Genomic DNA, 231,744 nt, shown 5'->3' with positions numbered 1-231,744 from the left:
GTTGGTGCACCTTTTCAGTAGTATTGGAGAGTGAAGACATTACTAAAGTATGGAACCTGAAGGAGTTGAGTAAAGCTGATGTCGTTCAGCGATATTGGAGAGGATCAACCATTATTGAATCTTCGTTCAAGAAAGAGTGATCTGCATGAGGTAACCTCTGCTAAAGCAGAAAAGGTTGTGCAGTGTCTATTCTACAGAGGAAAAGGTCAGTTCATTTAAACTATTTTATTTCTGTCATCGTGAATCCTGCAAACAAGGCAGATTCTGGCTGGAATCAGCGGTAATGTGACGTCTTCGAGGAATTCTTCACTTCAGGAAAGTCTCTTCTAATTGACTACATAAATCTCTTGGACTTTCAAATTTACTATTCTAAGAACGGTGTCCGAATTTACCACTTTAAGAACTGTTTTTGCATCTACCCTTTTAAGAGCCGTTCCAGAGTTGCCGTATAGCAGTTAACTTCCAGTTAAGTTAGTCGTTTAAATACATTTTGCTATTTTTGAGCAAAGTTTAATAAATGTTTGTTGGTTTTTATAAAACCTGACTCAATTGATATTCATTGTTGCCGATCATGTGACACTTCCCGCTGCCTTCCTCTTTTCTTAAAGAGTGGAGTGACATTTGCAATTTTCCAGTCCTCTGGCACCATGCCAGAGTTTAATGCTTCTTGAAAGATCACTACTAATGCCTCCACAATCTCTACCGATACCTCTTTCAGAGCCCTAGGGTGCAGTTCATCTGGTCTGGGTGACTTATGTAACTTTAGGTCTTTCAGCTTTTTGAGCACCTTCTCTCTTGTAATAGTAACTGCACCCATTTCTCGTCCTTCACACACTACAACATCTGGCACACTGCTAGTGTCTTCCACAGTGCTGATTGATGCAAAATACTCATTTAGTTAATCTGCCATCTCCTTGTCCCCCGTTATTATTTCTCCTACCTTATTTTCCAGTGGTCCTATATTCACTCTTATCTCTCTTTTATTTCTTATATACTTGTAAAAGGTTTTTCTATCCACCTTGATATTATTTGCTAGTTTGCTTTCATATTTCATCTTTTCCCTTCTAATGATTCTCTTCATTGCTTTCTGTAGGTTTTTAAAAGCTTCTCAATCCTCTATCTTCCCATTAATTTTAGCTTTGTTGTATGCCCTCTATTTTGCTTTTACATTAGCTTTGACTTCCCTTGTCAGCCACGGTTGTATTATTTTGCCATTTGAGTATTTCTTAGTTTTTAGAATACATCTATCCTGCACCTTCCTCATTTTTCCCAGAAACTCAAGTCATTGCTGCTCTGCTGTCATCCCTGCCAGCATCTCCTTCCAATTTATTTTGTCCAACTCCTCTCTCATACCACAGTAATTTATTTTACTCCACTGAAATATAGCTATGTCAAACGTTACTTTCTCGCAATCAAATTTCAAGTTGAACTCATTCATATTGTGCTCATTGTCTCCTCAATGTTCTTTTACCTTAAGCTCCCTAATACCCTTCAGTTCATTACATAGTGGTCCCAATGACTAACTGCCCTAGAAAACCATCTCAACAAATTCACTCTCTAGAGATCCATAACCAACCTGATTTTCCCAATCAACCTGTATGTTAAAATCTCCCCTGATGTTGCCATTTTGAAGTGCCTTTGCTACTTCCTGTTGTAATCTGTTGTCCCCATCCCAGCTACTGTTGAGAGGCCTGTATACAACTGCCATCGGGAGTCTTTAATCCTTGCAGTTTCTTAACTCAACCCACAAAGATTCAACATCTTCCGATCCAATGAAGAAGGCCCCAAAGTTCTCCACTTCATTCTTGAGAAAAAACCAACCAATCCCCTCCAGCACCACCCTCCTCCATCTGAAGGAACTGGTCTCCACCCTCAATAAATTTCCCTTCAGCTCCTCCCACTTTTTCCAAACTTGAGAGACAGCCATGGGTGCCAGTTTTGCCTGCCTCTTTGTTGGCTATGTAGAAGCCCATGTTTGAAGCCTTCCCCAGTAATACTCCCCACCTCTTCCTCCGCTAAATTGATGACTGCATTGCTGCTGCTTCATGCACCCTTGCTGTGCTCATCAATTTTATAAATTTTGCCTTTAAGTTCACCCTGCCCTTAAATTTACTTGGTCCATTTGTACCAACTCCCTCCCTTTGGGCGACAGTTTCTGGTGGTTCATAAAGCAAGAAATATGACTAAGTATTTTATCAGTTTTGCTTTATCTGTGGTATATTGTGGTAAACTATCATTGCAAACGATGAAGGGGCAAGCAAAAGCAAGGCTGACTGAAGGGTTGAGAAGTGCAGACGTGATGTAAAGTTGGAGCAAGGTTAGAAACAAAGAAATCTACAGCACAATATAGGCCCTTCAGCCCACAAAGCTGTGCCAAAAATGTATGTACTTTATAAATTACTTCTGTTTACCCATAGCCCTCTATTTTTATAAGCTCTCTTTTATAAAGTCTCTTAAAAGACCCTCTTGTATCCACCTCAACCACCGTTGCTGGCAGCCCATTCCACTCACTCACCACTCTCTGCGTAAAAAACTTACTACTGACATCTCCTCTGTACCTACTTCCAAGCACCTTAAAACTATGCCCTCTCGTATTAGCCAATTCAGCCCTGCGGAAAAGCCTCTGATTATCCACACAATCAATGCCTCTCATTATCTCATACACCTCTATCAGGTCACCTCTCATCCTCCGTCGCTCCAAAGAGAAAAGGCCGAATTCACTCAACCTATTCTCATAAGGCACTCTCCCCAATGCAGGCAACATCCTTGCAAATCTCCTCTGCACCCTTTCTATGGTTTCCACATCCTTCCTGTAGTGAGGTGACCAGAACTGAGCACAGTACTCCAAGTGGGGTCTGACCAGCGTCCTATATAGCTGTAACATTTTCTTTCAGTTCTTAACTCAATCCCACGGTTGATGAAGGCCAATGCACTGTATGCCTTCTTAACCACACAGTCAACATGGGCAACAGCTTTGAGTGTCCTATGGACTTGGACCCCAAGATCCCTCTGATCCTCCACACAGCCAAGAGTCTTACCATTAATACTATATTCAGCCATCATATTTGACCTACCAAAATGAACCACTTCACACTTATCTGGGTTGAACTCCATCTGCCAATTTTCAGCCCAGTTATGCATCCTATCGATGTCCCACTGTAACCTCTGACAGCCCTCCAGACTATCCACAACACCTCCAACCTTTGTGTCATCAGCAAATTTACTAACCTATCCTTCCACTTCCTCATCCAGGTCATTTATAAAAATTACAAAGAGAAGGGGTCCCAGAACAGATCCCTGAGGCACACCACTGGTCACCAACCTCCATGCAGAATATGACTCACCTACAACTACGCTTTGCCTTCTACGGGCAAGCCAGTTCTGGATCCACAAAGCAACGTCCCCTTGGATCCCGTGCCTCCTTACTTTCTCAATATGCCTTGCATGGGGTACCTTAGCAAATGCCTTGCTGAAATCCATATACACTACATCCACTGCTCTATCATCATCAATGCATTTAGTCACATCCTCAAAAATTTCAATAGGCTCATAAGGCACGAACTGCATTTGACAAAGCCATGCTGACTATTACTAATCATATTATGCATCTCCAAATGTTCATAAATCCTGCCTCTGATGATCTTCTCCATCAACTTACCAACCACTAAAGTAAGACTCACTGGTCTATAGTTTCCTGGGATATCTCTATTCTCTTTCTTGAATAAGGGAACAACATCTGCAACCCTCCAATCCTCCAGAACCTCTCCCGTCCCAAAGATCTTCGCCAGAGGCTCAGCAATCTACTCCCTTGCCTCCCACAGTAGCCTGCAGTATCCAACTTGATGCTTTCTGAAAGCTCCAGCATATCCTCTTTCTTAATGCCTATATGCTCAAGCTTTTCAGTCCGCTGTAAGTCATCCCTACAATCGCCAAGATCCTTTTCCGTAGTGAATACTGAAGCAAAGTATTCATTAAGTACCTCTGCTATTTCCTTCAGTTCCATACACACTTTTCCACTGTCACACTTGATTGGTCCAATTCTCTCACGTCTTTTCCTCTTGCTCTTCACATACTTGTAGAATGCCTTGGGGTTTTCCTTAATCCTACTCATCAAGGCCTTCTCATGTCCCCTTCTGGCTCTCCTAATTTCATTCTTAAGCTCTTTCCTGCTCACCTTATAATTTTCAAGATCTCTATCATTACCTAGTTTTTTCTAGTTTTTTGAACCTTTCATTAGCTTTTCTTTTCCTTTTGACTAGATTTTCAACAGCCTTTGCACACCATGGTTCCTGTAGCCTACCATCCTTTCCCTGTCTCATTGGAATGTACCTATGCAGAATGCCACGCAAATATCCCCTGAACATTTGCCACATTTCTGCCATACATTTCCCTGAGAACATCTGTTTGCAATTTATGCCTCCAAGTTCCTGCCTGATAGCTTCATATTTCCGCTTACTTCAATTAAACGTTTCCCTAACTTGTCTGTTCCTATCCCTCTCCAATGCTATAGTAAAGGAGATAGAATTGTGATCACTATCTCCAAAATGCTCTCCCACTGAGAGACCTGACACCTGACCAGGTTCATCTCCCAATACCAGATCAAGTACAGCCTCTCCTCTTGTAGGCTTATCTGCATACTGTGTTGGAAACCTTCCTGAACACACCTAATAAACTCCACCCCATCTAAATCCCTTGCTCCTCGATATCCCTGTTACTGTTGGGTGGTCTATAAAATACACTCAGTAGAGTTATTGACCCCTTCCTGTTCCTAACTTCCACCCATAGCGACTCAGTAGACAATCCCTCCATGATTTCCTCCTTTTCTGTTGCCGTGACACTATCTCTGATCAACAGTGTCACGTCCCCACTTCTTTTGCCTCCCTCCCAGTCCTTTCTGAAACATCTAAAACCTGGCACTTGAGATAAACATTCCTGCCCCTGAGCCATCCAAGTCTCTGTAATGACCACAACATCCAAGTACTGATCCACACTCTGAGCTCATCCACTTTGTTCATGAGGTTAAGGCATGTTTAAGGAGAAGTGAGGTTTAGGCATGTTTGAGATGGAGATAGAGTCGGAGATGGTGTTGGAGCAAGCAGTTGGAAGGGGAGTCGGTATGGAGGAGTTTCGGAGATTACCCACCTGAACCGGGAGCAAGGTTGGATCGATCTAAGAGCTGAGCTGATTTGGAAAGGTCGACAATGACCATGGGCTGAGTGGCAGGCTACAGGTCCAGGGCATATTGCTGCGGGGGCACCAGTGTTCAATGCAGGAGACGACCTGGTGTTTGGACAATTTACTGAAGAGGCAGGGTGTCAGGATGGGAGGCAAGGGTTGGGCCGATTCTCCTCACTCTTCTGAGACGTCTACCTCTCTCTCCACGGCACTGAGGCTGTGAGAATGCTCCACTTGCTACATGATTCATGACTGCGAGCTTCACGGCTAGCTGTCCCACTGGATGAGGCACTAAGGCTGAGACTACGGGCCAACTCCAGCTGCTCCAAGCTGTCTATGACTCAATTTGATTCTGAATGCTGTTATTTGCTTTTACTGTCTGCATGATCTGTTTTTTTTTCTCTCTTTACGCACTGGGTGTTGGTTTTCTATTCACTAGATTCTTTCAGGCTTCTTGCTTTGTGGCAGCCTGTAAGCAGACAGAATTCAAGGTTGTAAAATTTATACATCCTTTGATAATAAATGTACTTTGAATCTTTGGAGACAAACTATCAACGGACTGATTCCCATGGTTATCTCGACTATACCTCTTCCCACCCTATTCTGCAAAAATGCTATTTTCTTTTATCAGTTTCTGCACCTCCACCTTGTCTTCTCCCTAGAACACAGCTTTCCTTTCCAGGACATCAGAGATGTCCTCCTTCTTCAAAGAATGTGGTTTCCCTCCCTCCACCATTGATGCTTCCCTCACCCACATCTCTTCCATTTCCCAACCATCTGTGCTCAGCCCTCTTCCTGCCACCGTAACAATGGTATTTCCTCTTGCCCTTATCTACCACCCCATGAGCCTCTGCATCCAACACATCATCCTCCTCAGCTACTGCCATCTCCAAAGGGATCCTACCACCAAACATATCTTTATCCACCCGCCCCTTTTTGTTTTCTGCAGGGATCGTTCCCTCTGTGATTCCCTTGTCCATTCATCTTTCAACACTGATCTCCTTCCTGGCATTTATCCCTGCAAGTGGCCTGTGTACCACACCTACCCATTCACCTCCTCCCTCACCTCCATTCAGGGCCCCAAACGGACCTTCCAGATGAGGCAACACCTCACCTTCAAATTTGATGGGGTCACCAGTTGTGTCCAGTGCTCCCGATGCAGCCTCCGCTATATTGGTGAGACCCCTTGTAGATTGGATGAACGCTTTGTCAAACACCTTCACAACATCTGCCACAAGCAGGAATTCCCGATGCCCAAACGTTTTAATTCCAATTCTCATTCCCATTCTGAAGTGTCAGTCCGTGACTTCCTCTTGTGCCAAGATGAGGGCACCCGCAGGGTGGAGGAGCAACGCCTTATATTAGACCATAAGACCATAAAATATAGGAGAAGAATTATGCCATTTGGCCCATTGTGGCTGATGCAATTTTCCTCTCAGCCCCAATCTCCTGTCTTCTCCCCTAATCGCTTCATGTCCTGTCAAATCCAAGAATCTATCAAATATACAGCAAGACTGGGTCTCCACAGCTGACTGTGGCAAAGAATTCCACAGATCCACCACTCCCTGGTTAAAGAAATTCCTCCTCATCTCTGTTCTAAAAGGACACCCTCTGTTCTGAGGCTAGATCCTCCAGTCTTAGACTCTCCTCACAACATCCACTCTATTGAGACCTTTCACCATTCAATAGGATTCAAGGAGGTCATCCCTCATTAGAACATAGAACACAAAAATCTACAGCACATTACAGGCCCTTCGGCCCACTGTGTCGTGCCAACCATGAACCTACTCTAGAAACTGCCTACAATTTCCCTACTGCGTAGCCCTCTATTTTTCTAAGCTCCATGTACTATCTAAGAGTCTCCTAAAAATCCCTATTGTATCCGCCTCTATCACCTTCGCTGGCAGTGTATTCCACGCACCCACCACTCTTTGTGTGAAAATGTTACCTCTGACACCCCCCCTTGCACCTTAAAACTATGTCCCCTCATGTTAGCCATTTCAGCCCTGGGGAAAAAAGCTATCCACACGATCAATGCCTCTCATCATCTTATACACCTCTATCAGGTCACCTCCCATCCTCTGTCACTCCAAGGAGAAAAGGCCAAGTTCACTCAACCTATTCTCATAAGGCATGCTTCCCAATCCAGGCAAAATTCTTGTAAATCTCCTCGGCACTCTCTCTATAGTATCCACATCCTTCCTGTAGTGAGGTAACCAGAACTGAACACAATACTCCAAGTGGGGTCTGACCAAGGTTTTATATAGCTGTAACATTACCTCACGGTTCTTGAGCTCAATCGTATGGCTGATGAAGGCCAACACACCACACTGTCAATCTGTGCAGCAGCTTTGAGTGTCCTATGGACCCCAAGATCTCCACACTGCCAAGAGTCTTACCATCAATATTGTATTCTGTATTCAAATTTGACATACCAAAATGAACCACTTCACACTTACCTGGGTTGAACTCCATCTGCCACTTCTCAGACCAGTTCTGCATCCTATCAATATCCCACTGTAACCTCTGACAGCCCTCCAGACTATCCACAACACTCCCAACTTTTGTATCATCAACAAACTTACTAACCCATCCTTCTACTTTCTCATCCAGGTCATTTATAAAAATCACAAAGAGGAGGGGTCCCAGAACAGATCCACTGGTCACCGACCTCCATGCAGAACACAAACCATCTACAACCACCCTTTGCCTTCTGTGGACAAGCCAATTCTGAGTCCACAAAGCAAGGTCTCCTTGGATCCCATGCCTCATTACTTTCTGAATGAGCCTCACATGGGAAACCTTATCAAATGCCTTGCTGAAATCCATATTCACTACATCCACTGCTCTACCTTCATCAATATGTTTTGTTACATCCTGAAAGAATTCATTCAGATTCATAAGGCACGATCTCTCTTGACAAAGCCATGCTGACTATCCCTAATCAGATTATTTCTCTCCAAATGCTCATAAATCCTGCCTCTCAGGATCTTCTCCAACACCTTGCCTACCACTAAAGTAAGACTCACAGGGCTATAATTTCCTGGGTTACCTCTACTCCCTTTCTTGAACAAGGGAACAACATTTGCAACCTTCCAATCCTCTGTTACTTCTCCCATCTCTACTGATGATGCAAAGATCATCGTCAGAGGCTCAGCAAACTCCTCCCTCACTTCCCACAGTAACCTGGGGTACATCTCATCCAGTCCCAGTGACTTAACTAACTTAATACCTTTCCAAAGCTCCAGCACATCCTTTTTCTTGATGTCTGTACACTCAAGCATTTCAGTCTGCTTTATGTTGGTTTTGACTCCTCTTGTTAGCTATGGTTGTGTCATCTTTCTTTAGAACACTTCCTCTTTGGGATGTATATAATCCATGCCTTTGCACGTGGCTTTCCCCCAGGTAATCCAGTTTCCTCCTGCATCCCAACAGGTGCCTGCAGGTTGATTGGCTGCTGTCAATGATCAGTTAGTATAGACAAGTGGCAGAATGATCAAAGGGGAATGGATGGACTTGTGAGAAGTTCCAGCGTACAGGGACGTAGAAAGAGTGAAAATCGGTCTGATGAGAACAGGCACAGACATGATGGGCTGAATGGCCTCTCCTGTATAGCTGCACACTGTGGTAGTGAATGATCCCGTCTCATTACGATACAACAGGCTGCTCCGTGTTTCCTGAATTCTGCAGAGCGTAAGATATTGCCGGGCACAATTAGAAGTTTAAAACTTAGAACATAAGACCACAGGACCATAACATATAGGAGCAGAAGTAGGCCATTCGGCCCATCAAGTATGCTCTGCCATTCAATCATGGGCTGATCCAATTCTTCCAGTCATCCTCACTCCGCTGCTTTCTCCCCATACCCTTTAATGCCCTGGCTAATCAAGAACCTATCTATCTCTGCCTTAAATACACCCAATGACTTGGCCTCCACAGCCGCTCACGGCAACAAATTCCACAGATTTACCACCCTCTGACTAAAGTAATTTCTCCGCATCTCAGTTCTAAATGGACGTCCTTCAAACTTGAAGTTGTGCCCTCTTGTCCTAGAATCTCCTACCATGGGAAATAAATAACTTTGCCATATCTAATCTGTTTAGGTCTTTAAACATTTGGGAAGTTTCTATGAGATCCCCCATTCATTCTCCTGAACTCCAGGGAATACAGCCCAAGAGTTGCCAGATGTTCCTCACATGGTAACCCTATCATTCCTGGAATCATTCTCGTGAATCTTCTCTGAACCCTCTCCAATGTTAATACATCCTTTCTAAAATAAGGAGCCCAAAACTGCACACAATACTCCAAGTGTGGTCTCACGAGTGCCTTAAAGAGCCTCAACATCACATCCCTACTCTTATATTCTACACCTCTAGAAATGAATGCCAACATTGCATTCACCTTCTTCATCACTGACTCAACCTGGAGGTTAACCTTTAGGGCATCTTGCACAAGGGCTCCCATGAATTCAAATTCATCTCTGCATTTTGAATTCTCTTCCCATCGAAATAATAGTCTGCCTGTTTATTTCTTCCTCCAAAGTGCATAACCATTCATTTTTCAACACTATATTTCATTTGCCACTTCTTTGTCCATTCCCCTAAACTATCTAAGTCTCTCTGCAGGCTCTTTATTTCCTCAACACTAACCCCTATTCCACCTATTGTTGTATCATCAGCAAATTTAGCCACAAATCCATTAATACCGTAGTCCAAATCATTGACATACATCGTAAAAACCAGCGGTCCCAACACCGACCCCTGTGGAACTCCACTGGTAACCGGCAGCCAGCCAGAATAGGATCCCTTTACTCCCACTCTGTGTTTTCTGCTGACCAGCCAATGGTCCACCCATGCTAGTAACTTCCCTGTAATTCTATCTGATCTTGCTAAGCAGCCTCATGTGTGGCACCTTGTCAAAGGTCTTCTGAAAATTCATGTACACCACATCCACTGCATCTCCTTTGTCTTCATCACCAATCCTTTAGCAGAAACAGTTATAGAGTGATAAGACCATAGACCACAAGACCATAAGGTACTGAAGCAGGATTAAGCCATCTGGGCCACTGCATCTGCTCCACTATTTCATCATGGCTGATCCAATTTTATTCTCAGCCCCAATCTTCTGCCTTCTCACCATATCCCTTCATGCCCTAACCTATCAAGAAACTATCAGTCTCTGCCTTATGACTTGGCTTCCACAGCTGTCTGCGGCAAAGAATTCACAGATTCACCACCCTGGCTAAGAAATTCCTCCTGATATCCATTCTAAAAGGATGCCCCTCAATTCTGAGGCTGTGCTGGCATAGGAAAGATCCTCTCCACATCCACTCTATCAAGGCCTTTCACCATTCAGTAGGTTTCAATGAGGTTCCCCCTCATTCTTTTTGATTGTGTTTTGGAAACTGTTGGAGCCTATGGCGTGCAGTTCAGAATTCAGTCATAGGCATGATCTAACGCTCTGCTGTCCGGAGAGCTGGCCAGTCAATGGATTCTGAAGAGGAGCGAGAACATGAGCTGACTTGGGGAAAAGACCAGAGACTGTGCACTGTCATGAACGGCTCCATTTCGAAGCATCGAGGAAGATCGAAGCATCAAAGTGGATGCAGAGAGGTCAGTGAGTACCTTCAGCAGAGGCCACGGGGCGACAACAGTCCGTAGATGGGTCAGCGGCGTTCCGACCCGCCATTGCAGTCACTCTTCACAGAAGGACTGAGTTCGTGCAGACAAACGCCAAAGGGGGGGATGTTTTCGATATTCTGAGTTTGCTGTGATTATTGGACTGTACTTTATACTGGTCTCCTTCAGCTTTTCGGTGTTTTCTTACTTGTGGCCAATCTGCAGGTGTGCAAAATGCTAGTGTTTGTGCGAGGGAGGGGTTGGGGATTTGGGGTCTGATTTTCTTGTAGCTGTTTTTCTGGGTGAGAGTTCTGTAAGTTTTTGTGTGAGAGAGGGGTTTGGGGGTCTTAATGCTATTGTCAATGTTCTCTGCAGGTGAGGAGGTTAGGGATTTGCTGTTGTCGCTGTTTGTTTTTCTGCAGGGAGGATGTTGGGGGTTTGATGTGATGGTCGCTTTTTTTCTGAGGAGCAGTGGATCGGGAATTTGACGTTACTGCCCCTGTTTTTTTTCCCTCTCTGAGGGTAGGGAAATTTTCAGGGTTTGTGATTTTTGTTTCTTTTCTTTTTTTGTGCTGGGGGTAGGGAGTTGATGTTTCCTCTTTCAATAACGTCCATGGTATTTCTGTATTTCATGGCTTTCTGGAGAAGATGAATCTCAGCGATGCGTACTTTGACAATATGAACTTTTGATTGTCCATGAGAAGGTCGGAGAATGAGGCTGAGGGGGATTATACTTGTTTTAGAATCAGAATCAGGTTTATTATCACCAGCATGAGGCATGAAATGTATTAACTTAGCAGCAGCTGTTCAATGTAATACATAATCCATCAATGAGAAAAAATAATAATAATAATAAACAAGTAAATAAACAATTACATATATTGAATAGATTTTTTAAAAGTGTGAAAAAAAATACTGTATATTAAAAAAAAGTGAGGTAGTGTCCATTTAGGAATTGGATGACAGAGGAGAAGAAGCTGTTCCTGAATCGCTGAGTGTGTGCCTTCAGGCTTCTGTATCTCCTACCTGATGGTGACAGTGAGAAAAGGGCATGCCCTGGGTGCTGGAGGTCCTTAATAATGGACGCTGCCTTTCTGAGACACCGCTCCCTGAAGATGTCCTGGGTACTTTGTAGGCTAATACCCAAGATGGAGCTGACTAGATTTACAACCTTCTGCAGCTTCTTTTGGTCCTGTGCAGTAGCCCCTCCATACCAGACAGTGATGCAGCCTGTCAGAGTGCTCTCCACAGTACAACTATAGAAGTTGACTGTATTTGTTGACATGCCATATCTCTTCAAAACTCCTGATAAAGTATAACAGCTGTCTTGCCTTCTTTATAACTACATTGATATGTTGGGACCAGGTTAGATCCTCAGAGATCTTGACACTCAGGAACTTGAAGCTGCTCACTCTCTCCACTTCTGATCCCTCTATGAGGATTGGTATGTGTTCCTTCATCTTACCCTTCCTGAAGTCCACAATCAGCTCTTTCATCTTACTGACGTTGAGTGCCAGGTTGTTGCTGCGGCACCACTCCACTAGTTGGCATATCTCACTCCTGTACACCCTCTCGTCACCACCTGAGATTCTACCAACAATGGTTGTATCGTCAGCAGATTTATAGATGGTATTTGAGCTATGCCTAGCCACACAGTGATGTGTATATAGAGAGTAGAAGCAAGTGGGAACTTTTTTGAAGCAAGTGGGAACTTCTGCCCATAGCAGTGAGAGGTTGAAAATGTCCTTGAATATTCCCACTAGTTGGCTGGAACAGGTTTTCAGAGCCTTACCAGGTTCTCCATCAGGACCTTCTGCCTGGCGATGGTTCACTCTCTTTAAAGACAGTCTAACATCGGCCTCTGAGACAGAGATCACAGGGTCATCAGGTGCAGCAGGGATCTTCACAGCTGTAATTGTGTTCTCCCTTTCAAAGTGGGCATAGAAGGTGTTGAGTTCATCTGGTAGTGAAGCATCACTGCCATTCAAACTATTGGGTTTCGCTTTGCAGGAATCAATGTAGTGCAGACCCTGCCAGAGTTGCCATGCATCTGATATCGCCTCTAAGCAATGCTTTTGACAAGATTCTGCATGGGAGGTTGGTCAAGACATTTCAGTCCCTTGACATTCAAGATGAGGTAGTAAATTGGATTAGATATTGGCTTTGTGGGAGAAGCCAGAGAGTTCTGGTAGACAGTTACCTGTCTCACCTGAAGCCTGTGCTAGTATCTTTTCTGTAACATTAAGTTCATCCACAATTTCTTCTTTTCCCCCCATTACTACCTCTCCAGTGTCATTTTTCAGCAGTCCAATATCCACTCTCATCTCTCTTTATATATCTGAAAAACCTTTTGTGTCCTCAGTTATACTGGCTAACTTACTTTTATATTTTGTCTTTTCCCTCTTTATGGCTTTTTAGCTGCCTTCTGTTGGTCTTTAAAAGCTTTTCAATCCTCTAACTTCCCACTAATTTTTCTCTTTTGCGTTTATGCTTTCTTTGATTTTGCTTGTCGGCCACAGTTGCCCATTCTTCCTTTGGAATATTTCTTCGTCTTTGCAATGTATCTTTCCTGCACCATCCAAATTTCCCTCCAAAGCACCAGCCATTGTTGTCTGCCGTCATCCCTGCTAGTGTCCCCTTCCAATCAACTTTCACTAGTTCCTTTCTCATATCTCTGTGATTCCCTTTACTCCACTGTAATACAGATACTGATACTTCTGATTTTAGCTTCTCCTTTGGATGGGTACATGGATGGGAGGGTTGTGGTCCGGGTGCAGGTCGATAGAGCTCGGCAGATTAATAGTTTACCATGGATAAGAGGGGCTGCAAGGCCTGTTTCTGTGTTGTAGTGTTCTATGACTCATCTGTTTGCTGAGTATGCCACAAGAAAATGAATCTTATATGCTGACATCTCTGTACTCTGATAATAAAATTTACTTTGAACTTTGAACTTTTTGAACATTCCTCAGACCAGCACTGTGTGATTTTCTGTACCTGATCATTGCGTTTCAGCTTGTTTGTATACAGGGAGAAGGGGCAGAGTCTGTGGTCTGCTTTACAAAGGCTGGGTGGAGGGTGGCTTTGTAGGTCCCCTTGAGGATTGTGCAACAAAGATTGAGGGCGTTTGAGCCCCTGGTGGGACAGGAGACAAGCTAGCGATACTTTAGTGATTCACTCTTAAAGCAGGTCAAGTTGAAATCGCCAGCAATGATGAAGAGGGCCTCAGGGTATTACGGCAGACCATGTGTTCTCCTTAGATTGAATCTGGTACCAGGACCCCCACCAGCTGGGCCATGTCCTCCTCTCTATGGTGCCATCAGGCAGGAGGTACTGGGGCCTGATGACACACACCTCAACAACAGCTTCTTCCCCATTGCTGACCTGAAGAACTCTAACACTAACACATCCTGCTGAAGGGTCTCAGCCAGAAACTTTGCCTGTACTCTTTTCCATAGATGCTGATGGGACCGGAACTCCAGAGTCAGCAGAGATTGGATGAAACATCAGCTCCTCGTGATTGGTGAGAGGGTTGGTAGGGGAATGGAAGCATCGGTACAGCCTTGGGTAAGGATCTTCAGGCGTGACCTCTGTGTGAAGATGTGTTTTGGCTGATTTTCCTCTGAGGCCACACCCTGGTGCTTTTCCCCTCCATCCCCAGCTCCCGTGCTGGGGGATCTGTGCGCACACTCCAGAACACAACTTGTTGATGCCCAAAAACGATGCAGAAGGAGGAACAAACAGACGAACAAACAGTATCTACAAAACCCAACGGGAGAACTGGGTGGGTGGAGAACACCACACCATCTGAAGAATGAGGAGGAGCTTACAGGGGAACAGCAAGCAAAGGACCTGCTTACAAAGGAGCTGATCTTCATCCCGGGCTTTCTTCACATACCGCCATTGACTAACCAAGTAGCCCAGAGGTTGAGGAGGGAGGTGGAGTCAATCTAGGAAGAGGCTTGAAGTGTCCTAGACAGATGAGATCAAAGGGAGCATTCCCCGTGAACACCACACAGCTGGGATTCCGGAATCTGATGGGCACTCCATCTAAAAACAACCAGAGCATCAGTCAGGAGCTGGAAGATCAAGGTCCATGTCCTGACCATTCAGGTCCTGTTGGAGTCTGGCTATGGGATTCCAGAATAACCCTCACTTTGTCGTGGGAGCTGGAATCTGGTCCCTCACGGGGTCTGCCCACTTCACCCTGCAGTCCAGTTGGACAGTGTCCATCAGAGTGTTGACTATTTTGGAATGAAGAGGAAAGATTCTAGCATGGATAAAGCACTGGCTGATTGACAGGAGGCAAAGAGTGGGAATAAAGGCAGCCTTTTCTGACTGGCTGCCGGTGACTAGTGGTGTTCCACAGGGTCTGTGATGGCATCAATTCTGTTTACGTTATATGCCAATGATTTAAATAATAGAATTGATGGCTTTGTTGCAAAGTTTGCAGATGATATGAAGACAGGTGGAGGGGCAGGTAGCTTTGAAGAAGTAGAGAGGCTACAGAAGGACTTAGACAGATTAGGAGAATGGGCAAAGAAATGGCTGATGGAAAACGATGTCGGGAAGAATATGGTCATGCTCTTTGTAGAAGAAATGAAAGGGCTGATATTTTCTAAATGGAGAGAAAATACAAAAAACTGAGATGCAAAGGGTCAGGTGCAGGTTTACAAGTAAATGATAGATTTAACATGAATGTAAGGAAGGACAAGCCAATGACTGGGTACGAATGCAGACAGAGCAAAGAATTAAATTGTACCACAGAGGCAAAATTCAAAAGGGTGAAGAATGCAGGACTGAAGGTGCTGTTTTTAAATGTGCGTAGCATTCAGAATAAGGTGGACAAACTTGTGGCACAATTAGAGATTGGTCGGTATGATGTTGTGGGCATCACTGAGTCATGGCTGAAAGAAGGCCAGAGTTGGGAGCTTATCATCAAAGGATATACATAGAAACATAGAAAATAGGTGCAGGAGTAGGCCATTCAGCCCTTCGAGCCTGCACCGCCATTTATTATGATCATGGCTGATCATCCAACTCAGAACCCTGCCCCAGCCTTCCCTCCATACCCCCTGATCCCCGTAGCCACAAGGGCCATATCTAACTCCCTCTTAAATATAGCCAATGAACTGGCCTCAACTGCTTCCTGTGGCAGAGAATTCCACAGATTCAGCACTCTCTGTGTGAATAATATCCTATTAACATAATGCCTAACATGGTCATACGTTACTTATTCCTCAGTTCCATCTATAACGCCTCAGTGACGAGTTCTCCTGCCTGAGTACTGACCAGTAATGACACCCTCTCCTCCTTTAATCCAGCTTTCTACGTGACCGCTTCGAGTTGGCTCAGCAGCCAGCCTGGATCAGGTTAATCGTCATGGATTTACACTCCGACGTGAAATCTGCTGGTTTGAAGCAGTAGTACAGTTCAGCACATAAAATCACAACGAGTTACAATAAGAAATAGGCCATAAGACATAGGGAGCAGAATTAGGCCATTTGGCCCATCGAGTTTGCTCTGACATTCCATCATGGTTGACTTATTATTCCTCTCAACTCCATTTAATTTAATGAACAAATATAAAATACATGATTTAAAATGAATGGGAGTAATGTAAATAAATGATACTTGGAATTGGATTTTGTGTTAAAAGATTATGAAATCTTTTGTTTTGATGTGATGATTGACACCAAATATGTTGAATAAGTAAGAGAGGTAGGCATAATAAGCTGTAGCTTCAGCCTACACCTTTTCGGTCTGTTTTAAAGAGTATCTGTTTTTTTCGTTGTAATTTTGTCTTATGAAATCATCGTTGAAAATGATGCTTTTTGTTATATTTGTACTGACCAAAATAAATTTCATTCGTTCATTCATTCTTTCTCCCTGTAAGTTGCTAATGAAGAACCTATCAACCTCTGCTTTAAGTATACCCAATGACTTGGCATTCACAGCCGTCTAGGGCAATAAACTCCAGATTCCAGATGTGGGGGAAATCCTCCCCGCATCCACTCTATCTAGGCCTTTCAATAATTCAATAGGTTTCATGAGATCCACACCCCCCCCCCCCAATTATAGACATAGAAACATAGAAAATAGGTGCAGGAGTAGACCATTCGGCCCTTCGAGCCTGCACCGCCATTTATTATGATCATGGCTGATCATCCAACTCAGAACCCTGCACCAGCCTTCCCTCCATACCCCCGATCCCCGTAGCCACAAGGGCCATATCTAACTCCCTCTTAAATATAGCCAATGAACTGGCCTCAACTGTTTCCTGTGGCGGAGAATTCCACAGATTCACCACTCTCTGTGTGAAGAAGTTTTTCCTAATCTCGGTCCTAAAAGGCTTCCCCTTTATCCTCAAACTGTGACCCCTCGTTCTGGACTTCCCCAACATCGGGAACAATCTTCCTGCATCTAGCCTGTCCAATCCCTTTAGGATTTTATACGTTTCAATCAGATCCTCCCTCAATCTTCTAAATTCTAACGAGTACAAGCCCAGTTCATCCAGTCTTTCTTCATATGAAAGTCCTGCCATCCCAGGAATCAATCTGGTGAACCTTCTTTGTACTCCCTCTATGGCAAGGATGTCTTTCCTCAGATTAGGGGACCAAAACTGCACACAATACTCCAGGTGTGGTTTCACCAAGGCCTTGTACAACTGCAGTAGTACCTCCCTGCTCCTGTACTCAAATCCTCTCACAATAAATGCCAGCATACCATTCGCCTTTTTCACCGCCTGCTGTACCTGCATGCCCACTTTCAATGACTGGTGTATAATGACACCCAGGTCTCATTGCACCTCCCCTTTTCCTAATCGGCCACCATTCAGATAATAATCTCTTTTCCTATTTTTGCCACCAAAGTGGATAACTTCACATTTATCCACATTAAATTGCATCTGCCATGAATTTGCCCACTCACCCAACCTATCCAAGTCACTCTGCATCCTCTTAACATCCTCCTCACAGCTAACACTGCCACCCAGCTTCGTGTCATCCGCAAACTTGGAGATGCTGCATTTAATTCCCTCATCCAAGTCATTAATATATATTGTAAACAACTGGGGTCCCAGCACTGAGCCTTGCGGTACCCCACTAGTCACTGCCTGCCATTCTGAAAAGGTCCCGTTTATTCCCACTCTTTGCTTCCTGTCTGCTAACCAATTCTCTATCCACATCAATACCTTACCCCCAATACCGTGTGCTTTAAGTTTGCACACTATTCTCCTGTGTGGGACCTTGTCAAAAGCCTTTTGAAAATCCAAATATACCACATCCACTGGTTCTCCCCTATCCACTCTACTAGTTACATCCTCAAAAAATTCTATGAGATTCGTCAGACATGATTTTCCTTTCACAAATCCATGCTGACTTTGTCCGATCATTTCACCGCTTTCCAAATGTGCTGTTATCACATCTTTGATAACTGACTCCAGCAGCTTCCCCACCACCGACGTTAGGCTAACCGGTCTATAATTCCCCGGTTTCTCTCTCCCTCCTTTTTTAAAAAGTGGGGTTACATTAGCCACCCTCCAATCCTCAGGAACTAGTCCAGAATCTAACGAGTTTTGAAAAATTATCACTAATGCACCCACTATTTCTTGGGCTACTTCCTTAGGCACTCTGGGATGCAGACCATCTGGCCCTGGGGATTTATCTGCCTTTAATCCCTTCAATTTACCTAACACCACTTCCCTACTAACATGTATTTCGCTCAGTTCCTCCATCTCACTGGACCCTCTGTCCCCTACTATTTCTGGAAGATTATTTATGTCCTCCTTAGTGAAGACAGAACCAAAGTAATTATTCAATTGGTCTGCCATGTCCTTGCTCCCCATAATCAATTCACCTGTTTCTGTCTGCAGGGGACCTACATTTGTCTTTACAAGTTTTGATACTTGGTATCAAAAGGACAGGCAGGAAGGCACAGGCAGTGGTGTGACTCTGTTGGTAAGGGATGGAATTACATCTTTAGACAGAGGTAACAAAGGGTCAGAGAATGTTGAATCTTTGTGAGTGGAGTTAAGAAACTGCAAAGGGGAAACAAAACATTATGAGAATCATTTATAGGGCCAGCTGATGGCGTAGTGGCTTTAGTGCTGGACTTCGGAGTGAAGGCTCTTGAGTTCGAATCCAGCCAGCTCCCTGGCACGCTTTCCATCCATGCTGGGTTGAGCGTCGAGCTAGCAACTCGGCCTCGTAAGAATAAGAAAGCCTGCTTAAAAAAAAAGTCATCATGACGGCGTCCCGATGACTCCACTCGGAATTAAGGGCTTTCTTCTTCTTCATGTATAGGCCTCCAAATAGTAGCCAAGATGTGGGGTTGAAATTGTAAAGGGAGCTGGAAAAGGCATTTAATAAGGGTAATGACACAATTATATTGGAAGACTTAAATATGCAAGAGGATTGGGAAAATCAGGTCAGTGTCAGATCGCAAGAATGGGAATTTGTTGAATGCCTATGAGATGGGTTTTTAGAGCAGCTTGTGCTTGAGCCTACTCGGAGAAAGGCCGTCTTTAGATTGGGTGTTGTGTAATAACCCAGGTCTTATCAGGGAGCTTAACATATTGAAACCCTTAGGAGGCAGTGATCATGATATGATTGAATTCATACTGCAGTTTAAGAGGGAGAAGCATAACTCACATGTATCAGTATCGCAATGGAATAAAGGGAATTACAGAGGCATGAGAGAGGAGCTTGCCCAGGTGGATTGGAGGAGGGTACTGGCAGGGATGATGGCAGAGCAGAAAGGGCTGAAGTTTCTGGGAATAGTTCACAAGGTGCAGGATAGATATTTTCCACAGAAGTTGTTCTCAAATGCAGGGGTAGGCAACTGCACCGACAATGGAAGTTAAGGACTGCATAAAAGCCAAGGAAAGGAAAGGGCATATAAGATAGCAAAAGTGAGTGGGATGTTGCATGATTGGGAAGCTTTTAAAATCCAGTAAAAGGCAATTAAAAGGCAGTAAGAAAGGAAAAGATTAAATATGAGGGCAAACAGCCAATAATATAAAGTAGAGTACTAAAAGTTTTTCAGCTATGTAACGAGTAAAAGGGAGGTGAGAGTTGATATTGGACCATTGGAAAATGATGCTGGTAAGGTAGTAATGGGGGACAAAGAAATGGTACTTTGCATCAGTCTTCACTGTGGAAGACACTAGCAGTGTGCCAGATGTCCGTGAGTGTCAGGGAGCAGGAGTGAGTGCCATTGCTATTACAAAGGCACTGAACGGTCTTAAGGTGGATAAATCACCTGGGATGAATGGACTACATCTCAGAGTCCTGAGAGAGGTTGCTGAAGAGATAACAAATGAATTGGTCATGATCTTCAAGAATCACTTAATTCTGGCATGGTCCTGGAGGAATGGAAAATTGGAAGTGTCACTCCACCCTTTAAGAAGGGAGGAAGGCAAAAGAAAGGAAATTGTAGGCCAGTTAGCTTAACCTCAGGGGCTGGGATCATGCTGGAGTCAATTATTAAGGATGAGGTTCAAGGTACTTGGAGACTAATTATAAAGTAAGTCAAAGTCAGCATTGTTTCTGCAGAGGGAAATCTTGCCTGAAAAATCTGTTAAAGGTCTTTGAGGAAGTAACACACAGGGTGGACAAGGGAGAGGCAGTAGATATCATTTACTTGGATTTCCAGAAGGCATTTGATAAGGTGCCACACATGAGGCTGCTTAACAAGATAAACTCCAATTGTGTTACAGGAAGATACTGGCATGGATAAAGGAATGGCTGACAGGCAGGAGGCAGCTAGTGAGAATTAAAGGTACCTTTTATTATTGGCTGCCGGTGAAAGTGGTGTTCCTCAGGGGTCAGTATTGGGATTGCTACTTTTCACATTGTTTGTCAATGATTTGGATAATGAAATTGATGGCTTTGTGGAAAAGTTTGTGGACGATACGAAGATAGGTGTAGCGCTGAGGAAGCAATGCGATTGCAGCAGGACTTAGACAAATTGGAAGAATGGGCAAAAAAGTGTCAGATGGAGTACAGTGTTGGGAAATGTATGGCAATGCATTTTGGTAAAAAGAACAATATTATCTAAATGGAGAGACTGTTCAAACATTAGAGGTGCAGAGGGACTTGGGAGTCCTCATGCAAGACTCCCAGAAGTTTAAAAACCTCCTAATTCATAGGTTGAATCTGTGGTAAAGAAGGCAAATGCAATGTTGGCATTTATTTCAAGGGAAATGGAATATAAAAGTAAGGAGATAACATTGACGGTTTATAAGACACTGGTCAGGCTGCACTTGGAGTATTGTCAACAGTTTTGGGCCCCCTATCTCAGAAAGGATGTGTTGTCATTGGAGAGAGCCCAGAGGATGTTCACGAGGATGATTTTGTGAATGAAGGGGTTAACATATGAGGAGCGTTTGGCAGCTTTGGGCTGGTACTCGCTGGAATTTAGAAGAATGCCGGGGGCCAGCGGGGTGGGGGGATCTCATTGAGACCTACCAAGTATTGAAAGGATTGGATAGGGTAGATGTGAGAGGATGTTTCTTATGGTGGATGTATCTAGAACTAGAGGGCATAGCCTCAAAATTGAGGGACAACCCTTTAGAACAGGTGCAAGGAGGGATATTTCTAGCCAGAGAGTAGTGAATCTGTGGAATGCTCTGCCACAGACTGCAGAGGAGGCCAGGGTCCATGGGTATATTTAAGGTAAAAGTTGATAGTTTCCTGATCGGTCAAGGCAGCCAAGGTTATTGCAAGTAGACAGGTGTATTAGATTGAGTGGGATCCAGGATCAGCCATGATGAGATGGTGGCACAAACTCGATGGGCTGAATGGCCTAATTCTGCTCCTAGTCTTATGGTCTTATATTTCCCGATCTGCATTTGGACATTGGCACCATTTTCAGACAGGCCCAAAGGGTGCATCTGACATCACTGAAGGGCTTTGTTGACATCACCCTGGGAGCCGCTCCTTAGCAACAGTCCAGGATCAACAGCGATAGTGGGCCTCAAGCAGTAATTTCCCATATTTACTCAGAGTGGACCCCCAAATCCCAACAACTAATCTATCATCCTTCCCAATGACATTCACTTCAATCATTGCCCCCTGAAGGAATGGAAGGAATTGGAACATTGTCTCACTGTTACTGGAATTCTCTCTCTTTGGGATTCTCTCCATCTTGTGCAGATTTCTTCCTTCCCCTTCCGACATCTCCCCCTCTTATCCGCATCTGTTTCTCTTCTCATCAGAGCCTTGATGTGGAAGATTTAGATCAGGAAAGTCGGTCAAGTCTGGGATCAAGCACCAGGTTCCTGAATCTCAGGAAGAGGCCTTTTGTCCCGTTGTGGTGCTGACACAATGAATGCTCCGCAGATCGTCCTTGTTCTTCTCTGTCCTCTTTCCCTCCATCTCCAGTTCATCCGCTCAGAGGTTTCAGCCCCTCAGAAGAATGTACTCACTTTCACAACCATTTCACAACAGTATTTGAGGCCACCATAAAACCCACTGAGGGAGGAATTCTGAGATGAGACCTTTCAGCCCATTGTGGTGCTGCTAGGTTGTAAGTTTGAATACACCAGGTCCTGACTCGATTAGTGTTACTCTGTTTGGAATGCCAGAGAGCAAGAAGATCCAAGGACCAGATCTGTCACTTGGGGTCCAGGCAAATTTCAACATTACTGATCAGCAAACCGCCCTGAAGCCATGTCGAGGGTGGTGGTTCCGCCTCTGGTCTCCAGGTCACAAGATCACAAGACAAAGGAGCAGAAGTAGGCCATTCGGCCCGTCGAGTCTGCTCCGCCACTCCACCATGAGCCAAACTATTCTCCCATCTAGATCCAGTTTCCGGCTTTTTCCCCATATCCCTTGATACCCTGACTAATTAGATACCTGTCAATCTCCTCCTTAAACACTCTCAATGATCGGGCCTCCACAGCCATATGTGGCAACGAATTCCACAAATCCACGACCCTCTGGCTAAAAAATTTCTCCTCATCTCTGTTTTAAATGGGTACCCTCTAATTCCTGCACTCGCCCACCAAGGGAAACAGCCTTTCCACATCTACTCTGTCCAACTCTTTCAACATTCGAAATGTTTCTATGAGATCCCCTCTCATTCTTCTATACTCCAATGAATACAGTCCAAGAGCCGACAAATGCTTATCATATGTTAGCCCCTGCATTCCAGGAATCATCCTCGTAAATCTTCTCTGAACATTCTCCAACATCAGAACATCCCTTCTAAGATAGGGGGCCCAAAACTGCGGACAGTATTCCAAATGAAGTCTCATCAGTGCCCCATAGAGCCTCATCAACACCTTCTTACTCTTATACACTATTCCTCTTGAAATGAATGCCAACGTAGCATTCGCTTTCCTTACTGCCGATCCAACCTGGTGGTTAACCTTTAGGGTATCCTGCACGAGGACCCCCAAGTCCCTTTGCACTTCCAATTTTTGAATTTTCTCCCCATCTAAATAATAATCTGCCCAATTATTTCTTCTTCCAAAATGTACAACCATACATTTCTCAACATTGTATCTCATCTGACATTTCTTTGGCCACTCTCCTAAACTGACCAAGTCTCTCTGCAACCTTTCCGTTTCTTCAACACTTCCTGCTCCTCCACCTATCTTTGTGTTAACCGCAAACTTAACCACAAAACCATTTAATCCATAATCTAAATCATCAATATACATTGTAAAAAGAAGCGGCCCCAACACCGACCCCTGCAGAATACCACTAGTAACCGGCAACCAGTCAGAATAGGATCCCTTTATTCCCACCCTTTGCTTTCTGCCTATCAGCCAATGCTCAACCCATTCCAATATCTTTCCTGTAATTCCATGGGCTCTCATCTTATTAAGCAGCCTCTTATGCGGCACCTTATCGAAGGCCTTTTGAAAATCCAAATACACTACATTCCACAGCCTCTCCCTTATCAATCTTATTTGAGATTACCTCAAAAATTCCAATAGGTTGGTGAGGCAGGATCTTCCCTTCATGAAATCATGCTGGCTTGGGCCTATCTTGTCATGCACCTCGAGGTATTTCATAACCTCGTCCTTGAGGATTGACTCCAATAACTTCCCAACTACCGATATCAGACTAATAGGTCTGTAATTTTCTTTTTGCTGCCTCCCTCCTTTCTTAAACAGCGGAACTACATTTGCAACCTTCCAGTCCTCCAGAACCATGCCAGAGTCTATTGATTCCTGGAAGATCATTTCCAATGCCTCCACAATCTCCAAAGCCACCTCCTTCAGAACCCGTGGGTGCACCTTATCCGGTCCTGGAGACTTATCTATTCTTAGTCCATTTAGCTTCCCAAGCACTTTCTCTCTAGTAATCTTGACTACCTAATTCTATTCCCTGTGTCCTCTGGCTATCAGGTATGTTGCTAATGTCTTCCACTGTGAAGACTGATGCAAAATACTTGTTTAGTTCCCCTGCCATTACCCATTATAATTTCTCCAGCATCATTTTCAATCGGTCCCGTATCTACCCTTGTCACTCTTCTACTCTTCATATATTTAAAAAAAAACTCTTAGTGTCCTTTTTTATGTTAATCATCAACTTCCTTTCATAATTCATCTTTTCTTTCCTAATGACTTTCTTAGTTCCCTTCTGTAAGTTTTTAAAAGTCATCCAGTCCTTTGTTTTCACTTCCTTGTACACCGTCTCTTTTGCTTTTATTTTGCCTTAACCTCTCTCGTGAGCCACATTTGTGTCATTTTTCCATTCATGATTTTCTTTTTTCTTGGAATATATTTTTTCGTGCACTTTCCTTATTTCCTGTAGGAATTTCATTCAATTCTGCTCTGCCGTCCCTCCATCTAGCTTACTTTTCCAATCAACTTGGGTCAGTTCCTCTCTCATACCACTGTAATTTCCTTTGTTCCACTGAAATATCAATACACCTGATACCAGCTTCTCCTTTTCAAATTTGAAACTGAACTCAATCATATTATGATCACTACTTCCAAGGGGTTCCATTACCTCCAGCTCCCTAATCACCTCAGGTTCATTACACAGCACCCAATCCAAAACAGCTGATCCCCTGGTGGGCTTAAGAACAAACTGCTCCAAAAAGCCATCCCGTAGGCATTCTGCAAACTCCCTCTCCTGAGATCCAGTACCTTCCTGACTTTCCCAATCCACTTTCATATTAAAATCCCCCATAATTATCTTGACATTTTCCTTCTGACACGCCATTTCTATTTCCAGCTGTAACTTGTAGTCCACATCCCGGCTGCTGTTTGGAGGCCTGTATATAACTGCTCTTAGTGTCTTTTTACCCTTGCCATTTCTTAACTCGACCCATAAGGATTCTACCTCTTCTGATCCTATGTCACTTCTTTCTAGTGATTTGATATCATTGCTTACCATCAGGGCCACGCCACCCCCTTTACCGACCTTCCTATCTTTCCTTTCCACTGTGTATCCTTGAACATTCAGCTCCCAATCACATCCATCATTTAGCCATGACTCGAGTTTAAATCCAGTTGTGATGCTGAATCTCATTGTGACTGTCCCACTGGTGTCAGAGTGGCCTTGTGATGTCAGGGTTTGCCTCTCCTCGAGTGGTCACACCACAGCCTCTCCATATTTAGGAAATTGGCTGGGTTACAATGACACGTTGAGGGTGAAAGGAATAACTGGCTTCCATGTCACCCTGGGTCTGTGACTTCGGGAGTGGTAGAGGGTAGGATCGCTCACTATCCCTGCTCCTTGTCCAAGTTAACGCAGATTCAGGGCTGAAATGCTTTTAGGGAACAAGGAAACAGCTGAGACATTGTGCAAAATATTCAGAATTATACTTCCTACTTGCATTTAACTTCAAAGAGTGGGAAATAAAATAGAGTATTGAAGGGAGAAACATAAATGAATCACGAAAATAACATTTGCAAGGTTTTCTTGTAAACACTGTCCCACAGGGAACACAGTGATGTAACTGACAACAGTCTGTGAACACGGTCCCACTCCCCACTGTCTCACTGGAAACACAGTGATATAAGAGGTGAAGGCATTCAAACCCTGCCACAACTGTCAAGCGTCCTTCATTGATTCAAGTTTAGTCTGGAATTGCCACTTTGCCCGTGAAACGGCTTTCCAGAGATCATAACTGGACTTGAACACCTCTGTCCTGACCCTCAGCAGTTTGCAGATCTCTTGGTTCATTCCGGGCTTCTGTTTGGGGATTTTGTGAGGAAACGCTTGTCTCAACTATTTTAATAAGTCCGTGACAACCGTGGTGTATTCATTCAGATCTACAAATGAGTCTTTGAACACGGCCTAGTCCACCGACTCAGAGAATCCCATAACCACTCCTCTGCCTCCCACGACTAACTCTCTGTTGTCCTAATCTCTGGAGCCTTGCTCTTTAGATGCTGCCTGTATGAAGTAGAGGACAGTCAAGTGATCAGATTGCTCAAAAATCTGGTTTGGACATAGAACGATAGGGATTCCTTTTCTTAGTGTAGCACTGGTCTAGTGCACTGGGACCTCTGTGCTACAGGTTACTATATGCTGGTGGTAACTAGGCAGTGTTTTCTTCAAACAAGCCTGCTGAAGTTCCCAACTATGATTTCAAATGCATCGGGATGGACGTATTTCAAAGCTCATCTAATATTCTCAATATTTATTGCTTACTTATATATCACTATTCTCCTGTGTGAGCAAAGGTCATCGAGCTGCAGCTCCAGTTCATTAACATGGTCCCTAAGGAGCTGCAGCTCGATGATGACCTCTGTGCAAATGTAGTTATGAGAGAGACCAGAGGCCTTCCAGAATTTTCACACTTCACACAAAGACCATGCCACTGCCCCAGGACCCAGTCTCATTGCACTAGCTACGTACATCACGGGTAAAGCCCTCCCCACCATTGAGCACTTCTACAAGGAACAGTGTCACAGGAAAGCAGCATCCATCATCAGGGACCCCACCACCCAGGCCATGCTCTCTTCTCACTGCTGCCATCAGGAAGGAGGTACAGGAACCTCAGGACTCACACCACCCGGTTCAGGAACAGTTATTACCCCCCAGCCATCAGGCTCTTGAACCAGAGGGGATAACTTCACCCAGCCCAACATTGAACTGTTTCCACAACCTATGGACTCACTTTCAAGGACTCTTTATCTCATGTTCTTGATATTTATTACTTATTTATCAGGCTTGTATGTACTTCGATAATAAATTTTGAACTTTTGAACTTTAAACTTTGATAAAGACAGTGCCAGGAAAAGGAACAAGGTGTTGCTTAACACCAGACAGACAGCAGAGAGAAGACCAGTCAATGTATGACACTTCATCTCCCAGTTTTAAGGCATTTTGTTCAGGTATGGACTCTTAATTCCTTTAGAGTTCCAACTCTCCGAGCATCTGCATCTTCATTATTGTATAGAACATAGAAGAGTACAGCACAGAAACAGACCCTTCGGCCCACAATGTTGTACTGAACCAATTACATTAGTCATCAAATGGGCAACCTAACCAATCTCCTCACACAATGTCCATATCCTCCCATTTTCCTCACATTCATGTGTCTATCTAAGTGTCTCAAAAGTCTCTAATGTATCTGCCTCGACCACCACCCCAGGCAGCACATTCCAGGAAACCACCACTCTGCGTGTGAAAAACTTGTCCCTCATATCTCCTTTGAAATTACTCCCCTCCCATGCCCACTGGTATTAGATATTTCAACACCGGGAAACGGATACTGTCTGTCTACTCTGTCTATGCCTCTCACAATCATAAAACTCTTTCAGATCTCTGGTATTAGACATTTGCTTGTATATCTTGGCTTTAATAATTAACTATTTTTTTAAAATGCTTGTGTCGTACCCAAACCTTTCCTACGTGATCTTCAGGAGGAAAGGCCTGGTAGTGACATTCTATACTAAGTCGCCACTTTGTTAGGTATTCCTGTACACCTGCTCGTTAATACAAATATCTAACCCACCAATCATGTTACAAATATCTAACCCACCAACCCACCCACCCGTCAATGCATTAAAGCTGCAGACAAGGTCAAGAGGTTCCAAACCTGGAAACATCTATTGAGTGGCTGTTCTGTGGGGGAAAATGTCTTGTTAATGAGAGAGGCCAGAGGAGAATGGAAGATTGGTTCAAGTTGATAGGAAGGCGACAGTAACTCAGATAACCATTTGTTACAATAGTGGTGAGCAGAAGAGCATCTCTGAATGCACAGCTTTAAGAAGATGGGCTTCAGCAACAGACAACCATGAACATACACTCAGTGGCCACTTTATTAGCTACAGGAGGAAATTAATAAAGTGCCCACTGAGTATAAATCTGTAATTTAGTAACCTGTAATCATTAACGATACCCTGTAATTATTAACAGTACCCTGTAATTATTAACAGTACCCTGTAATCATTAACAATACACTGTAATTATTAATGGTACTCTGTAATTACTAACGGTACCCTGTAATCATTAACGGTACACTGTAATCATTAATGGTAACCTGTAATCATTAATAGTACTCTAATTATTAGCAGTACCCTGCAATCATTAACTGTAATCATTAACGGTACCCAGTAATTATTAACAGTACACTGCAATCATTAACAGTACCCTGTAATCATTAACAGTACTCTGTAATTATTAACAGTATTCTGTATCAGTACCCTGTAATCATTAACGGTACTCTGTAATCATTAACAGTATCCTGAAATTATTAACAGACTTTATAATTATTAACAGTACCCTGTAATCATTAATGGTACACTGTAATCATTAACAGTACTCTGTAATCATTAACAATACTCTGTAATTATTAATGGTGCCCTGTAATTATTAACGGTATCCTGTAATTATTAATGGTAACCTGTAATCATTATCGGTACCCTGTAATCATTAATGGTATCCTGTAATTATTAATGGTAACCTGTAATCATTAATGATACCTTGTAATCATTAACAGTACTCTAATTATTAACAGTACCCTGCAATCATTAACTGTAATTATTAACAGTATTCTGTAACCATTAACAGTACCCTGTAATCATTAACGGTGCTCTGTAATTATTAACAGTATCCTGAAATTATCAACAGACTTTATAATTATTAACAGTACACTGTAATCATCAACAGTACCCTGCAATCATTAATGGTACTCTGTAACCATTAACAGTACTCTGTAATTATTGACTGTACCCTGTAATCACTAACAGTATCCTGAAATTATTAACAGACTTTATAATTTTTAACAGTACCCTGTAATCATTAATGGTACAGTAATCATTAACAGTACTCTAGTTATTAACAGTACCCTGCAATCATTAACAGTACTCTGTAATCATTAACAGTACTCTAATTATTAACAGTACCCTGCAATCATTAACAGTACTCTGTAATCATTAACAGTACTCTAATTATTAACAGTACCCTGCAATCATTAACAGTACTCTGTAATCATTAACAGTACTCTAATTATTAACAGTACCCTGCAATCATTAACAGTACTCTGTAATCATTAACAGTACTCTAATTATTAACAGTACCCTGCAATCATTAACAGTACTCTGTAATCATTAACAGTACTCTAATTATTAACAGTACCCTGCAATCATTAAGTTCTCTGTAATCATTAACGATACCCAGTAATTATTATCAGTACCCTGTAATCATTAACAGTACTTTGTAATCATTAACGATACCCAGTAATTATTATCAGTACCCTGTAATCATTAACAGTACTTTGTAATTATTAACAGTACCCTGTAATTATTAACAGTACCCTGTAATCATTAACAGTACCCTGTAATTTCTGGGGCAGTAAAGGTATTATATTTGACTTTAGGTACTGGGAGAAATGCAGATTTTTAGAAGAAACCTGCAGAGTGTCAGTAAAGGTGACCTATCCAGAGAGGAACAGTGACAATGTAGTTTCACAAGAAATCTTGTCCAGCTAAACACACATCTGCTGTATCTGCGAACAGCTGGACAAAAGATGTGAAGACAAGTGTGAGCAAGAACACCTCTCTTTGAATCTATCTATTGAATGAATCATTAATAACATCTGTATGATCATTCAACAATGGTAGCCAACATTGAGACATACGAGGACTGCTGGGAGCATCATCAGGGTCTCTCTTCCACCCATTAGAGATATTTATCGGGAGCGTAGCATATACAGGGCTCTCAGCATTGTCAATGATCCCTCTCATTTGTCCAACTAGACTCTTCAGAGTGAACAGAGGGTGGGATATGAACGGATCATCAGAAGCTCTCTTCACCCATCAGAGATATTTATCAGGGTCACTGCATACACAGGATCTTCAGAGTTGTTAATGATCCCTCCCATCCATCCAACAATCTCCTTGACCCCCTACCATCAGGAAGGACATACCGCAGCATTAAGGCAGGGACTGTTAGGTTAGGAAACAGCTTCCTCCCCCAGGCCATAAGACTACTGAACTCTTTGTGAACACCCAGGTCTCAGCATGTATGAAGCTCAGTAGTGTTATACAGTTTACTTTTTAAATTGTGTCGTAAATGTGCCTTATTATTTCTTCATTTTATTTGTGGTAACATTACTTTATGTGTTGAGAACCTTGGCCCAGAGGAACGATGTGTTGTTTGGCGGCGTACATGTGTACGGTTGAATGATAATAAGTTGAACTTGAAATCCTCCAGCATTTGATAGTTAACATTGGGGTCAGAAACTTAAGTTCCTCTTGTGATTCTTCACCACAAAGAATGGTGCATCTTAAAACCCTGGCACTCTACTAAATCACACCTGGAAATACACCTAGTGCTCATTAAACCAAGAACTCAAATGAATATCATCAACACAAGAGATTCTGCCAATGCCGGAAATCCAGAGCAACACACACAAAATGCTGGAGGAATCCAGTAGGACAGGCAGCATCTGTGGAAATGAATAAATATTCACGTTTCGGGCTGAGACCCTTTATCGGGACTGGAAAGGAAGGGGAAAGAATTCAAATATGACTAAGAACCTATTCTTGCTGACTTAACACTTCGCTACAGGTTTTGTATATTGTTAGAGGATGCTATACCAATGAGGAATTCTTCCCCCTTGCTTATCCTCTTTTTGTTCTACTTATTGAATTTAATAACGTGGGCACGTGGCCAAGTGGTTAAGGCATTGGACTAGCGACCTGAAGGTCGTGAGTTCGAGCCCCAGCCGAGGCAACGTGTTGTGTCCTTGAGCAAGGCACCTAATCACACATTGCTCTGCGACGACACTGGTGCCAAGCTGTATGGGTCCTAATGCCCTTCCCTTGGACAACATCGGTGTCGTGGAGAGGGGAGACTTGTAGCATGGGCAACTGCCAGTCTTCCATACAAACTTGCCCAGGCCTGTGGCCTGGAGAGCGAAGACTTTCCAGGCACAGATCCATGATCTCGCAAGACTAACAGATGCCTAAGATTGAATTTAATTTATATATAATATCTCTTATTGTAATTTATAATTTGTTTGTTATTACGTATTGCAATGCACTGCTGCTGCAAGGTAAGAAATTTCACAACAAGTATCAGTGATATTAAACCTGATTCTAATTCCAGTCCTGATGAAGAGTCTCAGCCCGAAACAGCGACAGTTTATTCATTTCCATAGATGCTGCCTGACCTGCTGAGTTCCTCCAGCATTTTGAGTGTTGTTAGTGGTATGGAAGCATTTGAGACAGTGAGTCACTCAAGGGTAGCAAGTAGATTGATGGGATCAACGATATTTACCAAATACACTTACATCTACTAGAAATTTGCTGTGGTGTGTTGCCACAAAAACAACAACATTCAACAATTAAAAAGAACAAAGTAATTATATAAAACATAAAGTTAGGCATACGGATATGGAACAAAATGTACATAAATTATTCATTCATTAGGTGCCAAGATGTATGAGGTGGGTGAAAGATAGTTTACAGGGTGGGTCACGTCCACAATAATTTTTCCAGCCCACTTCTTTGTCCTGGGCACATACGAGTCCTGCAGTGATAGGAGACTGCAGACTAAAGGAGACCTTTTACTGCTGACCTGACAGATCATTAGATTTTGTACATTCTGAGAGGACGCTGCACCAAACCCGACAGTAATGACTGATGTGAGGATGCTCTATATGATGACAGTGTAGAGTTACACCAGAATCTTTTGGGGAAGATGGAATTTTACCAACTGTCCTGTAAGACCATAGACCATTTCATGTATAATGTATAGTGTAACAATTATTTTGTTCTCCTTTACACTTGTGTACTGGAAATGACATCAAACACTCTTGAAGCTTGCAAGATTGTTTGATGTCACTTCCAGTACACAAGTGTAAAGTGCTTTATGTTGACTACTGTAGGAGAAATAAATTTCCAGAACCGTTATCTAAAGATCAGAGGAGAAAAGGTTGAGTGGAAGAGTCTGTGGGGAGAAAAGCAGAGTTGATAGAGCCAACAAAACCTAAAATGGTCACTTGTGAGCAGGTAGAGGTTTCTTGTTAGTATCATGGGATTCCTTGGCTAATGATCGAGCATACATCAGATAACTTTTACTATCTCTCTTTTTTTTTACCTTTATTTGCTGAACTTTCATAATGAAGAAAGAAAATGGTTGTAATTATGTAGATGAATATTATTCACAAACATCCAGTGTATTAAAGGTATAAAGTTTGTCACAAACATCCAGTGTATTAAGGGTATACAGGTATAAAGTCAGTCAAAAATTCATGACTCATGGAAGCAGACAGACAGCTTCAACCAAAATTTTTTTAAAATGGTTAAGAAAGCGGCAAGACAGAGTAAATAAATTTCTTTACTCAGTGAGTGGTGAAACTGTGGAATTTTTTTGCCACGGATGGCTGTGGAGGCCAAGTTATTAAGTATATTAAAAGTGGATGTTGATAGGTTCTTTATATATATATATATATATATATATATATATATATACACGTTTGTGTGTATCTGTGTGTGTGTGTGTGTGCGTGTGTGTGTAAGGGGTTTCTTCTTTTATGTTACTGCTGAGGCTAATCAATATGGTTTCTTTGTTACGTTAACTGCTGAGAAAGTGCTTCTCTCTCACGGATTGTTTGGGTTATATTATTGATAAGAGAGCGAACGAACCAATTGGGATGGATGTTATTCTTTCTTGTGTGTCTGTAAGCTATTGTTTTTGCAAATGTTGAGGAAGAAGGCACGATGGGGACAGAGAGAGGAGACGTGATGCTGTAAACTGGCCCACAGGACGGACCCTGAGTGAGAGTCCGAGGCCCAGGGCCTTCAGCGAGGAGAGGAGACGAGGACAGACTCGTGTGGAGTGTCTGGTTGACCACTGAGGTTGGTCCCAGGTGGTGGGTCGAGGTGGTCGGAGGGGATCAAATGGGTGGAAAGAAGACTCCGTTAATTGAGCTCCAACTGTTGTGCACGAAGCAGTTGAACTTCGATAAGCTTAGCGCCTTTTACTTTCCTTTTATATTTTATCTCTATTAATTACGAAGTTCCAGTAATATTTATAAAGTGTAATCATTTAATCACATATGGTGTATTGTCTGTTATTTGGCGGGGTGGGGTCACACAGCATCCACACAAACTCGATTACCCAGTTTGGTGGGGCCGAAGGCTGTTCCCCCTAGACGAAAGTGAGCTGATCGAGCCTGAGGCTTACCAGGGGGCTGCATTTGCTCCGCCCACATCTTGTACGCCTCCGCCCCTTTAGGAGTGGGCATTATCCCAAAAGCCAGGTGGAGCCTGTCCGTATTGTTAGGAGAGAGAGGAAAGAGTGGTCTGATTCGGAGGTAGGGTCTGCGAATAAATGTTCCAGCTATGTAATTATGATTTACAACTACTATATAGATATCCACAGCATAACACAATTTTAAATTGTCCCATTCAGGCCTAAAAGGATGTGTGCAAGGCATTTGATAAGGTACCCCATGCAAGGCTTATTGAGAAATTAAGGAGGTATGGGATCCAAGGGGACATTGCTTTGTGGATCCAGAACTGGCTTGCCCACAGGAGGCAAAGAGTGGTTGTAGACGGGTCATATTCTGCATGGAGGTCGGTGACCAGCGGTGTGCCTCAGGGACCTGTTCTGGGACCCCTTCTCTTCGTGATTTTTATAAATGACCTGGATGAGGAAATGGAGGGATGGGTTAGTAGATTTGCTGATGACACAAAGGTTGGGGGTGTTGTGGATAGTGTGGAGGGTTGTTAGAGGTTACAGTGGGACATTGATAGGATGCAAAACTGGGCTGAGAAGTGGCAGATGGAATTCAACCCAGGTAAGTGTCAGGTGGTTCATTTTGGTAGGTCAAATATGATGGCTGAATTTAGTATTAATGGTAAGACTCTTGGCAGTGTGGAGGATCAGAGAGATCTTGGGGTCCGAGTCCATAGGACACTCAAAGCAGCTGCGTAGGTTGACTCTGTGGTTAAAAAGGCATTTGGTGCATTGGCCTTCCTCAATCATGGGATAAATTTTAGGAGCCAAAAGATAATGTTGCAGCTATATAGGACCCTGGTCAGATCCCACTTAGAGTACTGTGCTCAGTTCTGGTCACCTCACTACAGGAAGGATGTGGAAACCATAGAAAGGGTACAGAGGAGATTCACAAGGATGTTGCCTGGATTGGGGAACATGCCTTATGAGAATAGGTTGAGTGAACTCTGCCTTTTCTCCTTGGAGCGACGGAGGATGAGAGGTGACCTAATAGAGGTGTATAAGATGATGAGAGGCATTGATTGTGTGGATAGTCAGAGGCTTTTTCCCAGGGCTGAAATGGCTAGCATGAGAGGGCACAGGTTTAAGGTGCTGGGGAGTAGGTACAGAGGAGGTGTCAGGGGTAAGTTTTTTATGCAGGGAGTGGTGAGTGCATGGAATGGGCTGCCGATGACGGTAGTGGAGGCAGATATGATAGGATCTTTTAAAAGACTCTTGGATAGGTACATGGAGCTTAGAAAAATAGAGGGCTATGGTTAACCCCAGGTAATTTCTAAAATAAGTACATGTTTGGCACAGCATTGTGGGCCAAAGGGCCTGTATTGTGCTGTAGATTTTCTATGTTTCTAAAAATGTAATCAGTAAGGACGATTTCTTACTGTTGTGGGTAACATCTATCTTGATGAGGGTGGTCTCTCTGCTTGGCAGGTGAGACTTGTGGGTGTGAACCAATCTCAGGTCCTGGGCTCCTCCATGATGATTGCAGGAGCTGACTCTGGACCCGCAGGAACTGGTTCGGGCATCTCTAGGCACCTTTCTTCTGGAGCTGTGGCATCCTGATAAGTACATGGCAAGTTTCACTGGGTGATGTGGATCATAATGTGTGAGTACAGTGTCTGATATCACCATTTCCTTTGCCTTTTGAGTAGCCACCTCACACTGCTTTGTCCACTGCCATTTGTTCTCGATCTGTAGGAATGAGTTCAAGGGATGGAGCACAGTCGCCAGGTTTGGCAGGAACCTGTTATAGTAATTGACAAATCCTAAAAAGGGCCACAACTGTGACACGTCCTTTGGTCTTGGAGCATCCACCACTGCTTGAATTTTCTCAGCATACTTATGTAATTCTTATGTGTCAATGGTGTGACCACAATAAGTGATGCTTGGTTTAAAGAGCCCATTTTCTAATCTTTTCAACACTGTCTTGAGACTTTGGAGATGTTCCTTGTCATCTTCATTGGTAATAATGATGTCATCCAGGTAACACTGAGTGCCTGGAGAGCCTTTCAGCACCTGGTCCATATCTTTCCGCCAGAGTGCAGGTCCTCCTCCAAAAATAAGCCTACTACATCAATTAATCCCTTTGTGAGTGTTCGTGGTGAGAAGCACTTTGGACTCTTCTTCTATCTCCAGCTGCAAGTAGGCCTCTACTTTGCTGAAGTGTTTTCCTCAGGAGTAGTTTGCAAAGATATCCTCTATCCTGGGCAGAGGGTATTGATCTACTGTCAGTATTGGGTTAATGGCAACCTTAAAACCACTACAGATCATGACGGACCCATTCTTGTTGGCTACTGGGACCACTGGAGTTGCTCGTGGGCTCCTCTCAACCTTGGAAAGAGTTCCTTCATGTGATCTCACTCACTGGCTACTTTATCACAGACGGTATAAGGAACAAGATGCTGTAAGGCTTTGTAAAACTCGGGTGTGGCATTTTCATTTAACATTATTTTACCGCTGGTATGATTCCAGTGCCATCCTTAAACACTGGCATCATTCAGTAACTTTCTTACTTCAATTTCAGTTGATTCTATTGCAGGGTATGTGGCATGCAAATGGTGGAAGGATCTGCAGTCAAATTGTAGTTGCCTCAGTAACTCATGGCCCCACAATGCTGGCTCTCCTGTTATTATCGTATACAAGCCCAATGTGGCTTGTTGCTTGTTGTATGTCACCGTTATAAATGTCATTTTCACAGGAGTTATCTTTTCTCCGGTATAAGTTCTGAATTGGATATCTACAGGCTTCAGTTCAGTATCTTTGAAATGCCGTTCATACTCATGTTGTGCAATGACTGAAATAGCTGAGCCAGCATCCAATTCCATTTTAATTAATTTCTCGTTCACTTCTGGTGTGAGTCATATTGCCTGTCTATTGGTAGTTTTCACATTGTAAATCTCAAGGCTACACTGTCCTGAGTCACTCTCATCATACTTAGATATTTCATCAACAGCTTGCAGATCAGTGTCCTTTTTGAAACTACAGTTTGACATTTTATCTTTTTTTCTCTTTTCTGTGCAGTCTATTGATTTTTGTCTGCCCGGCATGTTCTTTGTATTTGTCCTACTTTGTTCCATTTTCTGCAAATTTCACCTTTAAATCTGTATTGATCTGGTAGGTGTGAGCCCCTGCCACACCAGTGATACAATTTGTTTGGCGAGGCTGCTTTCTGTTCAGATGTTGCAATTTTGTTCACACTTGCTTTCATTCCTGACTGCAACTCAATTGCATCTCTGTCTGGTGTTTCCATTGATATGGCTAGTGGTTCAACTGTTCTTTTAAATGTAAGTTGTGCTTCTGTTAGGAGCCATTTTAGAATGTTTTCTTGTAAGAGTCCACAAACTAAATGATCTCTTATTGCATCATTAAGCCTATTACCGAACTGGCATTGTTCAGACAATCTCTTCAATTCAGTCAAGTACGCTGAAATGGACTCCCCTTCCTTTTAAGTAATAAATATTAAGAACATGAGATGAAGAGTCCTTGAAAGTGAGTCCATAGGTTGTGGGAACAGCTCAGTGTTGGGGTGAGGGAAGTTGAGTGAAGTTATCCCCTCTGATTCAAAAACCTGATGACTGAGGGGTAATAACTGTTCCTGAACCTGGTGGTGTGAGTCCAAAGGCTCCTGTACCTCCTTCCTGACGGCAGGAGTGAGAAGAGAGCATGGTCTGGACAGTGGGGCTCCTTGGTGATGGATGCTGCTTTCCTGTAACAGTGCTCCTTGTAGATGTGTTCAGCGTTGGGGGGAAGGGGGGGCTTTACCCGTGATGGATTGAGCTGTGCCCACTACTTTTAGTCCATTTATAAACCTACATCTACTGACTTGTCTTCTTTTTTAATCTCCTTTTGTAATTGTTTGCTGCTCTGTGTCCCCTTTTTGCCTTTTCCTGGTTGACTGATAGTTTATGGTATCTTTAAGAGAAATCAGAGACATAAAGAATAAAGATTAACTTTATTTGTCACATGTACATCAAAGCATATAGTGTAATGTGTTATTACTGTCATTGTTTCCAATGTGCTGGGGGCAGCCCGCAAGTGTTGCTATGTTTCCGGTGTCAGCAGAGCACACAAACAACTTACTGACTCTAGCCAGTACATCTTTAGAAAGTGGGAGAACGTACTAATACCTTACTGACAGCAGCGGGAATTCAACCCCTGATCAGTGTAAAGCAATTGTGCTCACCACGATACTACCGTATCACATCCATACTGCCCCAAGGGTAGAGAGTCAGTCCGCAAATCTGCTAAGTGTAAAACAGCAGTTACACTATTTTTGGCGGAAAAAAAGAACAAGAGTGCTCAAGAGTAAACAGGTTCACAGCTATCGATTCGTCACCACCTCAGTGCTTCTTTCACTTTTCTCTCTGTTGTGAGTCCCACACCTCCCAGTCTCCACCCAACTAACAAGAGTCACCTGCCACTCATCTCTTATCTCATCACCTGCAGCCTATTTAAACCCAATTCTCATCAAACCAGATGGACTCAAAAAGGTGCTCTGAGCTTTCAGTTACCTGTTGTGTTTGGTATCTGTTCTCTCCTCTTTTTTTTAGCCTCTTGTGGCTTGTTATTTTGCAGCCTATTATTAAAGTTATTGCTCACTGCATAATTGTCTGCACTACGCTGCTTTTGGATCAAGCCTCGCCTACATTTCCTGACATTTGCGGTATCCTGCATCCTTATAATGAGACAAGCATGTGGAACAATATCTCATTCTCCACTTGGACAGGTTGAGCCTCAAGCACTCAATTTCAAACTCTAAACTTTAGGTAACAAACTTTTCTTTGTCGTGCTTTTGGTTGAGTTTTGTCTTATACAGTCAAGCCTGCAGGTATATACCACAGATTTACTCATAGCTACAGAACACAGCTAAAGAAATTTAATGTGGTGTCACCTAACATATTTAACTCATCTGGCCTCACCCTATTCCATTCCCTTTGTTTCATTCAACTCATAGAAGATAGAACATTACAGCACAGTACAGGCCCTTTAACCGACTCTAAGATCAACCTAACCCTTCCCTCCTATATAACCCTCCACTTCTCTATCATCCATGTCTCATAAATGTCCCTAATGTATCTGCTTCTACCACCACCTCTGGCAGGGTGTTCCATGCACCCACCACTCTGTGTGAAAACCTACCTCTGACATCCCCCCCCCCCAAACTTTCCTTCAATGACTTTAAAGTTATGACCCTTTGTTTTATCCATTTCCATGGGGAAATGTCTCTGGCTGTCCACTCGATCTATGCTTCTTATCATCTCAAGCAACTCTATCAAGTCAAAAAGAGTTGATAAAATCACAAAAAGTAGAGGTCCCAGAACAGATGCCTGTGGAACACTACTGGTCACAGATCTCTAGGCAGAATATGCTCCATCTACAGCTAGCCTCGGCTTTCTGTGGGCAAATGAATTTTGAATCCACACAGCCAAGTTTCCCTGCATCCTATTCCTCCTGACTTTCTGAATAACCTCACCTTGCTCATGGAGTGTTTGTCCCACTCCCATCAGGGATGAGGCTATGTAGTATCCACTCCAGGACCACCAGACTCAAAAACAGTTACTTTCCCCAAGCAGTGAGGCTGATCAACACCTCCACCCACTAACCCATCCCTCCACACCCCCAACCACCACTACTTTATCATTTCCTGGATCTATGTGTATGCTATCTTATATATTTATATTTACTATGTTTTTTTAATTATTACTATGTTCTTTATCTTATTGTATTTTTGTGCTACATTGGATCCTGAGTAACAATTATTTTGTCCTCCTTTACACTTCGGTACTGGAAGTGACATTAAATAATCTTGGAAAATCTTACAAAGACACCTTCCTCACTTTCTCTGCCTCCTAAAGCTAACTTGTTTTCATCTTTAAAAACGCAAACAACAAGAATTCTGCAGATGCTGGAAATTCAAGCAACACACATAAAAGTTGCTGGTGAACACAGCAGGCCAGGCAGCATCTCTAGGAAGAGGTGCAGTCGATGTTTCAGGCCGAGACTGACGAAGGGTCTCGGCCTGAAACGTCGACTGCACCTCTTCCTAGAGATGCTGCCTGGCCTGCTGCATTCACCAGCAACTTTTATGTGTGTTGCTTGTTTTCATCTTTTCTCACTTCCCAAAAGTAACCTGAATCTGAAATGTTAACTGTCTATGAATGTTGTTTGACCAGTGAAATGATTGCAGCAACTTTTATTTTAATTTCAAATATCCAGCACCAACACTGTACTGTTGATGTTTAGTTAAGTTGAGTCACTTTTTATTGTCATTTCGACCATAATTCTGGTACAGTGCACAGTAAAAACGAAACTTCAGTGCAATGTCTAAACAAGACTGAGTGGCTAGAGCCCATTGTTGTTTTAAAGGTCCTCCCTGATCCTAACTGGACGATGCCATAATGTGGCACCTTATAAAAATTAAATAGAAGCACATTAGAAATGAGGGCACCATAGTACCGTAGAGGTTAGCACGATGCTATTACAACTCAGGGTGTTGGATTTTGGAGCTCAATTCCAATGTCAACTGTAAGGGGTTTGTATGTCCTCCCTGTGGAATGCGTGGGTTTCTTCCGGGTGCTCTGGTTTCCTCCCACAGGCCAAAACTGTACCGGTTAATAGGCTAATTGGTCATTGTGAATTGCCCTATGATTAGGCTAGTGATAAATCAGAGATGGTGCAGCTCGAAGGGCTGAAATGGCCTGTTCTGGTCTGTATCTCTCAATAAAATAAAATCAGTCACTTTGAAAGTGAACAGGCAGAGAACAGGAGGTGGTTCACTGGCAAAAGTGATAATAACAAGTCAAATAGCATGCTTCCTCCTGAGTTAGTTGTTCCTCTCCACACCTGGCAGCAACTTTCCTGTTTCCTTAGCATTTTTGTCTGTGTTTTTTTTTTTACAGAGGCCAAGCTAGCTCAACGCTCAAACCAGCACGGATGGAAAGCGTGCAAGGAACCAGCCAGATTTGAACCCAGGACCATTTGGCTTGAAGGCCAGTGCTGACGCCTCCACACTGCCAACTGGCTATGCTTCCTCTTGCGAGAGGAATTTAAGGGACGGCAGCAGAGGGGCAGATGGTCCCACAGTCAGCTCCATTGTGACTAATCTGAGATTAGCCTTATCTGTCACTTGTACATCAAAACATACAGTGAGTCCGAGACCGTCTGTGCTGCGGGGAGGGGGGGGGGCTGCCCACAAGTGTTGCCATGCTTCCAGTGCCAACATGGCATGCCCACAACTCACTAACCCCTAATCGAGATCTCCATCTGGAGCTTTGAAAAATAGAGGGCTATGCGGTGGGGAAATTCTAGGTAGGTTACACGGTCAGCACAACATTGTGGGCCGAAGGGCCTGTAATGTGGCTGTTCATTTCTGTTCTACGTTCCACGTTCCAACCTGTTCCCCATCACTCTTTAACCTGCAGATTCTTGTGATTCTGACCTTAAATCTGTTCAGTGACTTCACAGTGGCATAGCAGCTAACATAAAGCTAATGCAATGCCAGAGACCCGGGTTCAATTCCCACTGCTCTCTGTCAGGAGTTTGTACACTTTCCCATGACCGTGTGGCTTTCCTCCGGTTGCTCTGGTTTCCTCCCACATACCGGTGTGTAGACGTACAGGTTAGCAGATGGATGTCGGCTCATTGGGCTGGTTGGAACTTTACTGAGCTGTATCTCCAATTAGTAAATAAATTGAACCTGAGAGCGAAGTTTCATAACCTTCTGCTGAGATTGCTTGGCGCCTCTTTCCTAGATAGATGGCTCCTTTCACTCGGACTATGTCCTCCAGTTCTGGACACTCCAGTGAGGAGGGGCGCCTCAACATCTATTTTCTTCAGCTCCTGCAGAATCTTGTTTCCACAAACTGAACTCATAGAGTCTTTGAGTCACACAGAATGGAAACAGGCTCTTTGGCCCATCGGAATATTCCCCAGGCTGCTCCACAAGGCGAGGGAAGAGATTGCTGAGCCTCTGGCTAGGATCTTTATGTCCTCGTTGTCCACGGGAATGGTACCGGAGGATTGAAGGGAGGCGAATGTTGTCCCCTTGTTCAAAAAAGGTAGTAGGGGTAGTCCGGGTAATTATAGACCAGCGAGCCTTACGTCTGTGGTGGGAAAGCTGTTGGAAAAGATTCTTAGAGATAGGATCTATGGGCATTTAGAGAATCATGGTCTGATCAGGGACAGTCAGCATGGCTTTGTGAAGGGCAGATTGTGTCTAACAAGCCTGATAAAGTTCTTTGAGGAGGTGACCAGGCATATAGATGAGGGTAGTGCAGTGCATGTGATCTACATGGATTTTAGTAAGGCACTTGACAAGGTTCCACATGGTAGGCTTATTCAGAAAGTCAGAAGGCATGGGATCCAGGGATGTTTGGCCAGGTGGATTCAGAACTGGCTTGCCTGCATAAAGCAGAGGGAATACATTAGGATTGGAGGGTTGTGACTAGTGGTGTCCAACAAGGATCGGTTCTGGGACCTCTATTTTTCGTGATTTTTATTAACGACCTGGATGTGGGGGTAGAAGGGTGGGTTGCCAAGTTTGCAGACGACACAAAGGTTGGTGGTGTTGTAGATAGTGTAGAGGATTGTCGAAGAGTGCAGAGAGACATTGATAGGATGCAGAAGTAGGCTGAGAAGTGGCAGATGGAGTTCAACCCGGAGAAGTGTGAGGTGGTACACTTTGGAAGGACAAACTCCAAGGCAAATTAAATGGCAGGATTACTGGTAGTGTGGAGGAGCAGAGGGATCTGGGGGAACATGTCCACAGATCCCTGAAAATTGCCTCACAGGTGGATAGGATAGTTAAGAAAGCTTATGGGGTGTTAGCTTTCATAAGTCGAGGGGTAGAGTTTTAACAGTCATGATGTAATGATGCAGCTCTATAAAACTCTGGTTAGGCCACACTTGGAGTACTGTATCCAGTTCTGGTCGCCTCACTATAGGAAGGATATGGAAGCATTGGAAAGGGTACAGAGGAGATTTACCAGGATGCTGCCTGGTTTAGAAAGTATGCATTATGATCAGAGATTAAGGGAGCCAGGGCTTTACTCTTTGGAGAGAAGGAGTATGAGAGGAGACATGATAGAGGTGTACAAGATAATAAGAGGTATAGATAGAATGGATAGCCAGCACCTCTTCCCCAGGGCACCACTGCTCAATACAAGAGGACATGGCTTCAAGGTAAGGGGTGGGATGTTCAAGGGGGATATTAGAGGAAGGTTTTTTACTCAGAGAGTGGTTGGTGCGTGGAATGCACTGCCTGAGTCAGTAGTGGAGGCAGATACACTAGTGAAGTTTAAGAGACTACTAGACAGGTGTATGGAGGAATCTAAGGTGGGAGGTTATATGGGAGGCAGGGTTTGAGGGTCGGCATAACATTGTGGGCCGAAGGGCCTGTACTGTACTATTCTATGTCGTCCATGCTTTTTTCCAGCGAGCTAGTCCCATCTGCCCGTGTTTCCCCGTAACCCTCGAAACCTCTCCTATCCATGTATTTATTTTTCTCGGTGGCTTATAAACATTGTTAATGTCCTGCCACAACCAGGGCTTAGAGTCATAGAAAAATCCAGCACAGCAAGCACGGATCTGGGCTCCGACTCCCCGGTGTTTTGGGCTCTCGGTCCCTACTCTCCAGCGCCCTGAGCTCCGACTCCCCGCCGTTCTGCGGTCTGGGCTCTGGGCTCCGGCTCTCCGGCGATCGGGGCCCGGGGCCCGCCCCAGCTCCGGCTCTCGGCCACGTTTTGAATTTGGCGTTGCTGGGCCGCCGGTGCTTCGTGGCGGCTGCGCGCTGCCGTCGGTCGGTCGGGCGGCGATGGCGCTGACTCTGTACTCGCTGGTTCAGGCCGCTCTGCTGTGTGTGAACGCCGTGGCTGTGCTGCATGAGGAGCGATTCCTCAGCAAGGGTGAGGGAGCGAAGCAAGGGAAATGGAGTGGGGAGGTGAGGGGGAAAGGGAAGGAAGGAGAACCGAGCAGCGGGTGTGAGAAGGGCGAGGGGTTGGGATGATGGAGAGGGTGGAGAGGGATGTGGCGATAGGGATGGGAGAGTGGGTGAGGATGAGGGGCGATGAGGATGGGGTACGGGTGTGGGGATGAGGATGGGGTACGGGTGTGGGGATGAGGATGGGGTACGGGTGTGGGGATGAGGATGGGGTACGGGTGTGGGCGATGAGGATGGGGTACGGGTGTGGGGATGAGGATGGGGTACGGGTGTGGGGATGAGGATGGGGTACGGGTGTGGGGATGAGGATGGGGTACGGGTGTGGGCGATGAGGATGGGGTACGGGTGTGGGGATGAGGATGGGGTACGGGTGTGGGGATGTGGGAAGGGATGAGGTGTGGAGATGAGGGAAAGGATGAGGTGTGGAGATGAGGGAAAGGATGAGGTGTGGAGATGTGGGAAAGGATGAGGTGTGGAGATGTGGGAAGGGATGAGGTGTTAACTTCTCGTGGGGTACCTTGTCAAAACCCTTCTGAAAGTCCAAGTAAATGATATCAACCGCCCTATTGTTATCATAAATTTTAATTGCCTCTTCTTAGAACTCCAGCATATTAGTAAAACATAATTTCCCCTTTCTGAACCTCTGCTGGCTTTCTGCTATCATGCCTGTTCTTATCAGCTGCTTTTCTATCTCATCCTGAATATTGTTTTCATTATCTTACCTACTATACACGTTATGTTTACTGGTGTATAGCTACTACAGTCAGTGTGGTCACCCTTCTTATATACAGGGACATCAGCCCATTTCCAGTCCTTAGGGATTTCACCAGTCTTCACTGACTTTTGAAAGGTGTTTGTACATATATTTGCACATATCATCACGGTCCTCTCTAATTACCTTTGGATACATGTTGTCTGGCCCAGGAGATTTTTTAACTTTCAGCTGAAGCAGGACCTCACTTTCTAAGATCTCCAAGTCACTTAAAACAACCTTTTTTTTCCTACACTTTCTGGCATATTGCTAACATCTCCACGGGTGAATACTTTGGCAAAATATGAGTTAAGAGTACCTGCTATGTCCTCCTCTGTGTAATTTATTACCCCACTATTATTCCTTATACACTTAACTTCCTTCTTGACTTTTCTTTTACTTCTGAAGTATTGAAAAGATCTCTTGGGGTCAACCTTAGCATTATCAGCAATATCCTTTTCAACCTGCCTTTTGGCAATCCGAATTTCCCTCTTGACTATAGATCTCATATTTTCATATGCCTATGGTTAATATATTATTATTTTTTCTGTGTTCATTTTATAACTGTCTTTCCTTAAATAAATGTGAATGTAAATCTTCATTCAACCATGCAGTTGATACATTGTTTTTATTGCTTCTCCCGACTTTGGGTAAGAACATTACCTGCACTGTGTGTATTACCCCTTTAAGTCGACCCCATTGTTCCTCAACAGTCTCAACGTCAGCATATGCACCATCTGCTCATACAGCCATCCACCATCTGCTCATACAACCATCCACCATCTGCTCATACAACCATCCACCATCTGCTCATACAACCATCCACCATCTGCTCATACAACCATCCACCATCTGCTCATGCAACCATCCACCATCTGCTCATACAGCCATCCACCATCTGCTCATACAACCATCCACCATCTGCTCATACAGCCATCCACCATCTGCTCCTATGGCTTCATGCGACCCTGACCGGGGCTGACAAGGTGCTACCCCTTGCCCAAGGGTGACTTGCAGGCTAGTGGGGGGAAAGAGTGCCCTAAATTTATGTCCTTTGGTAAAGACGTACCTCCACCCCATCACCCAATATAGAGGAATATATGTAGGGTAAATGCAAGCAGGCTTTTTCCACTGAGGTTGTGTTGGGTGAGACTACAGCTAGAGGTCATGGTTTAAGAGTGAAAAGTGAAATGTTTAGGGGGAACTTATTCACTCCGAGGGTGATGGGAGTGTGAAACAAACTGCCAGTGCAAGTGGTAGATGTGGGTTAGATTGCAACATTTAGGAGGAGTGTTGGATAGGTACGTGGTTGGAAGTGTTATGGAGGGTTATGATCCAGGTGCAGCTCAATGTCTCTAGATAGATTAATAGTTCAGCATGGACTAGATGGGCTGAAGGGCCTGTTTCTGTGCTGTAGTGTTCTATCATTCTAAGAGATACCTCCTTAGCATTTCTGTATTAAGTCAGAGCCTGCAGAAATGTATAAAAAGTTAAACAAATGTAATAAAGACCCGACGCAGATTAGGAGACCACTTCACCAAACACATACATTCCGTCTGCCAAAACAAGTGGGATCTCCCAGTGGCCACCCATTTTAATTTCACTTCCCGTTCTCATTCCGATATGTCAGTCCATGGCCTCCTCCACTATCGGGATAAGGCCACACTTCAGTTGGAGAAACAACACCTTATATTTCGTTTGGGTAGCCTCCAACCTGATGGCATGAACATTGATTTTTCAAACTTCCAGTAGTGTGTCCCAACACTCCCCCTTCACCATTTCCCATCCCCTTGTCCGTCTCTCATGTTGTCTCCTTACCTGCCCTTCGCCTCCCTCTGGTGCTTCCCCCCCCCCCCCCTTTCTTCCATGGCCTTGTATTTCTTTCACTAATCAACTTCCCAGCTCTTTGCTTCATCCCCCCCCCCTCAGGTTTCATCTATTGCCTAGCATTTTTCTCTCCCCTCCCCGCCACCTTTCAAATCTACTCCTCATCTTTTATTTTCCAATCCTGCCAAAGGGTTTCAGCCCAAAATGTCGACTGTACTTTTTTCCATAGATGCTGCCTGACCTGCTGAGTTCCTCCAGCATTTTGTGTGTGCTGCTCAGATTTCCAGCATCTGCAGATTTTCACTTGTTTGTAATAAAGACTGACTGAAGTAAAAAGAAAACTCCATGTCATGATCATTGAGATGAGTCCCCATCCTTAATTATGTTTGTGTGATAAGCTACTGAGCAAGTGATCTGCATATTTAAGTACGTGCTGACAACTAAACTTCAGTTGACAATGTCTTTGCAGTTGGCTGGGGAGTCGAACAGAGTGTGGGTGGTTTTGGAGAAGAACCAGGAATTAAGTCACAGCTGGTAAATCTGATCCGATCTGTACGCATGGTGATGAGACGTAAGTTATACAGCACTCTGTTCACTTTTTATTCCACTAAGAATATTGAAATATATTTTGCGCTTATACTAATCACAGGATGTAGTTTGTTATCTTGTACAAATCAATTTAAAAACAATAGGGACCTTGGAGAATCGTGTTTTTTCCAATCAGCAATACTCTTTGCATTGCCTTTTTTCTCTGGTTCTTCCCCACCCTTCTGAAAACACACATTCTCACCAAGAACTCGACTGTATTTTGCAACCGACATATTTTTTGTATTTTAACCCAGAGCAGCTGAATCCAATCTTATGTTTCTTCTTGATGCGTAGGGTACTGTACAAAAGTCTTAGGCACCCTAGATTTTTTAAATGGTTTCAGATGGTGTGGACTCCTCAGAGCCCTGATCTCAACATCCTCAAGGCTGTCTGGGATCACCTGGAGAGACAGAAGCAAGCGAGACAGCCAAAGTCTGCAGAAATACTGTGGCAAGTTCTCCAAGATGTTTGTAACAACCAAACAGCCGATTTTCTTATAAAACTGCACAACAGTGTACTTTCAATGTAGTCACACCAAATACTAATTTGATTTAGTATTTTTACTGTTTACTACTCTTCATAGTAAAATTTTTGATAAATAGAAACTTCTCATTTCATTATTTTTGAAAGCAGCTTTGTTTTACAAAATTATTTTACATGTGCCTAAGACTTCTAACAGAATGTATGTCTAACAGAACTCATAAAAATGGAACAGGAGTTCATTCTGTGACTGCTCCCTTTTTGATAAACCAAGGGTTTCAAGTCCATTTCAGTGGTACCTCCATCTTCTGAAGTCAGCTAATTCATTACCAACTGTAAAACCTTTCTTGATGCATTTTCATATTCTGCTCTTATCAACCTATATCACAGCATCATGATAGTGTATGGCTTAGTGCGACACTATGACAGCTCAGTACATTGGAGTTTAGTTTGTAAACTTAAATTTGCCGGACCAAATAACGACAGCACAAAAAGATCGTTACTTATCTTTTCACCAGTTTATTTCTTCGAGCTCAGCTGGCGAGGGAAGTTGGTCCCGAAATCAGGGGGAGAAGCATTCTCATCCCTCTGGCGGTTCAAACAAGTTCACTGCTCGACTTCCAGAATTGTTACAATTTATAAGGCCACCGATACAAAAGAACAATCAGTTCGATAGACATTCCAGCTACTCAAATAGAGCAAAACTCAATAACTTAGATAAGAGACTCCACCAAATTTAAGCTTTAATTAAGAAAGGAATGTCCTGTCTTATCTCCATCGGCAACCACCTTTTGTCGAAACCAAAAGGTGTGAAAAATCGGGAGACATCTTTTGTGGATCTGTGTGAGCTTTAACCCTCATCTCGCTCCAAAGAAGCAGCTGTGAGACATCATCTTAAACATGCTGTAGCCTTTCACAAACCAGAATACACAGACATAGTCAGTACTCAACCTTAACCTATTATTTACAAGAATCTGAGAATCCCCCAATTCCCTTAAAACTTTATCAAATTCTGGTGTCCTCTGTAGGGAGTCTCGGCACGTCCTCCCCATGGAATGTGTGGGTTTCCTCCACAGTACAAAGACGTACTGGGTAGGTTAATTGGTCATTGAAAATTGTTCCGTGATTAGGTTACTTTAAATTGGGGTTGCTGGAAGGTGTGGCTGAAAGAGGTGGAAGAGACTATTCTGATGTATCTCTAAATTTAGAAGTAAATCATCCCATGATTGAATTAATGATCATCATAAGACATAGGAGCAGAATTCAGCCCTTCAGCCAATCTGCTCCGCCATTCCATCATGGCTGATTTATTTTCCCTCTCAACGCCATTCCCATTTCCCTGCCTTCTGTACAAAGCATTTGATTGTTCTACTAATATAACCTCTTTTAAATATATATATCCAATGACTTGGCCTCCACAGCCATCTGGGGAATGCATTCCACGGATTCACTAACCTCTGGCTAATGAAATTTCTCCTCATCTCTGTTCTAAAGGCACATCCTAGTTTAAGACTCTGCACTCTGTTCTTGGACCATTATTGGAAACATCCACTCCACGTCTACTCAATCTAGACCTTTCAATATCCAATGGGCTTCAACGAGATCCCCCCCCCCCCAATTCTTCTAAACCCCAACAAACTCAATCGCATAGCCATCAAAAACTCCTCGTGTTAACCCTTTCATTTCCAGTGTCATTCTTGTGAACCTCCTCTGGACCCTCTCCAATGCCAGCAGCTGTGTACATACATCTATTGATGCTTCTGGACACAACTTAATCATCGGGTGTTTCGGGTCTTTCAACATCATACAGCCTCCTCCAGGTGACCCAGCCAGGGCTGATCAGACCCCAGCTTGTGTCCAAATGGCTAGCTACTTATGACTCCATGGCTCCCCTCTTTTGAGCCACAGCCATCTTGAGGCCCTCTCTGCCGCATTGGTGGTACTGCGGATGGTTCTCCTCTTCCTCTCTCCCTCGATGCCCAAAATGCTGAAGGCTCTAACTAAAGAACGGGCTACGAATCCCCTACAACCAACCTCCACTGGGAGACACCTTGCTCTCCATCCAGCCTGCTGACAGTTGCTGACCAGTCCTGCGTACTTGGAGAGCTTCCTTTCAAAGGCCTCCTCCAAGCTATCTTCCCATGGGACTGTTAGCTCCAGCAGCACCACTTGCTTAGTCGACTCAGACACTAGGACAGTGTCTGGTCGCAGGGTGGTGGCTGCGATATGGTTGGGGAACTTCACATCCTTCCTTAGATAAAGGGTTTAAAACTGCTCACAATATTCCAAATGCGGTCTGTTGTATGTCACTAGCAAACAGCAGTCGGGGTTTGATTCTCTCTGCTGTCTTGTCCGTTCTCCCCTTGACCACGTGGGTATCCTCCAGTGCTCCAGTTTTCTCCCACATTTCAAAGGCGTACGAGCTAGGGTTGGTTTGTTGTGGCCAGAAGCATGGCGACACTTGTGGGCTTCGCTGATGCGTTTTGATGCAAATAACACATTTCACTGTACCTTTTGATTACATGTGACAAATAAAGTTATCTAATCATTGCGTTTGCTTCCTTACTACCACCTCAACCTGCAAGTTAACCTTCGGGTTAATAAGGACTCCCAAATCCCTTTCCCAGAGGGCACAGCCTCAGAATCGATCGCTTTAGAAGGGAAATGAGGAATTTCTTCAGCCAGAGGGTGGTGAATCCATGGAATTCATTGCCACAGGTGCTGTGGAGAGCAAGTCTGGATGATTTAAGGTGGAGGTTGATAGGTTCTTGATTAGTCAGAGTATGAAAGGTTATGGGGAGAAGGCAGGAGAATGGGGTTGAGAGGGATATTAAATCAGCCATGCTAGAATAGCAGAGAAGGCTTGATGGTCTAACTCTGATTTCTGAATTTTCTCCCCTTTAGAAAATAGTATACGGTATAAGCTTTTATTCCTTCTGCCAAAGTGCATTCTGTTATCAGTCAATCATTAACTAATCTTTCTCTCACACATTTTTCTTCCCTAGTGCCATTGATAGTGGTGAATTCCATAACAATTGTACTATTGCTACTATTTGGGTGAAGATTGGAAATGGTGTCAACACTTCAATGACGAGATGAAGCCAAGTTTTGCACAGGAGTGGAAAGTTGCAACATGTTCTGTTTAACTCCATAATCTCAAAGATTTCATGGAATATATGCAAAGAAACTCATTGCATTACTTCCCATATTGATTTGTACACATCAGAAATAAAAATAAAGATATCACTGGCCAAGATAACTTGTCAATACCCTGTGTAAACTAAGCTATGGACTTTTACAAATTGTCTGTAATTAAAGATGTTGGCAATTCGCCTTTCTGAGTTTCCGTATTGTTGCTTTTTCTGTACTACATAAGTTGTTTCATGGTTGGGATTGGTTGAATGTATGAGGAAGTCGAGTTCAAATCTAATTGTCATTCAACTATACACATGAAGGTACCCAGCTGAAACAGTGTTCCTCTGGGGCCCCTGTGTAAAACACAGTCACACAGCACAGGGAACTTGTACGGTAGCAGTAAAATATAGTCACAGAAAAATCTAGTCCTAGCCCTGAGTGTTATGGCCTACATTGATGGTGCATGTGATGCTGGATATCATGTGAGCTGAAGTCAGGCAAAACTGGTGCCTGTGGTTCGGTGTGTTGAAATGTTGATTTATTTTCCTTGGTACCGGGTACAAGTTATGCATTGCCTGTAGGATACCCACTAAACAGCAACTAGAATGACTCAAGATGCGGAAAATTCTATCAATATTATTGAGCAATCAACAGTAAAACCCTGCTGTATATGTTCTGAAGCCCAGCTGTGAAAGGAGTAGGGTTGGGCATTGGGCGAGCAACCCCGTCCCGTTAAAAACCCAGAGCTACAGTGACACCCTGGGAGAGGAAGGATCTTCGCACAGAAGACGTGTGGTGAAAGTGGAAGCCACGGGCAGCAAGCTGCTGTTGGCGACCTTTGCCCCAGGAGAGCTGATGGGTCAAAGGAGTAACCAGATCAATGATACACAAAATGTTAGTGTTTCCAGCATTGTGCTTAGGAAGGGAAAAGTGTTCAAATATCTAATGGTTCCAGTAGGCTACACATTGATTATGTGGCATTAGTGTTGCTTCTTCAGAGTTTTGTTATGATGGACCGCTTATATCATAATTTATAAAATATAATTTCAGACAACTTGTATTACATAGGAATTTGGAGAAACGAAATTAGCTTTTATTAAATATGCTTTTAATTGCATAACAGTGCTAATGTTTTGCAGTAGTTCAACTAAGCTAAAAATGTTTGGATGATGATTTTCATTTGTACTCAGTGTCTGAGCTTTCTTGCTTAAGTGTCCAACAATAATCGGCCCGCATTGACGGATTCCAGTTGCCCTGGTGCCGTTTCTCCATGACCACGATGTCCTGGTGAAACCTTTCACCGTGCTTGTCACTGACAGCACCAAGATTTGCAGGGAAGAAGTCTAAATGGGAATGCAGAACATGAATCTAAAGTGACATCTTGCACTTCCTGGTTTTGTATGCTTGAAGCATGTTGTCAACCAGCTGCACGTACTTCGGTACGCCAAGAAATCTGTCAACAACATCCTTCAATGTCTTCTATACAATTTTCTCTGGTCCCACTAGAAGTTCTTCAAATTGCTTGTCATTGATGACCTGTTCGATTTGTGGACAAACAAAAATGCCTTCCTTAACCTTTGCAGCAGTTAATTTGACTTGAATTATGAATTGAAATAACAGATATAAGCTATTTTTTGAAAATGGTACATGATGTGCCCTGACCGAACAGGAAACGATCAACTTCCACCTTAAATATACTCACGGATTTGGCCTCCACCACAGTCTATGACAGAGCATTCCATAGATTTACTACTCTCTAGCTAAAAGAATTTCATCTTACCTCTGTTCTTAAAGGTCGACCCTCAAATCTGAGGCTGTGCCGTTTAGTTCTGGATACCCCAGTTTAGCAAACATCCTCTCCACATTCACCCTATCTAGTCCTTTCAACATTTGGTAAGTTTAAATGAGATCCCCCATATTCTTCTAAATTTTAGTGAGTACGGGCATAAAGCTGCCAAATGCTCCCAATATATTAACCCATTCTTTCCTGGAATTATCCTCATGAACCTCCTCTGGACCCTCTCCAGCGACAACACATCCTTTCTGAGATATGGAGCCCAAAACTGTTGACAATACTCCAAGTGTGGCCTGACTAGTGTCTTATGAAGGCTCAGCATTATCTCCTTGCTTTTATATTCTATTCCCCTTGAAATAAATGCCGACATTGCATACGCCTTCTTTACCACAGAATCAACCTGTAAATTAACCTTCTGGGAGTCTTACACGAGGATTCCTAAGTCCCTCTGCACCTCTGATGTATGATTTTTCTCCCCATTTAGATAATAATCTGCATTATTGTTCCTTTTACCAAAATGCATTATCATACATTTCCCAGCACTGTATTCCATCTGCCACTTTTTTGCCCATTCTTCCAAGTTGTCTAAGTCCTGCTGCAATGGCAATGCTTCCTCAGCACTACCTGCCCCTCCACCTATCTTCGTATCATCTGCAAACTTTGCCACAAAGCCACTAATCCACTATCCGAATGTGAAAAGTAGTGGTTCCAACACTGACCCCTGTGGAACACCATTAGTCACTGGCAGCCAACCAGAAAAGGCCCCCTTTATTCCCACTCGCTGCCTCCCGCCTGTCAGCCATTCCTCAATCCATGCCAGTATCTTTCCTGTAACACCATAGGATTTTATCCTGTTAAGCAGCCTCATGTGTCAAACTCCTTCTGAAAATCAAAGTAACTGACATCCACTGCCTCTCACTTGTCCATGCTGTTTGTTACTTCCTCAAAGGACTTGAACAGATTTGTCAGGCAAGATTTCCCTTCACAGGAACCACGCTGACTTTGACTCTTTTTTATTACTTATTTTTATTTTCTAATAATTATCATTAGCCTCCAAGTACCCTGAAACCTCATCCTTAATAATGGACTCCAACACTTTCCCAACCACTGAGGTTAAGCTAACTGGCCTATAATTTACTTTCTTTTGCCTTTCTCCCTTCTTAAATAGATGCAGGGTGGATTTCAATATTTGGGACCTTTGGATAGGTATGTGAATGGCAGGGGTACAGAGGGCTATGGTCTAGGCTCAGCTCGATGGGGATTAATGGTTTGGCACAGTCTAGATGGGCCAAAAGGCCTGTTTCTGTGCTGCAGTTTCTGTGTCTGTGGGCCAGGGGTTCCCAACCTGACCTCTTGCTTAAGGGTATTGATCCATGGTCTTAAAATGGTTGGGAAGCCCTACTCTAGGGTTACATCTGTTTTTGGGAAAAATACAGGAATCCATTATTAAGGAGAGCATACATACACTCAATGGTCACTTTATTAGGTACAACTGCTCATTAATGCAAATATCTAATCATCCAATCACATGGCAGCAGCTCAATGCATAAAATCATGCTGACATGGTCAAAAAGTTAAGTTTTTGTTCAGACCACACATCAGAATAGGGAAGAAATCCAAGTGACCAACTGCATAATGATTGTTGGTGCCAGATGGGGTGGTTTGAGTATCACGGAAACCGCTGACCTCTTGGGACTTTCATGCACAACAATCTCTAGAGTTTACAGAGGATGGTGTGAAAACCGAGAAAACATCCTGTGAGTGGTAGTTCTGTGGGTGAAAACACCTTGTTAATGAGAGATCAGAGGGAAAGAGCCAGACTGGTTCCAGCTGACAGGAAGATGACTGTAATTCAGATAAACACATGTTACGACAGGAGGACATCTCTGAACACTCAACATGTCAAACCTTGAAGGAGATGGTCTGCATCAGCAGACGTGGCTTCTTTGTTAGGTGCAGAAGACTCTTAATAAAGTCACCACAGAGTGTATACACTAGTACTGGAGACTGAGCAGAAAAGGTTGATCCCAGGGATAAAGAGGTTGTCATAAGAAGAATAGTTGGGTTTACACTCATTTACTTTACAAGACTGAAGGATCACTTTATTGAAATAAGATCATGAGAATTACAGCCCCATCACCTGAGCTAGACCACTTCTGGCTACCATCAGGCAGGAGGTCCCATACCACCAAATTCAAGAAATTCTTGAACCAATTGGCATATTTTTGCACTACTTACTTAATTTAATTTTCATATACATTGTAATTTGTATTCTTTTACTATTGTGTATTGCAATATACTGCCGTCGCAAAACAACGTATTTTTGACATATGTTGGTGACGTCAAACCTGACCCTATTATAGAATCGTACTACTATGACAATGGGGGGTCAAAGTTCAAAGTAAATTCATTATCGAAGTATTTATTTGTTACCGTATTTGACCCTGAGATTCATTTTCTTCCAAGGAAAAAATAACAAGAGGATTTTATGAAAAAATGTTCATAAACGAAAAGCAATAACCAATGTGCGAAAGAAGACAAACTGCAAATAAAAATAACCCTGAGAACATGAGTCTTTGTAAGTGAGTCTGTCGTTTGTGGAATCAGTTCAATGTTGAGGTGAGGGAAGTTAATCCATGCTGGTTCAGAAGCCTAATGGTTGAGGGGTCCCAGACCAGATGAACTGAATCCTAGGGTTGTGAAAGAGGTAGTGTTACTTTATACTTTGTTGTCACCAAACAATTGATACTAGAATGTACAATCATCACAGCGATATTTGATTCTGCGCTTCCTGCTCCCTGGAGTACAAATCAATAGTAAATATTAAAAATTTAAATTATACATCATAAATAGAAAATAGAAAAATGGGAAGTAAGGTAGTGCAAAAAAACCGAGAGGCAGGTCCGGATATTTGGAGGGTACGGCCCAGATCCGGGTCAGGATCCGTTCAGCAGTCCTATCACAGTTGGAAAGAAGCTGTTCCCAAATCTGGCCGTACAAGTCTTCAAGTTCTTGAGCCTTCTCCCGGAGGGAAGAGGGACGAAACGTGTGTTGGCTGGGTGGGTCGTGTCCTTGATTATCCTGGCAGCACTGCTCTGACAGCGTGCGGTGTAAAGTGAGTCCAAGGACAGAAGATTGGTTTGTGTGATGTGCTGCGCTGTGTTCACAATCTTCTGCAGCTTCTTTCGGTCTTGAACAGGACAACTTCCATACCAGGTTGTGATGCATCCTAGAAGAATGCTTTCTTCAGTGCATCTATAAAAATTAGTGAGGGTATTAGGGGACAGGCCAAATTTCTTTAGTTTTCTCAGGAAGTAAGGGCGCTGGTGGGCCTTCTTGGCAGTGAACTCTGCTTAGTTGGACCAAGTCAGGTCATTTGTGACATGCACAACACGCTGGAGGAACTCAGCAGGTCGGGCAGCATCCGTGGAAATGATCAGTCAACGTTTCGGGCTGGAACCGTTCGTCAGAACTGTAGGGGGAGGGGGCAGAGGCCCTATAAAGAAGGTGGGGGGAGGGTGGGAAGGAGAAGGCTGGTAGATTCCAGGTGAAGAACCAGTAAGGGGAAAGATAAAGGGGTGTGGGAGGGGAAGCAGGGAGGTGATAGGCAGGAAAGGTGAAGAAGGAATAGGGGAAAACACAATGGGTAGTAGAAGGAGGCGGAACCATGGGAGAGGTGGTAGGCAGCTGGGGGAGGGGGCAGAGTGACATAGGGATAGGGAAGGGGAGGGAATTACCGGAAGTTGGAGAATTTTATGTTCATACCAAGGGGCTGGAGACTACCTAGACGGTATATGAGGTGTTGCTCCTCCAACCTGAGTTTGGCCTCATCATGGCAGTAGAGGAGGCCATGTATGGACATATCCAAAGGGGAATGGGAAGCAGAGTTGAAGTGGGTGGCAACTGGGAGATCCTGTCTGTTCGGGCGGACAGAGCGGAGGTGCTCGACGAAGTGGTCCTCCAATCTGCGTTGGGTTTCACCGATGTAGAGGAGGCTGCACCGGGAGCACCGGATGCAATAGATGACCCCAACAGACTCACAAGTGAAGTGTTGTCTCACTTGGAAGCACTGTTTGGGGCCCTGAATGGTGGCAAGAGAGGAGGTGTAGGGACAGGTGTAGCACAAAACGCTCAGCCATGATTAAATGGCAGTGCGGGCCGAATGGCCTGATTCTGTTCCTATGTGCTGGGCCCAGGAGCGGTCCCCTGAATTGGTAACACTATTGAATCTGAAGTTGCTGACTCTGATCCCCGAATGAGGATTGGCTCCGGATCTCCGGCTCCTTCCTCGCGTTTATTTATACGTGTCCATGTCGTGCCGGAGGCGCTTGCACGGAAACAAACGCTGGGCCGAACGCATGGCTATTAAAATGGTCCACGTCTCTAACGAGGGGTCTCGGACCGCGAAACTTGATGGACCTATCTATGTAGATCAGCTATTTCTGTATTGATATTTTGTGTCGCATCGGATCCGGAGTAACAATCATTCGGTTTCCCGGTCTGCACAGGCGCCCAGCGGCCGGCCGGAGGCGGAGTCCTCCTGCGCCGCATTGGAGGACCGCCTCCTCACAGAGCCGAGCCATCTTGACTTCTCCGCAACACTCCTCGGTTACGACGTCTCCTCGACCTAGGACGGCCGGACAGAGGAACTAAAAGACGGGGGAAGGTGTGAGGGATGGCCGTGGCAGAACGCCGCCCATCCGAACTTTGAAAGGAGGCAACGCCTATGCAGGAGAGAAGAACGAGCGCGTCGACGGGGAGGAAAGCAACTCCTTCTATGCTGGTTGCCTGCTAACGGGTGCGGTCGCTTGAGGTGAGTGACGTCGGTGGTGACCGAGGGATTGTGGGAAAGTCGTGAGTATGCCAGCCCTTTCGGCCCGTCGCGGTGGTGTTGGCCCATGTTTCTATTCACAATTTATCCGACCTGCCGGGGCGTTCGACCACTCACCGTTTGCCAGCTTTAAAATTAACGCCTTTGGCGACGGGAGGGTCCTAACCCGTCTGTGGATCTCAGAATCAGGTTTAATACTACTGCCAAATGTCGTTAAATTTGTTGTTTTGCGGCAGCAGTACATTCCAATAAATATGATAAATTATAGCATATACTGCGGTGGTATTCCGTTCAGAAATCCGGTGGTGGAAGGGAAGAAGCTGGATGCTGGGGAGGCTAGCGCCCGTAATGGAGCTGTCCGGGTTTGAAACTTTCTGTCACTACTCTATATCTATTTGTGATTGCATTGCACTTTATCATACTGCCTCAAAGTACTTGCATCTGGAATGGTTGCTCCGAAAATTAACATCTCAAAGGTTTCAAAAGTATATTTAATGTCAGAGAAATATATACAATATACATCCTGAAATGTTTTTGCTTCACAACCATCCACGGAAACAGAGGAGTGCCCCAAGGAATGAATGACAGTTAAACGCTAGAACCCCAAAGTCCCCTCAGTTCCCCTCCCTCCCACGCGTAAGCAGCAGCAAAGCAACGATCCTCCTCCCCCACCAGCAAAAAAAAGCATCGGCACCCACCACCGAGCACTCCAGCGTGCAGCTCCACAGTCTTGCAGTACCCCCAAAGACTACTTGTTCATCCAGTATTTGACCTACCACAGCCTCGCGCGTTCCCCCTCCCCCTCCCCCTCCCCCTCACCCTCACCCTCACCCTCCCCCCCAATAAGGAAGGGAGTGGTGTCTCGTTTCAGAGCGAGGGGAGACATAAGAGACAACTCGCTGATTTATGGTGTTAAAAGTGTGTTGCATCGCCTTTTTCCGAACTCTGTGCCCAAAGATCTTGGGTCTCTGGGCACACAGCCAGAGATCTTTCAAATCTCATGACACACCGACCTCCTGCTGGGATATCGGCCTTCCATCCGCCCGTCTCCAGAGCTGCGAGATCCTGGACCTCCGAAGGCGAGCTAAGCTCCTCCCTTGGCAGTTGTGAAACCCCGAGAGCGGGTCCCATTCCTGCAAAGAACCGAAGTCAGTATGTAACTCTAGGTCAGGGTCTTCAAAAGAACCCTGAAAGGGAAAGATAGAGAGAATAAAGATGGAAACAGAGCTGTTTCCGAAGATAGAAGCAAGGGTGTTGCTGTTCAGCGCCATCATAACTAAGCTCCGCCCTCTTCGTATTTCCCCAATGACCTTTATCAATTTTCCTGCATTCTGTCTGGATGAATAGTGGCTTGGTACAACAAAGACTCTCTACACTTCTCACTGCCTCAGTAAAGAGCATCATACTTCAAAGTACATGTGTTATCAAAGTAAGCTGCAGCCATGAAATCATTTGGTTCTGAGGTGAGTGAAGCTGTCCTCGGAGCCGGGTGACTGACAGACACAGCTGCACAACATGGGGCAGTACAGTACAGGCCCTCATCATCGATTGATTGCAACGGCTTACCATTGCCACCTTAACTTTGCTAAGATCATTTTACTATCTTAATGCCAGCACATAAGAAATAGGAGCAGGAGTAGGCCATCTGGCCTGTCGAGCCTGCTCCGCCGTTCAATGAGATCATGGGCTCATCTCCACCTACCTGCCCTTTTCCCCATAACCCTTAATTCCCCTACTATGCAAAAATCTTCCCAACCTTGCCTTAAATATATTTACTGAGGTAGCTTCCACTGCTTCATTGGGCAGAGAATTCCACAGATTCACCACTCTCTGGGAAAAGCAGTTTCTCCTCATCTCCATCGTAAATCTACTCCCCCGAATCTTGAGGCTGTGTCCCCTAGTTCTAGTCTAACAGTCCCAGGCGACTCAATCTCTCCGCATAGTCTAACACCCTCATCCCTGGAATCAACCTGGTGAACCTCCTCTTCACTGCCTCCAAAGCCAGTACATCCTTCCTCAAGTAAGGAGACCAGAACTGCATGCAATACTCCAGGTGTGGCCTCACCAGTACCCTGTACAGTTGCAGCATAACTTCCCTGCTCTTGAATTCAATCCCTCTAGCAATGAAGGCCAACATTCCATTTGCCTTCTTGATAGCCTGCTGCACTTGCAAACCAACCTTTTGTGATTCATACACAAGCACTCCCAAGTCCCTCTGCACGGCAGCATGCTGCAAACCATTTAAATAATAATCTGATCTTCCATTTTTCCTTCCAAAGTGGATGACCTCACATTTACCAACATTGTATTCCATCTGCCAAACCCTTGCCCACTCACTTAACCTATCTATATCTCTCTATAGACTCTCCGCATCTTCTGCAGAATTTATTTTTCCACTCAATTTAGTGTCATCAGCAAACTTCGAAAAAAGCCACTTGGTCCCCTATTCCAGATCGTTAATGTATATCGTGAACAATTGTGGGCCCAGCATCGACCCCTGCAAAAACACCACTCACCGCTGATTGCCAACTAGAGTAACACCCATGTATCCCAACTCTCTGCTGTCTATCAGTTAACCATTTTTCTATTTATGCTAATACATCACCCCCAATTTATGGATAAGTCTTTTATGCAGCACCTTATCGAACACCTTCTGGAAATCCAAGTAAATAATGTCCACCTGTTCCCCTCTACCCACTGCGCTTGTTATATCCTAAAAGTTTGTCAAACAGGACCTGCCTTTGCTGAATCCACGCTGCGTCTGCCTGATAGATCCATTTCTTTCCAGATGCCTTGTTATTTCTTCTTTAATGATAGCTTCAAGCATTTTCCCAACTACAGATGTTAAACTAACTGGCCTATAGTTACCTGCCTTTTGCCTACGCCCCTTTTTTTGACAGTGTGATTTGAACAAGTATGATTGCAGTGTCTCCAAAATAGTGCAAACTGTGATTCCCATGAACTGTGCAATTAAAGATGGAACTTGAGCTTTTTTAAACCTGTAGATTATTACCACACCACAAAATGTGCCTTTGGAGATCTTGGGCAAGGATATAATGCTGAGGCTTTATAAGGCATTGGTTAGGTCAGAGTATTGTGCCGCTTATCTAAGAAAAGATGTGCTGACTATGGAGAGAGTTCAGAGGAGGTTGATGAGAATGATTCCAGGAATGAAAGGGTTAACTTATGAGGAGTGTGTGATGCCTGTACTCACTGGAGTTCAGAAGACTGGGGGTGGAGGGGGGGAATCTTATTGAATGTTGAAAGGCCTGGATAGAGAAGATCCTACAAGAGGATCACAAGCTGGTTGTGGTTTGGAGGCTTGTGTGCCTCAGTGACCTGGAGAGCTATGCTTTGTGCTTTGGCTCTTGGTAGGGTCACCCATGTCAAACAAGTCAAAGGGTAGAGGCCAAACTAGGAGTCGTCCCCTGGTCCTCCAGGCTCAGGGGGTTCAGTTCAGGGCTAACAACCCTGACTGGTAAAAATAAAACTGTTACAGAAACAGCAATGAAAAAGCCTTCTACACCTGAGTGTGATGATATTCCTGAGTCTCCACCCGCAACTTGCATGGCTGACGGGAGTGAAAACCAAGTGGAAGCTACTGACATGATGAATGAACCCCTGAACATGACCAAGACCAAGACAAAGACCAAAACTGGTTTCATGGCCAAGGGCAGGCAGAGATGCAGCACCTTTATTGCTGCTCTAGATGCAAGTGGTGTAAGATAGAGTGGATGTGGAAAGGATGCTTCCAATAGAGGGGCATCCATTTAAAACAGAGATGAGAAGGAAATTCTTTGGACAGATGGTGGTGAATCTGTGGAAATCATTGCCATCGACAGCTGAGAAGGCCAAGTCATTGGGTATATTTAAAGCAGAGCTTGATAAATTCTTGGTTAGTCAAGGCATGAAAGGTTACAGGGCAAAGTCAGAAGAATTGGGTCGAGAGGGATAATAAATCAGCCATGATGGAATAGCAGAGCAGACTTGATGGGCCAAATGGCCTAATTCTGCTCCTATGTCTTATGGTCATCATGGATTGGTGTGTCTGACATATCGCCGAGGTCTGACTGCAGCAATCTTCTCTGTGACCTTTGAATCTACCTAGATTTAACGGCTTAATAACAAGCAATAGAAGTGCTTCATAAGGCTTTTCCACTTTCATTCTCGCACCAGCAACTATTTTATTCACCGAAGTGATTCGGTGACATTGATCCCGTGTTCAACGCTGGATCTTCCAGAGATCTTTCAATGCAGTGTTGCGAAAGAGTGCCTAACTTGCTGCACAAGTTGATAGGATTGTTAAGGAGACGTATGGTGTGTTGGCCTTCATTAGTCAGGGGATTGAAATCAAGAGCTGTGAGGTAATGTTGCAGCTAGTTAGACCACACTTGGAATATCGTGTTCAGTTCTGGTCGCCTCATTATAGGAAGGATGTGGAAGCTTTAGAGAGGGTGCAGAGGAGATTTACCAGATTGCTGCCTGGATTAGAGAACATGTCTTATGAGGAAAGGTTGAATGAGCTCGGGCTTTTCTGTTTGGAGTGAAGGAGGATGAGAGGTGACTTGATAGAAGTATACAAGATGATAAGAGGAATAGACCGCGTGGACAGCCAGAGACAGTTCCAAGGGTAGAAATGGCTGATACTGGGGGGATAATTTTAAGGTGATTGCAGGGAAGTGTAGGGGGGATATCAGAGGGTGTTTTTTCACACACAGTGGTGGTTGTGTGGATCACACTGCCAGGGGTGCTGGTAGAGGCAGATATATTAGGGACATTTAAGAGACTCTTAGATAGGCCCGTGAATGAATAGAAAAATGGAGGGCTATCCGCAAAAAAAATTTCATGACATATGTAAGTGATGATAAACCTGATTCTGATGTGGGTCTCTATTGTGGACTGAGAGTGGGAAGGGGGCAGGGAGAGGGGAATCATGGTTGGGAAAAGGGGAAGGGAGAGGGGAGGGAGTGGAAAGCAGCAGAGAGACATTCTGTAATGATCAATAAGCCAGTTGTTTGGCATCAAATGACCTTGCCTGGTGTCTCAGGACTGGGACTCCAGCAATATCCCACAACCCTCCTGCAGGTATTCCACCCTCACCATTCCCAACATCCTTTACTCCAACTCTCTCCGCTCCTCATTGACAAATACAGTGCAAAAGTCTTTGGTACCCTGGCTCATATATAAAACTTTTGCACAGTTCTTAGGAGTAGACCTGGCCTTCGCAACCACCTGTGGCAACAAATTCCACAGATTCACCACCCTTTGGCTAAAGAAATTCCTCCTCATCAATGTTCTAAAAGGATGTCCCTCCATTCTGAGGCTGTGTCCTCTGGACCTAGACCCTTCCACTATAGGAAACATCCTCCCCACATTCACTGTATCTAGGCCTTTCAATATTTGATAGGTATCAATGAGATTTCCCTCCTCCTCCACCCCCCCCCCCAGATTTTTCTAAAGTCCAGTGGGTACAGGCCCAGAGCCATCAAACGCTCCTCATATGATAACCCTTTCATTGCTGGAATTCCTCTGGTGAACCTCCTCTGAGCCCTCTCCTTTCCAAGATAAGGGGCCCAAAACTGCTCACAATACTCCTAGTGAGGCTCCACCAGTGCCTTACATAACCTCAGCATTATATCCTTACTTTTATATTCTAGTACTCTTGGAATGAATGCTAACATTGCATTCACCTTCCTCATCACTGACTCATCCTGCAAGTTAACCTTTTGGGAATCTTGCACAAGTTATAGTCATAGTCATACTTTATTGATCCCGGGGGAAATTGGTTTTCGTTACAGTTGCACCATAAATAATAAATAGTAATAGAACCATAAATAGTTAAATAGTAATATGTAAATTATGCCAGTAAATTATGAAATAAGTCCAGTACCAGCCTATTAGCTCAGAGTGTCTGACCCTCCAAGGGAGGAGTTGTAAAGTTTGATGGCCACAGGCAGGAATGACTTCCTATAACGCTCTGTGCTGCATCTCGGTGGAATAAGTCTCTGGCTGAATGTACTCCTGTGCCCAACCAGTCCATTATGTAGTGGATGGGAGACATTGTCCAAGATGGCATGCAACTTGGACAGCATGTCAAAGGCAATCTGAAAATCCAAGTACGAAACATTCACCGACTATCCTGCTTGTTATTTCTTTAAACAATTCCAACAGATTTGTCAGGCAAGTTTTATTCTGACTACAACCTATTTTATCATGTGTCTCCAACAATCATCTCCAACATCCCCCAATCACTGAGATTAGGCTAGATGGTGTATAATTTCCTTTCTTCTGCTCCCTCCCTTCTTGGCAAATGGAGTGACATTTGCGATTTTCTAGTACTCTGGAACCACGGCAAAATCTATTGATCCTTGGAAGATCATTACCAATGCCTCCACAATCTCTTCAGCTACCTTTTTCACAACCTGTTGAGTGTACACCATCTGGTCCAGGTGACTTGCCTAACATCAGACCTTTCAGTTTCCCAAGTACCTCCCTAGTGATTGCAACTTCTGCCCCCCGACACTCTCAAACCTCTGGCATACTGCTCATGTCTTCCACAGTGAAGACTGATGCAAATTTGGTGTCCAGAACTAGAGGGCACAGCCTCAAGATTGAGGGGCGACCCTTTAGAACAGAGGAAAGGAGGAATTTTTTTAGCCGGAGAATAGTGAATCTGTGGGATGCTCTGCCACAGGCTGCAGTGGAGACCAAGACCATGGGTATATTTGAAGCAAAAATTGATAGCTTCCGATTGGTCAGGGCATCAAAGGATATGGTGAGAAGACAGGTATATGGGTTTGAGTGAGATATGAGATCAGTTATGATGGAATGGTGGAGTAGATTTGATGGGCTGAATGGCCTACGTCTTATTCTAAAATACATATTCAGTTCATCTGCTATTTCCTTGACTCCCATTGCTACCTCTCCAGCATCGTTTTCCAGCGATCCGATATCCACTTACACTTCTCTTTTTATATATCTGAAAAGTCTCTTGGTATCCTCTTTGATATTATTGGCTACCTTACCTTCATATTTCAACTTTTCCCTCCTTATGGCTTTTTTAATTGCCTTCTGGTCAGTTTTTAAAAGTTTCCCAATCTTCTAACTTGCTAATCATTAATGCTCTATTATGTGTTCTCTCTTTTTTGCTTTTATGTTGTTTCTAACTTCCCTTGTTAGCCGAGGTTGTGTTATCTTGCCTCTAGAATACTTTTTCTTTGGGACGTATCTATCCTGTGCCTTCTGAATTGCTCTCCCAGAAACTCCAGCCATTGCTGCTCTGTCATCATCCCTGCTGGTGTTCCCTTCCAACCCACTTTGGCCAGCTCCTCTGTTCTTTTGATGCAAGGTGTATCCTTGGATGTTAAGCTCCCAACTATAATCTTTTGGCCATGACTCAGCGATGCCCATAGCATCATTCCTGCCAATCTTTAACTGTGCTACAAGATCATCTACCTTATTTTGTACACAGAGTGTATTCAAATATAACACCTTCAGTCCTGTATTTACCCTTTTCGATTTTGTCCCCCTGCTATACTACAACACATCCCACTGACTGCAATTTTGCCCATTCATCTGCCTGTGCTTCCTCACAGTCCCACTACACACTGCATCTGATTGTTTACCGACCTCATCCCTATCACTTCATTTTTCATCCTCCTGCCAAATGAATTCAGACCCTCCCTCACAACTCTAGCAGTCGTGCCCAAAAGGATTTTGCTCCTCCCTGGGTTCAGGTGTAACCTGTATAGGTCATACCTTCCCCAGGTGATATGATCCAGAAATCTAAAGCCTTGTCCCATACAACAGCTCCTCGGCCGCATATTCATGTGCAAAAATCTTATTCTTGCCCTCACTGGCAGCAATCCAGTGGTCCTGCTTTTCAGCTTTCTGCCTAGCTCCCTATATTCTCTCTTCAGGATCTCCTCCCTTTTCCTACCTATGTCATTGATGCCAATATGTACCTAGACTTCAGACTGCTCCACAGAATCTCATCTCTATTGCTCTAAGTATGGAATCCCCTATAAGTACTGCATTCCTCTTCTCCCCCTTCCTTTCTGAGCCTCAGCACCAGAGACCTGATCACTGCTGCTCCCCCCGGTAAGTTGCCTTCCCCAACAGTCTCCAAAGTGGTTTCCTTATTATTGAGACATATGGCTGAAGTGGTATTCTGTGATGTTGTGGGGATGGAACTGGACTCTCTCACGGTGGTGTCTGAAAAGAGGATGCTGTCCAAGTTGCATGCCATCTTGGTCAATGTCTCCCATCCACTACATAATGTACTGGGCGGGCACAGGAGTACATTCAGCCAGAGACTCATTCCACCGAGATGCAACACAGAGCGTCATAGGAAGTCATTCCTGCCTGTGGCCTTCAAACTTTACAACTCCTCCCTTGGAGGGTCAGACACCCTGAGCCAATAGGCTGGTCCTGGACTTATTTCCTGGTATAATTTACATATTACTATTTAACTATTTATGGTTTTATTACTATTTATTATTTATGGTGCAACTGTAACGAAAACCAATTTCCCCCGGGACCAATAAAGTATGACTATGACTACTAGTGGCTCATTTCCTTTCTCCCGACGGTCACCCAGATACCTGCCTCCTGCAACCTGGAGGCGACTACCTCCGTGTAACTCCTATCTATCACCTCCCCAGTTTTCCTTACGAGCTGAAGGTCATCGAGCAGCAGCTCCGGTTCCTTAAAATGTTCTCAGAGGAGCTGCGGCTCGGCACACCTGGTTATCCGGGTGGCTGGAGGTCCCCCAGCATTGTCACATCTCACACACACAGCTCCTGGAGCTATTCTCATTGCACTGTCAGTGCCCTAACAGGCGAGCAATAAAAAATTTACCAAGTACTTCACATAAGCTGGGCCACGCCAACCGGACCTTGCCTTAACTTTATTTGCCTTTGCGGATGAATCGTGATTTGATTGGACTGCTGGGAAATGCTGAAGGCCCTTGAATGCTCATTTTTAAATCTCTCCTCTTGACCTGTGAGTCGCCTCCTCTCTTGCTCCCAATGTGGCAAAAAATCACCTCTCATCCTCCTTTGCTCCAGAGAGAAAAGCCCTAGCTCACCCAACCTCTCCTCATAAGACATGTTCTCTAAACCAGACACTGTCCTGCAAATCTCCTCAAAGTTTCCACATCCTGCCTTGGCGACCAGAACTGAACAAGTGTGTTACCAGAGAATCTCCACACAAGATGGTGATCAGCCATCCTGTGACTCTGCGTGTCGTGTTAATTGTCTGCGCAGATGGGGGCTCATCAGCCGATTGACGGTGACAACACAGACAGCAAGTACACAACATCCATTGGTGACTGTAACCTTATTGATTCTGGTTTTGCTTGTTTTTCTGCCAGCAGGTTGGAGAATGGCAACTCGCCGAGTGATAAAGGCTGTTCTAATTGACCTCAGTGGAACACTGCATGTTGAAGATACAGCTATATCTGGTGCCCAGGAGGCACTGCAGAAGTAAGAAAATCCAGATTTATTGATCTCCGTAAACTCTTTATAAAATGGTAGATGATTTTCCAATACCTCAAAGTAAATTTATTATTAAAGTACTAATGAGTACGTCACCATATACAATCCTGAGATTCATTTTCTTGCAGGCATACTCAATAAATACAAGGAAGTAAATAAGCAATAAACATGAGAATCGGGTTTAATATCACTGGCACTGGTACAATGCAATACATACATGATAATCTAATAAAAATAAGTCAATTGTAGTAAGTATATATATGTGTATTAAATAGTTAAATTAAAAATAGTGCAAAAACAGAAATAATAAAAGTAAGGTAGTGTTCATTGGTTCAATGTCCCTTTAGAAGTCAGATGGCAGAGGGGAAGAAACTGTTTCTGAATCGCTGAATATGTGCCTTCAGGCTTCTGTACCTCCTTCCTGACAGTAAAATGAGAAGAGGGCATGTCCTGGGTGATGGGGGTCCTCGATAATAGACCATGAGATGAAGAGCCATTGAAAGTGAATCCATAGGTTGTGGGAATAGTTAATTGTTGGAGTGAGTGAGGTGAAGTGAAGTTATCCCACCAGTTCAAGATCCAGATGGTTGAGGGGTAATAACTGTTCCTGAAGCTGGTGGTGTGACTTCTGAGGCTCCTGTACCTTTTTTCCTGATGGCAGCCGTAAGAGGAGAGCTGCTTCCTTTCAACAATGCTCTGTATAGATATGCTCAATGGTGGGGAGAGCTTTACCTGTGACGAACTGGGCCGTATCTACTACTTTTTGTAGGCATTTCCGTTCAAGGGCATTGGTGTTTCCGTACCAGGCTGTGATGCAGCCGGTCAATATACTCTCCACCACCCATCTGTAGAAGTTTGTCAAAGTTTCAGATGACATGCCAAATCTTCGCCAGCTTCTAAGGAAGTAGAGGCTGTTCCATGCTTTCTTCATAACGGGGCTATCTAACCTGTTCACAATCCAGTTAGGATTCTGAACGCTTCTTCACTCTGCGTTCAGGCATTTTTATACCTAAAGCCTCTGAGGACTGACTGTCAGTTATGTTGAATACTAAAAGATAAGAGATTAGCTTAATTTGCCATGTGTACATTGGAACACAGTGAAATGTGTTGTTTGTATCAATAACCAACACAGTCCGAGGAAATGCTGGGGGCAGCCGGCAATTGTCAGCATGCTTCTGGCACCAACACAGTATGCCCCAACTCACTCACCAGAACCGGTACGTCTTTGGACTGTGGGAGGAAACCAGAGCACCCGGAGAAAGCCCACCCAGTCATGGGGCAAACGTCCAAAAGTCCTTACAGACGGTGGCAGGAATTGAACCCAGGTCACTGGTGCTGTAAGTGTGACACAAACTTTAACCCTACTGTGCACACATTTTAAAAATCTAAAAAACCACGAGTTTCCAATAGCTACAGAAATACCAGGTGTTTCTTCAAATTTGAGTTCTCATGCTGATTTCAGTTTGTGTCTGAGGTTGAAATAAGGCAACTTCCAATGTTGTATAGTATGCATGGGTGTATGAAGACAATTGGACATGCACACCTACTAATTCTGTGTTTTAATATAAAACTGTTCTGATGTGATTAGCTGAGAAAGGCGCTAACGTGCTTTTTGGAAATTCTGCATGCTTAGGTTGCGCCGTGCTCCTGTAGTGGTGAAGTTTGTCACTAACACCACCAAAGAATGTAAACGAACTCTGTTCGAACGACTGCAGAAACTCAACTTTCCCATCCAAGAGAATGAGATCTTCACATCTTTGACTGTGGCCCGGAACCTTGTACAGCAGAAACAGGTTAGACCTTTACTATTGGTGGACGACAGCGCACTTGAAGATTTTGAAGGTAAGCTGGTTCTTTTTTTTTTTTTTTGTAATACAATTTTTATTGAATTTTCAAAAGGAATACATGAAAAAATAGAATCTACCCTCCCCCCTCCCCTTAACCCTCCCCCCCCCCCCCATATAAAGTCCTACCTAAAAAGAAAGAAAGGAAGAAAAGAACCGCCTGGGTATTGGAAGGTTTCCACATGCTCCATGGGATTCAAAATAAATTTGGTATAATTATTCGTTACTTTCCCCAAGTGACCAAAGTCTTTATCGGAGCACTTAAATATGCCATCCTATCTTTTGTAAATAAGGGCGCCAAATATTCAAAAATGTTACATATTTGTCTCTTAAATTATAAGTAACTTTTTCTAGTGGAATAGAACTAGCCATTTCATTATTCCAACGATCCATACTTAAATACGAATCAGATTTCCAAGTAACTGCTATAGTCTTCTTAGCTACTGCCAATGCAATTTTTATAAATTCTTTCTGATGTTTATTCAATTTAAGTTTCGGTTTTATCCCTTCAAAATCACCTAATAGAAATAATACAGGGTTATGTGGAAGTTGATTTCCAGTAATTTGTTCCAATAAGATTCTTAAATTTATCCAAAAGGGTTGAATTTTAAAACAAGGCCAAGTAGAATGTAAAAAAGTACCAATTTCTTGATTACACCGAAAACATTTATCAGATTTGAATTTAATCTATTTATTTTTTGCAGTGTAATATATAATTGGTGTAAAAAATTATATTGTGCTAATCTAAGTCGAACATTTATTGTATTTGTCATACTGTCAAGACAAAGTCTTGACCAATTTGTTTCATCAATATTAATATTCAGATCTGTTTCCCATTTTTGCTTTGACTTATGGGTTCCTTGTTTAATTGTCTGTTCTTGAATCAAATTATACATACAAGAAATAAATTTTTTAATTTTCCCTTTTTGTATTAAGATTTCAATTTCATTAGGTTTTGGCAAAAACATTGTTTGACCCAGCTTACCTTTTAAGTAAGCCCTTAATTGAAAGTAACAAAAGAAAGTATTATTAGATATTTTATATTTATCCTTTAATTGTTCAAATGACATCAATATACCTCATTCAAAACAGTCTCCTATGAGTTTAATCCCTTTTTGGTACCAATTATATAAAAATTGATTGTCCACTGTAAAAGGAATAAGTCTGTTTTGGAACAAAGGCCTCCTTGCTAATAGAGATTTCTGTGTTTCATTATCAACATTTATCTTATTCCATAGATCAATCAAATGTGTTAATATAGGAGATTCTTTCTTTTCCCGTATCAATTTAGATTCCCATTTATATATAAAATCTTCAGGTCTATTTTCTCCATTCTTGTCTAGTTCTATTTTAATCCATGCTGGTTTTCGATCATCGAAGAAAGATGCAATAAATCTAAGTTGATTTGCTTTATAATAGTTTTTAAAGTTTGGAAGTTGTAACCCTCCTAACCCAAATTTACATCTCAATTTTTCCAATGATATTCTTGACATTTTACCTTCCCAAAGAAATTTTCTCACACATTTATTTAACTCTTGGAAAAATTTCTGTGGCAATTGTATTGGTAATGTTTGAAACAAATACTGTAATCTAGGAAATATATTCATTTTTACAACATTGACTCTACCTACTAATGTTATTGGTAATATCATCCATTTGTCAAGATCTTCTTGAATTTTTTTCAATAGTGGTAAATAATTAAATTTATATAAATTCTTTACATCATTATCAAGTTTTATACCATTTACCGGCCATCTAAATTGGGTTACTAATCGACATTGACTATAGTCTCCTTTAGTAAGAGGTAAAATTTCACTTTTATCCCAATTTATTTTGTAACCTTCCCATATTCATCCAATCTAGAAGATAATTTATGTAATGAATGTTGTGGGTTTGTTAAATAGATCAAAACATCATCGGCAAAAAGATTTTTATATTCCTCCTGATTAACTCTAAAACCCATAATATCTGGATCAATTCTAATTAGTTCTGCTAATGGCTCTATCGCCAATACAAATAAAGCAGGTGATAGTGGACAACCTTGTCTAGTTGACCTTTTTAACTGGAATGGTGTTGAAATTTGAGAGTTTGTCACTACTTTAGCTTTAGGGTTAGAATTTAAAGTTTTAATCCAATTTATAAAAGATGTTCCTAACCCATATTTTTCTAGTACTTTAAATAAAAAATCCCATTCTAATCTATCAAATGCTTTTTCTGCATCCAAAGCTACTACTATACTCTTCTCATCCCTTTTTTGTGCCAAATGAATTATACTGAGTAGCCGGGTTACATTATCTGCCAATTGTCTATTTTTAATAAATCCTGTTTGATCCATATGTATTAATTTTGGTAAATATTTAGATAATCTATTCGATAAAATTTTTGCTATTATTTTATAATCCATATTCAATAAAGAAATAGGCCTGTATGATGTTGGTTTCATAGGATCTCTGTCCTTTTTTGGCAATACTATTACAATTGCTGTTAAAAAAGATTCTGGAGGTTTATGTATTTTTTCTGCTTGACGTATTAGTTCCATAAAAAGAGGAAATAATAAATCTTTAAATTTTTTATAAAATTCAGGTGGAAAACCATCTTCTCCTGGAGATTTATTACTTTGGAGTGATCCTAAAGCTTCTTCAACTTCTTTTAATGTAAAAGGCATATCTAATCCCTTCTGTTCTTCCAAATTCAATTTTGGAAGAGAAACTTGTGATAAAAACCTTTCTATCTCGTTAACATCATTTTGGGATTCTGATTGATATAATTCAGAATAGAAATTTTTAAAGGTTTCATTTATTTCAAGAGGTTTATAAGATATTTGATTTGCCCTTGTTCTAATTGCATTTATTGTTTTGGAAGCTTGTTCTGTTTTCAACTGCCAGGCAAGAATTTTATGTGCTCTCTCACCTAACTCATGATACCTTCGTTTAGTTCTTATAATTGCTTTTTCCGTTCTATATGTCTGAAGCGTATTATATTGTAACTTCTTATTAACAAGTTGTCTTTGTTTTTCTTCTGACATATATCTTTGAGATTCTTTTTCTAATTTTGTAATCTCTTTTTCCAATTGATCTAGTTCTGCCATATATTCTTTCTTAATTTTAGACGTATAACTTATTATCTGGCCCCTAAGATATGCTTTCATCGCATCCCATAATATAAATTTATCATCCACTGAATGAAAATTTGTATCCAAAAAAAATTGAATCTGTTTTTTCATAAAATCACAAAAATCTTGACGTTTTAATAATGTTGAATTAAATCTCCATCTATAAGCCACTTCTTCCTTATCAGCCATTATTATTGTCATTAATAAAGGGGAATGATCTGATAATATTCTTGCTTTATATTCCATATTTTTCACTCTGTGTTGAATATGCATTGATAATAGAAACTAATCTATCTTTGAAAAAGTTTTATGTCTATGGGAGTAGAACGAATAGTCTCTTTCTTTAGGATTGATTCTTCTCCGTATATCAATCAGATTTAAATCCTTCATCAATGATAAAGTTAAATTTACTACCTTCAATTTTATAACAGCCTTGGTTGATCTATCTAAGACTGGGTCTAAGCAAAAATTAAAATCTCCTCCAATTAATATTTTTTCATGCGCATCCGCCGAATTCAGAAAAGCTTCTTGTATGAATTTTGCATCATTTTCGTTTGGTGCATAAATATTCATAAAAGTCCATAGTTCAGAAAAAAGTTGACAATGTATAATCACATATCTCCCCGCAGAATCAGTTATTACATTTTGTATTCTAATTGGTAATGTTTTATTGATCAAAATTGCTACTCCCCTCGCTTTTGAATTAAATGAAGCCGCAACAACACTACCCACCCAATCTCTCTTTAGTTTCTGATGTTCTGTTTCCGTTAGGTGCGTTTCCTGTAAAAAAGCTAAATCTATCTTCATTTTTTGAATATGTGTTAAGATTCTTTTTCTTTTCACTGGTCCATTAAGCCCGTTAACATTAAAACTCAAAAAATTCAATAAATTAGTCATTATTCTTAACAAAGTTACTCCAATCTAAAACATTATTTATCTTCTCAACTCTGATAGTTCCTTGGGGAATCTCTTTAAACTTCACCATGTTGCTATGTGTCTCCCTCCCAACCTTCCAGGCAGAAAGAAAAAAGAAGATAGAAAAAAAACAAAAAAAGAAAAAACAAAATACCCCCCCACTAATGTTGTGAATGAAAGGATACACAACACTACCCCCCTCCATTTTACGGGTCGTGGCAAAAGCCACGCTTGCATACATGACTAGCGTAGCAATCGATCAGTGCTTCTTCCAGCTCCCCGCAACAAAAAAAACATTATATATATATGTATATAGACAAAATTAGTATTACTATTCCCAACTAATATTCCTCCAGTTTTAACCTTTCTTACCCCCCTCGTATAATTAATAATATATTTATACATTCATCCAGCTTCAAAAATCCAACAAGTCCATTCTTTAACCCAATCTTCATCTTCAATCTATCTCGCTCTCCTGGGTTTGTTCTTGTATCTGGTGAATATTCAGAGAATCTCGCACAAACTGCTCTGCTTTCTGGTAGTCATCAAAAAATCTTTTTTCTCCACCAGGCAAAAAAATCTTCAAGGTTGCAGGATAACGCAGTGTAAATTGATAACCATGATCCCATAGGGTTTTTTTCACTGGGTTAAATTTCTTCCTTCTCTTCAAAAGTTCGTAACTTATATCAGGGTAGAAAAAAACTTTTGTTCCCTTTAATTATCAATGGCCCTTTTCTATCTTTGGCAGCTCAAGCAGCTGCCTGTAGAATCCTTTCCTTGTCTTGAAATCTTAAGAATTTTATTAAAATCGATCGTGGATATTGGTCATCTTTTGGTTTTGGTCTTAAAGCTCTATGTGCCCGCTCAATTTCAATTGATCGAACCTCCTCTTCCATTTGCAAAACATTCGGGATCCATCTCTGAAAAAATTCTATTGGTTTATCTCCCTCCGTACCTTCTTTAAGACCAACAATTTTAATATTATTACGTCTACTAAAATTTTCCAACATGTCCACTTTCTCCAAGAGTCGGTTTCTTTCTGAATTCCAGACAAGCAGATCATTTTCTGTTTTTTCCACTCTATCATTCATATGCCCCATTGCTCTTCCCATCTTCTGAAGCTTCTTATCCATTTTGTCCTGTCTTGCCATAACTTTATCATAGCACATCTTCGTATCTCTAAGCTCTTCTCTTACTTTTCTTAATTCAGCTGTTAACTGCAATATAGCCTCTCTCATATCTCTATCATCTCCTTTATTTCCAATTGCTTCCAATTCTTCCTCCTCTTCTTCATCTGTGTTCTCTGCAGAATCCAGTTCTGACTGAGTCATTTTCAATTGCAGTGGCGGTCGGTTCTTGTAGTTTGCGTTGTGTCGATTTGCGCATGCGCATTTCCGGTGTCGTCTTCGAAGAAGCCATTACCGTCGCCATTGCTCCCTGTTCTACCAAAGGAGATCCAACTTGAGTCTGAGGCTCCATCGTTGCAGTAGGCCCTTTTTTCTTCCCGTCTCGCGGCTGCTTCGCAACAGCAGACCTCTTTTGTTGCGGTTTAGGAGGCATATCGTAAAGTAGTCTTACAAAGTTTATAAATAGTTTTCAGAAAATATTTACTAACTTTGTTTTGTTGAAACGGTACTTTACTGATTTGTTGTGGGAGAGCTGGATTTACACGTCTCAATCCCACGTCATCACGTGACGCCCCCCAGTTGGTTCTTGAAAGGGCCATACAATGAGACAAACACCATTCATCCTAAAGGCACAGGAGCGGAATTAGGCTATTCCATCATGGCTGATTTATTACGCTTGTCAACCCCATTCTCCTGTCTCCTCCTCGTAACATTTGATGTCCTTGCTACTCAAGAACCTATCAACCTTTGCCTTAAATACACCCCATGACTTGGCCTCCACACCCTTTGTGCCATTGAATTCCACAGATTCACCACCCTCTGGGCAGAGAAATTCCTTCTCATCTCTGTTCTAAATGGACATCCTTCTATTCTGCTGTGCCCTCTGGTTCTAGACTCCCCCACTATAGGAAACATCCTCTCTACATCTACTCTCTTGAGGCCTTTAAATATTTGAAAGCTTTCAATGGAATTTCCCCCCCTCATTAGTCTAAACTCCAATGAGTTCAGACTCCAATGGGATACAACCATAGAACCATAGAAACTACAGCACAGAAGCAGGCCTTTTGGCCCTTCTTGGCTGTGCCGAACCATTTTCTGCCTAGTCCCACTGACCTGCACATGGACCATATCCCTCCATACACCTCCCATCCATGTATCTGTCCAATTTATTCTTAAATGTTAAAAAAGAACCCGCATTTACCACCTCATCTGGCAGCTCATTCCATACTCCCACCACTCTCTGTGTGAAGAAGCCCCCCCTAATGTTCCCTTTAAACTTTTCCCCCCTCACCCTTAACCCATGTCCTCTGGTTTTTTTCTCCAGGGATCCTTCCTCATTGGTCTAAACTCCAGTGACTTCAGTCTGCAATGAGATCCTCCCACGTTGGTCTAAACTCCAATGAGTTCAGTCTGCAATAAGATCTCCCCTCATTTTTCTAAACTCTAGCAGGTTCAGTCTGCTCTACTGAAGTTCCAGTCAATGCTTGCCCTTGCTGATTTTCAGAAAGGTTCTGTGAGGCAGGATTTTTGAACATTTGGAGAAGCATAGTCTGATTAGGGATAGTCAGAATGACCTTGTTTAGGGGCAATCATGAACCTGATTGAATTCTTTGAGGATGTGATAAAGCACACTGATGAAGATACATAGAGTGTAGTAAGCCATTTGGCAAGGTGTCCCATGATGGGCTGATTCAGAAAGCTGAGAGGCATGGAATCCAGGGTATCTTGGCTGTGTGGATTCAGAATTGATTTGCCCACAGAATGCAGAGGGTGGTAGTGGAGGCAGAGTATTCTGCCTGGATTTAAAAATGCAGACACGAGGAAATCTGCAGATGCTGGAATTTCAAGCAACACACATAAAAGTTGCTAGTGAATGCAGCAGGCCAGGCAACATCACTAGGAAGAGGTACAGTTGACGTTTCGAACCGAGACCCTTCGTCAGGACTAACTGAAAGAAGAGCTAGTAAGAGATTTGAAAGTGGGGGGGGAGGGGGAGATCCGAAGTGATAGGAGAAGACAGGAGGGGGAGGGATGGAGCCAAGAGCTGGACTGGTGATTGGCAAAAGGGATATGAGAGGATCACGGGACAGGAGGCCTTGGGAGAAAGAAAAAGGGGAGGAGGGGGAGCCACACTCAAGTTGGAGGAACAACACCTTATATTCCATCTGGGTAGCCTCCAACCTGATGGCATGAACATTGATTTCTCAAACTTCCGCTATTGCCCCACCTCCCTCTCGTACCCCATCCGTTATTTATTTATTTATATACACACATTCTTTTCTTCTCTGTCTCCTTTTTCTTCCTCTGTCCCTCTCACTATACCCCTTGCCCACCCTCTGGGCTTCCCCCCCCACTTTTTGTTTCTTCCTAGGCCTCTCGTCCCATGATCCTCTCATACCCCTTTTGCCTATCACCTGTCCAGCTCTTGGCTCCATCCCTCCCCCTCCTGTCTTCTCCTATCATTTTGGATCTCCCCCTCCCCCTCCCACTTTCAAATCTCTTACTAACGCTTCCTTCAGTTAGTCCTGACGAAGGGTCTCGGCCTGAAACGTCGACTGTACCTCTTCCTAGATATTCTGCCTGGAAGTTTGTGACCAGTGGAGTTCCACGGGGTAGAAGGAATGTATCAGAAATTATGATGAAACAGTGGATGGAAAACAGGAACAGTTTTAAAAATTCATATTAAATAGTGAAGTGAATTCAGAATCAGAATCAGGTTTATTATCACCGGCACGTGTTGTGAAATTTGTTAACTTAGCAGCAGCAGTTCAATGCAATACATAATACAGAAGAAAAATAAGTAAGTAAATCATTTACAGTATATGTATATTGAATAGATTAAAAATTGTGCAAAAACAGAAATAATATGTATTTAAAAAGTGAGGTAGTGACCAAGGGTTCAGTGTCCATTTAGGAATCAGATAGCAGAGTGGAAGAAGCTGTTCCTGAATCGCTGAGTGTGTGCCTTCAGGTTTCTGTACCTCCTACCTGATGGTAACAGTGAGAAAAGGGCATGCCCTGGGTTCTGGAGGTCCTTAATAATAGACGCTGCCTTTCTGAGACACCGCTCCCTAAAGATGTCCTGGGTACCTTGTAGGCTAGTGCCCAAGATGGAGCTGACTAGATTTACAACCTTCTGCAGCTTCTTTCGGTCCTGTGCAGTAGCCCCCCTCCCCTATACCAGACAGTGATGCAGCCTGTCAGAATGCTCTCCACGGTACAACTATAGAAGTCTTTGAGTGTTTTTGTTGACATACCAAATCTCTTCAAACTCCTAATTAAGTATAGCTGCTGTCTTGCCTTCTTTATAACTGCATCGATATGTTGGGACCAGGTTAGGTCCTCAGAGATCTTGACACCCAGGAACTTGAAACTGCTCACTCTCTCCACTTCTGATCCCTCTATGAGGATTGGTATGTGTTTCTTCATCTTACCCTTCCTGAAGTCCACAATCAGTTCTTTTGTCTTAATGACGTTGAGTGCCAGGTTGCTGCTGTGACACAACTCCACTAGTTGGCATATCTCACTCCTGTACGCCCCCTTGTCACCACCTGAGATTCTACTAACAATGGTTGTATCATCAGCAAATTTATAGATGGTATTTGAGCTAAGTGTAGCCACATAGTGATGTGTATACAGAGAGTAGAGCAGTGGGCTAAGCACACACCTGAAGTGCGCCAGTGCTGATCGTCAGCGAGGAGGATATGTTATCACCAATCCGCACAGATTGTGGTCTTCCAGTTAGGAAGTCAAGGATCCAATTTCAGAAGGAGGTACAGAGACCCAGGTTCTGTAAACTTCTCAGTCAGGATTGTGGGAATGATGGTATTAAATGCTGAGTTCTAGTCGATGAACAGCACCGTGACATTGGTGGTCTAAGGCTGTGTGAAGAGCCATTGAGATTGCGTCTGCTGTTGACCTCTTGTGGCGATAGGCAAATTGCAATGGGTCCAGGTCCTTGCTGAGACAGGAGTTCAGTCTAATCATGACCAACCTCTCAGAGCATTTCATCACTGTCGATGTGAGTGCCACTGGGCGATAGTCATTAAGGCAGCTCACATTATTCTTCTTAGGCACTGGTATAATTGTTGCCTTTTTGAAGCAAGTGGGAACTTCCGCCCATAGCAGTGAGAGGTTGACAATGTCCTTGAATACTCCAGCCAGTTGGTTGGCACAGGTTTTCAGAGCCTTACCAGGTACTCCATCGGGACCTTCTGCCTTGCAAGGATTCACTCTCTTTAAAGACAGCCTAACATCGGCCTCTGAGATGGAAATCACAGGGTCATCAGGTGCAACAGGGATCTTCACAGCTGTAGTTGTGTTGTCCCTTTCAAAGCGGGCATAGAAGGCGTTGAGTTCATCTGGTGGTGAAGCATCACTGCCATTGATGCTATTGGGTTTCGCTTTGTAGGAAGTAATATCTTGCAAGCCCTGCCAGAGTTGTCGTACATCTGATGTCATCTCCAACTTTGTTTGAAATTGTCTCTTCGCCCTTGAAATAGCCCTCTGCACATCATGCCTGGTTATCTGCTCAAGTTTAATTGTCATTAGACCATACACATGGAACAGCGTTCCTCTGGGGCCAAAGTACAAAACAGTACCAACACTCACACATATAATTATAATATATATAATTAGCAGAAAGACAGTCAGACAAAAACATTTTGAAAAGTAATAATGTAACCCATGGCCTGTAGATTGAAGGTGTATCTTTACTGTCCTGGAGCCATGTTTTGTAAGAATGATTTCTCATGTCGTGCAAGTGCAGCTATAGAAGAACGCAATCAGGCTTGTCTGCCATGGAGCAAACACTGGAGAGCAGCACCAGTTGGAGTGCCCAGTGCCGATTCCAGCAGCACATAGCCAGGTTTGGTCCTTTAGTGTTATATACAAACATCTGCCGTGTTTTAGCGATATCTGCCAGCATCTGCACAGTTTCTGCTCCAGTCTGAAGACATCGGTAGTTTAATCAGGATTGTTTTCTTTCAGGAATAGACACAAGTGATCCGAATGGTGTGGTTATTGGATTAGCTCCTCAACACCTTAACTACAACACAATGAACAAGGCCTTCAGGTAAAGGTTTGCTAATGATGAAAGAAAATAGTCCACAAATCAGAATCAGGTTTAATATCACTGCCACATGTTGTGGAATGTGTTGCTTTGCAGCAAGTGTACATTGCAATACATAACAACTTAAAAAGTTCCAACAACAAACGAATATACAACGTTAAGTAAGTAATGTGAAAGGACAAGAAAAAATGTTCATGGGTTCATTGTCCATTCAGAAATCCGATGGTGGAGGGGAAGTAGCTGTTCCTGAAACACTGAGTGTATGTCTTCAGGCTCCTGTACCACCACCTCAATGGTAGCAATGAGAAGAGGCCAGTCCTTTAATGAGGTATTACATTTTGAAGGTGTCCTGGATGCTGGGAGGCTAGTGCCCATGGCGAAGCTGGCTGAGTTTATAACTTTTGACCATACCATAAGACAAAGGAGCAGAAGTCGGCCATTCGGCCCATCGAGTCTGCTCCGCCATTTTATCATGAGCTGATCCATTCTCCCATTTAGTCCCGCTCCCCCGCCTTCTCACCATAACCTTTGATGCCCTGGCTACTCAGATACCTATCAATCTCTGCCTTAAATACACCCAATGACTTGGCCTCCACTGCCCCCTGTGGCAACAAATTCCACAGATTCACCACCCTCAAAAAAATTTCTTCGCATTTCTGTTCTGAATGGGCGCCCTTCAATCCTTAATTCATGCCCTCTCATACTAGACTCCCCCATCATAGGAAACAACTTTGCCACATCCACTCTGTCCATGCCTTTTAACATTCGAAATGTTTCTATGAGGTCTCCTCTCATTCTTCTAAACTCCAAGGAATACAGTCCAAGAACGGACAAACGTTCCTCATATGTTAACCCTCTCATTCCCAGAATCATTCTCGTGAATCTTCTCTGTACCCTCTCCAACGTCAGCACGTCCTTTCTTAAATAAGGAGACCAAAACTGCCCACAGTACTCCAAGTGAGGTTTTACCAGCGCCTTACAGAGCCTCAACATCACATCCCTGCTCCTATACTCTATTCCTCTAGAAATGAATGCGAACATTGCATTTGCCTTCTTCACCACCGACTCAACCTGGAGGTTAACTTTAAGGGTATACTGCACGAGGACTCCCAAGTCCCATTGCATCTCAGAACTTTGAATTCTGTCCCCATTTAGATAATAGTCTGCCCGTTTATTTCTTCTGCCAAAGTGCATAACCATACACTTTCCAACATTGTATTTCATTTGCCACTTCTTTGCCCATTCTCCCAATCTATCCAAGTCTCTCTGCAGACCCTCTGTTTCCTCAGCACTACCGACCCCTCCATCTATCTTTGTATCGTCAGCAAATTTAGCCACAAAGCCATCTATTCCATAATCCAAATCGTTGATATACAAAGTAAAAAGAAGTGACCCCAACACTGATCCCTGTGGGACACCACTGGTAACCGGCAGCCAACCAGAATAGGATCCCTTTATTCCCACTCTGTTTCCTGCCAATCAGCCAACGCTCTATCCACGTATGTAACTTTCCCATAATTCCATGGGCTCTTGTTAAGCAGCCTCATGTGTGGCACCTTGTCAAAGGCCTTCTGAAAATCCAAATATGCAACATCCACTGCATTTCCCTTGTCTAGCCTACTTGTAATTTCCTCAAAAAATTGTAATAGGTTTATCAAGCAGGATTTTCCTTTAAGGAAACCATGCTGAGTTCTGCCTGTCTTGTCATATGCCTCCAGGTACTCCGTAACCTCATCCTTGACAATCGACTCCAACAACTTCCCAACCACCAATGTCAAGCTAACAGGTCTGTAATTTCCTTCTTGCTTCCTTGCCCCCTTCTTAAATAGCGGAGTGACATTTGCAATCTTCCAGTCCTCCGGAACCATGCCAGAATCTATCGACTTTTGAAAGATCATTGCTAATGCCTCCTCAATCTTCACAGCTAATTCCTTAAGAACACGGGGGTGCATTCCATTTGGTCCGGGAGATTTATCTACCTTTAGACTATTCAGCTTCCTGAGTACTTTCTCTGTCGTAATTGTGACTGCGCATACTTCTCTTCCCTGACACCCTTGAGTGTCCGGTATACTGTTGATGTCTTCCTCAGTGAAGACTGATGCAAAATACTCGTTCAGTTCCTCCGCCATCTCCTTATCTCCCATTACAATTTCTTCAGCATCATTTTCTATCGGTCTTATATCTACTCTCACCTGTCTTTTATTCTTTATATACTTGAAAAAGATTTTAGTATCCTCTTTGATATTATTTGCTAGCTTCCTTTCATAGTTCATCTTTTCTCTGTTAATGACCTTCTTAGTTTCCTCTTGTAAGCTTTTAAACACTTCCCAATCCTCTGTCTTCCCACTAATTTTTGCTTCCTTGTATGCCCTCTGCTTTAACTTTGGCTTTGACTTCTCTTGTCAGCCACGGTTGCATCCTTTTTCCATTTGAAAATTTCTTTTTTGGAATATATCTGTCTTGCGCCTTCTTCACTTCTCGCATAAACTCCAGCCACTGCTGCTCTGCCATCTTTCCCGCCAGTGTCCCTTTCCATTCAACTTTGGCCAGTTCCTCTCTCACGCCACTATAATTTCCTTTACTCCACTGAAATACCGACACATTGGATTTCGGATTCTCTTTTTCAAATTTCACAGTGAACTCAATCATGTTATGATCACTGCCTCTTAAGGGTCCCTTCACCTCAATCTCTCTAATCACCTCCAGTTCATTACACAATACCCAATCCAGTACAGCCGATCCCCTAGTGGGCTCAACAACAAGCTGTTCTAAAAAGCCATCTCACAGACATTCTACAAATTCTCTCTTGAGATCCAGTGCCGACCTGATTTTCTCAATCCACTCGCATGTTAAAACCCCCCACAATTATCATAACACTGCCCTTCTGAGAAGCCTTTTCTATTTCCAGTTGTAATTTGTAGTCCACATCCCTGCAGCTGTTTGGAGGCCTATAAATAACTGCCACCAGGGTCCTTTTACCCCTGCGATTCCTCAGCTCAACCCATAAAGATTCTGCACCTTCCGATCCTAAGTCAGCTCTTTCTAATGATTTGATATAATTTCTTACCAATAAAGCCATGCCACCCCCTCTGCCTACCTGCCTATCCTTCCAATACACCGTGTATCCTTGGACGTTCAGCTCCCAGAGACATGCATCCTTTAGCCACGTCTCAGTGATGGCCACAACATCATACCTGCCAATCTGTAGCTGTACGACAAGATCATCCACCTTGTTCCTTATGCTGCGTGCATTTAAGTATAACAACTTAAGACCAGTATTTAGTACTTCTTGCTTTGATTACACTGCAACTCATCCCAATGGCTGCAAACTTGCCCCATCACCTGCTTGTCTTTCCTGACATCTTTACTGCTCACTATCTTAGATTTATTTCTGTTTTCCCCTTCCTCTGCTGTATCATTGCAGTTCCCATTTCTGTAGCTTTTTCTAATCCTAGTGTTGAGGAACTAGGGAGGCTCCGAAGAACTTAAACAGATTGGGGGAATGGGTACGGAGTAGCAATGGAAACAGTGCCGGGAATGCACGGACATGCACTTAGGCATAGACGGTTTTCTAAACGAGGAGAAAATTCAAAAGTCCAAGGTACAAAGGGACTTGTGAGCTCCTGTGCAGGATTCCCTGATGGTTAATTTGCAGGTTCAGACAGTAGTAAGGAATGGAAGTGCAATGTTAACATTTATTTTGAGAGGATTAGAATATAAAAGCAAGGTTGCAATGCTGAGGCTTTATAAGGTTAGCCCACACTTGGACTATTGTGAGCAGTTTTGGCCCGTTATCTAAGAAAAGATGTGCTGGTATTGGAGAGGGTCCAGAGGAGGTTCATGAGAATGATTCTGGGAATGAAGGGGTTAATGTCTGAGGAGTGTTTGATGGCTCTGTGTATGTACTCTCTAGAGTTTCGAAGAACGAGAGGGGACCACATTGAAACACCTCACATGTTGAAAGGTCTAGATAGTATGGACGTGGAGAGGATGTTTCCTTTTGTGGGGGAGTTCAGGACCAGGGGCACAGCCTCAGAATAGAGGGATGTCCATTTGGAATGGAGGTAAGGAAGAATGTCTTTATCCAGAGGTTGGTGAATTTATGGAATTCATTGCCACAGACGGCTGTGGAAACCAAGTCACTGGGTATATTTAAAGGGGAGGTTCTTGATTAGTCAGGGCATCAAGGTTACGGGGAGAAGGCAGGAGAATGGGATTGAGAGGGATAATAAATCAGCCATGATGGAATGGTGGGCCAGGCTCGATGGGCTGAATAGCCTAATTCTGCTCCTATGTATTATGGCCTTATGGTTTTATGGAATAAATAGTGATTCTGCACTGTAAATCCTAATTTAGTTTACAGTAAGATGCAAAATGAAATTCAGCCGCTTCACAGACCAACTCAGGCCTGGTGGAGTGGAATCTAAAGCTCCAAATCTCCTTAAAGATGCCCTTCCCTTTGAAAAGTTATATTTGAACAGCTCCTGAATGGTGTTACTCATCCTGTGATCATTTACTGTACCAGTGTGAGATCGATTCTGTGTTGTATTTGGGGCAGTTCTGTGGACTAATTGTATTGGGAATTGTTAAACTTATTTTATTGTGGTAAGTCTATGAAAGTCCAACTTTATTCAGATTAGATAAAAGATTGGCTTTATCAACGACCAAAAAGAGCAGAGAACAAGGAATTTGTAGTTGTCTTATACAAACAATTGATCTCTGACTGAAAAAATAACAATATTCCAGTCATACGCAATGCAACTCATACAAAATGCCGGAGGAACTCAGCAGGCCAGGCAGCACCTATGGAAAAAAGTGAACAGGTGACGTTTCAAGCTGAGACCCTTCATCGGGACGGAGAGGGAGTGGGGAAGATGCCCAAGTAAAAAGGTAGGGGGAAGAGAGAGAGGCTACCTGAAAGGTGATAGGTGAAGCCAGAGGGGTGGAAAAGGTAAAAGGCTGGAGAAGAAAGAATCGGATAGCAGAGGTGAATGGACCATGGGAGAAAGGGAAGGAGGAGGGGAATTGGATAGCAGAGGTGAGTGGACCACGGGAGAAAGAGAAGGAGGAGGGGAGCCGGATAACAGAGGAGAGTGGACCATAGGGGAGAGGGAAGGAGGAGGGGAATCAGATAGCAGAGGTGAGCGGACCATAGGAGAGAGGGAAGGAGGAGGGGAATGGATAGCAGAGGAGAGTGGACCATAGGAGAGAGGGAAGGAGGAGGGGAATCAGATAGCAGAGGAGAGTGGACCATAGGAGAGAGGGAAGGAGGAGGGGAATCAGATAGCAGAGGTGAGCGGACCATAGGAGAGAGGGAAGGAGGAGGGGAATCTAGCAGAGGTGAGTGGACCATAGGAGAGAGGGAAGGAGGAGGGGAATCTAGCAGAGGTGAGTGGACCATAGGAGAGAGGGAAGGAGGAGGGGAATGGATAGCAGAGGTGAGTGGACCATAGGAGAGAGGGAAGGAGGAGGGGAATCTAGCAGAGGTGAGTGGACCATAGGAGAGAGGGAAGGAGGAGGGGAATCTAGCAGAGGTGAGTGGACCATAGGAGTGAGGGAAGGAGGAGGGGAATCTAGCAGAGGTGAGTGGACTATAGAAGAAAGGAGGAGGGGAATCTAACAGAGGTGAGTGGACTATAGGAGAGAGGGAAGGAGGAGGGGAATCTAGCAGAGGTGAGTGGACTATAGGAGAGAGGGAAGGAGGAGGGGAATCTAGCACAGGTGAGTGGACTATAGGAGAAAGGGAAGGAGGAGGGGACCCAGTGGGAGATACTAGGCAGGTGAGAAGAGGTGAAAGGTCAGAGTGGGGTGAGGGTGGGCAGAACTTGTTTACCAGAAGGAGAAAACTATATTCATGCCATCAGGTTGGAGGGAACCCAGATGGAAAATAAGGTGTTGCTCCTCCACCCTAAGGATGGCCTCTTGTGCCAAGATGAGACCATGGATCAACGTTAGAACAGGATTAGGAATTGGAATAATACTGATTGGCCAACAGAAAGTCCCCTTTGTGGCAGAGCTGCTCGACCAAGAGGTCCCCCGATTATTGACTGGTCTCACCAATGTAGAGGAGGCCGCATCAGGAGCACTGGACAAAAGAGACGACCCCAGCAGAGTCGCCAGATTCAAGAGATGTGACACCTGCTACAGAAAAATTAAGAAACTTCTTTAAAAACCACAGAAACAGAGGCAGCTGTACTACCTGAGAGTATGGCTGGTCAGAGTCGACCACAGACGTGGTGTCCTGGCTGTCTACGTGGTACACAAGCTGGACAGTACGATATGGAGAGCAGGCTGGTGCCCTGTAGCAGGTCCCTCTCTCCACCCAGCTGATGAATCCAAAAGGACCGCAGAGACGGACACAGTTTGGCACCAATGACGTCGCAGGATCTGCTGATCAGTATTGAACTCGACATACGACTGCTTACGGGATACCGGCTCCAGATTTTGCCTCGGGGTATTTGAGATCAGAGTTTTCCTTCTGGTTGAGCTGCCAACCACAGCTGATGAGTCCTGTCTGCCCAAAGCGACTAGTTTTAAGGCACCAGTAACCCGCCTTTGCCCCTTCTGCTGTCAGTAGAAGCAGTTCCACCGGGTTAAACTACACATGAAGGCCAGGAGCTGGACTTGGTTGTCAGAGGCTATTTGAGACGCACGCCATTGGGAGCATTTAATAGGTAGTGGGAGCTTATCCCCACCACCTCCCCTACTATGACAACTTAAGGAACCTGCTATACTATAATTACTGGAAAATTCACTGAATAATTACACATATATAGGTCATTATATGAAAATATAAAGAAGCAGAGGAGAGAGAAACTACAAGAAAAGTAACAACTCTACATCCTGATCTATCACACTGTCTTCTCAGCTCCAAAGAAAGTAGATATTTAACCTTATCCTATTTGATAGTCAGCTTTCTCTTCTGTGATCAGTGTTGCTTGTTGTATTCTGGCACAGTGGCAGAGACAAGGGTGCCAAGTAGGTAGTATTACTGGTTGGTACAGCCAGCTGTGAATTATCTAGAAGAGCTTTTCCCACCAATTATATCAGACACTGTATCTGGTCAATGCATCTGTGATGGCAGGATAATTATTACATTTTTTTCTTGCCAGAACAGGTGATATTTATAGATTTTAAATGTTCAGCATCATTGGGTTACTATTCTCTGCAATAGGCTGGGGTAGAAAATTCACTCTCTTGGAACGGCACACAAAGCCACTGCAAAAATATCGATCAAATTAAAATATAATGAGCTACTTAACATTTCCAGTCATCAAGTAGTTCAAAAGTTTTGGAATTTATTTCAGCTCCAGGGTAGTGGCACAGTGGACATCAGGGAGGAGACTACGTAACATCCACACCAGGAACACCAGACTCAAAACCAGTTCCTTTCCCCAAGCAGTAAGGCTGAACAACACCTCCACCCACTAACCCACCCCTCCACACCCCCAACCACCACTACTTTATCATTACCTGTCAGTCACCTTATGTATAGACACTCCTGTGCCTAGTGTCACCCTATGGACATACAATCAATCTGTGTTTATAAGCTATCTCTTGTATTTATGCAGTCTTTATTGTGCTTTTTATCTGATTGTATTTTTTGGTGTTCGAATCGGAATAACCATTATTTGTCCTCCTTTACACTTGTGTACTGGAAATAACATTAAACAATCTTGAATCTTGAGCAGACAAGACAAGAACAGAAAGGTCACAATACCAGACCATCTATCCATACGTGTGGCAGAGGGAGTTGAGGGGAAAAACAATTTTTATTTGTTGATCACACAGTTGTGTTTTGTTCTGACTCCTGCTTTTCTGTAGGTTACTTTTAGATGGCGCCCCTCTGATTGCCATACACAAGGCCAGGTACTACAAGAAGGCAGATGGATTGTCACTTGGACCTGGAGCCTTCATCACTGGGCTGGAGTATGCAGCAGATGTCACAGCCACAGTTGTAGGAAAACCAGAGAAACAGTTCTTCCTTGAAGCCCTCCGAAGCACTGGGTGTGAACCAGAGGAGGCCGTAATGATCGGTGATGTACGTTTGATCTTGTCCAACTCCACCCTACCTCAGTTCTGCTACCGAAACAAATCCCCGTTCAAGCCATAACACCACAAGAACACTGGGGCAGAATCAGGCCATTCAGCCCATTGTGTCTCCTCCACAATTCCAACATGGCTGATTTATTATCCCTCTCAACCCCATTCTCCTGCCTTCTCCCCGTAACCTAATCAAGAACCTATCACCATCCTATCAAAAGTGGGCTTCGGAGAGGTAAGTGGGTAGACGGACTTGGCTTTTGGCTTTTTTTCTTTGCATTTTTTGAGGAATAGAGAGCATGTTGGTAGGGTTAGTATCTTGCTCTGGGTGTCGGATGTGGGAATTTTCCAGTCTCCCAGATAGCCACATCTGCACCAGGTGCACTGAGATGCAGCTTCTGAGAGACCGTGTTAGGGATCTGGAGCTGCGGCTTGATGACCTGCAGCTTATTAGGGAGAGTGAGCAGGAGATAGAGAGGAGCTACAGGGAGTTAGTCACCCCGAGGCTGCAGGAGTTAGATAAGTGAGTGACTGTCAGGGAAGGGATGGGAAGAGCTGGGATAGTAGAGAGCACCCCTGTGGCCATCCCCCTCAGTAATCGTTATCTCATTTTGGATGCTGTTGAGGGGGATGACCTGAAAGAGGACAACCATGGCGAATGGGTCTCTGTAACTGAGCCAGGTTCTGTGGTGCAGAAGGGAAAGAAGAAGATGAGGAATGTGGTAGTCATAGGGGTTTTCATAGTGAGGGGTACAGACAGGAGGTTCTGTCAGCCTGGTAGAGATACCTGCATGGTGTGTTGCCTCCCAGATGCCAGGGTACGCGATGTCTCAGATCGGGTGCAGAGTATTCTGAAGGGAGAGGGTGAACAGCCAGAAGTCTTGGTACATGTTGGTACCAATGATACAGGTAGAAAAAGGGAGGAGGTCCTGAAGAGAGAATCCAGGGTGTTAGGTGGGAAGATGAAAAGCGGGACCTCCAGGGTAGTAATCTCAGGATTGCTGCTGTGCCATGTGCTAACGAGCGCAAGAATAGCATGATCAGGCATATTAATGTGTGGCTGAGAGATTGGTATAGGGGGCAGGACTTCGGGTTCCTGGATCATTAGGGCCTCTTCTGGGGGAGGTACAACCTGTACAAAAAGGACGGGTTACACCTGAACTCAAAGGGGTCCAATATCCTAGTGGGCAGGTTTAATAGAGCTGTTAGGGAGGGTTTAAACTAATTTGGCAGGGGGATGGGAACCAGAATGATAGGGTTGAAGAGGAAAACAGAAATAAATCAAAGCTAGCGTGCAACAGAAATTGTAGGAAGAACAGGCAGGAGATGAGGTATAATCACAGCCAGTGGAATGAGCTACAGGGTAATGGAGGCATGGTGCAGTTAAAACAGAGCAAGAAATACTGGACTGCAAGTGTTATATTTGAATGCACACAGCTTAAGAAATAAAATGGCCGATCTTGAAATTCAGCTACAGATTGGCAAATATAACGTTGTGGCCATCTCCGAAACTTGGCTCTTAAAGGATGGCTGTCATTGGGAGCTGAGTGTCTGAGGACATATGGTGTATCGGAAGGATAGGTTAGTAGGCAGAGGGGGTGGTGTGACTCTGTCTATAAGAAATAATATTAAATCATTAGAAAGAGATGACAAAGGATCAGAAGGTGTAGAGTCTCTATGCGTTGAGTTAAGAAATGACAAGGGTAAAAGGACCCTAATGGCAATTGTATACAGGCCTCCAAACAACATCTGGGATGTGGATTACAAATTAAGGGGATAGAAAAGGCGTGTCAGAAAGGCAATGTCACAATAATCGTTGGGGATTTTAACATGAAAGTGGATTGGGAAAACCAGACCAGTGCTGGACCAAAAGTGAGAGAATTTGTAGAATGTCTAAGGGATGGCTTTTTAGAACAGCTTAGAAACATAAAAAACCTACAGCACAATACAGGCCCTTCAGCCCACAAAGCTGTGCTGAACATGTCCTTACCTTAGAAATTACCTAGGGTTACCCATAGCCCTCTATTTTTCTAAGCTCCGTGTACCTATCCAGGAGTCTGTTAAAAGGCCCTATGAAACCCGCCTCCACCACTGTCACCTATATCTAATGGTTTTAAATACACTCAATGACCTGGCCTCCGCAGCTGTCTGTGGCAGTGAATTCCGCAGCTGTCTGTGGCAGTGGATTCCACAGACTTGCCACCCTCTGACTTCCCGCTGACTTGATTTAAAAATCCACCCATCATCCAGGCCATGCTCTCTTCTTGCTGCTGCCATCATGAAGGACGTACAGGAGCAACAGGATCCACACCACCAGGGTCAGGAACAGTTATTACCCTTCAACCATCAGGCTCCTGAACCAGAGGGAATATATTTATTCAACTTCACTCACCCCAACATTGAACTGTTCCCACAAAATAAACTAAGAAGAGAAGATCTGCAGATGCTGGAAGTCCAAGCAACACACACAAACACTGGAGGAACTCAGCAGGCCAGTTGGCATCTGTGGAAAAGAGTGAATCATTGATGATTTTCTCCAATCCTGCCGAAGAGTCTCGGCCTGAAACATCGACTGTACTTTTTCCCGTAAGTACTGCCTGGCCTGCTGAGTTCCTCCAGCAGTTTGTGTGTGTTTTATCAGCATAGTAAATCTACCTACCTTATGTTGTTCATCTCCCTGTCTCGGTCTTTGTCAAAACTTGTCTTTGTTGAGGTTCCCATTGCAAGCCTTGGGCAGTAACAGTAGATGGTAATTGTAAAGTCTTGCTGTACTTTGCTTCCTTCCTTCCTTCATTACTTCCTTACTTAAGTATCAACCTCTGCCTTAGATATACATAAAGACTTGGCCCCCACAGCTGCTTGTAGCAACGAATTCCACAGATTCACCATTCTCTGGCTAAAGAAATTCCTCCTCATCTCCATGCTAAAAGTACGCCTCTCTATTTTGAGATTGTGTCCTGGTTGTAGACTCTCCCACCATAGGAGATATACTCTCCACATCCACTCCATCAAGGCCCATCACCATTTGATAGGTTTCAATGAGGTCACCCGTCATTTTTCTGAATTCTAGTGAATACAGGTCCAGAGCCATCAAACACTCTTCATATGACAAGCCATTCAGTCCTAGAATGATTTTCGTGAACCTCCTTTGAACCCTCTCCAGTTTCAGCACATCCTTTTTAAGATAAGGGTCCAAACCTGCTCACAATACTCCATGTGAGGCCTCACCAGTGCTTTATAAAGTCTCATTATTACATCCTTGCTTCAATATTCTAGTCCTCTTGAAATGAATGCTAACATTGCGTTTGCCTTCCTCAGCACAGATTCGACCTGCAAATTAACCTTTGGGGAATCCTACACAAGGACTCCGAAGTCCCTTTGCATCTCAGTTTTTTGTATTTTCTCTCCATTTAGAAAATAGTCAACTCTTTCATTTCTACTACCAAAGTGCATGACCATACACTTCCTGATACTGTACTCAATCTGCAACTTCTTTGCCCATTCTCCTAATCTGTCTAAGTCCTTCTGTAGCCTCTCTATTTCCTCAAAATGACCTGCCCCTCCACCTATATTGAGACTTTGCAATGAAGCCATCACTTCCATTATCCAAATCATTGACGTATAACATGAAAAGAATCAGTCCCAACACAGACCCCTATGGAACACCACTAGTCACTGGCAGACAACCAGAAAGGCTCCCTTTATTCCCACTCGCTGCGTCCTGCCAATCAGCCACTGCCTTATCCATGCTGGGATCTTTCCTTTCATGCCACGGGCTTGTAGCTTGTTAAGCAGCCTCATGTGTGGCTCAAAGACCTGAAAATCCAAGTGTACAACATCTACTGATTCTCCTTTGTCTATCCTGCTTATCTCTTTAAAGAATTCCAACAGGTTTGTCAGGCAAGATTTTCCTTGAGGAAACCTTGGCCTATTGTATCTCCAAGTGCTCTGAGACTTTATCCTTCATATCGACTGCAACATCTTCGCAACTCCTGAGGTCAGACTAACTGGCCTATAGTTTCCATTCTTCTGCCTCTTTCCCTTCTTGAAAAGTGGAGTGACGTTTGCAATGTTCTAGTCTACTGGAACCATTCCAGAATCTAGTGATTCTTGAAAGATCATTACTAATGCCTCCACAATCTCCTCAGCCACTTACTTTCTACCTATCACCTTCCAGCTTCTCACTTCTTTCACCTCCTCCCCCATCCACCTGACTTCACCTATCATCTTCTTCACCAACCCCCCCCCAACTTCTTATTCTGACATCTTCCCCCCTCCTTTTCAGTCCTGATCAAGGGTCTCTGCCTGAAACGTTGACTGTTTATTCATTTCTGTGGTTGTCTCCTGACCTGCTGAGTTCCTCCAGCATTTTCTGGATTTCCAGGACCAAACTAGAAACACTAAGTATATTTTCCTTTACTCTTTCTGGATGAGGAAGTGGAAGGGTGAGTTAGGAGTTTACAGATGACACGAAGCTTGGTGGAAGTGTACAGTGTGGAAGTAGTTTGCAGTGGGACATTGACAGGAATCGGAGCTAGGCTGCGATGTGGCAGGTGGATTTCATCCCAGAGAAGTGTGGTGGCAGGTCAAGCTGGAAGGCAGAGTACAGGTTTGCTGACAGGTTCGCAGCAACATGGATGTACAGAGGGGTCGTGGGTCCATGTCCACTATCCCACCAAGTTGCAGTGCGTTGATAGGGTGGTTCAGAAGGCGTACGGTGTGTGTTGGTCTTCAGTAGTCAGGAGATTGAGTTCAAGAATACAAGTAATGTTGCAGATCTGTAAAACTCTGGTTAGACCACGTGGGGTATTGTTTTCAGTTCTGGACACCTCATTAAAGGAAGGAGTGAGCTAGGGCTTTTCTCTTTGGAGCGAAGGAGAATGAGAGGTGACGATAGAGGTGTCAAGATGGTCAAGTGGATGGGCAGAGACTTTTTCCCAGGGCAGAAATGACAAACACCGGGGGGGGGGGGGCAGGGTATAACTTTTGGGGTAATAACTACAAGAAGATGAACCTCAAGGCTGTATGTGCTCTGATAATAAATTTACTTTGAACCTTAATCTTTAATTGAAAGAAAGTATGGGGTGAGTTTTTCTCACACAGAGAGTGGTGAGTGTGTGGATTGCTCTGCCCACGGTGATGGTGGAGGCTGATACATTAGAAACGTTTAAGAACCTCTTAGATAGGCGCATGGATGATGGAAAAATGAAGAGTTATGGAGGAGGGGAGGGTTAGATTCATCTTGGAATGAGATGAAAGGTTGCACAACATTATGTGCTGTAGTGTTCAACAGGTACATTCTACGACGGTACAATGTGCTTGTGTGACAGCCATAGCAAAGTACTTCACACTCAGTCGCAGGGAGAATGGACCAGCTCCTTCCAGACCATGGCCGAATTGAACCGGGGTCACTGGCACTGTGAAGCATCCCACTACATTACACTGCCGTGTCACCAACAATTGTTCTGTTTTCTGTAGGTTGGAGTTTCCTGAGTTTCTTCATGACTCTTTGTTTTTTGAAACTTTTTATTTTATTTTCTATTGTTTGATTTTCCTTTCTGTCACATTACCCCAGCTGTGTACTTTATACAAAAGGAAGAAACATCTGCAGGATAATTCTTTTTGTTTGCAGGATGTTCGAGATGATGTTGGTGGAGCACAGAGTGCTGGGATGTTGGGTATTTTGGTAAAAACTGGTAAGTTTGTTTCTGACTATGTGGAAAGTTTTTGTGTGGTTATTTTTTGTGAATTTTCTCAGTAGATAAAGGTGATCGAGGACTCCTGTTACTCTCTTCCTGTGACTTCTCTGCATTTTACCATGATGAGTATTTAGAGGAGACAGGTTTTCCCCATAGTCTTAGAACTGTAGAACAGAAACAAGGTTGTCACCCCTTCTAATCTAGGCTAAACTATTATTTTGCCTAGTCACATTGACCTGTGTCCGGACCATTGCCCTCTATCGTCTTCCCATCTATGTATCTGTCTAAATTTCTCTTAAATGTTGAAATCAATCCCGCATCCGCCACTTGTGCTGGCAGCTTGTCCCTCACTCTCACCACCCTATAAGTGAAGAAGTTCCCCTTAAATATTTCACCTTTCTCCCTTAACCTATGGCCTCTAGTTATGGTCTCACCCAACCTCAGTGGAGACAGCCTGCTTGCATTTCCCCTATCTATACCCCTCATAATTTTGTATATCTCTATCAAATCTCCCCTCATTTTTCTACACTCTAAGTCCGAAACTATTCAATCTTTACCCATAACTCCGGTCCTCAAGTCCCAGCAACATCTTTGTAAATTTTCTCTGCACTTTTTCAATGTTATTTACATATTTCCTGTAGGTAGGTGACCAGAACTGCACACAATACTCAGATTAGGCCTCACCAGCATCGTAATCAGTTTCAACATAATATCCCAACTCCTGTACCTAGTATTTCGTTTTATAAAGGCCATCAGAATCAGGTTTATTATCACCGGCATGTGTTGTGAAGTTTGTTAACTTAGCAGCAGCAGCAGTACAAAAAAATTATATGATAATGTAGAAAAAAAAGAATAAGTAAATAAATTGTTGTAATTGTGTATATATAGAGAATAGATTCAAAATAGTGCAAAAACAGAAATAATATATAATTTTTAAAAAGTGAGGTAGTATTCATGGGTTCAATGCCCATTTAGGAATCGAATGGCAGAGGGGAAGAAGCTGTTCCTGAATTGCTGAGTGTGTGCCTTCAGGCTTCTGTACCTCCTACCTGATGGTAACAATGAGAAAAGGGCATGTCCTGGGAGATGGGGGTCCTTAATAGTGCATGCCACCTTTCTGTGGCACTGCTTCTTAAAGATATCTTGGATACTATAGAGGCTAGAACCCAAGATGGAGCTCCCTAATTTTATAACTTTCTGTAGTTTCCTTCGGTCCTGTGCAGTAGCCCCCCCCCCGCTCCATACCAGACAGTGATGCAGCCTGTCAGAATGCTCTCCACAGTACAACTATAGAAGTTTTTGAGAGTTTTAGGTGACAAACCAAATCTCTTCAAAGTCCTCATGAAATATGGCCGCTGTCTTGCCTTTCTGTCTTGCCTGCATCGATATGTTGGGACCAGGTTAGGTCCTCAGAGACCTTGACACCCAGCAATTTGAAATTGCTCACTCTCTCCACTTCTGATCCCTCTGTGAGGATTGGTTTGTGTTTCCTCATCCTACCTTTCCTCTTTTCTCCTACTGACGTTGAGTGCAAGGTTGTTGCTACAACACCACTCAACTAGCTGGTCTCTCCCGCTCCTGTACGCCCTCTCATCTCCATCTGAGATTCTGCCAACAATGTATCAAAAATCTATAGATGGTATTTGAACTATGCCTAGCCACACAGTCATGTGTATGGAGAGAGTAGAGCAGTGGGCTAAGCACACACCCCTGAGGTGCACCAGTGTTGATCGTCAGTGAGGTGGAGATATTATCACCAATCTGCACAGATTGTGGTCTTCTGGCGTCCGAGGCAGAGATCACAGGGTCATTGGATGCAGTAGGGATCTTCACAGCTGTAGTTGTGTTCTCACTTTCAAAGCGTGCATAGAAGGCGTTCAGCTCATCTGGTAGTGAAGCATCGCTGTCATACTCATCCAGGTTTGAAGATGAATCCCTGAATACGGTCCAGTCCACCGATTCAAAGCAGTCCTGTAGGCGTTCCTGTGCTTCCCTTGTCCAAACCTTCTTGGTCCTCACTGCTGGTGCTGCAGTCTTCAGACTCTGCCTACACTCAGGGAGTAGAAGTACAGCTGAGTGATCAGACTTCCCGAAGTGAAGACGTGGAATAGCACGGTAGGCGGCTGGGCTCAGGGCTGGAACGACCCGTTTAGTGCTGTGTTGCTAAATAAATAATTTTTGCAATGTGGGGTAGTTTAACTCAGCTGTATTGTAGAGTCAGAAGCTTGTGTCTGACTTTAACTCTCTAAATAGAACATGGGATATTTCAGCACAGTACAGGCCCTTCGGCCCACAATGTTATACCGATCATTTAGCCGCCGTCGCGCTCTCTCTTCCCCCCAGCTGCCGTCGCACTGTCTCTCCCCCCCGCCATGTCCCCCTCCCCCTCTCCCCCTCTCCCCCTCTCTCCCATCCTCCCCCTCTCTCCCATCCTCCCCCTCTCTCCCATCCTCCCCCTCTCCCCCATCCTCCCCCTCTCCCCCTCTCTCCCATCCTCCCCCTCTCCCCCACTCCCCCCATCTCTCCCCCTCCTTCTCTCTCTCCCCCTCTCCACCTGATTTGCGTTGTTCCATCCTCCAAAAAACTGGGATTTCTCCATCGCCAACCACTTTCGTTACAATCCCCATTCCCGTTCTGCCATGTTGGCCCGCAGCCTCTTCCCCTGCCATGGTGAGGTCGCTGTCAGGTTGGAGGAGCAACACCTCATACTCTGTCTGGGTAGCCTCCATGAACATCAATTTCACCAACTTCTGCTAATTTTTTTCTCTCTCCCCCCCCCCCTTCTATTCCACACTCTGGCCTCTTGCCTCTTGTCCTCGCCTGCCTATCACCTCTGCCCTTTCTCCCATCGTCCACTCTCCTCCCTTATCAGATTCTTTCCTCTCTAGCCCGTTACCTAGCACCTCCCAGCTTCTCACTTCATCCCCGTTCCCCACCCACCTGGCTCGAGCGTGTACTGCTTCCCTTCTCCCCACGGGGCTAGGTGAGGGGCAAGATAGGCGGGTGGCAGATGGTGGGGGTGGGTTGAAGGACAAAGCTGGGAGGTGACTGGTGGATAAGGTCAAGGGTTGAAGAAGGAATCTGATGGGAGAGGAGAGTGGACATGGGAGAAAGGAAAGAGGAGGTGATGAGTAGGTGAGGGGGGAGCCAGAATGGAGAATGGAAAAAGAAAGGGGGGGGGAGAAATTACTGCAAATTACAGACATTGATGTTCATGTTCTCAGGTTAGAGGCTACCGAGGCCGAGAATGAGGTGTTCTAGTTTTGTCTACTTGTATCCATCAACTAACTCACAAAAACGTGATCTGCTTATTACTGCACCAGGTTGTTTGAGGTTCTTACTGCAGACAAATTGGTTTCTGCCTCCTTTATGTTAGGACAGTAACTAATTAATTAGCTGTCAGATACGTGAGTGTGTTGTGAGGTTGTAATATGTAATTTATATGTAGAGCTTGTAAGTGAACATTTCTCTTTCGATACATTTGCTCTTAAATTTCTGTTTATTTTCTCAGGGTGTCAATGCTGCAGGTTTTCCTGTTATTGCCTGTTTCTCCAATCTGCAGGTTTTTGAAACCCAACTGTGGCAATAGCCAAACTCCTCTTCTCTGCTGTGTCCCGTGCTGCCCTGCTCTCCGGGCCTTCACACCTCACCTTGGTTTCTGTTAGTGAACTCACCGTCCCTCTTCCCTGCTCTGTTTGTAAAAGAGTAACAGCTTGACATTTCTTAATAATTAATAACTTAAAGCATTCGCAGCTATTAAAAGAAATCTTATTGTTGAGTAGTGTGTCTGTATTGCAAGACTAGTCTTTGGCAATTGCCTGACACTTTGTTTAATTTTTTTTTAAGGCAAATATCGATGCGGGGATGAGTGCAAAATAACTCCTGCTCCTTATCTGACGTGTGATGCTTTCCCTCAAGCTGTTGACCACATACTCCACAATATGCTGTAGAAAGATTAGCAGCACATCAGCCTGTCGCTATTACAGCACCAAGGACCCAGGATCCACTCTGCTGCTGCACACTGTCTCTGTGACTGTGCATGTCCCCCGGGTGCTCTGGCTTCCAAAGACGGACCGGTTAGTGGGCTAATCAATCAGGTGTAATTGGGCAACGCAGGCTTGTTACCATGTTGTACCTCGAAATAAAGTAAATAAAGATGACTGGTATCTGTCAGAGAGCAGAGGAGAAGCGGTGTATGTTTTCTGTCCGTCTGTAGGCTGCTGACAGTGGGATCAGGTTCAAATAATCCTCACAACTATTGAAAGTGGGCCTGGGTCACTTAGAAATCCAGGCAGTCATGAAAGGAAAGGGACAGAAGGCAGAACACGAGGGGAGGGAGGGCAAGCTGGCAGATGATGGGTGGGGGAAGGAAGGTAGAAGCTGGGAGAGAAAGGTAAAGGGCTGAAGAAGGAATCTGATAGGAGAGAGTGGACCATGGGAAAAAGGGAAGGAGGAGGGGATCCAGGGGGAGGTGGTGGGCAGGTGAAGAGGAGATGAGAAAGGGTGAGAGGGGAGCCAGAATAGTGACTGGGAAAGAGAGAAGGGGGAGGGGGGGAGAAGGGAGAAATTACCACAAGTTGAAGAATGCCATCAGGTTGCAGGCTATCCAGACAGAATATGAGCTGTTTCTCTCCAAGCTGGTGGTGCCCTCATATGAGGAGGCTATAGACTGACAGGTTGGAATGGGTCTGGGAAGTCAAATTGCATGGGGCACCAGAGTTGTGTAGCAGTCAGGTCATTATAAATTGTCCTGTGATTAAGATAGGGTTAAATTGGTGGGATGCTGGGCAACATGGGCTCAGTAGGCTGGAAGAGCCTGTCCTTGCAATATCTCTGAATGAATGAATGGTTAGGTGGCCCGGATAAACAGTTAAAGTTTTGTTTAAAGATGAAGCTTGGCTTGATTTAGGACTTAGTAACATCATAAATGATGTACAAATCAAAGGGAATAAAAGTGAAAATGAGTGGATAGAAAACGAATTATTTTGTTATTGAATATATTTGCTGTTTCATTCTGTGTTTCTCACAAAGATAATCCCCAAAGTCTCTGAGTGCATCGGAACTGATCACTGGTCTGGGTCCGGTCTTACTGTGGTCTCCCTGGCATCGCCAGGAAATGGATCATCAGTCTGGGATCGGTCCTACTGCAGTCTACCTGGCATCGCCCGGAACTGGATCACCAGTCTGGGATCGGTCCTACTGCAGTCTCCCTGGCATCACCCGGAACTGGATCACCAGTCTGGGATAGGTCCTACTGCAGTCTCCCTGGCACTGGCCGGAACTGGATGACCAGTCTGGGTCCGGTCTTACTGTGGTCTCCCTGGCATCGCCAGGAAATGGATCATCAGTCTGGGATCGGTCCTACTGCAGTCTACCTGGCATCGCCCGGAACTGGATCACCAGTCTGGGATCGGTCCTACTGCAGTCTCCCTGGCATCACCCGGAACTGGATCACCAGTCTGGGATCGGTCCTACTGCAGTCTACCTGGCACTGGCCGGAACTGGATCACCAGTCTGGGATAGGTCCTACTGCAGTCTCCCTGGCACTGGCCGGAACTGGATCACCAGTCTGGGATAGGTCCTACTGCAGTCTCCCTGGCATCACCCGGAACTGGATCACCAGTCTGGGATCGGTCCTACTGCAGTCTACCTGGCACTGGCCGGAACTGGATGACCAGTCTGGGATCGGTCCTACTGCAGTCTACCTGGCATCGCCCGGAACTGGATCACCAGTCTGGGATAGGTCCTACTGCAGTCTACCTGGCATCGCCCGGAACTGGATCACCAGTCTGGGATAGGTCCTACTGCAGTCTCCCTGGCACTGGCCGGAACTGGATCACCAGTCTGGGTCCGGTCTTACTGCGGTCTCCCTGGCACTGGCCGGAACTGGATCACCAGTCTGGGATCGGTCCTACTGCAGTCTCCCTGGCACTGGCCGGAACTGGATCACCAGTCTGGGTCCGGTCTTACTGCGGTCTCCCTGGCACTGGCCGGAACTGGATGACCAGTCTGGGTCCGGTCTTACTGCGGTCTCCCTGGCACTGGCCGGAACTGGATGACCAGTCTGGGTCCGGTCTTACTGCGGTCTCCCTGGCACTGGCCGGAACTGGATCACCAGTCTGGGATCGGTCCTACTGCAGTCTCCCTGGCATCACCCGGAACTGGATCACCAGTCTGGGATCGGTCCTACTGCAGTCTCCCTGGCACTGGCCGGAACTGGATCACCAGTCTGGGATCGGTCCTACTGCAGTCTACCTGGCATCGCCCGGAACTGGATCACCAGTCTGGGATCGGTCCTACTGCAGTCTACCTGGCATCACCCGGAACTGGATGACCAGTCTGGGTCCGGTCTTACTGCGGTCTCCCTGGCACTGGCCGGAACTGGATGACCAGTCTGGGTCCGGTCTTACTGCGGTCTCCCTGGCACTGGCCGGAACTGGATCACCAGTCTGGGATCGGTCCTACTGCAGTCTCCCTGGCATCACCCGGAACTGGATCACCAGTCTGGGATCGGTCCTACTGCAGTCTCCCTGGCACTGGCCGGAACTGGATCACCAGTCTGGGTCCGGTCTTACTGCGGTCTCCCTGGCATCGCCCGGAACTGGATCACCAGTCTGGGTCCGGTCTTACTGTGGTCTCCCTGGCATCGCCAGGAAATGGATCATCAGTCTGGGTCTGGTCCTACTGCAGTCTACCTGGCATCGCCCGGAACTGGATCACCAGTCTGGGATCGGTCCTACTGCAGTCTCCCTGGCATCGCCCGGAACTGGATCACCAGTCTGGGTCCGGTCTTACTGTGGTCTCCCTGGCATCGCCAGGAAATGGATCATCAGTCTGGGTCTGGTCCTACTGCAGTCTACCTGGCATCGCCCGGAACTGGATCACCAGTCTGGGATAGGTCCTACTGCAGTCTCCCTGGCACTGGCCGGAACTGGATCACCAGTCTGGGACCAGTGTAACTGCAGCTGGACAAAAAGGCTTTGGCAACTGCATGCTTGAAGAACAGAGAGGTTTTAGTCTATTCAAGTTCAAGTTTAATGTCACTCAACGATACACGTAAATACAGCCAGACGAAACTGTTCCTCTGGGACCAAGGTGCAAAACACATTATATCAGTCCTACACCACAAATCATAGCAGAAAAACACACACACACGAGGAAATCTGCAGATGCTGGAATTTCAAGCAACACACATAACCAATCACCAGAAAAACATACAGTCACAATTTAAAAAAAAATAATAACATAGCTCATCTCCTGTAGATTGATGGTGCACGGATGAATGGGAATCCAGTGGCACACAGCTGGCATCGGCGTCTCCTTCCCTGGTGGCAAAGGAAAGGTGCATTTACTTCGGAGGCAAGAAGCACTGGATGATTGCTGGGATGACAATTGTATCTTGGGGAGTTTACACGAGGAGAGGAATCACATCAACATGGGACAATAAGCTTTTTTCCATGATAAGGCCAGTTATTGCTCATCTCAAATGACCCCTAAACACAAGCAACCACACTGTTGTGGATGTGGAGCCGCCTGTAAAATGCCAAACTCCTCCTCCCCCCCACAAAAAAAAAAGGGCAAAACCCTGTGGTTAGTTGGCAGGTCCAGATCTGCTGGCTAATGCAGATATCTACTCAGCCATCATGTGGCAGCATCTCAATGTACAGTGCCTATAAAAAGTTCCCCTCCCCACCCCAGAAGTTTTCATATTTTGTTGTATTTACAACCTTGAATTACAGTGGATTTAGTTTGGCATTTTTGTCGCTAATCAACAAAAAAAACTTGTGACAAAGGAAAAACATCTCTACAAAGTGATCTAAATTAACTACAAATAAAATTATTGATTGCATAGTGTACGTACACACACACACACACACACACACACACACACACACACACACACACACACACACACACACACACACACACACACACACACACACACACACACACACACACACACACACACACCCACCCACCCACACCCAAATCATCCAATTGGTTTTAGAAGTCACATAATCATTTAAGTGGAGATCTGTTTTTGGAGACCTGTGTGCAGTCAATGTGTTTCAACTACACCTGTATCTGGAAGGTCCTGGCAAAAACTACACCATGAAGACAAAAGAACACTCCAAGCAACTGCATGAAATGGGTATTGAAAAGCACAAGTCAGGAAATGGATACAAGAAAATTTCCAAGTCAGTAAATATCCCTTGGAGTACGGTTAAGTCAAGCATCAAGAATGGGAAAGAATATGGTGCAGCTGTAAATCTGCCTAGAGTAGGCCATCCTCAAAAGCTGAGTGACCATGCAAGAAGGGGACTAGTGAGGGAGGCCTATAATAACTTTGGAGGAGTTATACGCTTCAGTGACTGAGATGGGAGAGACTGCGCATACAACAGCTGTTGCCCAGATGCTTCATCAGTTGCAGCCTTATGGGAGAGTGGCAAACAGAGAGCCTGTATTGAAAAAAACTCACATGACTATTCAGGGATTCATCTTCGAACCTGGATGAGTAGGCTGCAGTTGATCCCGACTTCATTAAAACCTGTGTGGATGAGTGTGTGCCTACAAAGACTTACTGTATATTCCCAAACCAAAAGCCGCAGATGAACCAGGAGGTACGTCGTCTGCTGAAGGCTAGATCTGTGGCATTCAAGTCTGGCGACCCAGGCCTGCACCAGAAAACCAGGTCTGATTTGTGGAGGGCTATTTCAAGGGTGAAGAAACAATTCTGAATGAGGTTGGAGGCGACACCGGATGCACGACAACTCTGGCAGAGTCTGCAAGACATTACTTCCTACAAAGTGAAACCCAATAGCACAAATGACAGCGATGCTTCACTACCAGATGAACTCAACACCTTCTATGCCTGCTTTGAAAGGGAGAACACAACTACAGCTGTGAAGATCCCTGTTGCACCCGGTGACCCTGTGATCTCTGTATCAGAGGCTGATGTTAGGCTGTCTTTAAAAAGAGTGATCTTCACAAGGGAGATGGTCCCGATGGAGTACCTGGTAAGGCCCTGAAAACCTGTGCCAACCAACTAGCGGGAATATTCAAGGACATTTTCAACATCTCACTGCTACGGGCAGAAGTTCCCACTTGCTTCAAAAAGGCAAGTACCAAAGAAGAATAATGTGGGCTGCCTTAATGACTATCACCCAGTAGCACTCACATTGAGAGTGATGAAATGCTTTGAGAGGTTGGTCATGACTAGACTGAACTCCTGCCTCAGCAAGGACCTGGACCCATTGCAATTTGCCTATTGCTACAATAGGTCAACAGCAGATGCAATCTCAATGGCTCTTTAGACCACCTGGACGATACAAACACCTACGTCAGGATGCTGTTCATTGACTATAGCTCAGCATTTAATACCATCATTCCCACAATCCTGATGAGAGGTTGCAGAACCTGGGCCTCTGTACCTCCCTCTACAATTTGATACTAGACTTCCTAATCGGAAGACTGCAGCCTGTGCAGATTGGTGAGAACATATCCTCCTCGCTGACGATCAACACTGGCGCACCTCAGGGGTGTGTGCTTAGCCCACTGCTCTATTCTCTATATACACATGACTGTGTGACTAGGCATAGCTCAAATACCACCTATAAATTTGCTGATGATACAACCATTGTTGGTAGAATCTCAGGTGGTGATGAGAGGGTGTACAGGACTGAGATATGCCAACTAGTGGAGTGTTGCTGCAGCAATAACCTGGCACTCAACATCGGTAAGACGAAAGAGCTGACTGTGGACTTCAGGAAGGGTAAGACGAAGGAACACATACCAATCCTCATAGAGGGATCAGAACAGTTTCAAGTTCCTAGGTGTCAAGCTCTCTGAGGATTTAACCTGGTCCCAATATATCGATGCAGTCATAGAGAAGGCAAGGCAGCGGCTGTACTTTATTAGGAATTTGAAGTGATTTGGCATGTCAACAAATACACTCAAAAACATCTATAGATGTACCGTAGAAAGCATTCTGATGGGCTGCATCACTGTCTGGTATGGAGGGGCTACTGCAACAGGACTGAAGGAAGCTGCAGAAGGTTATAAATCTAGCCTGCAAAGTACTCAGGACATCTTCAGGGAGCGGTGTCTCAGAAAGACGGTGTCCATTATTAAGGACCTCCAGCACCCAGGGCATGTCCATTTCTCACTGTTACTCAGGGAGGAGGTACAGAAGCCTGAAGGCACACACTCAGCGATTCAGGAACAGCTTCTTCCCCTCTGCCATCCAATTCCTAAATGGACATTGAATCCTTGGACACTACCTCACTTTTTTTAATATACAGTATTTCCCTTTTTGCACGTTGTTTAAAATCTGTTCAATATATGTATACTGTGATTGATTTACTATTATTATTACTATTATTTTTTATTATTTTCTCTGCTAGATTATGTATTGCATTGAACTGCTGCTGCTAAGTTAACAAATTTCACGTCACATGCCGATGACAATAAACCTGATTCTGATTCTTTGTTTGATGTAAGCCGAACATCGCACATCATCAAAAACACACCATCCCTACTGTGAAGCATGATGGGCAGGTAGAGGTTAAAATGAATGCAGCAAAATACAGGGAAATCCTGGAGGAAAACCTGATGCAGTTTGCAAGAGAACTGCAACTTGGGAGAAGATTTGTTTTCCAGCAAGACAGTGACACCAAGCATAAAGCCAGAGCTACACAGGAATGGTTTAAAAACAATGAAGTTAATATGCTGGAGTGGCCAAGTCAGAGTCCAGACCTCAATCCAATTGAGAGTTTTGGCTGGACTTGAAAAGGGCTGTTCAGTCACGATCCCCATGCAATCTGACAGAGCTTGAGCAGTTTTGTAAAGAAGAATGGGGAAAAATTGCAGTGTCCAGTTGTGCAATGCTGATGGAGACCTATCCACACAGACTCAAGGCTGTAATTGCTGCCAAAGGTGCATCAACTAAATACTGACTTGAAGGGGTGAGTAATAATGCAATCAATTATTTAGTTTTATATTTGTGGGCACATGGCCAAGTGGTTAAGGTATTCGACTAGTGACCTGAAGGTCGCGAGTTCGAGCCCCAGCCGAGGCAGCATGTAGTGTCCTTGAGCAAGGCACTTAATCACACAGTGCTCTGCGACAACACTGGTGCCAAGCTGTATCGGCCCTTGCCCTTCCCTTGGACAACATCGGTGTCGCGGAGAGGGGAGACTTGCAGCATGGGCAACTGCCAGTCTTCCATACAACCTTGCTCAGGCCTGCGCCCTGGAGAGTGAAGACTGTCCAGGTGCAGATCCATGGTCTCGCAAGACTATTGGATGCCTTTATTTATTTATTTATTTTTTTAATGGATTTAGACCAATTTGTAGAAATTTGTTTTCACTTTGTTGCGAAAGTCTTTTCTGTTGATCAGTGTCAAAAAAGCCAAATTAAATCCACTGTGATTCAATGTTGTAAAACAATAAAACATGAAATCTTCCAAGGGGGTAAATACTTCTTATAGGCACTGTGTAAAAGCATGCAGACATGGTCAAGAGGTTTAGTTGTTCAGACCAAATATCAGAATGGGAAGAAATGTGATCTAAGTGAGTTTGATGGAATGTGGTATGAATGTTGGTGCCATACGAGGTAAGTTGAGTATTTCAGAAACTGCTGATATCTTGGGATTTTCACACACAACAATCTCTAGTTTACAGAGAATGGTACGAAACGTCCAGTGAGCGGCAGTTCTGTGGGTGGAAACGCCTTGTTAATGAGAGATGTCAGAGGAGAATGGCCAGACTGGTTCAAGCTGACAGGAAGGAGACAGTAACTCAAATAACCACGTGTTTCTCAGCTACTCTGAGTTGAGGAGTGACCAATCAGCAAGAAGCAGTGCGTAAAAAGAACTACCTGTCAGACAGGTCCACGTTCAAGATTTAAAAAGCAGGGCTTCGAGCCAATTTTCTCTGAGTTGGGCAAGCCACACCAGGGGTATTTGTCAAGAGCTACTTTTTAATCAGGGCGGCAATCAAAATTTTGAAGGCAGAGTTTCACGGCAGATTTTCTGATTTGAGGAGTGACCAATCAGTAAGAAAGGGCCAATGAGACTAATTCAAGTGCAAGCTGAGCGGCCATTCTTGTGAGTTTGCAGAGTGGCTTTGGCTCATCAGGCTCAGGAGAGGTAGATTGTCTCGTAAGTTACTCTTTCTCTGTTCGTATTGTTCATTCCTCACCTATATGGACATAATATAGTGAGAATGGCTCCAGGTAGTGTTTTGTACTCTGTGTGGGATGTGGAAGTCCATCCAGTCTCCAGTCTCCCAGATCAACATATCTGCACTAGGAGCACCAAGTTGCAGCTCCTGAGATAATATATTAAGGAACTGGAGCTGTAGCTCAATGATCTTTGACTCATACAGGAGAATGACAGAATGAGATAGGCAGCAGCTACAGAGAGGTAGTCATGCTTAGGCTGAAGGAGACAGGTAACTGGGTGACTGTCAAGAGAAGGTGGGAAATACACAGCCAGTATTTTTGAGAGTTCCCCTCAAAAATAAATATATAACTTTAGATACCGTTGAGGGTGAGGACCTACCAGGGTGAGTCACAGTGACTGGGTATATGGCACTGTGGCTCAGAAGAGCGAGAGGTGAAGAGGACTGGAGTGTTGATAGGAGATTCCATAGTCAGAGGAACAGAGACAAGGTACTGTGTGCACGACAGGGATACTCAGATGGTATGCTGCCTCCCGAGTGGCGGATCAAGGATATCTTGGATCAAGTCCATGGGATTCTCAAGAGTGAGGGTGAGCAGCTGAAATCTTGGTAGACAGGGTGAGGAGCTGTTGAAGAGAGATTTTAGGGGACTACGTAGAAAGCTGAGAAACAGGACCTTCAGGGTAAGAATAGGATGATTTGGCAGGTGAATGCATGGCTGAATTGGTCCGGGGGTTCAAATTCATCGATCATTGGGATCTCTTCTGGGGAAGGTATGACCTGTGCAAAAGGGACACTATATACCTAAATGTGAGGGGGGTCCAATATCCTTGTGGGCAGGTTGGCTAGAGTTATTCTAGAGGGTTTAAACTAATTTGGCAGGGGATGGGAACTGGAGAGATAGTGCTGAAGATGAGGTAGTTGGTTTACAAACAGAGGCAACGTGTACTGAGACTCCTAGCAAGGAGAGGCTATTAATAGGGCAACATTGCTGTCAACAGGATGAGTCGCAACTTAAGAGGCAGACAAGATTGAAAAGGGTGAATATGGGACTGAAGGTTATATATTTGAATGTGCGGAGTATATGGAATTAGGTAAATGAACTTATAGCACAGTTGCATATTGGCATCTATGATGTTGCAGGCATCACTGAATCATGGCTGAAAGAAGATCATAGCAGGGAGTTTAATGTAGAAGGATGCACACTGTACCGAAAGGGCAGGTGGGAAGGCAGAGGGGCAGTGTTGCTCTGTTGGTAAAAATGAAATCAAATCATTAGAAAGAGGTGACCTGGGGTCCGAAGGTGTTGAATCACTGGGATAGAGCTAAGGAACTACTAGGGTAGTTCTGTACATGCCACCAAACAGTAGTAAGGATGTGGGAATACAATGGGAAATAAAAAAATGCACGCCAGAAGGGAAAGTTACAATAGTCATGGGGAAATTTTAGTATGCAAATAGATTGGAGAAATCAGGTTGGTGCTGGTTCCAAGAGCAGGAATTTCTAGAATGCCTACGAAATGGCTCTTTGGAGCAGCTCGTGGCTGACCCCACTAGATGGTCAGCTATTCTAGATTGAGTGTTGAGCAATGAACTGGAATTGATCACAGAACTTCAGGTAAAGAAAACCCTTAGGGGCAAGTGATCATAATATGATCAAATTCATCCTGAAATCTGAGAAGGAGAAGCTAAATGGGGGATACCTCCCTCTCCCTTGCTGAGGGAGAGAGAGACCCTGTGGTTTGTCGAGTGTCAGATGAAATGCGAATCCTTTGGGGTAACTTTGGTCTGTGTCTTTGCTATTGCTTGGTACACCGTTGGGCTTGGTGATGGTACCGATGTGCTATTTTTTTGCTGGTGGTGGGGGGGGAGGGGGATCATTGCTCACTGCCGCTTATGTGCGGGAGGGGGGAACTGGGGAGGGACTTCGGGGCTCTCACGTTTAACTGTCGTTCATTCTTTAGGACACTTCTCTGTTTTCGTGGATGTTTGTGAAGAAAAAGCATTTCAGGGTGTATATTGTATACATTTCTCTGACATTAAATTCGACCTTTGAATCTTTAAAGTCAGATGTATGAGTATTATAGTGGAGTAAAGGGAATTACAGAGGCAAGAGAGAGGAGTTGGCCAGAACTGACTGGAAAAGAACACTGGCAGGGATGATGGCAGAGCAGCAATGGCTAGAATTTCTGGAAGCAATTCGGAAGGCACTGGATCTAAACATCCCAAAGAGGGAGAAGTATTCCAAAGGAAAGATGACACAACCTGGGCTAACAAGAAAAGTCAAGGCCAACATAAAAGCCAAAGAGAAGGCATAAAATAGAGGAAAAATTAGTAGGATGTTAGAGCTTTTAAATACCAACAGAAGGCAACTAAAAAGTCATTAAGAAGGTAAAGATGGAATATCAAAGTAAACTAGCCAATAATATTAAAGAGGATATTAAAAGTTTTTTCAGATACATAAAATGTAAAAGAAAGGCGAGAGTAAATATTGGACCACTATTAAATGATACAAGAGAGGGAAGTAATGGGGGACAAGGAAATGGCAGACTAACTAAGTACGTTGCATCGGTCTTCACTGTGGAAGATGCTAGCAGTATGGTGAAGGTTCCAGGTGTCAGTGTGTGAAGTTACCATTACTAGGGAGAAGGTTCTTGGGAAACTAAAAGGTCTGAAGGTAAATAAGTCACCTGAACCAGATGATGTACAGCCCAGGGTTCTGAAAGGCGGCTGAAGAGAATGTGGAAGGATTAGTAATTTTTTTTTGAAGAATTACCAGATTCTGGACTGGTTCCGGAAGACTGGAAAATTGCAAATGTCACTCCACTCTTCAAGAAGGGAGAGAAGCTAAAGAAAGGAAATTATAGTCCAGTTAGTCTGACCTCAGTTGTTGGGAAGACGTTGGAGACTATTTTTAAGGATGTAGTTTTGGGGTACTTGGAGGCACATGATAGAATAGGCCATAGTCAGCATGGTTTCCTCAAGGGAAAATCTTGGCTATGAAATCTGTTAGAATTTTTGAAGAAATAATAAGTAGGCTAGACAAAGGAGAATTGGTTGATGTGTACTTGGATTTTCAGAAGGTCTTTGACAAGGTTCCACACATGAGGCTGCTTAACAAGCTACGAGCCCATAGTATTATGGGAAATATTCTAGCATGGATAAAGCAGTGGGTGATTGGCAGGAGGCAAAGAGTGGGAATAAAGGGAGTCTTTTCCGGCTGGCTCCTGGTGACTAATGGTGTTCCATAGGGTCTGTGTTGGGACTAATTCTTTTTATGTTACAAGTCAATATTTAGATGATAGAATTGATGGCTTTGTTGCAAAGTTTGCAGACAATATGAGAATAGGTGGAGGGGCAGGTAGTTTTCAGGAAGTAGAGAAGCTACCGAAGGACTTAGACAGATTCGGAGAATGGGCAAAGAAGTGGTAGATGGAATGTCGAGAAGTGTGTGGTCATGCAGTCTGGTAGAAGAAGTGAAAGGGTTGACTATTTTCTAAATGGAGAGAAAATACAAAAATCTGAGGCACAAAGGGACTTGCAAATCCTTGTACAGGATTCCCTAAAGACTAATTTGCAGGTTGAGTCTATGATGAGGAAGGCAAATGCAACATTAGCATTCATTTCAAGAGGACATTTCAAGGATGTAATGTTGAGACTTTATAAGGCATAAGTGAGGCCTCACTTGGAGTATTGTGAGCAGTTTTGGGCCCCATTTTAGAAAGGTTCGGCTGAAACTGGAGAAGTTTCAAAGAAGGTTCATGAAAATAATTCCAGGATTGAATGGCTTGACATCTGAAGTGCGTTTGATGGCTCTGGGCCTGTATTCGCTAGAATTCAAAAAAATGAGGGATGACCTCATTGAATTCTATCGAATGGTGAAAGGAATTGATAGAGTGGATGTGGAGAGGATGTTTCCTATGGTGGAAGAGTCTAAGGCCAGAGGACACAGCCTTAGAATAGAAGCGTGTTCCTTTAGAATGGAGATGAGGAGTAATTTCTTTAGCCAGCATGGAGAATCTGTGGAATTCATTGTCATGGGCAGCTGTGGGGGTGAAGTGTCAGTGTATTTAAGGCAGAGGCTGATAGATTCCTGATTAGTCAGGGCATGAAGAGATACAGGGAGAAGGCAGGAGATTGCAGCTTAGAGGGAAATGGATCAGTTATGACAAAAGGTGGAGCAGACTTGAAGGGTAATGGCCTAATTCTGCTCCTATATCTTATGGCCTTGTGGTCTCACAACAGTGGTGTGCAGAAGAGCATCTGCGAACACACAACACTCTACCCTTGGAGTGGATGGGCTACAGCAGCAGATGACTACAAAGCTACACCCAATGGCCACCTTTTTGGGACATGAAGTACCTAATAAAGTGGCCTGAGTGAATGAGAGTAATTTACAATGACAGCCAATAAAGCAAATGACATCTCCAACCTTGTACAACACAACATAGCAGTAAAGGGTTGTGTATGGATCAAAGAATCAAACCACAATCCCCAGGTAAGTCCACAATTTATTAGTTTTCCTCAAATTCGCCTCTGGTAGCCTGCTGGCTTCTCGTCAGTTAACAACTTCCTGAAATACTCCTCTCTGTCTGCTGTATGTATCCTTGTATTTTGTAATATTCTTCACAGTGGAGATGGTGTCAACTCTCTCAGCTGAACAGGTAAGTATATTGTTCTTGGTGACTCTAATGTAACTGCAGATCTCTCAGTGTTAGTCCTCGTCGATTGAGAACATTCAGATAAGTCTCTTCCACTGGCTTTCCAGCATGGCAGAAATTGCAAACATTTAATGTTTAGATGCCAGGATGCTTTTGAAAGGCAGCAGTTTCACTGGGAACGTGCAGAAGTTGTCCACAGCAAATCCACTGAGAGGGAGAGTGGACGAGCACGGGTAACACGTCCCGTATCCATCAGGTCACACTGACTCGTACTCATGTTGCCAGGCAGTGTACTTCTGACCGAGTCTCTTTGCAGACGGCTTCGTGTGAATGATCACATCAAGCACATCATTTGTAGAGATAGTTTCCAGATGAAAAGTGGGCAGACCGCTTTTTCCTTAAAGTAAAAGAAATGACAATTTTTACAATCTGTTGTTGGAATTACAATAGCACAGCACACATAAACTACAACTGTCATTTCCACTCACTGAAGACAGATCTTAAATATGGTGAAAAGTAGACACAAGAGATTCTGCAGAGGCTGGAAATCCAGAGCAACACACAAAATGTACAGCGCTTATTTCATCAGTGGTTTGATTGAGGCACGACTGCGCAAGCACGTGGATGTCAGCCAGTGAGAACAGCGAGAAGAGTTTAAAAGGAGACACCTTATAGAACGGGCAGAGTAGAGGGAGACAGAGTAGGAAGGCTTTGGCTCAATGGGGCGGGCGTGAGAGTAGAGGGAGACAGAGTAGGAGGACTTTGGCTCAATGTGGCTTCGGCGATAACAGGTCGAGGCGAGGTAGGTGGCCCGTGTAGAATATAGACAGGAAGAATGTCTGTGAGGCCGGTGTTCTGTAGTGGGTGTCAGATGTGGGAAATTCTGGAGACTGTCAGCCTCCCACATCTGCACCAGGTGCGTCGAGCTGCAGCTCCTTAGGGACCGGGTTAGGGAACTGGAGATGCAGCTCGATGACCTTCATCTGGTCAGGGAGAGTGATGAGGTGATCGAGAGGACCTACGGGCAGGTAGTCACACTGGGTTCTGGGGAGACAGATAAGTGGGTAACAATCAGGAGAGGGAAGGGCAGGAGTCAGACGATAGAGAGTACCCCTATGTCTGTCTCCCTTAACAATAAGCACTCCCACTTGAGTACTATTGTGGGGGACAGCCTACCTGGGGGAAGCAACAGTGGCCACGCCTCTGGCATAAAGTCTGGCCATGTGGCTCAAAAGAACATAGAACATGGAATAGTACAGCACAGTACAGGTCCTTCAGCCCACAATGTTGTGCTCACCATTAAACCCTGCCTCCCATATAAACCCCACCTTAAATTCCTCTATATACCTGTCTAGTAGTCTCTTAAATTTCACTAGTGTATCTGCCTCCACCACTGACTCAGGCAGTGCATTCCACGCACCAACCACTCTCTGAATAAAACACCTCCCTCTAATATCCCCCTTGAACTTCCCACCCCTTACCTTAAAGCCATGTCCTCTTGTATTGAGCAGTGGTGCCCTGGGGAAGAGGTGCTGGCTATCCACTCTGTCTATTCCTCTTATTATCTTGTACACCTCTATCATGTCTCCTCTCATCCTCCTTCTCTCCAAAGAGTAAAGCCCCAGCTCCCTTAATCTCTGCTCATAATGCATACTCTATAAACCAGGCAGCATCCTGGTAAATCTCCCCTGTACCCTTTCGAATGCATCCACATCCTTCCTATGGTGAGGCAACCAGAACTGGGTAGGGAAAGGAAGAGGAAGGCAGCAGTGATAGGGGACTCTATAGTTAGGGGGTCAGACAGGCAATTCTGTGGATGCAGGAAAGAAGCACAGATGGTAGTTTGCCTCCCGGGTACCAGGGTCTGGGATGTTTCTGATCACGTCCAAGACATCCTGAAGTGGGAGGGAGAATAGCCAGAGGTCGTGGTACATATTGGTACCAACATAAGCAGGAAAAGGGAGGAGGCCCTAAAAACAGACTATGGGGAGTTAGGAAGGAAATTGAGAAGCAGGACCACAAAGGTAGTAATCTTGGGATTACTGCCTGTGCCACGTGACAGTGAGAATAGGAATAGAATGAGGTGGAGGATAAATGCGTGGCTGAGAGATTGGAGCAGGGGGCAGGGATTCAGATTTCTGGATCATTGGGATCTCTTTTGGGGCAAACGTGACCTGTGACGGGTTGCACTTGAATCCCAGGGGGACCAATATCCTGGCGAAGAGGTTTGCTAAGGCTACTGGGGAGAGTTTAAACTAGAATTGCTGGGGGGTGGGAATCGAACTGAAGAGACTGGGGAAGAGGAGGTTGGCTCACAAATAAAGAAAGTTTGGAGACAGTGCGAGAGGGAGGATAGGCAGGTGATAGAGAAGGGGACCGATGGTTTGAAATGTGTCTATTTTAATGCAAGGAGTATTATGAACAAAGTGGATGAGCTTAGAGCATGGATCAGTACTTGGAGCTATGATGTTGTGCCCATTACAGAGACTTGGATGGCTCAGGGGCAGGAATGGTTACTTCGAGTGCTGGGCTTTAGATGTTTCAGAAATGACAGGGAGGGAGGTAAAAGAGGCGGGGGTGTGGCACTGTTGACCAGAGATAGTATCAGGGCTGCAGAAAAGGAGGAAGTCATGGAGGGATTGTAAACGGAGCCTCAGTGGGTGGAAGAGGGTGGAAGGTATAGGAGAGGATCATGGGATGGGAGGCCTAGGGAGAAAGAAAAGGGGAGGGGGGAAGGCCAGAGGATCAGCAAGGGGTATAGTCAGAGGGAGAAAAAGGAGAGAGAGAGAAAGAATGTGTGTGTATATAAATAAATAACGGATGGAGTACGAGGGGGAGGTGGGGCATTAGCGGAAGTTAGAGAAGTCGATGTTCATGCCATCAGGTTGGAGGCTACCTAGACGGAATATAAGGTGTTGTTCCTCCAACCTGAGTGTGGCTTCATCTTTACAGTAGAGGAGGCCGTGGATAGACATGTCAGAATGGGAATGGGACGTGGAATTAAAATGTGTGGCCACAGGGAGATCCTGCTTTCTCTGGCAGACAGAGCGTAGGTGTTCAGCAAAACTGTCTCCCAGTGTGCGTCGGGTCTCGCCAGTATATAGAAGGCCACATCGGGAACACCGGACGCAGTGTATCACCCCAGCCGACTCACAGGTGAAGTGTCGCCTCACCTGGAAGGACTGTCTGGGGCCCTGAATGGTTGTACGGGAGGAAGTGTAAGGGATATGTAGCACTTGTTCCGCTTACAAGTTCATACTCCATCCGTTATTTATTTATTATCTTTTCTCTCTCTCTCTCTCTCCTTTTTCTCCCTCTGTCCCTCTCACTATACTCCTTGCCCATCCTCTGGGCTTCCCCCCTCCCCCTTTCTTTCTCCCTTGGCCTCCTGTCCCATGATCCTCTCGTATCCCTTTTGCCAGCTCTTGGCTCCTTTCCCCTCCTGTCTTCTTCTATCATTTTGGATCTCCTCCTCCCCCTCCCACTTTAAAATCTCTTACTAGCTCTTCTTTCAGTTAGTCCTGATGAAGGGTCTCAGCCCAAGACGTCCACTGTACCTCTTCCTAGAGATGCTGCCTGGCCTGCTGCGTTCACCAGCAACTTTGATGTCCATTCTCACCCTCCTTCTTTCAGTTCCTTCCCACCTACATCTGTGACACTTCTCATGCCCTCAATATCCTCAGTAACCTTAAATTCACTGGCTCTGACGGTCTTATCTTCACCACGGATATTCAGTCCTTATGCACTTCTATCCTCTATCAAGAAGGCCCCAAAGTTCTCTGCTTCCCTCTTGACAAAAAAGCATAACAATCCCCCTCCACCACCACCACCCTCTTCCAGCTGGCAGAACTGGCCCTCACCCCGAACAATTTTTCCATTAGCTCTTCTCCTTTTCTCCAGACCTGAGGGTAGCCATGGCCACTCCATGCCAAGCTATGCTTGCCTCTTCGTTGGCTATGTAGAACAGTCCATATTTGAAGCCTTCCCCAGTGATACTTCCCAACTCTTCCTCCGCTACATTGATGACTGCATTGGTGCTGCTTCCTGTACCTATGCTAAACTCGTCAATTTTATCAACTTTGCCTCTAACTTCCACCCTGCCCTTAAATTCACTTGGTCCATCTCTGACACCTCCTTCCCTTCCTCAATCTCTGTCTCCATCTCTGGGGACAAACTATCAACCGACATCTTTTATAAACCTACAGATTCCCATGGTTATTTCAATTAAACCTCTTCCCACCCTGTCCATCTCCTGTAAAAATGCTGTTGCTTTTTCTCACCTTTGTCTCTGCCATGTGCTCCCAGGATGTGACCTTCTGTTCCAGGACGTCATAGACAAGCAGGATTCCCCCCTCCTCCACTGACGCTGCCCTCTCCTGCATCTTCTCCTGTACATCTGCGCTCATTCCACCTGCCCACTGCCTTAAGAGTGATAGAGTTCCTTTTGTACTGACCTAGCACCCCATCAGCCTCCACATCCAACACATCATCCTCCGCAACTTCAGCCATCTCCAAAGGGATCCTACCACCAAACATATCTTTATCTCCCCACCACCCCCCACCGCTTTCAGCAGAATCGCTCCCTCTGCTCTTCCCTTATCCATCCCCGCCCCCACACAAATCGCTCTCCGGGCACTTATCCCTGCCAGTGGCCAAAGTGCTACACCTGCCCAGACACCTCCCCCCTCACCTCATTCAGGGCACCAGGCAAGCACCTCCGCTCCATCGGCCAAACATTTTAATTCACATTCCCATGCCGACATGTCATTTAATGGGGTCCAACACGAGGCCACCCTCAGGATAGAGGAGCAACCTTTCTGGAAATCCTCCAACCTAACAGCATGAATATTGATTTCTCCTTTCGGTGAACAAATTCCACAATCCCCACCTTCCCCTTTTCCCCACTCTGACCTTTAACATCTTCTCACCTGCCTATTACTTTCCCCCCGGGTCCCTCCTTTCCCTTCTCCTATGATCCACTCTCCTCTCCAATCAGATTCCTTCTTCTCCAGCTCTTTACCTTTTCCATCCACCTGGCTTCACCCATCACCTTCCATCTAGCCTCCTTCCCTTTCCCCCACCTTCTCAATCTGGTATCTTGCCCATTCCTTCTCAGTCCTGAAGAAGAGTTCCTCCAGCATTCTGTTGCGCTTTGGGTTTCCAGCATCTGCAGAGGTTTTAGGCTTAAAACTGCATTTCCATACTGTGACCACCAGGGGGCACATTGAACAACTGCAAATACATACTGTGACCACTAGGAAAGATACTACACAGCAAAGAAGTATACTAAATTACAAAGAAAATAACACCTAAAAACACACAAAGTGCTGGATGAACTCAGCAGGTCAGGCAGCATCTATGGAAATGAATAAACTGTCAACATTTCAGGCTGAGACCCTTCATCAGGACTGGGAATAAAGGGGTAAGATGCCAGAATAAAAAGGTGGTGGGAGGGGAAAGAGGCTAGCTGGAAGCTGATAGGTGAAGCCAAGTGGGTGGTAAACTCAAGGGCAGGAAAAGAAGGAACCTGATGGGACAGGAGAGTGGACCTTAGGAAAAAGGGAAGGTGGGGGCACAAAGGGATAAGCAGACGAGAGGTTAAATGGCAGAGTGGGGAGGCAAAGGGTTTTTTTTTTTAAACAAGATGGAGAAATTGATATTCATGTCATCAGATTGTGGGCTACCCCGACGGAATATAATGTTTTGCTCCTCCACCCTGAGGGTGGCCTCATTGTAGCACAAGAGGAGGCCATGGACCATCATGCCAGAATGGGAATGGGAATTAAAATCTTTAACCACCGGGAAGTTATGCTTTTGGCGGATAGAGCTCAACTAAGTGGTCCCCCAATTTACGACAGGTCTCACCTATGTAGAGGAGGCCGCACCGGAGCACCAGATACAACAGGTGATCGCAGAAGATTTGCAGGTGAAGTGTTATCATACCTGGAAGAACTGTTTGGGACTGAATGGAGGTGAATGAACAGGTGTAGCATTTCTGTCGCTTACAGGGGTAAGTGCCGGGAGGCAGATTAGTGGAGAGGGACAAATGGACAAGAGAATCACAGAGGGAGCAATCCCTGTGTAAAGTGGAGAGTGGGGAGGGGGGGTGGAAGTAAAGATGTCTTTGGTTGTAGGATCCCACTGGAGATGGCGGAGGTTGTGGAGATGATGCATTGGATACAGAGTCTCATGGGGTGGTAGGTAAGGACAAAAGGAACTCTATCATTGTTAAGGCGGGGGGAGGAAGATGGAGTGAGTGCAGATATGTGGAAATAGAGGAGATGTGGGTGAGGGATAGCATCAATAGTGGAGGAAGGGAAGACTCGTTGTTTGAAGAAAGAAGACCGCTCTGATGTCCTGGAAAGGAAAGCCGCTTTCTGAGAACAGATGCGGTGGACACGAAAGAACTGAGAAAAGGGAATAGCATTTTACAGGGGACAGGGTGGGAAGAGGTATAGTCAAGATAATTGTGGAAATCGGTAGGTTTATAAAACATGTCGGTAGAGAGTTTGTCTCCAGAGATGGAAACAGTTCGATTGAGAAAGGAGAGAGAGATGTCAGAAATTAACCAAGTGAATTTAAGGACAGAGTGGAAGTTGGAGGCAAAGTTGATGAAATTGATGAGCCCAGCACAGGTGCAGGAAGCAGCACCAATGTAGTCACCAAAGTAGCAAGGGAAGAGTTGAAGAATTACCAGGGAAAGCTTGGAACATGGTCTGTTCTACGTAGCCAGCGAAAAGGTAATTGAACAGTCAAATTGAACATGGGTTCAATGTCCACTCAGAAATCTGACAGCCGAGGGGCAGAAGAGTTTATCAATACAAGCCAACGATAATGCTTAGATCATTGTAGCTACGTGGAAACCACAGCAAAGAACTTCAAGCACATAGCTAGATTACTATTTGAATCACTTTCTTGATTAGTGTATGCAGCTGAATTTTTACTTCAACCTACCTGTTTGATGATTTTCTAATGCTTCAAAGATTTTCCTAACAGGTCGCATCGCTGCCTCTTTGCAAACCAACTTGAGATCAGAACCAGAGTAGCCTTCAGTCTCCTGTTGGAGAAAAGAGTGAGCGGTTATTTATTTGTTTTTTATCGGGATACAGCACAGAACAAGCCTTTTCGGCCCTTGCTGCCACTCAGAAACCCACCAATTTAACCCCAGCCTAATCACAAGACGATTTACAACGACCGTTTGTTATTGGACTGTGGAAGGAAACCAGAGCACCCAGAGAAATCCCACGCATTCCACGGGGAGGACGTACAGAATCCTTACAGAAAACAGTCCATGCCTTAGGTCAGTTAGGATCACTACTTTATTTTAAGAATGTGTAACGTCAGAATAATAGTAGAGAGAATGATTTATTTCAGCTTTTATTTCTTTCATCACTTTCCCAGTGGGTCAGAAGTTTACATACACGTTGTTCGTATTTGGTAGCTTTGCCTTTAATTTGTTTAACTTGGGTCAAACATTTTGGTTAGCCTTCCACAAGCTTCTCACAGTAAGTTGCTGGAATTTTGTTCCATTCCTCCAGACAGAACTGGTGTAACTGAGTCAGGTTTGTAGGTCTCCTTGCTCGCACACGTTTTTTCAGTTCTGCCCACAAATTTTCCATCAGATTGAGGTCAGGGCTTTGTGATGGCCACTCCAATACCTCGACTTTGTTGTCCTTAAGCAATTTTGCCACAACTTTGCAGGTATGCTTGGGGTCATTGTCCATTTGGAAGACCCATTTGCGACCAAGCTTTAACTTCCTGGCTGATGTCTTGAGATGTTGCTTCAATGTTCCACGTAATTTTCCTTCTTCATGATGCCATCTATTTTGTGAAGTGCACCAGTCCCTCCTGCAGCAAAGCACCCCCACAACATGATGCTGCCACCCCCATGCTTCACGGTTGGGATGGTGTTCTTCGGCTTGCAAGTCTCACCCTTTTTCCTCCAAACATAACGATGGTCATTATGGCCAAACAGTTCAATTTTTGTTTTATCGGACCAGAGGACATTTCTCCAAAAAGTAAGATCTTTGTCCCCATGTGCACTTGCAAACTGTAGTCTGGCTTTTTTATGGCGGTTTTGGAGCAGTGGCTTCTTCCTTGCTAAGCAGCCTTTCAGGTCATGTCGATATAGGACTCGTTTTACTGTGGATATAGATACTTGTCTACCTGCTTCCTCCAGCATCTTCACAAGGTCCTTTGCTGTTGTTCTGGGTTTGATTTGCACTTTTCGCGCCAAAGTGCGTTCATCTCTAGGAGACAGAATTCGTCTCCTTCCTGAGTGGTATGACGGCTGCGTGGTCCCATATTGTTTATACTTGCGTACTATTGTTTGTACAGATGAACGTTGTACCTTCAGGCGTTTGGAAACTGCTCCCAACGATGAACCAGACTTGACATCATTTTCTGACCTCAATCTGATAGAAAATTTGTGGGCAGAACTGAAAAAGCGTGTGTGAGCAAGGAGGCCTACAAACCTGACTAAGTTACACCAGTTCTGTCTGGAGGAATGGAACAAAATTCCAGAAACTTACTGCGAGAAGCTTGTGGAAGGCCAGTCAAAACGTTTGACCCAAGTTAAACAATTTAAAGGCAATGCTACCAAATACTAACAAAGTGTATGTAAACTTCTGACCCACTGGGAAAGTAATGAAAGAAATAAAAGCTGAAATAGATCATTCTCTCGCTATTATTCTGACATTTCACATTCTTAAAATAAAGTAGTGATCCTAACTGACCAAAGACAGGGAATGTTTTCTAGGATTAAATGTCAGGAATTGTGAAAAACTGAGTTTAAATGTATTTGGCTGAGGTGTATGTAAACTTCTGACTTCAGCTGTATATACCTTTAGGTCTTTCAGCTTTTTGAGCACCTTCTCTCTTGTAATAGTAACTGCACCCACATCTCTTCCTTCACACACTACAACATCAGGCATACTAGTGTCTTCCACAGTGAAAACTGATGCAAAATACTCATTTCATTCATCAGCCATCTCCTTGTGCTCGATTATTATTTCTCCTGCCTCATTTTCTAGCAGTCCTATATCCACTCTCATTTCTCTTTTATTTTTAACATACTTGAAAACACTTTTACTATCCACTTTGATATTGTTTGCTAGCTTGCTTTCATATTTCATCTTTTCCCTTCTAATGCTTTTTTTAGTTGTTCTCTGTAGGTTTCTAAAAACTTCCCAATCCTCTATCTTCCCACTAATTTTTGCTTTGTTGTATGCCCTTTGCTTTTACAATAGCTTTGACTTCCCTTGTCAGCCATGGTTGTACTGTTTTACCATCTGAGTATTTCTTCTTTTTTGGAATGCATATGTCCTGCACCTTCCTCATTTTTCCCAGAAACGCATTCCATTGCTGCTCTGCTGTCATCCCTGCCAGCATCCCTTTCCAATTTACTTTGGCCAACTCCTCTCTCATACACTGTAAGTTCCCTTACACCACTGAAACACTGCTACATCAGACTTTACTTTCTCCCTATCAAATTTCAAGTTGAACTCAATCATATTGTGATTGCTGTCTCCTACGGGTTCTTTTACCTTAAGCTCCCTGGTCACCTCAGTTCATTACATAACACCCATTCCAGTATAGCTGATCCCTTAGTAGGCTCAACGACAAACTGCTCTAAAAAGCCATCTCTTAGGCATTTAACAAACTCACTTTCTTGAGATCCGTTTTCAACCTGATTTTCCCAATTGAACTGCTTGTTGAAATCTCCAATGACTACCATTACATTGCCCTTTTTACTTGCCTTTTCTATTCCTGTTGTAATCTGTAGTCCACATCCCAGCTGCTGTTTGGAGGCCTGTATATAACTGCCAACAATGTCCTCTTACCCTTGCAGTTTCTAAATTCAACTCCTCCTTCCACCTTAAATATAACAAAGGACATGGCCTCCACCGCAGTCTGCAGCACAGCATTCCACAGATTTACTATTCTGTGGCTAAAATAATTCTTCCTTTCCTCTGTTCTAAAAGGTTGATCCTTAATTGTGAAGGTGTGCCCTCTAGTTCCGTATAAAGATGCTGAGGAAAAGGATTTCTTGGAATGTATGCGGGATGGTTTTTTGAACCATGTCGAGGAATCAACTAGAGAGCAGGCTATTCTGGACTGGGTTTTGAGCAATGAGGAAGGGTTAATTAGCAATCTTGTCGTGAGAGGCCCCTTGGGTAAGAGTGACCATAATATGGTGGAATTCTTCATTAAGATGGAGAGTGACATAGTTAATTCAGAAACAAAGGTTCTGAACTTAAAGAGGGGTAACTTTGAAGGTATGAGACGTGAATTAGCTAAGATAGACTGGCAAATGACACTTAAAGGATTGACGGTGGATATGCAATGGTAAGCATTTAAAGATTGCATGGATGAACTACAACAATTGTTCATCCCAGTTTGGCAAAAGAATAAATCAAGGAAGGTAGTGCACCCGTGGCTGACAAGAGAAATTAGGGATAGTATCAATTCCAAAGAAGAAGCATACAAATTAGCCAGAAAAAGTGGCTCACCTGAGGACTGGGAGAAATTCAGAGTTCAGCAGAGGAGGACAAAGGGCTTAATTAGGAAGGGGAAAAAAGATTATGAAAGAAAACTGGAAGGGAACATAAAAACTGACTGTAAAAGCTTTTATAGATATGTAAAAAGGAAAAGACTGGTAAAGACAAATGTAGGTCCCCTACAGACAGAAACAGGTGAATTGATTATGGGGAGCAAGGACATGGCAGACCAATTGAATAATTACTTTGGTTCTGTCTTCACTAAGGAGGACATAAATAATCTTCCAGAAATAGTAGGGGACAGAGGGTCCAGTGAGATGGAGGAACTGAGCGAAATACATGTTAGTAGGGAAGTGGTGTTAGGTAAATTGAAGGGATTGAAGGCAAATAAATCCCCAGGGCCAGATGGTCTGCATCCCAGAGTGCTTAAGGAAGTAGCCCAAGAAATAGTGGATGCAATAGTGATAATTTTTCAAAACTTGTTAGATTCTGGACTAGTTCCTGAGGATTGGAGGATGGCTAATGTAACCCCACTTTTTAAAAAAGGAGGGAGAGAGAAACCGGGGAATTATAGACCGGTTAGCCTAACGTCGGTGGTGGGGAAACTGCTGGAGTCAGTTATCAAAGATGTGATAACAGCACATTTGGAAAGCGGTGAAATGATCGGACAAAGTCAGCATGGATTTGTGAAAGGAAAATCATGTCTGACGAATCTCATGGAATTTTTTGAGGATGTAACTAGTAGAGTGGATAGGGGAGAACCAGTGGATGTGGTATATTTGGATTTTCAAAAGGCTTTTGACAAGGTCCCACACAGGAGATTAGTGTGCAAACTTAAAGCACACGGTATTGGGGGTAAGGTATTGATGTGGATAGAGAATTGGTTAGCAGACAGGAAGCAAAGAGTGGGAATAAACGGGACCTTTTCAGAATGGCAGGCAGTGACTAGTGGGGTACCGCAAGGCTCAGTGCTGGGACCCCAGTTGTTTACAATATATATTAATGACTTGGATGAGGGAATTAAATGCAGCATCTCCAAGTTTGCGGATGACACGAAGCTGGGTGGCAGTGTTAGCTGTGAGGAGGATGCTAAGAGGATGCAGAGTGACTTGGATAGGTTGGGTGAGTGGGCAAATTCATGGCAGATGCAATTTAATGTGGATAAATGTGAAGTTATCCACTTTGGTGGCAAAAATAGGAAAACAGATTATTATCTGAATGGTGGCCGATTAGGAAAAGGGGAGGTGCAACAAGACCTGGGTGTCATTATACACCAGTCATTGAAAGTGGGCATGCAGGTACAGCAGGCGGTGAAAAAGGCGAATGGTATGCTGGCATTTATAGCGAGAGGATTCGAGTACAGGAGCAGGGAGGTACTACTGCAGTTGTACAAGGCCTTGGTGAGACCACACCTGGAGTATTGTGTGCAGTTTTGGTCCCCTAATCTGAGAAAGACATCCTTGCCATAGAGGGAGTACAAAGAAGGTTCACCAGATTGATTCCTGGGATGACAGGACTTTCATGTGAAGAAAGACTGGATGAACTGGGCTTGTACTCGTTGGAATTTAGAAGACTGAGGGGGGATCTGATTGAAACGTATAAAATCCTAAAGGGATTGGACAGGCTAGATGCAGGAAGATTGTTCCCGATGTTGGGGAAGTCCAGAACGAGGGGTCACAGTTTGAAGATAAAGGGGAAGCCTTTTAGGACCGAGATTAGGAAAAACTTCACACAGAGAGTGCTGAATCTGTGGAATTCTCTGCCACAGGAAACGGTTGAAGCCAGTTCATTGGCTATATTTAAGAGGGAGTTAGATATGGCCCTTGTGGCTACGGGGATCAGGGGGTATGGAGGGAAGGCTGGGGCAGGGTTCTGAGTTGGATGATCGGCCATGATCATAATAAATGGTGGTGCAGGCTCGAAGGGCCGAATAGCCTACTCTTGCACCTATTTTCTATGTTTCTATACCCCTCACCTTCCTCTCTACAACCACCTTATCCAGTCCTTTCAACATTCGGTAGGTTTCAATGAGATCCCACCCCACATTCTTCTAAATTCCAGAGAGTACAGGATCAAAGCTGCCAAACGCTGGTCATATGTTAACCCTTTCATTCTCAGAATCATCCTCGTGAACCTCCCCTGGACTCTCTCTAATGACAACACATCCTTTCTGAGTTAAGGGGCCCAAAACTGTTGACAATACTCCAAGTGCGGCCTAACTAGTGTCTTATAAAGGCTCAGCATTATCTTCTTGCTTTTATATTCTATTCCCCTCGAAATAAATGCCAACATTACACTTGCCTTCTTTACTGCAGACTCAATCTGTAAATTAACCTTCTGGGAGTTTTGCACGAGGACTCCAAAGTCCCTCTGCACCTCTGATGTTTGAACCTTCTCCCCATTTAGATAATAGTCTGCACTATTGTTCCTTTTACCAAAATGTACTATCATACATTTCCCAATACTGTATTCCATCTGCCACTTTCCTGCCCATTGTTCCAATTTGTCTAAGTCCTGCTGCAATCGCATTACTTCCTCAGCACTACCTACCCCACACCTATCTTCTTATCATTTACAAACTTTGCCACAAAGCCTTCAATTCCATTATCCAAATCATTGATAAACAATGTGAAAAGTAGTGGTCCCAATACTGACCCCTCCATTACCCCACAAGTTAACAAGATTTGTCAATTTTGGGTTTAAATCTAACAATTGAGATACCATCACTTTGCAAAAGACTTTCAGATCTCTACTATTCTCCTGTGTAGAAGTGCTTGGAAGTTCACTACCAATTTTATGGCTAGAGATTGGTAATCATTTGTATCAGAATCTGATTCTTCACGATATTTGAATAATTAATAAGATTTGTGTTCTGCTTCTAGGATGTGAGCCATAAATAATGGGAGGACAAGCTCGGGTTAAACTTACACAGTTCATCTGTAGCATTGAAGAGACGTTTGCATAGGTACATGGATGAGAGGAGTTTGCAGGGATACTGCCCAGGTGCAGATAAACGGGATGAGGCAGAAGATCAAGTTGGCATGGACTAGATGGGCTAAATGGCCTGTTTCTGTGCATTAAAACTCTTGACTATATCTCTAACTATAAATTGCTACAATAAATATGAAATGTTATAGAATTCTTCCTTAGAATATTGTGTTCATGAGGTTATGTGTAATCAGCTTCTCTGGTATATTATGACTGGATTTAATCTTTCATAGAGTATACACATAAAATTCAATTTTTGTTTACACTGTACATAGCATGTGATGTAATTCAGAAATGATTGTGTTGTAGGTATATCTTTGGAAAATTGACTTGTATGAATTGAGCTGTGTTTTTCTTAATGAATTATATAATTCAATGCAGCAATATAATTATGCATGTTAAAAGTAAAAGCCACAAAATTCTCAGGATGTTGACTCTTACTATAAAAGTTATATAGTTTTCATCTGGAGAATAGAGGGAGAAGGGAAAAAAGGACCAGGCAGAAATTCATTAATTCTTCAATGGAAATAGAAAAATAGTTATTGATGATAATTTTATAAATAAAGTTCTCAGAATTTTTGTAAAAAAAAAGAGGACCACCACTAGGTGGCCAATCAGAAAAGGCCCCCTTTATTCCTACTCGCTGCCTCCTGCCTGTCAGCCATTCCTCTATCCATGCCAGTATCTTTCCTGTAATGCCATAGGATTTTATCTTGTTAAGCAGCCTCATGTGTGGCACCTTTTCAAATGTCTTCTGAAAATCCAAGTAAATGACATCCACTGCCTCTCCTTTGTCCACAATGCTTGTTACTTCCACAAAGAATTCTAACAGATTCGTCAGGCAAGATTTCCCTTCAAAGAAATCATGCTGACTTTGACGTATTTTATCATTAGTCTCCAAGTACTTTAAAACCTCATCTTTAATAATAAGACTGCAACACTTTCCCAACCACTTTTAGGCTAACTGGCCTATAACTTCCTTTCTTTTGCCACCCACCTTCTTGAAGTGTGAGTGACATTTGCAACCTTCCAGTCCCCTGGGACCATGCCAGAATCAAGAGATTCTTGAAAAATCATGACCAAATGCATCTGTTATCTCTTTAGCAACCTCTTTGAGAACTCTGGTATGCAGTCCATCTGGTCCAGGTGACTTATCCACCTTAAGACCTTTCAGGTTGCCTAGCACTTTTTCCTTTGTAAGAGCAATGGCACTCACTCCTACTCCCTGACACTCACAGACCTCGGACACACTGCTAGTGTCTTCCACAGTGAAGACTGATGCAAAGTACCCATTAACTTCATCTGACAACTTTTTGTCCCCCATTACTACCTCACCAGCATCATTTTCCAGTGGTCCAATATCAACTCTCACTTCCCTTTTACTCTTTATATAACTGAAAAAACTTCTGGTATCCTGCTTTATATTATTGGCTGTTTGCCCTCATATTTCATCTTTTCCCTTCTTATAGCTTTTTTAGTTGCCTTTTGTTGGATTTTAAAAGCTTCCCAATCATCCAACTTCCCACTCACTTTTGTAAACTTATATGTCCTTTCCTTGGCTTTTATGCAGCACTTAACTTCCCTTGTCAGCCACGGTTACCTACCCCTGACATTTGAGAACTTTGAGGACATATCTATCCTGTGCCTTGTAATCTATTTCCAGAAACTTCAGCCATCTCTGCCAGTATCCTCCTCCATGCCACCAGGGCAAGCTCCTCTCTCATGCCCTGTAATTCCCTTTATTTCATTGTGATACTGATACATGTGAGTTGCAATTGCAATATGAATACAATCATATTATGATCACTGCCTCCCTAGGGTTTCTTTACATTAAGCTCCCTAATAAGATTTGGGTTATTACACAACACCCAATCTAAGATAGCCATTCCCCAAGTAGGCTCAAACACAAGCTGCTCTAAAAAGCTATCCCATAAGCATTCAACAAATTCCCTCTCTTGTGATCCAACAGCAACCTGATTGCAATCTCAACCCCACATCTTGGCTACTGTTTGGAGGTCAATATATGATTCCCATAATGTTTTTTTTTATCCTTGCAGTTTCTTAACTCCACCCATAATGATTCAACATTCTCTGACCCTCTGTCAACTCTTTCCAAAGATGTAATTCCATTTCTTACCAACAGAGTCACACCACTGACTATGCCTTCCTGCCTGTTTTTTTGATGGAAAGTATATCCTTTGATGTTAAGCTCCCAACTATGGCCTAGTTTCAGCCATGACTCAGTGACACCCACAACGTCATACCGACCGATCTCTGATTGCACCACGAGTTCGTCCACCTTATTCCGAACGCTACGCACATTTAAATACAGCACCTTCAGTCCTGCATTCTTCGCCCTTTTGAATTTTGCCTCTGTGGTACAATTTAACTCTTTGCTCTGTCAGCATTTGACCCAATCATTGGCTTGTCCTTCCTTACATTCATATTACACACATCATCTACTTGTAAACCTGCTGGCTCATCCTCAGCTCTATCATACTAGTCCCCATCCCCCTGCCATATTAGTTTAAACCACTCCCAACAGCTCTAGTAAACCTGCCTGCAAGAATATTGGTCCCCCTCAAATTCAGGTGCAACCTGTCCCTTTTGTACAGGTCCCACCTGCCCCAGAAGAGGTCCCAATTATCCAGAAATCTGAATCCCTGCCCCCGCTCCAATTCTTCAGCAACGCATTTATCTGCCACCTCATTCTATTCCTTTCCTCACTGTTGCGTCGCACAGACAGCAATCCCTAGATTACTACCCTTGTGGTCCTGTTTCTCAACTTCCTTCCTAACTCCTTGTATTCTGTTTTCAGTACTTCCCTTTTCCCCCCACCTATGTCGTTGGTACTAATGTATACCATGACTTCTGGCTGCTCACCCTCCCTTTTCAGGATATTGTGGACCAGTTCAGGAACATCACGAGCCCTGGGAACTGGAGGAAAACTACCATCCGTGTTTCTTTTTTGTGTCCACAGAATCGCCTGTCTATAGAATCCCTAACTATGGAGTCCCCAATTACTGCCGCCATCCTCCTCGGTTCCCTACCCTTCCGAGTCACAGGCCAGACTCAGTGCTAGAGGCACGGAGCTGTTGCTTCCCCAGGTAGATCTCCCACCCCTCCCCTCCCCAACAGTACTCAAAATGGAGTTCTTATTGTTGGGGGGGGGGCTGCCACAGGGGTGCTCTCTACTGTCTGATGTTCTCCCTTCCCTCTCCTGACAGTCACCCATTTATCTGCTTCCTGTAGTCTTGAGGTGACTAACTCCCTGCAGCTCCTATCTATCACCACTTCACTTTCCCTCACAAGCCGAAGGTCATCGAGATGCGCCTCCAGTTCCCTAACTTGGTCTCTAATGAGCTGGTGCAGATGTGGGCATCAGGAAGGCCGGTAGTCTCCCAGAAATCTCACATCTGACACCCAGAACAGAACACTGGCTCTGTAGACATATGCCCTATTCTCTCAAAAGTTAATTCAGAAAATAAGAAATAAGGAATTAACTTATCTACTTACCATTTGTTCTTGCCAAACCCCTGTTGAGTCAAAGCCTTACTACTCTGACTCACACTGCGACGGCCCCTCCCACGATGACGCTCCACTAGCCGGTACCCCTCTTTTATAAAGACTGGGTTTTTAAAGCTACTCACCGAACCTGCGTGGGAACACTCTGTTACATCTGCGCAGTTCTCCAATCGAGTCATGTCAGGGCGCTAGTACACACAGTCCATTATGTCAATGGGATACTCACTTGTCCCAGTAAGCTGTAGTCCAGCTTTGTTCGAAGCTCAACACCCCCACTGATACTCAGTGGGGGCAGCCAGTGCAAGATCATTGCCTGTCGTGCCTCTTTGGATGGAAGATCTACCAAAATTCGTTTCTCCAATCGCCGTAACATTGCATGATCCAACTCCCTGCGAACAGCAGCTACGTGTCAGTGGATAGTTTGTAGAAAAAGCATCTATCATGTTCTAGCTTGTACTTTTTCTCCTTCTTCCACCTTCCTATTCTGGCATCTCCCCCCTTCCTTTTGTCCAAATGCAGGGTCTCAGCCTGATATGTCGATTGTTTATTCCTCTACATGGATGCTGTCTGACCTACTAAGTTCCTCCAACATTTTGTGTGTGTGTGTTGCTCAGGATTTCCAGTATCTGCAGAATTTCTTGTGTTTTTGATAATCCAGGCTTGTTCAAGAGCATTATGAAGACATATGGAGAGGTAGTTACACCCAAGGTGCAGGACACAGGAAACTGGGTGACAGTCAGGAAGGGGAAAGGGGTTAAGGAGCCAGTGCAGAGTACCCATGGCCATCCCCTCAACAACAGGTATTATCACTTTGGATACTGTCAGGTGAGATGACCTAACAGAGGAAAGTCACAGCAGTCGGGTCTCTGTGACTCAGATGGGAAGAGGGAAGAAGAGGCATGCTGTGGTAACAGGGGATCTGTTAGTTTGGGGAAGAGAAAGGAGGTTCTATGGTGGTTCCTGGATGGTATGTTGCCTCGCAGGGGCCGGGACATCTCAAGTGGGAAGGTGAACAGCCAGAGGTCATGGTCCACACAGGTACCAATAACACAGGTAGGACGAGTGACGAGGGAGCTCAGGGAGTTAGGTGCCAAGTTAAAGAACAGGACCTTAAAGGTTGTGATCTCAGGATTGTTCCTGTGCCATGTGCTACTGAGGCCAGAACTATTATACAGATTACACAGTTTAACATGTTCTAAGGAGTTAGTGTAACAGGGTTTTTGGATCATAGGGCTCTCTTGCAGGGAAGATGGGACAATGTACAAAGGGACGGTTTGCACCTGAACAGGAAAGGGACTAATATCCTAATGGGAAGGCTTGTTAATGTTGCACGGTGGTGTTTAAACAGGAGTTGCAAAGGGATAGGAACCAGAGTGCCAGAACATTCAGTGGAGAAGCTGTGGAGGCAGATGTTGGTAAGACTTTAGACAAAGTCAGGAATCAAAAGGTTGAGCATGGAGCTTTGTATATTTTAATGCAAGAAGTATCGTAGGAAAGGCAGATGAGCTCGGCACGGATCAACACCTGGAATTATGATGTTGTAGCCATCAGTGAGACTTGGTTGCAGGAGGGGCAGGACTGGCAGCTCAGTTTTCCAGGGTTCTGTTGATTTAGACATGACAGAGTGAGAGGGATTAGATGGGGAGGGGTGGTCTTACTCGACAGCAAAAATGTGACAGCAGTTCTCAGTCAGGACAGACTGGAGAACTAACTCGTCTAGTGAGGCATTATGGGTGGAATTAAAAAATAAGAACATAAGAATAGTACAGCACAGTACAGGCCCTTCGGCCCACAAAGTTGTGGCGAACCCTTAAACACTGCCTCCCATATAACCCCCACCTTAAATTCCTCCATATACCTGTCTAGTAGTCTCTTAAATTTCACTAGTGTATCTGCCTCCACCACTGACTCAGGCAGTGCATTCCACGCACCAACCACTCTCTGAGTAAAAAACCTTCCTCTAATATCCCCCTTGAACTTCCCACCCCTTACCTTAAAGCCACGTCCTCTTGTATTGAGCAGTGGTGCCCTGGGGAAGAGGCGCTGGCTATCCACTCTGTCTATTCCTCTTATTATCTTGTACACCTCTATCATGTCTCCTCTCATCCTCCTTCTCTCCAAAGAGTAAAGCCCTAGCTCCCTTAATCTCTGATCATAATGCATACTCTCTAAACCAGCAGCATCCTGGTAAATCTCCTCTGTATCCTTTCCAATGCTTCCACATCCTTCCTATAGTGAGAAATGTATGACAATGTCATTTGGGGCTATATTACAGACCACCCAACAGTCCGAGGGATTTATAGGAACAAACTAAAAGAGAGAATGCAGACTCTTGCAAGAAACATAAGGTTGTTATTTTAACTTTCCATATATTGACTGGATATCCCATACAGTAAAAGGACTAGATGGGATAGAGTTTGTCAAAAGTGTTCAGTCCGTAGAAGTCTCAATGAGAGAGTGTATGATTCTGAATCTGCTATTAGGAATGAGACAGGGTGGATGACAGATGTTTGTATAGGGGAACACTTGAAACTAATGGCATTGTGGTCACTAGACGCAAAGTAAGTATGCCACAAGGTAGGTTTGGTCCACAAGCTGATATTCTAAATTGGAGTAAGACCAATTTTGACGGTTTCAGAAATGATCTGGCAAGTGTGGATTGGGGCAGGGAGTTTTCCTGGTAAGTGGGAGGCCTTCAAAAGTGAAATTTTGAGAGTACAAAGATTGTATGTGCCTGTCAGAATAAAAGGTAAAAATAACAAGTGTAGGAAACTTCGGTTTTCAAGAGATATTGAGGCCCTGGTTAAAGAAAAAAGGAGGTGCAGAGCAGGTATAGGACAGGTAGGAGCAAAGGAGTTGCTCATGGAGTATAAGAAATGCAAGAGAATACTTAAGAACAAAATTGGAAGGGCTTAAAAAAAAGTCTGTGAACCCTTTCCTATCACCCAGTTTTCTGCATTAATTACTCATAAAATGTGGATTGATCTTCAATTAAATTACAATAACAAACACAATTTCTGAGATTGGGGGTGTGGATTGTACAGGTGCCCTACCCTATATAAAAAAAACTTACAGTTGAAGTCAGAAGTTTACATACACCTTAGCCAAATACATTTAAACTCAGTTTTTCACAATTCCTGACATTTAATCCTAGAATACATTCCATGTCTTAGGTCAGTTAGGATCACTACTTCATTTTAAGAATGTGGAATATCAGAATAATAGTAGAGTGGATGATTTATTTCAGCTTTTATTTCCTTCATCACTTTCCCAGTGGGTCAGAGTTTACATACACTGTTAGTATTTGGTAAGGGTGTATGGGGTGTCAGGGAGGGGTAGCACCTCTGGTGGGGGAACATGTCGTGTCCTTTTCAGGGTGGCTTGTCCACCTTTGGTCCCCACCTGGCTCTCAGCTCTCACCTGTGGCTCCCCGTAGCTGTTTGCATGCGACAGCGGCCACACCCCGGGCAACGGCTTGGACAAGCCGGCTAAACCAGGTGAGGGTAGCCGACGGGTCTCAAACCCTCGGTGTGATAGGGAGTTGTCTATCCCAGCATGTGAAGACAGACTCCGGCGGATTGAGTGGACGAGACCAACGGAAGGTCCAACGGTCAAGAAGGCGGTCTCTGCAAGCGTCGTGGAACATGTAGAGCAGAACAAGACACAGACGACGTCCTGGTCATCCACTGCGCCTAGTCCCATCTCCAGCCATCTCGACTCTTGTCTTGCCACTGGATCCAGATGGGAATTGGGAAGAGCGAGTGAGGCTGACGCTGCGCAACTCTCCCTCACTTAAATCCAAATTAAGTGCTGGTTTCGACACCATCATAATGGTCTCGAGGTCCTCATCGACGTCAACGATGGACGAACAACAGTATTTGGTAGCATTGCCTTTAAGTTGTTTAACTTGGGTCAAACATTTTGGGTTGCCTTCCACAAGCTTCTCACAGTAAGTTGCTGGAATTTTGTTCCATTCCTCCAGACAGAACTGGTGTAACTGAGTCAGATTTGTCGGCCTGCTTGCTCACACATGCTTTTTCAGTTCTGCCCACAAATTTTCTATCGGATTGAGGTCAGGGCTGTGTGATGGCCACTTCAATAGCTTGACTTTGTTGTTCTTAAGCAACTTTGGAGGTATGCTTGGGGTCATTGTCCACTTGGAAGACCCATTTGCGACCGAGCTTTAGTTTCCTGGCTGATGTCTTGAGATGTTGCTTCAATATATCCACATAATTTTCCTTCCTCATGACGCCATCTATTTTGTGAGGTGCACCAGTCCCTCCTGCAGCAAAGCACCCCCACAACATGATTCTGCCACCCCCATGCTTCACGATTGGGATGGTGTTCTTCGGCTTGCAAGTCTCACCCTTTTTCCTCCAAACATAATGATGGTCATTATGGCCAAACAGTTCAATTTTTGTCTCATCAGACCAGAGGACATTTCTCCAAGAAGTAAGATCTTTGTCCCCATGTACTCTTGCAAACTGTAGTCTGGCTTTTTTTGAGTCCTGACGAAGGGTCTCGGCCCAAAACGCCGACTGTAACTGTTCCTATAGATGCTGCCCGGCCTGCTGCGTTCACCAGCATTTTGTGTGTGTTGCTCTGGCTTTTTTATGGCGGTTTTGGAGCAGTGGCTTCTTCCTTGCTGAGCGGCCTTTCAGGTTATGTCGATATAGGGCTTGTATTACTGTGGATATAGATACTTGTCTACCTGCTTCCTCCAGCATCTTCACGAGGTCCTTTGCTGTTGTTCTGGGATTGATTTGCACTTTTTGTGCCAAAGTACGTTCATCTCTAGGAGACAGAATTCATCTCCTTCCTGTGCGGTATGATGGCTGCATTGTCCCATGGTGTTTATACTTGCTTACTATTGTTTGTACAGATTAACGTTGTACCTTCAGGCATTTGGAAACTGCTCCCAAGAATGAACCAGACTTGACATCATTTTCTGACCTCAATCCGATAGAAAATTTGCGGGCAGAACTGAAAAAGCATGTGCGAGCAAGGAGGCCTACAAACCTGACTCAGTTACACCAGTTCTGTCCGGAGGAATGGAACAAAATTCCAGCAACTTATTGTGAGAAGCTTGTGGAAGGCTACCCAAAATGTTTGACCTAAGTTAAACAATTTAAAGGCAATGCTACCAAGTACTAACAAAGTGTATGTAAACTTCTAACCCACTGGGAAAGTGATGAAAGAAATAAAAGCTGAAATAAATCATTCTCTCTACTATTATTCTGACATTTCACATTCTTAAAATGAAGTAGTGATCCTAACTGACCTAAGACAGGTAATGTTTTCTAGGATTAAATGTCAGGAATTGTGAAAAGCTGTGTTTAAACGAATTTGGCTATGGTGTACGTAAACTTCTGACTTCAACTGTGCATATACAAAGTCAGGTTATTTACAGAGCCTGTTCTTCTCAAGGTGGTCTGTTTACTGCATGTGCACTATGCCTTGATCAAAACAACTTTCAGAGGACCTTAGAAGTAGAATTGTAGAGATGCATGAAGCTGGAAAAGGCTACAAAATCATTTCTAAAGACCCGAGTGTTCATCAGGCCACAGTAAGAGAAATTGTCTCCAAATGGACAAAATTCAGTACTGGTGCCATTCTCCCTGGGACAGGGTGTCCTGCAAAGATCACACCAAGAGCACAACGTGCAATGCTGAGGGAGGTATAAAAGAACCCAAGGGTAACAGCAAAAGACTGCAGAAAACTCTTCAACATGCTAAAGTCTCTGTTTATGTGTCCACTATAAGAAAAACCCTGAACAAGAATGGTGTTCATGGAAAACCCGGTCCCCTGGCCCCATCATCTTATTTTCACTATGGATATCCAGTCCCTATACACCTCCATCCCCCACCAGGAAGGCCTCAAAGCTCTCTGTTTCTTTTTGGACACCAGACCCAACCAGTTCACCTCCCCATCACTCTCCTCCACTTAGCGGGACTTATCCTCACTAGATAATTTCTCTTTTGGCTCCTTCCACTTCCTACAAACAAAAGGTGTCGGCACGGGCACTCGCATGGGTCCCAGCTATGCCTGCCTGTTTGTCAGCTATGTGGAATGGTCTATGTTACAAGCCTACACTGGTGTCCGTCCCGCACTTTTCCTACACTACATCGACAACTGCATTGTTGCTGCTTCCTGCACCTATGCTTAACTCATCAAATTCATCTACTTTGCCTCCAACTTCCACCCTGCCCTCAAATTTACCTAGTTCATTTCCGACACCTCCCTCCCCTTTCTTGATCTCTCTGTCTCTATCTCTGGAGACAGCTGTCTATAGACTGATGTCTATTATAAACCCACTGACTCTCCCAGCTACCTGAACTATACCTCGTCCCACCCTGTTATTTGTAAAAACACCATCCTCTTCTCTTAATTCCTCCATCTTTGCCGCATCTACTCTTAGGATGCCCTAAGAAAGGGGGCTTCCCTTCCTCAACCAACAATGCTGCCCTCAACTTCATCTCTTTCATTTCATGCACGCCTGCTCTCACCCCATCCTCCTGTTAACCAAGGGATAGGGTTCCTTTTGTCCTCACCTATCACCCCACCAGCCTCCGCCCCCAGCACATAATTCTCTACAACTGCTGCCATCTTCGACAGGATTCCACCACTGAGCACATCTTTCTCTCCCCCAACTTTCTGTTTTCCGCAGGGATCGCTCCCTACCCAACTCCCTTGTCCATTAATCCCTCCCCACTGATCTCCCTCCTAGCACTTATCCTTGCAAGCAGAACAAGTGCCACACCTGCTTCTACACCTCCTTCCTCATTACCACTCAGGGCCCCAAACAGTCCTTTCTGGTGAAGTGACTCTTCACCTGTGAGTCTGAATGGGGTTCTCCTGCTGTTGCCTCCTGTATATTGGTGAGACCCAACGTAAATTGGGAGATCGCTTCACTGAGCACCTACGCTCCGGGATCTTCCAGTGGCCACCCATTTTAATTCCACTTCCCATTCCAATATGTCAGTCCATGGCCTCTTCCACTGTCGCGACGAAGCCACACTCAGCTTGCAGGAAAACACCGTATATTCTGTCTGGGCAGCCTCCAACCTGATGGCATTGACATCGATTTCTCAAACTCCCGATAATGGCCCTACTCTCTCCTTCACCATTCCCCACCTCCTTTTCCTTCTCTCACCTTATCTCCTTGCCTGCCCAGCACCTCCCTCTGGTGCTCCTCCCCCCTTTTCTTTCTTCCATGGCCTTCTGTTCTCTCCTATCAGAGTCACTGTTCTCCAGCCCTGTATTACCTATCACCTGGTGTTTCTCTTTCCTCCCCTCCCACCTTTTAAATCTACTCCTCAGCTTTTTCTTTCTCCAGTCCTGCTGAAAGGTCTCAGCCTAAGATGTCGACCGTACTCTTTTCCACACATGCTGCCTGGCCTGCTGATTTCCTCCAGCATTTTGTGTGTGTTGCTCATATATCATCTTTTCCCTTCCTATAGCTTTTCTCAGTTGACCTTTGTGGGATTTTAAAAGCTTCCCAATTATCAAACTTCCCACTCACTTTTGTAACCTTATATGTCCTTTCCTTGGCTCTTATGCAGTCCTTAATTTCCCTTGTCAGCCACGGTTGCCTACCTGTACCATTTGAGAAATTTCTCTGTGGGATATATCTATCCTGTACCTTTTGAACTCTTCCCAGAAACTTCAGCCATCTCTGCTCTGCCATCATCCCTGCCAGTATCCCCCTCCAACTGACCTGGGCAAGCTCCTCTCTCATGCCTCTGTAATTCCTTTTATTCCATTGTGACACTGAGATATGTGACTTACGCCTCTCCCTTTCAAATTGCTGTATGGTTTCAATCAAATTATGATCACCGTCTCCTGAGGGTTCTTTTCCATAACTACTACTACTACGACGTCGACTCAGGCCTAGGGGGCCGGCGTCGGGCACGATGATGGACTCTCCATTCCTCCCTCATCAGTGTGTTCAGTTCATCTACATTAGCTGTGCCACTGTCTTCTAGGAGTGTTTTGACCACAGTCTTGGGAGGGCGCCCAAGGTTCATCCTCCCATGCTTGGGCTCCCATATGATGACTAGACTGGCAGGTAGCTCGGGGTGGCGTAGACAGTGCCCCGCTAGTTGCAGTCTTCTTGCCTCGATTTTAGTGGAGAGCATCGGTAGGTTGTTAGAGAGCTCAACGTTCGTCACGTGCTGTTGCCAACTCACGTCAAGAGCCATCCGGAGCATTCGTGTATAGCAACCATCTGGAGACTTTCGCATAGTCTTGGTGAGTGTCCACGTTTCACATCTGTATGTGAGAATGGACTCTATGACTGCTATGAAAATACTCTTCTTAAGCCCTCTGGTCAGTTTCGACTTCCACATTTCCTTCATGTCGTTCATAGCCCTCCACGCCAGTGACTTCTGTATCTTTATGTCCTTCTCTGAATTCATCATTCTTGACCCAAGGTACTTGTAGTCATAGACTTTCTTAATGGTACCATTCTCTACGGTCTTGAGAGTACCTTCGTCGCAGTTAAAAGCCATGTACTCTGTCTTTTTAGCACTTAGGTGAAGTCCAACTTTATTGCACTCAGTTTCCACTTTTGTCAGTAGCTGCTGTGCTTCCTCCATCTGGTCAGAGAGCAGGACTATGTCACCTGCAACATCGAAATCTCTGAGTGTAACTGGTCTGACCGTTTGGTTTGTCCTGGTTTTATGGTAAAACCAAGCTTGTCATGATCTTTGGTAGCTTGTCGCGGAGTGTAATCAAGGACGATTATGAAGATGTAGGATGCCAGAGTGTCTCCTTGCAGCACACCAGCTAGGAGCTCGAACACTGCTGTTTCTCCATCTGGTGATACAACTTTCGCCATGGTTTTGGTGTAGCTGGACTCTGTTGCTCCCAGTAGACAGTCTGGCACTCCGTAAGCTTTCAGGATCTTCAGCATTTTACCTCAGTGAATGGAGTCAAAAGCTTTGCGAAAATCAATGAGCACGGCTGGTAGGTTGTTCTTCTTGACTTCCTCGATGATTCTACGGAGAGCAAGTATTTGTATTACTGTTGTGCGCTTCTGCCGAAAACCATTCTGATTGAATCTTAGTTTAGAGTCAATGGCAGTGCAAATCCTGTTCAAGATCATCCGATTTTATAGCTTTGCTAAGATGCAGGTCAAGCTGATACCACCATAGTTATCTGTCTTCGTGAGGGATCCAGACTTGGGGACTGGGATAATGTTTGAGAGTGACCAGTGTTCTGGTTTGTCGCCTTTCATCAGTGCCGTATTACACATGCTCAGCAAGATGTCATCCAGGTCGCAGTTCTTCAGGACATCTGGTGGTGTCCCATCTGGTCCAGCGCTCCTGTCCTGTTTGGTTGCATATTTGGCCTTCTTCAGTTCCTCAATGGTGAATAGGCCGTCATCGATGCCGACTTGCATTGTATCATGGGTATGTCCTCTTCTTCTTCCGTGATCGTTGGAGGGCTTCCCAGCAGGTTCTTAAAGTGGGTAAACCATGTCAGGACACTGTCCTCTGCTGTTTTACCGCTTATTTGACCTGATGGGGACTTCTTCCATCCGTTGATCTCGTTGACTAGGTGCCATGCTTCTCCACGCTGCTTGTCTTCATTAGCAGCCTCGACCCCTCTAATCCTCTCAGCTAGTTCCTCTTCCTTCAGTTGGTCGTAGGTGGCAAAGAGATTCTTCTTTGCTGTCTTGAACTTGTCTCTTAGTTCTTCTGTTTTGCTCCTTCTAAGTACGGCATGACAAGCATCAACCACACTTCTTGCTGTGATGACATCAGGATGTTTTGAGATCCAGCTCTTCAATGTTTCAAGAAGCTGGATCTCCTTTCCATTCAGCTCCCTAATAAGATTCTGGGTTATTACACAACACCCAATCTAAAATAGCCTTTGCCTGAGCAGGCTCCAGCACAAGCTGCTCAAAAAAACCACCTCGTACGTATCCAACAAATTCCCTCTCTTGTGATCTCACACCAGCCTGATTTTCCGAATGCTTCTGCATATTGAAGTCTCCCATTACAATTGTGTCATTATCCTTATTACATGGCCTTTCCTGCTCCCTTTGCAATCTCAATCCCACATCCTGGTTGTTATTTGAAAGCCTATATATGATTTTTGTCCTTGCAGTTTCTTAACTCCACTCACAAAGATTCAACATTCTCTGACCCTATGTCACCTCTTTCTAAAGATGTAATTCCGTCTCTTACCAACAGAGCCACACCACCACCTATGCCTTCCTGCCTGCCCTTTCAATACAAAGATATCCTTTGATGTTAAGCTCCTGACTATGATCTTCTTTCAGCCATGACTCAATAATGCTCATAATGTCATACCGACCAATCTCTAATTGCGCCACGAGTTTGTCCACCTTATTCCAAATGCTACTCACATTTAAACACAGCACCCTCAGTCCTGCATTCTTCGGCCTTTTGAATTTTCTCTGTGGTACAATTTAACTATTTACTCTGTCAGCATTTGTACCCCATCATTGGTTTGTCCTTCCTTACATTCATATTGCACACATCATCTACGTGTAAACCTGTTGGCTCATCCTCAGCTCTATCATACTGGTTCCCATCCCACTTCCACATTAGTTTAACAGATCTAGTAAACCTGCCTGCAAAAATATTGGTGTCTGTCAGATTTAAGTGCAGCTCGTCTCTTTTGTACAGGTCCCATCTACCCCAGAAGAGGTCTCAATTATCCAGAAATCTGAATCCTTGCTCCGCTCCAATTCTTCAGCCATGCATTTATCTACCAGCTTACTTTATTCCTATCCTCACTGGTGTATGGCACAGGCAACCATCCCGAGATTACTATCTTTGAAATCCTGATTCTCAGCTTCATTCCTAACTCCCTGTATTGTGTTTTCAGGACCTTAAGCCTTTTTCTACCTATGTCATTGGAACCAATATGTACCACAGCTTCTGGTTGCTCACCCTCCCTTTTCAGGATATTGTGGATGGATTCAGAAACATTGTGGACCCTGGTTCCTGAGGAGCAAACCACTATCTATGTTTCCAATTTGCATCCACTGAATTGCCTATCTGATCCCCTGACTCTAGGTCACCCCTCATTCTTCTGAATTCCAGTGAATACAGGCCCAGAGCAATCAAGCCTGTATTTTTTTTTTCTTCGGCGGTTTGATCGAGGCACAACTGCGTAAGGGCATGGACATCAGCCAGTTAGAACAGCAAGAAGAGTTTAAAAAGAAGACAGCTTTATAGAGCAGGCACCAGTGGAGCGCGCAACAGAGTAGAGGGAGACAGAGTAGGAGGGCTTTGGCTCAACAAGACTTAGGTCATAACGGTTCGAGGTGAGGTAGGTTGCCTGTGTAGATAGTACAGGAAGTATGTCTATGAGGCTGGTGTTCTGCACTGGGTGTCAGATGTGGGAAGTCCAGGAGACTCCCAGCCTTCCAGATGGCCACATCTGTACCGGGTGCATCAAGCTGCAGCTCCTTAGGGACCAGGTCAGGGAATTGTAGATGCAGCTCGATGACCTTTGTCTGGTCAGGGAGAGTGAGGAGGTGATAGAGAGGAGCTATAGGCAGGTAGTCACATGAGGGCCTTGGGAGACAGATAAGTGGGTAACAGTCAGGAGAGGGAAGGACAAGAGTCAGATACGAGAGAGTACCCCTGTGGCTGTCCCCCTTAACAATAAGTACTCCTGTTTGAGTACTACTGGGGGGCAGGGGGGGGGGAACCTACCTGGGGAAAGCCAGAGTCTGGCCCTGTGGCTCAGAAGGGTAGGGAAAGGAAGAGGATGGCAGTAGTGATAGGGGATTCTGTAGTTAGGGGGTCAGACTGGCGATTCTGTGGACGTAGGAAAGAAACACGGATGGTAGTTTGCCTCCCAGGTGCCAGGGTACGGGATGTTTCTGATCACACCCACAATATCTCGAAGTGGGAAGGAGAACAGCCAGAGGTCGTGGTACATATTGATACCAACAACATAGGTAGGAAAAGTGAGGAGGTCCTGAAACGGACTACAAGGAGTTAGGAAGGAAGTTGAGAAGCAGGACCTCAAAGGTAGTAATCTCGAGATTACTGCCTGTGCCACGCGACAGAGAGAATAGGAATAGAATAAGGTGGAGGATAAATGCGTGGCTGAGGGATTGGAGCAGGGGGCAAGGATTTAGATTTCTGGATCATTGGGACCTCTTTTGGGCCAGGTGTGACCTGTAAAAAAGGACGGGTTTCACTTGAATCTGAGGGGGACCAATATCCTGGCAGGGAGGTTTACAAAGCTATTGGGGAGAGTTTAAACTAGAATTGCTGGGGGGTGGAAACTGAGCTGAAGAGATGGAGGAAGAGGTGGTTGGCTCACAAATAGAGAAAGCCTGTAGACAGTGTGATAGGGAGGATAGGCAGGTGATAGAGAAGGGATGTGATCAGACCGATGGTTTGAGATCTATTTTAAATCAAGGAGCATCATGAACAAAGCGGATGAGCATGAATCAGCACTTGGAGCTGTGATGTTGTTGCCATTACAGAGACTTGGATGGCTCAGGGACAGGAATGGTTATTTAGAGAGCCAGGTTTTAGATGTTTCAGAAAGGACAGGGAGGGAGGCAAAAGAGGTGGGGGCGTGGCACTGTTGATCAGAGATAGTGTCACGGCTGCAGAAAAGGTGGACGTCATGGAGGGATTGTCTACCGAGTCTCTGTGGGTGGAAGTTAGGAAAAGGAATGGGTCAATAACTCTACTGGTTGTTTTTTTATAGACCACCCAATAGTAACAGGGACTTTGAGGAGCAGATAGGGAGACAGATTCTGGAACGGTGTAATAATAACAGGGTTGTCGAGGTGGGAGATTTTAATTTCCCAAATACTGATTGGCATCTCCCTAAAACAAGGGGTTTAGATGGGGTGGAGTTAGGTGTGTGCAGGAAGGTTTCTTGGCACAATATGTAGATAAGCCTGCAAGAGGAGAGGCTGTATTTGATCTGGCATTGGGAAATGAACCTGGTCAGGTGTCAGATCTCTCAGTGGGAGAGCATTTGGAGATAGTGATTGCAATACTATGTCCATTGGAGAGGGATAGGAACAGACAAGTTAGGAAAGCGTTTAATAGGAGTAAGGGGAAATATGAAGCTATCAGGCAGGAACTTGGAAGTATAAATTGGAAACAAATGTTCTCAGGGAAATGTACGGCAGAAATGTGGCAAATATTCTGGGGATATTTACATGGAGTTCTGCATAGATACATTCCAATGAGACAGGGAAAGGATGGTAGGGTACAGGAACCGTGGTGTACAAAGGTTGTTGTAAATCTAGTCAAGAAGAACAGAAAAGCTTACGAAAGGTTCAAAAAACTAGGTAATGATAGAGATCCAGAAGATTATAAGGCTAGCAGGAGGGAGCTTAAGGATGAAATTAAGACAGCCAGAAGGAGCCATGAGAAGGCCTTGGCAGACATGATTAAGGAAAATCCCAAGGCATTCTACAAGTACGTGAAGAGCAAGAGGATAAGACTTAAGAGAATAGGACCAATCACGCATGTATGGAACCGGAGGAGAGAGCTGAGGTACTTAATAAATACTTTGCTTCAGTATTCTCTACAGAAAAGGACTTTGGCAATTGTAGGGATGACTTACAGCAGACTGAAAAGCTTGAGCATATAGATTTTAAGAAAGAGTATGTGCTGGAGCTTTTGGAAAGCATCAAGTTGGATAAGTCACTGTGACTGGACGAGATGTACCCCAGCCTACCGGGGGAAGTGAAAGAGGAGATTGTTGAGCCTCTAGTGACAATCTTTACATCATCAATGGAGGCGGGAAAGGTTCCGGAGAATTGGAGGGTTGCGGATGTTGTTCCGTTATTCAGGAAAGGGAGTAGAGATAGCCCAGGAAACTATAGACCAGAGAGTCTTACTTCAGTGATTGGCAAGTTGATGGAGAAAATCCTGAGAGGCAGGATTTATGAAGATTTGGAGAGGTATAATATGATTAGGAATAGTCAGCATGGCTTTGTAAAGGGCAGGTCGTGCCCTACGAGCCTGATTGAATTCTTTGAGGATGTGACTGAACATATTAAGGTAGAATAGTATATGTAGTGTATATGGATTTCCGCAAGGCATTTGATAAGGTACCCCATGCAAGGCTTATTGAGAAAGTAAGGAGGCATGGGATCTAAGGGGACATTGCTTTGTGGATTCAGAATCGGCTTGCTCACAGAAAGCAAACAGTGGTTATAGACGGGTCATATTCTGCATGGAGGTCGGTCACCAGTGGTGTGCCTCAGGGATCTGTTCTGGGACCCCTTCTCTTTGTGATTTTTATAAATGATCTGGATGAGGAAGTGGAGGGATGGGTTAGAAAATTTGCTGATGACACAAAGGTTGGGGGTGTTGTGGATAGTGTGGAGGGCTGTCAGAGGTTACAGCAAGACATTGATAGGATGCAAAACTGGGCTGAGAAGTGGCAGATGGAGTTCAACCCAGATAAGTGTGAGGTAGGTCAAATATGATGGCAGAATATAGTATTAATGGTAAGACTTTTTGCAGTGTGGAGGATCAGAGGGATCTTGAGGTCCGAGTACATAGGACACTCAAAGCTGCTACGCAGGTTGACCCTGTAGTTAAGAAGGTATACGGTGTATTGGCCTTCACCAACCGTGGGATTGAGTTTAGGAGCCGAGAGGTAATGTTGCAGCTATATAGGACCCTGGTCAGACCCCACTTGGAGTTCTGTGCTCAATTCTGGTCACCTCACTACAGGAAGGATGTAGAAACCATAGAAATGGTACAGAGGAGATTTACAAGGATGTTGCCTGGATTAGGGATCATGCTTTACAAGAATAGGTTCAGTGAACTTGGCCTTTTCTCCTTGGAGTGACAGAGAATGAGCAGTAACCTGATAGAGGTGTATAAGATGATGAGAGGCACTGATGGTGTGGGTAGTCAGAGGCTTTTTCTCAGGGCTGAACTGGCTAACATGAGAGGGCATGGTTTTAAGGTGCTTCGAAGTAGGTACAGAGGAGATGTCAGGGGTAAGTTTTTCTGTGCAGAGTGTGGTGAGTGTGTGGAATGGGCTGCCGGCAACGGTGGTGGAGGCGGATACGATAGGGTCTTTTAAGACACTCCTGGATAGGTACATGGAGCTCAGAAAAATAGAGGGCTATGGGTAACTCTAGGTAATTTCTCAGGTAAGGACATGTTTGACACAGCATTGTAGGCTGAACGGTCTGCATTGTGCTGTAGGCTTTCTATGAATCTGTGTTTCTATGTCTAAGCCACTCAACCTTGGAATCAATTTCATGAGTAATTGCGTAAGTAATAAATGCAGAAAACCAGGTAATTGCAAAGGGTTCACAAACTTTTTTTTTGCAACTGTATGTTAAGAGTAAAAGGACTACAACCAGAGGTCATGGATTAAGGGTGAAAGGTGAAAAGTTTAAGGCGAACATGAGGGGAAACATCTTCACTCAGAGGGTCATGCGTGTGTGGAATTCACTGCCAGCACAAGTGGTGAATGTGAGCTCGATTTCAATGTTTAAGAGAAACATTAGGGACGTAGATAGCAGGGCATATGGAAGGCTATGGTCCCGGTGCAGGTTGATGGGAAAAGGCAGTTTAAATGGTTTCAGCATGCACGAGATGGAATGAATAGCCTGTTTATGTGCTGTACTTCTCTATGACTATACAATAAGATGTTCTCTTGATCTCACAATCTATCTCAATATGATCTTGCACCTTATCGTCTACCTGCACTGCACTTTCACTCGAGCTGTTACACTTTATTCTCTTGCATTCTGTTATTATTTTCCCTAGTGCTACCTCAATGAACTGATGCTGTGAAATGATCTGCATGGATAGCATCACCGTACCTGAGTACCTGTGACAATAATAAATTAATTTACTTGTAAAACACAGGTTTCAGACAACAGATCAAGGATGATTATAAATACTACAAACTTGCCTTCACTGACTACATTTTCCCATGGGCCCATGGTAGGGTAGCGGTTAGTGCACCGACTATAGCTCAGGTGTTACAGTTCAGAGATCAATTCCAATATCGTCTGTAAGGAGGGTTTACTCCAGGTCCTAGGATTTCCTCACAAAGTCCAATGACCCACCGGTTGGTGGGTTAACTGGCCATTGTAAATTGTCCTTAGATTCAGCTCGGGTAAAATGGGAGGTTGCTGGGAAGCACGGCTCAGAGGGCCGGAAGGGCCTATTCTGTGCTGTATCTCGATAAATCAATAAACAGATTACTGAGTAATAGCTCATAAATAAAGGAATAGAAATAAACCTAGAATGGTTGAAACCCAGAGAACCAGTCAGTGCAGGGATGAACTGTAAGAGTATTTCTCACCAAGGCATGTTAGAAGCTGCCAAAACAAAGACAAGATCATCGGAACGAGCCAAGCCATCCATCTGCACCAGGAGTTCTGTCTTCATCCGTCGGCTTCCTTCATGCTCTCCTCTGTAAAAGAAATAGACAGAAATGGTTTCCTCAGTGACCTTTATTGTTTCCTGATTATTTATTATTATTAAATGTATTATTTTATACATCTTTCTCCACCAAATTTCCTCTGAATAATACTGGCTAAAGGCACAATTGTGTTCAGTTCTGGTTGCCTCATTATAGGAAGGATGTGGAAGCTCTAGAGAGGGTGCAGAGGAGATTTAGCAGAATGCTGCCTGGATTAGAGAGCATGTCTTATGAGGCTGAGCAAGCTAGGGTTTTTCTTTTTGGAACAAAGGAGGATGACAGGTAACTTAATAGAGGTGTACAAAATACCACGAGGCATAGATCAGGTGGATAACCAGAGAATTTTTTTCCCAGGATGGACATGGCCATTACAAGGGGTCATAATTTTAAGGTGATTGGAGGGAAGTACAGGGGGACATCAGAGGTAAATCTTTTTTACACTGAAAATGGGGAATGCGTGGAATGCCTTCCCATGGGTGGTGATAGAGGCAGATACACTTGGAACATGTTAGAAACTCTTAAATAAGTACATAGATGATAGAAAAATGGAGGGCTCTGAGGGGATGAAGGGTTAGATTAATCTCAGAGTAGGTACATCATCATGGACCTGCACTGTACTGTATTATTCTATGTTCTGCTGACATATTACAACTCCAACCTTCTTTCATCCCAAGGCCGCAGGAATGGCACAAAGCCTTATGAACCACAGTACCTAGCAGACTGCTGGACAGAGGAAACGTACCAGAAGTGCTGCCGGGAGCAGGAGGGGAGGGGTTTAAACTAGAGTACTAGAGTTCCAAGGGGATGGGATCCAACAGCGCCAGAGCAATTAGTGGAGAGGTTGTGGAGATGGATGTTGTTAAGCTTCAAAGTCAGGATTCAAAGGATTGAACATGGTGGAACTGATGCCCTGAGCTGCGTGTATTTCCATGTAAGTCGTATTATAGGAAAGGCAGTCCAGTTCAGGGCATGGACTAGCACTTGAAATTATGATATTGTAGCCATTAACAAGTCTTGGTTACAGGATGGGCAGGACTGGCAGCTCAATATTCCAGGGTTCCGTCGGTTTAGACATGGCACAGCAGAAGGGATAAAGGGAGGGGGATGGGATTACTAGTCAGGGAAAATATCACAGCAGTGCTCAGTCAGGACAGACTGGAGAACTCATCTAGTAAGGCTCAGTGAGGAGATGAGTAAGAGAAAAGGTATGACCACGTTAATGGGGCTATTTTACAGACCACCCAGAAGTCCTAGGGATTTAGAGAAACAAATTTGTAGAGAGATTGCAGACTGTTTCAAGAAACATATTTCAGTATGTCGGTATATCAGTGGAATAAAGGAAATTACAATGGCATGAGAGGGGAACTGGCCAAGGTTGATTGGAAAGGCACATTTGCAGGAAGGACAGCAGAGCAACAATGGCTGGAGTTTCTGCGAAAAATGAGGGAAGTGCAAGACAAATATAGTCCAAATAAGAAGAAATTTTCAAAGGGAAGAAGGACACTACCATGGCTGACAAGCGAAGTCAGAGCCAAAGTAAAAGCAAAAGAGAAGGCATACAAGGAACCCAGAGCTGGTGGGGAGATGGAGGATTGGAATGCTTTTAAAAACTTGCAGAAGGAAACTAAGAAGGTCATTAGGAAGGAAAAGATGAATTATGAAAGGAAGCTGGCGACTAATATCAAAGAATATACTGAAAGCCTTTTAAAGTATATAAAGGGTAAAAGAGAGTCAAGGGCAGATATAGGACCAATACAAAATGACGCTGGAAATATTGTAATGAGAGACGCAGAGATGGCAGAGGGACTGAATGCGTATTTTGCATCAGTCTTCACAGTGGAAGACGTATGCAGTATAGCGGACATTCAAGAGTGTCAGAGAAGTGAAGTTTGTGCAGTGAAAATTACGACTGAGAAGGTGCTCAGGAAGCTTAATGGTCTGAGGGTAGATAAATCTCCTGGACCTGATGGAATGCAACCTCGAGCTCTGAAGGAAGTAGCTGGAGAGATTGCGGAGGCATTAACAATGATCTTTCAAGCATCAATAGATTCAGGCATTGTACTGGATGACTGGAAAATTGCAAATGTTGCTCCGCTATTTAAGAAGGGTGGGAGGCAGCAGAAAGGAAACTATAGACCTGTTAGCCTGAAATCAGTGGTTGGAAAGTTGTTGGAATCGATTGTTAGGGATGAGATTACAGAGTACCTGGAGGGACAAGACCAGATAGGCTAAAGCCAGCATGGTTTCCTGAAAGGAAAATCCTGCCTGACTAACGTACTGCAATCTTTTGAGGAAATTACAAGCAGGGTAGACAAAGGAGATGTAGTAGATGTGGCGTACTTGGATTTTCAGAAGGCCTTGACAAGGCATCTTTGACAAGGTGCCACACATGAGGCTGCTTAGCAAGATAAGAGCCCATGGAGTTACTGGGAATTTACTAGTATGGGTGGAACATTGGCTGATCGGCAGAAAAGAGAGAGTGAGAATAAAGGGATCCTATTCTGGCTGGCTGCCGGTTACCAGTGGAGTTCCACAGTGGTCAGTGTTGGGACTGCTGCTTTTTACGATGTATGTCAATGATTTGGAATATGGTATTGATGGATTTGTGGCTAAATTTGCAGATGATACAAAGGTAGGTGGAGGAGCAGGTAGTGTTGAGGAAACAGAGCCTGCAGAGAGACTTAGACAGTTTAGGGGAATGGGTAAAGAAGTGGGGAGTGAAATACAATATTGGAAAGTATATGGTTATGCACTTTGGTGGAAGAAATAAATGGGCAGACTATTATTTAGATGGGAAGAGAATTCAAAATGAAGAGATGCAAAGGGACTTGGGAGTCCTTGTGCAAGATACCCCAAAAGGTTCACCTCCAGGTTAAGTCGCTTGTGAAGAAAGCGAATACAATGTGAACATGCATTTCTAGAGGTATAGAATATAAGAGCAGGGGTGTGATGTTGAGGCTCTATAAGGCACTCATGAGATCATACTTGGAGTATTGTGTGCAGTTTTGGGCTCCTTATTTTCGAAAGGATATACTGACTTTGGAGAGTTCAGAGAAGATTCACAAGAATGATTCCAGGAATGAAAGGGTTACTGTATGAGGAACATCTGGCAGCTGTTGGGCTGTATTCTCTGAAGTTCAGGAGAACGAGGGGGGATCTCATAGAAACATTCCAAGTGTTAAAAGGCCTGAACATATTAGATATGGCAAAGTTATTTCCCATGGTAGGGGAGTCTAGGACAAGAGGGTCTAGGACTTCAGGATTGAAGGATGTCCTTTTAGAACTGAGATGCGGAGAAATTACCTTAGTCAGAGGGTGGTAAATCTGTGGAATTTGTTGCCATGAACAGCTGTGGAGGCCAAGTCATTGGGTGTATTTAAGGAAGAGATAGATAGGTTCTTGATTAGGCAGGGTGTCAAAGGGTATGGGGAGAAGGCAGGGGAGTGGGTATGACTGGAAGAATTGAATCAGGCCGTGATTGAATGGCAGAGCAGACTCGAAGGGGCTGAATGGCCTACTTCTCCTGTATGTTATTGTCTTATATATAACACGTGGCCAAGTGGTTAAGGCATTGGACTAGCGACCTGGAGGTTATGAGTTCGAGCCCCAGCCGAGGGAACGTGTTGTGTCCTTGAGCAAGGCACTTAATCACACAGTGCTCTGCGATGACACTGGTGCCAAGCTGTATCGGCCCTTGCCCTTCCCTTGGACAACATCAGTGTCATGGAAAGGGGAGACTTGCAGCATGGGCAACTGCCAGTCTTCCATACAACCTTGCCCAGGCCTGCACCCTGGAGAGCGAAGACTTTCCAGCGCAGATCCATGGTCTTGCAAGACTAATGGATGCCTTTATTTATTTTTATTTATATATAACACACACAAAATGCTGGAGGAACTCAGCAGGCCAGGCAGCATCTATGGAAAAAAGTAGTCGACATTTTGTCCAAAACCCTTCGGTAGGACTGAAGAGTTTTGTACTTCTTTTTCATAGATGCTGCCTGGCCTGCTGAATTCCTCCAGCATTTTGTGTGTATTGCTCGGATTTCCAGCATCTGCAGATTTTCTCTTGTTTGTGGCAAGAAACATAAGGTTGTTATAGTAGGTGATTTTAACTTTCCCCATATTGACTGGAAATCTCATTATGTAAATACACTAGATGGGATAGAGTTTGTCAAATGTGTTTAGGGAAAATTTCCATAATCAGACTGTAGAAGTTCTAATGAGACAGTGTGCGATACTACAATCGTTTGTAGATTTGTTATTAGAATGAGACAAGGCAGGTGGCAGAGGTTTGTGTCAGTGAACACTTTGCATCTTGTGGTCACAATGCCATTAGTTTCAAAGTAAATATGAAAAAGATAGGTCTGGTTCATGGGTTGAAATTCTAAATTAGAGAAAGGCCAATTTTGATGCTATCAGAAAGGATCCGGCAAGTGTGGACTGGGCAGGCTGTTTTCTGGCAAAGGTATATTGGTAAGTGGGAGGCCTCCAAAAGTGAACTTTTGAGATTTCAGAGCTTGTATCATGCCTTGAAACATAAAGATAACAGAAGTAGGGAACCTTGGTTTTCAAGAGATATCGAGGTTCTGGTGAAGAAAAAAAGAGGTGCATTGCAGTTATAGGCAGGTAGGAACAATTGAGGTGTTTATGGAGTATAAGAACTGCAAGAGAATACTTCAGAAAGAAGTCAGGAGGGCTAAAAGAAAACACGAGGTTGCTCCAACAGACAAGGTGAAGGAGAATCCCAAGGGATTCTACAGATATGTTAAGAGCAAAAGGATTACAAGTGACAAAATTGGTCCTCTGGAAGATCAGAATGGTACTGGTAATCCATGGGAGGAGCAAAAAGAGATGGGGGAGATCTTAAATGCATTTGTTGTATCTGTATTTACACAGGAAACAGATATAGAGTCCACTGAGTGAGGCAAAATGGCATCAACTTCATGGAACCTATACAGATCACAGAGGAGGAGGTGTTTGTTGTCTTGAGGCAAATTAAAGTGAATAAATCCCAAGGGCCTGACAAGTTGTCCCTCAGACTCTGTGTGAAGCAAGTGCAGAAATTCCTGGGGCCCTAGCAGAAATATTTAAATCACCCTTAGTGACAGATGAAGTGCCAGAGGGTTGGAGGATAACCAATGTTCCGCTGTTGAAAAAGAGTTAAAAATAAACCAGGAAATTATAGTCTAACATCAGTAGTAGGAAGGTTATTGTAAGGTACTTTAAGGGACTGGATATATCTGTATTTGGATAGACATAGACTGATTAAGGGCCGTCAGAAAGGTTTGTGTGTGGGAGGTCATGTCTAACCAATCTTACAAGAGTTTTTCAAGGAAGTTACCAGGAAAGTTGATGAAGGCAAGGCAGTGGATGTTGTCTACACAGACTTTAGCAGGGCATTTGACAAGGTCCAGAATGGGAGGCTAGTCAAGAAGGTTCAGTCACTTGGCATTCAAGATGAGGTTGTAAATTGGATTAGACATTGGCTTTGTGGTAGAAACCAGAGCATGGTAGTACATGGTTGCCTCTCTGACTGGAGAGCTTTTGGCACATTGGTCTTCATAAATCAAAGTACCGAGGAGAGGACATGGGATGTTATTTTGAAGTTGTATAATATATTGATGAGGCCTAATTTGGTGTATTGTGTGCAGATTTGAATACCTACCTGGAGTACACAGAAAATTTATGAGGATGTTGCTGGGTCTGGAGGACCTAAGTTATAAGGAAAGATTGAATAGGTTTGGACTTTATTCCTTGAGACATTGAAGATTGAGAGGAGATTTGATGGAGGTGTACAAAATTGTGAAGGTAAGTGCAATCAGGCTTCTTCCACTGAGGTTGGGTGAGACTACAACTGGAGGTCATGGGTTAAGGGTGACAGGTGGAAGTTTTAAGGGGAATATGAGGGGAAACTTCTTCACTCAGAGAGTTATGAGAGTGTGGAATGAGCTGCCAGTGCAAGTGGTGCAAATTAGCTCTATTTCAAAGTTTAAGAGAAGTTCATATAGGTGTATGGGTAGTAGGGATACGGAGGGCTATAGACCTGGCGCCGATCGATGGGAGTAGGCAGTTTAAATTGTTTTGGCATGGTCTAGACAGGCTAATGGTCCGTTTCTGTGCTGTGCTTTTCTATGACTCTATAAGGAAAGTTTCCGAGACCCTCCAGTACCAGTCTGCAGTTGTTTCATAAGGCATTGGTGAAAAGCAGAGGTTGATAAGGTTCTTGATTAGTCAGGAAATCATTGGTTACAGGGAGAAGTCAGGAGAATAGCATTGACAGGGATAATAAATCAGCCATGATGGGATGGTGGAGCAGATTTGATAGGCCAAATAGAAAATTCTGCTCCTGTAACTTATGGTCTTGAATGTGAGGTGATCCAATGTGGTGAAACATGCAAAAGCAGAGGTTGATAACGTTAACAACAGGAATTCTACAGATGCTGGAAATTCAAGCAACACACATAAAAGTTGCTGGTGAACACAGCAGGCCAGGCAGCATCCCTAGGAAGAGGTACAGTCGACGTTTCAGGCCGAGACCCTCCGTCAGGACTAACTGAAGGAAGAGTGAGTAAGGGATTTGAAAGTTGGAGGGGGAGGGGGAGATCCAAAATGATAGGAGAAGACAGGAGGGGGAGGGATGGAGCCAATAGCTGGACAGGTGATAGGCAAAAGGGATACGAGAGGATCATGGGACAGGAGGTCCGGGAAGAAAGACAGGGGTGGGGGGGGGGACCCAGAGGATGGGCAAGGGACAGAGGGAGAAAAAGGAGAGTGAGAGAGAGAATGTGTGTATAAAAATAAGTAACAGATGGGGTACGAGGGGGCGGTGGGGCCTAGCGGAAGTTAGAGAAGTCGATATTCATGCCATCAGGTTGGAGGCTACCCAGACGGAATATAAGGTGTTGTTCCTCCAACCTGAGTGTGGCTTCATCTTTACAGTAGAGGAGGCCTTGGATAGACATGTCAGAATGGGAATGGGATGTGGAATTAAAATGTGTGGCCACTGGGAGATCCTGCTTTCTCTGGCGGACAGAGCGTAGGTGTTCAGCAAAGCGGTCTCCCACTCTGCATCGGGTCTCGCCAATATATAAAAGGCCACATCGGGAGCACCGGACGCAGTATATCACCCCAGTCGACTCACAGGTGAAGCGTTGCCTCACCTGGAAGGACTGTTTGGGGCCCTGAATGGTGGTAAGGGAGGAAGTGTAAGGGCATGTGTAGCACTTGTTCCGCTTACATGGATAAGTGCCTGGAGGGAGATCAGTGGGGAGCGATGGGGGGGACGAATGGACAAGGGAGTCACGTAGGGAGCGATCCCTGCGGAATGCAGAGAGGGCGGGGGGGGAGGGAAAGATGTGCTTAGTGGTGGGATCCCGTTGGAGGTGGTGGAAGTTACGGAGAATAATATGTTGGACCCGGAGGCTGGTGGGGTGGTAAGTGAGGACCAGGGGAACCCTATTCCTAGTGGGGTGGCGGGAGGATGGAGTGAGAGCAGATGTATGTGAAATGGGGGAGATGCGCTTAAGAGCAGAGTTGATAGTGGAGGAAGGGAAGCCCCTTTCTTTAAAAAAGGAAGACATCTCCCTCGTCCTAGAATGAAAAGCCTCATCCTGAGAGCAGATGCGGCGGAGACAGAGGAATTGTGAGAAGGGGATGGCGTTTTTGCAAGTGACAGGGTGAGAAGAGGAATAGTCCAGATAGCTGTGAGAGTCAGTAGGCTTATAATAGACATCGGTGGATAAGCTGTCTCCAGAGACAGAGACAGAAAGATCTAGAAAGGGGAGGGAGGTGTCGGAAATGGACCAGGTAAACTTGAGGGCAGGGTGAAAGTTGGAGGCAAAGTTAATAAAGTCAACGAGCTCTGCATGCGTGCAGGAAGCAGCGCCAATGCAGTCATTGATGTAGCGAAGGAAAAGTGGGGGACAGATACCAGAATAGGCACGGAACATAGATTGTTGCACAAAGCCAACAAAAAGGCAGGCATAGCTAGGACCCATACGGGTACCCATAGCTCCACCTTTAGTTTGGAGGAAGTGGGAGAAGCCAAAGGAGAAATTATTAAGAGTAAGGACTAATTCTGCTAGACGGAGCAGAGTGGTGGTAGAGGGGAACTGATTAGGTCTGGAATCCAAAAAGAAGCGTAGAGCTTTTAGACCTTCCTGATGGGGGGGTGGAAATATATAGGGACTGGACATCCATGGTGAAAATAAAGCGGTGGGGGCCAGGGAACTTAAAATCATCGAAAAGTTTAAGAGTGTGAGAAGTGTCACGAACATAGGTAGGAAGGGATTGAACAAGGGGGGATAAAACTGTGTCGAGGTATGCAGAAACGAGTGCGGTGGGGCAGGAGCAAGCTGAGACAATAGGTCGGCCAGGACAGGCAGGTTTGTGGATCTTGGGTAGGAGGTAGAAACGGGAAGTGCGAGGTGTATGAAATATAAGGTTGATAAGGTTCTTGATTAGTCAGGAAATCATTGGTTACAGGGAGAAGTCAGGAGAGTAGCATTGAGAGGGATAATAAATCAGCCATGATGGAATGGTGGAGCAGATCTGACAGAAAATTCTGCTCCTGTAACTTATGGTCTTGAATGTGAGGTGATCCAATGTGGGAGAACTAATCAAGGTATGAATTATAGGGGCCCAGGGAATTCTGAGGATCAGACAGACATCAGTGTACTATACAAGTATTGCTGATAAGTATCCTGGGAAGTAAAACATGGAAGCGATGCACAGCACTGACCCTGGAACACTGCCACGTTGACTCATCACTGACTCCAGCTCATCCAGGAAGATGGTAGAAGGAGCATGAAATCGAGCAAGTTCAAACAGCACCTGGCAAACACAAGAAGGATAACACCTAAAAACAACTATGCTTGAGCTAGAAAAATGCGATCCAAAGCAAGATAGCATCCACTGAGGAAAACTGGGGGCAGGGCGGGCGGGGGGGGGTGTATAAAGACAAACATTATTTAAACAGTTTGCAAATGGGTGGCACAGTTTCTGTACATTTGATGAAGTATCCAAACATTCTAACTGGTTGCATCACCATCTGACAGAGAGGGGCCACTGCACAGGACCGGAAAAAACTGCTGAGTTCCTCCAACCTTTTGTGTGTGCTGCCCTTGGTTTCCAGCATCTGCAGAATCCCTTGTGCAGATGCATCATCTACTGTTCTCAATAGACAATAATGCAGACTCTTTGGTGTTGCCTTTGGAGTGGAAGAGACACACTGTTTACCAATATTTCCTTTTCCCATTGACAAAAGTAAGCTAAATATGGACTGGAGACTGCAGTATGCATCAGTGTCAATATCACACTTTCCAATAACTATGTTCCCAGTTAAAAGGCTTAATGCAAAATGGCTGTGGTAGAAAACCAATGAATTTGCTTAATAGAATCAATGCTTCCTACCCGGACAAGTTTCTCAGAGTCACCCCTCCATTTGCTGACAATAGTAGAAGCTGAAATGTTGAAGAATGTTGTGTTACATTCAGTGGCCACAGCCTTTGCGAGCAAAGTTTTTCCGGTACCTTAATAAAATGCAATAATTAATATGACACAAAATGACCCTGTAAGAAAAGAATTTATTTCCACATTCACTGAAAAAAAACTTTAGAAATAACAATTTCTGCAATGTTATAGACAACAGTGAAAGCATAAAATAATCATAATATGATAGGATAAGTGAGTGGACAGACAGCATTTCTCTCAGTTGAAATGTTTAATAACACACAGGTGCATTTAAGGTGGGGGGGGGCTAGGTTCAAAGGAGACCAAGGGGCAAGTTTTTATTTTTACAAAGAGAGTGCTTGGTGCCTGGAAAAGACTGCCCAGTGTGATGGTGGAAGAAAATACAATAGAGTCAGAGCACTACAGCACAGAAAATGGAGTCTTGAACCAGAAGGCATAGCATCAGAATAGAGAGATGTTCATTAGAACAGAGATGAGGAGCAATTTCTTTAGCCAAAGGGTAGTGAATCTGTGGAATTCATTGCCACAGATGACTGTGGTGACCAAGTCATTGGGTATATTTAAACCAGAGGTTGATAGGTTCTTGATTAGTCAGAGCGACAAAGGATACGGGAAAAAGGCAGGAGAATGGGGTTGAGAGGGATAATAAATCAGCCATGATCAAGTGGCAGAACTTGATGAATTGAATGGCCTAATTCTGCTCCTATGTCCTATGCTCTTCTGGAAACCAGCCTTTCAGATCATCTAGCCCATGCCAGCCAGGTTCTACCGACCTGCATCTGTACCATAGCATTCCATACCCCTCTCTCTAAGTATCAAACTTCAATCAAACCCACATCCATCACTTCCGCTGGCAGCTCGATCGACACACTCTCACCACCCTCTGAGTGAAGAAATTCTTAAGACCATTAGACTATAAGACATATAGTACCTATAAAAAAGTATTCGCCCCTTTTGGAACTTCTCATGTTTTATTGTTTTACAGCAATGAATCACAGTGGATTTAATTTGGCTTTTTTGACACTGATCAACAAAAAATGATTTGTGTCAAAGTGAAAACAGATCTCTACAAAATGATCTAAATTAATTACAAATATAAAACACAAGGTAATTGATTGCATAAGTATTTACATTCCCCCCTCCTTTTATATGACACACCAAATCATCACCAGTGTAGCCAATTGGTTTTAGAAGTCACATAATTAACATAGAAACATAGAAAATAGGTGCAGGAGTAGGCCATTCAGCCCTTCGAGCCTGCACCGCCATTTATTATGATCATGGCTGATCATCCAACTCAGAACCCCGCCCCAGCCTTCCCTCCATGCCCCCTGACCCCCATAGCCACAAGGGCCATATCTAACTCCCTCTTAAATATAGCCAATGAACTGGCCTCAACTGTTTCCTGTGGCAGAGAATTCCACAGATTCAGCACTCTCTGTGTGAAGAAGTTTTTCCTAATCTCGGTCCTAAAAGGCTTCCCCTTTATCCTCAAACTGTGACCCCTCGTTCTGGACTTCCCCAACATCGGGAACAATCTTCCTGCATCTAGCCTGTCTAATCCCTTTAGGATCTTATACGTTTCAATCAGATCCCCCCTCAATCTTCTAAATTCCAACGAGTACAAGCCCAGTTCATCCAGTCTTTCTTCATATGAAAGTCCTGTCATCCCAGGAATCAATCTGGTGAACCTTCTTTGTACTCCCTCTATGGCAAGGATGTCTTTCCTCAGATTAGGGGACCAAAACCGCACACAATACTCCAGGTGTGGTCTCACCAAGGCCTTGTACAACTGCAGTAGTACCTCCCTGCTCCTGTACTCGAATCCTCTCGCTATAAATGCCAGCATACCATTCGCCTTTTTCACTGCCTGCTGTACCTGCATGCCCACTTTCAATGACTGGTGTATAATGACACCCAGGTCTCGTTGCACCTCCCCTTTTCCTAATCGGCCACCATTCAGATAATAATCTGTTTTCCTATTTTTGCCACCAAAGTGGATAACTTCACATTCATCCACATTAAATTGCATCTGCCATGAATTTGTCCACTCACCCAACCTATCCAAGTCACCCTGCATCCTCTTAGCATCCTCCTCACAGCTAACACTGCCACCCAGCTTCGTGTCATCCGCAAACTTGGAGATGCTGCATTTAATTCCCTCATCCAAGTCATTAATATATATTGTAAACAACTGGGGTCCCAGCACTGAGCCTTGCGGTACCCCACTAGTCACCGCCTGCCATTCTGAAAAGGTCCCATTTATTCCCACTATTTGCTTCCTGTCTGCTAACCAACTCTCCACCCACACCAATACCTTACCCCCAATACCGTGTGCTTTAAGTTTGCACACTAATCTCCTGTGTGGGACCTTGTCAAAAGCCTTCTGAAAATCCAAATATACCACATCCACTGGTTCTCCCCTATCCACTCTACTAGTTACATCCTCAAAAAATTCTATGAGATTCGTCAGACATGATTTTCCTTTCACAAATCCATGCTGACTTTGTCCGATCATTTCACCACTTTCCAAATGTGCTGTTATCACATCCTTGATAACTGACTCCAGCAGTTTCCCCAACACCGACGTTAGGCTAACCGGTCTATAATTCCCCGGTTTCTCTCTCCCTCCTTTTTTAAAAAGTGGAGTTACATTAGCCACCCTCCAATCCTCAGGAACTAGTCCAGAATCTAACGAGTTTTGAAAAATTATCACTAATGCATCCACTATTTCTTGGGCTAGTTCCTTAAGCACCCTGGCATGCAGACCATCTGGCCCTGGGGATTTATCTGCCTTCAATCCACCTAACACCACTTCCCTATTAACATGTATTTCGCTCAGTTCCTCCATCTCACTGGACCCTCTGTCCCCTACTATTTCTGGAAGATTATTTATGTCCTCCTTAGTGAAGACAGAACCAAAGTAATTATTCAATTGGTCTGCCACGGCCTTGCTCCCCATAATCAATTCACCTGTTTCTGTCTGCAGGGGACCTACATTTGTCTTTACCAGTCTTTTCCTTTTTACATATCTATAAAAGCTTTTACAGTCTGTTTTTATGTTTCCTGCCAGTTTTCTCTCATAATCTTTTTTCCCCTTCCTAATTAAGCCCTTTGTCCTCCTCTGCTGAACTCTGAATTTCTCCCAGTCCTCAGGTGAGCCACTTCCTCTGGCTAATTTGTATGCTTCTTCTTTGGAATTGATACTATCCCTAATTTCTCTTGTCAGCCACGGGTGCACTACCTTCCTTGATTTATTCTTTTGCCAAACTGGGATGAATAATTGTTGTAGTTCATCTATGCAACCTTTAAATGCTTGCCATTGCATATCCACCGTCAATCCTTTAAGTGTCATTTGCCAGTCTATCTTAGCTAATTCACGTCTCATACCTTCAAAGTTACCCCTCTTTAAGTTCAGAACCTTTGTTTAATTAGTCAAATGGAGATCTGCTTTTGGAGCCCTGTGTGCAGTCAAGCTGTTTCAATTGACTGTAGTAAAAAATACACGTGTGTCTGGAAGGCCCAGCTGCTGGTGAGTCAGTATCCTGGCAAAAACTACACATTGAAGACAAAAGAACACTCCAAGCAACTCTGCGAAAAGGTTATTGAAAAGGATCGAAAAGTAATCCGGGAAATTATAGGCCGGTGAGTTTAACGTCAGTAGTAGGTAAATTATTGGAGGGAGTACTAAGAGACAGAATCTACAAGCGTTTGGATAGACAGGGGCTTATTAGGGAGAGTTAACATGGCTTTGTGCGTGGTAGGTCATGTTTGACCAATCTGTTGGAGTTTTTCGAGGAGGTTACCAGGAAAGTGGATGAAGGGAGGGCAGTGGATATTGTCTACATGGACTTCAGTAAGGCCTTTGACAAGGTCCTGCATGGGAGGTTAGTTAGGAAAATCCAGTCGCTAGGTATACATGGAGAGGTGGTAAATTGGATTAGACATTGGCTCGATGGAAGAAGCCAGAGAGTGGTGGTAGAGAATTGCTTCTCTGAGTGGAGGCCTGTGACTAGTGGTGTGCCACAGGGATCAGTGCTGGGTCCATTGTTATTTGTTATCTATATCAATGATCTGGATGATAATGTGGTAAATTGGATCAGCAAGTTTGCTGATGATACAAAGATTGGAGGTGTAGTAGACAGTGAGGAAGGTTTTCAGAGCCTGCAGAGGGACTTGGACCAGCTGGAAAAATGGGCTGAAAAATGGCAGATGGAGTTTAATACTGACAAGTGTGAGGTATTGCACGTTGGAAGGACAAACCAACATAGAACATACAGGGTTAATGGTAAGGCACTGAGGAGTGCAGTGGAACAGGGATCTGGGAATTGTTACGTACCCCGTAACTGGGTTGCCAAACCAGCAGAAATGGATCACTCAGTTGGAGTCTGGATTACTAGAACTAAGAAAGTTTTATTAAAGAAACAAGCAACACAGTAATTGAAAGGATATAAGTGCAACAGTTCAGCAATGATAAACACACGTGCACAGAATTAACATAACAGGATCAATCAAGCTCTATCGTTGTCTAGGGGTGATTGACCAATTTCAAAGTGACGCAAAGTTCAGTCCAATTTAGTTCAGTTCGCAGTAATCGTTGCCGTGGCGATGGACAATGTGGGGGAAGGAGAGAGAGAACAAGAACTAATGATCATTCAAAACGGCTTCCACACACAGACCTGCGATATTGCTCACAAGCAGCTTTCGGGCGAGTCCTTTGTGATGTCACCTGAGGTCACCGACTGTGACCCCTCCTCCAGATGCGGTCGATCCTCTGCAGTGAACCTGGCACCCAAGCAAGGGTGGACACACACCGAGTTCCTGCTGATCGTACCTTTCCAACCTGTGCATCTATGGCTTGGTTCCGCAACCAGCCTTCCAAACGACTCCCGCCAACTTGCAGGGGGGCACCGCTTCCAGGGTCTCGTTACCTCGTAGTGTCGTGTGTGTTTTGCCTTAGCGAACCTGTCCCTTTTTATCCCCCTGCTGGCGTATGGCCTGTCCATCACACTTCAAACAGTTCAGGGTTCAAAGGGGGAGCCGATCTTGACAATACCCAGACTGATGACTCCTTCATTAACATCTCCAAATGCTGCTTCATTGTGTTCCTTATCTCTCCTTCTCCTGAGGACAGGTGGTAGACCAACTGCTGATGCCACTGGTGCTAGCCCAGGCCAGCTAACATCTTAATTTATGTGTATTCTCGTCACAGAATACAGATACAAAATTCCCTAAAAGTGTCGTCACAGGTAGATAGGGTCGTAAAGAGAGCTTTTGGTACATTGGCCTTTATTAATCGAAGTATTGAGTATAAGAGCTGGAATGTTATGATGAGTTTGTGTAAGGCATTGGTGAGGCCGAATCTGGAGTATTGTGTTCAGTTTTGGTCACCAAATTACAGGAAGGATATAAATAAGGTTGAAAGAGTGCAGAGAAGGTTTACAAGGATGTTGCCGGGACTTGAGAAACTCAGTTACAGAGAAAGGTTGAATAGGTTAGGACTTTATTCCCTGGAGCGTAGAAGAATGAGGGGAGATTTGATAGAGGTATATAAAATTATGATGGGTATAGATAGAGTGAATGCAAGCAGGCTTTTTCCACTGAGGCAAGGGGAGAAAAAAAACCAGAGGACATGGGATAAGGGTGAGGGGGGAAAAGTTTAAAGGGAACATTGGGGGGGGCTTCTTTACACAGAGAGTGGTGGGAGTATGGAATGAGCTGCCAGACGAGGTGGTAAATGCGGGTTCTTTTTTAACATTTAAGAATAAATTGGACAGATACATGGATGGGAGGTGTATGGAGGAATATGGTCCGTGTGCAGGTCAGTGGGACTAGGCAGAAAATGGTTCAGCACAGCCAAGAAGGGCCAAAGGGCCTGTTTCTGTGCTGTAGTTTCTATGGTCCTATGGTTCTATGGTTTAAAAGCACAAGTCAGGAGATGGATACGAGAAAATTTCCAAGTCACTGAATATCCCCTGGACTACAGTTAAGTCAATCATCAGGAAATGGAAAGAATATGGCACAGCTGTAAATCTGCCTAGAGCAGGTTGTCCTCAAAACCTGAGTGACCGTGCAAGAAGGGGACTAGTGAGGGAGGCCACCAAGATACCTATAACAACTCTGGAGGAGTTGCAAGCTTCAATAGCTGAGATGGGAGAGACTGTGCATACAACAACTGTTGTCTGGGTGCTTCACCAGTCGCAGCGTTATGGGAGAGTAGCAAAGAGAAAGCCACTGTTGAAAACAAACCCACACGAAATCTCAGCTAGACTTTGCTAGAAGGCATGTGGAAGACTCTGAAGTCAACTGGAAGAAGGTTCTATAGTTTGATGAAACCAAAATTGAGCTTTTTGGCCATCAGACTAAATGCTATGTTTGGCATAAGCCAAATACTGCACATCATCAGAAAAACACCATCCCTACCGTGAAGCATGGTGGTGGCTGCATCATGCTGTAGGGATGCTTCACTGCAGCAGGCCCTGAAAGACTTGTGAAGGTAATGGGAAAAGTGAATGCAGCAAAATACAGGGAAATCCTGGAGGAAAATCTGATGCAGTCTGCCAGTGAACTGCAACTTGGTAGAAGATTTGTTTTCCAGTAAGAAAAAGACCTCAAGCATAAAGCCAAATCTACAAAGGAATCGCTTAAAAACAACAAAGTTAATGTCCCGGAGTGGCCAAGTCAGAGTGCAGACCTCAATCCAATTCAGAATTTGTGGCTGGACTTGAAAAGAGCTGTTCACTCAGTTTTCCCATGCAATCTGACAGAGCTGGAGCAGTTTTGCAAAGAAAAATGGGGGAAAATTGGAGTGTCCAGATGAGTAAAGGTGATAGAGACCTAGTCACACAGAGTCAAGGCTATCATTGCTGCCAAAGTTACATCCACTAGATACTAACTTGAAGGGGTGAATACTTGTGCAATTATTTGGTGTTTTAAATTTGTAATTAATTTAGATTACTTTGCAGACTGTTTTCACTTTGACACAAAAAAGTCTTTTCCTGTTGATCATTGTCAAAAAAGTCAAATAAAATCCACTGTGATTCAATGTTGTAAAACCATAAAACATGAAAACTTCTGGGGGCGGGGGGGCGGTGGTGAATACATTTTATAGGATCCCATTCAACCTCATACACCTCCCCTCTCACCATATCACTTGATGCCTTGGCCAATCAGCAACCCATCAACTTCTGCTTTAAATAAACCCCGGACTAGGCCTTAACCGCAGTCTGTGGCAGAGCATTGCACAGATTCACCGCTTCAGTGAAAAAAATCCTCCTTACTTCTGTTCTAAAAGGTTGCCCCTCAATTTTGAGGCCGTGCCCTCTAGTTCTGTATACCCCCACCAGAGGAAACATCTTCTCAACATCCATCTTATCTGGTAATAGAAACATAGAAACACAGAAAACCTACAGCACAATACAGTCCCTTTGGCCCACATGCTGTGCTGAACATGTCCTTACCTTAGAAATTACCTAGGGTTACCCGTAGCCCTCTATTTTTCTCAGCTCCATGTACCTATCCAGGAGTCTCTTAAAAGATGCTATCGTATCCGCCTCCACCACCGTTGTTGACAGCCCATTCCATGCACTCACCACTCTCTCCGTAAAAAACTTACTCCTGACATCTCCTCTGTACCTACTTCGAAGCACCTTAAAACTGTGCCCTCTCGTGTTAGCCATTTTAGCCCTGGGAAAAAGCCTCTGACTATCCACACGATCAATGCCTCTCATCATCTTATACATTTCTATCAAGTCACCTCTCATCCTCTGTCATTCCAAGGAGAAAAGGCAGAGTTTACTCAACCTATTCTCATAAGGCATGCTCCCCAATCCAGGCAGCATCCTTGTGAATCTCCTCTGCACCCTTTCTATGGTTTCCACATCCTTCCTATGGTGAGGTGACCAGAACTGAGCACAGTACTCCAAGTGGGGTGAGACCAGGGTCCTATATAGCTTCAACATTACCTCTCGGCTCCTAAACTCAATCTCATGATTAATGAAGGTAAGTGCACCGTATGCCTTCTTAACCACAGAGTCAACCTGCATAGCAGCTTTGAGTGACCTATGGACTCCAACCCCAAGATCCCACTGATCCTCCACACTGCCAAGAGTCTTACCATTAATGCTATATTCTGTCATTATATTTGACCTATCAAAATGTACCACCTCAAACTTCTCTGGGTTGAACTCCATCTGCCACTTCTCAGCCCAGTTTTGCATCCTATCAATGTCCCGCTGTAATCTCTGTCAGCCCTCCACACTATCCACAACATCTCCAACCTTTGTGTCATCAGCAAATTTACTAACCCATCCCTCCACTTCTTCATCCAGGTCATTTATAAAACTCACCAAGACTAGGGGTCCCAGAACAGATCCCTGGGGCACACCATTGGTGACTGACCTCCATACAGAATATGACCCGTCAGTTCTGGATCCACAAAGCAATGTCCCCTTGGATCCCATGCCTTCCTTACTTTCTCATTAAGCCTTGCATGGGGTACCATGTCAAATGCCTTGCTGAAATCCATATACACTACATCTACTGCTCTACCTTCATCAATGTGTTCAGTTAGATCCTCAAAAGATTCAATTAGGCTCGTAAGGCATGACCCACCTTTGAGAAAGCCATGCTGACTATTCCAAATCATATTATGCCTCTCCAAATGTTCATAAGTCCTGCCTCTCAGGATCTTCTCCATCAACTTACCAACTACTGAAGTAAGACTCACTGGTCTATAATTTCCTGGGCTATCTCTACTCCCTTTCTTGAATAATGGAACAACATCTGCAACTCTCTATTCCTCCGGAACTTCTCCCGTCCCTATTGATGATGCAAAGATCATTGCCAGAGGCTCAGCAATCTCCTCCCTCGTCTCCCACAGTACCCTGGGGAGCATCTCATCAGGTCCCAGTGACTTATTCAACTTGATGCTTTCCAAAAGCTCCAGCACATCCTCTTTCTTAATATCTACATGCTCAAGCTATTCAATCTGCTACAAGTCATCCCTACAATTGCCAAGATCCTTTTCCATAGTGAATACTGAAGCAAACTATTCATTAAGTACCTCTGCTATCTCCTCCAGTTCCATACACACTTTTCCACTGTCACACTTGATTGGTCCTATTCTCTCATGTCTTATCCTCTTGCTCTTCACATACTTGTAGAATGCCTTGGAATTCTCCTTAATCCTGTCCGCCAAGGCCTTCCCATGGCTCCTTTTGGCTCTCGTAATTTCATTCTTAAGCTCCTTCCTGCTAGCCTTACAACCTTCTAGATCTCTATCTTTACCTTGTTTTTTGAACCTTTCGTAAGCCCTTCTCCTTGACTCGATTTACACCAACCTTTGTACACCACAGTTCCTGTACCCTTCCATCTTTTCCCTGTCTGTACCTATGCAGAACTCCACGCAAATATCCCCTGAACATTTGTCATATTTCTTCCGTACTTTTCCCTGAGACATCTGTTCCCAATTTCTGCTTCCAAGTTCCTGCCTGATAGCATCATATTTCCCCTTACTCCAATTGAACGCCTTCCTAACTTGTCTGTTCCTATCCCTCACCAATATGGTAAAGGAGATAAAATTGTGATCACTATCTCCAAAATGCTCTCCCACTAAAGGATCTGATACCTGACCAGGTACTTCCCAATACCAGATCAAGTAGAGCTTCTCCTCTTGTAGGCTTATCTACATATTATGTCAAGAAACCTTCCTGAACACACCTAACAAACTCTACCCCATCTGAACCCCTCACTCTACGGACTGGCCAATCGATATTTGGGAAATTAAAATCTTCCACCACGACAGCCCTGTTATTATTACACCTTTCCAGAATGTGTCTCCCTATCTGCTCCTCGATGTCCCTGTTACTATTGGGTAGTCTATAAAAAACACCCAGTAGAGCTATTGACCCTTTCCTGTTCCTAAATTTCACCCACAGAGACTCAGTAGACAATCCCTCCATGTCTTCCTCCTTTTCTGCAGTCGTGATACTATCTCTGATCAACAGTGCCATGCTCCCACCCCTTTAGCCTCCCTCCCTGTCATTTCTAAAACATCTAAAGCCTGGCACTCGAAGTAACCATACCTGCCCCCGAGCCATCCAGGTCACTGTAATGGCCAGAACATCATAGCTCCAAGTACTGATCCATGCTCTAAGCTCATCTGCTTTGTTCATAATACTCATTGCATTAAAATAGACACATCTTAAGCCATCAGTCTGAGCGTGTCCCTTCTCTATCACCTGCTTATCCTCCCTCACACACTGTCTCCAAGCTTTCTCTATTTGTGAGCCAACCATTTCTTCCTCCGTCTCTTTAGTTCAGTTCCTACCCTCCAGCAATCCTAATTTAAACTCTCCCCAATAGCCTCAGCAAACCTCCCCGCCAGGATATTGGTCCCCCTGGGATTCAGCATTTGGTAGGTTTGAATGAGATCCCCCCACATTCTTCTAAGTTCCAGTGAGTACAGGCTCAAAGCTGCTAAACACTCCTCATATGTTAACCCCTTCATTCCTGGATTCATCCTTGTGAACCTTCTCTGGACTCTCTCCAATGACCATACATCTTTTCTGAGAAATGGGACCCAAAACTGTTGTCAACACTCCAAGTGTGACCTGACTAGTGTCTTCTCAAGGCTCAGAATTAGCTCCTAAATCCTCCTGCTCCTCTGATGTTTAAGATTTCTCCCCATTTCGATAATAGTCTGCATTACAGTTCCTTTTACCAAAATAAATTTCCCAACACTGTATTGCATCTGCTGCTTTTTTGCCCATTCTTCCAATTTGTCAAAGTCCTGCTGCAATTGCACTGTTTCCTCAGCACTACCTACCCCTCCACCTGTCTTCATATCATCTGCAAACTTTGCCAGAAAACCATCAATTCCATTATGCAAATCATTGACAAACAACATGAAAAGTAGCAGTCCCAATACTGACCCCTGAGGAACCTCACTTGTCACTGGCAAACAACCAGAAAAGGCTCCTTTTATTTCCATTCGCTGCCTTCTGCCTGTCAGTCAATCCTCTATCCTTGCTGGTATCTTTCCTGTAACACCAAAGGATTTTATCTTGTTAAGCAGCCTCATCTGAGGCACTCTATCAAATGCCTTCTGAAAATCTAAGTAAATGATACCCACTGCCTCTCCTTTGTCCACCCTGCTTGTTACTTCCTCGAAGATTTCTAACAGATTCATCAGGTAAAATTTCCTTTTACAGAAACCATGCTGACTTTGACTTATTTTATCATTAGTCTCCAAATACCCCAAAACCTCATCCTTAATAATGGAATCCAACATTTTCCCAACCACTGACATTAGGCTAACTGACTTATAATTTCCTCTCTCTTGTCTTCCTCAGTTCTTAAAGAGTGGAGTGACATTTACAATTCTCCAGTCCTCTGCGACCAATCCACAATCAAGTGATTCTTGAAAAATCGTTATCTCTTCAGCAACCTCTTTCAGGACTCTGGGATGTAGTCCATCTAGCCCAGGTGGCTTACCAACCTTAAGACCTTATGAGTTTGCCTGGCACTTTCTCCTGCTCCTAAACACTCACGACCTCTGGCATACAGCTAGTCTTCCACAGTAAAGACTGATGCAAAGTTCTTACTAAGTTCATCTGCCATTTCCTTGTCCCCATTACTACCTCACCAGCATCATTTTCCAGTGGTCCAATATCAATTCTCACCTCCCTTTTACTCTTAATATAACTGAAAAAACTTTTAATATCTTGCTTTATATTATCAGCTAGTTTGCCCTTGTTTCCCTCCTTATTGCATTTTTAGTTGCCTTTTGTTGGATTTTAAAAACTTCCCAAGCGTCCAACTCACTTTTGCTACCTTATATGCCCTTTCCTTGGCTTTTATGCAGTCCTTAACTTCCCTTATCAGCCACGGTTGCCTACCCCTGCCATTTGAGAACAACTTCTTCTGTAGGACATATCTATCCTGTGCCTTGTGAACTATTTCCAGAAACTTCAGCCACCTCTGTTCTGTCGTCATCCCTACCAGTATCCTCCTCCAATCTACCTGGGCAAACTCCTCTCTCATGCCTCTTTATTTCATGTGATACTGAGATCTGTGACTCTCCCTCTCAAATTGCTGTATGATTTCAATCAAATTATGATCACTGTCTCCTGAGGGTTCCTTTCCATTAAGCTCCCTAATAAGATTTGGGTTATTACACAACACCCAATCGAAGATAGCCTTTGCCCGAGTAGGCTCAAGCACAAGCTGCTGTAAAAAGCCACCTTGTAGGTATTCAACAAACTCCCTCTCTTGTGATCCGACATATTGAAGTCCCCCATTACAATTGTGACATTACCCTTATTACATGCCCTTTCCAGCTCCCTTTGCAATCTCAACCCCAAATCTTGGCTACTATTTGGAGGCCTATATATGATTCCCATGATGGTTTCTTCTTCACCTTCCCCTCAAATACTTCACACTTCATTCTAAACTTGTGACTTGTATATATTCAGGAGGCTCTGGAAAAGCACATGAGTATGCAAGAAATGGAAGGATATGGACATTGTGTAGGCAGAAGGGAATAGTTTAGTTGGCATTTGACTATTAATAACACCTATACCTGTGCCACACTGTTTTACAGTACTGTGCAAAATTCTTACGCACACATAAAAAAATTCTGTCAAGCAAAGATGCTTTCAAAAATAATGAAGTGAAAAGTTTATAAATTTACAATGTAGTACAGTAAACAGTAAAAATCTAAATCGTCAATATTTGCTTTAAAACTGAATCAATTAGCTGATAGTATGTTCCAAGTACCGTGGAGAACTTGCCAGAGTTCTTTTGCAGACTTCCGCTGTAAAATTATCCAGTGTAACATTTGATACCAGATTCCTCACTGAATCAGTGGCTTAATAGAAAAGCAACAGAGACAAAATGTTGGAGGAACTCAACAAGTCAGGCAGCATCTATGGAGGAGCATAAACAGTTGACGTTTGAGGCTGAAACTCTTCAGCAGGACTTGGCCTGGAAGATCAACTGTCTTTTTCCCTCCATAGATGCTGCCTGTCTTGCTTGAGTTCTTCCACCATTGTGTGTATGTTGCTCTGGATTTTCAGCATCGACAGAATCTCTTTGTTTATTCTACAGATGCACAGAAGAGAGCATCCTAACTAGCTGCATCACTGCACGGTACAGGAAGGGAACTGTAGCAGATAGGAAGGCTCTGCAAAGAGAAGTCAAAATTGCCCTCTCATCGCTGGCACAAGCCTGCCCACTATCAAGGACATATATACAGAAAGGTGCCAGAAAAGGGCCAGTAACATCATGAAGGATCCCACCTACGCTACCCATGGACTGTTTGTCCCTCTCCCAGAGAAGAGACTACTTAACATCCACAGCAAGAGCACGAGTCCTAAAAACAGTTACTTTCCCCAAGCAGTAAGGCTGATCAACACCTCCACCCACTAACCCACCCCTCCACACCCCCAACCACTACTACTTTATCATTTCCTGTCAGAGTCACTTGATGTACACACTGCCCTGTGCCTAGCGTCACTTTGTGGACATGCAATCAATCTACGTATGTTTATAAGCTATCTTATTTAACATACAACATAGAATAGTACAGCACAGTACAGGCCCTTCGGCCCACAATGTTGTGCCGACCCTCAAACCCTGCCTTCCATATAAGCCCCCACCTTAAACTCCTCCATATACCTGTCTAGTAGTCTCTTCAGGCAGTGCATTCCACGCACCAACCACTCTCTGAGTAAAAAACCTTCCTCTAATATCCCCCTTGAACTTCCCACCCCTTACCCTAAAGCCATGTTCTCCTGTATTGAGCAGTGGTGCCCTGGGGAAGAGGTGCTGGCTATCCACTCATCTATTCCTCTTATTATCTTGTACACCTCTATCATGTCTCCTGTCATCCTCCTTCTCTCCAAAGAGTAAAGTCCTGGCTCCTTTAATCTCTGATCATAATGCATACTTTCTAAACCAGGCAGCATCCTGGTAAATCTCCTCTGTACCCTTTCCATTGGTCCACATCCTTCCTATAGTGAGGTGACCAGAACTGGACACAATACTCCAAGTGTGGCCAAACCAGAGTTTTATAGAGCTGCATCATTACATCGCGACTCTTAAACTCTATCCCTCGACTTATGAAAGCTAACACCCCATAAGCTTTCTTAACTACCCTATCCACCTGTGAGACAACTTTCAGGAATCTGTGGACATGTACCCCCAGATTCCTCTGCTCCTCTACACTACCAAGTATCCTGCCATTTACTTTGTACTCTGCCTTGGAGTTTGTCCTTCCAAAGCGTACCACCTCACACTTCTCTGGGTTGAACTCCATCTGCCACTTCTCAGCCCACTTCTGCATCCTATCAATGTCTCTCTGAAATCTTTGACAATCCTCTACACTATCTACAACACCACCAACCTTTGTGTCGTCTGCAAACTTGCCAACCCACCCTTCTACCCCGACATCCAGGTCGTTAATAAAAATCACGAAAAGTAGAGGTCCCAGAACAGATCCTTGTGGGACACCACTAGTCACAATCCTCCAATCTGAATGTACTCCCTCCACCACCACCCTCTGCCTTCTGCAGGCAAGCCAATTCTGAATCCACCTGTCCAAACTTCCCTGGATCCCATGCCTTCTGACTTTCTGAATAAGCCTACCATGTGGAACCTTGTCAAATGCCTTACTAAAATTCCTATAGATCACATCCACTGCACTACCCTCATCTATATGCCTGGTCACCTCCTCAAAGAACTCTATCAGGCTTGTTAGACACGATCTGCCCTTCACAAAGCCATGCTGACTGTCCCTGATCAGACCATGATTCTCTAAATGCCTATAGATCCTATCTCTAAGAATCTTTTCCAACAGCTTTCCCACCACAGACGTAAGGCTCACTGGTCTATAATTACCCGGACTATCCCTACTACCTTTTTTGAACAAGGGGATAACACTTGCCTCCCTCCAATCCCCCGGTACCATTCCCATGGACAATGAGGACATAAAGATCCTAGCCAGAGGCTCAGCAATCTCTTCTCTTGCCTCGTGGCGCAGCATGGGGAATATTCCGTCAGGCCCCGGGGACTTATCTGTCCTAATGTATTTTAACAACTCCAACACCTCCTCTCCCTTAATATCATTATGCTCCAGAACATCAACCTCACTCATATTGTCCTCACCATCATCAAGTTCCCTCTCATTGGTGAATACCAAAGTACTCATTGAGGACCTCACTCACTTCCACAGCCTCCAGGCACATCTTCCTACCTTTATCTCTAATCGGTCCTACCTTCACTCCTGTCATCCTTTTTTTCTTCACATAATTGAAGAATGCCTTGGGGTTTTCCTTTACCCTGCTCGCCAAGGCCTTCTCATGCCCCCTTCTTGCTCTTCTCAGCCCCTTCTTAAGCTCCTTTCTTGCTTCCCTATATTCCTCAATAGACCCATCTGATCCTTGCTTCCTAAACCTCATGTATGCTGCCTTCTTCCACCTGACTAGATTTTCCTCCTCACTTGTCACCCATGGTTCCTTCATCCTACCATTCTTTATCTTCCTCACCGGGACAAATTTATCCCTAACATCCTGCAAGAGATCTCTAAACATTGACCACATGTCCATTGTACATTTCCCTGCAAAAGCATCATCCCAGTTCACACCCGCAAGTTCTAGCCTTATAGCCTCATAATTTGCCCTTCCCCAATTAAAAATTTTCCTGTCCTCTCTGATTCTATCCTTTTCCATGATAATGCTAAAGGCCAGGGAGCGGTGGTTATATTTACTATGTTTTTTTCTTATTGTGTTCTTTATCTTACTGTGCTTTTTGTGCTACATCGGATCCAATTATTTCTTTCTCTTGAACACTTGTGTACTGGAAATGACATTAAGCAACTTTGAACTTGAACTTGAATAGGTGAAATGTACAACTGTGTAGCTCAATTCCACATGAAACAGAACACATAAGCTCCATTCCTCTTTGGTGCTGATTTAGTTAAAGACAGTTTCAGAACAGCTCAAGGTGTTCTCACTACCCTCAGTACTCCAGAATGGCATCTGGGAAACAGAAACAGTCAGCATTTCCATTCACGGGTGACAGTATGTATTTGTCGATGACAGTTGAGTGCACACAATGGCATCACCCACTGTGGATAAATGGCCTGTCAACACTTATCCCCCAGGCACACAGACATAATTGGAAGCCTGCCAAACTCACCATTCCATACTTCAAAAGACAGCCCCATAAGGAAATGACGATGAAGAAATCAAAAACATAAAATCATAGATTCTGAAGATTAACAAAGGTCTGGTTAACTGGGTATGGACAGTAAATTCCAGTTAATTGGGACACATAGGAACTAATACATTTTGGCCCAATTAGCCAAAGTTCAATTAAAAATAGTTTAAAATGTTTATGGAAGACAAACTAACATTTAACTGAGTTGAAGGTTTCAATAGGTACATCTAACGTCAGAGAAATATATACAATATACATCCTGAAATTCTTTTTCTTCGCAGTGGTCCACAGAAACAGAAGAGTGTCCCCAAAGAATGAATGACAGTTAAATGTTAGAACCCCAAAGCCCCCCCAGCTCCCCCCACATGTAAGCAGCAGCAAAGCAACGACCCCTCTCCCCCTCCCCACCAGCAAATTAAATGAAATACAGAACAAATTAGAGCATTAATAATACTGCTACAGTGCTAAAACACTGTAGTTCCTAATAGTTATCGATGGAGGAATTTATCCAGTGTATGTAGCTGTGTTCTTTTGATTGATGGTAAATGAACAAAATCAGTACAGCACAGACTGTATAATTCTGCTCCTATGTCTTATGGTCTTTTTAGTTATATATTTTTATTTAGAAACACAGCGCAGAGCGGGCCCTTTCAGCCCAACGAGCCGCGCTGACCAGCAACACACCTACTTTAACCCCGGTCTGATCACAGGACAATTTACAATGACCAATTAACTGACTAACCGGTACGTCTTGGGAATGTGAGAGGAAACTACCGCACCCAGGGAAAACCCATGCACCCACGGGAAGGAACATACAAACTTGCTTACAGAGGTTGCAGGAATTGAGCTCTGAACTGCAAAGCACTGAGCTGCTGTAGTGTTCTGCCAGCCAGTACGCTACTGTGTTGCCCTTATGGTATTATACCATTAGCCAGCTGCAAAGGGCAAGCCACACCGTTCATATGTCAATCCCAAACATCTTCCACTCTTCTAACCTGAACTCCATTAAAGCAGCAGTTAACAAGATGGATGGAGGAATTACACCAAGTACTCCCATCACAATTCTTGCAGATCAGGCACTGGCTTCATCAGCCACTTCAAGATTCAGGATACAAGATTATTTAATGTCATTTCCAGTACACGAGTGTAAAGGAGAACAAAATAATTGTTACTCTGCATCCGATGCAGCACAAAAAACACCACAAAAAATAAAAAAACAATAATAATTAAAAAACATGACAAATTTAAATACATAAGATAGCTTATTTATATAGATTGATCGATTATACACATAATAGATTGATTGATTCTAAAGTGAAGTTGGTTCCAAAAAAGAGACTGCAAACAGACCAATAACCAACTCGTTTCTCAGCAACAGGGCATAAAATCCCTTACCTGGTGGTCCATAAAGTAACAGTCCTTTCCATGGGGACAGAATCCCAGTGAAGAGCTGAGGATACTAGGTGATAAGAAGTTTGGGAGTAAGCATCATTTGAATAAGACATAAACAGAGGTCAAACTTCCAGTTTAAAATAACTTGCCTTAATAGGGTACACAACAGCCTCTTTAACGAGTCGCTTGGCTGGCTCCAACCCAATTATGTCATCCCATCTCACATTTGGATTATGAAGATAAATATCCTTATATAAATAAAAAAAATTCCAGTTCTTATAAAACTTCTTGAAATTGAAAATAATGTCTAAAATTTACTTAATAAGGATAATAAGGACCTATCTATAAAAGACTTTCAGTGTAAAGTTTTAAAACAGCAATAGAAAACACTGGTAATATTAAAAGAGTGTTGTCATCAGATGCACCTTTTATGTCCATTCGAAGGACGAGAGGAGGATGACAATGCTTGGTTGTTGGTAGGTAGGGTTAATACCTGACTTTCAAGAGCACTTGTGAGTTATGTTCCGGCTGGACTTAGTCCTTAAACTGCTGGAGAACAGTATTGAAAGAACAGGTGCTGTTTTCTCCCGGTAGGGATTAGTTTTTAGTTCCAAGTGCTCCTGCCACGTTTTGTCACCCTGCAACCTTATCCTTCAATCTCTTTGAATTATGGAGGACAGCATGTGTATAAATGTCTCTGTCTAGCAGACTTCATCATGATCATTATGACTCCAGCATTTCTATTATTTTTTTAATGTTTCTTAATTGTACATATGATTTTTTTGTGTTCTGTCGCTGAGCAACAGTGAACCATCTGATTGGCCTCTTTGGGAACTAGTTGACTTGATCAGCATTTCTGATCTGGCTATTGTTCTTGATTGCACTTAATAAAAAAAACCTATTGAATATTGAAAGGCCTAGATAGAGTGGATGTGGCGAGGATGTTTCCTATAGTGGGGAAGTCTAGGACCAGAGGGCACAACCTCAGAATGAGGGATGTCCATTTAGAACAGACAGGAGGAGCAATTTCTTTAGCCAGATGGTGGTGAATCGATGGAATTCATTGCCATTTTCAGCTGGAGGCCAAGTGGATATACTTAAAACTTGAAGGTTGAGGAGTGCTTGATTAGTAGAAGCATCAAAGGGTATGGGGAGAAGGCAGGAGAATAGGGTTGAGAGGGATAATAATTCAGCCATGACGGAAAGTTAGAGCAGATTCAATGAGCCAAATGGCCTAATTCTGCTCCTGTGTCTTATGGTTTTATGGGTTTGTATCATGATCTGATTCAGTTTAGGTTTCCAGGTTCGACTTTTACATTCCCACCAGGGTGCATTTAATGCTTACACATTATGCTTACCCATCTATAACATAATTGAAGTTCCTCTCTAAAAGCAGATTGACTTACAGTACATTCTATTACACATCCTAGTTATTCAAAACTACACCATACGCAGTATGAAATATGTATTTCCATAGCTTACCCTGCTAACAACAACAGCAAGATCTCTCATTTCACCAGATGCTCCAATGAAGGCACCCAAAGGCTTTACTAATCTCTCCTACGACACAAGATAAAGGTTCAGGAAGAAACACATGAGTAGTTTTAGACCACTTCAAAAAAATAACATGTATAAAAGTCAAGCATCAATTAAGATAGAAGAGCATTCAAATGCCTACTTGCACTTGTATTTATGGAAATATTATTTTTAAATAACAAGCACATTTGGAGTATTGCGTTCAGTTCTGGTCACCTCATTATAGGAAGGATGTGGAAGCTTTAGAGAGAGTGCAGAGGATATTCACCAGGATGCCGCCTGAATTACAGAGCAGGTCTTATAAGGATAGATTGAGCAAGCTAGGGCTTTTCTCTTTGGAGTGAAGGAAGATAAAAGGTAACATGATACAAGTATACAAGGTGATAAGAGGCATACAGTAGATAGAATGGAGAGCCAGACACGGTTTCTCAGGGCATAAATGGCTAATATGAGGGAGCATAATTTTAAAGTTGATTGTAGAAATGCATAGGGAGGACGTCAGAGGTAACTTTTTTTTTAAAAAAAGTGATGGGTGCGTGCAAAACTCTATCAGAGTCAGGTACATGATGGGCACTGAAGAACCAGGCAGGTGAATGAAAGAGAAATGGAGGGCTATGTGGGAAGGTGAAAGGGTCGGCACAACATTGTGGACCGAAGGGCCTGTACTGTGCTGTACTGTTCCATGTTCTTTGCTCAAGTACTTAAGAGTTGATATTCATTAGTGCCATGGCACATAATGATTAATTATTATTTGATCAATTTTAAAAATGCGATAATTTCAAAGATCTTTCCTCAGCCATTCCCTTAGATGAAAGGTCCCTCTGAATATCAAGTTCATTACAGTTACCCAATCCATACTGTGACTCACTGATGGGTCCTGGTTGTAATTCAGACTGTTTACTGCTATTTCATTGGATGAATCTTTAATGGTATCTTGAATCATTCCACGTAAGTCAATGATCTGACCCTGGAAACAATTTTTTTTTTTAAAAAAAGAAGGTATTAAAAACAAAGAGGACATGCCCAATTACTGTTGTACGGAATTTTTCACCAGACATTCATACATCTATAAATGACCAATGCCAAACTTACCCGTCGGGGATGAACTCCATCTCCAACTTTAATGGTAGACACATTCAAACCAAACTCTGAAGTTTCAGGAGTAGATGGCCCATTCTCCTGTATTAATGACCATAACAATTCTATTATTATTGTTAAGTTATCAAATTTATTTACTTATTGGTTATTTATTGAGATACTGTGTGGAAAAGATCCTTCCGACCCTTCGAGCTGTTCTGCCCAGCAATCCCCAACTTAACTCTAGCCTAATCACTGGACAATTTACAATGACCAATTAGCCTACTAACCAGTACGTCTTTGGGTTGTGGGATGAAACTGAAGTACCTGAAGAAAACCTACAGATTCCACAGGGAGGACGTAAAGATTCCATACAGATGACATCGGCTTGGTCTCCAAACTCCATCACCCTGAGCTGTAATCGCATGCTGCTAACCGCTACAGTGCCATGGCACCATATGGTCAACTCAACAATGCTGCTGCTAAAAACTGTGAGAATTGGGGAACACTTTTGTCAATGGTAACTACATTTGCGATAAATGTCAAGGCATCAGTATCATGTCAGGGAGTTAAGAGTGTAGCATAGAATGTGAGACATTAGGGCAGGGGTTAATGGTAGGGATCCGTAGACCCCAGATTGAGATCCCCTGCACTAGGGAGAGAGAGAGTTATCCACATCATTTGCTTCAGGAGGCAATCAGAATCGGGCTTATTATCACTGGCATGTGAAGTGAAATTTGTTAACTTAACAGCAGCGGTTCAATGCAATACATAATAAGGAAGAAAAAATACACAAAATAATAATAACAAATAAACAAGTAAAATAATTACAGTATATGTATATTGTATACATACCAAACCCACAAAATTTAACAGAGACCTGGAATCCTTCATTAAAAGACACGATAACAAATAAGCAACACTTGAAGGGCAGATATTACAAAAGTGATGCATTCCAGCCTGGCATAAAAAAATAAGGGAACAATGGCTCACAAAAGGAAGTTAGCATCAGATTCTCTGATGAGTCGTGTAAATTTGTCACCCTGAGGATTGGGAGCGGTTCAAATGGCAGCAATGAAAGACAAAGAGTTTGATTAAGAAACAAAAAGAGCATTGGGATATTGGTTTACTGTTGACACAAGTACTAAGATACAGTGAAAAGCCTGTCTTGCACACTGTTCATACAAATCAAATCATTACACATTGCATTGAGGTAGAATAAAGTAAAACAATAACAATACAGAATAAAGTGCAAAGCTACTGAAAGAGTGCAGTGAAGGAAAACAATGAAGCAAGATCATACAAGGTAGATTGTAAGGTTGAGTAGGAGGGTAAACTTGCAGGGAACATAACAGTTAACTTTAGTAGCTTCCATAGGAACATAAAAGTACAATTAGAAACATAGAAAGAAACATAGAAAACCTACAGCACATTACAGGCCCTTCAGTGTACAATGCTGTGCCAAGCATGCACTTACATTAGAAATTACTAGGGTTACCCATAGCCCTCTATTTTTCTAAGCTCCATGTACCTATCCAGGAGTCTCTTAAAAGACCCTATTATATTCGCCTTCACCACCATTACCAGCAACCCATTCCAGGCACTCACCACTCTCTGTGTAAAAAAACTTACTCCTAACATCTCCTCTGTACCTACTTCCAAGCACCTTAAAACTGTGCCCTCTCGTGCTAGCCATTTCAGCCTTGGGAAAAAGCCTCTGACTATCCACACAATCAATGCCTCTCATCATCTTATACACCTCTATCAGGCCACCTCTCATCTTCCGTTGCTCCAAGGAAAAAAGGCCGAGTTCACTCAACCTATTATCATAAGGCATGCTCCCCAATCCTGGCAACATCCTTGTAAACCTCCTCTGCACCCTTTCTATGGTTTCCACATCTTCCCTTGTGAGTCGACCAGAACTGAGCACAATATTCCAAGTGGGGTCTGACTAGGGTCCTATATAGCTGCAACATCACCTCTCGGCTCCTAAATTCAATCCCATGGTTGATGAAGGCCAATGCACCGTATGCCTCCTTAACCACAGAGTCAACCTGCATAGCAACTTTGAGTGTCCTATGGACTCGGACGCCAAGATCCCTCTGATCCTCCACTCTGCCAAGAGTCTTACCATTAATACTATATTCTGCCATCATACTTGACCTACCAAAATGAACCACCTCACACTTATCTCGGTTGAATTCCATCTGCCACTTCTCAGCCCAGTTTTGCATCCTATCAATGTCCAGCTGTAACCTCAGACAGCCTCCACACTATCCACAACACCCCCAACCTTTGTGTCATCAGCAAATTTACTAACCCATCCCTCCACTTCCTCATCCAGGTCATTTATAAAAATCACGAAGAGTAAGGGTCCCAGAACAGATCCCTGAGGCACACCACTAGTCACTGACCTCCATGCAGAATATGACCCATCCACAACCACTCTTTGCCTTCTGTGGACAAGTCAGTTCTGGATCCACAAAGCAATGTCCCCTTGGATCCCATGCCTCCTTACTTTCTCAATAAGCCTTGCATGGGGTACCTTATCAATTGCCTTGCTGAAATCCATCTGCACCACAAATGTAGATCTCCTACAGCGAGAAACAGGAGGATTCAGAATGGGAACAGGGAACTAGCATAACAATTAAACAAATTCAGAACGTTGCTTCTGTGTGTAGTGAAGAGGGTATCAGTAACTTCCCATAGTGAATGGTGTTGGATTCTGATGATTTTAATCCAAAGACCTTTTAGAAGTCAGGAAGGAGGCACAAAACTCATTGCTTCGCAATTGTTTCAATTAAAAGTTGACAGAACAGAGTAAAATTAAACAGACGGTTATAGTGGTCCACTAGTGAAGGGAAAACTAAGATTAAAGAAACTAAGATGATCAAGAAGGCATTGCTTTAACTATTTTTATATCCATAGAGATTATGAAAATCCAATCAAATCTATAGATAAGAATTAAACAATTAGAAAGCACTTATTCAATACTGCAGTACCAAGTTAACCTATGAGAAAACACTTATTCAAGTTGTGCGGAACAAAGGAACTTCTAGAGCTTTCCAGAATTATGCTTTGTATAACAACTAGAGGCAAATTAAACTGTTTGTAAGAACTACTTAAAATACAAGCTTTTAAATAATTGTTAAACTGCAAAGAAACTAATTAAACAGTAAAATCCAACATCAGCAATGAAAAACCAAATAAACTAAAGAAGTTATTATTAGAAACAAATTAGTGCTGGAGAAATTAATTGAACTGAAAGACAATAAATATTCAGAGGTTTATAACTTTCATCCCGGAGTACGTTGCCTCATTTGGTAATATACATATGTTTAGCTGAATGAAAATAAACTGAACTTGAATGCAAAGCTACATATGCTAGATCACACAACTAAAATCTAAATCCATGTTGAACCAATAGAAATGTCTGTATTTGATTACTAACACACACTGAAAATCAGGGCCCTTGTACAGTCATAGTCATACTTTATTGATCCCGGGGAAAATTGGTTTTCGTTACAGTTGCACCATAAATAATAAGTAATAGAACCATAAATAGTCAAACAGTAATATGTAAATTATGCCAGTAAATTATGAAATAAGTCCAGGACCAGCCTATTGGCTCAGGGTGTCTGACCCTCCAAGGGAGGAGTTGTAAAGTTTGATGGCCACAGGCAGGAATGACTTCCTATGACGCTCTGTGTTGCATCTCAGTGGAATGAGTCTCTGGCTGAATGTACTCCTGGGCCCACCCAGTACATTATGTAGTGGATGGTAGACATTGACCAAGATGGCATGCAACTTAGACAGCATCCTCTTTTCAGACACCACCGTGAGAGAGTCCAGTTTCATCCCCACAACATCACTGGCCTTACGAATGAGTTTGTTGATTCTGTTGGTGTCTGCTACCCTCAGCCTGCTGCCCCAGCACACAACAGCAAACATGATAGCACTGGTCACCACAGACTCGTAGAACATCCTCAGCATCGTCCAGCAGATGTTAAAGGACCTCAGTCTCCTCAGGAAATAGAGACGGCTCTGACCCTTCTTGTAGACAGCCTCAGTGTTCTTTGACCAGTTCAGTTTATTGTCAATTCATATCCCCAGGTATTTGTAATCCATGTCCACACTGACCCCCTGGATGGAAACAGGGGTCACCGGTACCTTAGCTCTTCTCAGGTCTAACACCAGCTCCTTAGTCTTTTTCACATTAAGCTGCAGATAATTCTGCTCACACCATGTGACACAGTTTCCTACCGTAGCCCTGTACTCAGCCTCATCTCCCTTGCTAATGCATCCAACTATGGCAGAGTCATCCGAAAACTTCTGAAGATGACAAGACTCCTTTATAGTATAAATCCTTTAGGAACACTCTCTTCCATTCCACCAACTGGGGGAAAGATAGCTTTATTTTTTCCAATTCTGTGTTGGGGCTGCTTCTTTTTACATTGTACATCAACGATTTGGATTATGGAATAGATGGCTTTATGGCTGAGTTTGCTGACGATACGAAGATAGGTGGAGGGGCCGGTAGTGCTGAGGAAACGGAGAGTCTGCAGAGAGACTTGGATAGATTGGAAGAATGGGCAGAGAAGTGGCAAATTAAGTACAATGTTGGAAAGTGTGTGGTTATGCACTTTGGCAGAAAAAAATAAACGGGCAGACTATTATTTAAATTGGGAAAGAATTCAAAGTTCGGAGATGCAACAGGACTTGGGAGTCCTCGTACAGGATACCCTTAAAGTTAACCTCCAGATTGAGTCAGTAGTAAAGGCGGCGAATGCAATGTTGGCATTCATTTCCAGAGGAATAGAGTATAGGAGCAGGGATGAGATGTTGAGGCTCTATAAGGCACTGGTGAGACCTCACTTGGAGTACTGTGGGCAGTTTTGGTCTCCTTATTTAAGAAATAATGTGCTGACATTGGAGAGGGTACAGAGAAGATTCACTAGAATGATTCCAGGAATGAGAGGGTTAACATATGAGGAACGTTTGTCCGCTCTTGGACTGTATTCCTTGGAGTTTAGAAGAATGAGGGGAGACCTCATAGAAACATTTCGAATGTTGAAAGGCATGGACAGAGTGGATGTGGCAAAGTTGTTTCCCATGATGGGGGAGCCTAGTACGAGAGGGCATGACTTAAGGATTGAAGAGCCCCCATTCAGAACAGAAATGTGAAGAAATTTTTTTAGTCAGAGGGTGGTGAATCTATGGAATTTGTTGCCACGGGCAGCAGTGGAGGCCAAGTCATTGGGTGTATTTAAGGCAGAGATTGATAGGTATCTGAGTAGCCAGGGCATCAAAGGTTATGGTGAGAAGGCGGGGGAGTAGGACTAAATAGGAGAATGGATCAGCTCATGATAAAATGGCAGAGCAGACTCGATGGGCCGAATGGCCGACTTCTGCTCCTTTGTCTTATGGTCTAACTCCCATTGCTCACACAACTTACATGTATTAGCATATGCCTTCATCTTCCATTATATTACAACTCCCATTACATTCCATTACAACTCCCATTGCTCACACAACTCACATGCATTAGCATATGACTTCATCTTCCATTACATGATGAATCAACATTGTGGCATCAGTGCATCAGCCTGCCTCATAAAACCATAAGACTGAGGAGCAGAATCAGGCCATTCAGTTCGAGTCCGCTCCGTCATTCCATCATGGCTTATTTATTATCCCTTTCAGCTCCATTCTCCAGCCTTCTCACCATAACCTTTGATGCCCTGACTATCAAACTCCGCTTTAAATATATCCAATGACCTGGCCTCCACAGCCGCCTGTGGCAATGAATTCCACAGATTCACTACCCTCTGGCTAAAGAAATTCCTCATCTCTTTTCTAAATGAGGAGCCTTTATTTTGAGGCCGTGCCCCCACTAAAGGAAACATCCCCTCCAGATCCACTCTATTGAGGCCTTTCAATATTCAATAGGTTTCAATGGGATTTCCCGTCATTCTTCTAAACCCCAGAGGGTACAAGCCCAGAGCTACCCAATTGATTCCTACCCAATTACTTTGCAGTTAAGTAACTGACAGTTTAGTAAAATCAACTTTAATGCCCCAGAATCAATTTGTTACCAGTAACTCTGTGAGATGAAGAGTAAGTTTGAGAGAGCAATTATGGAAAGGCAGTAATTTGTCAGCTGCAGAGTAAACATTAGTTTATCCAGCACTTGAGATAAGGGCTAATGAGAAAATGCTAAACAGGAATTGAAAGATAGCAGAGAAAATTTACAAGGATGTTGCCAGGACTTGAGGACCAGAGTTATAGAGAAAGATTGAATTGGTTTGGATTTTATTCCCCTGGAGTGGAGGAGAATGAGGGGAGATTTGATAGAGGTGTACAAAATCATGAGGGGTATAGATAGGGTAAATGTAAGCAGGCTTTTTCCACTGAGTTTTGGTGAGACTACGACTAGAAGTCATAGGTTAAGGGTGAAAAGTGAAACGTTTAAGGGGAACATGGGGGGAAACTACTTAACTCCGAGGGTGATGAGAGTGTGGAACATGCTGCCAGTGCGAGAGGTGGACATGGTTTTGATTGCAACATCTAAGAGAAGTTTGGATAGGTACATGGATGGGAGGGATATGGAGGGCTACGGTCCTGGTGCAGGTCAATTGGACGAAGCAGAGTAATAGTTCAGCATGGACTAAAAGGGCCAAAGGGCTCTTTCTGTGCTGTACTGTTCTATCAAAGCATAACGAGGGACGTTTCGAAGCTGCAGAAATGTGGTTTTTGAGAAGAATGATGAAAATATTGTGCAAGGACAGAATAACAAATGAGGAAGTGTTGTATAAAGCTGGAATAAGAAGAGAGCTGATATCATCAATCAGGAAATAACAGCTGGAATTTCTGGGACACCTGCTGAGGAAAGAGAAGCTCAAACATCTTGCAGAGACGGTAAAAATTAATAGAAGAAAAGGTTGCAGTTGACAGCAAATGACATTTAGGAGTTACATCAAGAGATGAACAGGCAACAGCTTTGAAGAGCTTATTAGAACTTCTCAGATTAAAGACAAGTGGAAGACCACGATCACCCACATCATACCACACGGCACGTAATGATGCTGATGACTCTATAATTGCTTATGTAAGACCATGGATCACAATAACATTTAAAATAACATTTATAAATTATTGTTTATACTACAGAAACAAACCATTAAATTATTTATTATGAAGGAGTAGCACAATTTAACCCCATTTACACATTCTTGTACTGCCACCCAGAGGCTTCATAATGCAGTAATGTTCTGACACAGAAACGAGGTCCAGCTTTGAACTTTTGCCCAAATTAGTGCAAGTTGAGTGTGGTGACCACAATGAATGCCCCCCTACCATAACAACAAAAGAGTGATCTTCAAGTCTATGTCACAGCATGATGACCACAACGTATGGTGCCTTACCATAACAATGGCAGGGTGAGCTTCATGTCTGCGTCAGCAGTAAACTGTTTACAAAGCCATCCATCCAATTACAAAGGGATTATATTCGATTGGTTCAAATGTGGAACAAAACTTGCACATGCATACAAATAATTACAGGTAGTCTCTGCAACCTATCCCAAGAAACTAAAGTCGCATATATAATGTTGTATACAATTACCATCACAGGGAACATAGAACTTAGCACAGCACCAGCTCATTAGCCAACTCTATCCTACTCTAAGATCAAACTAACTCCTCCTTCCCACATACTCTTCCTTATTCCATCATCCATGTGTCTATCTAAGAGTCTTTTAAATGTCCATAACGGATCTTCCTTTACAACATACCCACCACTCTCTACGTAAAAAATCTACCTCTGACATCCACCCCTCCCCAATACTTTCTACCAAACACCTTAAAATATAATAACAGTCAATATTTCAGGCCAAGACCCTTTATACGCTTCCATAGATGCTGCCTGACCTGTTGAGTTCCTCCAGCATTTTGTGTGTGTAGCTTCTGCAGAATTTCTCCTATTTATGACCTTAAAGATATGCAATTTGAAAAGTGCAGGATAGATATGTCCTAAAGATGAAGAAGTACTCTACAGGGAGGATGAGGCAACCCTGGCTGACAAAGAAAGCCAAAAGACAGCATAAGAGGAAAACAGAGGGTATATAGTATAGCAAAAAAATTAGTGAGAAGTTATTAGGAAGCTTTTGCAAATCAGCAGAAGTAAACTAAAAAAACTATAAGAGGAGGAATGAAAAAATATGAAGGTGTGGCAACCCACTTTCTACACAGGTGAACCGGCTCACAAAATAGCCCGCGCACGGGGAGAGACTTTTGTAATGCACCTCTGACGTCATTTCCGCCCGGAGAGGGCTAGAAGGGAACTGCTTAAAAGCCAGTGCCACGAAGTTTGAATAAACGAGTCTCGAGTACGACTTACAGACTGCGTGTCGTTATTTCTAGCTCTGTGTGTAGCACATCGCTACATTGGTGACCCCGACGGTCCAAACGGGAGTTGGACCAAAGATGATCGATTCTTCATCTGTTCACGCAGTTTCGCTAAAACTGCCAACTTTCTGGACGCTGCAGCCACACGTGTGGTTTGACCAAGCAGAAGCCCAGTTCCAGATTAGGCAGATATCTTCGGATTCCACACGTTACTATTACATGGTGAGCTCCCTTGATCAGGAGACAACCGCACAAGTTGGGGATTTCATACAGTCACCCCCCCGAAGAAGGCAAATATGCAGCATTCAAAGCGCTGCTCATAGTGACCTTTGGCCTGTCAAGGTGTGAGTGAGGTGCCCGCTTGCTGCACCTGGATGGTTTGGGAGACAGGCCGCCGTCAGTATTAATGAACGAGATGCTGGCCCTGGTTGAAGGACACAAGCCCTGCCTCATGTTTGAGCAGGCATTCCTAGAACAACTGCCCAAGGACATACATCTGCTGCTAGCCGACGCAGATTTCAGTGACCCCCGGAAGGTGGCGGCCCGGGCAGACGTGCTGTGGAAAGCCAAGAGGGAGAGCGGGGCGTCTGGGCGTCGGACAGATTACCAAGCCACGCGCCCAACAGCAGGCCAGACCAGGCCAGGCAACGGAGCGCACACAACCCAGAGGAAGGAGTGAGGAGGCCAATGAACAGTGGTGTTTCTACCACCAGCGGTGGGGTACAGAAGCCCGCCGTTGCCATTTGCCCTGCAAGTTCCCGGGAAACGCCAGAGCCAGCCGCAGCGAATGGCTACGGCGGCTGGCCACCAGGACAGCCTCCTGTACGTCTGGGACAAACAGTCCGGACGACGCTTCTTGGTCGACACCGGAGCAGAGATCTGCGTCTTATCCCCGACGGGGTATGACACCCGCAACAGGGTGACGGGACCCACCCTGAGGGCCACAAATGGCAGCACGATCCGGACCTACGGCACCAGCACAGTGCAGCTACAGTTTGGCGCCAGCCAGTTCACGTGGGAGTTCATACTGGCCGTCGTGGCCCAACCACTCCTGGGGGCAAACTTCTTGCGAGCCCACAGCCTGCTGGTCAACTTGCAAGGGAAAAGACTAGTCCATGCCAAGACTTTCCAGACATTCTCCCTGGGTGAAGCCAAGTTGCCGGTCCCACACCTGGACTCCATCACGCTGTCTGACAACGAATTCACCAGAATCCTGGTGGACTTTCCATCGGTTCTGGCACCGCAGTTCATGGCAGCTATGCCCAGACACGGAATACAGCACCACATTCCGACCCAGGGACCACCCCTCCATGCCCGCGCATGAAGGCTCCCCCCGGATGAGCTCTGCCTGGCAAAGGAGGCGTTCAAGAGGATGGAGGAATTGGGGATCGTACGGCAGTCCGACAGCCCATGGGCCTCCCATTGCACATGGTGCCCAAAGCGGCTGGGGGCTGGAGACCATGTGGCGACTACCGCAGACTGAACAAGGCTACAACTCCAGACCGCTACCCCGTGCCACACATACAGGACTTTGCAGCAAACCTGTATGGGGTTAGCATCTTTTCCAAAGTAGACCTCGTCCGGGGGTACCATCAAATCCCAGTACACCCTGAAGACATCCCCAAGACAGCACTCATCACCCCATTCGGCCTGTTTGAATTCCTCCGAATAACATTCGGCCTGAAGAATGCCGCACAGACGTTCCAGAGACTAATGGATGTGGTGGGACGCAACCTGGACTTTGCATTCATCTACTTGGACGGCATCCTCATAGCCAGCAGTAGTCATCAGGAGCATCTGTCCCACCTCTGCCAGCTCTACTCCCGCCTGGGTGATTTCGGCCTCACGATCAACCCGGCCAAATGTCAGTTCGGACTCGACACCATTAACTTCCTAGGCCACAGGATTACCAAAGATGGGGCGACACCTCTGCCCGCCAAGGTAGACGCGATCCGCCACTTCGCCCGGCCCAACACACTCAAAGGCCTGCAGGAGCTCGTTGGTATGGTGAACTTCTGCCACTGCTTCCTCCCCTCAGCAGCCCGTGTCATGCGCCCTTTGTTCACCCTGATGTCGGGTAAAGGCAAGGACATTACTTGGGACGAAGAGGCTGAGGCCGCTTTCGTTAAAGCCAAGGAAGCCTTGGCAGACGCCGCGTTGCTGGTGCACCCCAGAACGGATGTTCCAACTGCCCTCACAGTGGACGCATCCAACACAGCAGTCGGTGGGGTGCTGGAGCATCTCATCGAGGGGTGCTGGCAACCCCTGGTGTTCTTCAGCAGGCACCTATGGCCACCCGAACTCAAGTACAGTGCTTTCGACCGGGAGCTGTTGGCACTATATCTGGCAATCCAGTATTTCAGGTACTTCTTAGAAGGCAGGCCGTAAACCGCATTCACGGAGCACAAACCGCTGACCTTCGCGTTCACAAAGGTGTCCGATCCCTGGTCAGCACGCCAGCACCGACATCTGTCCTACATCTCCGAGTACACGATGGACATCCAGCATGTCTTGGGAAGGGACAACGTCGTGGCGGACGCACTCTCCAGACCAGCTATCCAGGCCCTCACAGCCCCCTGACCTAAACTTCATCGAGAATCTGTGGATAGACCTCAAAAAAGCAGTGCATGCAAGACGGCCCAAGATTCTCACAGAACTAGAAGCCTTTTGCAAGGAAGAATGGGCGAAAATCTCTCAAACAACAATAGAAAGACTCTTAGTTGGCTACAAAAAGCGTTTTCAAGCTGTGCTACTTGCCAAAGAGGGTGTTACTAAGTACCGCCATGCAGGGTGCCCAAACTTTTGATTCGGGCCCTTTTCTTTTTTTGTTATTTTCAAACTGTAAAAGATGGAAATAAAAAAGTTTTCTTGCTTAAAATAGTAAAGAAATATGTCATCTTTAACTTTATGCCTTTTGGAAATCTATTCATCTTTTACTCGCTTAGCTATTCACAGTAACAGAAATTTTGACCAGGGGTGCCCAAACATTTGCATACCACTGTATGTGCAGGGGCAGGTATTTTTGAGGAAGCAGGGAGTCTGCAGAAGGACTTTGACGGATTGGCAGAATGGGCAAAGAAATAGCAGTTGGAATACAGTGTCGGGAAGTGTATGGTCATGGTAAAAGAAATAAAGGTGTACACTATTTTCTAAATGGAGAGAAAATTCAGAGATCAGAGTTTTGGGAATCCTTGTGCAGGATTCCCTAAAAGTTAACTTACCAGCTGAGTTGGTGATAAGGAAGACAAATGCAATGTTAGCATTCATTTAGAGAGAATTATAATATAGGAGCAAAGATGTGACGCTGAGGCTTTATAAGCATTGGTCAGACCATACTTGGAGTGCCCTTACACTTCCTCCCTTACCACCATTCAGGGCCCCAGACAGTCCTTCCAGGTGAGGCGACACTTCACCTGTGAGTCGGCTGGGGTGATATACTGCGTCCGGTGCTCCCGATGTGGCCTTCTATATATTAGCGAGACCTGACGTAGACTGGGAGATCGTTTTGCTGAACAATTACACTCTGTCTGCCAGAGAAAGCAGGATCTCCCAGTGGCCACACATTTTAATTCCACATCCCATTCCCATTCTGATATGTCTGTCCACGGCCTCCCCTACTGTCAAGATGAAGCCACACTCAGGTTGGAGGAACAACACCTTATATTCCATCTGGGTAGCCTCCAACCTGATGGCATGAACATCGACTTCTCTAACTTCCGCTAATGCCCCACCTCCCCCTTGTACCCCATCCGTTATTTATTTATATACACACATTCTTTCTCTCACTCTCCTTTTTCTCCCTCTGTCCCTCTGACTATACCCCTTGCCCATTCGCTAGGTTCCCCCCCCCACTTTTTCTTCTCCCTGGGCCTCCTGTCCCATGATCCTCTCGTATCCCTTTTGCCAATCACCTGTCCAGCTCTTGGCTCCATCCCTCCCTCTCCTGTCTTCTCCCATCATTTTGGATCTCCCCCTCCCCCTCCCACTTTTAAATCTCTTACTAGCTCTTCAGTTCATCCTGACGAAGGGCCTCGGCCTGAAACGTCGACTGTACCTCTTCCTAGAGATGCTGCCTGGCCTGCTGCGTTCACCAGCAACTTTGATGTGTGTTGCTTGGAGTATTGTGAATGGTTTTGAGCCCCTTATCAAAGAAATGATATGCTGACAATGGAGAGGGTCCAGAGGAGGATCATGAAAACGATTCTGGAGATGAAAGGGTTAACAAATGAGCAGCAGTTGATAGCTCTGGGTCTGTACGTACTGGAGTTCAGAAGAATGTGGGGATTGAAGTCCATCAAATATTGAAAGGCCTAGATGGTGTGGATATGGGGGAGTCTAGGATCAGAGGGCACAACTTCAGAATAGAGGGACATCCAGAGATGAGGAGGAATTTCTTTAGAAGGAGGTGAATCTGTGGAATTCATTGCCACAGATGGCTGTGGAGGCCAAGCTGTTGAGTAAATTTAAAGCAGAGGTTCATAGGTTCTTGGTTAGTCAGGGTGTCAAAGGTTACAGAAAGAAGGAAGGAGAACGGGGTTGAGAGGGATAATGAATCAGCAATGACACCGTGGCAGAGTAGACTTGATAGGCTGAGTGGCCCAATTCTGCGCTTTTGTCTTATGGTCTTTTGGTATCAGCCATTCCCACCTTGGGAAAATGTCTCTTGACTATTCACTCGATCAAAACCTCTCATCATCTTCTAAACCTCTATGTAGTCATACCTCATCTTCCTTTGCTCAAACAAGAAAGGACCTAGCTCACTCAACCCACCTTCATGACATGCTCTCTAATCAAGGCAGCATGCTGGCAAATCTCATCTGCACTCCCTCTAAACCTTCCACATACGATGTGAACAACTTCAAAGCCAAAGACTAAAACAAAACCCAGTGCATTTTGAAGAAGGGGCATTTGGAATATTGTTCTCTGACTCAGTTGGTAATTGAAACTAATGTAGAAGATCACTGTGCTCCCAAGTGACTGAAATATCTGGATTTTACAGATTATGATATCTTGAAGTTCAAAGTAAATATATTATCAATGTTTATATAGATCATAAACAACTCTGAGATTCATTTTCTTGTGGGTATTCACAGGAAATACAAAGAAATACCATAGATTAAAAGAAGATCACACCCAAATGACCAATGTGCAAAAAGCAACAAACTGTGCAAATACAAAAAGAAAGGAAAAAAAGAAATATAATAAAAAATAAATAAATAATATTGAGAATATGAGATGATGAGTCCATAGATTGTGGGAACAGTTCAGTGAAGGGCCGAGTAAAGTTCAGTGAAGCCTTCAGCCAAAACTCAAATATATTGCACTATCAGTTACTTCCTCAATAATGTTGCAATATGTATTTCTAATTAAAAGACATAAATATCTGATCTAAAAACATTACCTTAGATTTTATTGACCACTTTTTCTGTTAATCATAACAATGCCAAATTCTGACCTGTTTCTGAGGTTTCAGCTCTGTTTTTTTCATTCCGATTTTGGAATGTGGCCGCTGTGGTGTGGAGATTTTAGGGAGCACCTTAGAATTACAGTTTGTTGTCCTTGAAATTGAGAAAAATTAGTCAGAATATATCACTTCGTAAATCTTATGTAACAAACAGATATGAATTGACAGGTACGAACAAAGTTATATTTAAATATTATTGTCTGCCTAATTATCTCAATGTGCTGGAAGACAAAAAAGCTTTGGGAAGACCAACGGGGGTCTTTCACCGAGGTGGTGATCTGCCAGCAGCACTTGACGTTTGTCTCCATGTGTGTCCCTGGGACCGGCCTATAGGTCAGAGAATCCTGTGTCACGCACACATAGGCTCTTGCGTTTTTCTCGTCACCCTCTTTGCAAACCCACAGTCCACAAACAGGTGAGAAATCATCTTGTCTCTTACAGTCATCACACAGGTTCCATTATCTTTATTTTACTTATTTAGACATACAGCATAGAACAGGCTCTTCTGGCCCCTTGAGCCGTGCCACTAGCATCTCACCAACTTGACCCTAGTGTAATCACAGGACAATTTACAATGACCAATAACCTACTAACCAGTACATCTTTAGACTGTGGAAGGAAACCAAAGCACGTGGAGGAAACCTACGCATTCACAGGGAGGACATACAAGTTCCTTACAGATGGCAAAGGGAATTGAACTCCAAACTCTGGAATGCCCTGAGCTGTAATAGCATTGTGCTAACCACTACACTACCATGGCGCCATTGGTAAATTCTGAGAATGAAATGCTAGCTTGCACGCAGTATATGCATGTGAATTGTGCTGCTATAGCCACATTTTCTAGCCCTCAATCTTCAGATAACCAGTGGAGAAGAAATCAAAGCAGTGCAACTCCTTCCTCACCGTGGGCCAGCTCCCATCTGGCCCCTCCTTTGCTTCCTTACTCCTCTACTTCTCCTTCTCTTCTGCTTCTACCTCTTCGTATAATTTTACTAAACTGGCTTCAGTCGTTTCTACCTGTACGCTTGCAGTTTCAATTGCCTCGAGTTCCTCTGCTGCCTTCTTTGCTCTGATGCCTGCCCACTCATTTCCTTTCTGCTCCTTACTCTCCACTTTCTGGTGAGCTTTGCTTTAATTACCACTAACTCTGCTGGCAGACTCACGGCTTCCAGCAGTTCTGTGTGAACATAGGACATAGAATAGTACAGCACAGTACAGGCCCTTCGGCCCACAATGTTGTGCCAAACCTCAAACCCTGCCTCCCATATAAGCCCCCCACCTTAAATTCCTCCATCTACCTGTCTAGTAGTCTCTTAAACTTCACTAGTGTATCTGCCTCCACCACTGACTCAGGCAGTGCATTCCACGCACCAGCCACTCTCTGAGTAAAAAACCTTCCTCTAATATCCCCTTGAACTTCCCACCCCTTACCTTAAAGTCATGTCCTCTTGTATTGAGCAGTGGTGCCCTGGGGAAGAGGCACTGGCTATCCACTCTATCTATTCCTCTTATTATCTTGTACATCTCTATCATCCTCCTCCTCTTATTATCTTGTACATCTCTATCATCCTCCTCCTCTTATTATCTTGTACATCTCCTCTCATCCTCCTCCTCTCCAAAGAGTAAAGCCCTAGCTCCCTTCATCTCTGATCATAATGCATACTCTCTAAACCAGGCAGCATCCTGGTAAATCTCCTCTGTATCCTTTCCAATGCTTCCACATCCTTCCTATAGTGAGGCGACCAGAACTGGACACAGTACTCCAAGAGCTTTATAGAGCTGCATCATTACATCGCGACTCTTAAACTCTATCCCTCGACTTAGGAAAGCTAACACCCCATAAGCTTTCTGAACTACCCTATCCACCTGTGAGGCAACTTTCAGGGATCTGTGGACATGTACCCCGAGATCCCTCTGCTCCTCCACACTTCCAAGTATCCTGCCATTGACTTTGTACTCTGCCTTGGAGTTTGTCCTTCCAAAGTGTACCACCTCACACTTCTCCGGGTTGAACTCCATCTGCCACTTCTCAGCCCATTTCTGCATCCTATCAATGTCTCTTTGCAATCATTGACAATTCTCTACACTATCTACACCACCACCAACCTTTGTGTCGTCTGCAAACTTGCCAACCCACCCTTCTACCCCGACATCCAGGTCGTTAATAAAAATCACGAAAAGTAGAGGTCCCAGAACAGATCCTTGTGGCATACCACTAGTCACAATCCTCCAATCTGAATGTACTCCCTCCACCACGACCCTCTGCCTTCTGCAGGCAAGCCAATTCTGAATCCACCTGGCCAAACTTCCCTGGATCCCATGCCTTCTGACTTTCTGAATAAGCCTACCATATGGAACCTTGTCAAATGCCATACTAAAATCCATATAGATCACATCCACTGCACTACCCTCATCTATATGCCTGATCACCTCCTCAAAGAACTCTATCAGGTTTGTTAGACATGATCTGCCCTTCACAAAGCCATGCTGACTGTCCCTAATCAGACCATGATTCTCTAAATGCCCAGAGATCCTATCTCTAAGAATCTTTTCCAACAGCTTTCCCACCACAGACGTAAGGCTCACTGGTCTATAATTACCCGGACTATCCCTACTACCTTTTTTGAACAAGGGGACAACATTCGCCTCTCTCCAATCCTCCGGTACCATTCCCGTGGACAATGAGGACATAAAGATCCTAGCCAGAGGCTCAGCAATCTCTTCTCTCGCCTCGTGGAGGAGCCTGGGGAATATTCTGTCAGGCCCCGGGGACTTATCTGCCCTAATGTATTTTAACAACTCCAACACCTCCTCTCCCTTAATATCAAAATGCTCCAGAAAATCAACCTCACTCATATTGTCCTCACCATCATCAAGTTCCCTGTCATTGGTGAATACCGAAGAGAAGTATTCATTGAGGACCTCGCTCACTTCCACAGCCTCCAGGCACATCTTCCCACCTTTATCTCTAATCGGTCCTACATTCACTCCTGTCATCCTTCTTTCTTCACATAATTGAAGAATGCCTTGGGGTTTTCCTTTACCCTACTCACCAAGGCCTACTCATGCCCCCTTCTTGCTCTTCTCTGCCCCTTCTTAAGTTCTTTTCTTGCTTCCCTATATTCCTCAATAGACCCATCTGATCTTGCTTCCTAAACCTCATGTATGCTGCCTTCTTCCACCTGACTGGATTTTCCACCTCACTTGTCACCCATGATTCCTTCACCCTACCATTCTTTATCTTCCTCACCAGGACAAATTTATCCCTAACATCCTGCAAGAGATCTCTAAACATTGACCACATGTCCATAGTACATTTCCCTGCAAAAGTATCATCCCAATTCACACCTGCAAGTTCTAGCCTTATAGCCTCATAATTTGCCCTTCCCCAATTAAAAATTTTCCTGTCCTCTCTGATGCTATCCTTTTCCATGATAATGCTAAAGGCCAGGGAGCAGTGGTCACTGTCCCCCAGATGCTCACCCACTGAGAGATCTGTGACCTGACCCGGTTCATTACCTAGTACTAGATCTAGTATGGTATTCCCCCTGGTCAGCCTATCAACATACTGTGACAGGAATCCGTCCTGGACACACTTAACAAACTCTGCCCCATCTAAACCCTTGGAACTAATCAGGTGCCAATCAATATTACGGAAGTTAAAGTCACCCATGATAACAACCCTGTTATTTTTGCACCTTTCCAAAATCTGCCTCCCAATCTGCTCCTCTATGTCTCTGCTGCTACCAGGGGGCCTATAGAATACCCCCAATAGAGTAACTGCTCCCTTCCTGTTCCTGACTTCCACCCATACTGACTCAAAAGAGGATCCTGCTACATTACCCACCCTTTCTGTAGCTATAATAGTATCCTCGACCAGTAATGCCACCCCTCCTCCCCCTTTTCTGCCCTCTCTATCCCTTTTAAAGCACTGAAATCCGGGAATATTGAGAATCCATTCCTGCCGTGATATTAAGTGCCCGTGTTGAATACCTGCCCCTGTTGAGTTTACAAATTCTCGTTGTGCCCATGCCATCATAGTCTTGCACCACCCTGAAGGCATATCGGCTGTCTGTATACATATTTATTCATCTGCCTTTACTGTAGTTCAGCGCTTCTATCAGGGCCGCCAGTTCTGCCACCTGAGTTGAGCAACCCCTGGCAGTGCAAGACTCAATCAATGACAGCTGGAACCCGTTTAGTGTGCTTTGTGCTCCTCTATGCCACAACTTTTCCTTCCCTCTGCTATTCACTCGGTGCTGCCCTTCAGCAGAAGATCAAACTTGGCAATCTGGGACCGGGCTATATATTTTCTCTTTGTGACAATGTTTTTCTGCAATCATAACAATGTGTTATTTGTACTTTGTGCTATTGGTAGTTGTTTTGCAACTTGGTCCCCAAGCCGTTTCGTTTGGAGGTATTCAGTTCTGGTCACCGAACTATAGGAAGGATATCAGTAAGATTGAAAGAGTGCAGAGAAGATTTACTAGGATGTTGCCGGGTCTTCAGGAGTTGAATTACAGGGAAAGATTGAACAGGTTAGGACTTCATTTCTTGGAGCGTAGAGAATGAGGGGAGATTTGATAGAGGTTTACAAAATTATGAGGGGTATAGACAGAGTAAATGTGAATAGGCTCTTTCCCTTTAGATTAGGAGAGATAAATACGAGAGGACATGGCATTAGGGTGAAAGGGGAAAGGTTCAGGGGGATCATTGGGGGAACTTCACTAAGAGAGTGGTGGGAGTGTGGAACAAGCTACCATCTGATGTGGTGAATGTGGGCTCACTCTTAAGTTTTAAGAACAAATTGAATAGATACATGGATGGGAGAGGTCTGGCGGGAGACGGACTGGATGCAGGTCAATGCGACTAGCGGAATAAAGTTTCGGCACAGACTAGAAGGGCCGAATGGCCTGTTTCCTGTGCTGTAGTCTTCTATGGTTCTATTCATGAGTGGTTGAATGATGATTAAATTTAAACTTGAAGTTCTTACTTTGGAAATCTCTTTATTACTCTCGTCAGCTGCAGCTCCTTTAGTTCAATTAACACCAGTGTATTTCCAGAGACTTCCCTGTCTTACACAAAACCCACCCACATTATGAACATACAACCAGCTTTGACATATGTGGCACAATCTGAGTTAAGCAATAGTCACTAATGACACCCTCACCACCCCCCCACCCCGTAACCTTTGTTAAAATAAGATAAAAATAGAAACTGAACGAAATAAGACCATAAGACAAAGGAGCAGAAGTAGGCCATTCGGCCCATCGAGTCTGCTCTGCCATTTTATCATGAGCTGATCCATTTTCTCCTATTTAGTCCCACTCCCCGGCCTTCTCACCATAACCTTTGATGCCCTGGCTACTCAGATACCTATCAATCTCTGCCTTAAATAAACCCAATGACTTGGCCTCCACTGCTGCCCGTGGCAACAAATTCCATAGATTCACCACCCTCTGACTAAAAAAATTTCTTTGCATTTCTGTTCTGAATGGGCGCCCTTCAATCCTTAAGTCATGCCCTCTCATACTAGACTCCCCCATCATGGGAAACAACTTTGCCACATCCACTCTGTCCATGCCTTTTAACATTCGAAATGTTTCCATGAGGTCTCCCCTCATTCTTCTAAACTCCAAGGAATACAGTCCAAGAGCGGACAAATGTTGTTCCTCGTTTACAAATGTAAAGCTGCTCTTTTTAACTTCTCCAATATGACAGTACAACAACATCAGAAAATAGGAGCAGGAGTCACTTTGAGTATTTTCCTCCAATCACTTGAAAGCGGAGGAGGACGAGAGGTGACTTGGTGGAGGTGCATAACTTGATAAGAGGCACAGATCAAGTGGACATCCAGAGACTTCTCCCAGGGCACAAATGGTTAAGATGACAGGACATCCATTTAAAAAGATTAGGGGATGTCAGAGATGCATTTTTTTTTTATAAACACAGAGAGTGGAGGGTGCCTGGAACGTGCTGCCAGGAGTGGTGGTAGAGGCAGATACATTAGAGGCTTTTAAGAGACTCATAGATATGCATGCACATGGCTGAAAGAAAAATGGAGGTCTATGCAGGAGGGAAGGGTTAGAAGATCAGCCTGATATCATGGGCCAAAGGGCCTGCACTCTGTTGTACTGTTCTATGTTCTACATTGCTATATCAATTGGTGTGTATCCTGTCCATCTTTAATAATTACTACTCATCTCTAGTAGGAGTTCGTGTGTCATTTTCCTCACCACTGTTGTTAGGTGAAGTGATCATAAATTCTGCCTTACTGAGTTGGAATAACGATGTTTGCATAAATAAGTACAGTGGATTCTGGTTAATTGGGCTATCAGTTAATTGGGATAACCGCTTGTTCGGGACAACTCTTAAAGAACATAAACTAATCAAGAAAATAGCCGGACTCCCTTCATTTATTTGGGACACTATGCTGCTTAATTGGGACAGGAGACTGTTACCGAACAGTTTCTAATTTACATTAGTCAAATACACTTGTGTGGCTGTCACCATGATTAGAGCGAACAATTTTTAAATAGTGTCAGTTATGTGTGTTTGTGCTCAAAAAGCAGCGATTTTTGACAATTGACAAGAAATAAGCAGTAAGAAAATTCAGAATTGTTTTGCTCACCACAGTTTCAAGCATTCAGTCTTGGAAATGCCAGAAACAGCTGAGAGTGAAAATAAAATTTCAACAAGTTAGAAACAATGTGAAGGTATTGAATGTTACAATGTAAAGGAAGATTTGGAGGATGCAACCGTCAAAATCATTGCATGAAGACAGTCCATTATCTGCATTAGGTGTCTGCACTGATTTTGCTCATTACAGTCACTCAAAAGAACAAGGCAGCATACACTGGATGAATTCCTCCATCATTAAATATTAGGAACTAATACAGTTTTATAGTACTATAGTAGTATTAATAGTGTTACAAGTTGTTCTATATTTCATTTCAATACATAATTTGTTACTCAGTTTGTCTTCTTTATACTCTTTTTCTAAATAGAAACATAGAAAACATACAGCACAATACAAGCCCTTTAGCCCTCAAAGCTGTGCCGAACATGTCCCTACCTTAGAATTACCTAGGCTTTACCCATAGCCCTCTATTTTTCTAAGCTCCACATACCTATCCAGAAGTCTCCTTTAAAAGGCCCTATCGTTTCCGCCTCCACCACTGCCGCCAGCAGCCCATTCCACACACTCACCACTCTCTGTGTAAAAAACGTACCCCTGACATCTCCTCTGTACCTACTTCCAAGCACCTTAAAACTATGCCCTCTAATGCTAGCCATTTCAGCCCTGGGGAAAAGCCTCTCACTATCCACACGATCATTGCCTCTCATTATCTTGTACCCCTCTATCAAGTCATCTCTCATCCTCCGTCACTCCAAGGAGAAAAGGCCAAGTTCACTCAAACTATTCTCATAAGACATGCTCCCCAATCCTGACAACGTCCTTGTAAATCTCCTCTGCACCCTTTCTATGGTTTCCACATCCTTCCTATAGTGAGGTGACCAGAATTGAGCACAGTACTCCAAGTGGGGTCTGACCAGGGTCCTACATAGCTGCAATGTTACCCCTCGGCTCTTAAACTCAATCCCACAATTGATGAAGGCCAATGCACCGTATCCCTTCTTAACCACAGAATCAACCTGCGTAGCAGCTTTGAGTGTCCTATGGACTTGGACCTCAAGATCTCTCTGATCTTCCATATTGCCAAAAGTCTTACCATTAATACTACATTCTGCCATCATATTTGACCTACCAAAATGAACCACTTCACACTTACTTGTGTAGAGCTCCATCTGCCACTTCTCAGACCAGTTTTGCGTCCTATTGATGTCCAGCTGTAATCTCTGACAGCCCTCCACACTATCCACAACATCTCCAACCTTTGTGTCATCAGCAAATTTACTAACCCATCCCTCCACTTCCTCATCCAGGTCATTTATAAAAATCACAAAGAGTAAGGGTCCCAGAACAGATCCCAAGGCACACCACTGGTCACTGACCTCCATACAGAATATGACCCGTCTACAACCACTCTTTGCCTTCTGTGGGCAAGTCAATTGTGAATCCACAAAGCAATGTCCCCTTGGATCCCATGCCTTCTTACTTTTTCAATAAGCCTTGCATGGGTACCTCATCAAATGCCTTGTGGAAATCCATATACATCTACTGCTCTACCTTCATCAATATGTTCAGTCACATCCTCGAATAACGCCAGCAGTCTCATACTGCACGACCTGCCTTTGACAAAGCCATGCTGACAATTCCTAATCATATTATGCCTCTCCAAATGTTCATAAATCCTGCCTCTCAGGATCTTCTCCATCAACTTCCAAGCAAAATTTCCATGAAATTTTAGCTAATTGGGGCAACTGCTTAATTGGGCCAAAATGTACTAGTCCTGATGTGTCCCAGTTAACTGGAATCCACTGTACACATCAAAATGCCATATCACTTAATGGGAACATGTCTGTTTGTGATCATTTCACACACCCGTAATTCTTGCCTCTCCAGTGGTAGAGGTGGTTGTTTTGGGAGGTCCTGTCAAAATATCTATTCTACAGCACACAGAAGAGCTATATGGCAATAAATTTTCAAAAAGGCAGACTTTTGTCATGGCATTCCACACAAAGCTTCTTGATGTTATCTTGTGATTTTTTAAAAATTACCTTTTTAGTTTTCCTCCACTTCGTGGCTGTAATTTTGCATTTTCTATAAAAGCAAATAAATGAAGTAAGCCGATTCCATTGGTCTATTTTCACCTTAGCTTTGTATGCTTCATGCAAACAGTCACTCTGTTACCTCTGCATATAAAAATGACAGAAATGTCTTTCCTCCTCTGGATAGCTTTATGCCAAAGTTACAGTGGCCCAGGTCAGTGCTTCCAAAGCCACTTTATAGAACAAAGAAAATGGGAAGTTACCATGGCTGAGCAACACACACACACACACACACACACACACACACACACACACACACACACACAAAAAATGCTGGAGGAACTCAGTACGTCGGCAACATCTATGGATAAACTGTCGATGTTTAAGAAAGGTTCCGTGTTAAATGAAACTAATTCCATCTGTCTGCACATGTTGTGTATCTCTTTTCCCCATGCCTATCTATGTCTCTGTGTAAGAGTCTCCTAAATCGCTTCTACCTTTCCCCCGGCAGCACAATCCAAGTTAATGACCACTCTCTGTGAAAATAAAATTTGCCTTGCAAAACTCCTTCAAACTATTGCCTTCTCACATTAAAGCTACACCTACAATTATTTGACATTTCCACCCTGCGTTTTGGTATGTCCATAAGACACAGCAGCAGAATTCAGTCATTCAGCCCATCCCGTCTGCTCTGACATTCCATCATGACTAATTTATTTTTCATCTCAACCCCATTCTCCATAACCTTTGACGTCCTGACTAATCAAGAACATGACAACCTCTGCTTTAAATATACCCAAAGACTTGGTCTTTGGGTATATTTAAAGCAGATTCACCACTCTCTGGCTAAATAGATTCCTCCTCATCTCAGTTCTAAATGGATGTCCCTCTATTCTGAGGCTGTGCCCTCTGGTCCTTGACTCTCCCACTATAGAAAATTTGCTCTCCACATCCACTCTTTGGTATTGGTGTAGGTAATGGATAAAGACTCTGACACTCACCCCTATCTAACTCTCTCATTAGGGTTTACATTTTTAACACCTCAGCCACCAGCTCACCCATGGCCATCTTCCAACGCTCTTGAGAAAACAATCCAACTTTCTCCAGCCCGGTATCCCTTTTGCCAATCAACTTTCCAGCTCTTAGCTCCATCCTTCCTGTCCTCTCCTATCATTTCGGATCTCCCCCCACCTCCCACTTTCAAATCTCTCACTAGCTCTTCTTTCAGTTAGTCCTGACGAAGGGTCTCGGCCCGAAACGTCAACTGTACCTCTTCCTAGAGATGCTGCCTGGCCTGCTGCATTCACCAATATTTTTTGTTTGTGTTGCTCCAACTTTCTCCTATCTCTCTCTATAGCTAATACATTCCAATCCAGGAAACAGTCCAGTGAATCTCTGCTTCATCCTCTCTGCAGCATTCTATACTGTATGAAGTGACATACAGGCAAATTCTCATCCTGCACCTGGACTGGTGTGATACCATATTCATCACAACACAAGCACTCTACCTATCTGGAGTGAAATATTCCATTCCAGAGGGCATCAATGTGAAAAAGCATCCAGGAAAAGTACAGACAAAATCTGCAATGCTTTTCCCCAATTCAAGTTGTAAAATTTACCTTTAACTCACGTAAGAAACCCCATTTTGCCCTTAAAAAATACAGCAGATTATATTATTATTCAACCAGACTACATAGGTTGATAGGTGGGTAAGAAGGCATATGGAATGTTTGCCTTCATTAGTCAGGCCATTGAATTCACAGTCAGGAAGTTATGTTGCAGCTTATAAAACTTCAGTTAAGCCACATCCTGAGAATTGCACACTGTTCTGGTTGCCCCATTATTGGAAGGCTGTCGAGGCTTTGGAGAGGGTGCAGAAGAGGTTTAATAGGATGTTGCCGGGATTAGAAGGCAAGTGATATCATGAGGGTGGACAAACCTGAGGTGTTTTCTCTCGAGTGGCGAAGGCTGAGGACAGATCTAATATAAGATTTATAAGACACGTGAGATGTTGATAGAGTAGACAGACAATATCTTTTTCCCTGGGTTGAAATGTCTAATATCATTTAAGGTGAGAGGGCATACCTTCAAATGAGATACAAGGAGCAAGTTGTTTTTTTCCCCAAACAGATAGTGGAAGGCACCTGGAATACCCAGGGGAGCTGGTAGAGGCAGATACAGCAGATTCTTTTAAGACATGTTTAGATAGGCACATGAACGTGAGGAAAATGCTGAGATAGGAACATTGTGTAGGCAGAAGGAATTAGTTTAGTTTAATTGCTAATCTATTTAGTTTAGCACAGTTAGGCCACTGGGCCTGTTCAAAGAGTTATAGAGTCATAGAACAATACAGCATTGACCAGGCCCTTTGTCCCATCTAGTCCCTGCTGAACCATTAATCTGCCCAGTACCTGCATCCAAACCATAGCACTCCACACCCCTTCCATCCATGTTCAAACTTTAATTAAATGTTGAAATTGAACCCACTTCCATCACTTCTACTAGCAATTCATCCACACTCCCCACCTCCTGAGTGAAGTCCCCCCTCATGTTTCCCTTGAACATTTTACCTTTCACCCTTAGCCTACGACTACCGCTGCACCCCTGCATTCTTCGCTGTAACGTATCGATCTGCAGCCCTGAGGTTGGGACCACTGCTGCAGGTAGGTGACCAAAACTGTACACAATACTCCAAATTAGGCTTCACCAACATCTTATACTGCTCGAGCTTGCAAATGACGGTGGGCTGAAAAGTATGCTTGACATAACATCTCTGCCGGCATTCCGGATCAAAGTCAAGGCTAAATATCCTGAGATAGCCACAGAAGCACTGAAAACGTTGCTTCCATTTCCAACACACCTCTGCAATGAATGCAATGAAAACTAAATTGCGGAATAGACTGGACATAAGAAAGCCCCTTCGAGTATCGCTGTCTTCCATCACCCCTCGATGGGACCGTCTTATTGCAGGAAAACAAGCCCAGGGCTCCCACTGATTCAGCAATATTGGTGCGTTGCAATGATTTTATATGTTCATACGGGGAAAATATGCGCTGTGTTTAATATCCAAACATTACTTAAAATGTTATGATGCTATTGACTTATATAACCATATAATAATTACAGCACGGAAACAGACCATCTCTGCCCTTCTAGTCCGTGCCGAACGCTACTCTCACCTCGTCCCACCAACCTGCACTCAGCCCATAACCGTACATTACTTTCCTGTCCGTATACCTATCCAATTTAACTTTAAATGATAATATCGGACCTGCCTATACCACTTCTACTGGAAGTTTGTTCAACACTTACTTCAAGCTCCCCTTGTCCTCTCCTAATAATTGACTTATTGCTATAGTCATGCGAGGAAAATATGCGCTGTGTGCTTAATATTAAATTCGTTAGATAAACCCTTTTAGAAACGAAATTGAGTGTATTAGCCACTTATCACCCACATTCCAGTCGTGATTAACACCCTGCCCCCCCAACAGAATCGCCAAAAACGATTTGTAGAAAAATAATTGGCACGTGCACGCATGTGCAAGTCACACATGCGCACTGGTGCCCGCACAAGGCTTCATGGTCATTGTAGTCTTTCTCTGGGTAAATGCGACGTTTTGACAGCTACTCTTGTCCGTTGGCAACCATTCCCGCCCCCCGCCCCCCGCCCCCCCCCCGGTCGGCCAGTCCGCAGTGCAAAAAAAGGTTGGGGACCCCTATTCTTGACCAACATCCCATGCGGGACCTTGTCAAAAGCCTTACTGAAGTCCATGTTGACAATATCCACCACGTTTTGTACCTTGGACCCGGAGGAATGCTGTTTCACTTGACTGTATTTATGGGCATTCATGTCTGGTTGAATGACAATTGAATCTGAACGATCAAACTTTCCTGATACATAGCACATAAAAATCTACAGCACATTACAGGTTCTTTGGCCCACAATGTTGTGCCAACCATGCAACCTACTCTAGAAACTGTCTAGAGTTTCCCTACCATATGCCTCTGTATTTTTCTAAGCTCGATGTACCTATCTAAGAGTCTCTTAAAAGATCCTATTGTATCCGCCTCTACCACCGTCACTGGCAGTGCATTCCACACATCCACCACCCTCAGTGTAAAAAACTTACCTCTGATATCCCCACTGTATGTGCTTCCAAGCACCTTAAAACTATGCCCCCTCATGTTGGCCATTTAACCCCTGGGAAAAAGCCTCTGGCTATCTACACGATCAATGCCTCTCATCATTTCATACACCTTTCTTGAAAAAACTCTTAAGATTGGTTAGACATGACTTACCACATACAAGGCCACGTTGATTATTCCTAATCAGTCCCTGTCTATGCAAATACTCATATATCCAGTCCCTTAGAATACCTTCCAATGACTTTTCCACTACTGATATTAGGCTCACCAGCCTATACAGTAATATCCTAGCATATTGTTACAGCATATCCTAAACAACAGAACAACACTAGCTATATTCCAATCCTCTGGTGCCTTATTTGTGACTAAGGATGATTTTAATATCTCTGCTCGGGCCCCTGCAATTTCTGCACTAGCCTCCCACAGGGTCTGAGGGAGCACACTGTCAGGCCCTTGGGTTTTATCTACCCTAATTTGTCTCAAGACAGCAAACAGCTCCTCCTCTGTATTCTATATAGGGTCCATGACCACACTGCTGCATTGCCTCACATCTATAGACTCTGTATCCATCTCCAGAGTAAATACGGATGCAAAAAAAAAACCATTTAAGACCTTCCTCATCTCTTTTGGCTCCACACACAGACAACCACTGATCTTCCAAAGGTCCAATTATGTCCCTTGCAATACTTGCTTTTAATATACCCGTAAAGGACCTTAGGATTCTCCTTCATCTTGTCTGCTAGAGCAAGCTCATGCATTCTTTTAGCTCTCCTGATTTCTTTCTTAAGTATTCACTTGCATTTCTTATTCTCTTCAAGTACCTCATTTGTTCCTACCTGCCTATACCTGCTATGCACCTCCTTCTTTCTTAACCAGGGCCACAATAGCTCTTAAAATCAACCATTTCCTAAACCTTTTATCCTTGCCCTTTATTCTGATAGGAATGTGCAAACTCTGTACTCTCAAAATTTCACTCTTGAAGGTGCCCCACATACCAAACACGGCTTTGCCAGAAAACAACCTGCCCCAATCCACACTTGCCAGATCCTTTCAAATATCATCAAAATTGGCCTTTCTCAGCCTGGGGTCCGGACCTATCCTTTTCCATACTTACCTTGAAACTAATGGCATTATGATCACTAGATGCAAAGTGTTCCCCTGTACAAACTTCTCTCACCTGACCTGCCTCGTTCTCTAATATGAAATCTAGTATTGCACTCCCTCTATATACCAGTTAAGGAAACTTTCCTGAGCAGTTGACAAACTCTATCCCATCTAGCCCTTTTACAGTATGGGAGTCTCAATCAATATGCATCAAGTTAAAAATCACCTATTATCTCAACCTTAAGCTTTCTATGCTGTACTGTTCTATGTTTAAGGAATGTCATATGTTGAAAGATTGGAGCGACTGGGCTTGTATACACTGGAATTTAGAAGGATGAGAGGGGGTCTGATTGAAACATATAAGATTATTAAGGGATTGGACACACTAGAGGCAGGAAACATGTTCCCGATGTTGGGGGAGTCCAGAACCAGAGGCCACAGTTTAAGAATAAGGGGTAGACCATTTAGAACGGAGTTGAGGAAAAACTTTTTCACACAGAGGGTTGTGGATCTGTGGAATGCTCTGCTTCAGAAGGCAGTGGAGGCCAATTCTCTGGATTCTTTCAAGAAAGAGTTAGGTAGAGCTCTTAAAGATAGCAGAGTCAAGGGATATGGGGAGAAGGCAGGAAAAGGTTACTGATTGTGGATGATCAGCCATGATCACAGTGAATGGCGGTGCTGGTTCGAAGGGCCAAATGGCCTACTCCTGCACCTATTGTCTATTGGACCTGGTGATGTGAGTCCTGAGGCTCCTGTAACTTCTTCCTAATGACAGCAACGAGACGCGAGCATGACCTGGGTGGTGGGGGTCCTTGATGATTGCTGCTGCTTTCCAGCAACAATGATCCGAACAGGGGTGGTCAATGGTTTAGTGGGCTCTACCAATGATGGACTGCAAACAGCAAACTTCCTGAATTTTCCCTTCTCACAGCAAAATACAGAATATTGACTATTGCAATAAGTTGTTAATATTTTGGCAAGATCCATGCTTTACTTACCATCATCAGGTAACTTTTTCGTTAACTTTGGATACCGCTGAAACTTGACATAATAGTAACTTTCATACTCCATTAAGATCGTTTCCAGATCAATATTATCACAAACTTCAAATCGTCGCAGACCAAGATTGGTTTCTTGTTCCAGAGTATTTGCTGTATCTATGTAACTGTTAATTTAGAGAGAGGAAATTTTTCATTTTGTCTTTAACTGTACAATTCAAACATGGATAAAACATAGCAAGAACACCATTTAATTCCCAAACTGGATCCCTGATAAGCCAGAGGTCCCACCAACAGACAACCCCTTCAGGGAACATCATACTCGACTCAAGTGAGCACACTGCTCCTAATGAATTGTTGAAATTGAAACCGTATCCATCGTTTCTGCTAGCAATTCGTTCCACAGTCACATTGCCCTATGATGGAAGGTGGTCCCCCTCAGGTTACCCTTAAATCATCACAGTTAGGCCATTCAGCCAATCAATCTGCTCTGCCATTTCATAATGACTGATCCAATTTCCCTCTCGACCCCATTCTCCTGCCTTCTGCCTGTGACCTTTCATGCCCTGACTAATCAAGTACCTACAAACCTCTGCCTTAAATACACCTGATCTCCATAGCCATCTATGCAATATTCCACAGATTTACTACCCTCCGTCTAAAGAAATTCCTTCTCATCTGTTCTAAATGGATGTCCCTCTATTCTGAGGCTGTGCCTTGTGGACCTAGACTCCCCCACTACAAGGGACATCCTCTCCAAATCCACTCTATTGAGGCCTTTCAACGTTTGATAGATTTCAATGAGATCCCCCCCCTCACTCTTCTGAACTTCAGTGAGTACAGTCCCAGGGCCATCAAATGCTCTTCATATGTAAACCTCTTCATTGCTGGAATCATTCTGGTGAACCTCCCCTAGACCCTCTCCAACCCCAGCACATGCCTTCATAGATACGAGGCCCAAAACTGCTCACAATACACCAAATGCAGTCTGACCATGCCTTATAAAGCCTCGGCATCTCATCCTTGTTTTTATATTCTAGTTTGCTTGAAATGAATGCTAACATTGTATTTGCCTCCCTTACCACCATCTCAACCTGAAAGTTAACCTATATGGAATCCTGCATGAGGACTCACTAGCGCCTTTGCTCCTCTGATTCTTAAAATTTTCTCCTGTTTAGAAAATAGTCTATACCTTTATTCCTTCCGTCATACACTCTCCTTCACAGAATTTGCCCATTCTTCAAATCTGTTTCAGTCCTACTGCAGACACCCTGCTTCCTCAACACTAACTGCCCCTCCACCTACCTTGGCCACAAAGTCGTCAATTCCATCATCCAAACCATTGACACATAATGGGAAAAAAGGGGCCCCAACAATGACCCCTGTGGAAAACCACCAGGCACCGGGAGCCAACCAGAAAAAGCCCCCTTTATCCCCACTCTTTGTCTCTTGCCAATCAGCCAATCTTCTATCCATGCTAGTATCTTTCCTGTAATACCATGGGTACTTATCTCGTTAAGCCACCTCACGTGCAGCACCTTGTCAAAGGCCTTTTGAAAATCCAAATAAATAATGGAAAAAGATCTATAAAGATGGTTGCCTCCCATTTCTGGATATTCTAATAGGATAGAAACGAGATGGTAGCCTCAGACATGGGGTCTATTGGAAACCCACTCAAATGTACTTGTACCTCAACAATAACAGCCACCATCACATCTCCCAATGTAGAGTGTTCTTTCTGCTTTGATTAACCATGCGGAAACTATTTTGGACGAGGAGAGACTCCCTGAGGAAAAAAGACAATTCTGCATGACGTTCCTACAGATTGGCTACAAGGTGAAGGAAATCAATCAGGTCCTTTAAAGGACTGACAGAGAAACCAAGAAGCCTGACAACGAGGAGGAACCCATCGCTATCACCTGCCTTCCCTATATTTCCATGGTTTCTGGAAGGATAGCCAGGATCCTGAAGAAATAACAGATTAATACCATTCTCAAAACCACATCGTAAATCAGCGAGTTGTTTGTCATGTCTCCCCTCTCACTGTGAAACGGAGACACCTCGTTTTCCCTTATTAGGGACAGCGAGAGAGCCCTGTGGTACGTCGAATTAATGGGTGAACGAATAGTCTTTGGGGTACTGCAAGTCTGTGTCTTTATTGATGTTTTGCTGCACGCTTGGGTGCTTGGTGGAGGGTGCTGATGTTTTTTTTGCTGGTGGGGAAGGGAGGGGTCATTGCTTTGCTGATGCTTACACGTAGGAAGGGGGAGTCGGGGGGGGTTTGGGGTTCTAACATTTAACTGTCATTCATTCTTTGGGGTACTCCTGCTTTCATGGCTGGTCGCAAAGAAAAAGAATTTCCCTGACACTCAATGTGCCTTTGAACGAGGAAGCTCAAGTCACAGCTTGTGCGGGTCAAAGCTGGCCTGGCACTCAGGTCACTGGCGCTTGCAGGGTTCCCTGTGAATGCAGAGAAGATTATATCTGCCAGACGGGACGCACGGTGGAAACCCACATCAAGGAGCACAGGAGGTGTATCCATTTGGGTTACCCAGAGAAATCAGCAGTAGAGGAACACTGTTTTTGCAATGGCCGTAGGATTGATTTTGATGGCACAAAACTACTGTGCCATGCCAATGGCTTTTGGGACCACCTGGTAAAACTAGGTGAATTAAAACTAGAAGAAAAGAATTTTTTAAAAGGTGAAGGCCTTATTCTATGTAAGAACTAGAATTCAATTCTAAACAAGGTGGGAGAGTGGAAACCTAATTGGATGAGGACTAACCAAGCAGGAGGGATGGACTATGGGGGTATAAATACCACGAGACTCGACATGCCCAGGTATCATCCCTGAATAAGATGAAAGAATTTGTCATTGAAACGTCGGTTATAATCGATACCAACACCCGCCTGGAAGTCTGAGAAGGGTTCATTCAACATTCACTGATTCAAGCAATTCTTGAAAGATCATTACTAATGCCTTCACAATCTCTCCAGCATCCAACATTGTATTTCATTTGCCACTTCTTTACCCATTCCCCTAAACTATCTAAGTCTCTCTGCAGGCTCTTTGTTTCCTCAACACTACCCGCTCCTCCACCTATCTTTGTATCATCGGAAAATTTAGCCACAAATCCATTAATACCATAGTCCAAATCATTGACATACGTCGTAAAAAGCAGCAGTCCTAACACCGACCCCTGTGGAACTCCGCTGGTAACCGGCAGCCAGCCAGAATAGGATCCCTTTATTTCCACTCTCTGTTTTCTGCCAACCAGCCAATGCTCCACCCATGCTAGTAACTTCCCTGTAATTCTACAGGCTCTTATCTTGCTAAGCAGCCTCATGTGCGGCACCTTGTCAAAGGTCTTCTGAAAATCCAAATACACCACATCTACTGCATCTCCTTTGTTTACCCTGCTTGTAATTTCCTCAAAGAATTGCAGTAGGTTTATAAGGCAGGATTTTGCTTTCAGGAAACCTTGCTGGCTTTGGCCTATCTTGTCATGTGCCACCAGGTACTCCATAATCTATTCGCTAACAATCAATTCTAACAACTTCCCAACCACTGATGTTGTGCTTGTGCATGAATCGCAAAAAGTTAGCTTGCAGGTACAACAGGTTATTAAGAAGGCAAACGAATGTTGACCTTCATTGCTAGAGGGATTGAATTCAAGAGCAGGGAGGTCGTGCTGCTGTTATACAGGGTACTGGTGAGGCTGCACCTTGAGTACTGTGTGCAGTTCTGATCTCCACACTTGAGGAGGATATACTGGCTTTGGAGGCAGTGCAGAGGAGGGTCACCAGGTTGATTCCAGGGATGAAAGGGTTAACCTATGAGGAGAGATTGAGTCACCTGGGACTATACTCTCTGGAGTTCAGAAGAATGAGAGGAGATCTTTTAGAAACATACAAAATTTTGAAAGGGGTAGATAAGATAGAAGTAGGAAAGTTGTTTCCATTGGTAGGTGAGACTAGAACTAGGGGACATTGGCTCAAGATTCAGGGGAGGAGATTTAGGATGGAAATGAGGAGAAACTATTTTTCCCAGAGATGTGGTGAATCTGTGGAATTCTCTGCCCAGGGAAGCAGTTGAGGCTTCTTCACTAAATATATTTAAGAAACAGTTACACGAGGAATTCTGCAGATGCTGGAAATTCAAGCAACACACATCAAAGTTGCTGGTGAACGCAGCAGGCCAGGCAGCATCTCTAGGAAGAGGTACAGTCGACATTTTGGGCTGAGACCCTTCGTCAGGACTAACTGAAGGGAGAGCTAGTAAGAGATTTGAAAGTGGGAGGGGGAGGGGGGAGATCCAAAATGATAGAAGACAGGAGGGGGAGGGATGGAGCCAAGAGCTGGACAGTGAATTGGCAAAAGGGATATGAGAGGATCATGGGACAGGAGGCCCAGGTAGAAGGAAAGGTGGGGGGGAAACCCAGAGGAACCCAGGGGTGCATTCCATCAGGTCCAGGAGATTTTTCCACCCTCAGACCATTAAGCTTCCTGAGCACCTTCTCAGTTGTAATTTTCACTGCACAAATTTCACTTCCTTGATACTCCTGAATGTCCAGTATACTGCAGGTGCCTTCCACTGTGAAGGCTGATGCGAAATATGCATTCAGTTCCTCTGTTATCTCTGCATCTCTCAATACAATATCTTCAGTGCCATTTTGTATTGGTCCTATATCTACTCTAGACTCTTTTACCTGCTACATACTTAAAAAAGCTTTTAGTATCTTCTTTGATATTAGTCACCAGTTTCCTTTCATAATTCATCTTTTCCTTCTTAATGACCTTCTTAGTTTCCTTCTGCAAGTTTTTAAAAGCTTCCCAATCCTCTATCTTCCCACTAGCTCTGGGTTCCTTGTATGCCCTGTCTTCTGCTTTTACTTCGGCTCTGACTTTACTTGTCAGCCACAGTAGTGCCCTTTCTTCCTTTGAAAATTTCTTATTTGGAATATATCTGTCTTGCACTTCCCTCATTTTTTGCCGAAACTGCCGCTCTGCTGTCCTTCTTGCAAATGTCCCTTCCCAGTCAACTTTGGCCAGTTCCCCTATCATGCCATTGAAATTTCCTTCATTCCACTGAAATACCAACACATTGCATTTTATTTTTTCCCTCTCAAATTTCAAAGTGAACTCGATCATATTGTGATTACTATTCCCTAAGGGTTCCTTAACCTTAAGCTCTCTTATCACCTCCGGATCATTGCACAACACCCAATCCAGCACAGCTGATCCCCTAGTGGGCTCAACAACAAACTACTCTAAAAAGCCATCCCTTAGACATTCTACAAATTTTCTCTCTTGGGGTCTAGTACTGACCCGGTTTTCCCACTCTACTTTCATGTTAAAACCTACAATTATCATGACATTGCCTTCCTGACACACCTTTTCTATCTCCTGCTGTAATTTATAACCCACATCCCAGCACTCTTGCCATTTCTTAGCTCAACCCATAGAGACTCTACACCTTCCAATCCTATGTCATCCCTTTCTAATGATTTAATATAATTTCTTATACACAAAGCCACACCACCCCCTCTGCCTACTAACCTATCTTTCTGATCCACCGTATACCCTTGGACTTTCAGCTCCCAATGGCAGCCATCCTTTAGCCAAGTTTCAGAGACGGCCACAATGTCATATTTGCCAATCTGTAGCTGAATTTCAAGATCATCCATTTCATTTACCATTTCTTTGCCCATTCCCCTAAACTATCTAAGTCTCTGTTTCCTCAACACTACCTACTCCTCCACCTATCTTTGTATCATCAGCCATCGGCTTGCCAACCACCTTCTCCTTAGCAATAGCAACAACACTCATTTTTGTCCCGACACTCTCAAATTTCTGGCGTACTGCTAGTGTCTTCCACAGTGAAGCCTGACGTAAAATACTTCTTTAGTTTGTCTACCATTTCTTTTTACTCCCATTACTACCTCTCCAGCATAATTTTCCAGCAGTGTGTGGGCAAATTCCCTGGGGTCCTACACCAGCCTGATTTTCCCAATCTATCTTCATATTGAAATCCCCCAAGACCATCTTAACATTGCCCTATTGACATGCATTTTCTATCTCAAATTGTAATTTGTAGATCACATCCTGGCTACTGTTCAGAGGTCTGTATATAACTTCCATGAAGTCTTTTTAACCTTGCAGTTTCTTAATTCTTACCTACAAGGATTCTATATCTTTTGATCCTATGTCACCTCATTCTAAGGATTTGATTTCATTTTTTTTTTACTACAAGTAGAGCCACGCCACCCCCTCTGCCTATCTGCCTGCCTTTTTGATACAATGTGCATCCTTGGATGTCAAACTCCCAGCTATGATCTTCTTTCAGCTATCACTCAGCAATACCCACATTATCATAGCTGCAAACACAAGGAAATCTGCAGATGCTGGAATTTCAAGCAACACACATAAAACTAACTGAAAGAAGAGCTAGTAAGAGATTTGAAAGTGGGAGGGGGAGGGGGAGATCCAAAATGATAGGAGAAGACAGGAGGGGGACGGATGGAGCCAAGAGCTGGACTGGTGATTGGCAAAAGGGATATGAGAGGATCATGGGACAGGAGGCCCAGGGAGAAAGAAAGGGGGAGGGATAAAGCCCAGAGGATGGGCAAGGAGTATAGTGAGAGGAACGAAAGGGACGGCAGGGCCCTGGCTCCCCATGCAGGGACCCAAGTGATGGTGGGGCCCCTGCTCCTCACGCGGGGACGACAGCAGCGGCGGAGTCTGGATCTCAACATGGGAATGAAACTGACTACAATGTCTGAATTTCCTCTTCGATGTCCAAGTATAAGACTTTGGCATTTGCTTCAGAATCAGAATCAGGTTTATTATCCAGCCTGTGTCATGAAATTTGTTAACTCAGCAGCAGCAATACATAATATAGAAGATAAAAAACAAAATAAAATAATAATAAATAAATTACAGTACACGTATACTGAACAGATTAAAGATTGTGCAAAAACAGAAATAATATATATTTAGAAAGTGAGGTAATGTTCACAGGTTCAATGCCCATTTAGGAACTGGATGGCAGAGAGAAGCTGTTCCTGAATCGCTGAGTGTGTGCCTTCAGGCTTCTGTACCTCCTACCTGATGGTAACAGTGAGAAAAGGGCATGTCCTGGGTGCTGGAGGTCCTTAATAATGGACGCTGCCTTTCTGAGACACCGCTCCTTGAAGATGTCCTGGGTACTTTGTAGACTAGTACCCAAGTTGGAGCTAACTAGATTTCCAACCCTTTGCAGCTTCTTTCGGTTCTGTGCAGTAGCTCCTCCATACCAGACAGTGAAGCAGCCTGTCAGAATACTCTCCACGGTACATCTGTAGAAGTTTTTCAGTGTATTTGTTGACATACCAAATCATTTGGAGTTTGAAGAGAAGTATAGTCGCTGTCTTGCCTTCTTTATAGCTGCATCAATATGTTGGGACCAGGTTAGATCCTCAGAGATCTTGACACCCAGGAACATGAAGCTGCTCCCCCTCTCCACTTCTGATCCCTCTATGAGGAGTAGTATGTGTTCCTTCGTCTTACCCTTCCTTGTCCACAATCAGCTCTTTTGTCTTACTGATGTTGAGAGCAAGTGTAGCTCTCAGCCAGCTACACTTTAACACTTATTCTGTAATGGACCCAGTATAACTTTCCAGTTCTCATATTATGAACTTAATAAAAAATTAAGCCAAGCCTAAGGAAGATCTTGCTCTTCCTTTCAATTTAATAAAGGGGAGCAGTTGTGAGAAACTCAGGCAATGGCTTGTATACAAGATGATAATAGCATAGATCGTGTGGACAGCCAGAAACTATTTCCCCAAGACAGAAATGGCTAAGGTGATCGGGGAAGTATAGAGGGATGTCAGAGGTAGTTTTTTTTTAAATTATTACACAGCATAGGGGTATTTAAGAGACTCAGAGAGAGACACACATGGATTATAGAAAAATAGAGGACTTCGTAGAAGGGAAGGATTTGATTGATCTTGGGAGTGGGTTATAAAGTTGGCACATCAGTGCAAGCCAAACGACCTGTATTGTGCTGGTGTGTTGCCCTTAAGGCATTTATTTGACTTTGTTGGGTCTACGCTTTAAATGATTTGTTTGTAACTATTTTCTAAAGTTAAAGGTTGATAATTATGTTACAGTTTAACAAAGGTAAGTTCATTGTCTCTGGTATATCATGGCATGTGATGGCGTCACCTCCAGTTTCGCTGCATCTTATGTGTAACCTCCGGTTCGGAGAAGGTGTGAAGGTGGGTGCCACGCGTGCAGCATGATCGTGAAGAGCTCCGTTTCTACCCACAAAGAAACATTATAGAAGCAGCACCATAAATTCATAAGGTTTTGAAGTAAAAATATTAACGTGGTTTCTGTTAAGGAAGCGGCGGTTGGGACGGCGCGCGTGCCGGCTTTTCAATTTCAAACACGGGCTGGGCTTGAGCCCGATGGCGGTTTGACGCGACCCCTCTCGCCTGCTACTCGGGGCGGCTGGAGACTCTCGCTAAAAGAAGAGAGCGCACGTGGTCTCCAGAATGAAACAGACGCTGTGTATGTTTGTATTTTTTATCAACAGTTTTCACCATACGATGTTAATGTGGAAGAGTGAACAGTAAATGGTTAACCTTACTACGACTCTGTCTTCACTGGCTCCGGTTTAACTTGGTATTTAGTCAGAGTTTCAACACACTGCACGAGAACACTACAGTAAAAAGGCGAAATCATTCGGTGTTTCGACAAGTGGTACGATGGCTTCATGATCAAGCATCAAGTCACTTGCACTCAGCGCCAAGAGCAGTAGGACGTTGACAAGTGTGGCTGCCCTTGCAAGAGCTAAAGCAGAAGCCGCCAAGGTGCAAGTGTCATATGCTAACCAAGAAGCAAAACTGAAAATGGAAAAAGCTGCCAGAGAAGCGGAAAACCAGTTGGAAAAGGCAAGGATAGATACAGAGTTAGAAGTGCTGATGCTACAACGAGAAGCTGATGCGGCCACGGTGGAAGCACAAGTGTTGGAAAACACTGAAGAAATGCACTTTCTAGACAAAACAGGAAAATCTATGTCAGAAAGGGCCAAATTGGAACACACCAGCGAAAATGTCCAATCTCAAATTGACCTGCAGATTCATTCTCCCTCTCCATACTTGCCTGTTGGCGTCCCATCTCATGTGAAATCACAGGGAAGCTTCGTTGCATCGCGTCCACCTGGAGAAGACAATTCACAATTGCAAACTTGCCACAACTCAAGTATGAAAGGGCTGACTACGAATACTTCCCGACACCAAACTTACCAGATCTGGCGAGAACAGAGACAAAAGCTGAAGTCAGAACATCAAATCTCATCATGAACATACACACTCAGTCATATGTCCCCCAACATATTCCCCCAGCTAGCACGCCACCTGCAGCAGAACCCTGGGCATAGTATTTAACGCGACGAGACCTCGTCAATTCAGGATTGTACCAGTTTGACGATAAGCCTGAAAATTATCGTGCGTGGTACTCCTCATTCACCAGTGCCACTGGCGGAGTCCAGCTCACAGCAATCCAAGAGTTGGACCTTATGACTAAATGGCTGAGAAAGGAATCAAGTGAACAGGTGAAACGCATACGCTCAGTGTACGCCAGCAACCCCAAGCTAGCCTTACACAAAGCATGAGGGAGACTGTGGGACTGCTATGCAGCCCCTGAAATTATTGAGAGGGCGCTATTTCAACGGCTGGACAATTTTCCTAGGGTGTCAGCCAAGGACCACACTAAATTACGAGAACTTGGAGAGTTACTCATGGAGATTCAAGGTGCTAAAGAAGACTGCTATTTGACTGGCCTGTCGTATCTGGATACCTCACGCGGAGTTGGACCAATTATGGACAAGCTTCCATTCGGGCTGCAGGAAAGATGGGTGTCTATTGGCTCAGAGTACAAGGAAGAGAATGGTGATCGATTCCCTCCCTTTCAGTATTTTAGTAGGTTTGTGTGCAAGGAGGCGAAGAGGCGAAGAGGCAAAACGACCCTAGCTTCATGAATCAAGGCAGCACCACAACTCACACCAACCCAGTCAAACCCATTTTGGACAATTTTGTCATCAATAAACCCGTCTCAGTGCATAAAACTGAAGTCTCCGCAATCAACGATGACCCTGGCAAGAACTGTCCATTGCGCAACAAACCCCACCCCCTCAAAAAAAATGCAGAATGTTTCGAAACAAACCCCTTGACAAAAGAAAGTCCCTTTTCAAGGAAAAAAGAATATGTTTTAAGTGCTGTTCCTCTACTTCCCACCTCGCTAAAGAGTGTACGTTCCCCGTAAAGTGCTCGGAATGTAACAGCACTAATCACGATGGAGCCATGCATCCCGGCCCGTCACTGCAAACTGCCAGGGCTCCTCCACTCCCACAAGAGGATGGCAGGGAGGGAGAGCATCACACAGGTACAACTATTGTCAGCATGAGCTGCACAGAAGTTTGCAGTCCAGGTCAGTCGAGCCGTTTGTGCTCAAAGATCTGCCTCACTAAGGTATACCCTAAGGGAGCCGAAGACAAGGCCATCAAATCCTATGTAATTCTGGATGACCAGAGCAACTGCTCACTAGTCAGACCAGAGTTCTTCCAGTTGTTCAGCGTAAAGGGTAATCCATTCCCATACTACCTCAGAACTTGCTCTGGCATCGCAGAAACATATGGCAGGAAGGCAGAAGGCTTGCAGCTTGAGTCGCTGGATGGCAAAGTCGTCATCAGTCTCCCTCCACTTAGTGTGCAATGAAATCTTAAATAACAGATCCAAGATTCCAATGCCAAGCGCAGTGCTACACCAGCCCCATCTCCACCACATTACTAAGCACACCCCAGAACTGGATCCAGAAGCAGAGATACTCCTGCTACTCGGAAGAGACGTTCTTAGGGTGCACAAAGTCAGGCAGCAGGTCAATGGACCATACAACGCCCCCCTTGCCCAACGTCTGGATCTGGGCTGGGTCGTGATAGGAGAGGTGTGCCCTGGCAATGTACACAAACTGATAGTTAACATGCTCAAGACTAACGTGCTAGAAAGAGGCCGCCATTCAATTTCTCAGCCCTCCACAAGTGTTGCATGTATCAAGGAAGCACAACAAAGGCAGGAGCATAGTAAAGTAACTGAGAAGACACTGGGACAGTCAGTCTTCGCTCAAACTAAGCACGATAATAAACTTGCTCCATCGGTGGAAGATGCCAGCTTCTTAAAAATAATGGACACAAAGGTCTTTAGAGACGAAGCAAACAACTGGGTCACCCCATTACCATTCAGAGAACCACGCCAGCGCTTGCCAAACAACAAAGAGCAGGCAGTCAACCGGTTCACATCTTTACAACGAACCCTGAAAAGGAAACCTGAGACCAGTTACAGAGGTCGTTCTACTTCTACCTAAAGACTGATCTAGGGACTAAAGTTCTATACCATGTTTATAGTGACCTTACAAAGGTCAGGCAGGGAGTGTGTTGCCCTTAAGGCATTTACTTGACTTTGTTGGGTCTACGTTTTAAATGATTTGTTTATAACTATTTTCTAGTTAAAGGTTGATAATTATGTTACAGTTTAACAAAGGTAAGTTCATTGTCTACGGTATATTGCGACATGTGATGACGTCACCTCCGGTTTCGCCGCGTCTGATGTGTAACCTCCGGTTTGGGAAGGTGTGAAGGTGGGTGCCACGCGTGCAGTGTGATTGTGAAGAGCTTCGTTTCTACCCACAAAGAAATATTATAGAAGCAACGCCGGAAGTTCATAAAAGAGTGTATTTGAAGTAAAAATATTAACGTGGTTTCTGTTAAGGAAGCGGTGGCTGGGGCGGCACGCGTGTTGGCTTTTCAATTTTAAACGTGGGGTGGGCTCGAGCCCAATGGCGGTTTGATGGGACCCCCTCGCCCGCTACTCGGGGCTGCTGGAGACACTTGCTAAAAGAAGAGAGCGCGGGTGGTCTCCAGAATGAGACAGACGCTGTATATGTTTGTATTTTTTTAATCAACAGTTTTCACCATACGATGTTAATGTGGAAGAGTGAACAGTAAATGGTTAATCTTACTACAACTCTGCCTTCATTGGCTCCGGTTTAACTTGACGTTTAGTCAAGAGTTCAAACACACTGCACAAGAACACTCGCATGAGAACATAGCTGACTTTGTTGGGTCCACGCTTTAAATGATTTGTTTATAACTATTTTCTAGTTAATGGTTGATAGTTACCTAGTCAGCTATATTCAGCTATGTAATATGAAAAGACCTGCTGATGGATATTCTAGAACAAATTACTCTTGAATCTTTACATTAAAAATATCTCTTGAGAAATGGAGTAAATTATTTTGATCAGAAAGTCTCTACTCAGTGGAGAGAATAGAGTGATAGACACAAGCAATTACTACACTCACCCTTCTTCAGTTAGGTAGTGTAGAATTAGAATCAAGAGATTCTTTCGGCGTGCTTCTGTTCGAATCTCCTCCTGCAAGAGAGAGACACAGGTATTAACAGCATCTGGATAATAAAATATCAATACTAGATATTCATAACACACCAAGAAAATCAGTATTTATCATAAAATTACTTGAGTTCCAAATTTTGTATTTTGCAGTTCAATATAGATACCGTAAGACATTGGAGCAGAACTAGGATATTCAGCCCATCGAGTCTGCTCTGCTGTTCCATCATGGCTGATTTATTTTCCCTCTCAATCCTATTCTCTGCCTTCTCCCCGCAACCTTAGAGGTTTTTATTTAAGCCTCTACTTTAAGTACACCAAATGACTTAGCCACGGTGGCAATGAATTCCACAGACTCACCACCCTCTAGCTAAAGATATTGTTCCTCATCTCTGTTCTAAATAGATGTCACTCTACTCTGAGGCTGTGTCCTCTGGTCCTTGACTCACCCACTTGAGATATCTTAACAGTTTTCTTATCAGCAGAACTTGAGCTTAATTTTCAGAAGTTAATCAGGAATTTACATTATGGGCACCTTGCTGATATCCTTTTCTCTCTGACAGCCAGGAAGTCTAGTGCTTGCCCATCATAGTCTTTTTCTGGACCATAAACTTCTGTGATTCATTGACAATCAGTTCATACAGCCAAAATGTTTCTTCCCATGAAGGTCTGAAAAACAATTTGCACAGTGACCATCTCATCTCTAGAGAGAAATTGGACCACTGAACCAAAACAAAAAGGAAGCATATCAGAGAAACAAAGGGACATTCATAGTGTAAAGATTTGGAGAACTTTGCAAGTTAAAAATGTAGCAATAATGCATATTTATTTACTTATTGAGATAGAGCACACAATCAGCCCTTCAAGCCTCACCACCCAGCAACTCCCAATTAACCCCAGCCTAACCACAGAACAATTTTCAATGACCAATTAACCTACTAACTGGTACATCATTGGACTGTGGGAGGAAAGCAGAGCACACAGAGCAATCTCACGCATTCCACAGGGAGGACGTACAGACTCCTTACAGATGACAAGGGAGTTGAACTCCGAACCCCAGCACCCAAGCTGTAATCATATACCATGAACTGCTGCGCTATGTGGCACCCAATTAATCATAACGTTAGAAAGGGTCATTCAAACCCATGGCATTGTGGTGAAATCACCAATACAGCATGGCTAAACCCTAACCTGGGTTCTTTGGAATACGAGAGCAAATGAGAGAACCTGGAAGAAACTCGCAGGGTCACAGGAAGACTGTACAAACTCCTTATGGCCATCAGGAGAATTGAACCTGGTACTGCAATAGCATTACACTAAACACAATACGCTGTGCCGGAATTTTGAAAAGACTCAGGAAAATGAGCATACGTTTATGTGTGTTACTCCATCACTGGCACCAGCCTACCCACCATCAAGGACATACATACAGAAAGTGCTGGAAAAGAACCAGAACATCATGAAGTATCCCATCCACCCTGCTCATGGACTATTTGTCCCACTCCCGTGAGGGAGGAGTCAATGTAGCATCCATGTCAGGACCACCACAGTCAAAAACAGTTACTTTCCTCAAGCAGCAAGGCTGATCAACACCATCACCTACTATCCCACCCTCCACACCCTCAACCACCTACTTTATCATTTCCTGTCAAAGTCACCTTACATACAGACACTCCTGACCCTCGTGTCACTTTATGGACATACAATCAATGTACATAAGCTATCTTATGCATTTATATTTATTGCATTTTTATTATTATTGTGTTCTTTGTGCTGCAACAGATCTGAAATAACATTTATTTTGTTCTCTTTTACACTTGTGTACTGGAAATTACATTAAACAATCTTGAATCTTGTTAAGAAGTTCCAACTAGAAGAAGTTTGTGAGGAGAGGGAAGTTAACCTTCAGTGTAACAATTCACACAGGAGGTTCAGTTGGATCGTTAACAAACAAACTGTCGTCATTGCTTACCAATCCCCAAATGGCAGCTAAAGAATAACTTCTGCCAGTTCGTTAATAAACCAAGCCATAATGAAGGGAGATTTGATAGAGGTATACAAAATTATAAGGGGGTCAATAGGGTAAATGCAAGTAGGTTAAGGTTAGGTGGGACTGGAACCAGAGGTCATGGGTTAAGGATGAATGGTGAAATGTTTAAGGAGAACATTATGGGGAATTTCTTCACTCAGATGGTGGTGAGAGTGTGGAACGAGCTGCCCGTAGAAGTGATGGTTGTGGATTTGATCTTAACATTTAAGAGAAATTTGGATAGGTACATGGATGGAAAAGGTATGGGGGAGGGGCTATGGTCTGGGAGCAGGTCAATGAGATTAGGTAGATTAATGGTTTGCCATTGATTAGACAGGCCATAGGACCTGTTTCTGTGCTGCTGTGCTCCAAGACCCTATACTGAATGTCAGCCAGACCTCAAGACATAGGCCATTCAGCCCATCAACTCTGCTCCCCATTCCATCATGGCTGATCCCAGACCCCACTCATCCCCATACACTTGCCTTCTCACCATATCCTTTGATGCCCTGACCAATCAGGAAATGATCAACATCCGCCTTAAATGTACAGATGGACTTGGCCTCCACCACAGTCTGTGGCAGAGTATTCCACAGATTTACCACTCTCTGACTTTAAAAAGAAAATTCCTCCATCTTAAAACATCACCTCTCAACTTTGAGGCAGTACCTTCAAGTTCTAGATACCCCTACCATAGAAAACACCCTTTCCACATCCAGTTTATCTAGTCCTTTCAATGTTTGGTATGTTTCAATGAGATCTAAATTCCAGTGAGTAGAGGCCCAAACCTGCCACACACTCCTCATATGTTAACCTCTTCATTCCCAGAATCAGCCTCATGAACCTCCTCTGGACTCTCTCCAATGACAACACATCCTTCCGGAGATAATGGGGCCCAAAGCTGTTGACAATACTCCAAGTGTGGCCTGACTAGTCTCTTATAAAGGCTCAGCATTATATCCTTGTTTTTATATTCTATTCCCCTTGAAATAAATGTCAACATTGCACTTGCCTTCTTTACTACAGACTCAACCTGTAAATTAACTTTCTGTAAGTCTTTCATGTGAACTCTCAAGTCCCTCTGCACCTCTGATGTTTGAACCTTCTCCCCATTTAGATAATAGTCCACACCATTGTTCCTTTTACTAAAATGCAGCATCATATATTTCCCAACACTGTATTCCATCTGCCACATTTTTGCCCGTTCTTCCAATTTGTCCAAGTCCTGCTGTAATTGCATTGCTTCCTTAGCACTACCTACCCCTCCACCTATCTTCGTATCATCCGCAAACTTTGTCTCAAAGCCTTCAAATCCATTATCTAAATCACTGACAAACAATGTGAAAAGTAGCAGTCCCAATACTGACCCAAGGAACACCACTAGCACCGACAGCTAACCAGAAAAAGCCCCTTTTATTCCCATTCGCTGCCTCCTGCCTGTCAGCCATTTTGCTATCCATGCCAGTATCTTTCCTATATTGCCATAGGATTTTATCTTGTTAAGCAGCCTTGTATGTGGCACCTTATCAAATGCCTTCTGAAAATCCAAGTAAATGACATCTGCTGCCTCTCCTTTGTCCACCCTGCTTGTTACTTCCTCGAAGAATTCTAACAGATTTGTCAGGGAAGATTTCTCTTCACAGAAACCATGCTGACTTTGACTTACTTTATCATTAGTCTCCAAGTAAGTACCTCGAAACCTCATCCTTAATAATAGACTCCAAAACTTTCCTAACCATTGAGGTTAGGCTAACTGGTCTATAATTTCCTTTCTTTTGCCTTCCTCCCTTCTTGAAGAGTCGAGTTACATTTGCAATTTTCCAGTCCTCCAGGACCATGCCAGAATCAAGTGATTCTTGAAAGATTATGATCAATGAGTCTGTTATCTCTTCAGCAGCCTCTCTCGGGACTCTGGGATATAGTCCATCTGGCCCAGGTGATTTATCCACCTTAAGACCTTTCCGTTTGCCTAGCACTTTTTCCTTTGTTATAGCAATGGCACTCACTCCCTGACACACATGGACCTCTGGCACACTGCTGGTGTCTCCCACAGTGAAGACAGATGCAAAGTACCCATTAAGTTCACCTACCATTTTTTTGTCCCCCATTAGTACCTCACCAGCATTGTTTTCCAGTGGTCCAATATCAACTCTCACCTTCCTTTTACTCTTTACATAATCTAAAGAGCTTTTGCTATCCTGCTTTACATTATGGGTTCATCTGCCCTCATATTTCATCTTTTCCCTTCTTATAGCTTTTTTTAGTTGTCAGTATCTTCCCATTTTACAACCTTTTATTCTCTTTCCTTGAATTTTATGCAGTCCTTAATTCCCCTTGCTGGCCACAGTTGCCTCCCCCCACCATTTGAGCACCTCTTCCTCTGTAGGACATATCTATCCTGCACTTTGTGATCCATTCTCAGAAACTTCAGACATTTCTGCTCTGCTGTTATCCCGCCAGTATCCTCCTCCAATCCACCTGGGCAAGCTCCTCTTTCATGCCTCTGTAATTCCCTTTATTCCACTGCGATATGGATACATGCGAGTTATGCTTTGCCATGAACGATTTCTCTCTTGAAGCAACATACTCTTACTCCAGGCCAACACCGGCCCACTTTTGTACAATCCTCAGTTCTGAATTTTTATGTGTAAATTTGTTGTCTGCCTTTTGAAAAATCCACATGGACAACATCTGTTACATTTCTATCAGCAACACCATTAAAAACAATCAGATTACCCCATCACAAACAAGAGAAAATCTGCAGATGCTGGAAATTCAGGTTACACACACAAAATGCTGGAGGAACTCAGCAGGCCAGGCTGTGCTGTAATAGTCTATGTTCTATGCTCTACTCTCCTTTATTACTTCTACTTCTTCCAGCCTTTATTTATGTTCTGCTGAGATGTTTTGTAACATGTCCCCATCATTGACATTGAAAAGACTGGCCTGTGGTTGCCTAGTGAGTACTTGCACTCTTTTTAAACAAGGTGGTTCATTTTTATCTTTCTCCAGCCTATAGCGTCACCCCAGTATCTGGGAGAGATTTACAGATAGTAACATGCCTTTGTAAATCTTCTTCACATCCAGACCAGGTGATCTTTGCATTTAAACACAGATGCCACTGTTTTCCAACTTAACCCCCAACACTTGTCTCTACTGCCACGTTTTGAGTTTCCCAACACTGCCCCACCATCTCTATACATATACTGGGATACATATCCCAGTTTCCCTTGAGCTGGGAACAGGCATTATATTTCAGAATTCAACCTGGCCCATATTACTTTTATTTCCATTTCAGTCTCAGTTTAGAGCCGATGATATTACAGAGAAGATACTAGCATGGATAGAAAACATAGAAAATAGGTGCAGGAGTAGGCCATTCGACCCTTTGAGCCTGCACCGCCATTCAGTATGATCATGGCTGATCATCCAACTCAGAACCCTGTACCAGCCTTCCCTCCATACCCTCTGATCCCTTTAGTCACAAGGGCCATATCTAACTCCCTCTTAAATATAGCCAATGAACTGGCCTCAACTGTTTCCTGTGGCAGAGAATTCCACAGATTCACCACTCTCTGTGTGAAGAAGTTTTTTCTCATCTTGGTCCTAAAAGGCTTCCCCTCTATCCTCAAACTGTGACCCCTCGTTCTGGACTTCTCCAACATCGGGAACAATCTTCCTGCATCTAGCCTGTCCAATCCCTTTAGGATAGAAGATTGGCCAACAGGCAGGAGGCAAAGAATGGGAATAAAAGGTGCCTGTCACTGGTGGTGTACCACAGAGGTCATCCTTTGATTCTGAGGCTGTGCTCTCTGGTCCTATTGTTGTTGTTACTGTCTGTTATACTGCTGACGTTTAAGATAGCATGAAGGTCCTTCGTCTCTGGTGGTGTTCAGGGCTTCCTTCATTGTGTCAGTAGCTTCCTCTCAGCTTTCACTACAGTCAGTCAAACCAATTTCCCTCAGGATCAATAAAGTATGACTATGACTAAGTCCCAGATGGAGACTCAGGAATACAGTCTCACTCAGATGCAAAAGGATTTTTCATTGCTATGTCATAACAATTTTGTTTTACCAGTCAGGGTTGTTAGCCCCCAGCTGAACCCCCAAATCTGGAGGTCTCCCCCACTATAGGAAACATCCTCTCCACATCCACTCTATCCAGGCCTTCCAATATTCAAACAGGAGAAAATCTGCAGGTGCTGGAAACCCAAAGCAACACACATAAAATGCTGTTGGAACTCATCCATGCAAAGGAGAAAACAGCGACGTTTCAGGCCAAGACCCTTCATCGGGACTGGAAAGGAAGAGGAGAATTTGGACATTAAAAACTCTGGCTTGTTGGATCCGATCCTCCCCAGCTGGTGGGGGCGCTCCCGAGCCAGGCTGGGGGCCGTTTCCATGGAAACGGCCGGCTTCCCCGGGCCTACCCCAGCAGCGAAAAGATGGTCAAAAATGAGAATGACCAAACCTCTTATTCTGTACATGTATTTCTATTTAATTAAATAATATCTTACCTTATAAAGTTTAGAAATTCAATGTTATAGGTAAGCGCAATTGCGTTATTCACCGTTCCTTTAAAATGTTGTCGGTCTATAATGTTTTAATTAAATAGTAAAACCGAACCACTTCATTAACAATTCTCAAACAAGTAGCAAAAAGTTATCGCCAGCGGACAGTATCTGGTTACTACAAATTCTATAGGATACGGGATGCTGGAGCGAATGGGATATCCAGTAACGGCTAAACTTTTAAATTCTCATTTGACTGCCGTAACTTACCGCCTCCCTCGCTTGATTCGAAGTTTTTAATGTTTGATAGGAGAGTTCAAAAGACATGTCCTGTTCCTGGTCTGTATTTCGATCCTTTATATTTTCGCGTTAAAAATCCGGAGAGGAGTCAGTCGAGCTGGAGATCAAGTTTGCCCCTCAGCGGATGATTGACAGGGCGACGAACCAATCACCGTCTCAGAAAATCGCACCTGTCCGGTTGGTTGGTGAGCGGCGTGGACTGGGAGTGAGCCACACCGACTATGTATTGAATTGACTTCATTTCTTATATCCTTCACATCCCTGAGGAGGATTATACTTATTTGTAATAAATAGTACGTACAGAAAGATATGCAACAGAACAGTCAATAACTTAGAAATATAACTGTGTCAGCGTAAATTAATCACTCTGATGCCCTGGTGGAAGAAGCTGTCCCGGAAGTGTTGGTAAACAACAGGAATTCTGCAGATGCTGGAAATTCAAGCAACACACATAAAAGTTGCTAGTGAACGCAGCAGGCCAGGCAGCATCTCTAGGAAGAGGTGCAGTCGACGTTTCAGGCCGAGACCCTTCATCAGGACTAACTAAAGGAAGAGTGAGTAAGGGATTTGAAAGTTGGAGGGGGAGGGGGAGGGGGAGATCCAAAATGATAGGAGAAGACAGGAGGGGGAAGGATGGAGCCAAGAGCTGGACAGGTGATAAGCAAAAGGGATACGAGAGTGTTGGTTCTGGCTTTTATGCTGCAGTACCGTTTCCCAGATGGTAGCAGCTGGAACAGCTTGTGGTTGGGGTGACTCGGGTCCCCAATGATCCTTCGGGCCCTTTTTACACACCTGTCTCTGTAAATGTCCTGAGTAGTGAGAAGTTCACATCCACAGATGCGCTGGGCTGTCCGCCCCACTCTCTGCAGAGTCCTGCAATTGAGGGAAGTACAGTTCAGGGAGCATTCTGGCAGGTTATACCACCTGGTGTGGAGGCGCCAATGCACAGGATTGCAAGAGGCTGAAGTGTCGAGGGTTGTAAACTCAGCCAGTTCCATCATGGACATCAGCTTCTCCACCATCAAAGACATCTTCAAAAGGCGGTGCCTCAAGAGCACAGCATCCATCATCCAGGAACCTCACCGTTTGAGAGATGCTCAAAGCCAATATATTATCAAAGCACAACTATGTCACCACATACAACCCTGAGCTGCAGTTTCTTGTGGGCATTCATAGTAAATACAAAGAAACAAAAACCAAGCAAAATCATAGTAGTAAATAAGCAATAAAAACTGAGAGCATGATTTGAAGAGTCCTTGAAGTGAGTCCATGCGATCAGTTCAGTGCTGGGGTGAGTGCAGGTATCCCCTCTGGTTCTAAGGGATGGCTTTTTAGAGCAGCTTGTTGTCGAACCCACTTGGGGATCGGCTACGCTGGATTGGGGGTTGTGCAATGATCCAGAGGTGATAAGAGAGCTTAAGGTTAAAGAATCCTTAGGGAACAGTGATCACAATATGATCGAGTTCACTTTGAAATTTGAGAAGGAGAAACTAAATTTCAATGAGTCAGTGTTTCAGTGGAATAAAGGAAATTACAATGGCATGATAGGGGAACTGGCCAAGGTTGACTGGAAAGGGACACTGGCAAGAAGGACAGTAGAGCAGCTGGAGTTTCTACGAAAAATGAGGGAAGTGCAAGACAGATATATTCCAAATAAGAAGAAATTTTCTAAGGAAAGAAGGACACTACCGTGGCTGACAAATGAAGTCGGAGCCAAAGTAAAAGCAAAAGAAAGGGCATACAATGAAGCCAAAGCTAGTGGGAAGATAGAGGATTGGGAAGCTTTTTAAAAACTTGCAGAAGGAAACTAAGAAGGTCATTAAGAAGGAAAAAATGAATTATGAAAGGAAGCTGGAGATTAATATCAAAGAAGATACTAAAAGTTTTTTTAAATATATAAAGGGTAAAAGAGAGTTAACGGTAGATATAGGACCAATACAAAATGATGCTGGAGATGTTGTAGTGAGAGACGCAGAGATGGCAGAGGAACTGAATGCATATTTTGCATCAGTCTTCACAGTGGAAGACATTGGCAGTATACCGGACATTTAAGAGTGTCAGGGAAGCGAAGTATGAGCAGTGAAAATTACGACTGAGAAGGTGCTCAGGAAGTTTAGTGGTCTGAGGGTGGATAAATCTCCTGGACCTGATGGAATGCACCCTTGGGTTCTGAAGAAATTAGCTGGAGAGATTGTGGAGGCATTAACAATGATCTTTCAAGAATCAATAGATTCCAGCATTGTACCTGATGACTGGAAAATTGCAAATATTACTCCGCTATTTAAGAAGGGTGGGAGATAGCAGAAAGGAAACTATAGACCTGTTAGCCTGAAATCAGTGGTTGGGAAGTTGTAGGAATCAATTATTAGGGATTAGATTATAGAATACCTGAAGACACATGACAAGATAGGCCAAAGCCAGCAAGATTTCCTGAAAGGAAAATCCTGCCTGACAAATCTACTGCAATTCTTTGAGAAAATTACAAGCAGTGTAGACAAAGGAGATACAGTAGACATGGTGTACGTGGATTTTCAGAAGGCCTTTGACAAGGTGCCACACATGAGGCTGCTTAGTAAGATGAGAGCCCATGGAATTACAGGGAAGTTACTAGCATGGGTGGGGCATTGGCTGGTCGGCAGAAAACAGAGAGTGGGAATACAGGGATCCTATTCTGGCTGGCTGCCCATTACCAGTGGATTTCCACAGGGCTCAGTGTTGGGACCGTTGCTTTTTACGACGTATGTCAATGATTTGGACTACAGTATTAATGGAGTTGTGGCTAAATTTGCAGATGATACAAAGGCAGGTGGAGGAGCAGGTAGTGTTGAGGAAACAGAGAGACTTAGATAGTTTAGGGGAATGGACAAAGAAGTGGCAAATGAAATACAATGTTGGAAAGTGTATGGTCATGCACTTTGGTGGAAGAAATGAACAGGCAGACTATTATTTAGATGGAGAGAGAATTCAAAATGCAAAGATGCAAAGGGACTTGAGAGTCCTTGTGCAGGATACTCTAAAGGTTAACCTCCAGGTTGAGTTAGTGATGAAGAAGCCGAATGCAATGTTGGCATTCATTTCTAGAGGTATAGAATATAAGAGCAGGGATGTGATGTTGAGGCTCTGTAAGGCACTCGTGAGACCACACTTGCAGTATTGTGCGCAGTTTTGGGCTCCTTATTTTAGAAAGGATATACTGATTTTGTGTTGGCGCATGGCCAAGTGGTTAAGGCGTTCGTCTAGTGATCTGAAGGTTGCTAGTTTGAGGTTTGGCTGAGGCAGTGTGTTGTGTCCTTGAGCAAAGCACTTAACCACACATTGCTCTGCGACAGCGCCAATTCCAAGCTGTATGGGTACTAATGCCCTTCCCTTGGACAACATCGGTGGTGTGGAGAGGGGAGACTTGCAGCATGGGCAACTGCTGGTCTTCCGTACAACCTTGCCCAGGCCTGCACACTGGAAAACTTCCAAGGTGCAAATCCATGGTCTCACGAGACTAACGGATGCCTATACTACACTGACATTAGAGAGGATTCAGAAAAGATTCACGAGAATGATTCCAGAAATGAAAGGGTTATCGTATGAGGAACGTCTGGCAGCTCTTGGGCTGTATTCCCTGGAGCTCAGGAGAATGGGTAAGGATCTCATAGAAACATACCAAATGTTAAAAGGCCTGATCAGATTAGATATGGCAAAGTTATTTCCCATGGTAGGGGGTTCAAGGACAAGAGGGAATGACTTCAGGATTGAAGGTCGTCCATTTAGAACAGAGATGTGGAGAAATTACTTTAATTAGAAGGTGGTAAATCTGTGGAATTTGTTGCCACGAGCAGCTGTGGAGGCCAAGTCATTAGGTGCATTTAAGGCAGAGATAGACAGGTTCTAATTTAGCCAGGACATCAAAGGGAATGGGGAGAAGGCAGGGGAGTGGGGATGACTGGAAGAATTGGATCAGCCCATGATTGAATGGTGGAGCAGACTTGATGGGCCAAATGGCTTGCTTCTATTCCTATATCTTATGGTATTATGGTTCAAGAGCCAGATGGTTGAGGGGTAATAACTGTTCCTGATCCTGGTGGTATGCATCCTGATGGCAGCAGTGAAAGGAGAGCATAGCCTAGATGGTGAAAATCTCTGATGAATGATGCTGCTTTATTGTGACAGCAGTCCGTGTAGATGTGCTCAATCGTGGAATGGTGGAAAGAGGTACAGGAGCCTGCGGACAACACTCAACATTTTAGGAACAGATTCTTTCTCTCTGCTATCAGATTTGCGAATGGTCCATGAACACTACCTACCTTGTTATTCACACAGAGAGTGGTGGGTGCTGTCAGGGGTGGTGGTGTAAACACAGATATATTAGTTACACAGAGAGTGCTGGGTGCTGTCAGGGGTGGTGGTGTAAACACAGATATATTAGTTACACAGAGAGAGGTGGGTGCTGTCAGGGGTGGTGGTGTAAACACAGATATATTAGTTACACAGAGAGTGGTGGGTGCTGTCAGGGGTGGTGTAAACACAGATATATTAGTTACACAGAGAGGTGGGTGCTGTCAGGGGTGGTATAAACACAGATATATTAGTCACACAGAGAGGTGGGTGCTGTCAGGGGTGGTGGTGTAAACACAGATATATTAGTCACACAGAGAGGTGGGTGCTGTCAGGGGTGGTGTAAACACAGATATATTAGTTACACAGAGAGCGGTGGGTGCTGTCAGGGGTGGTGTAAACACCGATATATTAGTTACACAGAGAGCGGTGGGTGTTGTCAGGGGTGGTGGTATACACAGATATATTAGTCACACAGAGAGGTGGGTGCTGTCAGGGGTGGTGTAAACACAGATATATTAGTCACACAGAGAGTAGTGGGTGCTGTCAGGGGTGGTGTAAACACAGATATATTAGTTACACAGAGAGTGGTGGGTGCTGTCAGGGGTGGTGGTGTAAACACAGATATATTAGTCACACAGAGAGGTGGGTGCTGTCAGGGGTGGTGGTATAAACACAGATATATTAGTCACACAGAGAGGTGGGTGCTGTCAGGGGTGGTGGTGTAAACACAGATATATTAGTTACACAGAGAGTTGTGGGTGCTGTCAGGGGTGGTGTAAACACAGATATATTAGTCACACAGAGAGAGGTGGGTGCTGTCAGGGGTGGTGGTGTAAACACAGATATATTAGTTACACAGAGTAGTGGGTGCTGTCAGGGGTAGTGGTGTAAACACAGATATATTAGTTACACAGAGAGGTGGGTGCTGTCAGGGGTGGTGGTGATATATACAGATATATTAGTTACACAGAGAGAGGTGGGTGCTGTCAGGGGTGGTGTAAACACAGATATATTAGTTACACAGAGTAGTGGGTTCTGTCAGGGGTGGTGGTGTAAACACAGATATATTAGTCACACAGAGAGGTGGGTGCTGTCAGGGGTGGTGTAAACACATATATTAGTTACACAGAGAGTTGTTTGTGCTGTCAGGGGTGGTGGTGTAAACACAGATATATTAGTCACACAGAGTGGTGGGTGCTGTCAGGGGTGGTGTAAACACAGATATATTAGTTACACAGAGAGGTGGGTGCTGTCAGGGGTGGTGGTGTAAACACAGATATATTAGTTACACAGAGAGTGGTGGGTGCTGTCAGGGGTGGTGTAAACAGATATATTAGTCACACAGAGTGGTGGGTGCTGTCAGGGGTGGTGGTGTAAACACAGATATATTAGTTACACAGAGAGTGGTGGGTGCTGTCAGGGGTGGTGGTGTAAACACAGATATATTAGTTACACAGAGAGTGGTGGGTGCTGTCAGGGGTGGTGGTGTAAACACAGATATATTAGTCACACAGAGAGGTGGGTGCTGTCAGGGGTGGTGGTGTAAACACAGATATATTAGTTACACAGAGAGTTGTTTGTGCTGTCAGGGGTGGTGTAAACACAGATATATTAGTTACACAGAGAGGTGGGTGCAGTCAGGGGTGGTATAAACACAGATATATTAGTCACACAGAGAGTGGTGGGTGCTGTCAGGGGTGGTGTAAACACAGATATATTAGTTACACAGAGAGGTGGGTGCTGTCAGGGGTGGTGTAAACACAGATATATTAGTTACACAGAGAGAGGTGGGTGCTGTCAGGGGTGGTGGTGTAAACACAGATATATTAGTCACACACAGAGAGGTGGGTGCTGTCAGGGGTGGTGGTGTAAACACAGATATATTAGTCACACAGAGAGTGGTGGGTGCTGTCAGGGGTGGTGGTGTAAACACAGATATATTAGTTACACAGAGAGTGGTGGGTGCTGTCAGGGGTGGCGTAAACACAGATATATTAGTCACACAGAGAGAGGTGGGTGCTGTCAGGGGTGGTGGTGTAAACACAGATATATTAGTTACACAGAGTAGTGGGTGCTGTCAGGGGTGGTGGTGTAAACACAGATATATTAGTTACACAGAGAGGTGGGTGCTGTCAGGGGTGGTGGTGATATATACAGATATATTAGTTACACAGAGAGAGGTGGGTGCTGTCAGGGGTGGTGTAAACACAGATATATTAGTCACACAGAGAGGTGGGTGCTGCCCGGGGTGGTGTAAACACAGATATATTAGTCACACAGAGAGTGGTGGGTTCTGTCAGGGGTGGTGGTGTAAACACAGATATATTAGTCACACAGAGAGGTGGGTGCTGTCAAGGGTGGTCTAAACACATATATTAGTTACACAGAGAGTTGTTTGTGCTGTCAGGGGTGGTGGTGTAAACACAGATATATTAGTCACACAGAGTGGTGGGTGCTGTCAGGGGTGGTGTAAACACAGATATATTAGTTACACAGAGAGGTGGGTGCTGTCAGGGGTGGTGGTGTAAACACAGATATATTAGTTACACAGAGAGTGGTGGGTGCTGTCAGGGGTGGTGTAAACACAGATATATTAGTCACACAGAGTGGTGGGTGCTGTCAGGGGTGGTGGTGTAAACACAGATATATTAGTTACACAGAGAGTGGTGGGTGCTGTCAGGGGTGGTGGTATAAACACAGATATATTAGTCACACAGAGAGTTGTTTGTGCTGTCAGGGGTGGTGGTGTAAACACAGATATATTAGTTACACAGAGAGTGGTGGGTGCTGTCAGGGGTGGTGTAAACACAGATATATTAGTCACACAGAGTGGTGAGTGCTGTCAGGGGTGGTGGTGTAAACACAGATATATTAGTTACACAGAGAGTGGTGGGTGCTGTCAGGGGTGGTGTAAACACAGATATATTAGTTACACAGAGAGTGGTGGGTGCTGTCAGGGGTGGTGGTATAAACACAGATATATTAGTCACACAGAGAGTTGTTTGTGCTGTCAGGGGTGGTGGTGTAAACACAGATATATTAGTTACACAGAGAGTGGTGGGTGCTGTCAGGGGTGGTGTAAACACAGATATATTAGTCACACAGAGTGGTGAGTGCTGTCAGGGGTGGTGGTGTAAACACAGATATATTAGTTACACAGAGAGTGGTGGGTGCTGTCAGGGGTGGTGTAAACACAGATATATTAGTCACACAGAGAGTTGTTTGTGCTGTCAGGGGTGGTGGTGTAAACACAGATATATTAGTTACACAGAGAGGTGGGTGCTGTCAGGGGTGGTGGTGTAAACACAGATATATTAGTTACACAGAGAGTGGTGGGTGCTGTCAGGGGTGGTGTAAACACAGATATATTAGTCACACAGAGTGGTGAGTGCTGTCAGGGGTGGTGGTGTAAACACAGATATATTAGTTACACAGAGAGTGGTGGGTGCTGTCAGGGGTGGTGGTGTAAACACAGATATATTAGTTACACAGAGAGTGGTGGGTGCTGTCAGGGGTGGTGGTATAAACACGGATATATTAGTCACACAGGGAATGGTGGGTGCTGTCAGGGGTGGTGTAAACACAGATATATTAGTTACACAGAGAGGTGGGTGCTGTCAGGGGTGGTATAAACACAGATATATTAGTCACACAGAGAGTGGTGGGTGCTGTCGGGGTGGTGTAAACACAGATATATTAGTTACACAGAGAGGTGGGTGCTGTCAGGGGTGGTGTAAACACAGATATATTAGTTACACAGAGAGAGGTGGGTGCTGTCAGGGGTGGTGGTGTAAACACAGATATATTAGTCACACACAGAGAGGTGGGTGCTGTCAGGGGTGGTGGTGTAAACACAGATATATTAGTTACACAGAGAGTGGTGGGTGCTGTCAGGGGTGGCGTAAACACAGATATATTAGTTACACAGAGAGTGGTGAGTGCTGCAAGAGGTGGTGGTGTAAACACAGATATATTAGTCACACAGAGAGTGGTGGGTGCTGCAAGAGGTGGTGGTATATACAGATATATTAGTTATAACCTTGTCCCTTACTGCCTACCTGCACTGAACGTCCTCTTTAACTGTAACACTACATCCTGTTACTGTTTTACCTTGTACTGCCTCAAAGCACTATGGTAATGAATTGATCTGTACAAACAATAAGCAAGGCAAACTTTTCACTGTCCCTCAAATTACCAATTTACTATTCTCAAATGTTACTACAATTATTTTTCTTTCATATCATTACTGATTTTTAGGATACTGGGGGCATTAATATTAACTTTTTCACTGAGATAGAGGCACATAAGACCATAAGACCATAACATATAGGAGCAGATATAGGCCATTCGGCCCACTGAGTCTGCTCCGCCAGTCAATCATGGGCTGATCCAATTCTTCCAGTCATCCCTACCCCCTTGCCTTCTCCCCATAGCCTTTGATGCCCTGGCTAATCAAGAACCTATCTATCTCTGCCTTAAATATACCCAATGACTTGGCCTCCACAGCCGCCTGTGGCAACAAATTCCACAGATCTACCACCCTCTGACTAAAGTAATTTCTTTTGTTTTCACCCCGTATCCCTTCATGCCCTGTCCAATCAAGAAACTACCAATCTCTGCCTTAAATATACACAAAGACTTGGCCTCCAAGGCTGCCTGTGGCAAATAATTCTACAGATTCACCCTCTCTGGTTAAAGAAATTCCTCCTTATCTCTGTTCTGAAAGGACACCTCTCTATTCTGAGGCTGTGTCCTCTGTCTTGGACTCTCCCACCACTGGAAACATGCTCTCCACATCCATTTTATAAAAGCCTTTCACCATGAGATAGATTTCAATGAGGTCCCCCCTTATTCTTCTGAATTCTATTGAATACAGGCTCAGAGCCATCAAACACTCAGCATATGACATGCCATTCAGTGCTGGATTTACTCATGAGTGTTCAGTCTACGGAGCGAAAGTTCACTGAATGCCATGCTTGTCATTGGCATCGACAACGTAAACTTCCAGTTGTACTTGGATCATCCAGCAATTTGTTCTGAGTAGTTATTCTGAGAATGTGGAACACGGGGTAGGTGTGGGTGTGATTTCAACATTTAACAAAATTTGGATGGGTACGTGGAGAGCTAGGGTCTTGGTGCAAGTCAGTAAGACTTGGCAGATTAATGGCTAAGCACAGACACCTGCTTCTGTCCTGTTTTGTCTTATGACTCTAATTTCCATTTAAGTATAATCATTTTGTTTGAATTGTATATAGTGCTTCTACATCATTCATCTGAAAGCTAATGTCATTATTATTACACAGAACATTGTAGAGGCACTCAAACTGAACTGTTATTTGTAGAGTACTATCGAGGTGCTAGAGGTTCCATTTGAATGTAAAACAAAAATAACAACTTCATCCAATGAATTTTTAAAAATATTTTTGCATTCTCAGATCCTTCACATTTATGAACTGGCCCCATAAAATTTTGGTTTGCCTTTATTCTTATTTTGGTGATTGCCTTCCGTAGAGTGGTGATAGATCATAACTATAATTGTGCTCTTCATTACTATAACTTTTAGTTTTAGTTATTAAGTTCCTTGATGTGTTATGATTTTCTTCCAAAATTTCATATCCTGGTTGGAGCAGATGAGCTACACTTTATGTATCTGTTTTCTATCTGCATTGTATTCTGTGTTGCATGTTTCCTAGGTTTATTATGGTAGTTAGTCATGAGAATGGTGACGTGATAGAAGCAAAGGTTTTAATTAGGTGTTCATGCATTTTAGAGTCAATCTGGTTAGTTTAGAAATAGGGAGCAAGTCGGGGTGATGTCGTTTTGTTGATTGCTTAATTCCGTTTAACTTCATTTAATTTTGTTAATTTTAGTTTCATTAACATTCAAAGTTCAAAGTCCAAAAGTTCATTATCAGAGTATGTACATATCTCCACATACAACCCTGAGATTCTTTTTAGAAACATAGAAACATAGAAAATAGGTGCAGGAGTAGGCCATTCGGCCCTTCGAGCCTGCACCGCCATTTATTATGATCATGGCTGATCATCCAACTCAGAACCCCGCCCCAGCCTTCCCTCCATACCCCCTGACCCCCGTAGCCACAAGGGCTATATCTAACTCCGTCTTAAATATAGCCAATGAACTGGCCTCAACTGTTTCCTGTGGCAGAGAATTCCACAGATTCACCACTCTCTGTGTGAAGAAGTTTTTCCTAATATCGGTCCTAAAAGGCTTCCCCTTTATCCTCATACTGTGGCCCCTCATTCTGGACTTCCCCGACATCGGGAACAATCTTCCTGCATCTAGCCTGTCCAATCCCTTTAGGATTTTATACGTTTCAATCAGATCCCCCCTCAATCTTCTAAATTCCAACGAGTACAAGCCCAGTTCATCCAGTCTTTCTTTATATGAAAGTCCTGCCATCACAGGAATCAATCTGGTGAACCTTCTTTGTACTCCCTCTATGGCAAGGATGTCTTTCCTCAGATTAGGGGACCAAAACTGCACACAATACTCCAGGTGTGGTCTCACCAAGGCCTTGTACAACTGCAGTAGTACCTCCCTGCTCCTGTACTCGAATCCTCTCGCTATAAATGCCAGCATACCATTCGCCTTTTTCACCGCCTGCTGTACCTGCATGCCCACTTTCAATGACTGGTGTATAATGACACCCAGGTCTCGTTGCACCTCCCCTTTTCCTAATCGGCCACCATTCAGATAATAATCTGTTTTCCTATTTTTGCCACCAAAGTGGATAACTTCACATTTATCCACATTAAATTGCATCTGCCATGAATTTGCCCACTCACCCAACCTATCCAAGTCACCCTGCATCCTCTTAGCATCCTCCTCACAGCTAACACTGCCACCCAGCTTCGTGTCGTCCGCAAACTTGGAGATGCTGCATTTAATTCCCTCATCCAAGTCATTAATATATATTGTAAACAACTGGGGTCCCAGCACTGAGCCTTGTGGTACCCCACTAGTCACCGCCTGCCATTCTGAAAAGGTCCCGTTTATTCCCACTCTTTGCTTCCTGTCTGCTAACCAATTCTCCATCCACATCAATACCTTACCCCCAATACCGTGGGCTTTAAGTTTGCACACTAATCTCCTGTGTGGGACCTTGTCAAAAGCCTTTTGAAAATCCAAATATACCACATCCACTGGTTCTCCCCTATCCACTCTACTGGTTACATCCTCAAAAAATTCTATGAGATTTGTCAGACATGATTTTCCTTTCACAAATCCATGCTGACTTTGT

The 231,744-nt window shown here is 44.0% G+C and overlaps 3 protein-coding genes across 6 annotated transcripts; 2 read left to right on the top strand and 1 right to left on the bottom strand.

Annotated features, from left to right (window-relative positions):
- The first annotated feature begins 43,222 nt into the window (after positions 1-43,222).
- On the top strand, positions 43,223-50,378 carry ier3ip1 (immediate early response 3 interacting protein 1). The gene is made up of 3 exons (XM_072252170.1): positions 43,223-43,353; positions 46,436-46,537; positions 50,040-50,378. Exons 1-3 carry the CDS (start codon positions 43,263-43,265, stop codon positions 50,093-50,095), a joined length of 249 nt encoding a protein of 82 aa, XP_072108271.1. The 5' UTR covers positions 43,223-43,262; the 3' UTR covers positions 50,096-50,378.
- Positions 50,379-56,527: 6,149 nt separating this feature from the next.
- On the top strand, positions 56,528-96,278 carry hdhd2 (haloacid dehalogenase-like hydrolase domain containing 2). Of its 3 annotated transcripts, XR_011885313.1 has the most exons (8): positions 56,528-56,777; positions 66,172-66,280; positions 67,926-68,134; positions 78,280-78,364; positions 86,186-86,402; positions 92,037-92,100; positions 94,024-94,218; positions 95,950-96,035. XR_011885313.1 is itself a non-coding variant. In XM_072252167.1 (7 exons), the coding sequence occupies exons 2-7, from the start codon at positions 66,180-66,182 to the stop codon at positions 96,051-96,053; spliced, it is 780 nt and encodes a 259-aa protein (XP_072108268.1). In that variant the 5' UTR covers positions 56,528-56,777; positions 66,172-66,179; the 3' UTR covers positions 96,054-96,278. The 3 variants fall into 3 exon arrangements, 2 of the variants coding, with proteins under 2 accessions (XP_072108268.1, XP_072108269.1); XM_072252167.1 differs by lacking the exon at positions 94,024-94,218 and having other exon boundaries at positions 95,950-96,278; XM_072252168.1 differs by lacking the exon at positions 94,024-94,218 and having other exon boundaries at positions 66,169-66,280; positions 95,950-96,278.
- Positions 96,279-108,713: 12,435 nt separating this feature from the next.
- Positions 108,714-220,310, bottom strand: katnal2 (katanin p60 subunit A-like 2). Of its 2 annotated transcripts, XM_072252165.1 has the most exons (16): positions 220,122-220,310; positions 213,266-213,336; positions 200,867-201,033; positions 194,628-194,670; positions 185,937-186,039; positions 172,092-172,178; positions 171,868-171,966; positions 170,946-171,023; positions 169,613-169,711; positions 169,467-169,530; positions 151,791-151,909; positions 151,120-151,211; positions 142,260-142,370; positions 126,184-126,346; positions 115,900-116,002; positions 108,714-109,342 (listed from the first exon to the last, which is right to left on the bottom strand). In XM_072252165.1, the coding sequence occupies exons 1-16, from the start codon at positions 220,176-220,178 to the stop codon at positions 109,203-109,205; spliced, it is 1,596 nt and encodes a 531-aa protein (XP_072108266.1). In that variant the 5' UTR covers positions 220,179-220,310; the 3' UTR covers positions 108,714-109,202. The 2 variants fall into 2 exon arrangements, with proteins under 2 accessions (XP_072108266.1, XP_072108267.1); XM_072252166.1 differs by lacking the exons at positions 171,868-171,966; positions 172,092-172,178.
- Between the last annotated feature and the right edge of the window lie 11,434 nt (positions 220,311-231,744).

This window comes from Mobula birostris, chromosome 3 (assembly GCF_030028105.1).
Source record: "Mobula birostris isolate sMobBir1 chromosome 3, sMobBir1.hap1, whole genome shotgun sequence".
Classification (NCBI taxonomy): Eukaryota; Metazoa; Chordata; class Chondrichthyes; order Myliobatiformes; family Myliobatidae; genus Mobula; species Mobula birostris.
The sequence above is the reverse complement of the archived record's forward strand: the minus strand, read 5'-3'. Positions and strand labels throughout refer to the sequence as shown.

Bases quoted from the DNA above. Each gene is read 5' to 3' on its own strand.
- ier3ip1 (XM_072252170.1), top strand. From the start codon at position 43,263: ATGGCGCTGACTCTGTACTCGCTGGTTCAGGCCGCTCTGCTGTGTGTG. The intron at 43,354-46,435 runs GTGAGGGAGCGA...ATGTCTTTGCAG, and splicing joins GGAGCGATTCCTCAGCAAGG to TTGGCTGGGGAGTCGAACAG. The intron at 46,538-50,039 runs GTAAGTTATACA...TTTCTTCCCTAG, and splicing joins TGTACGCATGGTGATGAGAC to TGCCATTGATAGTGGTGAAT.
- hdhd2 (XM_072252167.1), top strand. From the start codon at position 66,180: ATGGCAACTCGCCGAGTGATAAAGGCTGTTCTAATTGACCTCAGTGGA. The intron at 78,365-86,185 runs GTAAAGGTTTGC...GCTTTTCTGTAG, and splicing joins ACAATGAACAAGGCCTTCAG to GTTACTTTTAGATGGCGCCC. The intron at 92,101-95,949 runs GTAAGTTTGTTT...TTTTTTTTTAAG, and splicing joins GGGTATTTTGGTAAAAACTG to GCAAATATCGATGCGGGGAT.
- katnal2 (XM_072252165.1), bottom strand. From the start codon at position 220,178: ATGTCTTTTGAACTCTCCTATCAAACATTAAAAACTTCGAATCAAGCG. The intron at 172,179-185,936 runs GTCAGAATTTGG...TCATTAATACAG, and splicing joins AGCTGAAACCTCAGAAACAG to GAGAATGGGCCATCTACTCC. The intron at 109,343-115,899 runs GTAGGTTGAAGT...TTTTACTTTAAG, and splicing joins ATTAGAAAATCATCAAACAG to GAAAAAGCGGTCTGCCCACT.